Source organism: Ruditapes philippinarum, unplaced genomic scaffold (genome assembly GCF_026571515.1).
Source record: "Ruditapes philippinarum isolate M1 unplaced genomic scaffold, ASM2657151v2 ctg2927_1_1_1_1, whole genome shotgun sequence".
In the NCBI taxonomy this organism is placed as follows: domain Eukaryota; kingdom Metazoa; phylum Mollusca; class Bivalvia; order Venerida; family Veneridae; genus Ruditapes; species Ruditapes philippinarum.
Window position 1 is genome coordinate 214550 of NW_026866518.1, and position 288358 is coordinate 502907.

Genomic DNA, 288358 nt, shown 5'->3' on the forward strand with positions numbered 1-288358 from the left:
TAATTAACAGTTATGACAATATTAGCTTAATTCAATATTTGAACTTGAAAGTCAAGGTCATTTTTTGGCCAACTTCAGATCTACATTACTATGTCAGTTTTGTTATAAGATTCTTTTGCCCAAGTATCAATCAAATCCATATATCATTTATAAACATGTGGCTAATTTTTGCACAATTCACTAATTTGACATCAATTGTCAAGGTCAAATAAAGGTCAAGGTTATGTTCGATTTAATTTTCATAAATCTCTTGCTCTAAAGATAGCTGTGACAATCTGTTCATTACATACAAAGTTTTAGCTGATATTGCAAAAACCTGTGAAATAACAATAATTTGTTCTTTAAGGTCAAGGTCATTAACGAGTCATTGTCATTGTTTTGATCTTTTTCAAGACATTCTTCTTCAAGTAGATGTGCTAAAGTATGAATACAATCCATTTACAAATAACAAAGTTATAGCTAAACAAAACTCAATTATTTGACCTTCAAGGTCAAGATCATAGATGAGTGAAGGTCTTTTCAAATGTCTTGTCATAAGGATTATTGTGTCCAGTAACAACACAGTCCATTCAAAATAACTAAGTTATCAAGCAAAATTCAAACATATGAGCTTGAAGGTCAAGGTCATTTATGAGTGTAGAGTTGTATAGTGATAACAGAATATCAAAATAATTAACTGAATATTTCAAATTGGCCAAAATAAAAAAACAAGAGGGCCATGATGGCCCTAAGGTCGCTCACCTGTATGTAGGCCCCCGGAGCGGGGCCAGTTTAAACCCCAGGGCTTTTATTTGAACAAACTTGGAAGACACCTATAAGAAGACATTTCATGATGTACACACTTATAATGAAAAACAATGATCTGCCCTCCCCTACCCCCGGCAGGGCCAATTTAAACCAAGGGCTTTTATTTGAACAAACTTGGTAGACACCCATAAGAAGATGTTTCATGCTAAACATCTAAGCTGTAGCTCATTGTGTTTTTTATTTGTTTGGGTCGTCAGACCAAACAAATAATGGTAGCGAAATTTCAGAGTCTAATGTTGTTAATTGCAAATGCCGAAAGTAGTCCACTTTTTTGAAACGGTTACTTCCCTTTTGTATGTACACTAAAGCCGAAAAATTCAGGGGAGATCACTGCGTAAAGATGGTCAAAGACAGGCGCATCAATTTTCAAGCAAAGTAATTCCCGAATGGTCGAAGATTTCTAATATTGTTTTATTGTATTTTCTGATCGAAAATAACTAAATACAAAGCGGACATTCAATCTCTGACACAGAAGTTTACGACAAACCTAACAACAAGTAGTTCTCAAAACAGCTTAAAACTAGCGATTTAAAAGAAAGAAATATTTTATTTTGTTACAAGTATCCAACAAATTACAACGCATTTAAAGTTAAACAATAGCGTTGGCTTATAGAATTGTCAATAAATGCACAATCACAAATTACGCTGATGAATATGATTTTATCAATGAAAATACTATTTATTACCGAATACTACACAAACCGAGTAGTGGAATATATAGATTCTACATGTCGGACTGGTTGGGCGAGAGGATTTTCGCTAAAATATTTACTTCAATTTTAAACAACAGGTTTACCCTGAACAAAATACCTCGAAATTAATAAGGATTACAAACCCGAAATGCAATGGAAGTTCTAAATTTAGAATGAGTTGATATTATTCAGAATTTCTGTGTATAACTTCTCCATGGTACAGTGGTAACGCGCTCGCTTAGTGAGTGAGAGGTCTCGAGAGGTCCCAGTCGAGGAAACTTTTTTTTTTTGTTAAATTCTTTTTTAAGTGTTTTTGTTAAGGAAGTAGCCATGATATGCAAGGATAAAGTGTGACTGTCGTAAAAAATGAACATAAATGATTTTTTGATGCAACTAGTAATGCAGAATTCCGTATGTATCAAACTCTGGTGCCTTGCAAAATGAATTATAATACATAAAAATAAACCTATACAGGAAAATGCATACAGATATACAGTACGATTTAGATTGCAAAGATCAGAAAAAACCACAGAACTTGCAGCCCTTTGATTCTTTATAAATATAAATGCTTATAATAAGCTCCAGGATTATTTACATCTGTGTTAAACAACAGTTAAAGTCGTTACAAGCCCTAATTTAGAATAATATGGTTTTCTTCAGCCCGTTCACATATAAATTCACCGTGGCTGAAGGGTTTTCCGGCTCGCTTAGGAAGCGAGAGGTCTGGAGTTCAAATCCCAGTAAAGGTAACTCTTTTTTTTTCAAATTGTTAAAGTCAAATAAACATTGGATTGAATATCAGTGTTGCAATTAGTCTTATAGCCAATTTACTACAATTAAAACGCTGGAAAGCATTGGTGGCACTATACATATAATCTCACAACCTGCACCTTTCTTACATTCTGAGACCCAAACAAATTCAGCGCCTTCTGTGCTTTGATTTAAAGAGGATTTTTTAAGTTTTTACTATACACATATCGTTAAAAACAATGACACCCCTGGGGCGGGGCCAGTTTTGACCCCAGGGATTTTATTTGAACAAACTTTGTAGACACTTACTAGAACATGTTTCATACTTAATATCTAAACTCTAGCTATTTGGGTTTTTTCAAAGATGTTTTTTAAGTTTTTCCTATACACATATAAGGAAAATCAATGTCCCCCAGGGCAGGGCCAATTTTGACCCCAGGGCTTTTATTTGAACAAACTTTGTAGACACTCACTAGAAGATGTTTCATGCTTAATATCTTAACTCTAGCTATTTAGGTTTTTTCAAAGAATACTTTTTAAGTTTATATAAGGAAAATCAATGACCCCCGGGGCCGGGCCAATTTTGACCCCAGGGCTCTTATTTGAACGAACTTGACAGACACTCATTAGAACATGTTTCATGCTAAATATCTTAGCTCTAGCTCTTTGAGTTCTTTAAAAGAAGATTTTTTAAGTTTTTACTATATACATGTACACATAGGGAAAATCAATGACCCCCTAGGGCGGGGCCAATTTTGACCCCAAGGCTTTTATTTGAACAAACTTGGTAGACACCCATTAGAACATGTTTCATGATAAATATCTTAGCTTTAGCTCTTTGAGTTCTTTAAAAGAAGATTTTTTAAGTTTTTACTATATACATATAGGGAAAATCAATGACCCCCTGGGGCGGAGCCAATTTTGACCCCAAGGCTTTTATTTGAACAAACTTGGTAGACACCCATTAGAACATGATTCATGCTAAATATCTTAGCTCTAGCTCTTTTGGTTCTTTAAAAGATAATTTTTAAGTTTTTACTATATATATATAGGGAAAATCAATGAACCCCTGGGGCGGGGCAATTTTAACCCCAGGGCTTTTATTTGAACAAACTTGGTAGACAACCATTAGAACATGTTTCATGCTAAATATCTTAGCTCTAGCTCCATGAGTTCTTTAAAAGAAGATTTTTAAATTTTTACTATATGCATACAGGGAAAATCAATGACCCCCTGGGGCGAGGCCAATTTTGACCCCAGGGCTTTTATTTGAACAAACTTGGTAGACACTCATTAGAAGATGTTTCATGCTAACTATCTTAGCTCTAGCTCTTTGGGTTCTTTAAAAAAAGATTTTTTAAGTTTTTACTATATGCATATAGGGAAAATCAATGACACCCTGGGGCGGGGCCAATTTTGACCCCAGGGTTTTTTTTTGAACAATCTTGGTAGACACTCACTAGAAGATGTTTCATGCCAAATATCTAAGCTCTAGCTCTTCGGGTTCTTTAAAAGGAGATTTTTTAAAGTTTTTACTATATGCATATAGGGAAAATCAATGACCCCCTGGGGCGGGGCCAATTTTGACCCCAGGGCTTTTATTTGAACAAACTTGGTAGACACCCATTAGAACATGTTTCATGCTAAATATCTTAGCTCTAGCTCTTTGAGGTCTTTAAAAGAAGATTTTTTAAGTTTTTACTATATACATATAGGGAAAATCAATCACCCCCTGGGACGGGGCCAATTTTGACCCCAGGGCTTTTATTTGAACAATCTTGGTAGACACTCACTAGAAGATGTTTCATGCCAAATATCTAAGCTCTAGCTCTTTCGGTTTTTTAAAAGAAGATATTTAAAGTATTTTCTTTTGGTTGCCATGGCAACCAGAGTTCTGCATGGAATTAAATTCTTTGAACAATTTTTAAAGGTGACCACCAAAGGAACATTCCTGTGAAGTTTGGATGAAATTGGCTTAGTGGTTTATGAGGAGATGTCATTTAAAGTAAAAGTTTACGGACGGACGACGGACGGACGGACGGACGCCGGACGAAAAGCGATCACAAAAGCTCACCCTGTCACTTTGTGACAGGTGAGCTAAAAACAAGAGGACCATGATGGCTCTGAAATCGCTCACCTGTATATAAGCCCTTGGGGCCGGGCTAATTTTAACCCAGGGGCTTTTTTTTAACCAACTTGGTAGACACCCATTAGAAGATGTTTCAAGATAAATATCTAAGCTCTAGCTCTTTGGGGTTTTTAAAAGATCTTTTTTTAAGTTTATACTATAGACATATAAGGCAAATCAAACCTTCGGGTCGGGCCAATTTAACCCTGGGGCTTTTATTTGAACAAATTTGGTAGACACTCACTAGAAGATATTTCACACTTAATATCTAAGCTAGAGCTCTATGGGTAATTTAAAAGAAGGTTTTTAAGTTTTTACTATAGACATATAAGGAAAATCAGTACATCTGGGGTGGGGTCAATTTTGATCCCAGGGCTTTTATTTGAACAAACTTGGAAGACACTCAGCAGAAGATGTTTCATGCTTAATATCTAAGCTCTAACTCTTTGGGTTTTTTAAAGTTTGTATATGCATAAAGGGAAAATCAATGACCCCCTGGGACCGGGTCAATTTTGACCCCAGGGCTTTTATTTGAACAAACTTGGTAGACACCCATTAGAACATGTTTCATGCTAAATATCTTAGCTCTAGCTCTTTGGGTTCTTTAAAAGAAAATTTTTTAAGTTTTTATTATATGCATATAGGGAAAAACAATGACCCCCAGGGTAGGGCTAATTTTGACCCCCAGGGCTTTTATTTGAACAAACTTGATAGACACTCACTTGACGATGTTTCATGCCAAATATTTAAGCTCTAGCTCTTTCAGTTTTTTAAAAGAAGATTTTTTAAGTTTTTACTATATACATATCTAAGGAAAATCAATGACCCCCTGGGGCAGAGTCAATTTTGACCCCAGGGCTTTTATTTGAACAAACTTGGTAGACAATGTTTCATGCCAAATATCTAAGCTCTACCTTTTGGGGGTTTTTACAGACAGACGGCTGGCCAGATGGATGCAAGAGGAAAAGTGATCACAAAAATAAAATAGCTTGCAAGTCTTTTCAAATGAAAATCAATGATTAAAGAATGAATGATTTTTAATGTTATGAATGATTTGTCAATGCTTTATAAAACACCAACTGCAGTACGTTTTCTTCAATAAAGGGATTGTGCACCTTAGCATATTGTTGATACACTAACATGTGGCAGAGAGAAAATGCAAAGAGAGATCTGCAACCCCTCCCCACCCCCCACATTATTGAAAGGCATCATCATACTATATAAATTCAGAAACTTTAACTTATTAGCTAAATAAACCTTTCTTCATGACCATAATAATATAATTTGTTTCTTTGTACAAATACACAACAAAAACAGGCATAATTTTATTTTGGACTACATTACAAAGTATATATATCCAACCTACCATGACCTACTCTCCCTGTACAGTTTTGTTGAGATATCTAAAGTACCATGAAGTGCATGAAGTATAGACAGGTAGTAGAATGCATAAGGACACTCCTTTGTCAATTTCTCAAGTTTACCAATTGCCTCGTCATAGAGTTTTGAACCTGTAACTAGACAGTAACAGAAGCTAAGAGCATGCAAACTGTATTTCATCTCTTTTCCACATCTGACTGTGTTCATAACTACAAACAAGAGCTGTCGGTAGGACAGCAACGCTCGACTATTCTTAGTGCTTGATAGTAAAAAAAGTCTTGATGAAAAGGTAAAATTTTCTAAGTAAAGAAAAAGGCAAAATTTTTCTTTAAATCCATATTACAGTTAAAGGCCTTGGAGAGAGTCCTATTATGCTTTCAAAGAAGAGTATAAATTTTCTACATGTTTCAAAGCCTTATGTCAATGAACTTTGAAATATTTGAGGTATTACAAAAACTTTAACATAAATTCTAAGTCAACAAAGGGGCATAATTCTGTCAAAATACTTGATAGAGTTACCTCCTCCTGTCCACAGGTTGGGGTCATGATGGTAAACAAGTGTGCAAAGTTTCAAAGCCATATGTCAATGGACTTTGAAAATATTTGAGGTATGACAAAAACTGTAACATAAGTTCTAAGTCGAAAAAGGGGCATAATTCTGTCAAAATACTTGATAGAGTTACCTCCTCCTGTCTACAGGTTAAAGTCATGATAGTGAACAAGTGTGCAAAGTTTCAAAGCCATATGTCAATGGACTCTGAAAATATTTGAGGTATTACAAAAAGTTTAACATAAATTCTAAGTCGAAAAAGGGGCATAATTCTGTCAAAATGCTTGATACAGTTACCTCCTCCTGTCTACAGGTTGGGGTCATGAAGGTGAACAAGTGTGCAAGGTTTCAAAGCCATATCTCAATGGACTTTGAAAATATTTGAGGTATTACAAAAACTTTAACATAAGTGGTTATGCTGACGCCAACGCCGACGCTCGGGTGACTACAATAGCTCTACTTATTCTTATCGAATAGTCGAGCTAAAAATTGTTGTCATTTCAAATCAGAAATTTTCAGTTGAATAAATAACTATATTTATACATGTTAATTTGATGGTAACCTACAATTTTCACAAAGATCTAAAAAATTTAAACGCACACTGTGTCTCACTATTTGAAACTCTTGCTTGGGAAGAAATGAAATAACACTGAGTAATATCATGAATTGTTACATATATTTGTAAGAAGTAAATTCATGTGAAGTATAAACAAGAGGGCCATGATGGCCCTAAATCGCTCATCTGAGTCATTCTGACTCCAGGGCTTTTATTTGAACAACCTTGGTAGACACTCACTAGAAGATGTTTCATGCCAAATATCAATATATTTTATGTTTTTTCTTTTGGTTGCCATAGCAACCAGAGTTTTGAATGGAATTAAATTCTTTGAACAATTTTTAAAAGTGACCACCAAAGGAATATTCCTGTGAAATTTGGTTGAAATTGGCTTAGGTGTTTATGAGGTGATGTTGTTTAAAGTAAAACTTTATGGAAGCCGGATGAAAAGCGATCACAAAAGCTTACCATGTCGCTATGTGACAGGTTAACTTAAGGTAGGCCATGGGTAATGCATTACCTCCACTTTGAAGAGTATTCAAATAGGCTAGAATCGCTTGTAAACTACATTGAAATTGAGGGGCGTGGGTTCAAACCCCAGAAGGGGCAACTTTTTTTTTTCTTTCTTTTTTCATTTAAACATTATTTATGTATCTTTCTGATCCCTTATGGAAGAAAAAAAGTTTGATTTAAATTATATAATTATTTTAGGTATTTTTTTTTGCTAAATAATGCCAAAATTTATAGCAAATATGATACCAGATATTTTCAAAGTTCGATAAAATAAATACTACACGGTAAAAGTATTTTATATTTCGCATGATCAACAAATAAACCTTTGAGAAAATTTAGGCAAACTTTGAAAACAGACCCTCATTTCGATAAATTTAAGGGATATTTTGAATAAGGCATTTTAGATAGGGAAATGGTAAAATTAGTGTTAAAGTGGGTGGGGTAGGGTAACATTTTTATACGTATTAAGAACATTTTGTTTAGAAACAAACATTTTGCTGGTGTAATGTGTTACCTGAATGTTATTATTTGTTTCTTAACAATGAGCAATAGAAAAACATTTTTTATAATGTTGATATTACAGATTATTTAAAGTTTCCTCATTTCTGAAAATAAGCCCTTCTAATGGCAAAGTCTTAGTTCAGAAATATATCCATAACTCATAAACCACACGGTAAATTTTATTTAAATTTTGCATACAAGTGACCTTGAAGACATATAACTGTCCTATGTTGTCAATTTTACAGTTCCTTATGGTGCCCATTACCCATGGTCTACCTTAAAGTACAACATTTCTTGATATGATTTTGCTGATAATTAAACCAATTACCTACAATGTGCCTTCCAAACCAAATGATATGAAAATTGAAATATTTTTTCAATCTACATTGTCATTATGTAATTACAGTCCAACCCCGTTTATTCGAAGTGCCAGGGACTGAATATTTACTTCGAATAATCGATGGGTTCGATTAATAGAAATCTGAATATTGTGATAGACGAAAACTACTCGACTTTGACCAATCATAGCAAAACTACCGTTTACAACACACTTACTTTTTGTAACCAATATAGAAAAATAAATATTTAAGAAAAGATGTGTAAAAATTATTGTATTGACATTGAAGACATATATACTTGCATTTTATTCTACATTATGTACCTTTTAGTTTCGCCCAAAGCCTTGATAATGGCCGTGTTGTCACTACGGTATTTACAGCTAAACTCTGGTATTTTTGATCATGATAAAAATGGAAAAAAAATGTTTTGGATGGTTTGACAAATTCATTTATACGGTATTATGAAAATTATTGCTGTCATCTTCAAGCAATAACAGTAACAAAATGGGACACATTGCACATAATTATTTCGATAAAGAACACACAAAGAGTTATTATCATGATTGTCTAAATACACGCATGACTGTTGATATTTCACAAGTCAACCGGTCAGCGAGTGGATCTGCGCCAATTAGTCTGGCTTCAAATAATAATTAGGCTGGCTTAAAATAATAGGTGTGAAATTCTTTCATAATTGTATAATCAAGTCCGAAATTCAACTTCGAAAAATAGGAGGTATTCGGATAATGCATTTCGAATAATACGCTCGTATTCATATTGTTTTATATAGAGATAAAAACGGGACCGCCAATCTACTTTGGATATTGCCGGGTATTCGAATAAAGGGTTGTCAAATAACCGGGGTCAGACTGTATATTAGGCAGTATAACAATAAAATAGGACAAATACCTGGCAAATGTGACAAATGGTAACATAGAAGAGCATCTAGACCTGCAATTAATGTTGCAGTTCTCACAGTTGGAATACTTTTCACTCCAGTCCAAAAGTGGAATGATTGCACAGCCTTCTCTTCATCTAATACTCTAAATATACAAGTTAATCACAAGTAAAAGATTAAAATTTACAAACATACTTTATGTAGATTTTCATAATTTTATTGCTGACTTTAAGTTATAAATTTGCCCTCCTAGAATTTGGAACAGTCAATTCAAAGTGAAAGGACTATAAACTGGACTACCGGCAGAATAAACAGAAGTACAAAAACAGAAAGTATGAAAACCCTTTAAAAATTCATTTTATATAATTACTCAAAACTTATACTTGCTTAGCCCAATTTCAGTCAAAAGAGTTTTATTGCTTTCAGTTTTGTGTTAAAATTTTTGCACAATAAAAATAATTATTCTGGACAAATGGAGTGAGCTAATAATCTGAAATTTGGCACACAAGTTATTGATATAGACCTGTGTCAAATGGTATAAAATATAAAAAAAAACCACATACTTCCAGTCCCTCCATGTAAAAAAAAAACCCTCTTAAGATTTATTTTGTTATACACTATAATATTACTTACCCTATATCATAGATACTAGCAAGTAGTACTTGTTTTTGTTCTGTTGCTTCATTTATACATCTATCCCTTCTATATTCATTATAATCCTCCAAGGCTGTTTCCGTGGCAACTCTATAAAACTGTTCAGCTGTCTTTGTGTCACCAAAAATAGCATGCATTCTAGCTATCTCACTTAAATACATGGCTTTAGTGTTTGCTAGATATATGGTGATAAAAACAATAAAATAACATGTTGTAACTTTTGCACTTGCTTGGTGATAAAATTGATTATTGCACATAATTTTGATGTTTCAAATTTCAAAAACAGAAATAAAGTAGTGTTTGATGTTTGTGTTTGATGTAAAATTGGATTATTATTATATAGATAGTATCAGCAAACAGTGCAACTAACATGATATTTCAGAAAGAAAACACAATTTTTTTTAACATGTTTCAAGTTAAAGGAACTCCACTGAGGTTAATAAGACTAAAACTTAAAATTTTAATTTCTCACATAGATCAACTGGGGACCTTAAAACAGAAATATATATAAACAATGTACTCAGATATACATTGAAAATCGAATGCATTTGCTATTCTCATTCAGATTTGAGTGAAAAACATTGCAACGCTTTTCAATTCTGGGCCATTTTTCACATTAAGAATAATTATTCTGGAAAAACGGAGCATTCGCTAATGATTTGATTTGCACTTAAGTTGTTGGTATAGACTTACATCAAATGGAGTAAAAATCTCGAAAATATTTCCATTCCTGTTGTATCAAAAATCCTCAGTGGAGTCCCTTTAATACTTAAGAAAAACATTCTGAATATAAATGCCTAAAGCTTACTTTCAGTTTCATTTTCTACCAAGTTTCTAAACATATCCGTTGCTATGGCAATTTTCCCCCGTGCCCACATCACATATGGCAAAGTTTTTTCAAACAGGATATCAACAAGAGTTTTATACCTGGAAATTAAAAATAGTTCATTTTGGTAGGTATCAAAGAGAATTGCAGATGTTTTTCTTAATTCAGATTCTTTTTAACATCCTCCAATTCAAATAATTGTTTACAGAAAAAGAAGACATAATATTCTAAACTTTCCAAGCAGTTTTATATAAATTATAGCTATGATAGTGACCAACAGTGGAGGGACTTTCTACACCAAAAGTACAAGATGATTTCATGTAACTTTTAAAGATATACACTATGTACTATGTTCAAATGTAATATTTAAAAATATTGACAATGGCTACACAGTCTTTTTGTACATATAAAATAAATGTTTTGACTTAACACAATGAAGATATGTTATTAGCTTTAAATCCTACACACTGTAAGTGGACACACTAAGAAAATATAGTGTCATGAATAAACTGGCAGTTTTTTAAAGAAAGGACCAGCTTTACTTCACCCGTAATAAGGAAGGTAATTCTGATACATAGTTTTACGTTCTTTTATCTAAATAAGACATACTCAGTAAGAATTTTATAGATTTCAATAAACTTCTGCAATAAACATATTTTACTCAAAGATGAGCATAGTATATCTTTGAATGATTCATAGGGCAATATACATGTAGCTAGTCTTTTTTGGAAAATACCATAATTTAGGCTAGATGGAACGGCCTGAATTTTGCAGTAAATCATTGTAAAATCAAAGTCTTGACACTAAAATAGTACATGTACAACTCATAATATAGAAATATATTTTACCTGAGACTTAGTGCTCTTTTCACACGGATAATTGATGTTGTTGGTGAAACACTACCTGTCTGGCTAGGTAACATAAGATCTATAGCTGTACTTAAAACTGCAATAAATAACCGCACATTGATTTTACAATATCACTACAACTGAACTTTTAACCATATTTATTTCTTAAACAAAAATGTGAAAAAAAAGTACAGCTTGGAATAATACACATTTTTTTGTCTGAAATAAATCAAAATAGTAAATGATTATAGTTATCTTAACATAATATATCTGAAGTTCTATTATATAATTTCTTATTAAAATAACTTCCTCAATTTTTTATTCAATTCAAAAGGGATTAAGGTACTGAAAACAGAATGTTCAAATGCTGAAATAGCAAGTGAACATATAATAATGTAAGCTAGCAAATACAATATTCAAAATGAGTCCTTACTCTGTTGAAAACAGTACTTTCAAATATCAATATGATTATAAAATTTAGTCATAAATGTAAACATATTATTTGACTTTAGGATTTTAAAAAACTATCTTAACTCTTTAATTAATACACTTTATCTAGAGAAAGGGTGTCATCTTTAGCCGTTTAAACAGAATCGGTCAGTTTTTTTGCAAAAAAAAATTTAAAAATTAGAAAATTGAATAACGTTTAACCGAGGTTAGTATTAGACCAATAGTGAAAGAAATTTAAAGAATATTTTATATATTTCTTTTGTTTTACTATGACCAGATATGGTATTTTGTTTTTAATTTAGTTGTACAAATCTGTTGTATTCTAAAATGCTTCTTTTTGTGTAAGTGATGGGTGAAGTGGAAAATAATTACACTTTTAAATTGGATATCTTTTGTAAGTTTTTTGTCAAGTGTAACAAAATACAAACTAAATATCTTGTCATTAAGTAACAAAGTTACTGTTAAAAATCTTAAGAGTTCTTTAGTATGGCGGATTAAATGTTTAATACGGTTATTAGGTTGCTGTGTAAACAGTAAGCATTTTTGCTAACCTTGACACTCTAGTCTAGAGTACTCAGCCATGTACATTTAAAGTGATCAGTGGTCAATAATGGAAGGTCTGATAATTACTATAAATTAGTATCAATTGTGACAAAAAACCACAAACAAAAATTATATATAGAGGCTGTATGTGTTAGATACATGATCCTTTATAGAATATAATAATTATGGCAGATGATAAATTGTTCTAGAACAAAATATTATTGTTATTCAAATAATTATATATGCTCATACAGTATTACTTAGGACTTAATCAACAATTTGTTAAAATATTTCAAACCAATACCAAGATGATATATTTTTTATTGTTTTTATGAATATATTAAATACTTATTGCAAATGTGCCCATTGTACACCAATTCACTTAAAAGGTCACACTTTCTACAAAGATGATTGTATTGTTGTCTTATAATATAATGTTAATAATTGTTTTCATAATGGCCTTTTTATTGAGCTGACATATTAGCCTGAGGCAGAAGCCCAAAATCTAATATGACTGTCTAAAGCCCTGAATAACACGGTCATTATAAAAAAATTATTGATAATTTTATAAATTATAGCATAAAATCGGCTATTTTTCCCTCTTTTGCCCATGTTATAACGGGGCCGGAACCATGCGTTAACATAGTCACGCGCTCTTGTTATAGCCCGGTTTTACCTATGCGCAATACATACAGGGCCCAGAAAACAAACAAAAAATGACGATTTGGCCTGTTTGCCAGAGTCATGCGCTCTTGTTATATTGGAATTATTAATTCGAGGGCCTCAGCAGCATTCAAGTAATTATGCCGGCAATACGGCGTATAGACATCGCTGCTTATCTTGGTTGTTGCCCTTTCTTAGAAACGGACAGTTGTCAATGTAAACAAATAGAATCTGTCATTCAGTTTAATCCCCCGATTAACTTACAAAAATGGAAAGCACAAAATGAATATAAGAAAACGTTGTTTTATTGACGTTTATATTGATAAATGTTCTGTATGTTTCTTTGAGAGAATAATGTTATATATAATAATAACTTATTTTACAATGAAAAAAAAAAAAAAAGGCATATTCATAATGGCCAAGCTGGAGAGCCAATCAAAATTCTCTAATCTCATAATAGTTGAGTTTTCTTACAAAGTCTGTACTTTTTGCGTAATGGCCTTGTTTAATAATCATAATGTTGTGATGAACTTCATATTAGCCTTACATTTGAAGTGAAAATGTGCCTTATATTGAAAAGTTAATAAATACATAATACTCACCCCACATAGCGTAATTCAAGGTGACATTGTCATAAACATAATAGTTGTAATATGTATAATGGAAGTTATCAATGTCCGTGTGATAACTGGAAAGATACAGTATATAAAAATGATGGGGTCCTCTCACTTCCATAGGCCCCATTTTCTAACATACTCTTTCGTGGGGCAAATGGTAAAACAGCCCATATGCTTCTTCGGGGAAAAAAAAGGCTTAGGTGTTTCAGAAGAATCTGTCTCACTTTTACTATTTTCAACATATGCCTTAGCTTTCATTTGGTTTTCCACTAAAGGTAATACTTTATTTAAAAAGAAAGATAACTGATTTTCCAATTGTTTCTGGCTCCATCCCCACTGCGATATAAGTTTCTTCATTCCGTATGGTAATATAGTGGCCTCTTTTTCTAGTGTATTGGTTCTTTTCTTGCCCTTTTCAGAATTATATCTATGCTTTCTCCTATTTGTTTTAAGACACAATTCAACAAGTGTTGGAACTCTATGCTGGATCTCAACATCTGGTCCTGCTGCTAATACTTCAGTGAAAACATCGCTTATTTCATCAGTAGCATCAAACAAGTTTCCAAGATTAAAAAGATCATCTAAATATATTACTTTAGCCTGATCTCTCCTTTTTCTTTTCTGTTTCTTTGAAGGACGTCTTCTTCTTCCTTGATCAGGCTCTCCAGGTGACCTTACAGCTGTTGTATCATTTCCAATACAAGACATAAATAGTTCATCTTCTTCATCCTCTTCATTTTCACAATCAGTATCTAAGTAGGAATCTAATATATCTGAACCAATACTTTCTAACTGATCCTCAGATTCTGTTACACTCTGACCTCTGACCTCAATCTCTCCCTCTTCTTCACAGGCAGTCTCATATTCACTACTGTCATCAACAGTTTCCTCAATATCATCAGGACTTGCATTACCATCATCTCCTTTCTTAACATGCTCTTCAGAGCCTGGAGCTAGGGTCTGAAAACATTAACAAAAACCAGCTAACTTTAAAGAAATGCATTTCAGTAGGCTTTCAATGAAATAAGAAACAGCAGTTTTTATAATAACAGTACAAATAGCTTGTTAAATTAACAATCTGAAGAATACTGTGTTGAGACCTGAAACTTCGCTTAGATTTTGTATGCAATTAAATATTTCACTACAGGTATAGATTTAAAACTTCAAACAATTTATTGGGATAATAAATGTTGGTCACTATCCATGACGAATTACTCTTCCTACAATTGAATTATGTTCATTGTGGAATGAAAAGAATTCTGGTTAAGGTATTGCAAGTAAGTTTTATCTTGACAACCACTTCATGTATTCACTTTACATAAGTCTCTAGGGACATGCATAAGCTCAGTGACCAAAAAATTCATTTTTCTAGCATGGTACATGTATTTTGTGGAAATATTCCCCTTTTTGAAATGAGAAAATTCTTGAATTTTTACAAGGCTTTTGATTCACTAACTGTTAACATGCAGTGTCAGTAAGAACTGTCACTGACAAGTTATGTTTCTCAGTCTCTGCAAAAAGATGATAAAAATCAAAGGTGAAAAGTGTCTTCAAATAATCCGTCTTTGAAAAAAATTGCCATATTCTTAAACTGTCCTTAACAAAAATAGCATAAAAATTCATTTATAATTACTTTTTTCTTCTTCCGTTTGCCTTTTTTGACAGGCTGGTATTCTGCAGCTTGACTTATCTCCCATGAAATCATCCGTGAGAAAGCTGGTCTCTGTTTCTGTAGCTTTATAAGCTTCTTAATATCCTTACTTTCCTCAGCCATTTCTATGTCTGAAACAAACAAACATCGTACTGTGAATTATACACTTGATTTCATTTTGCAGGGTTGAAATTTCATGTTCTTGTCAAAAAAAGGCATTTCCATGTTGTTATTTTAATTCATGGAATGCCTGATTTTACAATATATGAAAATGAAACTAATATACAAGATGTAGCACAAAGATAATCTTACAGTAGACAAAATAAAATCCATGGATAGACCTATCAACTAAAATTAGTGCCCCACAAATAGTTATAATTTTGCAGGATCTTAAAAGTCATCAAAAAGTACAGTAACAACATTGAAAATGTAATGGTTATAAATGATATCTTGTTTGTTTGGTTTTACGGAGCATCAACACAGTATATGTCATATGGCGCTGAAACAGAAAAGATGATTTTGACTAACCTCAGGTGATACAAACTGAAAAGCAACACCAGTGGTGAAAACCACCTCACTTGCTGAAGACTACAGTTATTCAAATCCATTCATTTGCCTCATACGATCACACAGGGATAATCGGTGGCTGCAATTCTTTTGCCACAACTATTAAAGGCAACCCCTCAGCTACAAGGGGCGCTTTAAATTAATTGACATCAAAGTATATCCAAATGCAGTATCTGTGCATTCATAGTTGCAAATTTATTTCAAACAATATGGTTAGTGACAAATGATAAATAAAATGACAATATCTTTTCTAATGATCATCTCTTTTTAATAACTATTCATAACTCATTCAATAAACTAATATCACAAATGTTAGAAGAATTTTCATATTAATGCATGGCTTTATAAAAATGGGTTTCTAAGATTTTCAAGATTATCTTATCTTTCTTTCTTTTTTAATTTAAATTGTCTTAACAAAACATGATGTTATGAAAATCAATGTAACTTTTGTAGTAATTGTTTTACACACAATTTATATCAATTAAATGAAAGGCAATGCCGACCAACTCATCAGAACACCATTAAGTATATAAATGGGTTTTGTTTGTTCGTTTGTTTTGGGTTTTTCGTCACATTGACACAGTAAAGGTCATAACGCGACATTCCAGCTTTACTGGTGGAGGAAGACCTCGGGTGCCCTTCTGTGCATTATTTCAGGCACCTGAGTAGAACCATCAACGTTCCTTAAGCTAGCTGGATAGCTTCCTCACATGAAAGAATCCAAAGTCCGGACTCCCTGTTGGGATTCAAACCCACAAAGGTGAGGGGCAAGTGGTTGGAAGTCAACGACCTTAAGGTATTAGGCCCCTAATTGAAAATTTTAGCATATTTTTCAAATGGAAAATTTTCTTATTTCAATGCATTCAGGACATTATTTGTGTACTTTAAGGAAGTTTTGACCGTGTAATTACAAAGAAATAAGAAAATTTCGCTAAAACTTGTATCAAGTCCGAGGAGGCAAAATGGACGACCACCAGCAAATGTTCAAAACGAAAAAAAAATTTTTTTTTCATTCAAAATGTTATATATTTACTATTTTTAAGTTAAGAAGACATCATACAATAAATTTATACAGTAAACAAAGATATATAATCAAGCATTTCAATCTAAATGTATTTTAAGTATATTCCTGAAATTCTAAAATGTGTCATTTTGAGCATATTTTTTGTCCGACCCACATAAACAAAGTAAAAAATATAGAAAAGCAGAATAGTGCATGCAAAAATATTGATTTACATTTTATCTATATCATATCCAGTGAAGTATATAAAAAAATGAACAACTTTTACCGACAAAATATTTCCAGAAGAAAAAAAAAACATTTGAGAAGGTTAAATTTGCCGACTCGTAACTTAAAAAAACTAAAATTGATTTTTTACCCAAAAAAGAGAGAATAAATTCACTCTCTGCATTTCTAAAATATAAGTTATGTAATAATTGTTTTGTGAAACAATAAAGAAAAAATTTAAAGAGTTTTCTATTTTTCCAAGTTAAAAAGTCTTCACTACAAATTGTTCTAATGGGATAACATGACATAATTTCATTAAAAAAAATCTTAAAATAATTAACAAACTTATGTGTCTTCATTCTGTTTAGTTTAATAAATAATTAATTATTATTTTATTAAATGCTTATCAGTGAAATACTTGCTTTAATCTGTGAAATAAAATATATATCCTCATTGTACATGGATATCACGCACACTGTGACTGATATAGCTTTACCAAACTTTTTTTGAAAAAATTTAATTTTCAAAAATTTGTAAATTTACATAGAATGTCATTGATTTGTATTTTCATAATGGTACATTTCTTGATTCCAAACTTATGATTTACACAAATACAATTATAAACAACAGCATAATGATAACTATAAACTCAAAACTACTTGGTTTGAGCAGTGTTTCAGCGGGCACCTGAAAGTGTGGGCACCTGAAAGTGTATCATCTTTACGTGCATAAATTTGTTTCCATTTATGATGAAAACTGTTAAAAATTGCTGGTTTCCTAACTTTTAAAATAAAATATAAAAATGACTTGTTTGTTTGAGTGAAAATGATATTAATCACACATCAAAGTAAAAAATATTCAAATTCTCAATTGTGCTAGGCACTCGTAAAAAAATTGCAATTTTCTCTCATCTTTCATTGTGTTACATAGTATATTCACTCAGAAAAAACTAATATCCTCAATCATTATTTTCCTTCAACATATAGTATCATAAAAATAACAATATATATAACACTGACAATACGGGTAGTTGTGGTCCTTTGTTTACAGTTCTATATGTAATGTCACTCACTTTTCCATAAGTCTTCCTGTTTGATTTACAGTTCACTCACTTTTCCTAAATAAGTCTACCAGTTTAGGTATTACAGCTTCTAGAACACGTTTTGAGTTTGTCACTCTTGGGTTGACATTCAGAATTTTTAACTGTAAAGGTATTAAGAAGTCCATCTTCTCCTTCACGTGAGTATATTCTCTGAAGATGATTGAAGTTTAGTCCAGACCCAGCTATGTTCTCTGCTGTGGCTAACTTGCAAATACCACTTGAAATCAGGATATCTAAACTTCTGATATTCTTGGCTTTCTCCCTGTTAAACATAAGTGAATTGTACATGGCTTTTGGTGAAAAAGCTGAATTTGATAATTTCCTGCTTTGACAACTTTGTAAACATAAGGAGTTTACGTAAAAATGTAACATCCTCTATAGCATTGTGTGCACTATACGTAGTATGAAGATGACGAACCACTAAATCTTCTTGTTTATGGGATTCACCAGGAAAAACCTTTTTAAAAACTGGAAGAGTGTCAATAAGTCCCAGGGTACAATAGTAAAAAGAATCTAGAAAATCCACTGTCTTTAAAACAGATAAGAGGACGGGAAAGTCAAACCGCCTACCATTGTGGGCAATAAGGAAAACATTTGACTTGCTTTCTAGCCATTTTATGAACTGATGTAAGGCTTCCTTGATAGGCAAAGATTCCACTAAAGTTCCATGAACCTTCATAAATGAATCAGTAACCACAATGCCAGTCACTTGTTGCGCAGTTGTTGTTATTGGCATCTTTGGTGTTACATACTTATCAAAGGTATCACCAGTGTCGTAATCTATTGCTGATATCTGTGTAATGTGAGGAATGATACTTCCACGGACTGAAAATATATAAAACACCATAGATTCATAGAGTGCAATACATACATAATCTGTTTCATAATAAAATTTTTAATAGAATCCTGTGAAGTATAAAACCAATCAAATGATAAGCCTTCATTTTTTGATAAGAATGAGGTGTTTACTGTGTAAAATATATAAAATGGCCCTCTTTACAGCGACAACCTCATTAAAGAACAGTACATTTGTTGCAAGAAAATAAACTTCACTATGAAAGTATCCTTGTTACAATAATCTCTAGTCTAAACAATAAGTAAAGAATATTTGTTTGTTTGTATTGGGTTTAACATCACATCGACACAGTATAGGTCACATCGCGACATTCCAGCTTTACTGGTGGAGGAAGACCTCAGGTGCCCTTCCCTGAATTATTTCTGGCACGAACGGGTACCTGAGTATAACCAACGACGTTTTGTAAGCTAGCTGGATAGCTTCCTCACATATAAGAATCCAAAGTCCCTGTCGAGATTCGAACCCACAGCGGTGAGGGGCAAGTGGTTTGAAGTCAACGACCTTAACCACTCGGCCACGGACGCCCCTAAGTAAAGTATGTTGATGGTGTTTTAGAATAAAAGCAATTACTTACTTAGATCTGTAGTCTCTAAATCAAATGTAACAAATGTAGCTTGGTCTGAGGGAGTGTATACCACAGGTTTAAAATCTCCTCGAGGAACTGCATCGGGAAGTTTGTCTACATCAACATCATGTTCATGACCAATGCCTATGACAAAAAATAAAATAAAAATGCATTCTTTTGTTTAAAGTATGGCAAACAGTTTGATGTTTTCCTTATCATTCATCACCTCAGAATCTTTAGCTGAATTATTTTGAAGAAAACCATTTAAATCTGTTGTATTTTTTTTTATATATTCACCTTCTGACATGGGCATCAACCATTTTCATTTTCTAACAACAGATGTATTCTCATATGATGAAAAGCAGAGTTGAAGTTATTCTAACACAAAAATAAGCTTATAATTTTCATGAAAACTGAGTTGGAATCCATTAATATAAGATAAGAAGAGTTTGTAAGTACCTGATTGATAGGAAATTCCCTCTAAGGCTTCTTGAGCACCCTGGGTGATAGCTCGTTCCTGCTTTAAAATGAGACGCCTACGTTTTGTTGAAGGTAACATTGACTTTTCCGATGACCTCTTTCTGTGTTGTGCACACTTTTCAGCATATTTCACAGTGTGTACCCCAGGTGACAACCCAGCTGTTTCATTTGCCTGTCAAAAGTGTTAAATGTTTTGTTACATTGCAGGTAGATAAATGCCAACCATATATAAATGTATAATTATTGTTCCAGTACTGTGCTCTAAGAGAGTTTCTTTATTTTTAAATAAAAATTTAATTATTGTTATATAGTTGTAAACATAATCACTGAAGTCTACAACTTACGCTTTTGTCAGTATATTTCTAAGTAAAAACTATTTATTGTAATTAACATATGATGAAGCATAAAAAGTGATAAATAAAAACTTACATCCAATTATGAACTGAAAACTTGATCACCAACAACTGTTTAAGAGGAACACAAAAACTAGTGATCAGGGAATCTGCAACAATGTAACTGCATCTATAACAAGTAAAATTGCAAATTCAACATATAACAAATGAACAATAACAAATAAACAGAACAAAAAACATGAACTTTTATGTTTCCTTCATTTTAGTATCAATTAATTTACATCAATTAACACAGGAATTTGAGAGAATTTTAATTGCATCTGTACGTGAATAATGTATTATTTTATTGAATTTTGCAAAATTTTATATTTCGCTTAAAATTTTGTAAACTTTAAAAAAGGAGGAAGGACAACATTCTTTAAAAATAAATTGTAACAAAAAAAACAAAAAACATAATTATATGGTTAAAGTGACGGTTCATATTGTTGTTATTTGTTTGTATAGATAACATTAAAAAAAAATTGAGGAATATGAACAGTCACTTCAAATGAAACCTGAAACTTTGTTCATACCTGGACAATATACTTTCTCCCCTCATTGATGAAAGCAGATGTAGCATGTACACGGTGATCAAGGGATTCTGAATTGCCATAATGTAAAGACTTGGGTGCACGGAGTGTTACTTCTCTGTTACCATGTTCGCACTGCTGGCTTGAACCTAGGTCAGCATACTGTGTAGCATTTAATAAAAGAGGTTGAAAAATCACTTCAAGTCTTGATCGAAGGTTTTCATCTTTCAGAGGGATCTTATATGGCAGACTTCTGTGGGAGTACTTCTCACCAGGCTTTCTTTTATATCCACAAAATCTGGACTGACAGAAAGAGTGATCCCCAAACTGATGTGGAATAACTGCCTTTAGATTGTCCTCCATTCCAACTGGATCACCTTGGTTTTTGGAGAATACATATTTCAGGCATTTCTGAATGTGAATAATAACATTTTTGCTCAACTTAATTCTTTCTCTGCAGCCAATTGATATAATCGCTTTCCAACATTTTTCACAATGTGATTTTTATCAAATCGTTTCTTCATTGTTAAATTTAAGTTCCCTTTCAAACAAGCTATTAGTGTGTTGTCCCCATCACCTTCGAGGTATTCTACAGGTGTACCTTGTTCTATGAGTTCTTTAACACCCTGCTCGCCACTTACACTTTCCATGAGTTTGGCACTTCCACTGTGTGTATGCACACACCTATGTTTTCTTACTTGATGACCCGGTCTATTACGTTTCCACCATTTACATGTTCCACACGTACGGTGGCTTACTATTGTCTTTAAAACTTTCTTTCCATACTTTGCTTTTCCCATGAAGAAAGTGTGGGCTGCATGATAAAAACACAACAAATATATTAGGAGTTTATCTAACTTAGTTAAAAAATCAATGTATTATGTTCAAAAAACACACCAAAATAACAAAAAATAATGCATGATGTGAACATGACAGCCAGGTCAGAGCTCAAAGTTAAAACCATGGTAATTCAAATAACCATTAGGATTTTTCTTCTAAATGCCACAGTTTGAAAGAACTATGTTGACTAACCAGTCTTACTTTTATGCAAAACACACTTTTTCAATTATACATCAATAACAGTGGTTAAACATACACAGATACTTTTCTGACAAATTATAAATCATAACTGACATGATAACACAGAAAAAAAATCTTTTTTTACTTACATGTTAAACTGTCAAATCCTCTTTTATGCCAGGCAGTATCTACTGCACAGGACATACCACTGCGAGTTTTACAGGGAAATTTCGGGGAAAGTCTTAATCTGCTGTGGGGTTTTTCAAGATGTGGACCACTTCTGATTTTGTTTTTAACCTTTGACTGTCTGTGAGAACTGTAATTGTAAAAATATATTTCAAAAATATTTTCTGGATATTAAAAATCATCTTTAAACGTTATATTTTCAAATATTGAAGATACACCAATGAATTAAAAATAAGTAATTTATAGATAATATATTATAACACAAAGTTCATACCAGAATGAGTTTTGTTAATTATTAATGCTGATTGCACTACTTTTTCTGACCAATTTTGGTAATCACTACTATGAAATATTTCAGACTGCTTATCGATTATTGATCACAAGAAGATACATCAAATTGTTTCTATTGAAGACGACCCCAAATAGCATTGCTTAATTATCATAGTATTATCTTTGAATTGCTAGACCATGATATATATATAAATATAATAAATATATAAAGAAAAACATCATAGATTTCAACTTACAGTTTCATAGGCATTTTCGTTTGATGATCATGTATTGTTGTGGATTGTTCTTCACAATTGTCTACATCTGACCATTCACTGTCATTTGTAACTTTAGCATCTGACTGAAGAATAGACCTTGAATAAAAAAAATACATATGTACATACAGTATATGGAGAGATATTCATATATGGAAGCAACTGACCCAACACAAACAATTCAACAACACCAGTTAGTTTTGCATAGTCCTTTAAGTTCGTAAATAAACAAAAAACAAAACTACCAGTACTCACTTTAGTGCTGGCGAGGCATCTGGCAAAGGACATACGCCAAGATCTTCAATAAGACCTTCCATGTTGTGTTCTGATAGCATTGATTCTTCATGACGCACATCCCTTAAAAAGAATGCATGTATTTAATAAGAATTTTAGTCTTAAACCAATGAAGGTAAGTTCGTCATGTAGAAATAAATACTTTTTTTAAGAACAATTACACATCCATGTTATTTTGAAGAAAAAAAATATGTACATGAATATAGAGTAACATGTAAAAACAGCTCGGTTAAAAACAAAATTGTTTAAATAATTTTTGAAATTCTTCGAATTCAATTACACTATTTAGGAAATATCATTTTAAATGTGTCTTACTCCATTTCCTTGATAAATGTTTCTTTTGCAGCAGATTCTGTCGACATGGAAGCCACTGTCTCAATAATATTTCCAGCACGTCTCTCCATTTTTTTTCATGTTCTTATTTCCAATTGTGGGTATATTGAGTGTTGACAACAAATTGTTGACCCTCACCGGCCACCTACACTATCAATCATTGCTGTAAGAAAATGAAAAGAAACAAATTTAATATTTCATTTTAGAATACAAATATTTTGTCCAAAAACACTTCATGGATTATTTACATAACCCTGAAAAAACACATTGTATTTATATAGAGCTATTTTTAGCTGCCTCATGTATGTGACCGTGTGTATTGGCAGCCAAGTGTAAACTGTGTCTTTTTTATAAATGTACCTGTAGGATTCTTACTAAAAATTGCATTGTTTAGTAACGTTTTATCATGACTTTGGGGAAGTTAAAACTGTTTCAAGGGATGTTTATCAACAATTTCACAATAAGGAGTAGTGTTTTATGGTTCAACACAAACAATATACATATATTCTATGTAATAAATTATTTATAAATCTTACACACATACATTCGGTCCGGCTTCGGTCCGCATAAATTCTCTCATAATTTTACATGTTGACATTATTGGAAGACATGTAGATACATGTATATTCATTTTGGTACGAGACCTTACATCTATGAATTCATAATCAGTATAGTACTTCATCTAAAGTATGATGCAATACATAAATCACTTACCTGTTCCTAATTTTGTGTTGACAACGAAACATGGCATTCCAACTTTCCCAGTACAGGTCTTCAATCTATGTGTTTTTCCATAGGGAACACAATTCACATGACCGCATTCTATGTTTTGACATTTCACATACAAATATCCAGACACACCCTTTTTAAGTTCACCTAACACGTTGTCAAATGTTAACGGCACCGGTCCAAGTCGACACTTTTTTGCAAGATCTAAGATTTGACAGCAGAACGCCAAACTCAACGATTCTCCTTCCCTCCTTCCAACCGTCAGTATCAACCGATTTAGGAAGAGATGCTGCTTTGTTGGTTGCCCCGAAATACTGGTTACCTGTACTATAGTTGTGTTCAATGATTAAGTCCGAATACTTAGGTTTTCTGCATCTTTTTACACTTTTTTTGAATCGCCCCAGCGTATCACGACTGTGAGACGCCATGTTAGATATCTACGGAAATTACGTCATTTTCTTGGGGAATACTACCACGTGACCGGGGATATCCGCTATTATTAGAATTCCGACTTTACTCGTAAACAAACGAAGTTCGTTACGATAAATGGCGAGATATGGCGGTATTTGTCGATGATTGCCGATTTCATTAGGGGTCTAATACCTTAACCACTCGGCTATGGACGCCCCATATTAATGGGTAGTTGTTTGTCCTGTTATAATATCCAAGTTAATATGAGTGTCTACCAATGTCACACTTATCTTAACTATTTTCAAGTACATTTTCTTTAAATATGGTGCAACAAAATCAAGAAATATTCACTTTCTGGAAAAGTAAAAGGGGAAACAACTGCTTTTCAGTGTTGGAAATTATTTTATAAGTTTGTCTATATCATAGTAATTTGTTAGTTTCCCTGCCAAGTAAGGAAATTATGTTTATACAACAGATAATCAAAAGGTCCAATTTTCTCAGGATGAATAAGTATAACAAATGTTTCAACTTTTCTCTATTTTAAGTAAATTTGTTAGAAAAAATCTTTAAAAGTGATCTCAGGAAACAGTTTTTATGAACAGACAGATGGAGAGACTGAAGGAGACTCTAAAATTATTTCATTAAACATCCCTGTTTCCTAAATATAACAGAGGAGATAACTCCTGAAATAAAGATGCTACATTTATGAACATTGTCATACATGATGATACCATTTATAGTCACAAAGAAAACAAGAGGGCCATGATGGCCCTAGATCGCTCACCTGACTTATCAAACTCATCCAAACAATTACCTAGACAAGCATTCTGACCAAGTCTCATAACAGGTGAGTCAAAAATGTGACCACTTCAGTGAAGAAGCCTTTATTTGCAAAGATTTTAGAATTTTTATTCAATAATTTTATTTTGTAACTTTCAATTGGGAATTTTTTCCTGTGGATTGGGAAAATAATATACTATTTAAGTATTTTCAATTGGGATATGACCCAATAATGGTTATAAAATAAGCCAAAAATCCCTGATAAAATAATAAGATATTTCTTATTTTTCATTTACCTCAACAACATGCAAAGCAAAATAAATACGTAAGATATATTTTTTTGTAAAGTGGGCCGAGTTGACCCGTGCCGACTTGGTATAGGGCCGAGTTGACTCTTTACGTAAATTTATACTTCCGGGTAGCGAAAACAAATGACAATGTCGGAAATTCATTCAAAAACATAATCTTTAGACTTGACTTTTATTGTAGCAACTAATAATCATATACACTTACTGTTAATTAACTTGTTTGATCGCAAATCCCTTATTTATTCAAGTAATATTTTGTGTCCCAAATTGATATAATTCAGATTTTCTACTTTCAAGCACTTAAATACAGAATGAAATTTATGCCTAAAAACTCTGGTCAAACTTGTAAATCAGTGTCCTTATCGATTTATTCTAAGAAATGATATGTAAATAGAAAAAAAAACTATCAACGAAATATTTCTAGAATAAATCCAGGCAAATAAACTTCAAACATAATACATTATACATTTGAGAATGCTATTTAGAATTGCTTCGTGTTATATCATAGTGGGCATACAGACAATAAAATATAAGTCATTTGTATTTTTATTTCTCTTGGATATGTCTCATTAAAAAAAAATTGGTTAAAATCATCAGCAATTAATAGTGTATTTCTTAGATTTTTTTTATTTACAAGGTAAAGATGTAGAGGCCAGAGCACATCGTTTTTATTTTAATTTAAATGTCACTTAAGCACTACAGTGTTTAGTTGTCCTTTTCAACTTCACACTAAATTCCATTTTCAACTTGTTTGCTTCTTACAATTGTATAGCATTTCTAAAAGTATTGCATTACAATCCGCTGGTTTATTAATTACATGTTTAATGTGTACTTCCTAATCGCCTGTCCAAAAATCAGAACAGGTGAAGCAGAATCTATTTTTAGAATAGCGAAGGTTAACTCATATCATGACCTAGTAAAATATGTAAACAAACCACAAGAATCGGAAGTAGAACTGATATTTTAACTTCCTTACCATGAAAGACTACATGGCGGTAAAGTGTCTTACATGCATTTTCAAAAAAAGATATTTATACTAGCCATTGTACTGTATCTAATATATTAATAACTGCTGAATATTCAGCTAAACCCGCGGTATGAGTCACGAAAATAGTTCTTCTTTTATTAATGCGCGAGTTATCCTAGAGTCACGAAAAACTTTTGATTTGTTAATAATAATGTTTTGTATAATGTAGAAATATTTATTTCCTACTAATAATGTCTTGGAACTCAGAGGTTACACCTTTACTGAAGTATAATTTGCTGTCCTACTTTTTCGACAGCGGTAAATCGTTTCAGCAGTAATTTGCATATTGCGCAATAATACTACGGGACTACAACGTTTTTATCAATAATATACGTTCATATTTTAACTTGGATAACTTAATTTGAAATTGAAAAGGCTAAATATGGAAGACATTAAGATATCCAGACAAAGTATGGGAGTTTTGAAGGATCAAATTCATGTACTATTTCTTGGGCTGTTAATTGGTTTAGGACACATTGCGCGAGTGTAGCCAACGAAATCCCATGTGTAGATGACTTAGCTCTGAGGGCGCGTCCGTCGCAATAAAATGTTGATTCAACGTTAAATAATACAAAACTTGCTCTGTTAAGGCAGGCTTCCCTAGACTAGGGTTTGTTAAGGTTACTGTACACAGCAAATTAATGACAAGACTCATTTTTTTGTTGCTGACATGTTGTTGTTTGAATGTGTCACATTCTTTTACAATCAGCTACATGGTCAGCATAGGCTAACAATCTTTCATACTTTTATTTTGTCCAATTTTAATTTTTGTCCTATGTCATGGCATTTCTGTTCAGAAAATAATACAAACAAGATGGAAAAACTACAGGAAAGAGCACTCAGATTTGTCTATAATGATTTTAATTCAAGTTATGAAGATATAGAGGATATTTGTTTAGTTCAGTGTAAGATCGGAATATATTTCACCGAGTGAGCACCAAAAGGTATATTTCACGAGTGGCTTATAATTTAAATTATATATAAAAAATGTATGTTGTTTTTTTTGTTGTTTTTTTTTTAGTACTTTTATTTATTTATTTATTTAAATAATTCATTAAATTTTTAATTGTTTACTCGGTATATTATTGAACTTTAAGTAAATTTTTAGATACTAGACATTGCTAGTGATGTAGATTTGGGTAAACTATCATTTTTAGTTTTTTAGCATATGATTCGTTTTTATAAATATATCCTAAAAGGTCTATTTTATGCATGTGATGTATATATATCATGTCTAATCATTTTGAGGGGAATGATAGTCCGTTAAGGGACTAATAAAGTTTCCCAAACATCACAAGGTATCACAAGGTTAACTTTATCAATAAATTCATTTCAGAAACTCCCAAGAGTTACCTTCCCTTTTTACTCGATGTCACTTCCTGCTACTTTCGTTTTCAACTTACAGCAGTGTTGACAATAGTACTTTTAGTTTTCCATCAAATTCAGCAGAAATATATTGTATTTTCATAAAGCCAAAACATTGCAATCTGAAGCTCTGCATATTTCCAACATTTTCTTAATTTGGATATGAAAAAAGCACTCGACCAGACGGGCTACCAGCTTGGAATTTTCACTCGACCACCCGCAAATTTACTCGACTCGGTTGTCGGTCGAGTGGGTTAAGTCGAAGACTGTCTACACTTACATTTTTAAGGTGTAATTTTGTTGGAATTTCATATCATATACAAGTGTCCATGTTATTTTTTTTAAAAATGCTTTAAAGGTGTACATATATAGATTGTATTTTGGTTCAAAACACAATGATAGGGAAATGTATATTTGGGTATGGTTTATAATTGTTATGCTCTATATTATTTGTATTTTATATAAATTATATATATATGGTACGTATCCTCCAAAATATATAAGTGGTACGTAACCTCCAAAAATGGTACGTAACCTCCTAGCTGGTACGCATCCTCCGTGGTACGTAACCTCCAGTAATCATTATATCTTATTGAAAGTGTATATTGTATTCATGATAAAAACAGCACCTTTTTGAGATAATACATTTATTTATAGTATAATTGGGCAATATTTGGGTAAATTTAGGCATTATTTGGGTATATTTGGGCAATATTTGGGTATATTTGGGTGTATTTGGGTATATTTGGTTATTTCGTGCTGCCCGATATATGAAAGGTTGGGTGTGAGATTAGGTTTTTATACGATAATAAAATAGTATTTAAAAGTTCTATTTGTAAAATTTGCTGAAATCAGAAGCAACAGTACTATATCCATTAAAACATTTTGTACTATTGAATTTATTTATATTAAAATACCATTTTACTAATAAAAAATATTAAGTCATACCCATAAATTTGAACTGTAAAGTGTAAGATTACTTACGCAAACAACGTCCTTTTCTAGTTTGGCTTCCGACTTTATCTGTTTATTTTGCCGCTTTTTCACATTTTTTTAATCATCTCTTGCGGTTTTATTTAAACAGAACTAATTTTGTGAAAGGGCGACAGCAACTTCTCGAGCCTTTCAGTCGGTCATATGTAACCAATTTGGGCCACATGCGCTCTTCGTTTGTTTACAACGTAGTCTGTATCCCTGCTCTGATTTAGCATTATTTTCAATATTAAAGGAATAGGAATGGATGGATTGATGTGTGTCTTATATAAATATTCATCATTTAAAAAGAGGAACCATGACAGTTTTACTATTGACATCAACCCTATAAGAGAGAAATTCGTGTTTTAAGACACTATTTTTTACTTGAGAAATAAGTTCATGGGCGCCGCCATTTTGGCGTCCTGTCATTCTCGCGAGACAGATGAGACCGAGATTGTGACGTGTTATACCCACTTCCGGTATAGGTGTACACGCTGGTACAACTGAAATATATCTTGATGAAGAACTTATTAATTTTATTGCGTACATTATATATTATTTATGAAAACATCATATGGAACTGAATTGCTTTAATTAATTAATTGAAGACGCCGCGACATTAATTATCATTTGTCCGATATTCAAGCTTGCTGATGATCCCACCACATGATTTAAGTAATGACTGCTTAAGTTTCAAAGATAAACCATAAATTTAATTTGGGTACTATGAGAAACTTCTTCAAATTGACGATATATCCTTTTATTTTGTATTTAATTTTCGCTACACAAGCTGTCCAAGGTATCCGGACAATTCCCCTCCCGGACGATTCCCCTCCCAGTAAATTTGAATGTTTTTTTCACAACCCGGACATTTCCCCTCCCGTTATTTTTTTACGGCGGACAATTCCCCTCCCGTTCTTTTATCAACCCGGACAATTCCCCTCCCGTTCTTTTAACAACCCGGACAATTCCCCTCCCGCTGTTGTCAGAGCGGACAATTTCCCTCCCGTGGCTGTTGAATATATATATTAGGGATGTCATCTGGAGCCGAAACGGCCATCCGGATATCCGAATCAAACATCCGGATGTTCGGATCGTTGTCATATTCTTAGATGTCTGATATGACGTAACCATTTCTTCGCGACCTTTTTCAAATTGTAGTATTTCGTTTTTCTTCCTTTTTAATTGAATGATACATATCAAAAATCTTCCGTTATTGATTTTTATTTCTTCTATATAGAATACGACTAGCTTTTATTAATAAATTTAGTGCGTGTGGTACTTACGATTTCAAATGAAATGGAAACGAAAATCGCCGCCGATTGTCTGAATTCCTCAATTAGCGCTATAGTACGCAATAAAATTCGCTCACATTTGTGAAAACAAAATAATACCCGTAAAAATTAAATATAATGTTTCCATTGTTCAATAACACGCATACAATTTACACACGATGACCTTTGACACGCGTGTAGCCGGCTTTTCAAAAGAATCTGCCAATCTTTGATGTTTACCATCATGTAGCACTGGCTGTTTGATTCGAATCATCAAAGAAAGTGCCGAAACTTACATGAATTACACACATTTTAAGTGTTCATAAGAGAAAAAAGAAATGTGAAAAAAAAATGTTTTTTAAAAAAATGCACATGTTTGATTAATACTAAAGGAGAAAGTTATTTTGTCGGATAATTTTCGTATCAATTTCAATAAAAGCTTTGATAATTAACATATAATGCGTAAGTGAATTTCTTTATTTGCTAATTTTTTTTTCTGCAGATTTTTCAATGTCTAAAAATAAGGAGTCGACGGGTCGGTAAGCCGAAATATATATAAATATAATAACCTAATTAAATATTTAAATTTGGACATAAAAAAATGTAACATCGTTGCCGATGACAGTCGCACGGGACTTAGAATCTTACAAAACTTAAATTTGATTAACAACATGTTTCATAATTGACTCGTAATTATTATAGTAATTATTGAATTTTTTGTGGACTGCAGAGGTTATGATGTGTATTGTCAAACTAATCGTTATCCGAACGTTCGGATATCCGGACTCCGAATGACATCCCTAATATATATTATATAATATTGTTTATTTGAAAGGTATATACATTTTTGCAATCAAGGACACATTTAATTAAGGGCGGCAATGATTAAAGATTTTTAATTGACAGTTTGTTTATCTTAAGCAGCGGCGGCAATGATTAAAGGCGGTATAATGTCACTTTCGTGAAATAATGATTGTTAAAAGTTCCGATCTTTAACAGTTTATTGTTAAGAGTAAAAACTGTCATCTTTGATAAGAATGGTTATAGATTTTTTTATACGCAATGTGAAAAAACGGGAGGGGAATTGTCCGCTCTGCTAAAAAAATGGGAGGGGAATTGTCCGCTCTGCTAAATTAACGGGAGGGGAAAAGTCCGCCCTATTAAAATAACGGGAGGGGAAATGTCCGGGTTGTGAAAATAATATGGAAGGGGAATCGTCCGGGAGGGGGATTGTCCGGGATTCGCTGTCCAAATAGGGTACATCGCCGGTCATGTATCTTTTTTTTCAGGTAAAATATCAACTAAATCCAATATGCTGAGGACGCGATCTTCCGCCATTGACGCTAAAAATGAGAACGGCGCAGGAAAATCGGCAGCCAGACTAATATCGTATGAAAACAAAACTGTCCGTTAGGTTATTTAGAACCCAGTCAAAACTGGTACCAACAGCAACAGGTTGCCCATTCCCCTATAATTACGCATATTCTCGGGTTTATCCACTTCCCTAAAGCTTTTTTCCACGTTATCTACTTACCAAATTCTTTTCCCCAACAGATACACATTTCTACTACCGTAAATTTAATCCAATAAAACAAAAAATCATTAATCTACTAAATATTTAAAATGATTATTGGTAACTGAAAAAAATGTGTTGCTATTTTATGACGTGCTGTAATTTACTATAGTATAATTTGACAGGTGTGGAACCTAATTCCCCCTAAGGTCATTCAGTTCACTGATGAAGCGTAAAAAATAGATGTCTATTTCGTCATTAGAATATTTGAGACAAGGGTGATTAACCAATTAGGGCAACATTGTGCATGATCAAAAGGTCTGGCGGCACAGAGGCATACAAGGAGCAATAAAAATCGTCAGTACACAGTGTGACAGGAGCATTTGGTGCAAATTAGGAACAATTAAAACGGACAATGCGCAGTATTAGACATAAGTAGTAAGAACCAGCAATTGTGTGAATAAATTATGCAAATTAGATTTTTGAGCAGCCAATAAAAATGATTTGCCTGCAGTTAATATAAGGCTACGATTACGATGCGCAGCATCATACGTTGACAGACATGTTAACAATTTACTTTTCAAAAGAGTTGCTTATATTTTTGAAATGTGTACACCAATTATAACATATGTTCACACCTTTAAATTTGAAAGTCAGAATCAAACTGCAAAAATTTAATTATATGTACTATTAAGAACACGTTTTAAATGGAAGTGGCTAGCGTACGAGCCCGTACGGCTAGCCAAAAGTTTTAGCCGTACATGAGTCAAGTACGACTAGCAAGGACACGCTGTATTGGCTAGCCGTACGACACTTTTCAAAATTTTATGGAAGTCGAAAATGCATATGTTATTTTATGACTTTAAGCGAGGATTTTAACCAAGAAACAGCATTAATTGTCTTTGGATGTTAACTTTGTAGAGATTAATCGCCTTGATCGCTATATATATCGATCTTTGTCATCGCAAGATGTCGAAAAAAACAGCCTTTGCTTGCATTTACACCAATTGAAATAGTTTACTTTTATTAAGTTTAATTTTCGACACCTTTTATATGAAAAAAAAAACAACACACACTGAAAATGATTGTTGTTAGGCTCTTGATAATTGCGACAATTACCGACGGTACTGTATAGAAGTTTGTCCATCAAGGAAAGTTTGCATGTTCCGTGAAAGGCATTCTAAAATTCTATTGTCAGTCCCTGGATAGGTTTTAATTAAGGCTAATTATTTGATTGACTGTGCTTTTATGTTCGATATTTATCTACTGTTTTGAAAATTATATAATTGTTTTTGCATGTCACCGTTTTTTTTGTTTTTTTTTTTGTTTTTTTTCATCAATGTTCTTTTTATTTATTTATTCCTCTCCGATCATTTTTTATTCGATCCATGTGCTTAAAATTAACAAAAATGATTTAATAATTCATACAAATAAAACAACAAATGATAAGAATGAAAATCAACAATTTTATAACGTTCGACTTCCATATAATTTTGAAAAAATTTGTTCTCCTACAGTGGCTGATGACATGGTTTTGGTATCCTTCTCAAAGAATGGACTAGATGAAATGTTGTCGATATGCGATGATTATTCGAAACAATGGCGCTTTGAATACAACGGAAGCAAATGTGGAATCATAGTCTTTAATGAACGTAATAAATTAAAATCATCACGTCAGTGGAAACTTGGTGCTCAGACAATTGAAGAAGTAGAAAACTATACACATCTTGGTATCAGTTGTAACGACTTCATGTCAACAAAGAAGTCAATTCAGGATGCATGTATAAAGCTACGGGGTACATATTTAAACATAATAAACAGCGGACTAGGTCCAAACGAACTTAACCCACTGACATTGAAAGTTATTTACAAGTCTGTTATTATTCCAAAAGCACTTTTCGGGAGTGAACTGTGGCATACATACATACAGAACGACATAAACAAACTAGAGATTGCTCACCGTTTTTGTATTAAAAACATACAGTCGCTTAAATCGGGTACAAATACAGATTACTGCCTAGCATCTCTGGATATAGATTCTATTGAAACCATGATCGACTATCGGAAACTGGTTTTTCTTGGACAATTGTGTAGACTTCCTTGCCAATATTTAAGCAAAAGAGTATTCATAAATCGACTAACACGTTATCTTAATAACGACTATCAAGTGCTTGGTTTTATTCCAGACATCTACAGACTTTTGCTCAAATACGGACTAAAATTCGAACTGGAGGAATATGTAAGAAGCGGCATGTTTCCGAGCAAACACCAATGGAAGAACTTACTTAACAAACATGTTATTATGACAGTCAAGAAGAAACGATACGAACGCTTAGTTCAACACAGATCAACAGGTTATGGATACATACCAAGGTTAGGTAATCCATGTGAGCTTTGGACAGTACTATGGAATCATCCAGAGTTACGTCCCTGTTGTGATTTGATAGTGTCTGTCGTTGGAAGACTTATGTCGCGTCCTTACATAGAACAATGTAAAAACTGTTTAAATTTTTGTAATGACATTGTGGATCATACCTTGAACTTTTGCACAAAGAAGTGCTATTTAAGACAGCATGTTTGGGATTTCCTCATAGCTGACATAGGAATGAACTTTTATTCAGACTGGATTAATCAACCTAGAAATGTACAATTAGATATGCTCCTCAACATTACATTTGACGAGGTCAGGAAAGCTAGGTTTTCTCTTCTCAGGCGACTCTATCATTTGTTTAAAACAGGCCACTGACTTAACATGCTGCTGTAGGCCTAATAATCATTCATAGTATATGTACATGTTGTATACCAATTTTTTCAGACATACTGTATACGTATTATGTTTTAGTTGATATTTCAATACAGTCGTTTATTACTTTTGCTCATATAAAATCATATATGTGTTTTATGTAATAGTAGTTTTAAGTCCGCTAGAAAAGCAACAACACATAAATAGGCATGACATGTTGTGTGTATGTGGGGTGTTACTTAACAACATACTGTTTTTGTTTATACTGTTGCTCACTACATAAGTACTTTATACATGTAAATTATGCCTGTTCATAATTAAGTTACATGCTATGACAGACCTGCTTATAATAATGAAATTATAAATGATTATGTAAATATATACCCTTGCTCTTATAATACATGTGAAACATTTATAATACATTGTTGTTAGAAACAAAACCTTAAATAATCCAATTTTATTTTGATATACTCTTGGTCATACTTATAACAAAATTTTCTGTCTCATGCTCGTAAAAGAAATTTGCTACTATCTAATTATCACATCAAATGCATCCTAAGGCATTGGTCATTAACGTATTATTTTTATTTCGACATGACTGTTTGGTTTCTTAAATTATATGAGTGGCAATGACTTATAACAACAGTAATTTTGTGCCGTTGGTAATATCCATCAACCATTTCTTGTCTTTTTCGTTTTCGGACAAGACTGGTTTTCTTTATGGATAAACTTGAAAACTTTACATAACAATATATATATATATGCTTGTAATATTGTAATAGTCACCGTATTATTTTGTATAATATCTCTTGTTGTTAACCTAATTTATTAGTGTTAAGAAATTATTGTACATGATGTATCTTTGTATATAATGTATGTTCTGCTCTTCATAACTGGAGGAAATAAAGAATCTATCTAACTAGATTTATCATGAATCTAAAGATGTGGGGAAATGACATCACGCGCACCTGTTTTTATACGGCCAATACACGAACATGGCCGCGCTTACTGATTTGTAGAAATCGGTGATTTAGCGATTTAAATTTTGTTATCATTCGTTTAATATTATTATTTGGCGGCAGAAAATTTGCAGACTTATTATTTATAGTATTCTTTTTCTGAAATCAAGTTTTTATTCTAACCTTGTCTTTCCCTTTAAGGGCCTGTCTAAAACGCGGACGCCTTAAGCGGACAATATAAACATATAGGGAAAACGCTGACAATATAGACAAAGAGGAAAAAAGCGGACGATATAGATATATAGTGTAGACTAATTGGTGATGATTTTGGGCATTGGTGAAGTTTATAAAAATGACGTGTAATTGGATTTATACTTTAATATATAAAAAAAATATAATAAATTAGCAAACTGGGAGAAATATTAAAGTAATTTATGATTGAATGTCAATGAATTTTATATTATATATTTATATGACACATTTTCGGAATTTCTAAATATTGAAAACTAATATATGAAACAAATGGATCAAATGAATGTCTTTAGAATTACAATGCTGGTACTAAATTGGCAACAGCTGATATGTAATTAAGGATATGTATTTCATTTTGGCATTGTTTTTGTCTGTCTTTATGTGCAGTAGTCGGACAAAATTTTTGTTCGCAAAACAAAAAAAACCTTGATTTTTCAAAATCAAAAGTTTGTAAGAGTAATTTTTAATCATAAATTACTGATATAGATAAGTAACGACAGGCTGTTGTTTTTTATTGATAAAATATAAGCAGAAGCGTGCTGCAAATTAACGGTAATTATATAAGTATGAACAACACGCTACTGATTAATCATGTCGGCACTTAGCTAGAGATAACATGATACGCATTTTGCGGACAATATAGATATATTGGGAAAATGCTGACGATATAGATATAGAGGAAAAAAGCGGACGATATAGAAATTTAGAGTAGACGTATACTTTTGTGACGGACACGTGTTGCAAATTAACGACAATTAAGTGTCAACAACATGCTACCTGATTGAACCTGTCCGCTCTTTGCCTTATTTTTGCGGACAATATAAATATATAGAGAAAAAGCGGACGATATAGATATAGAGGAAAAAGGCGGGCGCTATAGATATAGTGTAGAATGATGTGTGAGATAAAATTATAATCAAATAGATAATGAAAATGTAAAGTAATAGTGTGCAGTAATGAAAACGAGGATAAAGAATGAACAAGAATGAACTTCGATATATTTATATTACACATTTTCGGAATTTCTAAATATTGAAAACTAATATATGAAACAAATGGATCAAATGAATGTCTTTAGAATTACAATGATGGTACTAAATTGGCAACAGCTGATATGTAATTAAGGATATGTATTTCATTTTGGCATTGTTTTTGTATGTTTTTATGTGCAGTAGGCGGACAAAATTTTTGTTCGCAAAATAAAAAAAGCCTTGATTTTTCAAAATCAAAAGTTTGTAAGAGTAATTTTTAATCATAAATTATTGATATAAATAAGTAATGACAGGCTGTTGTTTTTTATTAATACAATATAAGCAGAAGCGTGCTGCAAATTAACGGTAATTATATAAGTATGAACAACACGCTACTGATAAATCGTGTCGGTACTTAGCTAGAGATAACATGATACGCATTTTGCGGACAATATAGATATATAGGGAAAACGCTGACGATATAGATATAGAGGAAAACGCGGACGATATAGAAATTTAGAGTAGACGTATACTCTTGTGACGGACACGTGTTGCAAATTAACGACAATTAAGTGTCAACAACATGCTACCTGATTGAACCTGTCCGCTCTTTGCCCTATTTTTGCAGACAATATAAATATATAGAGAAAAAGCGGACGATATAGATACAGAGGAAAAAAGCGGGCGCTATAGATATAGTGTAGAATGATGTGTGAGATAAAATTATAATAAAATAGATAATGATAATGTATAGTAATATTGTGCAGTAATAAAAACGAGGATAAAGAATGAACTTCGATCATTGCAATTTTATTTAAGCAATATAACACATTCGGTACATGAATTTATTTTACCAATATAACACATTCGGTACATGAATTTATTTTACACATACAAATAATAATATCAGTTTATACAGTTTATTTTGGCTAAATCGGCATGAGAAAATGCCTTTGGCCATTTACAATAACATTCATGATGGCCAAGACAACAGAAAAATATATACAATATACATGTAAATATAACATACAAAAACATATATACATCAAACGATTATTTTAACAATATTTCTATAACTTGAAAGTACTTTAAACAGATATCCAATGTCGTTGGCTCCAACAACCTGGACCACAGTCTGCGAAAAAATGTTTTTTATTTACTTAATGTAAACGTTTTAAATAACATTACAAAACACTGAAATAAAAACATTCCTTTCTTAAAGAAATATAGCCAGATTTTTTATTCATAACAGTTTTCTATACATTTATTTCGTCAGCGTTTTCCTTCTTTATCTATATCGTCCGCTTTTTCACTATATGTCTATATTGTCCGCATTTTCTGTAGCCACTTTATTAATTGTACAAGGGTGAGATGTATGATTACTTGAAATATACAAGTGTCGGTGCGTGATTAAGTCAAATACACAGGTGACACGTGGATACTTTAATTAGTTGATTGGTATTTATAGCAGAAAGTTTCTTTTATTTACTTAATGGATAAAATATAAATAAAACTAAAAATATTATGAATTAAAAAGTAAGTTTATTGATATAAATTAATTATATACATGGTAGAAGCCAGATATTTTTTTATTCATAACAGTTTTCTATTCTCCCGTTCTATACATTTATTTCGTCAGCGTTTTCCTTCTATATCTATATCGTCCGCTTTTTCACTATATGTCTATATTGTCCGCATTTTCTGTAGCCACTTTATTAATTGTACAAGGGTGAGATGTATGATTACTTGAAATATACAAGTGTCGGTGCGTGATTAAGTCAAATACACAGGTGACACGTGGATACTTTAATTAGTTGATTGGTATTTATAGCAGAAAGTTTCTTTTATTTACTTAATGGATAAAATATAAATAAAACTAAAAAATATTATGAATTAAAGAAAGTTAATTGATATAAATTAATTATATACATGGTAGAAGCCAGATATTTTTTTATTCATAACAGTTTTCTATTCTCCCGTTCTATACATTTATTTCGTCAGCGTTTTCCTTCTATATCTATATCGTCCGCTTTTTCACTATATGTCTATATTGTCCGCATTTTCTGTAGCCACTTTATTAATTGTACAAGGGTGAGATGTATGATTACTTGAAATATACAAGTGTCGGTGCGTGATTAAGTCAAATACACAGGTGACACGTGGATACTTTAATTAGTTGATTGGTATTTATAGCAGAAAGTTTCTTTTATTTACTTAATGGATAAAATATAAATAAAACTAAAAAATATTATGAATTAAAGAAAGTTAATTGATATAAATTAATTATATACATGGTAGAAGCCAGATATTTTTTTATTCATAACAGTTAACTATTCTCCCGTTCTATACATTTATTTCGTCAGCGTTTTCCCTCTATATCTAAATCGTCCGCTTTTTCACTATATGTCTATATCGTCCGATTTTTTCACTATATGTCTATATTGTCCGCATTTTCTGTAGCCACTTTATTAATTGTACAAGGGTGAGATGTATGATTACTTGAAATACAAGTGTCGGTGCGTGATTAAGTCAAATACACAGGTGACACGTGGATAATTTAATTAGTTGATTGGTATTTATAACAGAAAGTTTCTTTTATTTACTTAATGGATAAAATATAAATAAAACTAAAAAATATTATGAATTAAAGAAAGTTAATTGATATAAATTAATTATATACATGGTAGAAGCCAGATATTTTTTTATTCATAACAGTTTTCTATTCTCCCGTTCTATACATTTATTTCGTCAGCGTTTTCCCTCTATATCTATATCGTCCGCTTTTTCACTATATGTCTATATTGTCCGCATTTTCTGTAGCCACTTTATTAATTGTACAAGGGTGAGATGTATGATTACTTGAAATATACAAGTGTTGGTGCGTGATTAAGTCAAATACACAGGTGACACGTGGATAATTTAATTAGTTGATTGGTATTTATAACAGAAAGTTTCTTTTATTTACTTAATGGATAAAATATAAATAAAACTAAAAAATATTATGAATTAAAGAAAGTTAATTGATATAAATTAATTATATACATGGTAGAAGCCAGATATTTTTTTATTCATAACAGTTAACTATTCTCCCGTTCTATACATTTATTTCGTCAGCGTTTTCCCTCTATATCTAAATCGTCCGCTTTTTCACTATATGTCTATATCGTCCGCTTTTTCACTATATGTCTATATTGTCCGCATTTTCTGTAGCCACTTTATTAATTGTACAAGGGTGAGATGTATGATTACTTGAAATATACAAGTGTCGGTGCGTGATTAAGTCAAATACACAGGTGACACGTGGATACTTTAATTAGTTGATTGGTATTTATAGCAGAAAGTTTCTTTTATTTACTTAATGGATAAAATATAAATAAAACTAAAAAATATTATGAATTAAAGAAAGTTAATTGATATAAATTAATTATATACATGGTAGAAGCCAGATATTTTTTTATTCATAACAGTTTTCTATTCTCCCGTTCTATACATTTATTTCGTCAGCGTTTTCCCTCTATATCTATATCGTCCGCTTTTTCACTATATGTCTATATTGTCCGCGTTTTCTATTTCGACTTGATGAAATATGGTATAAAGTATCATGTGTATGATTAAATTAAACACGTGCAGGATTATATCAAATATACAAGTGACACGTGGACACTTTATTTAAATAAAAAAAATGGAATCAGTATATACATAAATATATGATTTATACATTTCTTACTGTTTTATTTTCTGGTAGAACATAACATGATTGTTCAAGAAAATTCATATCTTATTCAGGTTGATAAAGATTACAGTGGGGAATATCATTGATATGAACTTACCGAAAAATATGGAGCAACTTCAAAAATGTCCTCTTCGAAACAAAACTGGCGTGTTTTATATCCAGGATAGGAAAACACACTGTACGAATGTTGACACAAATAATAACTCATATATTTTACTTGACTGTGTCCTACAACGAATGCCATTTTAACAATGCCTTAGTGAAAACACTTTATACAATATTTGATACACAATTACACTTTTAAAGTTAAAGAACACAATAATTTAATAATCCAATTCAAATTAACACTTTGTAAGCAATGAAATGAATTCAAAGCATGTAACCTTTTTTTTTGGAAATGAGGGATGTGCACAAAAATTGAATGTATATACACCTTATGATAATTTTCAAAAATATACTCATTCGCCCACTATTTCATAATTATATATATACACAAAAGAAGATTCGGCTAATATGTCAATTAATGCGCAATATAGAAACAAAAGTAAATTACAAATCATAGTAAATTGTATATTTTGAAAAGAATGTCAATCTACACTATATTATATCTATATCGTCCGCTTTTTTCCTCTATGTCTATATTGTCAGCGTTTTCCCTATATGTTTATCATGTCCGCGAATTGCGTATGCAAAGTGTTCAAATATATTCAAACTTATTTCTTGTGCCCTTATTCAGTTTTCCGCACGTGACTGTTGCATGTTTTGTACTGTTTAATTAAAAGTTATTAAGTCAATTAACATGAACAAATAAAAAAAAAAGTTTTAAGAATTTGAACAAATAGATAAACTAAAGTCTTTTTTAATTATTATAATAATTACATCTTTCAGATATTACTTTATAAAAGCCAATTATTAGCCTTTAATATGAATTTAACTATGCTCAGTCATTTTACACTATATATCTATATCGTCCGCTTTTTTCCTCTTTGTCTATATCGTCAGCGTTTTCCCTATATGTTTATATTGTCCGCTTAAGGCGTCCGCGTTTTAGACTGCGCCATTGAAAATTCGTTTGAGAACGAGAACCAGCAGGTTTGGACATATTTGGTTTTTATCCATTTTATAATAGGTGTGAGATATTGAAGTTGGCCAGGACAAAAAATAAATAACAGCAAATTTTGCATAAGATTTTTTTACATATTGCAGTTTAGGTTCAACAAAGATGAACAAATTTAAGAAATGTTTGTCTATTCTAAATCAGTTGACGTCATTTTTTACAAATGTCAATTGCATCTTAACTGTGAAATAGTAGATCTATCGGTAATGTTTTTTTTCTATTTTTAGAGAATTCGTCATAACTTATGACAGTAAACAATCGGATTCATAGTTATTTATAGTTCTGTTCTAAAACTTCCGTATTTCTGTTATTGCTTTTGCAAGGTAAGACGTTGTTGTTTTTTAAAGATAATATTCAATTGTTAGGACTTATTTGTATGTCTGCTCTCAGGAATATAAAGTGTTCAACAAAAATATATTATAGGGACACAAAACAGGCTTTTTTGTCAATTCCAAGTTTTTAGTTTCTATATTAAAGTTGGGTTTCAAAAATTTAGGACCCTGTCTTATACCATAAACACCATTTATGTCCCAATCCCTGACACATTGTCGTTCAGAATTTTAAAATTTATAAGTGTTAATCCCCACATCTCCTGCTTAGGTAACATGCATTCACTTTTTTTATAGAATAACCATTGTCCAACTTGTTGTGTTCTGGTTTGAGATAATGTGTCACATGATGTGTAAAGTGAGATTCAGACACAAAACAAGAGAACCTCTGAGTTTGCTCAGGTATATATGTACCTGGTTTGCTCAACAAGTAAAAAAAGACTAAAATTAATGAGGCCCTGCATTTAAAATTTCAACCTTAAAAGTAATAATCTTATGAGCTAGGTAGCTGTTCATAAAGTTATTCTAATGGAAAAAAAGAGAAAAAAAAACATTCAATTTATCCATAGCATTATGTACTTGTATTATTTTATTACAGTATAAAATTTGACACAAATACATACACTACACTAGGTCAAAATGAATTTCGGATCTGACTATGTGTACATGTATGAGGAACCAAGTTTTGAGTACATTTCTGATGAAGAGTTAGAGGGTGGAATGAATGTGAGGTAAGTGATTTTAGATCAGCATAATTTATGAAAAAAATTATGATTGGTCAATGCTACAAATAAAAAGCAAAAGCGATCTAACATGGCTAGCCATACCTAGCAGTGCAGCCTACTTAAGATTTTAATATTTGATATTAAAGTCTCTAATATTTCCGAATAGTCTTAGCTAAATTTAAAGCAAGTTAAGAATATAATCAAATTGAGCTGGGGAGCATACCATTGTTTTGGTTTTGTAAAGTGCATGCTGTGGATTTAGCTTTATTATCCCCCGCCAAAAAATTTCGGCGGAGGATATAGAAATAGTCTCCGTCCGTCCGACCTTCCGTTCGTCCGTCCTTCCGTCCGACATTTTTGTCCGGAGCATATCTCTAAAAGTATTTGAGTTATCAACTTGAAACTTCATAGGTGGATGGACCTCATTGAGGAGGAGTGCAGTGCACAAGAATGATAACTGTACCTTGCATGATTTTTGAGTTATTGCCCTTTGTTATTTTTCAAAATTGATTTTTGTCAAGAGCCTAACTCATGATGGACCTCATTGAGGAGGAGTGCAGTGCACAAGAATGATAACTGTACCTTTCATAATTTTTGAGTTATTGCCCTTTGTTATTTTTCATTCTATTTTGTCCAGACTTTATCTCAAAAAGTATTTGAGGTATCAACTTGAAACTTCATAGATGGATGAATCTCATTGAGGAGGAGTGCAGTGCACAAGAATGATAACTATACCTTTCATAATTTTTGAGTTATTGCCCTTTGTTATTTTTCATACCTAATTTTTCACCTGAGTTGAGCATAACTCAAAAAGTGTTTGAGATATCAACTTGAAACTTCATAGGTGGATAGACCTCATTGAGGAGGAGTGCAGTGCACAAGAATGATAACTCTACCTTGCATGATTTTTGAGTTATTGCCCTTTGTTATTTTTCAAAATTGATTTTTGTCCAGAGCCTAACTCCAAAAGCCTATGAGATATTAACATGAAACTTCATAGGTGCATAGATCTCACTCAGGAGGTGTGCAGTGCACAAGAATGATAACTCTACCTTTCATAATTTTTGAGTTATTGCCCTTTGTTATTTTTCATACCTAATTTTTCACCTGAGTGGAGCATAACTCAAAAAGTGTTTGAGATATCAACATGAAAAGTCATAGGTGGATAAATCTTATTTAGGAGGAATGTTGTGCGCAAGAATGATAACTCTTCCCTATACAATTTTTGAGTTATTGCCCTTTGTTTTTTTTCATGCTATTTTGTCCAGAGGTTATATGAAAACGTATTTGAGGTATCAACTTGAAACTTCATAGGTGGATGGATCTCATTGAGGAGGAGTGCAGTGCACAAGAATGATAACTCTACCCTGCATAATTTTTGAGTTATTGCCCTTTGTTATTTTTCATTCTATTTTGTCCAGACTTTATCTCAAAAAGTATTTGAGGTATCAACTTGAAACTTCATAGGTGGATGGATCTCATTGAGGAGGAGTGCAGTGCACAAGAATGATAACTATACCTTTCATAATTTTTGAGTTATTGCCCTTTGTTATTTTTCATACCTAATTTTTCACCTGAGTTGAGAATAACTCAAAAAGTGTTTGAGATATCAACATGAAATGTCATAGGTGGATAGATCTTATTGAGGAGGAATGTTGTGCGCAAGAATGATAACTCTTCCCTTTATAATTTTTGAGTTATTGCCCTTTGTTTTTTTCATGCTATTTTGTCCAGAGCTTATCTGAAAAAGTATTTGAGGTATCAACTTGAAACTTCAAAGATGGATGGATCTCATTGAGGAGGAGTGCAGTGCTTAAGAATGATAACTCTACCCTGCATTATTTTTGAGTTATTGCCCTTTGTTATTTTTCAAAATTAATTTTTGTCCAGAGCATAACTCAAAAAGCCTTTGAGATATCAAAATGAAACTTCATAGGTGCATAGATCTCACTCAGGAGGTGTGCACTGCACAAGAATGATAACTCTACCTTTTCTAATTGTTGTGTTATTGCCCTTTGTTCTTTTTCATACTTAATTTTTCAATTCAATTTTTTCTCAAAAAGTATTACTGAGGAGGGATGCAGCACACAAGAATGATAACCTACCCTGCATTATTTTTCAGTAATTGCCCTTTGTTATTTTTGGCCATTAGTATTCACATAGGTTTCAAATCCGTAATCACTATAGCCATCAGTTTTCATTACCAAAAGACCTCTTAAAATGGAATTATTCCGCACTACTACATATACATTCTTCCAATGAGCAAACACATTCGGCGGGGGATGGCCATGTTCACATGGCTCTTGTTATTCCAAAAATAGTGAAGGAAGATATTCCTTATATGATATACTCTGAGTCTCAGACTTGCTTGCAGTTGATCTCAGAGGGAAAAATGTATGACCATCATGGCTGAAATTGTGTCAAGAGATGAATTTGCACAATTTGCATTCAACATTCATTTCTGTGCTGTATATTATTTAAACTGAAAATGGATATGCATTTTGTCATATAATGAAAAAGCAAACATATGACCATATGTAAGAAAAGAATCTAGGTGGCTTGTATCATCGTTGGTTATTTTTCTCATGTGCAAGATCTTGCCCATATAAGAAGGATCAATCTGTGATATAGAGTTTTTCTTATCTTTGAATGCTTAAAACAACCAACTTGCCATACAATTTATACCTTCCTCAGTTATCTGACGGGGAAAACAAATTCTAAAGATAAGTAAAATCTATCATAAGTTGTTGTTGTTACAATTTTTGTTGTTACTAAAACCATTTTTCAGTGACTCTGACTCAGATTCACCTGACGAAGAACATCATGTACGAATAGATGCAGCTTCCACACCAGCTTCCACACGTTTGGAAAATAGTGTTTATTCAGGTAAGTTTGTAACTTTGTATTTTACCTGTATTTGTCATTTTAATTTTATAGAAAACTATTTTTATAATACAAGAGATTTCTATAAACAGAATAATGTACATGTATCTATTTATCATAAAGTAATAATGGTCAGAATTTATTTCTAGTTATATACTTTTTCCGACTTAGAATACCAGTATTAAAAATTCTACTGAAATAGATAATTATTGGTTGATCAATTGGCATGTTGGCATATATGACTTTAAGGAAAAATAAACTATGTATAGGAAAAGCACATTCCCTATTACAGGTCAGTCACTGTCAAGTAAAGTTGGTATTTTTCTAAAAAAACTGCCAGTTTTTTAATGGCTCCATATATTCATATTGTTACCACTATTAGTGTATAATATATATTTTGAGTGAAGTCAAAACATGTTCATTTTATATTGACAAAAAGACTGACGTGTGTAGAAGTAACCAATATATTCTAATAATTAATTTGAGCATTGTATATCTTTCTGTAACACAAAATTCAGCAAGTAAAAGGCTACTACTATTTACATATTTTATTTTCCTGCTAATCTTTCAGATCCCTGCCCTGTTCCACCAACAAGTGGTGCACATTTATTCTGTGCAGCAGGCCCTCCCCTACCACCACGGGCACCACCACGGGCAAAAAAGCCAAAATCTCACTGGAAGATGGGAAAAGGTATGTTTACATAAAACTACAAATTTTATTTTATATTTGAAGAATATTTTAGTCTGTTATTTTTACAAATGTTATATAAAGGCACATGTTTTAATCATTGATCATATATAAATTAACAGGTCTTAACATATTCAAAAGGAAATGTAAATGTACATGTATATGGTAAGAATAACAAAGATTAGAATATTTGGGCATGAAATGCTTCATTCAAATGTTGTAAAATACAACTGAGATAGCTTTACATGAATGAAATAGTAAGAACGAACATAGACAATAATGATTTGTACATTACACATGAAAGGCACAATAGATAATATGATAACCAGATCATACAGTCATGTGAACTCTCCCACTTTTAGCGGGAGACTCCAACTTTCTGCAGTCATATTTTCAAAGATTTTTCTTAAACTAAGGGGTATTTTCACAAATTAAAGAATTCTCCCAATTTTTGATGACAGAACTTCCTTCCTTGTTTATTGCAAATTCTAAAATCTCCCTCTTTTTGAAGAAAAATCTCCCACTTGATCATCAAAAAAAGTTCACATGTATGCCAAATATTTATCATGATTTTAGATTTTTTTTATTTGTTTTAATGTAAGACATGTTGATATATTATTTTATTTTTATTACTCTTCTTCCTTTATTTATTTTCTTTGCTGCTGAAAAAGATTAGATATAAATCCATATCCAGGCAAGTAGAGAAGCATTTTTAAACATGCAGGTTGAGGTGGGAATAGATTTATGTATAGAAGAAATGTACTTTTTTTATTGCACCCCGAAAGGTGAGTATATAGTCGCCACTTTGTTCGTTCTTCCGTCCGTTCATCCATCCATCCTCTTTTCTTGTCCGGGACATAACTCTGACACTTTAAGTGATATGAACAAGAAACTCTGTAGATAGATAGATATCATTTGGTAGATGAGCTGTGCAAAGAACAGTAACTCTGTCATGCCTAAGTTTGGAATTATTGCACTTTGAACGGGACATAACTCTGAAACTTCAAGAGGTATACTTTTCTGTGTCCAAAACCTATTTGGGGAGCATCACCCAGTTCAACCGGTTCTTGTTTGATTTCGGGAGGGATGTGTAGATTAACTTTAATCCGCTACTTTTATTTCCTATTTAGGTAAAGAAGGTTCAGACCCCATACCTCAGAATCATAGGCGTGTAAGACAAGGGGACACAAATGTTGTGACAGTAAAGTTTGACAAGCTGATAGCTCCAAGTAACATGCATGCTGGGGACGCTCAATCATGTACCAACTGTGCAGCCATCTTGTCTAAAATCAGCAAGATTATTATTCTGGGAGAGGAGAAGGTCGGTTCATATCATATTAACATCTGTTTTTATCCTTTTCTTTTATTTCAAGTAGTTTTATTGTTCTTTCTTATATTACATAGAAAATATGAATGTTCAACTTCTCATATCTAGGAATTCAATTTATTTTTACCAAACATGGTCTGAATGTTCTTTATAAACTTAACATTTTTAAGATAGTTCAAATAAATCTATGAGCTGTGTCATGACAAAACCAATATAATGTGTTTGCTACAAGCATGGATCCAGACCAGCCTGCGCATCCGTGCAGTCTGATCAGGATCCATGCTGTTCCCTATCAGTTTCTGTTATAGGGTCTAGCTATATGGGAACAGTATGGATCCTGATCAGACTTCGCAGTTGCGCAGGCTGGACTGGATCCATGCTGGTCGCAAACCCATTATGTTGGTTTTGTCGTGACGCGGCTCATATTGAAATGGACGGACAGAAAACAAAACATGACATGTACTGAACAAGGTCTGTTGAATCTAGAAACTCAAAATAATTTGGATATGAAAATTATTTCATCTTAAAATAAGCAGTAAATGTTCTATTTTGTCTTGTATTACTTTATGCTATATTTGCCCTCTTTGTATAAATGTTAGTAAAAATTTAAGACATGTTGTTGATACTGTTGTTGTTTTAAGGTGTGGACTTGTGAGTACTGCGAAACTAGAAACGTTGTAGATATTGAAGAAGAGGAGGTGCCTAAAGAAGCAGACGTCACGTTTATGTTAGAACCAGCCCTCTCCACAACAGCTAGTGGACCGACTGGCCTTGATGAGTCACTTGTTATCTTCTGTGTTGATGTGTCTGGTAGTATGTGTGTAACAACTGAGGTATATAATTTTCTGGTTAACATAGCAAAAATTGATACAAAATTAGTAAAATTTTAGTAGAATATTATCTTCAGGAATACACAATGTTTTTTTTATTATATATATGAATCTCTGTTATAATTTCTGAAATATAGTTTTTATTTTTGTAAGTAACTTATTATCTATCTATTGCACAAAGTTTATCAAGTTTATCTCTGACATCAATTTGTGGGGGAAATACCCCAGAAAGATACATATAATATTAGATCAGTTGAAATGTACTGTTATTCAATGTGCAAATAAAAAAAAAAAAATAACATTTAAATTTAATAAGTTCCTTGTGAAAACGTTCTGCATGAAAATATAGCCTATCTAATAAATTTTAAGTTGATACTTGTGTATGTTTTGTCAACAGGTGCCTGGCCATGTTGAGCTCAGAGGTGCGTCAGATTTACGACGAGCTCAGGCCTTGAATCGTGAACGTTCTGACCAATTCCTACCACGTCAACGCCGAAATGTTACCTATATATCTAGACTGCAGTCAGTTCAGGCAGCCATTGATCATCAGCTTCAGGAGATGGCAAAAGAATACCCAAACAGACGTGTGGCCATAGTTACATTCAGCAATGAGGTAGTTACTATATAATAAGTTATGGTCCGTTTTCTTAGAAACTACTCAAGCTATTGACTTCAAACTTAGGATACTTGTTAGTTATCAACGTGTTATGCCATTTCACAAGGGCATATACATGTAATCTATTTTAATCTAATCTAATCTATTTACAAAGTTATGCTCTTCTGACTCAATTTTTTTTTGCAGGTGACAGTGGTTGGCGATGGAAAAATAGATTCAGTTGCTATTGCTGGGGATAAGCTTGGTAACAAAGATACCCTAAAAACTGTTGCTATGGAACAACCATTCCCAGAAGCTATTAAAAATACCAGGCAACAACTTGGCCAAAAATTGTTTGAGTAAGTTGTTTTGTTAATTGTTTTGTTAATCATTCTGCATAGACTTTTTAGCTCACCTGTCACAAAGTGACAGGGTGAGCTTTTGTGATCGCTTTTCGTCCGGCGTCCGGCGTCCGTAAACTTTTACTTTAAATGACATCTCCTCATAAACCACAAGGCCAATTTCATCCAAACTTCATAGGAATGTTCCTTTGGTGGTCACCTTTAAAAATTGTTCAAAGAATTTAATTCCATGCAGAACTCTGGTTACCATGGCAACCGAAAGAAAAAACTTTAAAAATCTTCTTTTAAAAAACCATAAGAGCTAGAGCTTAGATATTTGGCATGAAACATCTTCTAGGGAGTGTCTACCAAGTTTGTTCAAATAAAAGCCCTGGGGTCAAAATTGGCCCCGCCCCGGGGGGTCATTGATTTTCCCTATATGCATATAGTAAAAACTTAAAAAATCTTCTTTTAAAGAACTCAAAAAGCTATGGCTAAGATATTGAGCATCAAACATGTTCTAATAGGTGTCTACCAAGTTTGTTCAAAGAAAAGCCCTGGGGTCAAAATTGGCCCCGCCCCAGGGGGTCATTGATTTTCCCTATATGCATATAGTAAAAACTTAAAAAATCTTCTTTTAAAGAACCAAAAGAGTTAGAGCTAAGATATTTAGCATGAAACATGTTCTAATAAGTGTCTACCAAGTTTGTTCAAATAAAAGCCCTGGGGTCAAAATTGACCCCGCCCCGGGGGTCATTGATTTTCCCTATATATGCATATAGTAAAAACTTAAAAAATCTTCTTTTAAAGAACTCAAAGAGCTATGGCTAAGATATATAGCATCAAACTTGTTCTAATAGGTGTCTACCAAGTTTGTTCAAATAAAAGCCCTGGGGTCAAAATTGGCCCCGCCCCGGGGGTCATTGATTTTCCTTATATGTGTATAGCAAAAACTTAAAAAATCTTTTTTGAAAAAACCCAAATAGCTAGAGTTAAGATATTAAGCATGAAACATCTTTTAGTGAGTGTCTACAAAGTTTGTTCAGATAAAAGCCCTGGGGTCAAAATTGGCCCTGCCCCGGGGGTCATTGATTTTCCCTCTATGCATAAAGTAAAAACTTAAAAATCTTCTTTGAAAAAACCAAAATAGCTAGAGTTTAGATATCATATTAAGCATGAAACATGTTCTAGTAAGTGTCTACAGAGTTTGTTCAAATAAAAGCCCTGGGGTCAAAACTGGCCCCGCCCGAGGGGTGTAATTGTTTTTAACTATATGTGAATAGTAAAAACTTAAAAAATCTTCTTTTAAAAAACCCAATGAGCTAGAGCTTAGATGTTTTGCATGAAACATCTTGGGTCAAAATTGGCCTCGCCCCGGGGTCATTGATTTTCCTTATATGTGTATAGCAAAAACTTAAAATCTTCTTTGAAAAAACCCAAATAGCTAGAGTTTAGATATTAAGCATGAAACATATTCTAGTAAGTGTCTACAAAGTTTGTTCAAATAAAAACCCTGGGGTCATAACTGGCCCGGCCCCAGGGGTGTCATTGTTTTTAACTATATGTGTATAGTAAAAACTTAAAAAAAATCTTTTTTTAAATAGCCCAATGAGCTAGAGCTTAGATGTTTTGCATGAAACATCTTTTTATGGGCTTCTACCAAGTTTGTGCAAATAAAAGCCCTTTGGTTAAATTGGCCCTGCAACGTTTGGGGGGGGTGGGGGGTTGGGGGGGCCTATATACAGGTGAGCGACCTCAGGGCCATCATGGCCCCTCTTGTTTTCTTTTCTTTTTTCAGGCCCCGAAATTTTTAATGTGTATAACTTTGTTCATATTATGTTACATGTGCCAGAGAACTGCCCGTTTTGAATACTAGTAACAGAACGTGCAATGTACCTGCATTAGTCACATGTGAAGAGCCAAATTATATACTGTTGATTCTACATTTGACTTCTCTATGTCTGTTGTTGAATTGAGTATGATTCAGGCAAAAACAATATGGAATAAGGTAAAGGTTTTTAAACCAGTAAGGATGAATTTACACATATCTATTTTAGATTAGAAGAATGTGGGCCTACAGCACTTGGACCAGCTTTATTGGTGTCAACAACTATGGCATCAAAGGTTCGTGGGTCAAAGGTTATTCTGTGTACAGATGGTCTTTGCTAATGTTGGGATGGGAAAAACTGACAATCACAAGACTGACCAGGAGCTGGAAGATGCTATTAAATTCTATGATGAAATTTCTGACAATGCTTTGGAAAATGGGTAAGCTGCATGAACTTACAAATAAAATGTCCTTGGAAATAAAAGGCAAATTTCTAGTAAACAAGTAATTCACTACTTTTAAATGGTATTCGCTAATATTTTTTTTCAGCCATTCTCACTTCTTAACAAGTCAAAAATGGATTTACACATTGTTTATGAAAGGTGCTAAAGCATTAAACCAATGTCATAGCATGAATTGCCAAGATAAATAATAAACAAATTTTCACATGGTTTTCTAAAAAAATGTCAAGACAAGATGTTTTACAGAGTAATGATGCCTGTGCAACTTAAACTTTGTACATGTTTTTTTTATAGAGGCCAAGTTAATTAAACACATTTCAACATGATTGTTGATAGATGCCAAGTTAAACAAATTTTCACTTGGTTTTTGATAGAGACACAGACAATTTAACAGATTGTCACATGGTTTTTAATAGAGACCAAGATTACTTAACAAATTGACAACATGGTTTTTGATAGAGACCAAGATTACTTAACCAAATTGACACATGGTTTTGATAGAGACCAAGATTACTTAACAAATGACACATGGTTTTTTGATAGAGACCAAAATTACTTAACAAAACTGACAACATGGTTTTGAAGAGACCAAAAAATTACTTAACAAACTGACAACATGGTTTTTGATAAAGACTAAGATTACTTAACAAATAGACACATGGTTTGATAGAGACCAAGATTACTTAACAAATTGACACATGGTTTTGGATTGAGACCAAGATTACTTAACAAACTGACTCATGGTTTTTGATAGAGACCAATATTACTTAACAAGTTGACACATGGTTTTTGATAGAGACCAAGATAACTTATCAAATTGACACATGGTTTTTGATAGAGACCAAGATTACTTAACAAATTGGACACATAGTTTTTGATAGAGACTAAGATTACTTAACAAATTGACACATGATTTTTAGATGTCCTGATTACTTAACACTCTAAGTCTCACAATGGTATAAACTATTTTACTTTCAGAGTTTCTATATCAGTAATAACAATAAAGGGCACTGATTGTAAACTTGTTGAGATTGGAAAAATGGCAGACAAAAACTGGAGGCCAGGTACAGAAGTTAATATATGATTTTAGCGCTGTGTGCATGATGCTCATCAGAAATAAACATAATTATATATTTTTTTGATAATTTTTTTTTACATACTTGAAAAGTACTTGCTCTGAGTAAGGTCCAAGTATAAAAACCAAAAGAGACAGTGCATATAAGTTCCTTCACTTAGGGAAATTATTGAGCTGGCTTACTGAAGAGACTTTATTGGTTTATACAGAATTTATTTTAGTACGATTGTGTAGGAAGCTGTTAGCTTATAGACACACTGTCTAAGCCTTTCCTGGAACCAACCAGTACCGAGCAATGTGTGTAAAGTTTCTTGCTCAAGGAATCAACAACTTGCCTTTGACAGGGATTGAATCCATTGCGGCTAGCGATCAGTAGGTACTAATCCGAGGCATTAACCACCTGGCCATGCCGCCACTTGAGTTGGCTTACTGAAGACAAGATGGCTCAACTCAGCAGGCCACAATTTATTCTGTGATTATGTTTTCTTATTCATATGGAATCTTATTGATTATTTTGATATATGATAGGAACATTACTGTGTTAAAATAGTTATTATAAGTTTATTGAGTTATGACTTATTGAAGTTTTAACAAAGCTTTGTATTTTGCAGGTGAACATAGTTGATCCATTAAAACTGACACAAGAATTCAGTACAATCCTGGCTAATAAAATCATTGCTACAAATGTTGTTGCAACATTCATTCTACATAAAGAATTGTAAGTATTACTATATTATATTACCTTCAAGACAGACCACTTATAAGATGGGGGTCCCAATTTGCCTTAAAACTGCAGTTTTTACCCTCTTATATGACAAATAAATATTTTTGGGGGGGAAATACTAGTCAGATTTTATGGAATATTGTCATTGATCATGGAAATCAAAACTTCAAATTAAATAAGTTCATCACTTGCACTTTAGCCTAACTACTTAGTAACCTCAACACATGGATTTTAATAATAAAAATATCTTGGAATCACTAAATGGAAAGAGTTCCATAGTAATTATATAATGCTTGTTGATTTTTAGACTTTTGTATTTATGATTGCTCATTGATCTTTCAATTTATATTATTGAACTGTTAGAGGATTCTTGCAGGGGCATCTACCCTTTGACTGGAGTTTGAGGTTAATGGGGTCAAGGTCACTGAAGCTAAAATTTGACTTTTTAACATAGTTTAGCTTTTTTCAACTGCATAATGTCTCTAAGTGGCGCCAGAGAGGATATGTTGGCATCAGTAAAAATATTAAAACAAGAAATTGGGGTCTTATCTTGTTGACTTGATGCAAAAGTGTTGTACAGTAAACTTCACTTATAGCGAACACGGTTATAGCGAACTTCCGGTTATAAGGAACAATTTATTTTGGCCCGAATTTTGCCATTCTTTATTTAATATAAAAATATATGGTTATAGCGAACACGGTTATAAGGAATTATCGCTTATAAGGAACTCATTTCTTAGTCCCAATTTAGTTAAAAGTACAGAAAATTACACTTTTATAACGAACTCCAAAATATTGGCTATCCGTAAGAAGATGCCGCCATTTTCATCTTTCGTTTTCATTGGCACAGATTCAAACTCGGCCGAATGTACCGTTATTGTTGTATGTACTTCAATACATCTATTAAAATGAATTTGTATAGTTTACTTTTAGGATATTTTTAGCATGAGCTCTTTTCACCAAGATAAAACGGTTATTTATTTTTTTTTCTTCAATTGTTTTGCCTCGAGTAAAAAATAATTATATAATTATAATCGGTTTTCAACATAATCACGCATGCTTGCAAGCATGATCCATTGCAAAATCCAAAGTAATACGCTTGATTTAAATGAAAAGATATCTATATCTTACACCCTTAGATTATAATAGAAGATATTCATTATAAAAGGAAGGAAAAATCGAAAATCTTGTTTATTCTCAATCATGAAAGAAAACGAAAGAGTTTAGAAACAAAATATTTATATTTTATGAGAAATTGAGATAGGGTGTAAAACTAAAACTAAAAATAGCAATGATTTTCAAATTCCAAAAAGTACGCTCTCGGGTATTGTGTCTAAAATAGAAATAAATGACTAATATTTCTTAATTAAATGCTCTTCAAAATGGCGGACAATGGTATAAAATCAGTTCGTTATATGTCAATCTGTTCGCTATAAAAACCCCTGATACAGGGAACTAATTCGCTATATGCTTACAAGGAACTCCGGATATAAGGAACAGATTTTGAAAGTCCCAATGAGTTCGTTATAAGCGGAGTTTACTGTATCTGTTTCTTTCTCTGTATGCATTTATTACCATCATATACTGAGGTGATAATTTATGTTGACTTAGATTGTGTACAATTGAAAGTACAGCCTGACCAGATTATTGACTTATTGTCTTAGTATTTGCATATTGTAATCCCTAGGGACTTATTGTGAGATGTTGATGTCTTTTTTGTAGGTTTTTCTTCTATGAGGAAAGTGAGGAGTCAAAGGTTGTCAAAACTATTGGCAATGTTACTGCTGATACTGAAATATCCTTCGAGTATGGTGTACGTACAAAGCCTACAGAAGCTGATAAAAGTAAGTTGTAAAATAAATGATGTAAATTTTTCTTTACTTAAAATACAGTAAAGCCTCTGCAAAGGGGCCATACTTAGAGCAGTTGCAGATTGGCCCTCCGTAGAGTAATTGCAGAGGGGCCCTCCATAGAGAAATTGTGAAGGGAACCTCCGTAGAGCATTTGCAGAAGTGCCCTCCTTAGAGCAATTGCTGTGGGCCCTCCAAAGAGTAATTGCAGTGGGGCCTTCTGTAGAACAATTGCAGAAGGGCCCTCTGTAGAAGAATTGCAGTTGGGCCCTCCGTAGATCATTTGCAGTAGGACCCTCCATAGAGCAATTGCAGTGGGGCCCTCCATAGAGCAATTGCTGGGCGATCCATAGAGCAATTGCAGTGGGGCCCTCTATAAAGCAGATATTGTGGGGCCCTCCAAAGAGCAATTGCAGTGGGGCCCTCCATAGAGCAATTGCAGGGCGATCCATAGAGCAATTGCAGTGGGGCCCTCTATAAAGCAGATATTGTGGGGCCCTCCAAAGAGCAATTGCAGTGGGGCCCTCCAAAGAGCAATTGCAGTGGGGCCCTCCATAGAGTAATTGCAGTGGGGCCCTCCATAGAGTAATTGCATTGGGGCCCTCCATAAAGCAATTACAGTGGGGCCCTCCAAAGAGCAATTGCAGTCGGGCCCTCCATAGAGCAATTGCAGAGTAGCCCAATGTAGAGCTTCAATTTTTTTTAACTTTATGGGCTAGCTGTAACAATTATAATTCATGAGTGTGAATTTGGATTTGTCTGAACTCTGTGTAGTTTGACTTGACTTTACACTATTGTCAGTTTCAGTATTTTGATAACAAAATCTCATTTAACTTTATTGAATTTCAAGCCAGGCAAATCATTAACACAACACTAGGAATGTTAATTTAAATGTTTAGTATAATAGAATAATTTATCAAAATCGTGCACATACGATTATTTCTTTAAGCAAAGACTGAAGGTCAAGCAGAAAGTAAAATGGAAACTGTAGAAACTGAGAGTGCAGAAGAAAAGAAAGAGGAGAAAATGGAAGTTGATGCAAGTGGATCAAAGGATACTGGTAAAACAGAAAATGAAATGGAAACTGAAATGGCGGATAAAGATCAGAAAAAGGAAACTGCTACTTCAGAATGTACAACAGAAGGAGCCCAGCCTTTTGCTTCTGTTGGGACATCAGGGACCCAGTCTGATGAAGGGCGCAAGGAATTACCTTTCCAGTTACAGGTTGTTTATACAGATACAGAAGGGGCGAAGGCTTTGAGAGTTCTCACTCATACTAAACCTATCACAAGGGATCGGAAAAAAGCTGAGAGAAGTAAGTTGTACACAGTTTTTATTAATGTAATCACATAATCAGGTGCAGTTATCTGGGATTGACAACATATGAGCCGCGTCATGACAAAACCAACATAGTGCGTTTGCGACCAGCATGGATCCATACCAGCCTGCGCATCCGTGCAGTCTGATCAGGATCCATGCTGTTCGCTATCAGTATGTCTACTTGTAATATGGTTTGTAAGCGAACAGCATGGATCCTGATCAGACTGCGCGGATGAGCAGGCTGGTCTGGATCCATGCTGATCACAAACCCATTATGTTGGTTTTATCATGACGCGGCTGATATATTAATCAACACCTCCTACATGTGGTCTGTAAATTTCATTGCATTTAGTTTTTTAATTTTAAATGGAAACTTCAAATGTAATGTTAAATTTCATATTAATTGTTTTCCAGCATAAATTTTTAAACGAAAAGCAATGTAAACAGGTTATTGTAATGTTAAAGATACTGGTGCAAATTAACATGTCTAATATTGAGAAGTCAACATTCATGCAAACAAACTAGGCTTTTTACTATTGATAACTCAATTTTTGTATTTTCTAAGTACAAAGCAGGGCTTATCAATTACACAGATTCAGCAGCCTATGACCTAATGATAGTTTGAGGAAATGCTAAAATCAAACAGTTCTATAATCATTTATCTGTGTTTAATTATAAAGATGCCAAGATAGGAGTATTAGCTAGACATACAGCAATGACTGCAGCTAAAATGGCTCAAGATGGCATGTACACAATGTCTAGAGAACGAGCTCTCATGAACCAGAGAGTTGCTTGGCGACACACAAGGTATGTTTCCTTTCCTATATCTATCATAGCTCATGAACCAGAGAGTTGCTTGGCGACACACAAGGTATGTTTCCTTTCCTATATCTATCATAGCTAATGAACAAGAGAGTTGCATGGCGACACACAAGGTATGTTTCCTTTCCTATATCTATCATAGCTCATGAACCAGAGAGTTGCTTGGCGACACACAAGGTATGTTTCCTTTCCTATATCTATCATAGCTCATGAACCAGAGAGTTGCTTGGCGACACACAAGGTATGTTTCCTTTCCTATATCTATCATAGCTCATGAACCAGAGAGTTGCTTGGCGACACACAAGGTATGTTTCCTTTCCTATATCTATCATAGCTCATGAACCAGAGAGTTGCTTGGCGACACACAAGGTATGTTTCCTTTCCTATATCTATCATAGCTCATGAACCAGAGAGTTGCTTGGCGACACACAAGGTATGTTTCCTTTCCTATATCTATCATAGCTAATGAACAAGAGAGTTGCATGGCGACACACAAGGTATGTTTCCTTTCCTATATCTATCATAGCTCATGAACCAGAGAGTTGCTTGGCGACACACAAGGTATGTTTCCTTTCCTATATCTATCATAGCTCATGAACCAGAGAGTTGCTTGGCGACACACAAGGTATGTTTCCTTTCCTATATCTATCATAGCTCATGAACCAGAGAGTTGCTTGGCGACACACAAGGTATGTTTCCTGTCCTATATCTATCATAGCACATGAACTAGAGAGTTGCTTGGCGACACACAAGGTATGTTTCCTTTCCTATATCCATCATAGCACATGAACTAGAGAGTTGCTTGGCGACTCACAAGGTATGTTTCCTGTCCTATATCCATCATAGCACATGAACTAGAGAGTTGCTTGGCGACACACAAGGTATGTTTCCTTTCCTATATCTATCATAGCTTATGAACCAGAGAGTTGCTTGGCGACACACAAGGTATGTTTCCTTTCCTATATCTATCATAGCTCATGAACCAGAGAGTTGCTTGGCGACACACAAGGAATGTTTCCTTTCCTATATCTATCATAGCTTATGAACCAGAGAGTTGCTTGGCGACACACAAGGTATGTTTCCTTTCCTATATTTATCATAGCTTATGAACCAGAGAGTTGCTTGGCGACACACAAGGTATGTTTCCTTTCCTATATCTATCATAGCTCATGAACCAGAGAGTTGCTTGGCGACACAATCATAGCTCATGAACCAGAGAGTTGCTTGGCGACACACAAGGTATGTTTCCTTTCCTATATCTATCATAGCTTATGAACCAGAGAGTTGCTTGGCGACACACAAGGAATGTTTCCTTTCCTATATCCATCATAGCTTTAAGTTACAATTTTCTAATGAATGATTTTATGGCAATAAAATGGATTAAGATGCATATATTGATATTGATGCACATTATTTCCGTGGAACACTGTCTGTTGGTAGCCCATTTACAATATTGTTTGTTAAAAAAATAGAAACAAAATGATTAAATAAAAAAGGGTGATTGCCAAGCTTTTGATGTTTTGTTGAAAGCAAAAAGAAAACATTCAGAAAGGAAGAATGAACTGAAAGTAGGAATAAAGCCGGAGAAAAAATAGTTATCAAAATTTAGCAATGTCAAAAAAAGGAATATACATTATATGAGCATATGATAATAACAGTAATATGGATTTCTTGATCGTTTGTGTAGCTAAGTATTTTGATACATTGTATTTTAAAATTCACATAAATGTACATTGTGTAGTTTCAGATTAAAAAAAAAAAATTCCATGAATGATAGTAAATGTTAATAAATGATACCGTAACACAAGCTAATATAAATTTCATTGATGTATTAATTTAATGAAAGTTTTTTTATGGTAAATTTTAGATTATCAAAATATTCAGTGTCATAGAAATGTAAACTGATTTATATTGGTTATATCAGTTATTGTTTTTTTTTCATCAGGGAAGATTCAGAGAGTAATAGGGGTAGCAGGCCGACTTACAAGAAAGCATTTGGAAAGATCAAATCTATGGAGAATTATCTCGCGTCACGGCAACGCTCAGAGCGGTCCTCACACGGACGGACATACAGTGATGATGAGGAAGATGATGATGATAATGCTGTTGAAGCAATGTCTGCAAAAGCAGATGGATGTTTTGCTGTACAAAGTTCATCAAAATCAGCCCCAAATGAGAAGAAGTCGAAAGGAAAATCCAAATCTTTTCTATCCAAGTTAAAGAAGGTATATAATTCAGATTATATATTTATACAGTATTTAAACTTGGGGGGGAAATATTTAAATATGAAGAATGGCAGCCAAGTGGTTAAGGTGTTTGCCTTTTAACCTAAGCATCATGTGTTTGAGCCCTCCCCAGTCCATGACTGTTTTTCTCATATGACACCAGCCCTTATTAGTTCCAGGAGTGGTTTAAATAAGCTTCAAGCTCACAATCAAAATATAAATGTATTTAAACCAAAATTTGAATTGAATATTCTTCAGTTTCTATTCTCTGGGAATGCCAGTGATACCTGTTACAATTTTGTGAAGATATCATTATGAATACATGTACCTGAAAACTGAGTCTTCACAAAGTACATTCATAGAAGTGTTAAAATCTGTTAATATGTTTGGGTTTTTGTGCCCCCACTTTAGTGGCGGGCATTAAGATTTACCCTTGTCAATCTGTCCTTGCATCCGTCTGTCCTTCCGTCCGTCCGCACTCACAGGAGAGTAATTATGTGGCTAGAGGGACAATAGGTAACTGTTCTTTCTCTTTGATGTCATTCATTCCGTAATGCTTTTATGTGGGTGGCTAAAAAGAACAATAGAGAGAACAATAGAGTAGCCACATAATTACTGTCCTGTGAGAACTTCCGTCTGTTCGCTCTCTTTTGTGTCGCACATAACTCAAAAAGTATTTGACCTAGAGTCATGAAACTTTACAGGAATGTTGATCAGCATGTGTAGTTGTGCACCTGGGTATTTTCATCTGGATATATTTAGTATTTTTAGAGTTATTGCCCTTGACTTAGTAAAATTTTGCAATTTTCAACTTGTGTTGCATGTAACTAAAAAAGTATATGACCTAGAGTCATGAAACTTTTCAGGAATATTGATCAGCATATGTAGTTGTGCACCTGGGTATTTTCGTCTGGATGTATTTAGTATTTTTAGAGTTATTGCCCTTGACTTACTAAAATTTTTGCAATTTCAACTTGTATCGCATGTAACTCAAAAAGTATTTGACCTAGAGTCATGAAACTTTACAGCAATATTGATCAGCATGTGTAGTTGTGCACCTGGGTATTTTTGTCTGGATTTATATAGTATTTTTAGTGTTATTGCCCTTGACTTAGAAATTTTTTGCAATTTTCAACTTGTGTCCCATGTAACTCAAAAAGGATTTGACATAGAGTCATTAAACCTTACGGGAAAGTTGCTCAGCATATTTAGTTTTGCACCTAGGGTTTCGCTTTTGGATTTATCTAATATTTGTAGAGTTATTTCCTTTGACTTAGTAAAAACCGTTTCATTATGTTGTTATTTGTTCCTTGAGTGCTTGAGTTAGAATCAACCAACTTTACAGGAATAATGATCAACATCACTAAATTACAGGAATAATGATTCACATCACTGTGAAGCTATGCACCTTGGACTTTGCTTGTGGATTTTTTCCCGCTATTCCCCTTGACTTACAGTAGTATAAATTTGCAATTTTCAACTTGTTCATGCATAGCTCAAAAAGTATTTTACTTGTAGGCCTGAAAGTTTACAAGAATGTTTGTCAGCATGTGTACTTATGCACCTTGGGGTTTGCATGTGGATTTATGTAGTATTTGTAAAGTTCTTGCCCTTTACTTAGTAAAAGATTTTTAGTTTTCAAAAAATATTTGACCTAGAGTTATAAGATTGACAGATCAGTGGCGCGGTGGGGGCACCCGTGTCCTATGGACACATTTCTAGTTTTTACATGATTAAACTGGGTGGATTATTTCCATGTAAAGGAATCTACTGTAAACACTGCTTATGATACACATTGTCGACATGATTTGATGATTTTCTTTTAAAAAATATTCTTGTTTGATTTTATATTTTGATCACCATTTTGACAGTGGCTTTCGAGTCATTATATACTGGAAGAATAAAAATTTTATTAAACAATTTTAAAAAAATGTTATCTTAAAAAAATGTAATTAAATGCATTTTTAGGTGGAATATGAGAATTACATGTATTATTTTCTTGCGTTTGTTTCAGCATTGTCACTTTCTGTTGATAATTTAATCTTTTAAATGACACTTATTATTGCAAGTTAAGATGGAAGTAATATAAGAATGTAAATTTGAAATGTTTGAAAGTGCTAGGTTTACAGTACATGTGTTTATCTTACATGTATTACTAGAAATGTGGCCATAGTACATGGATACACCCACATTCTATGTAATAGATATACCATTGCTGCGTTGACGATTTCTGGGTTTGCGTAAATTATACCATAATCAAGTGACCTTTCTTATGCCTTAACCTCACGAGACGAAGTCGAGTGAAGTTTACATAAGAAGCGCTGAAGAGCTATAGGTTAAGGTTTTGTTAGTATGGCAGACAGATGGCCTGACAAGGGCATGTCTATTCCCCCCCCCCCCCCCCCCCCCACACACCACCTTAATAGGGGTATAAAAATGATAGCACTCTGTTTAAATGTTTTGCTTTGTAAATGTAGGTGTATAAATAAACATTGATAATTTTGTTATATGAACACTTAAAGAAAATAGTGGTTAACTTATATCAACTCTCTTGAAGGATGACATCTCTATATTGTATAAGTTCATGATTATTTTGTTATCTTTTCTTGATTTTAGAAACGCTCAGAGACAACAGAAGATGCTGGGGCAGCTCTAGTTTTTAAAGGAAAAAATGCACGAGCATTCTTTGAGGAATCAGATGAGGATGACAAATAGATGATGTGATATTTCACGATGATTTCATGATAATGATCAAGTTCAATACGTTTTACTTGTACATACATTGTATTTAAAAAAAGAACACTTAGAATAAATGGCTGATTTAAAATTTTAAAATTTATATACAGTTATCTACATATATGTCATTCCAAATTTATCTCTGCGTGGTAGTGTTTATGTGAATGACTTTCAATGCTGTGGACATACTGCTTTATTGTTTCATTGGGTTGAAAAATATCACACATTGTTTGCAGTGCTGCTTAAAAATTAGATAAATGTTCTCTACTTTTGAACTTATTTTATCAATCATATCTCAAGCCAACTAAAAATAACATTTCATTATGTAAAAGTACAAGAGATTAGCAGTATTATATCAATTGCAATATTTGTAACCATAAGTTATCAGTTTTTGGCACCATAAAAAAACCATACCACCTAAACATTTTCTTGCTGTAAGACCAGGCTAAATACATGTACATATACTATACTCTGTAGATCTGTTTAAATTATTCATGAAAATCTCCACAAATTTGTGAAGCATACATGTAGTTTTTTTTAATAATTGTATTAGGATCATTGCACATTTCTAGTGTCTTGAAAGGGTCATGTGAATTCCCTTAAAGTATATTAATCTATTTTTGATGGAATACTTATTTGTATCTTGATCAAAACGAAATTTCCTAAATAATTGAAACAGTAATGTTTGTAATTTTTGCATAAAGTAAGAGGCACATGCTAAACCTAGAAAACTTTGTTTGGACATGTTTTTATTGTTTTTGTATATAAATGATTAATATGTAGTAATGCAATAGTGTTTTTCTATAATTTACGAACCCTTGTGGCTGAAGGGTTGCCTATAATGGTTGAGGCAAAATAATTGCAGCCACCATTTAGCCCTGCTAAAGAGGTGACAGAATGGGTTTGAATAACTGGAGCCTTTGCATCTCTTAGCTCCAGCTGGTAAGATGGTTTTGACCCCTGGTATTGCTTAAGTTTGTAATACCCGACGTTAGCAAAAAAAAACATTTTTCCTGTTCTGGTGCCATATGACCTAAATTGTGTTAGTGTGTTGTAAAACCAAACAAACAATTATAATTTGTGTGTTAAGTATATGAGAAACTTTTTGTTAAAATAAACACAAATATGACCAGATGAATTTGAAAACAACATACATGTAAAATTTTTGTAATATTTAGTACAGTAAACTGCACTAGTTATGGCTTAACTTCATATCATCATTTGATCATTTTGTACATACAAATTTTGTCTGTTATTTTATCTTTTTTTCATTGTTTTTGTTGTGTAAATACCAGAACCAATTAGTTTTTGTTTGTTTTTTTTCAAGAAATGTGAAAAGATAAACATGTATTTAAATTTTGTTGTTATTATTTGCTGACATTTGCTTTTATTTGTTTCAATCTCTAACAGGTGAAGGAAATTTATGTAAATTTACATGTTACATGTTTTTTTTATTGTAATCTGTATTCATTACTGTTAGATTTAGTGTGGCAATTATTTTAGAAAACTTAAGAGTATGTGTACATGTATTTGTATCAGAAAAAAAAAACATGAATTTCATAAAATCTAATTTAATGACCTTGGTAACAACGAAAATGAATTTAACAGTACATGTATATATGTTGCTTTCAACATTTGACTGTAATACATGAATATGAAGTAAAGCTTATTTTTAAAGTTTCAAGTTTGTTATGAAAAGTTGTCTATTGTTGATTTTGAATATTTAAAACTTTGTATTGTTAGAGGTTTTTGTTGTTTTATTATACATGATTTATTATACATGTACATACAAGTATTGTGGGTTTTTTACTATTCTCTCTGTGAAGTCACTTTTTAAAAAAAAATTATTCAAAAGTTTCATAATATTTTTTTAGTAGGTGAAATCCCTTTTTCTGTTGTTGTCAATCGATTTTTTACAACTTTGATATGCCCAAAGGTAACTTGGTCGTATTATGGTATTGCACTTGTCTGTCCTTCCATCTGTCTATCCATAAGCCACACTAATGTCAGTTAAATAACTTGAGAACTATTATTATGTGCTGTCTTAATATTTACTGATGATGGTCATGGCCAGTGGATGACCAGTCATTAAATCAGAAGTTAAGGTCACGATGACACTGTAAAATTCCTTGTCTGACTTGGTAGGGTCATGACCAGTAGATGACCCTTATTAATGTTGAGGTCATTTAGTCAGAGGTCATTGTTGCAGTAAAACTTAATGGAATACCTATGTCTGCTCAATAACTTGAGAAGGAAACCTTGGTTTGTGAAAATTGGTAGGGACATTGCCCATCACCAGTAAATGACCCCTTTTGATTTTGAGGTCATTTGTCAAAGGACAAGGACACTAGAACTTGAAAAAAAAACTTATTTGATTATAAATAACTTGCTTTTGTTGTTTTATTTCATAATTCAATCAAGTCCTATCACATTTTAACATTGTACATCTTGCTAGAGCACATACTTTACTTAGGGCATATAATTCTCTGAAACACAGAGCTTTTATATTTTTATACCAACAAAGATTTATTGTCGATACGTTTTGCATATGAAAATATTTATTTACTTGTTTAAAGTTTGCCATTATTAAGACATGTATTTTTCTTTTTTTTTCCCCAAGTATCTTTATTAAAAAAAGAGTTAACATATAAATTTGAGTTGTGTTTTATTTCTTTATCTTATAATGACAATGAAATGAGCCGCGTCCAACAAAACCAACGCAATGCGTTTGTGACCAGCATGGATCCAGACCAGCCTGCGCATCAGCTATCAGTTTCTCTACTTGTAACAGGGTTTGTTAGGGAACAGCATGGATCCTGATCAGACTGCACGGATGCGCAGGCTGGTCGGGATCCATCCTGGTCGCAAACGCATTACGTTGGTTTTGTCGTGACGTGGCTCAAATAATCATTGAATATTTCTCATCCTCTACATGATTTATATTTTCATCACCAGAGACAAAGATGTACAAAAGTAGCTTTGAGGAAAAGATTGTTTGTATCAGGCATCAACAATGCAGTTAAACATATCTATTTCTGAAACTACTGAAAACGCAATGATTTTACTGTGTATGATTTACAGTTGCAGTTGAATATCAATAAGTAAATGTAAAGATAAAATTATGTCTGATGAATAACTGAACATCTTTCAATAATGTAATTAAAATTTTGATAAATGTGTCCTTTTTTCTTTTGTTTTTAAAGCATTACCGTTTTAACATGTTGCTTGCACCTAAGCATAACATTTTTAAATGGTGCAAAACATTTTTTAGCTTTCATAAAAGGTCATGTCTGTAAGTTTGTCACATTTCTTTATTATGCTTTAAAGTGAGAACTGAAGGACAAAACCCTCAAAAGGAGAATTATGCATGTGACCTTAAGAGCTGCCAGTAGAAAAGGAGCTTGATAATCAACGAAAACTGCATTCAAAATCCAGGACATATAATGCTTTTAAATGCAAATAATGTTATTTGCAAAGAATTAAGTCATCTGAATGAACATTTGTTTTTCTGGTATAAGAAAATGATTTCAGACTGGTAAATTTATCTTATGAAAATGGACTATTTATAGATAAAATTTGAATAACAATTTTATTAAAGTTATAAAATTTATATCATGTTTGGGCGTGTCCTGAAAGATTTTGTCAATAGTGAATATTGTATGCCATAATCTTGTCTTAGAGTATTGAGAATACTAATACAGAAAAGTTATTATGATACTAGTTATATACTTTCTTAACCACAAAAATATTCGCAAAACATGATTTTATGATTGCACAAAAGTTTATGTCTGCCAAAATGCCATCCTTATGAAAAACGCTAAATTGCATAGATCTGAGGAATATTTCTAGAAATATTATACAGTATTATTCCTTTAAAATCCCTTATTCCTTGACTATGAGGCTGAAGAAATGTTAGAAGTTTAAATGTAAGGAAATGTTCATAGTTTTTAAACCAAAAAATTTCTAAGCTCATAAAGTAGGATACTGTGAAATCATTTGTATTTGTGGGCATGAAATTTTGTGGTTTTATCAGAACGTGGGTTCTTTCCTGCCTGGATTTTTATTTTCTTGTAAAAAATAAATAAGCAATGGAAAGTAATCTTTCACTTAATCACCGCGCTGTTTTACTTACTACGTGTATATAACACAGCTCTTGTCAATAAATTTAATCCTTGCCTCTGGGAGTAACACAGTTACTGCCGATAATTGACAGCAATTAACACGTTTGTGTGACATGATATGCAGCTCCATTGGTAACACTGCCCCTATAATTCACTAATGTAAACATCGCAAAAATTATACAACATCTGCCACTTTTTAAGTTTACACCCTGAATCGGTCCAACACTACACACTACATCACATCGACTGTAAATTTATATGCATACAAATTAATACGAGCAAGTGGCTCAACACAGATTCAAGTCTTCTTTGATATTTTTGGAATAGCAGTCACACAAATACAATTATTATACATATTGAAATATATTTAAATAACCATATAAACACTAGTCGTGTAAAGTTTTATCAGCGTTAATTAATGCACTGGGTTCCCATATTTACTCGATTATGCTATGTCACGTATTCTGGCTAACACAATCAAGTAGCTGACAACGATGAAGTAGTCCCCCTGATTTTTATATGTGACGAACATTTGTAACAGCAAATTGAAGACAATTACAATCGATTTTTTTTCAAGTTTCTTAAATATTGCAAAACCAAACTATTTTTGGATTAAATTTGTCACTGACCTGATTATTAGTATTCATTCATACCACAAAAATCGGCCGGAAAAGCGCCGACACATGTTGTGATATATGGAACAGAGACATGGTAAGAAGTATTTGTTGAGATAAAATTTCGTCGGGTCTTAAATTCGTGGATTGACCTATCCACGAAAACCACGAATAATAATGATTTCACAGTAACTCAGTTAAAATACCTACTGAAGATCATGTGTCTTTGATAGTGACCTATATTTGTGATGAAGTCTAATGAATTCTAAGACATATTAAGTTGTAAGTCTAGTTTTATCAAAACACCCAGACATGTCCCATAAGATACATTGTAGCATGTAGATGACACCTATTTTCAGTGAACCGTGTACAATAAACAAACTGGATATAGACAACAAATTTATTGATGCCTGGAATAAATCAATTAATTCAAAGATTTTCAAAAATGTGGACATTTTTTGAGATCTACAGCAATTGTTTTTCACATTTAAAGGCATGCTTGAGTTATGCATATGTCAAATCACAACATAAACAATAATGAATACTTATATACGGCTTTACAGCAATTTTATTTCTGGTATCATTATAATGAATACTTATATACGACTTTACAGCAATTTTATTTCTGGTATCATTATGGTAATTCTAATTGTCAATGCATATACATTTGTAATGATATAGACACGAAAACAAAACAATACACAGTTCACTGTATGTTGTTAGTCAAATACAATCTCCTTATCATAACACATCCGGGAGAGTTAAAGTCTTAAGTATTCATAGCTGAAAATGTTGCAGTCATGTTCACATAGAATGTTGCTGTTTTCTTAAGTCATGATAAATGTTTGTTAACTTTAATGTTTCGAGAACCTTAAACTGTTGATGTCTTAAAACCATTCAATAGTTTACTTTTTAGAATATATTCATCAGTGTAATGCAGTTTTCAGAATCAAAAACACATTCCATAAACTTGAGTCTTGACAGAAAATATCCAAGTTCCACGCTGTCGACAGAAGATATAATATATCACACTCTGCTCTCAGGTACTTGTATCAAGTTGGATTTCCCATTAGAGCCTGACATTGTAATTGTACTTGAGCAATATCATGTTGAGCTTCTTGAATTTGTTGTAGCAAATGCTCTCCTTGTTTCACAATTTCCTCCAAATTTTTGGCTGCATCCTGATTTTCAATTTCTAAAACTTGTAAACTTTTCAGTTGCAATTCTTGTGAAGATTCCACACTTGGTAATGAGTCTATAAGGACGTCAATGTCTTTGGCTGTTCTAGCGATTAATTTGGAAAACATAGCAGCGTAATCTTCCTGTGGAGGTGGGGGAACTGGTGACTTGCCTCCTAATTTATCAAAGTTCTGAAACGGAGATGGAGGCGCACACTGTTGTAATATTCCGACACTATTACAGAAATGTTCTCCCATCTGATTAACTGCATCCTGCAGCTGTGTCAAGCGATCGGCCATGTCTACAAATAGCTAAGAATATTCAATTTTTAACAATTTTGTTCTTTTGTTTTTAATTAAGTAGAAATTATCACGACGTGTAAATATTACGAAAATATATATTTGTTAACCACAAAGAAAATATTCACACAAAAAGAAAACTCTTATAGCCACACTTTCATTTCGCGGGGTCGAAGATATATAAATATTTAGCTCCATGGCGAGGTGCTATAACCAAAAAATATATAAATAAATAAAATAACCAAAAATAAGAGCAACAGAATGGAATTGTAAATGAAAAAGAAAAAAACAGACTTCACGAAATGTACTCTGCTGTAAAAGAATCCTCATCTTTATGACATTGCATATCGGTAATTCATCTTTGCCATGGAAGGCTCAGCATTTCTTTCTTTATTTTTCCTTTGTTTGTTTGTTTGTTTGTTTGTTTCTTTCTTTCTTTCTTTCTTTCTTTCTTTCTTTCTTTCTTTCTTTCCTTCTTTCATACAGGGGGATCATATGGCAATTTTCCAGCTTTACTTCTTGCCGGTGTTAATTGCAAGGTTGCGTCTCTAGCATGCGTTTCCTGAGTGACTCCCTTCCTTGTCAATCTTGTTTTTCATGTTTTACCAGTGAAGGAATATCTCAGGTGCCTGCATACATGTAGTTCCAACCATTGACATTCTATAAGCTAGCTGAATATAGTTTCCTCACATGAAAGAATCCAAAGTCCCTAGCGATGGATGGATGGAAGGATCGATGGATCGATAGATTAGATAGATTAGATAGATTAGATAGATAGATAGATAGATAGATAGATAGATAGATAGATAGATAGATAGATAGATAGATAGATAGATAGATAGATAGATAGATAGATAGATAGATAGATAGATAGATAGATAGATAGATAGATAGATAGATAGATAGATAGATAGATAGATAGATAGATAGATAGATAGATAGATAGATAGATAGATAGATAGATAGATAGATAGATAGATAGATAGATAGATAGATTTAATACACGGTTTAATAAATTTATGTCTACTATTAACAAAATGGGAACAAGTGATATTTGTCACCCAGTTGGTTTGACTAAAGAACATTTACGTAAATTCCCTCTATATTTAGGAATCTACCTTTCTCAATGGGCATATTATGATACATCTACATCTAAATTTACGATATTCAAGACTATTATTTTTTGTATTTTTAATACTTTCTGGTAATTAAAAGTCATCGTCGATAGAAGCTTGACAAATGCAAGCGTTCATTTGATGTTTGATGGAGTAACATTTTTTACATCTTCTTTGAAATTTATTGTCAACCAGGTATTACTTTTAATCTTCTTATCAGTTTTTTTATTTCTCTAAGTGTACACCTATTTCGTTATGAAAATAGTGTTCATGGTTCAATCTAGTTCCAGTCATTATTCTTTCAGAAACCCACAAAAAAATGATTGCGTTAGGTAGCCGAAAGCATTTATCTAAGTGCATTCTTAATATGAAAAAGGCAAAGCCGCAAAGCGAGCGCGATGTACTTTTAACGTGAAATAGTATGAAATAATCGCTCATTTTTATTTCAAATGCAGTGACGAGTGCGTGTGACGTCACACGTACTGTGTTTAATATGGCTCCACCCCTGTCGTTAAATGAATAACAAGTTTTGAAAATGTTGATAAAACTTTGTTTGTTTACTTTATTTCACTCTATAATTTTTCAAGCGAAATAAATATTATTAAAAGTGAAATAAATGTAAAACTTTAAACGTTTGCGACATTAAAATAGCGTTCTTGATTTGATTGTTTTGCACATGCTGTTTGGCGATACATTGTTACGTCACGTAAACAATACTTTAAACGTCTGTACAGCGTTAACGACTGAATAAAAGATATTGGTGTTCGTATTCATTTTCTTAGTAAGACCATTTTCTTTCATTCTTGATAGTTTTCACAACAAAATTCGACAAAAAATTGTTTTTATACCCCCGCACAACAAAGTTGTAAGGTAGGCCAGTCAATATAAAGATACACCTAGAACTAATTGCAAAAGAATTTTTATCAACACCTCACGAAAGAACTTAATCTTAAGTGCTTACCATAAAAAGTCCCGAATTTTTGCATTTGCAATTAAAAAGATAAAAGCGGTTTTATGTAGCGATTTTTCCCTTTTTAGAACTTGCTCCAACTACGCTACCATACCAGTAGATTTCACGCGCATTTGTTTGTGACGTCACGGAAAATAAGTATGGCGGCGCCCATATTTAATCTAAAACGGCTGTCAACAACCTTCGTTTTGGAACTTCTGAACCGTTTGGGGGTAAAGTTCAAGGTTTTTACTTAAAATCGAGGTAGGATTATATATAACCAATATTTTTTCAGATGTTTATATCATAAATCTTTCGACGATAACGTTTAAACAATAAAGAAATCGGCGAATAGTTCATGCTTGCGTCATTGTAAAAAATTAATTCTAAAAATAAAAATAGAATCTACTTTGAAATTGCATGCAAAAAATCACCTACACGCGTATTATTTAATTTTCTTCATTTGGATTTTGTTATTTGTTTATTATTTATACGAAACAAAGAAAAAAATGAATCGATAATGATACTTCAGTTTTTGACGACATTTTGTACTACGGAAGCAAATACGGAACATAAATCTAACATTTGGTTTATTATTTTTGTTACTCTATTTTGATTTATCTTTCGCGTTTAATAAAGTTTTATCATAGTAGGAACACAAGTAAAATTCAAAATGACTGTTTAGGAATTTCTATGTGTTATTGCCAAATATAATAATATGGCAAGATCATACTGCTAGCTTTTAAAATTTGTTGTAAATTGCGAGATAATAAAATTAACAAACTCATCAAAGTCATCACACTTTGTCTTATTTTGAATCATGGCCATTTTTTTAATTAAGTTTAACTCAACAATCATTAACACTTTAATAAAATAGCAATGTAATAATATCATTTGATATTTTTACAGTTACCTTATTGGGTGATGTTTAATTCATACTTATTAATATATGTTGATCAATATTTACAAAATGTTAAATCGCTTATCTATTTGATCTCCATCAAAAACAGTGATCTTTTGTTCCAGGTGGACGCCAAGTTCCTGAGTCAATCAATGACAACGAATCTTCTGTCCGTATTCGAGTTGGAGAAAAGGGATACTATGGGACATGTGCTGCTTGGGAAAAACATTTGCTTGATGTAGAAATAAATCCAAATATCAATGTTCATGTTTTAACATTTTTGGGACAAAACATTTATAGCAGATATATCTGCTTGAAATAAAAATCTATAACTCCCAAATTTCAAGTCTGGACAGTTATTTTGTGGAACTTTTGCTTGATAAAGTATATTGAATAGAAAAAGATTCCTTTGATACTATCTTGTTTTCGAGATTGGAATTTAAAAGCACTATTATGACAAAAAAATACTGTAGCAGATAATGTTAAAATTCGTCTGCCTTGTGTTTTGACTTACCTTCAGTATTCCAATATACAATTGCCATCAGTGTTGTAACGTTAATTTAAGGACGGACAGGAAAACTTGAAAAGGCATCATGAGGGCATATCAGATAGGAATACATTCAGAAGTCCTGGTTAACCAGAAAAGAAAGGGAACAGAGAGATGCTTTTGAAAGGTCTCTTCATTTACTTACATTTTGTGACTTAGTGTCCAAAATATCAAAAAGTCATCTTCATGTTGCGACAAGGCAAAACATATAAAGAATACTTTGGTTATAATGTTGTAACAAGCATTAATGATGGTTATTGGTGTCTGGTTTATGCAACCATTTGACTAAAGTTTATGTTGGTGGTTGGTACTACGGATCACAACAGTAAGCAACATTGAATTTACCAGAGCACAGTTTAGCCACCGCACCATTCCTGGGGAAACTTTAAGTATTTTACCAGTACAATTTCCTTCATTTACTCAATGAACTGTAACTTCTGTACCAGAACAGACGTACAGTACGAATAACTCATGATCAATCACAACGAAAGTGACCTACACAGTCCTGGAAACCAACCTAGGTCTGTGTAGGTCAGTCTAACGTTCAACCTAATGAGCTAACCGTATGGCCTTCTTATGTTTATTTGTAGATCTGACGATGACCGAAACAACGTCACACTTATCTAACATTTTAATCAGCCAATCAGTGGTAGCTTTTGCGTTGACGAAAATGGAGGATTTCTATTTTTAATCGTTGGAAACCAGACACGTGTTAACAGTTATGCGATTGACACGATTTCGAGTCATTACATTTGAACAAAAATGACGATGCCCTTTGACACTTTTTAGTGTCATTTAGATAAATGGCCTGGATTTAACGCCTCGATACCAAAATTGATAGAATCTAATGTTTCGCAGAAATCATATTCTAAATTTATACTTAATTATTTTTCTAAGGCAAAATCAATTTATGGTTGACGTAAATAATTCTCTGTAAGTTTGCAGAAATCAAAATCGGCAAAAAGTTGAAAATGAGTTGGTGGCAATAAGATCTACATGTAAACACAATAAGACAGATTGGTGTTGGACTGTAAACCGGCCGATTCAAGCAAGGTGAAGGTCACTTTTGTTGTGTTTGATCATGAAACCTTTCTAAAGTCATTTGCATTATACCACTACTCTGGCATGTACGGAGGAAAGTAAAGGCATTTAGTACTGGTCAACTGGTTTACATATCCTGCACAGGAATGGCGCCGTGGCTGAGCTGTGCTGTGGTGAATTTAATTTGACTTGCATGGGTAAATAAGTTAGTATACTCTGTGTATGCCATTGTTACTCAACCAAATAAAAATGAATATTGACATATGTAAATTTAAAACTGGTACTGTTTAAATGAAATCAAAAATACATTATATCTTTATTTGCATTTTTGAAAAATTGTAATCTTTAATTATTTGTATTTTTGATATTTTGTAAAGGGTGGGGAAAAAGTTACCCCAATTTTTATAGACAGTAAATATACTTGTTATACTATTAGTGTAAGTTTATTTGAGATTGTTGAGCAAATATATTTTAAGTTTAAACTTGGCAATTTTGTTAGTATAGCAAGGATAATGTAATCGTTCATTTATATAAACTATATATAAACACAATTAATGAACAAATGTTTTTTTCTTTTTTTCTCAAGGGAACATGCTGCATTTTAGATTAATAATATAAGCCTGACGCCTAACAGCTCAGGCTATATATGCAAACAACCACTAATGAAGGGTAAAACATCTTTAATTATAAACTTGAAACGTTTCATTAACTGATTCACTATCTTGTTGTCGGGCGGGGAGTGGATAAGGTCGTTGGCTTTAAACCATAAACCTCTCACCAATGTATGCTTTAACTTTGAGCCATATAAGGGCAATATTCTTTCATGTGATGCGACTATTCAGCTTGATTGTTCTACTCAGGCGTCCGATTTATGCCTGAAATAATGCACGGCGAGGTCCCTGTGGTCATCATTTCCATGGGTATCTTAAAAGGCGCCATGTTACTTTTATTGTGTTGGTGAGACGGCAGCCACAACTAAAATATATTTCTCGATTCAATTAATTATTTTATCAATTACTTATTACACAACCCTGCAATGCAGCCACTGTTTATCTCTTCGTGATTGTAAGGGACAACTAAATAAGTTCGAATTGCTGGAGTCTATGCACATCTCTATGCTCAAGCAGGTGAGGTTGTCTGGTGTTGCTTTAAGTTTTAACACCCGAGGTTAGCCAACTCATCTTTCATATTTCGTCTCACATGGCCAAATTTGTGTTTGTGCTCCATAAAACCAACCAACCAAACATAATCCATTCTGCAACAATACCTGTTACCATGAGTTAATTATTGTTGGACGTTGCTATGATAGCGCCAGCACGGCAGCAGTCGCACATCATCAGAGACTCATACCTTATAATTATATTTTTGAGTGTTAAAAACGTTCCTTTGAACCATAAAATGGATTTAATGTGTTTTGTTCGATGAAATGACTGTCAAAATCTCATTTACATTAATTGTGTTATCAGGAATTATTTCTGGAATACATTTGTTATACTTTTGTAAAATGCATTAGTGGGTGGGGTAATATTATTTTGCAGTTTAAGTAAAAAGTTAGTAATCATATGATAATTGTATTTATATTGGTTGACAAGATGATTTTGTTATTCATTATTTGATATTGTAATGATATACTTAATACAATTTTAAAATTTACAATAAATATTGTTATGTAAACTGACATCCTGATTTTGTATATTTTTCATGAAATCCAAGGTACCATGTAATTCAGGCATCATTTTCTCAGCAATGGCAGCAGCAAAAGTTCGGGACTTTTTATGGATAAATGTACATACATAGTAGTTTCAGAAAAACAAACTTGTAAAACTTTTGCAATTAGTTCTAGGTTGACCCCCAAATTAGGGTATATTGACTAGACTAAGGGGGTTATAATGGAATCAGCTTGTCCGTCCGGCTGTCCGTCGGTTTTTTCTTCTCCGCCCAATAACATAAGATTCCTTTGACCCTTAGTCTTCATATTTGGCATGGAGGTTAGTCATGATTAGTAGATGACCCCTATTGATTTTGAGGTCACTAGGTCAAAGGTCAAGGTCACAGGGGCCTTGACTTCAAAAAGCTTGTCCGCCCAATAACTTAAGATTCCTTTGACCCACAGTCTTCATATTTGGCATGGAGGTAAATCATGATTAGTAGATGACCCCTATTGATTTTGAGGTCACCAGGTCAAAGGTCAAGGTCACAGGGGCCTTGACTTCAAAAAGCTTGTCCGCCCAATAACTTAAGATTCCTTTGACCTACAGTCTTCATATTTGCCATGGAGGTAAGTCATGATTGGTAGATGACCCCTATTGATTTTGAGGTCACCAGGTCAAAGGTCAAGGTCACAGGGGCCTTGACTTCAAAAAGCTTGTCCGCCCAATAACTTAAGATTCCTTTGACCCACAGTCTTCATATTTGGCATGGAGGTAAGTCATGATTAGTAGATGACCCCTATTGATTTTGAAGTCACCAGGTCAAAGGTCAAGGTCACAGGGGCCTTGACTTCAAAAAGCTTGTCCGCCCAATAACTTTAGATTCCTTTGACCCACAGTCTTCATATTTGGCATGGAGGTTAGTCATGATAAGTAGATGACCTCTATCGATTTTGAGGTCACCAGGTCAAAGGTCAAGGTCACAGGGGCCTTGACTTCAAAAAGCTTGTCCGCCCAATAACTTAAGATTCCTTTGACCCACAGTCTTCATATTTGGCATGGAGGTAAGTCATGATAAGTAGATGACCCCTATTGATTTTGAGGTCACCAGGTCAAAGGTCAAGGTCACAGGGGCCTTGACTTCAAAAAGCTTGTCCGCCCAATAACTTAAAATTCCTTTGACCCACAGTCTTCATATTTCGCATGGAGGTTAGTAATGATTAGTAGATGATCCCTATTGATTTTGAGGTCACCAGGTCAAAGGTCAAGGTCACAGGGGCCTTGACTTCAAGAAGCTTGTCCGCCCTATAACTTAAGATTCCTTTGACCCACAGTCTTCATATTTGGCATGGATGTTGATCATGACTATAAGGTGACCCCTTTTGATTTTGAGGTCACTGGGTCAAAGGTCAAGGTCACAGGGACCTTGACAAAAAAAAGCTTTTCTTCTCAATTGCTAAAGAATGTCCTGTCCGCAATGTATTGATTTTGACATTTTCACATTTGAAGCATGTAGAATACATAACTTAGCAATGCACTGGCTTAGTAACCTCAGATTTAGCAGGGAGGTTGTCCTTGAGCTCTAAATGGCCACTGTTGATTCTGACAAAGTGGTATGCGGGGGTATTCACGCCACGATAGTGGCAGTTCTAGTTATTTATCAGATTTTTCAAACAAAATGGCGCCTTCAATTTTCATTTTACATTTTCCGTTTTAAAACTGTCATTCGATATTTTATACACAGCTTCCATTATTCTGGTTCCCTGTCCAATTATGGTTCCCATAGACGTGCGCGGGTGACCAGTCTACACATCCGTTTTCAGTCAGAATTCCTCAGTTTTTATCGTTATCTTTTAATTCGAAAAGTTGCGATGTGTCCAATTTGGTACTTCGGACTAAAGTTTTCAAAACCATCACTTAGCAGGTACTCGCGTTACCGTAAAGCTCGCTTTGCGAGCAGGCCCTTCGGGCCAGCTCGTCGAGCTCGCTATTACACTACTATTCTTGCATATAAGGCTGGTGTTTTTGTTAGCTTTACCCATGGATGCCAGATGAAATTTCTGGCTGGATGGCAGATGAGTCACATGCTAAATAAATCAAAATGACGTTATTTTAGTATCCTCGACTGATGTATATTCGCGGCATTTGGAACATATGTGAAAAATAATGTGGAATAAAGATATATAATAAATTATACACATAATGTATGCTTACAAGTGGCCTTTTTCAATTTCAAGTCGGTTCAAGTTTCACCAACTTACACTTGTTTTTGTTAATGGTAACTTTAAATAATAAGCGTCTGTCATGACGGCTGCCATATTGGAACTATATGTTAATTAGCAGAGGACTACAATTACGTCATTGTTGGTCAAATCAGTTCACATGACAAATATTCCAGTCAATTTAAAACTGAGAACATATCAATTTTTCTGAAAATTGTTGATTTTTTACATCTATTTCTTATTTACAGTTTAATTTTGTAAACATGTAAGAAGTCGTAAAAAACTAAATAGCGGATGAATTCGATTTTCGTCCCCCCTCATGACCTTCATTTCTGGCAAAAGATTTAAGTAGGTCAAGTGCTTGCACATTGTAATCTAAACATGTGATTACATCTTAAAGTATGATGTTGACATAAAAGTTATAGGTCTTGCAGCAAAATTGTGTCCGGCCCATAACTTTGTTATTTGAAGTCAGATGTTACAACTATTTCACGGAAATGATCACCATATTGAGACAATGTGTCGCGTGTAACATTTGGGTCGCTACCTTGAAGGTCAAGGTCACAGCATGACCTTGCAGCAAAATCATGTCTGGCCCATAACTTCGTTATTTTAAGTTGGATTTTACAACTATTTCACAGAATTGATCACCATATTGAGATGACATGTCCCGCGCAACATTTGGGTGGCTACCTTGAAGGTGAAGGTCACAGCATGACCTTGCAGCAAAATGGTGTCCAGCCCATAACTTCGTTATTTGAAGTCGGATTTTACAACTATTTCACAGAAATGATCACCATATTGAGACAACGTGTCACATGCAACATTTGGGTCGCTACCTTGAAGGTCAAGGTCACAGCATGATGTTGCAGCAAAATCATGTCTGGCCCATAACTTTGTTATTTGAAGTCAGATTTTACAACTATTTCACAGAAATTATCACCATATTGAAACAATGTGTCGCATGCAACATTTGGGTTGTTTTTACACTTTGTCTGTGACATAACTGACACTACAAGAGGTATACCTTCCTGTGTCCAAAACCTATTCGGGGAGCATCACGTGGTTCAACCGGCTATTGTTATTTTATTTGTTAAAAAGTGCGATTTGGAGCTGGAAACTGCTAGGAAACCAGTAGATGTATGTCCCCCATATTTTTTAGCTCACCTGTCACAAAGTGACAGGGTCAGCTTTTGTGATCGCTTTTTGCCATGGCAACCGAAAGAAAAAACCTTTAAATATCTTCTTTTAAAAAACCCAAAGAGCTAGAGCTTAGATATTTGGCATGAAACATCTTCTAGTGAGTGTCTACCAAGTTTGTTCAAATAAAAGCCCTGGGGTCAAAATTGGCGCCGCCCTAGGGGGTCATTGATTTTCCCTATATGTATATAGTAAAAACTTAAAAATCTTCTTATAAAGAACCCAAAGAGCTAGAGCTAAGATATTTAGCATGAAACATCTTCTAGTGAGTGTCTACCAAGTTTGTTTAAATAAAAGCCCTGGGGTCAAAATTGGCGCCACCCTAGGGGGTCATTGATTTTCCCTATATGCATATAGGAAAAACTTAAAAAATCTTCTTTTAAAGAACTCAAAGAGCTAGAGCTAAGATATTTAGCATGAAATATGTTCTTATGGGTGTCTACCAAGTTTGTTCAAATAAAAGCCCTGGGGTCAAAATTGGCCTGCCCCGGGGGTCATTGATTTTCCTTATTATTTATTATGTGTATAGCAAAAACTTAAAAAATCTTCTTTGAAAAAATCCAAATAGCTAGAGTTTAGATATTAAGCATGAAATATCTTCTAGTGAGTGTCTACCAAGTTTGTTCAAATAAAAGCCCTGGGGTCAAAATTGGCGCCACCCTAGGGGGTCATTGTTTTTCCCTATATGTATATAGTAAAAACTTAAAAATCTTCTTTTAAAGAACCCAAAGAGCTAGAGCTAAGATATTTAGCATGAAACATCTTCTAGTGAGTGTCTACCAAGTTTGTTTAAATAAAAGCCCTGGGGTCAAAATTGGCGCCACCCTAGGGGGTCATTGATTTTCCCTATATGCATATAGGAAAAACTTAAAAAATCTTCTTTTAAAGAACTCAAAGAGCTAGAGCCAAGATATTTAGCATGAAATATGTTCTAATGGGTGTCTACCAAGTTTGTTCAAATAAAAGCCCTGGGGTCAAAATTGGCCCACCCCGGGGGTCATTGATTTTCCTTATAATTTATTATGTGTATAGCAAAAACTTAAAAAATCTTCTTTGAAAAAATCCATATAGCTAGAGTTTAGATATTAAGCATGAAATATCTTCTAGTGAGTGTCTACAAAGTTTGTTCAAATAAAAGCCCTGAGGGCAAAATTGGCCCCGCCCGGGGGGTCATTGATTTTCCTTATATGTGTATAGCAAAAACTTAAAAATCTTCTTTGAAAAAACCCAAATAGTTAGAGTTTAGATATTAAGCATGAAACATCTTCTAGTGAGTGTCTACAAAGTTTGTTCAAATAAAAGCCCTGGGGTCAAAACTGGCCCCGCCCAAGTGTTGTCATTGTTTTTAACTATATGTGTATTGTAAAAATTTAAAAAATCATTTAAATTTATTTAAAAAACCCAATGAGCTAGAGCTTAGATGTTTAGCATGAAACATCTTCTTATGGGTGTCTACCAAGTTTGTTCAAATAAAAGCCCTTGGGTTAAAATTGGCCCTGCCGGGAGGGGAGGTCATTGTTTTTTCATTATATGTGTGTAGTAAAAACATCATGAAACATCTTCTAATGGGTGTCTTCCAAGTTTGTTCAAATAAACTGGCCCGCTCCGGGGGCCTATATACCTGGTGAGCGACCTCAGGGCCATCATGGCCCTCTTGTTCAAATTCCCCACATTTTTCAGTTGAGTGGGGGACAATCACCCATAATTTTGAAATACTAGATGCAACACTGAATCAGTGAATAGGAAAATGTTTTGCTGTACTGTAGCATATAGATACTTAGGTTTTTGGGAAAAAATTCTAACAGTCGGTAATGATTTATTAAGTTATATAATATTAATATTTGTTTCTTTGAAAAGTTTTAAATATTTGCTGTTGATTTATTCATTTATTTTTCAGAAAAAAATGAGTTTTTCAGTTGTAGGGACACCTACACCTAGATATGACCGACCTCCCAGTGGACGACCAGGCAGTGCCAGACCTTTGACCTCACGTAATCCTATAACTGTAAGTTATTTATCCAAACGTTATGATATTTTTGGCACTTAAGTTGTTGGCAAAGGTGGTTACAATTTGATATTTTAAAAAAGGTAATTATTTAATAGTCAAAAGTAAAGTGTGTAAAATATGTCTATATCATGGCACGTGAAAATGTTTACACTGTGTAATAAAGTGATTGTCATTAGTGCTTTTTTAGGGCCAATTTGCATGGGGTCCAAATTCGGTCAGATTCAAATTCCCCTTACCAAAAGTAAAATATTTCCCCCTCTTCCCCTTTAACAGTATTAAAAATACTGTAATTCTTTTTTGTTGTTGTTATTTTTTTAAGACCTAACTTAACATAATAGTGAGACAAAGATGGGAATTGTAGTTAAAAAAAGTAATGGTATTGTATTAATATTATCACAATTTGTCATGTATGAATATTATCACAATTTTTCATCAAATGGACTGTTTATCCATTTCTGAATTTCCCTCTCTTTGTAATGCAGTTTTGCACTCTCCATGGTTGATGATTTGTAAAGAAGTTACTGTGAAAATGTATGTCATATGAGGGGTGTTTAAGATAGTGTAAGAAGAACCAGTTCTTTACTAAAATGCTCTAACATAACAATAAGACTTAAGTGAATTTTAGCTCAGCTATTCAAAGAATAGAGACAGATATTGTATTTACCAATGGGTCAGCTTTGGTATCAAATTTGGTTAAGTTTTTGCATGTAAGTTAGTATCTTCAAAACTTCTGAAGGAAATAGTTTGAAATTTCACACACTTACTTGCAAGCTTAATATAGGGGTCACAACTTCTGAAGGAAATAGTTTGAAACTTCATACATTTATTTGAGTACTTAGAAGGGGGTCATTGTTTAAGTCCCATGCTCTAACATAAATTTTGACAGAAATATGGCCCTTTTCGAACTTAGAAAATTCTACATTATACAAAGTCTTGTTTTACTATGAAGCACTTAAAATAGTTGAAAATGCTGTCATACTGACAGCCCTTGTTTTTTCTCTTGTTCATTTACAATTATTTCTGCTACTTGTGAGCTCAATCAAGTTACTGGAGTGTATATAGTATATTTGATATTTATAGGGAGAAGAAATTCCTTCAAGAGCACCATCCAGGGCTACAGAAAAACATGACAGACAATCTGCCAAGCCACAGGGGTAAGTTGCAGCAAGCAAATTGATGAATGACAGTATAGGAAACTGCATCCAAGTTAATATTTATTGTGTTAACAGTTTGAAGGGCTTGTGCTTGTTTTTTTTTTTTTACTTTTTGACATAAAACAATCAACACCTTCAATGTATATGCATTGGTAATTTGGATATTAGATTTTCAGTCTTGTTAATTGTAGCATTAGATTATAGGTATATAATATATAAGGTAACTAGTTACTAACATCTAGTCATTTGCCACTCGCCCATATATGGGTTTTATTTTATAGACGACATTGACATTTTTCTTTTACCTTTAATGAAGCAATTATGACATATCAAAAGTAGGTTGTGCATGTTGCACAGTGGGGCATTGGAGGTCTTCTTACACCAGTAAAGCTGCAAAGTTACAGTTTTGATGTGACTCAACATTGTTATCAAATTATGGACATCTTTATATTGTATTGAAAAATTACTTTAACAGTGGGGGGGGGGAGTTTATGTATGTCATAATAAAAATATTTTACTTTTCATTTCTGTTGATTGGGTTTTTTTCTTTTAGAATACAGGATTGATTTAAAATAGAAAAAAACAGAAAATTAAAGTATATAAACCCATAGAAATTGCTGCTACCCCCTTTTATTCCCCCGGAGATTCCCGGTTGGGCAGATGTGGTTTTTTTACCCCTATTTTAAAAAATGTTTTCCCCAATTTCCCAAAATTTTATTGTTGCCAAAAAATTTTCTTTATGGGGTGAAAAAAAGGGTTAAAAGAAGGAAAAGCCTGTATCATGAATACTTGGGTTTTTTGAATTAAATTTCTTTTTATATTACCCTGTACTAGGTATCTATTAAAAGATTGTTGGTTGTTTTAAAAAATTGTACAATAAATCGTTTTGAAAATCTCAAAATTAATGTAAATGAAAGCAAGGGGAAAAAACTTATTTAAACTTAGTTTAATACGTATACTGCTGATTTAGAGAAAAGAACATTGGTTTGCCAGTTTTGTTTTTGGGTAAAAATCTTTTGTTTTTCTTGACATTTTTTCTTTAATTTTTTGGTTTTAAAAGGGGTTCTTTTTGCAAATTTTAAAAATCCAAATTTGGGTTATTTTGGGGGGGTAAAAATTCATATTTTATTACAATGTACTGTAAATTTAAATTTTTCCCCCCAAAAAAAGGGGAACCCATTCAGTGACTTGTGTAAAATTTTTTTTGGAACTTAAAAAACTGGTCAAATTTTAATGCTTACATTTTTTTGTGTTTAAAAAAAATTACAAAAAATTTTAAAAAATCGTTTTAACTTTAAATTAAATTTTTTAATTTACAGTTTTTTATTTGTTGGGGAATTTTAAAAAGTTTGGGCCAGGTTAATTGGTAGAAGTTTATAGACAGACTCCGAGACAACCAAGTGCGGTATGCTGTCTTATTTATACTTTTGATTTAAAAAAAAAATAATAGCCTGTCCAAATAGTCTTTTGGCTGACATACTTTAAATTTTTATCTAGATATCTCCAAAATTAATAATGGACTGGTCCAAAAGTTGAGCCTGGACAAGTCCATTAAAAATCTTAAGCAGAATAAGGGTTAACATTTTGAAATGCAAGTGGCTGTATCAAGGTTTAAGGATACAGTTAGTTTGTTTTTAAATATTTTATGTACCATGAAGTAATTTTCTTATATCATTTCTGTATAGTCAATTTGATAATAATTTATTTACATATAGGTAAAATGACATCACACATAAGATTTTTTTGCTTTCCAGTAGCTTATAAAGGATAGATTTTTCAGTTTTACATTTATCTTTGCCTTCACCTGTTGTAATGTTGTAATAATATAACAATGACAAAAGGGAAGTATTAAAAATGTATAACATCAATGATTTTATACTGTTTCAGAGAAGTGCAAGAACCAGCCGACCTGCAGGTATGCCAGGACTTGCCTTAGGGTATGATGAAGGTGGAGCACAGTATAGCTCCTCACAGAAACCAACAACGCCCAGACAAAAACAGGTACATGTAAATTCAAAATTCCTTAATGAATTGATAACCTTATGTCAGGTATACCCACAGACAATATATTCCTTGTTTAGGATACAAAGTTTTCAACATTATAAATAAATTTTGGTAGAAATTACTTAAATATTCTTATATTTCAGATTCTTTTAAACAAAATGTTTTTCTGACAAGCAAATCAAGCATTTTATGGTGTATATATATGTATACATAGATCTGCCTCTTTGACAAATTATTGATATTTTAATGTATTTTTCACCACATCGTAGCCAACAGCTTGGGATGCCCCTCCTGTTCCCGACCCTGATAATTGTCCACCACCATCAGAAAGGCAGAAGAAAATGTATCAAGATTATGAGGAGGATATGAAGCAAGCTTATAAAAATAAAAACAAGAATGATTATACCGAGGTAGCTTATTTATATTGCTATCATTTAACCTTTAATTTCTTAAAATGAGTAAGTACTGTGAGGTGTTATCATATAGTGAAAAGGAAAGGTAAAAATTTAGTTACTGAAAATATTGAAAATTTTCATGTAAATTTCTTTTGCAGCAGATTCACAGTGTAAACTTAATACACTGTTTAAATTTTCGGACTCTGAAAAACAAGCGATAATTTGTTAAACAAATATTTTATCTCTACAGCGGATATACTCGTTGGGCATATTACAGATTTATTCAATAATATATTTGATTCTGGTCACTTTCCCGAAATTTGGTCTCAAGGCTTTATAGTGCCATTACATAAAAAAGGCCCAAAAAATACCCCGAATAATTATCGTGGAATAACTCTCATTAGTAATTTTGGAAAACTTTTTACTTCTGTTCTTACTAGAAGAGTTGAAAAATGGTTTGATGATAACAATTTTTTATCAGATGCACAGTTTGGCTTTCGTAGGGGTAGTAGTACAGTCGACGCGGTATTTGTTTTACATAACTTGATAGAACATGTTTTAACTCAAAAAATGCGACTGCCATGCGCTTTTATAGATCTCACGAAAGCAATTGACTCTGTTTATAGAAACGCTTTATGGTTCAAATTGTTTAACATGGGTTTTGATGGAAAAATTTTAAAAATGTTCCAGGCTATGTATACTGTTGTTAAATCATGTATTAAGTATTGCAACACATTCTCAGACTTTTTTGAAATTTCAATTGGTCTCCGTCAAGGCCTGAATAATTCTCCGGTTATGTTTGCACTTTTTTTAGATGACTTAGAACTATATTTACAAAACAGAATAAATTGTGGTTTGTCAATTTTTGAACTTTGTATCATTATTTTACTCTTTGCTGATGATATGGTGTTAGTAGGACATTCTATAGAAGATTTACAATCAAGTCTAAACTTATTATATGAATATTGTACATACTGGGGTTTACAAGTTAATACTTCAAAAACAAAAGTCGTTATATTTAGAAAAAGGGGCCCCTTGAGACAGAACGAAAAACTTTTTTATAATAATGAACAATTAGACATAGTTAATGATTTCAAACTATTTAGGAGTAGTTTTAAATTATACGGGTTCATTTGTTTTACATAATCAATATATTATTGGAAAAGCCATAAAAGCATGTAACGTTCTACAAAATAATATAAATAAGGTAGACTTATCACCATATATTTCTTTACAATTATTTGATTCTTTTGTTGGCTCTATTTGAATTATGCATGTCCTGTATGGGGATTTTTCTAAGTCAAAAGATATTGAAAGTGTACATCTCAAATTTTGCAAATATATTTTAGGCGTTAAGAAAAGTTCCAGCAATAGTGCTGTATACGGAGAATTAGGAAGATACCCTTTATATATAAACAGATATGTTCAAATGATAAAATATTGGTTGAAAAATTCAAATACAAATAATATTATTTTAAAAACGATATATAATAACGCATTAAAACAATGTTTAAATGGTGTCAAAAATTGGACATACAATGTTAAAATATGATTAGAAAATTATGGTTTTGCAGATGTATTTTCGAAACCAAATGAAATTAATATAAATGGAACATTTTAAACAAAGAGTTTTGAATTGCTTTAAACAAAAATGGCAAGCAGATTAAAACAATAATAATGTTTTAAACACTCTTCATATTCTAACCAAATTTAAATTATTTAAATACTATCAAATCAAAATATCTAAGGAGTAGTATTACGCGTTTAAGAATTTCTTAAGTCAAACAGGTAGATATGGTAGGAATATAATAGATAGACAGGAAAGATTATGCCAAGTGTGTCAATGCTCTGAGATCGAAGACGAGTATCATTTTATTCTTATATGCAGTGTTTACCATGAATTAAGAATTCGATTAATTAAACGTTATTTTTATCATAGACCCAGTATGTACAAATTCATAGAAATGCTTAAGTGAAACAATAAATCTGTTCTTAACAATCTTAGCAAATTTATTTATTTAGCCAATAAGAAAAGAAACGATTTATTGAATTCATATCCTAGACTTTAAGACTATGATTATATTCATTATATTCACTGTTAGACACTTTATTAGTGAACATTTGCAGTTATTCAATATCTAATTCATGTTAATTAGAGCTTATTCTCCATATTGTATAAACTGAAACATTAATTATTCTCTTTCATTTGAATACCAACCGTGACAAAATGTTTTATATGTATTGATGTATAACGAGATACATGTATATGTATAAGTTAAATAAAATTTTCTTCTTCTTAAAAAAAAAAAAAATTATATAAACCATTTAACTGGAGTCAGTAAAAAAAACCTTATATCTTTAAAATTTAAACAGTTTTCATAATATGATACTTAGTATATGAGCAAGTTTACAGGATTATTATAGAGAAGAATGATAAAATAGTGAAGCAGTATGAACTCACAATATCTAAAAAAAAGAAATATTATACAATGTATCATACAAGTTTTCAAGCAATGGCATTTGATCATCTTTCTTTTGCGTATTGTATTATGATATATTTTGCCAGGAAGAAATACAGAGGGTTATAGAAGAAGTTAAAGAAAAACATCCTAACCTTGATGTTAATAAAGAAGACATTGTAGAGAAGAGTTGGACAAAGAGACAGACGCAGGCAACAAGCCAGTACCTGAAAAAAATGGAGGCTGTATGTACTTCGATCCTAGCATTCATTCTATTATCTTTATAAATGTTGCCTACATTTGTAACTTTTAGAATGTGATTCATTTGATTATAACATGATAAAAGTGCATGATTATAATATTGTAAAAGTCCAGTCATAAAATAGATGAATTTTTAGCAAAGAAGTTTGTGTGGCACACATTAAAAATGTTGTATATGTAATTTAACATTGACATTTTTTATGGAATGATAATTTTTCATTGAAATTTCTTTCAAACTTTACTACAATATATAATAAAAAATTGTCTTATTTGGCAACAAAAGAATACAATATGTGTTTTTTGACGATATACTTCAGGAGGAGTTATTGGAACATAACAAGAAACTAAAGATGGTTGAGACAGTGATGGCAGATCAACTTTCTCGTGCCGTGATTAGTGATCCCTCTCAGAATGTCAGAGCTCAGATGTCTGCTGGTCGTAGACCAAGAGGAAGTAATAGATCTTTACATGATTCAAAGTAAGTGTTTTTATGTATGTTTAAGAAATATCCCAAACAGTGATTTTATCGCTAAATAAAATCACTGTTTGGAGTTCGGATGGGAGGAAGTATATCACATGGGCAAAGCCGGAGTGATATAATGATGCGCATCCAAACAACAGTGATTTTATAAAGCAATGAAATCACTGCTTTGAATATGACATCAACAAATAAATACTGCCGTACTTGATATCAAGCTAAATTGCGGCTGATTTGTTTCCATACTTATTTTCAGCGCATCACATTTTTAATGGTTACAGCATGTGTCTAATGGTTATGTCACATGTCTAAATATAGGACATCAACAGTGATTTTATTGCATAATAACACTTTCAGTCCTTCTTTGTTCAATAGAGAAAAATGCAGGTTTTTAGAATTGACTGCTAACAATGATTGTGACTTGTTAATGTGACCAGTATAATGTCAGACCAACTTGCATGTAAAAGAAATCTACCTAGACTTGTTACTTATTGGCTGCTTTTATAATTCAATCCCTTGGGATAAAAATGAACAGAACCATTTTCAAAGCAAAGCTAAATTAAGCATGACAAGTGTTTATACCAATGACATAGGTAAACTACATAGGTAATGACCCTTTTTCCTTCATAAAAAAACCGGTACTAGTAAATTCTTTGAAGCAACATGCCTCCAGGATCATGTTAATTTTCATGAAAAATAAAAAAAGGTGTTTAAAAGTAAAATGTTGTGCAGTGAACAAGGAAAGTAATTTACACATTGCAAATGGCACTTAGAATCCATGTAGATAACCAAAGAGTGGTCAAAATATGCAAAAATATCCCATACTGCATTAGTCACACTGTATAATTATGATAATGTAAAATCATTCATTAATTGTTTTATAACATGCAAATTATTACTTGTATCTTGAATGTTTTATGTGTCTTAAAATCTTAGTACATTTTTTCGCAAATTTGGTTTTCTTGAAATATTTTGGCTCATTTGGAGGCATTCATCTTTAACGAAGACTCATTTATTATAAATGTCAGTTCACAATCAAAAATAAATATGTTTGAACTGATACCATAAGTCAAGTCAGTCTTGAAGTTAATATAACAGTGTGTTTTGTTTTAATCTTTTATTGGTGTTTTATGTTCAACAATATTCTCTCTGTTTTCCAGAGTAAGCACAGCTTCTACAGCAACAGAAAATTTACTATCAAAGAGGGTGAGGTTTGGAGCAAGAGTTCTAACTAGGTAATAATCAATTTACTTAGTAAATTACAACCTTTTTTGTCATGTAAAATACTGACAAAACCTTTTGATTTTGTGTCATTTTTCAGCTCTATTATATATTCTGTAAGTTGAGATTTGTGTTATTTTAATGGGATTTAAGGTGTAAAGTAAATAGAAAAAACAACAACAAAGTATAGTGATTGCCGGATAGGAAACTTATTACCTGATTAATATTAATTGAATACAATATGTCAATGTTTGTAGGAATGGTCATGATGCTACCAGAGAACTTACAGGGTTTTTCTTCAGTGTGGACAATACATTGACCATATATGAATTTAGACAGTTTGGGAAAAGGTAAGTTATTATAAAAAATAAATATTTTTCCAGTTTAAACTACTAGAAAAGTTTGTGGTAACACATGGATAGACATTATTGTTGCTAGATACAAAAAAATCAAAGTCATAGTTTTGTTGCTACATCAGTCATTAGTACAAAAATGCCATAAATAAGTGGTTACTGTATGTCAGGAAATTGCTTACTGAATTTTCATGGCATAAGGATTTTGTTTTGATTAATGTCAACATATTTTCAGGTGTTTTAGTAAAATATACAATTTGGTACTTATTACATGAACAATTAAAACTTTAAAGCAGCACGCCTCCAGATACATATTAATTTTCATGAAAATTTTGGAGATGTATTTAAAAGTAAAATAATGTGAGGTGAATAAATAGTGTAATTTACATAATGCAATTGGCACTTACAACCCACAAAAATTACCAAAACATGGTCAAAATATGCAAAAACAGCCCTTACTGTGTTAGTAACACAATAGAAATATGGTGATAAAATACTGCAAAATCAGTGTTAATCGCACATAACATGACTGTAAAATATAACTTTGATCTTGAGTCAGTAATTTTATTGCAAAATAACACTTTCAGTTTCAGTCCTTCTATGTTTAATCGAGAAAAATGCGGCTTTTTAGAATTACCTTTCTTAAAAGTTTAATGCATTTTTCTCAATATTGATTATCTTGATATATTTTGGCTCATCTGGAAGTGTTCAGCTTTAAAATTTGTTCTCAAAGTCAGTTGATTTATGCCTCTTTGAACTGTAAGAGACCTTAACATTAAAATTACATGTATTAAAACGATAGTCTTGTCAGACTACACATGGGTGTAAGATATCTTAAATTTCTGCTATTGACATGGGAAAATTATTTTATTTTGTAGAATTTATCAACATATTTGATATTTCAGTGCCAAAGCTTTGCCATTTATCAGTCGTGGTAGATTCTGTCATTTGAGAGGTCCAAGAGAAGGAGAACCTTACTCTCTTGTAGATATTTGTTCTGTAAGTACTTTATTGTATAAGATCTTATTAGCTCGACTATTCGATAAGAATAAGTAGAGCTATTGTAGTCACCCGAGCGTCCGCGTCCGCGTCGGCGTAACCACTTATGTTAAAGTTTTTGTAATAGTTTAAATATTTTCAAAGTCCATTGACATATGGCTTTGAAACTTTGCACACTTGTTCACCATCATGACCTCAACCTGTAGACAGGAGGAGGTAACTGTATCAAGCATTTTGACAGAATTATGCCCCTTTTTCGACTTAGAATTTACGTTAAAGTTTTTGTAATAGTTCAAATATTTTCAAAGTCCATTGACATATGGCTTTGAAACTTTGCACACTTGTTCACAATCATGACCCCGACCTGTAGACAGGAGGAGGTAACTGTATCAAGCATTTTGACAGAATTATGCCCCTTTTTCGACTTAGAATTTACGTTAAGGTTTTTGTAATAGTTCAAATATTTTCAAAGTCCATTGACATATGGCTTTGAAACTTTGCACACTTGTTCACCATCATGACCCCAACCTGTAGACAGGAGGAGGTAACTGTATCAAGCATTTTGACAGAATTATGCCCCTTTTTAGCTCGACTATTCGATAAGAATAAGTAGAGCTATTGCAGTCACCTGAGCGTCGGCGTCGGCGTAACCACTTATGTTAAAGTTTTTGTAATAGTTCAAATATTTTCAAAGTCCATTGACATATGGCTTTGAAACTTTGCACACTTGTTCACCATCATGACCCCAACCTGTAGACAGGAGGAGGTAACTCTATCAAGCATTTTGACAGAATTATGCCCCTTTTTCGACTTAGAATTTACGTTAAAGTTTTTGTAATAGTTAAAATATTTTCAAAGTCCATTGACATATGGCTTTGAAACTTTGCACACTTGTTTACCATCATGACCCCTACCTGTAGACAGGAGGAGGTAACTCTATCAAGCATTTTGACAGAATTATGCCCCTTTTTCGACTTAGAATTTACGTTAAAGTTTTTGTAATAGTTCAAATATTTTCAAAGTCCATAGACATATGGCTTTGAAACTTTGCACACTTGTTCACCATCATGACCCCAACCTGTAGACAGAAGGAGGTAACTCTATCAAGCATTTTGACAGAATTATGCCCCTTTTTCGACTTAGAATTTACGTTAAAGTTTTTGTAATAGTTCAAATATTTTCAAAGTCCATAGACATATGGCTTTGAAACTTTGCACACTTGTTCACCATCATGACCCCAACCTGTAGACAGGAGGAGGTAACTCTATCAAGCATTTTGACAGAATTATGCCCCTTTTTCGACTTAGAATTTACGTTAAAGTTTTTGTAATAGTTCAAATATTTTCAGAGTCCATTGACATATGGCTTTGAAACTTTGCACACTTGTTCACCATCATGACCCCAACCTGTAAACAGGAGGAGGTAACTGTATCAAGCATTTTTTTTACTATCAAGCACTAAGAATAGTCGAGCGTTGCTGTCCTACCGACAGCTCTTGTTTGACTTAGAATTTACGTTAAAGTTTTTGTAATAGTTCAAATATTTTCAAAGTCCATTGACATATGGCTTTGAAACTTTGCACACTTGTTTACCATCATGACCCCAACCTGTAGACAGGAGGAGGTAACTCTTTCAAGCATTTTGACAGAATTATGCCCCTTTTTATGCCACCGCAGCATCTGCGATGCGGTGGCATATAGCGATTCACCTGTGTGTTTGTTTGTGTGTGTGTGTGTGTGTTATATAGATTATATAGTGAACTTAAAAAATCTTCTTGTGAAAAACCACTTGTCCAATTTCAACCAAACTTGGCAGGATTGATCCTTGGGTGAAGGGCTTCCAAAGTTGTTCAAAGAATTTCATTCCATGCAGAAATCTGGTTGCCATGGCAACCAAAAGGAATTATAAGAATAAATTTAAAAAATCTTCTTGTAAAGACCCAAAAGGCCTAGAGCTTAGATATTTTGCATAAGGCATTGTCTGGTAGACCTCTACCAAGATTGTTCAAATTATAACCCTGGGGTCAAAATCGGCCCCGCCCCGGGGGTCATTGATTTTCACTATATGTACATATAGTAAAAACTTAAAATAACTTCTTGTAAAGACCCAAAAGGCCTAGAGCTTAGATATTTTTGCATAAGGCATTGTCTGGTAGACCTCTACCAAGATTATTCAAATAATAACCCTGGGTCAAAATCGCCCCGCCCCGGGGGTCATTTGATTTTCACTATATGTACATATAGTAAAAACTTAAAATAACTTCTTGTAAAGACCCAAAAGGCCTAGAGCTTAGATATTTTGCATAAGGCATTGTCTGATAGACCCTTACCAAGATTGTTCAAATTATAGCCTGGGGTCAAAATCAGCTCCGCCCCGGGGTCATTGATTTTCACTATATGTACATATAGTAAAAACTTAAAATACCTTCTTGTAAAGACCCAAAAGGCCTAGAGCTTAGATATTTTGCATAAGGCATTGTCTGGTAGACCTCTACTCATATTGTTCAAATTATAGCCCTGGGGTCAAAATCGGCCCTGCCCCTGGGGTCATTGGTTTTCCTTATATGTATATAGAAAAAACTTTATAGTAAAAAAAGTTCTTCTAGCAAATGCTAGAGGTTAGATATTTTGCATGAAACATTGTGAAGTGAACTTCTAGCAAAATTATAGCCTTGGGGTCAAAATTGCCCCTGCCCCGGGGTCATTGATTTTCAATATATACATATAGTAAAAAATAAAAAAATCTTATTGTCTGAAGGTACAAGGCTTAGAGCTTGAATATTTGTTAAATGATATCATCTATAGGTACTCTACCAAAGTTGTTCAAATTTTGCCTCTTGTGTCAAAATTAGCCCCGCCCCATGGGCCATAGGTTTTCCTTATATGTATATAGTAAAAACTTAAAAAATCACCTTCTCTAAATTTACAAAGGCTAGAGTTAAGATATTTTGCACGAAACATTATGTAGTGAACCTCTAGCAAGATTGTACACATTATAGCCCTGGGGTCAAAATTGGCCCCACCCCCAGGAGTCATTGATTTTTACTATGTACATATAGTAAAAAAAAAAAAAAGAAATATTTTTGTCTGAAGGTACAAGGCATAGAGCTTTGATGTTTGCTCTATAATATATTCTATGGGTTCTCTACTAAAGTTGTTTTAATTATGCCCCTAGTGTTAAAATTGGCCCTGCCCAGGGGCAGTGATTCTCATTATGTTCACATAGTAAAAACAGAAAATAAAACAAATCTTTTCTGAATAGGAGAAAGCTACAGCTTAGATATTTGACTTGAAATGTTGTTTGGTGGACCTGTATCAAGATTGTTTTGAATTAAACCCTTGGGTCCAAAATTTTGCCTTGCCCAAGGGGACAGTGACCTACTTTCTTGTCCTTTAATGTACAGCAATGAAATTTTGACCATGTGCACAGTTTTAGTTGTAAAATTGAACTTTGATATCAGGTGAACTAGATTTTGATGATGTGACCTACTTTCTTGTCCTTTGATGTACAGCTATGAAATTTGAACCATGTGTACAGATTAAGATGTTAAGTGAACTTTGATTTCAGCTGACCTAGATTTTGACAAAGTGTCTTACTATGTTGTCCTTTGATGTAGTCATGAAATTTAGGCTGTGTGAAATATGACCTTCACCACCAAATTCACTAGACTCAAGTGCATTGATATATTCCTACTCTGATCTTTTATTGAGTTAACAACAGATTTAACCACTAATCTGATAATAAGAATTAGATAGGTCAGGGATCTATGCATTATGACAATCTTCAAAATTGTATAGAAACAAAGAAAATCTGTTCCTACACTACTATTTAGTGTTGTATTAATGCGGTGGCATAGCATTTTTCTCAAATGCAATCTTGTTCGACTTAGAATTTACGTTAAAGTTTTTGTAATAGTTCAAATATTTTCAAAGTCCATTGACATATGGCTTTGAAACTTTGCACACTTGTTCACCATCATGACCCCGACCTGTAGACAGGAGGAGGTAACTGTATCAAGCATTTTGACAGAATTATGCCCCTTTTTCGACTTAGAATTTACGTTAAAGTTTTTGTAATAGTTCAAATATTTTCAAAGTCCATTGACATATGGCTTTGAAACTTTGCACACTTGTTCACCATCATGACCCCAACCTGTAGACAGGAGGAGGTAACTCTATCAAGCATTTTGACAGAATTATGCCCCTTTTTCGACTTAGAATTTACGTTAAAGTTTTTGTAATAGTTCAAATATTTTCAAAGTCCATTGACATATGGCTTTGAAACTTTGCACACTTGTTCACGATCATGACCTCAACCTGTTAACAGGAGGAGGTAACTGTATCAAGCATTTTTTTTTTACTATCAAGCACTAAGAATAGTCGAGCATTGCTGTCCTACCGACAGCTCTTGTTTTTGAAAATATGATAATATTATGTCATGATGCTGTAAAATTGCTATACTTGTACAAAGATGAAAAGTTTTACAGTGATAAAGTTCCAAAAATACTGTCTTGTATACTGTCAGTTCAGATATAATGTAGGCAAATTTTATCTCAATTATTAATGTCCATGGATAATTGTGTAAATTATCAGATAATTGTGTGAACATTTCAGGGCCACAATATTCATATACTAACAGCTGGCCAGCATTCTCTGCCAGCGACATTGAAGAAAGTTCCAGAGGTTGTATTTAGGGTGACTGATGTTGATGAGGAGGAAAAAAGACATTTACTGTAAGTTTATGACATAGAAGCTGACATCTGCATGATACTAACTGTAATACATGTATTACATGTATTTAAAGATGTATTAAGCATGATATTTAAGCTGTATTAATCAATTTGTAATTGTGCAAGGCTTGACTTTTGTTTACAATATCTTTGCCTTTCAGTAATATTTGCATTCAATTTGTTTAGATTTTTTTTAAAAAGATATTGACTTTTAAAAAATATGCTGACCTTACTGAATGGACCTGTCCCAATTAAATTTTGAAAAATGCCATTATCATTATAGAAGGAGTATCCATGGCAGAGTGATTAAGGTTGATGATTTCAAAATGATAACCCCTCATGCCTGCGGGTTTGAATCCCACCAAGGAGTTGAATTTTTTCATGTCAGAAAACTATTCAGCTAGCTCATGGAATGTCAATGCCTCAGTGGTTCGGACGGGCACCTGAGGTTTTCCTCCGCCAGTAAAGCTAGAAAGTCACCATATTACCTTAACAGTGTTGGTGTGAGATGACCCCCCACCCACCTCCAAAAATGATCAATTTAGAGTTACTAGGATAAACCTTTGGATGTTCATTGGCCAAAAAAATAGAGCTTGGATTTAGGTAGACAGATCAGGCTCAATACTGACAATATGGACTTTACAGCTTTTATTTGAGCATTGTAATGATAAATAGAATGGTTTTATACTTCAGGTTGGACGGTATACCATCTCATGAACAAGATGATGTTTATACTAGACTACATATTCCAAATAAACAGGAGTACACTGAAAAAATGGTGCTCAAAAGTATACAAAGTAAGTGACTTTATTATTTATATTTTATTTCAAAATTTGTTACAATTTGTTAAAGTAATGTATATATTGAAAGCTGAATTTTATACCATTAATCCAGTTTAGAGGAGTTGACTTTCATTTATATAGAATTGCTTTATTCTGGCACATATCCACAGATACTGATATGATCACTAGTAAAGTCTCCCTGGAAGCACTTACCTGGTGTGACTTAAAGTACTATATTTAGTCACTTGATAGGAGAAAAAAAATCAAACAAACTATTATTTGGTTAAATACTTGCAGATTTAAGACTGAAATCCTGTTAAGAACAATGATATGAGGGAATCATAGATTCCACTCAAATTTTAGAGAAGTTTTAGAGATTATTTTACAAATTCATGTAATAACTGACAGTTTACTATGAGTCTATGCTTAAATGTTCTTGTTTGAAAATTGATACATACCCAATACCATTAGTAGCATGCTTACTTCACTTATACCAAAAGAGTCAAACTTACGTAAATAAAAGGTTTCTTTTTAGCATATGTTAGGGAAGTTTTCTTTGGCAGAAAATAAAACATTCTTGTAATTGTGTTTCACAGTAAAACCAAAAATAAAATTTATTAAGTTGTAACTACTACAGACTGTTTACTTGTTTGGTGGTATTATTCTTAAGATTTGTTTGAATTTCGGATAATTTATGGACCGATATGTTCCTGATATATGGGAAAGGATAAAAGGTAAAATTAAACATCACAGAGCAAGTGGTTAAAAATATATGTAATCAAAAATATTTTCTTGTTGAAATCTGAAGTTTAAAAATATTTTTGTTTGAATTGAACAATAATTGAAAGCTCTATAAATTATGTTTGGTACAGATAATGTACAGAAGAAGGTGAGAAAACGTGCCATTAGAACTATAACAGGACTAGGTAGATTCTACAGGAAGGCAGATACTTCAGGTACAGGTATACTGTACAGGTTTGAGCTGGAGAAAGGACTGTTTGATTTTCACATTGATCTACCACCTGACGTAAGTTATTCATGTTTATGTGAATATTATAGTACAAGTTGTATATGTGGTTATGTTAGCAACGCGGAAACATCGACAAATTTGAGTTGAGAAAAAGCGCTAAAATTTTCTCTAGTGTAAATATTAACCTACCTGCCATTAAATTCTACCTTTGCCTGATTTGCTAATATATCCTTTAATACACAAAATGTCTGTAATTTAAAATTCGCCAACTTTGCAACATGAGGAAATATCCACTTGTACATTAATATATTTATCTTTTCAAAATAATTTTATATTGCCTTGCAAAACATACTACATAAGGACTAATTTAAAGGGCATTAATCTCTGATGAACAAACAGATTTTAAAAAAAATAAATCCATGAAATAAATCCATGAAAAAAGCATTAATTTATAGAAGCATTTGTAGAAACAATTAGTCATTAGGAAATGAGGGGAATTTGTACAATAATTTCTGTACGTATAGATACTTCATTTTTAGCTCGACTATTCGAAGAATATGAGAGCTATTGTAGTCGCCCCAGCGTCGGCGTCAGCGTCCGCGTCTGCGTCTGCGTTGGTTAAAGTTTTTTGTAAAGTCAAATATCTCAATCATTACTTGAGATATTCAATTGAAACTTACAATACTTATTTATAGTAACAAGGTACATCAGATTGACAAGTTGGATAACTCTGCCTACAATATTGACAGAATTATGCCCCTTTTTAACTTAGAAATTTTGGTTAAAGTTTTTTGTAAAGTCAAATATCTCAATAATTACTTGAGATATTCAATTAAAACTTACAATACTTATTTATAGTAACAAGGTACATCAGATTGACAAGTTAGATAACCCTGCCTACAATATTGACAGAATTATGCCCCTTTTTAACTTAGAAAATTTGGTTAAAGTTTTTTGTAAAGTCAAATATTTCAATAATTACTTGAGATATTCAATTAAAACTTACAATACTTATTTATAGTAACAAGGTACATCAGATTGACAAGTTAGATAACTCTGCCTACAATATTGACAGAATTATGCCCCTTTTTAACTTAGAAATTTTGGTTAAAGTTTTTTGTAAAGTCAAATATCTCAATTATTGCTTGAGATATTCAATTGAAACTTACAATACTTATTTATAGTAACAAGGTACATCAGATTGATTAGTTGGATAACTCTGCCTACAATATTGACAGAATTATGCCCCTTTGGAACTTAGAAATTTTGGTTAAAGTTTTTTTATTGCTTGAGATATTCAATTGAAATTTAAAATACTTTTTTATAGTAACAATGTACATCAGTTTGCAAAATTGCATAACTGCTGCAAAATTTGCAGAATTATTTGCCCCTTTGAAACTTAGAAATTTTAGTTAAAGGTTAAAGGTCTTCAAAGATATTTACTTGAAACTTTACACATGCACTTAGGGTCATAATTGGAGGGTCATAATTGTATGTCACTGACCAAGTTCCATAACTCTATCTTGCATTAAGGCTGATTCATATCCCCTTTTCTACTAAGTCTCTTGGTTAATGTTTACATGCAAGTTTTACATATCTCAATAACTATTAAAGATATTTATTTAAAACTTCACATATGCATTTAGGGTCACAATTGTAGGTCACTGACAAAGATCCATAATTCTATCTTGCATTTAGGCTGATTTTTCTCCCCTTTTTCAACTAAAAAAAATCGTGGTAAAGTTTTGCTTGTAAGCTGTTATCTCAATTACTACTGAAGGGTTTGTGCCTTTTTTTGGTACAATTTTATGCATTCATAATAATAAAGCAGTGATTTACTTGATAAAACATCTTAATTAGAAGCCTTTGTACCTTTTCTGTCAAATTTATGTATTCATAGGTAATTAGTATTATTATACTCAATAAAGCAACCTTGTGACATTACCTTCCGAATAGTCAAGCCAATACTGTATAATTAGACTCTCTCTAAGGCCTCTAATTTCTCTCTAATTTATTAAAAAAAAATTAGACCTTTTGTGATCTTAAAAAATTTAACATTATCAAGGCTCTTTTACTATCAAGCACTTAGAATAGTTGAGCGTGCTGTCCTACCGACAGCTCTTGTATAAATATATGAAAAGTTATTTTCTTTTAAAGTGAATCCTACATTTGTTATTTTCATAACTAAATCTTGTAACTCCAATGTACCATCACAATAATCATTCCATCGTTATCAATTGTGTTAACCTGTCATCATATATCATATGCTGTCCATGTTATTTTATCAGACACTGGATGCATTGTTTGAGATTCTGGATATAGAAGAAAAGGGAGAATTGGATTATAGTAGATACATGTGGGCAGTCCTTGGATGTATGATTGAAGCTAGGAAATCTCTTGTTAGAAAGGTAAATATTAATATGTATGTAAGTCATTGTATTATGGCATTATCTATGTGGAATTATTTTCTCAGACAAAGTCATGCTTCATCAGCATCAGATATTCAAAGAAAAAAAAATAGCTTATTATGTCAATCAACTGTTCACTTGAACCTTTCAAGAACATGGCTGAGGGTAGTGAATTGTTTATTAGAAAGGTTAACATTGGAGGGCATAAATGATGTTAGAAAATCAATTTTTAGCTCGACTTTTCTATGAAAAGGGGAGCTATCCTACTCGCCCCGGCGTCGGCGTCGGCGTTAGCGTTGGCGTCACACCTTGGTTAAGTTTTTCGTACCACCCCACTTTATTTCAGAAGTATTACAAGTATGGCTTTGAAACTTACCATACTTGTTCACCATCATAACCTCCATCTACAGACAAGAGTACATAACTCTGTCAAGGTTTTTGACAGAATTATGGCCCTTTTTTGACTTAGAAAGTGTATTGAGCTTGGTTAAGTTTTTTGTACCACCTCACTTTATTTCAAAACCATTGGAGGTATTGCTTTGAAACTGACCATACTTGTTTACCATCACGACCTTCATCAACAGACAAGAGGACATAACTCTGTCAAGGTTTTTGACAGAATTATGCCCCTTTTTGACTTAGAAAATACATTGAATATGGGTAAAATCCACTTATTGCCTTAACCCTTTGAGATATTGCTTTGAAACTTTTAATGCTATTTCACATCATTACCCCCATCTGTACGCAAGAGAAGGTAACTCTGTCAAGGATTTGTTTTAAAAATTAAGGCCTTTTATCGACTTAGAATCTTGGTTAAGTTTTTAGTACCAGTCCACTTTTTGACTGAACTGTTTGAGATATTAATTTGAAAGTTGGAATACTTGTTTACCATCATGGTCCAAAACATGGGCAGGAGAAGGTAATTCTGTTAAGGATTTTATTTGAATTATGGCCCTTTTTGACTTAGAAACTCAGTTAAGATTTTCATTCTTGTCCACTTGTTGACTTAACCATTTGAGATATTACTTTGGAAGTTGGAGTTCTTATGTGCCATCATGAGACCTATCTGTAAGCAAGAGAAGATAACTCTGTGAAAATGTTTCTTGATTTGTACTTAGAAATTCCTAGTTAAAGTCTTGTGTGCCCTTAACTGTCAAAGTTTTGTTTTATAGGCAAGCACTAAAAAAGTCGAGCGCGCTGTCCTTCTGACAGCTCTTGTTAAAATGGTTGTTCCTAGGAAAAATGAATGATTAAGCTTCTTGTGTAAAATGCTTAGTATATAAGACAAGAATAAAACCATGATGAATTATGTGGATTTTACACCTAAAACCAAATGATCAAGGAATGTTAATGGCATTTATATAAATGCAACTTTGAAATTTATCCAGATCAACAGGTCTGGTAAACATTTGATTTTATTACGCAGGAAAACTGCTCAAATAAGTAAAAACAACAATATATATTCCAGGCATTCCAAAAGATAGACTCTGGAAAGAAAGGATATCTTTCACTCAATGATATACAGAAATTCTTCAACTCTACATTTAGACCTAGCAGAGGTAAGTTATGTTACCACATCTCTAGTTTTTCAGCCATTTCTGTTGTGCTTTTCTATACAATAATGGACATTGATTATTAAAAGATTTTGAAGATGTTTTTGTTAAACCCATGTTAAGGGTTTATTTGATCAAGAAGTTACAACTGTGAGCTTAGATCACTTGCCCCTTTTAAGTTGTTTGTTACCAAATTTTTAATCAAAATTTCATCAATGTAAGTGTAAATAAACTTTCATATTTTAAGTATTTGTGTAAGAAAACTTTTTATGTACATAGATCCCAGAGACACAGGGGAAGTTGGCCCTCTGCAGGCTTTTCTGGACGCAGTGTTACCAAACAAGAAGCAAGAGGAAGTGTCGTTTGTGGAGTTTGAGGAGTATTACGAGGGTTTGAGTCTCAGTGTTGATGATGATGAGGACTTTTACAGTATACTCAGAAATACATGGAACATATAGAAATACATGGAACATATAGAAATACATGGAACATATAGAAACACATGGAATATATAGAAATACATGGAACATATAGAAATACATGGAACATATAGAAATACATGGAACATATAGAAATACATGGAACATATAGAAATACATGGAACATATAGAAATATATGGAATATGGATTATGGAAACACATGGAACATATTGAAATACATGGAACATATAGAAATGCATGGAACATACAGAAATACATGAAACATAGAAATTATTGAATCCATAGATATACTGAAATATATGGAACATATTGAATCACATGGAACATTTTAGAGTATCTGGAGCATATAGAAACATGGAATCCATAGATATATATGGAACATTTAGAAACATATATAGCATTACATGCAACATAAAAATGTGAAATATTTCAAAGAATATTTAGAAATAAATGTATGATATATGGAAAACAAAATATTCAGAAATACATGGATCATATTTCAGTAACTTGGACATATTATATATTTAGAAATACTCTTAGTTTTAAGTTGTGTTAACAGATATATTTAGAAAACACCTAGTCCATTTTGCTGCTCAATTTAATGTATCCGCCATATATACAATAGTTAGTATTAAAGAATTACAATATTAGAAGCCAGGACTGCCTAATTTGATTGAGGGTTTAATTGATGAGGATGGCTTGAATGCGACAGAATTTAGAAATTAAATTATCTGTAGATAAAACCTTTGTATAGGCAACTGTTTGTTCAGTAGCTAGAGTTTTATAATTATAATATTAACTGGCATTTGAGGTTTATAACCTTCCAAGATTCACATAAAGTTCTGTCAGAGTTCTCAATCATAATATAAAATTGTTGATAGACAAGATAATTTTACTTTTGGTAGGGAAACTGTTGAAATAATTAAAGTTATTAAAAATTTATGACATTATTTAGTACTTTAATCAGATATGTCATATTGTATTTATTCTTTTGCTTACATAGTTTTAAAACAAAGCATTATAGTATAACCTCCACTAAGTTTCAAACTGTTTTGGTGTACAAAACCTATCCAATTGCACCAATTTTTTTTTCAAAATTTGTACGCTAAAAATTATAATCTGTCAAGCTTTTACTGTACTCTTCTTGTTTAAACTGTTTTTATATAATTATACACTTGTTTCCAAGAACACTTAATGTATTATGGGTTATGTAACATAATTTCTTACAGTCTTATCTTAAAGGGTATGAAGCTGTATCTTATGAAATATCTTTATAAGGTTTATGATTATAAAAAACATATATTGTTTCTATAATCTTATAGTTGATGACATAGAATGTCTCCATTATTTAACACACATGAATATTGTACGTAAACGGAATAAAATGTTTTGGAAAAAAATATTATGCTGCTATTTTAAGTAGGACTTTTACAATTTATCAATGATTTTATGCAGAAGCGACATAAACTCTGATAGAAATATACAGACAGATTTCTTTCATATGGGTATTATTAAATTCAAAACTTTATTTATAATTTTTGCAGCAGATGTGTAACTTTATACACTTTAACCAGATGCTCACTATTTGAAATTGCTTTATATTGATGTTGTTTTCTTTTTAACTTTTTATTAAAATAATATTTTATGAAAACAAAAACGTCCAATATTTACATATCATTTATTTGTTGTTGTATATATATTCTCATTTTTAGCAGCTATATTGTTTTTAATCATCTGCTGTTGTTTTTAGCTCACCTGTCACAAAGTGACAGGGTGAGCTTTTGTGATCACTTTTCGTCCGGCGTCCGTCCGTCCGGCCGTCCGTCCGTCCGTAAACTTTTACTTTAAATGACATCTCCTCATAAACCACTAAGCCAATTTCATCCAAACTTCACAGGAATGTTCCTTTGGTGGTAACCTTTAAAAATTGTTCAAAGAATCTAATTCCATGCAGAACTCTGGTTGCCATGGCAACCGATAGAAAAAACTTAAAATATCTTCTTTTAAAAAACCCAAAGGAGTAGAGCTTAGATATTTGGCATGAAACATCTTCTAGTGAGTGTCTATCAAGTTTGTTCAAATAAAAGCCCTGGGGTCAAAATTGGCCCCGCCCCGGGGGTCATTGTTTTTCCCTATATGCATATAGTAAAAACTTAAAAAATCTTCTTTTAAAGAACCCAAAGAGCTAGAGCTAAGATATTTAGCATGAAACATGTTCTAATGGGTGTCTACCAAATTTGTTCAAATAAGAGCCCTGGGGTCAAAATTGGCCCCGCCCCGGGGGTCATTGTTTTTCCCTATATGCATATAGTAAAAACTTAAAAAATTTTCTTTTAAAGAACCCAAAGAGCTAGAGCTAAGATATTTAGCATGAAACATGTTCTAATGGGTGTCTACCAAGTTTGTTCAAATAAAAGCCCTGAGTTCAAAATTGACCCGGTCCCAGGGGGTCATTGATTTTCCCTTTATGCATATAGTAAAAACTTATAAAATCTTCTTTTAAAGAACCCAAAGAGCTAGAGCTAAGATATTTAGCATGAAACATCTTCTAATGGATGTCTACCAAGTTTGTTCAAATAAAAGCCCTGGGGTCAAAATTGACCCGGCCCCAGGGGGTCATTGATTTTCCCTATATGCATATAGTAAAAACTTATAAAATCTTCTTTTAAAGAACCCAAAGAGCTAGAGCTAAGATATTTAGCATGAAACATCTTCTAATGAGTGTCTATCAAGTTTGTTCAAATAAAAGCCCTGGGGTCAAAATTGGCCCCGCCCCAGGGGGTCATTGATTTTCCCTATATGCATATAGTAAAAACTTATAAAATCTTCTTTTAAAGAACCCAAAGAGCTAGAGCTAAGATATTTAGCATGAAACATGTTCTAATGGGTGTCTACCAAATTTGTTCAAATAAGAGCCCTGGGGTCAAAATTGGCCCTGCCCCGGGGGTCATTGATTTTATTTATGTGTATAGCAAAAAATTAAAAAATCTTCTTTGAAAAAACCCAAATAGCTAGAGTTAAGATATTAAGCATGAAACATCTTCCAGTTAGTGTCTTCAAAGTTTGTTCAAATAAAAGCCCTAGGGTCAAAATTGGCCCTGCCCCGGGGGACATTGATTTTCCTTATATGTGTATAGCAAAAACTTAAAAATCTTCTTTGAAAAAAACCAAATAGCTAGAGTTTAGATATTAAGCATGAAACATCTTCTAGTGAGTGTCTTCAAAGTTTGTTAAAAAAAAAGCCCTGGGGGCAAAACTGGCCCCGCCCTAGGGGTGTCATTGCTTTGAACTATATGTGTATAGTTAAAACTTAAAAAATCATTTTTTAAAAAACTCAACGAGCTAGACCTTAGATGTTTAGCATGAAACATTTTGTAATGGGTGTCTACCAAGTTTGTTCAAATAAAAGCCCTGGGGTTTAAACTGGCCCCACTCTGGGGGCCTATATACAGGTGAGCGACTTCAGGGCCATCATGGCCCTCTTGTTTAATATATTTATAAATGTAACTTTGGAGTAAATTAGTTGTTTATTGGGGTGTATTTTTATTTGATACACATTATGTATAGATTTAAGAGAATGGCTCCATTTTTCATTTAGAAAGAAACCATTTACTGACTGATAACAGTTATGTTACAGATACATGGTTTAATATCAATAGCAAATATTAGTTCATAGAGATAGATTGGTTAGGTTAAGTCATTAATTTGGTTATTCTACAGCTTTAATTATAGCTGTGGATAAATGTAATCCAAAATTTTATTCAAAGATGTTGTAATAATTCAGAAACTTTCTAAGGGAGGTAATCTGTATGGAATTAAGGGAGACAATTATTTTCAATCAAGTTCTAGATTATTAAGAAGAGTGTTACAGTACACAAATATTGTGGTCTAGATATTTTAATAAAAATTTTGGGGTCATAACTATGTTTCCTCGTTATGACACCACAATACTGGTTAGTGTCGGGTGGACCTGAGGGAGGCTCAAATTTAATTCCAGCTTTAATCAAGCTAAAATAAATATGTTTAAACTAGAGAATGGGGAAGGTTAGGGGGGACACTGTACAGTAATTTCATTTTGTTTATCGCTACATGCTATTTTTTGTTGTTGTTTTAATGTAATAGTTGGCTGTGATATAAACAATAAACATTGTAGAAAAATTTGAAAAATTTATTGTTGTATATTGAATATATTGCTTACATAATAAAAAAGGCACATTTACAACAGAAACCATGGTAACAAGTGCACACAGAAATATATGTATACACGTAATAATGTAAGTAGGCATACAGACAGAATAGAAACTGGCAGTAAAATGAAAAAGAATTATAGTTTATCTATGGTAGTAAGACTAAAAATCTTCAATAAAAAACAGTAAAGTTTCATTAAATAAATGTACGGTTTAATAAATAAACTCTTATCAAATACATTATAGTATAACAAATATCTATTAAACAACATGATTCTTTAAATATAATGACAACTAGTTTATTAATAGTATTGTGTATTTAGAAAGTTTATTCAATTCCAGGGCAACGCATCATAATTTGATAGTCCATGTGTAATAAAATTCAAATTTTCGATACAGTTAAATAAAAGAAAAATTTAAAGAATAATTTGAAGCTTTTTAAAAAAAACAATAAAGTAAAACACATGTTTATACTAATGAGTTACAGTAGAGCATGGGGGGAGACTAACTGTATGAATCAGATTGCGGCTTTAAAACAAAAATTGCTTCAATTCATCAACATATTTTACGAAACTTTAATTTGAAAACGATATTTGCCGCTGAAGTAATTAATGTTCACTATAATTTGAATAAATAAAATCAAAAAATTATATATTTGTGTTCTAAAAATAATTGGCGACATAATTCATTATACAGCACTTGAAAAATTTCCACAGAAAATGTGGTTCTTTTTCTCCACATAGCTTCATTTTCAACAAAAACTTCCAAAACACGCTATATATAATACAATACTAAGGCTTCGATGTTCTGAAATGGTAAGACGTACATGATCGATAGGGATAACCTACCTGATAATATATTACCCCAAACCCTGTTAACAACGGATTTCCCGCAGTTCATATTTCAAGCTAGTGAGGTTTATCGATAAAATGGTTGAGTGTTGATCAATTTTCACTTAGATTGATTCAATTTTGAGTAAGCTTTGCAGACATGTATTTTTTCAAATACTTAGCTTTAATAAATATTTGAAACCGATAAAGTCAGTGACGAGTAATGAAATGGGAATAATTTTCTTTTGAAATAGATCTATGAATAAAATTTCCGAGATTTCATTCAATGTTTGCTTCGAGAGAATCCGTAGAGCATGAATACTCCTCACAAGACAGTATCTTGCTTAATTGAATCTCAATTATGTTATACGTGAATATGCTTTATGTTTATGTTCAATAAAAATGTTACATAACTTGCAGTTGTTATTATCATTCAATGATAAATGACATAAAGTATTTATGCTGGCATGATGAACAGTCCTAGAATATTGTGATAAGGAACCGTCAGATACAAAATGGTAGTGTGATCTTATAATGAACAGTCGTCATACTTGCTGGCAAGTCATGTAACAGTTTAGGTCTTCAAAATTTGCATGATGTAGTTATGAAAAGTTCTGGAATATTAACAAAATGATTAGTCTACCTTATTAACCATATGAATGAATAAACACAACAGTAAGGATAAATGGCACAATGGACAGATCATCTTATTTTGGAAATATTTGAAATTATAGCACATTTTAAGCAAAAAGAGTCTGAAACATTCTGTCATAGCCTCCCCATCAGTACATTCAGTGCTTGTCTTTCGGTTGATTTATTTTATTATTTTTATTCTTGCCTTGATCACCCGCTCCCATCGGTCTGAAAAAATGAATTGTAAAATTAATTTATGTATTTTAAGATGAAGTTTTTAGTACTGATAAAAATACCTTAGTTTTGTATTTGTCTGCTTACAAAATTGTTTACTTTTCTTAAATATGTGAGTTTTTATGTTTACCAGACTTAAAAAATATTTCATATAAGTTGATAGAAAAGTGAGGATTTTCACCCCACAAAAAAAACCTATAAATTCTTACATGAAATTTGAACCCCATTTTATAAACTGTCAACCTCATGTGCTAACAGCTACCAATTTATAGATATTTTATATTAAGATCAGACCTCGTTAAAAGGAAAGAAAATATATTTTATTAACTTTGATGCAAAACCTGGTACGGCTTTTAGTCTTAAAAAGAATTAAAAGCATATGTCTTCAATGTAAATCATATGTTTTGGACAGAATAATTTTTAGCGCGACTTAAAAAAATAATAAAAAAATGCAGTCATGTCGCCGTTGCCAACTGCAAACTTGTACCTTGATCATAACTTTTTAAGTTCTATGTGTATTGTCTTTATACTTAGCCACAACAGCCCTTGGGACAATACCTTTTAGTAGACTAGACTTGATCTTCATCCATAAATGACCTAGACCTTCAAGGTTAAATATCTAAATTTTGCTTGTTTTTCGCTGATTTTTTGCTATTAGTGGCTATAACTTTAATTTTAAATGGATTGTCTTCAAACGTGAACAATAACCTTTAAGTTGACCAGACAGACCTTGACCTACACTCATAATGACATTGACCTTCAAGGTCAAATGTCCAAATTTTGCTTGTTTCTTGCTTTAAGTGGCTATTGCTTTGTCATTTTTTATGGATTGTCTTCAAATATAATAATCTTTAAGGATAGCCCTTTAAGTTAACTAGACAGACCTTGACCTTCACTCATATATGACCTTGACCTTGAAGGTCAAAGTAATAAAATTTTCATATAACTGTAACTTGGTAAGAGATGGATTATCTTCATTTATTTAATTTTACCCATGAAATATGGTGCTATATCAGTCAAATATATTTCATATTTTTGAAAAATAAATATGAAATATAAATATGAAAGTGGGCGAAATGAGTCGAAACGCATGACTACTTTCGCCATTTTGTTTGAAAAATCTGAGAAATACAAAACAAGTTTTTGTTGAATTTTGTTTTGAAAACTATCTAGAATGATAGAAAATGGTCTAACTAAGAAAATAAATCCGAACACCAATATCTTTAATTCAGTTATTAACAAAGAGTTGTTTACGTGACGTCACAATGTAGCGCCAAATATCGTGTGCAAAAAAGACGCAATAATATATTACTGCCCGCTGTACACAGATGCGTAGCAAGCAATGGGGTTCGTAACCATTTTTCTGTGATGATGAAATTAAATAAAAGGTTATTTTTTCGTTTTTCGTGAAATATGGTATATATTTTCACTCAACATGATAAAATGGATAAAATGCCACATATTTTCACTCGCCGTCCCGGCTCGTGAAAATATGTGGCATTATATCAAGTTTCGTGAAAATATATTCCATATTTCACTCAAATGAAAAAATATCCCCTTAATATTGACAAAACAACATTTTAGACAAGACCTAACTATCAAGTATGAACTAACCTTTAACTTTAAATGACCTTGACAGTCAAGGTCAAGTTATTTAATTTTGTGTTTAATTGTCATAATTCTGGAACTGGTTATAATATATGTACATATATCGTATGTGTGACAGACCTAAAAAGATTTAAAAAAAGGAAAACCTTTATGATTTGTTTAAACTGTTTATTTTTTTTTTTTAGAAAAAGTAAAAAAGTCGGCGGTGGCTCTTGTTATATTGTACACCTCATAAAATAAAGTCATTAATTAAGCCTTAGATTATTAAATTGGCAAGCCCCAAGCGTTGGAAGTATGAAAGAATTATGGCTATTCAATGTATTGCTGCATATGTATAGTTTATATTACACATTGTATACCATATTGTTTATTACAAATATGTTTGGGTTTTAGATCTAATTTCTTCTATTAAATATAACAGTAGGCAGTTTTTTAATTTAACCTGCTAGGAGCTAAAAGCAAACAGCTTTTACTGTCAGTATAGAGCATGTATTTGCAATCTGACTACACTCTATCATGTTGGTAGTTAATTTTTGTGTTTTGTTATTGAAATCCCTTATACTTTGAATGGACCACTTCAAATTTAAAACCTGGTACATTCATTAAACAAACTTTGTAGGTTTAAAAGTAGGTTTTATTTTAAATTCTTTACCATCAATGTTTTTCCACAAATAAAATGCCAAGTTATCAGTATGGATTGATTTGGTTTATACAGAATTTATTTTAGTTTGATTGTGTAGGAAGCTATTTAAAAGCTTACAGACACACTTTTGAATCCGTTCCTGGAACCAACCAGTACTGAGCAATGAGTGTAAAGATCCTTGCTTAAGGAAACAACGACTTACCCCTGACGGGGTTTGAACCCATGCGACTAGCGATCATAAGATTACTAGTTTGATGCGTTAACCACTCGGCCATGCCACCACAAATGAATTGATTTGAAGGAGCTATGGAGGACAAATAGCATTTGACATCTGTGTCTGAGATAAGGTCATTCAACCTCATGAACACCCTCCCTACTGCACTGCTATAATAAACTATGGCTTTAATAATAAAACCAAGAATAAATTGAACAATTGAAAACATATAGTAAAAAATATTGTGAGTATTGAATAATTCTTTCAAAAACTTAAAAGCAACATAAAAAATGATCAGTTAAATTAAAACACATCTATTTTAAAAACAAAATAAGTACACTGCTCTATTAATTTGCCATTTATTACGTTGTCCTATTTTGTCCACAAAATTTCGCTAGTAAACACGCGATAATCATCGCCTCTAAAGGGCGAAATTAGTACTAAATTTCGCATGTCCTAAATTTCGCTAGTCTCTCAAGCGATAATTATCACATTTTTTATAGACCAGGGACATTTATACTAGCGAAATTTAACAATTTCAACTCGATAATTATCATCTTATTTTATATGTTGTGTGTTCCTCAGGCGATAAACGCCCTTTTGAGGCGATAATATTATCACGTGTTACTAGCGAAATTTTGTGGACGATTCAGGACACTGTAATTTATTACATTTTATGCATTTATGTAATAACTTTTCTTTATATGCATTTTTAAACCCTTAACCTGCCGGAATCACAACCTACTGAAACCAAAATTTATCATATTTGCCACCAGTATAGAGCCAGGCAAGCCTGTACATCTGTGCAGTCTGACCAGTCTCAATACTGGATATGATTTAAAATTTTCATCTTTTTTTCTACCCAATGGTAATTGGTTAATGTTATATATACAACATTATTATACTGGTAACACTGAAAATGAAATATTGCAATTGTTTTTATGCTTTCAACAGAATTAGAATCAAATAAGTTAAGGAAGAACAATAACTCTTGATTTTTAATTCACAACAATTTTAATGGATCACACAAGTGGGAAGGTAACCAGCCTAATGTATTAAAGAGACTCCACTGAGGTGTTTTGACATGATGGGATTGAAAATATTTTTTTCCAGATAAATATACCATTTGATGTAGGTTAAGACCACTAATCTTTGTGCAAAATTTCAGATCATTTGCGCACTTCGTTTTTCCAGAATAATTATTCAAATTGTAAAATAATGACCCAAAATGAAAAGCGTTTAAACGCTTTTCACCCTAATCGGCTAAGAAAAGCATAAAAATAAGATTTTCAATTTATTTAAAAGTATATTTCTTTAAAATCTTTGCATGTTTAAAGTGCCTCAGCTCATTTATGTAAGGAATTCATATTTTATGTTTCTAGGATTTTAAACCCCAGTGGAGTCCCTTTAAAGTTCAATGATTTTTCAACATAATATAATCTGTTCTTGCATATTCGACAGGTGTTTCCGTTTGTTTAACCAATTCCGGAAATTTCATATGGCATGAGGGTGCCAGATGAGTCGCTTGCTTTTAAATGACATCATTTTAGCACATTGGTGAAAGAACAGTGATAAAATGATGGCAATTATACTAGAAACTATAAAACGTCAACATTGAAAATGTTGCAGGCTTTGTTTTATTGAGTTTGCTCATGGACGATAGTGGTAAATGCAAAGTACTGTCCATGCCACCTGAACAATTAATAGCATAAAAAATTTGCTGTCCAATTATACTCCAATTAAATTTGAAAATGTTAAAGTAACGCAAGTAATTTTTTATGGTATAACATTATCATAAAAATGTTTCAAAAACAAGAAATTGTTCATAAATTTGTTTTAGGTTGCCTTTTTCCATATTTCTCCTCTCAAGCTTATATTTATTATATGCCTTCCATGACTGGTAAAAATCAAAGTGCTGCAGCACTGAATGCGACGGACATGCAACCGGAGAGACATTAAGGCTTCTTTTAGAAAAAAAACAAAACAAAAACAAAACACAAAATATATAACAGAGAAAATTTGTTCCATACAAGTTCGAGATTTGTAGAGCAATATATTTTGTGTCCCAAATTGATATAATTCAGATTTTCTACTTTCAAGCACTTAAATACAGAATGAAATTTATGCCTAAAAACTCTGGTCAAACTTGTAAATCAGTGTCCTTATCGATTTATTCTAAGAAATGATATGTAAATAGAAAAAAAACTATCAACGAAATATTTCTAGAATAAATCCAGGCAAATAAACTTCAAACATAATACATTATACATTTGAGAATGCTATTTAGAATTGCTTCGTGTTATATCATAGTGGGCATACAGACAATAAAATAAAAGTCATTTGTAATTTTATTTCTCTTGGATATGTCTCATTAAAAAAAAATGGTTAAAATCATCAGCAATTAATAGTGTATTTCTTAGATTTTTTTTATTTACAAGGTAAAGATGTAGAGGCCAGAGCACATCGTTTTTATTTTAATTTAAATGTCACTTAAGCACTACAGTGTTTAGTTGTCCTTTTCAACTTCACACTAAATTCCATTTTCAACTTGTTTGCTTCTTACAATTGTATAGCATTTCTAAAAGTATTGCATTACAATCCGCTGGTTTATTAATTACATGTTTAATGTGTACTTCCTAATCGCCTGTCCAAAAATCAGAACAGGTGGAGCAGAATCTATTTTTAGAATAGCGAAGGTTAACTCATATCATGACCTAGTAAAATATGTAAACAAACCACAAGAATCGGAAGTAGAACTGATATTATAACTTCCTTACCATGAAAGACTACATGCCGGTAAAGTGTCTTACATGCATTTTCAAAAATAGATATTTATACTAGCCTTTCTACTGTATCTAATATATTAATAACTGCTGAATATTCAGCTAAACCCGCGGTATGAGTCACGAAAATAGTTCTTCTTTTATTAATGCGCGAGTTATCCTAGAGTCACGAAAAACTTTTGATTTGTTAATAATAATGTTTTGTATAATGTAGAAATATTTATTTCCTACTAATAATGTCTTGGAACTCAGAGGTTACACCTTTATTGTAGTATAATTTGCTGTCCTACTTTTTCGACAGCGGTAAATCGTTTCAGCAGTAATTTGCATATTGCGCAATAATACTACGGGACTACAACGTTTTTATCAATAATATACGTTCATATTTTAACTTGGATAACTTAATTTGAAATTGAAAAGGCTAAATATGGAAGACATTAAGATATCCAGACAAAGTATGGGAGTTTTGAAGGATCAAATTCATGTACTATTTCTTAGTCTGTTAATTGGTTTAGGACACATTGCGCGAGTGTAGCCAACGAAATCCCATGTGTAAATGACTTAGCTCTGAACGCGCCTGAGGGCGCGTCCGTCGCAAAAATATTTCAAATATCCTATTAATTTTATTTGAATCATGAATAACTCTAACTTAACGTATTACATATCGCTTAAGTATTGCAATTTTCATTAATATAACAGAAGTAGATTTTTTGTTACTGTACAATTGAACTTTGCCATAATGCAGTAGTGTCTAGTGAATTAGGAGGTCAAGGTCATATTTCAGCATGTCAAAGTATTAGACACATGTGCAAATGTGTCTATTCTTAAGATACAAAGGCCATAGTGCAATAATTTATTCAAAACTAAAAGAACTTTTTATTGACAAAAAATAGATATTAACTGTATTATATAGCTGTATGAAACTTTGAAATGCAGGTACAGTAACTTTTTCTTAAATACCATCTTTTCAATCAAACATAACCAATTTCTAAAAACATAATCATTATTATAAACATGGTGTGAATCATAATGTCCTTATAATGTGCTAAAATTGTTTCATTTAATATCTCTACAATGCTCACTACTGTCTTGCCAGAGTTCATGACCTGAATCACTTCATAGATATCTCTGAAAATCATTACCTTTAGACTTACTCCCAGCTATTGAATATTACATAAAAATTGCATAACATGTATAAGACATTCCAATGTAAGTTGTTTCATTTCATACAAGAAGATCTTTTAAGTTTTTACTATATGTACATAATGACAATCAATGACCCCAAGGGCGGGGCCAATTTTAACCCAAGGGCTATAATTTGAACAATCTTGGTAGAGGTTTACCAGACAATGCCATAAGCGAAATATCTAAGCTCTAGGCCGTGTGCGTCTTTATAATAAGATTTTTAAATTTATTCTTATAATTCATTTTGGTTGCCATGGCAACCTGATTTCTGCATGGAATCAAATTTTTTGAACAATTTTGGAAGCCCTTCACACAAGGAACAATCATGCCAAGTTTGGTTGAAATTGGACTAGTGCTTTTTCACAAGAAGATTTTTTAAGTTAACATTATAACACACACACACTCGCACACACGCACACACAGGTGAATCGCTTTACACAACCGCATCGCAGATGCTGCGGTGGCATAAAAAGAATATTGATAAATATTCAAAGGGATTTTAGCATGAAAATTTATATGAAGAATAATAATGTTTTGTTCTAGAACACTACTCTTTGCGATATAAGAATAAAATTATGACATATCTGAACATGTATCTCGCATCCGTTTATAATTCTTTTTTGGTTTCTTTTTATGTCTGACTATCAACATAATTATTTATTTTACATGTATATCTAAAACTAAAAAAATGGCCCTACATATAGAGCAATTCACTTTATACCAGAAATAGTCCCATCAAATACCGATTCATATATAACCAGTGGTGTAAAATTGTAAAATACTACAAAATACATGTATGAACAAATCCACCTTATTCATCACATAATATGATTATTACACATATAAAAATATTCAAGCATATTCAACATACTTGATGCTAGAAAAAGGAAATACATGTACTTCGTTTCAAAACAAATTTATTTTAATTTGATCGTGTTGGAAGCTAAAAGCTTATTGAAACACTCTTGAATTTATTCCTGGAACCAACCAGTACTAAGCAAAAAATGTAAAGTTTCTTGCTCAAGGAAACAACAACTTGCCCCTGACGGAGTTTGAACCCACATGGTTAGCAATTCTAAGATTACAAGTCCAAAGTGTTAACAACTCGGCCACGCCACCACTCCTTACAACAAATTTACTCGTAATAAAAAATTAAAATCAAAATCCTAAATGTACATAATGCTTTCTTTACATTTAACATGATTTGAACAAATAACAATCAGTTTACTTGTGCTAATTTACTATGATAAATCACAAGAAAAGCCATCAAGATATTTACCTTTCATGTGTCTCCCTAGGCCTTCGAACAAATTTAAAGTATGAAAACGTCCGTGCTCTACTTATACCTTGGTAGTGTCTAAGTTGTTCCAGGTGTTGTCTGTTCTCGAGATAAAAGTTGCGTCTTGCGTCTTCGGCGGCACGTTGTTTCTCAATTTCCTCCTGCTCCTTTAGCCTCGCTTCTTGTTCAAGACGACGAAGCTGTTAATTTTGTGGGAAAAAATACAGTTCTTACACATACAACTTTGACACACAAAATTTCTGGAAGTTCAAATGTTTTAGAAGTGGTATATTTTTTTCATGATAAACACTGTATTTAAGTTTACACATGCCAAAAATGTAAGGTACATGTAATAGCTACAGTCGGAAAGATAATTAAGTAAATTCAGGCTTGAATTTTTTTAGTGGTTAGCAACATTTTTAGCAAATGAAATCATACAATTATATGAAAAAATAATAATGTTACTTAATTTTCAACAGTGATTTACACAACAAAATTATGAAAGTACAATCATTTACAAACAATACTTACACATACAACATGCTTGTTAACTAACAATCCAAAAAAAAAGATTAAACAATTTACAAACATAAAACATTACCTCTAATAATCGCTGTCCCTCAGCCTCCCTCTTTGCGTCCTCATCTTCCTGCATTTTTTTCTCTCTTCCTCAAGTCTTTGATGTTCTTCTTCCATTTAGCAAAATGCATGATGAAATCCCTTTATTCTTTTTTTGCAAATAGTGTTTTAAGACACTTGACTTTTCTGTTATGACATCAAATCAGAGTTACCTCCCCTGATCAAAAAATGTGTGAACTTCTTTTTGTTATCCAATTAATTTTATAGAATATAATTCAAGCCACCCAATACAACTGAATAGTGGAAAGTGTTCATAAATCATGAGATTTATGATAATTATTGCATAAGATGATAAAGAAAAAATTATAAAGAAAACCATCATCTTTGTATGTTCATTTCATTTGAATTTCAAATGCAGGAATATAAGTGTATGATAATTGTGGTTAATATCAATGCAAGAAAATAAAACACAGATCTAATTGCACTGTCGGAACTCCGCCAGGGAAATGAATGTTATTTCTCTATCAATATAGATAATAATTATATTATATTATTATTCTTAACAAATTGATAATATATATTTGCCTTTAACATAAATATGGAAATTGAAATTGGACATTGAAAGAGCCAAAAACTTATTTTTAGAGGAAGATTACTCAAAAAGTAGGATAATGAATCTCATGTTTTCATAAATTTGTGATTATGATTTATAATTCCTTTAATCATACAATGCTTAAAAGAAATAAATTGCACTACATTGTAGTTTAAATTTTCATTCTTTGTAAAATACCATCTGCTACATGATTTGAAAGATAATTTCTAAGTTACATATTTTTTGTTGTTAACGATTAAAGGTCATTTGAAAGTTAAGTGTTTTAGCTTCCAATTTATGTAGAATGGCACCTAAAGGTTGATGTTTCTTCGACATAATACAATCAAGTGTCTCCATAGGTCTTAATTAAAATTTCATTTACTAAATTTTTATTCAATAGGGTGAAACTTATATATTGATGAATACTCCAGTAAATTGATTTTAAAATCGATCAAAATATTTTTAACACAGGTCATTATCTGTTATAAAATGTACAAAATGAGATAAATAGTATGTATTAACCTACAATACCTACCTACCCTACCCTACCCCACCCCACCCCACCCAACCCCAACTATCTATCTATCTATCTATCTATCTATCTATCTATCTATCTATCTATCTATCTATCTATCTATCTATCTATCTATCTATCTAATCTATCTATCTAATCTATCTAATCTATCTATCTAATCTATCTAATCTATCTATCTAATCTATCTATCTAATCTATCTATCTAATCTATCTATCTATCTATCTATCTATCTATCTAATCTATCTATGTAATCTATCTATCTAATCTATCTATCTATCTATCTATCTATCTATCTATCTATCTATCTATCTATCTATCTCTATCTATCTATCTAATCTATCTAATCTATCTATCTAATCTATCTAATCTATCTATCTATCTATCTATCTAATCGAATCGAATCGAATCGAATCGAATCGAATCGAATCGAATCGAATCTAATCTAATCTAATCTAATCTATCTATCTATCTATCTATCTATCTATCTATCTATCTAATCTATCTAATCTATCTATCTATCTATCTATCTCAATTATTTTTGTTGTTGTTGAAAAAGTCTCACTTTTGTTGCTTTATGATGAAAATAAGTTTGACACATGTTTTTTTAATTATGTCAATGGTATTAGTTCTATTTACATGGACTTTAGACAATATTAAATTGTCTGTCTTTTTTTTTTTCTTTATTTCTTTAATGACAACTTTCTGGCTACAAATCAAACCTTGATTAACAAAAAACTGGTTAAAAATGGTGACGTCTTAGTTGAACTAATAACCTGTATTTTAAAAAAAAGTGTCCTGATCTAACCTTTTAATTAGTACTTGTGTCTGTTTACTAAACTCGTGAATATTCACCTATTATAACAGATATAAATCTGTAAGTTTGATGCAATGCTTAAAAGAAGGATAATCTGGCTTGTAATGATTCTGTACCTTTGGAGAACTAAGGTTTTGATTAGTTCAAAATTATGAGATTTCCCTAGTACTGTACTTACCTAGGTCATTAGGGTTTTATAACAATGAAACATGTATAAATTTCCAAAACTACACTTACTGCAGATTTCGTCATCATAGTGTACATGTATAATATTTTTTTTGTAAATAATGATTCGTTTTATTTTGTTTCTGTTGTTACAGGTCCCAATCAACACCTAGATCATCCTACCAGGTATTGTCAGCAAAATAAATTGCGCTTCTATATGATTCGGCAAGACCATGGCAAAATTTTGCCATGGCAATGTAAAAAATACACATTTTTTTTTAAATAATCTGAACTAATAGCCATCATTGTCATCAACATATTCATATAGATATTGATCTAAGGAATAAAGAGAAAAGACCCAAACATACAATGAAACTAACAATTATCACCATCATTCTCCTTATCACCATTATATTGCATAATCATCAACACCATCCCAATCTACATTCCTCGAATCTTCATTATCTACATCATACCTTAAATAATTACGATAATAATAATGACGCTTATCATCATCATTATCATCACTACCATCATCATCTTCCTTATCATCATCATAATTTATCACCACTATTCCAAACGTCATTTCAATCACGTTTATTGTTAACATAATTATTATATTGTTTCTATAATCTTATAGTTGATGCTTGAAAAGAGATTTAACATAGATTGTCTCCATTATTTAACACACATGAATATTGTATGTAAACAGAATTAAATGATTTGGAACAAAATAAAATTATCATGCTGTTATTTTAAGTAGATCTTTTACAATTTATCAATGATTTTATGCAGGCACCATTAAATTTTACTCTGATAGAAATATACTGACATTTGTCTTTCATATGGGTATTTTTGAAGTATTCTTTTTTTTTCAAATTCAAACATTTATTTTTAATTTTTGCAGCAGGTGTATAGCTTTATACAATTTACCCAGACGCTCACTATTTGAATTTGCTTTAAATTGTTGTTGTTTTCTTTTTAACTTTTTATCAGAATAATATTTTTATGAAAACAAAAACATCCAATATTAACATATCATTTATTTGTTGTTGTATATAGCAGCTATATTGTTTTTATTTGACCAAACAAATAATGATAGCGAAATTTCAGACCCCGATGTGCTTATTTGCAAAAACCGAAACCAGTAGTCCAAACTCCTCGAAGTGGTAACTGCCCTTTATATGTACACTAACGCTGAAAAATTAAGGGGAGATCACTGCGTAAAGATTGTCAAATGACAGGCGCATTAATTTTCAAGCCTTCTCGGGAAAGAAAAAATAGTTCCCGATTGATCGAAGATTTCTAATATTGTGTTATTCTTATTTCTTATTCTTATTTTTCACCTGAGTGGAGCATAACTCAAAAAGTGTTTGAGATGTCAACATGAAATGTCATAGGTGGATAGATCTTATTGAGGAGGAATGCTGTGTGCAAGAATGATAACTCTTCCCTATATAATTTTTGAGTTATTGCCCTTTCATACTATTTTGTCCTGAGCTTATCTCAAAAAGTATTTGAGGTATCAACTTGAAACTTCATAGGTGGATGGATCTCATTGAGGAGGATTTCAGTGCATAAGAATGATAACTCTACCCTGCATGATTTTTGAGTTATTGCCCTTTGTTATTTTTCAAAATTTATTTTGTCTAGAGCATAACTCAAAAAGGGTTAGAGATATCAACATGAAACTTAATAGGTGCATAGATCTCACTCAGGAGGTGTGCAGTGCACAAGAATGATAACTCTACCTTTCATTATTTTTGAGTTATTGCCCTTTGTTATTTTTCATACTTAATTTTTCACTCAAGTGGAGCATAACTCAAAAGTGTTTGAGATGTCAACATGAAATGTCATAGGTGGATAGATTTTATTGAGGAGGAATGCTGTGCGCAAGAATGATAACTCTTCCCTATACAATTTTTGAGTTATTGCCCTTTGTTCTTTTTCATATATTTTGTTGGGAGCTTATCTCAAAATGTATTTGCGATATCAACTTGAAACTTCATAGGTGGATAGATTTTACTGAGGAGGGTGCAGCACACAAGAATGATAACCTACCCTGCATTATTTTTCAGTTATTGCCCTTTGTTATTTTCAGCCATCAGTATTCACATAAGTTTCAAATCTGTTATCACTTCAGCCATCAGTTTTCATTACCAAAAGACCTCTTAATATTGATTTATTCTGCTCTACTACATAAACATTCTTCCAATGAGCAAACACATTTGGCGGGGGATGGCCATGTTGACATGGCTCTTGTTTACATCAGTGTTAATTAAACAACAGGTTTACCGTGAACAAAATATATCGAAATTAATAAGGGTTACAAACCCTAATTTAGAATAATAGTTTTCTTCAGGCTCTTAAATCATAACATTCCTGTGGTCGAGGGGTTTACAATCTCACTTAGGAAGCGAGAGGTCTAGAGAGTTCAAATCTCAGTTAAGACAATTTTTTTAAATTGTTTAAGCAAAATAAACATTGAATTGAATATCAGTGTTGCAATAAGTCTTATAGCCAATTTAGTCTCACAACCTTCACCCGACATTCTGAGACCCAAACAAATTCAGCGCCTTTTATTAATCTTCTGCTGTTGTTTTTAATTTATTTATAAATGTAACTTTGGGTTAATGTTCATTTGGGGTGTATTTTTATTTGTTTTACACACTGTTTACTTTTAAATGGGTGTGATGGAGATTTTCTTTAAGAAACCATTCCTGACTGTTTCATTCAACTGGAACAATTTTTTATTTTTATTTTGGGGGAAAGTTATGTTGCAAAGACATGGTACAATAACCATAGCATAATTATATTAGTTTATATAGATAAATAGGTTAGGTCAAGTAATTAATTTGATTATTGTATGGCTGTAATTAAAGCTTTCCAAACTTTTATCAAAGACAATGTAATAATTCAGAAACTTTCTAAGGGAGGTAACTTGCATTAAAAAGAAGAGTGTTACAGTACACAAATATTGTGGTCTAGATATTTTAATAAAAATTTTGGCGTCATAACTATATTTCCTCGATATGACACCACTATACTGGTTAGTGTCGGGTGGACCTGAGGGAGGCTCAAAATTAATTCCAGCTTTAATCAAGCAAAAATAAATATGTTCAAACTAGAGAATGTGAAAGGTTAGGGAGGGACACTGTACAGAAATTTCATTTTGCTTATCACTACATGCTAATTTTTTGTTGCTTTAATGTAATAGTTGGCTGTGATATAAACAATAAACATTGTAGAAAAATTTGAAAAATTTATTGTTGTATATTGTATATATTGCTTACATAATAATAAAGGCACATTTACAACAGAAAACCATGGTAACAAGTGCACACAGAAATATATATACATGTAAAAAATGTAAGTAGGCATACAGACAGAATAGAAACTGGCAGTAAAATGAAAAAGGATTTCAGTTTGTCTATGCTAGTGAGAATAAAAATCTTCAATAAAAAAACAGTAAAGTTTCATTAAATAAAATTTAATGTATGGTTTAATAAATAAAATAAACTCTTATCAAAGACTATATAGTATAACAAATATCTATTAAGCAACATAATTCTATAATTATAATGACAACTGGTTTATCACAGCATAACAAATTTTACCCTAACATCACAGATAAACAGACATTAAAATTCAACATAACTGTTCATAATTCTTTAAGAACTAATATTTCATTACTTAAAATCTTTTTTAATTTCAAGTATATATTTCCATTTTACCAGACTTATCAATAAAACTGAAATGTTTTTGAAAAAATTCCTGAAATGGGGTCACTCCATGGTAGCAATGAAAACAACAACATTATATATAAAAAATTGCAAAATCAGTTTGATCGAGGCTGTTTAAGAGAGATAATATAAAAGTGAAACATTTCTCCCTGACAGACTGTGACATTGACTGAATAAAAATTTTTAACTGGAAAAATGTTGAACATGATTTCCGAAACATTTTTACATTAGCAGAAGATGTGGTAAATTATCTGGTTGAAAATGTTTGAAATATCACGGTATAGCCGGTGCAGGTGCTTCTCCAGATTCCGGTGGAACATCAGCAGGTTTTTTCGGTTTAGGATTATTTATTTTAACTACCTTGCGTGGATCACCTGCTCCAATAGGTCTGAAAAAAATGAATTGTTAAATTTATTTATGTATTCCAAGATGTAGCTTTAGTACCGATAAAAATATTCGAGTCTTATTGGTGTTTGTCTGCTGACAAAATTGGTGACTTTCCTTACATATGTAAGTATTTTTGTTTACCTGTCTTAAATACTGGTTTAAAAGATATTTCATGGAAGTTGATAAAAATTGAGGCATCTCACCCCACAAAAAAAATCCTTCACATTCTTGCATGAAATTTTAACCCCATTCAATAAACTGTCAACCTCATGGACTAACAGCTACCAATTTCAAGGTATTTTATATTTTAGACAATCCTTGTTAAAAGGAAAGAAAATGTATTTTATTTTCAAAATAATTTCAATTTTGATGCAAAACCTGATACAGTTTTTAGTCATAACAGAATATTGCAAAAGTACATGTACTGAAAATCTTAAAACAGATAATAATGGTATATCTTCGATATAAATTATGTGTGAGGACAGAATAATTTTTATATTAATTGTACACCTTATATGATAAAGTAATAATCAATACACAGCGTAAATGTCTTATATAAAAAGCATTAGATTATTTAATTGGCAAGCCCCAAGCGTGTGAAATATGAAAGCATTATATATGGCTGTACAATGTATTGCTGCATATGTATAGCTTATGGATATGTTGTTTATTACGGTTTAGATCATTCTGGTGCCTTCCATTAAATATAACAGTAGGAAGTTACTTAACATTTAACCTTGCTTGCAATTTGAGCCGCGTAACGACAAAACCAACATAATGGGTTTGCGACCAGCATGGATCCAGACCAGCCTGCGCAACCGCGCAGTCTGATCAGGATCCATGCTGTTCGCTTATCAACCCTATTACAAGTAGAGAAACTGATAGCCAACAGCATGGATCCTGATCAGACTGCGCGGATGCGCAGGCTGGTTTTGTCGTGACACGGCTCATTTGAATAGGCTCTATCTAGTCAGGTTCCCTGTCTTTATTTTCTACGGAAATTGGAAAGTAACTTAGTGTAAGGGAAAGGAACTCCAGACTAAGGCTCTATACCGTTGGTAGTTGAATTTTTATGTTTTGATATTGAAATCCCTTATACTTTGGAAGCACCATTCTAAATTTAAAGTCAGGTATATCCATTAAACGAATTCAGTGGATTAAAAAGTTTATTTTATTTTTATTCTTTACCAGCAATGTTTTTATATAAATAAATGTCAAGTTATCAATATGAATTAATTTGAAGGAGTTACAGTAGACAAATGGCATTTGACATCAACCAATACATGCTGGGTGTTAAAATACCTCCTAAGCAAATGATATTCACACCCTCCCTACAGCACTACTATAATAAACTATTGCTTTAATAATAAAACCAAGAATAAATTGAACAATGGAAAACATGTAGTAAAAAATATTGTGAGTAATGAATTATTCTTGCAAAAACTTGTAAAAGCAACACAAAAAAGTGATCAGTTTAATTGAAACACATCTATTTTGAAAAACAAAACTCATAATTTTATGAATATGAAATGTGATGATAATACTGCTCTATTAATTTGTCATTTATTACATTTTATGCATTTATGTAATAACTTTTCTTTATATGCATTTTTTAACCCTTAACCTGCCGGAATCACAACCTACTGAAACCTAAATTTGATCATATTTGCCACCAGTATAGAGCCAGGCAAGCCTGTACATCTGTGCAGTCTGACCAGTCTCAATACTGGATATGATTTAAAATTTTCATCTTTTTATTACCAAATGGTAATGGGTTAATGTTATATATACAACATTATTATACTGGTAACACTGAAAATGAAATGTTGCATTTGTTTTTATGTTTTCAACAGAATTAGAATCAAACAGGTTTAGAAAGGGCAATAACTCTTGAATTATAATTCACAACAGTTTGAATGGAACACACAAGTGGGAAGGTAATCAGCTTAATGTATTAAAGTTCAATGATATTTCAACATAATATAATCTGTTCTTGCATATTGGACAGACGTTTCTATTAGTTTTACCAATTCCGGAAATTTCATCAGGCATGAAGATGCCAGATCAGTTATTGCTTTAAAATGACATAATTTATGTACATTTTATGAATAAACTGTAAAAAATGATGTCATTTTTGTGCATTTAGAATAAAACTGTGTGCAAAGGAAGATGTCATTTCGCCTTTATGAATGAAGTTTTGAAGTCATTCGCTACTGTTTTAAAAAAGTAACAGATGAAATGACAGTGTTAATTCATTGAGGTTTATCATTTAAAACATGGTAGAATATGGTCGAATATGCAAGAAAAAATATCTGACATGTATTTGCGATTCAGATCAGAATATCAGCCCCTTGGGGTTCCAATCCATTGGCGAGTTCTCTAGGGATGGATATTCCGATCTGAATTGCTACATATGACAGATGTTATTAATATGTTAAATATGCAAATGCCTGGATAATATGGCTCAGGTTCCACTCTGAAAGAGATAATCTGTTATATATATAGAGCACACATATCATATCTTAGTGGATGCAGAGGCACTGATCTGTAGTGACATGTTAGAAAATATATATGTTATATCAAAACAATTTGTTTGCATTACATCTCATAGTCCACTTGTGAACATGTATATAAGTATCTTTCTAAAGGAATATTGAATACCTGTACATCTTTCTTTTTGGAATAGATAGTAGGTTCATCTTAATGTAATCTAATAATTTCAAGAGATTCTTATATAATTTACAACTTTTTTTTTGTATTTATAAATTATGTTTTGTTCAAACTAAAATACAGAATCAAAATTTTTGCATAGATCACAATATACCTGTAGATAATAGAAATATCAAAATGGTCAAAAATATAAACCATAAACATTGAAAATGTTGCAGGCTTGGTTTGATCAAGTTTGTTCATGGACAGTACTGTAGTGGTATATGCGAAGTATTGTCCATGACCCATGAACATAATAGCATAAGAGATTTGCTATATCAAATTTGAACCTTGAATAGAATGCAAACAATTGTTTATGGTATAACATTATCGTAAAAATGTTACAAAACAAGGAATTGTTCATAAAACTGTTTTCAGGTTGTCTTTTTACCTATTCCTCCTCTCAAGCTTACGCCTTCCATGACTGGTAAAACAAGATATGTTTGTAAAACATGTATGCCCCCTATCAGCAGCCAATTAGTCATGTGATAAGGTTATTATGCATGACTTCTGACCCAGTGATCAAACAATTAATAAGGGTTATCAAGTATCTACTGGTCATGACCTTAACCTTTGACCCCTTGGCCCAAAACTCAATAGGGGTCATCTGCTGGTCACGACCAATCATCATACAAAGTTTGAATTTCCTAGGCCTAAGCATTTTTAGTTAATTGATCAGAAACCGTTTTTACCTACAAGGATCAATGTGACCTTGACCTTTGACCACTTGACCCCAAAATCAATAGGTCATCTGCTGGTCATGACCAATCACCATACCAAGTTTGAAGTTCCTAGGCCTAAGGGTTCTTTAGTTATTGATCGGAAACCGTTTTAACATACAAGGTCAATGTGACCTTGACCTTTGACCCCAAAATCAATAGGGGTCATCTGCTGCTCATGACCAATCACCATGCCAAGTTTGAAGTTCCTAGGCCGAAGCGTTCTTTAGTTATTGATCAGAAACCGTTTTTACTTACAATGTCAATGTGACCTTGACCTTTGACCCCTTGATCCCATAATCAATAGGGGTAATCTGCTGGTCATGACAAATCACCATGCCAAGTTTGAAGTTCCTAGGCCTAAGCGTTCTTAAGTTATTGATCAGAAACCGTTTTTACTTACAAGGTCAATGTGACCTTGACCTTTGACCACTTGACCCAAAACTCAATAGGGGTCATCTGCTGGTCACGACCAATCATCATACAAAGTTTGAAGTTCCTAGGCCTAAGCGTTTTTAGTTAATTGATCGGAAACCGTTTTTACCTACAAGGTCAATGTGACCTTGACCTTTGACCCCTTGACCCCAAAATCAAAAGGTCATCTGCTGGTCATGACCAATCACCATACCAAGTTTGAAGTTCCTAGGCCTAAGGGTTCTTAAGTTATTGATTGGAAAGCATTTTTACCTACAAGGTCAATGTGACCTTGCCCTTTGACCCCTTAACCCCAATATCAATAGGGGTCATCTGCTGGTCATGACCAATCACCATACCAAGTTTGAAGTTCCTAGGCCTAAGGGTTCTTTAGTTATTGATCGGAAACCGTTTTTACCTAAGAGGTCAATCTGACCTTGACCTTTGACCCCTTGAACCCAAAATCAATAAGGGTCATCTACTGATCATGACCAATCACCATATCAAGTTTGAAGTCCCTAGGCCTAAGGGTTCTTTTGTTATTGATCGGAAACCGTTTTTACCCAAGAGGTCAATGTGACCTTGACCTTTGACCCCTTAACCCCAAAATCAATAGGGGTCATCTGCTGGTCATAACCAATCACCATACCAAGTTTGAAGTTCCTAGGCCTAAAAGTTCTTTAGTTATTGATCGGAAACCGTTTTTGCTTACAAGGTCAATGTGACCTTGACCTTTGACCCCTTGACCCCAAAATCAATAGGGGTCATCTACTGATCATGACCAATCACCATACCAAGTTTGAAGTTCCTAGGCCTTAAAGTTCTTTAGTTATTGATCGGAAACCGTTTTTCCTTACAAGGTCAATGTGACCTTGACCTTTGACCCCTTGACCCCAAAATCAATAGGGGTCATCTACTGATCATGACCAATCACCATACCAAGTTTGAAGTTCCTAGGCCTTAAGGTTCTTTAGTTATTGATCGGAAACCGTTTTTCCTTACAAGGTCAATGTGACCTTGACCTTTGACCCCTTGACCCCAAAATCAATAGGGGTCATCTACTGATCATGACCAATCACCATACCAAGTTTGAAGTTCCTAGGCCTTAAGGTTCTTTAGTTATTGATCGGAAACCGTTTTTCCTTAGAAGGTCAATGTGACCTTGACCTTTGACCCCTTGACCCCAAAATCAATAGGGGTCATCTACTGATCATGACCAATCACCATACCAAGTTTGAAGTTCCTAGGCCTTAAGGTTCTTTAGTTATTGATCGGAAACCGTTTTTGCTTACAAGGTCAATGTGACCTTGACCTTTGACCCCTTGACCCCAAAATCAATAGGGGTCATCTACTGGTCATGACCAATCACCATACCAAGTTTGAAGTTCCTAGGCCTAAGGGTTCTTTAGTTATCACTCGGAAACCATTTGGTCTACGGACCGACGGACCGACGGACCGACGGACCGACAAGTGCAAAGCAATATACCCCCTTTTCTTCGAAATGGGGGCATAATAAAATTATTTCAAATATCCTATTAATTTTGTATGAATCATGAATAACGATAACTTGCATATTGCTTCAGTGCAATTTCTGCCAATTAATAATCATTATAAATTAACAAGCTATATATAGCTTTAAGTGAATTGGTCTACAATTGACACATTTTCCATAATTATTTCAAATATTGATAAAATCAATGGATATGTATCATTTAGATATTTTCATGAAATATTCAAAAAAATAAATTGTTGATAAAATTCTAAGGGATTTAGTATGAACATTCACATGATGAATAATAATATTTTGCTCTAGACCACTTTATTATCTGCTATATATATAAATGTAATATTGTATCATGTTTCTCACATTCATTTATAAATCTTTCATGGTTTGATACAAAATAGTATCAACATAATTATTTATTATACGTGTATAACTAAAAAAACTGATCTTCCATTACAGACCAATTCACTTTAAACCAAAAAAAGTTCCATCAAATACCGATTCATATATAACCAGTGGTATAAAATACCAACAAATCCATCTTATTCATCACATAATATGATTATATTTACACGCATAAAAATATTCAAACATTTTCAACAACCATGATGCTAGAAAAAGGAAATACATGTACTTAGATTTAAAACGAATTTAGTTTATACAAATTTATTTTAGTTTGATCATTTTTGAAGCTATAAGCTTATTGAACACTATCGAATTCGTTCCTGGAACCAGCCAGTACTAAGCAATGAATGTTAAGTTTCTTGCTCAAGGAAACAACGACTTGCCCTGACAGGGTTTGAACCCACATGGTCAGCAATTCTAAGATTACAAGTCCAAAGTGTTAACCACTCGGCCACGCCACCACTCCTTACAACAAATTTACTTGCTAATAAACAATCAAAATCAAAATCCTAATTGTATATAATGCTTTCTACACATTTAACATGATTTACACCAAATAACAATAAATTTTCCTTGCACTAATTTACTATGAGAAATCACAAGAAAAACCACCAAGATATTTACCTTTCATATGTTTCCCTAGGCCACTGAACAAAGTAGGAAAACGTCCATGCTCTAGTTATACCTTGGTAGTGTCTAAGTTTATCTACATGTTGTCTGTTCTCGAGATTATAGTCGCGTCTTGCGAGTGCGTCAGTACGTCGTTTCTCAATTTCCTCCTGCATCTTTATTCTCGCTTCTTGTTCTAGACGACGAAGCTGATAATTTGTGAAAAATTATACATGTAGTTCTTACACATACAACTGAGACACACAAAATTTCTAGAGGCTCAAATGTTATAGAAGTGGTATATCTTTTTAAGATAAAACTGTATTTAGCTATTTGAAGGCATAGTTTACACCTGTCAAAGATTAAAAGTAAAAGCTACAGTCAGAAAAATAGAGTAAATTGAGGCTTGAATTTTTTTTAGTGGTTAGCAACATTTTTGGTAAAAATAATAATACAAATTTAGGAAAAAAACATAATGTTACATAATTTTCAACAGTGATTTACAAAAAGAAATGAAGGTACAATCATTTACATCCAATCTTTACACATACAACATGCTTGTTAACTAACAGTATTGGACCCCCCCAAAAAAATGATTAAACAATTTACAAACATAATACGTAAAGTTTACCTCTAATAATCTCTGTCTCTCAGCCTCCCTCTTAGCGTCCTCAGCTTCCTGCATTTTTCTTCTCTCTGCCTCCAGTCTTTGATGTTCTTCTTCCATTGCTTGTCTAATAATCAAAAGTTCAAATCAAGATCAAATTCACTGTAAAGCCAGTCAGCACCTTGTTATTTTGGTATTGTACAATATCACTTTCAACAACTAGAAATGTGTCATCATGCCACGGATGCCCCCGCATGCAGCCAAAATTTCAGATGTTATAATATTTAGATCCAAATTTGTTTGCACAAATTATTTTTTTCATTTTAAGTTCAAAGCCCTTAAACTTTTCAATGTTAACACAAACCATTTTTATACAATGTTCAAGGCACTGAAATTATTCAGTCTTAACCTTTTGAAAATAGCATATTGCATATTTGTAGCCAAAATAATGGCTACATACATTTCCACAAAAGTATGAGTGCTGAAACTGAAAGTTCAAAATTTTTCCAACATTCAGGAAAGATAAATTTGCCCAAAATCATTGAACCACGACCAAATTCAAACTTAAACTGCTTATTCCTAAGATGTATCTATATCATTTTTAAAGTGAAAGGGACATAACTCTGCCAAAAAATCATCGAACCATGACCAAATTCCAACTTGACCTGCCCATTCCTTTGACATATCCATATGTCAAATTTGAGTTGAATATGTAACAGTCTGTTGGGTAGATAATGAACAGAAACTGTAAATTTCATATTATTTTCAAAGTGAAAGGGGTATTACTCTGCCAAAAATTATTGAACCACGACCAAATTCGCACTTGGCCTGCGAATTCCAAAAACATAACCATATGTCAAATTTGAGTTGAATGTGTTGTACCGTTGGGGAGATAATAAACAGAAACTGAATATTTCATATTATTTTCAAAGTGAAAGGGGCATAACTCTGCAAAAAAATCATTGAACCATGACCAAATTTGAACTTTACTTGCGCATTCCTTTGACATATCCATATGCAAAGTTTGAGTTGAATGTGTTGTACCGTTGGGGAGATAATAAACAGAAACTGAAAATTTCATATTATTTTCAATGTAAAAGGGTCATAACTCTGCCAAAAATCATCGAACCATGACCAAATTCAAACTTGACCTGTATTTTCTCATGACATATCCATATATCAAAGTTTGAGTTGAATGTGTTGTAACCGTTGGGGAGATAATGAACGGAAAACTGAAAATTTCATATTATTTTCAAAGTAAAAGGGGCAAACTCTGCCAAAAATCATCGAACCATGACCCAAATTCGAACTTGACCTGTTTTTTCTCTTGGACAAATCCATATGTTCAGTTTGAGTTGAATGTGTTGTACCGTTGCGGAGATAATGAACGGAAACTGAAAATTTCATATTATTTTTAAGTAAAAGGGGCATAACTCTGCCAAAAATCATCAAACCATGACCAAATTTGAACTTGACCTGTACTTTCTCATGACATATCCATATGTCAAATTTGAGTTGAATGTGTGCAACCGTTACTAAGATAATGAACGGAAACTGATGATGACGGAATGACAGAATGACGGAATGATTGAAGGACGGAACAGGGTAACAGTATATACCCCGACCATTACATGGCGGGTGCATAAAAAATATCTTAAATTACTGTCTGATAATGGTCCTGCACTGTTCACTTTTCAGTCAATACTTGTTTTAAAATTTCCCCTAAAAATGATGAATGGTCTTGTTTAACTTAAAATACTGACAAGTTCATTCAAGATATATATCGGCATATAAATATGAAACATATCTGTCATTTTTACAACTATTTGCATACCTTTTACCTTGCCGTAAATTTGATGCTGAAAGAATTGTTGCATTTTGAATGTTAAACTATTCCTAAATTGTTGACATCACAATTTAAGAAAACAAGATATGTTTGTAAAACATGTATGCCCCCTATCAGCAGCCAATTAGTCATGTGATAAGGTTATTATGCATGACGTCTGACCCAGTGATCAAACAATTAATAAGGGTTATAAAGTATCTACTGGTCATGACCTTGACCTTTTGACCCCTTGACCCAAAAACTCAATAGGGGTCATCTGCTGGTCACGACCAATCATCATACAAAGTTTGAAGTTCCTAGGCCTAGGCGTTTTAGTAATTGATCAGAAACCGTTTTTACCTACAAGGTCAATGTGACCTTGACCTTTGACCCTTGACCCCAAAATCAATAGGGGTCATCTGCTGGTCATGACCAATCACCATGCCAAGTTTGAAGTTTCTTAGGCCCTAAGGGTTCTCTTATTTACTGATCTCTGAAACCGTTTTAACATACAAGGTCAATGTGACCTTGACCTTTGACCCCAAAATCAATAGGGTCATCTGCTGGTCATGACCAATCACCATGCCAAGTTTGAAGTTTCTAGGCCGAAGCGTTCTTTAGTTATTGATCAGAAAAAAAAAAACCGTTTTTACTTACAAGGTCATTTGTGACCTTGACCTTTGACCCCCTTGATCCCCTAAATCAATAGGAGTAATCTGCTGGTCATGACAAATCACCATACCAAGTTTGAAGTTCCTAGGCCTAAGCGTTCTTGAGTTATTGATCAGAAACCGTTTTTACTTAAAAAGGTCAATGTGACCTTGACCTTTGACCCCAAAATCAATAGGGGTCATCTGCTGGTCATGACCAATCACCATGCCAAGTTTGAAGTTTCTAGGCCGAAGCGTTCTTTAGTTATTGATCAGAAAACCGTTTTTACTTACAAGGTTATTGTGACCTTGACCTTTGACCCCTTGATCCCAAAAATCAATAGGAGTAATCTGCTGGTCATGACAAATCACCATACCAAGTTTGAAGTTCCTAGGCCTAAGCGTTTCTTGAGTTATTGATCAGAAACCGTTTTTACTTAAAAAGGTCAATGTGACCTTGACCTTTGACCCCTTCACCTAAAACTCAATAGGGGTCATCTGCTGGTCATGACCAATCATCACACAAAGTTTGAAGTTCCTAGGCCTAAGCATTTTTAGTTAATTGATCGGAAACCGTTTTTACCTACAAGGTCAATGTGACCTTGACCTTTGACCCCTTGACCCCAAAATCAATAGGTCATCTGCTATTCATGACCAATCACCATACCAAGTTTGAAGTTCCTAGGCATAAGGGTTCTTAAGTTATTGATCCGAAAAGCATTTTTACCTACAAGGTCAATGTGACCTTGACCTTTGACCCCTAGACCCCAAAATCAATAGGGGTCATCTACTGATCATGACCAATCACCATCTCAAGTTTGAAGTCCCTAGGCCTAAGGGTTCTTTTATTATTGATCGGGAAACCGTTTTTACCTACAAGGTCAATGTGAACCTTGACCTTTGTCCCCTTAATGCCAAAATCAATAGGGGTCATCTGATTGGTCATAACCAATCACCATACCAAGTTTGAAGTTCCTAGGCCTAAGGGTTCTTTTGTTATTGATCAGAAAACCGTATTTAATTAAAAGGTCAATGTGATCTTGACCTTTGACCCCTTGACCCCAAAATCTATACGGGTCATCTACTGATCATGACCAATCACCATACCAAGTTTGAAGTTCCTAGGCATAAGGGTTCTTTAGTTATTGATCGGAAACCGTTTTTTACCTACAAGGTCAATGTGACCTTGACCTTTGACCCCTTGACCCAAAATCAATAGGGGTCATCTACTGGTCATGACCAATCACCATACCAAGTTTTAATGTTCCTAAGCCTTAAGGTTCTTTAGGTATTGATCGGAAACCGTTTTTACCTACAAGGTCAATGTGACCTTGACTTTGACCCCTTGAACCCAAAATCAATAGGGGTCATCTACTGGTCATGACCAATCACCATACCAAGTTTGAAGTTCCTAGGCCTTAAGGTTCTTTAGTTATTGGTCGGAAACTGTTTTTGCTTTCAAGGTCAATGTGACCTTGACCTTTGACCCCTTGACTCCAAAATCAATAGGGGTCATCTACTGGTCATGACCAATCACCATACCAAGTTTGAAGTTCCTAGGCCTTAAGGTTCTTTAGTTATTGATCGGAAACTGTTTTTTGCTTTCAAGGTCAATGTGACCTTGACCTTTGACTCCTTGACCCCAAAATCAATAGGGGTCATCTACTGGTCATGACCAATCACCATACCAAGTTTGAAGTTCCTAGGCCTTAAGGTTCTTTAGTTATTGATCGGAAACCGTTTTTGCTTTCAAGGTCAATGTGACCTTGACCTTTGACCCCTTGACCCAAAATCAATAGGGTCATCTACTGGTCATGACCAATCACCATACCAAGTTTGAAGTTCCTAGGCCTTAAGGTTCTTTAGTTATTGATCGGAAACCGTTTTTGCTTTCAAGGTCAATGTGACCTTGACCTTTGACCCCCTTGACCCCCAAAATCAATAGGGGTCATCAACTGGTCATGACCAATCACCATACCAAGTTTGAAGTATCTAGGCCTTAAGGTTCTTTAGTTATTGATTGGAAACCGTTTTTGCTTTTCAAGGTCAATGTTTGACCTTGACCTTTGACCCCTTGACCCCAAAAAATCAATAGGGGTCATCTACTGGTCGATGACCATCACCATACCAAGTTTGAAGTTCCTAGGCCTTAAGGTTCTTTAGTTATTGATCGGAAACCGTTTTTTTGCTTTCAAGGTCAATGTGACCTTGACCTTTGACCCCTTGACCCCAAAATCAATAGGGGTCATCTACTCGGGTCATGACCAATCACCATACCAAGTTTGAAGTATCTAGGCCTTAAGGTTCTTTAGTTATATGATCGGAAACCGTTTTTGCTTTCAAGGTCAATGTGACCTTTGACCTTTGACCCCTTGACCCCAAAATCAATAGGGGTCATCTACTGGTCATGACCAATCACCATACCAAGTTTGAAGTATCTAGGCCTTAAGGGTTCTTTAGTTATTGAATCGGAAACCGTTTTTGCTTTCAAGGTCAATGTGACCTTGACCTTTGACCCCTTGACCCCAAAATCAATAGGGGTCATCTACTGGTCATGACCAATCACCATACCAATTTGAAGTATCTAGGCCTTAAGGTTCTTCTTAGTTCTTATTGATCGGAAACCGTTTTTTGCTTTCAAGGTCAATGTGACCTTGACCTTTGACCCTTGACCCCATTAAAATCAATGGGGGTCATCTACTGGTCATGACCAATCACCATACCAAGTTTGAAGTTCCTAGGCCTTAAGGTTCTTTAGTTATTGATCGGAAACCGTTTTTGCTTTCAAGGTCAATGTGACCTTGACCTTTGACCCCTTGACCCAAAATCAATAGGGTCATCTTACTGGTCCATGACCAATCACCATACCAAGTGTGAAGTTCCTAGGCCTAAGGGTTCTTTTTAGTTATCACTCGGAAACCATTTGGTCTACGGACCGACGGACCGACAAGTGCAAAGCAATATACCCCCTTTTTTTCAAAATGGGGGCATAACAAATATTCCAATTAAACAGCTGACAATAGATTAAAAAGAGGTTTTGTACATCATACATGTATACTTTTTATAACATACTGAGAGTAAATTGCAATAGAAACTAGAACTATCACTAAATGTGATTAATACCCCCACAAGACTGCTTCGGAAATGAGGATGTTACCAGTAACAGAATACCTTGTAAAAGAATTGAAATATAGTTATGGTTGTGGGCAATTAAAGATAGTTGTGGTTCTTGTATGTTGCATTTCCTTTCAATGTGGTTGGCCATTGATGAAGTTTTATTGAATTACTCTGTAATAAGTCCAGAAAGACAAGGAAAAGGAACAAAGGGCAATAACTCTATAAATACTGAAGATGGAGTTATAGTTCTTGTGCACTGCACTTCCTCTTATTGTGCTTGACTATTGTATGAAGTTGTTTTGAATTCCAACCAGTACCTTTTAAGTTCTGGACAAGGAAAAGTATCAAAGGGCAGTAACTCTGTATTTTGTCAAAATGGAGTTATGGCTCTTGTGCACTGCATTTCTTTTTAATGTCCTTGACAACTGTATGAAGTTGTATTGAATTCCAAACAGTAGTTTTCAAGTTATGCTCTGGACAAGGAAAAGTAACAAAGGGAATAACTCGTAATTAGTCAAGATGGAGTTATGGTTCTTGTGCACTGCACTTCCTCTCAATGTGCTTGACCATTGTATGAAGTTATATTGAATTCCAACCATTAGTCTTCAAGTTATGCTCCGGACAAAAAAAGCAATGGAAAAGCAACAAAGGGCAATAACTCTGTAATTAGTCAAGATAGAGTTATGGTTCTTGTGCACTGCACTTTCCCTTATTGTGCTTGACCATTGTATGAAGTTGTTTTGAATTCCAACCAGTAGTTTTCATGTCATGCTCTGGACAAGTAAAAGTAACAAAGGGCAGTAACTCTGTAGTAAGTCAAGATGGAGTTATGGTTCTTGAGCACTGCACTTCCTCTCAATGTGTTTGACCATTGTATGAAGTTATAATGAATTCCAACAATTAGTCTTCAAGTTATGGTACGGACAAAAGAATGCAATGGAAAAGTAACAAAGGGCAGTAACTCTGTAATTACTTTAGATAGAGTTATGGTTCTTGTGCACTGCGCTTCCCCTTATTGTGTTTGACAATTGTATGAAGTTGTTTTTAATTCCAACCAGTAGTTTTCAAGTTATGCCCCGGACAAGGAAAAGTAACAAAGGGCAATAACTCTGTAATAAGTCGAAATAGAGTTATAGTTCTTGTGCACTGCACTTCCTCTCAATGTGCTTGACCATTGTATGAAGTTATAATGAATTCCAACAATTAGTCTTCAAGTTATGGTCCAGACAAAAGAAAGCAATGGAAAAGTAACAAAGGGCAATAACTCTGTAATTACTTTAGATAAAGTTATGGTTCTTGTGCACTGCACTTTCCCTTATTGTGTTTGACAATTGTATGAAGTTGTTTTTAATTCCAACCAGTAGTTTTCAAGTTATGCCCCGGACAAGGAAAAGTAATAAAGGGCAATAACTCTGTAATTAGTCAAGATAGAGTTATGGTTCTTGTGCACTGCACTTCCTCTCAATGTGCTTGACCATTGTATGTAGTAATATTGAATTCCAACCATAAGTCTTCAAGTTATGCTCCGGACAAGGAAAATGCAACGGACGTCTGGACCGACCGACCAACCAACCGACCACCGGGTGCCTCCTATATACCCCCCCCCAAACTTCGTTTTTGGGGGTATAATAAAGTTCAGACAAAATTCCTTCTTCGAAAGTGTGCACATTTTCTATTAACCTTATCTACCTTATCTTTTGACTTATCCTTGCAATATTTCAGTCATCAAATATGCATGCACTTCAGGTATCAAATCACATAATTATGTAAGATTAATAGCCAACCTTCTAATGTTTTCAGCATCTCGTAAGGCCTCCTCCTCCTCTCTTAGTCTCCTTCGTTCCCTCTCAGCAGCCTCTCTCTCCTCAATCAGCCTCTGCATTGCCTCCTCCTCGGCCTGTCTCTCTAACTCCTTCAATCTTTCCTCCTCCTCTTCCTCCATCCTCTGTGCCTCCCGCATCTCCTCCTGTAATAAATAATCTTGTTTGATTAACAACATGGTCAGAAGAAGAGCTGGGCTCTTCTATCTGTCATAATGAAAATGTAAAATAATTCTTTCAAACTTAAGATACTTTATGTTAGTTCTTACACTGGTTAAATCACAGTGCAGCCTAAATAAAGCATAATCTAAACAATCTGGAAAAAATCACTCTACTATGTGCTACTTTTCTATGGTATTTTACTTCTCCTTTATATTATACATTTATTATAATGCTCTTTAATAACATGGCTTTTCATTGGATAATAGTGACGTTTATATAGTTTTATATACATGGCTGCTGACAATTTATGAATTTTTTTTATATTGTTTCTGTAAAACATGAAGTTTGATGTATTATAAATTCGTAATAAAGATTCTTGACGTGTTACAGGACCATATATAAATGGTTATATGCAAAATAACCCTTGTCAAGTGGTTAGGGTTATACATGTATATACAAACAATTATATATAGAGCCATATATAGCCCATCAAAAATCTTTATAACTAGTAATATAATCTATTTATCATACCTCATATTTCTCTTGAGCAAGTCTTTCTTCCTCGTCTATTCTTCTTTCTTCCTCTTCTTTCATTCTTCGCCTCATCTCAGCATCTGCTATCTTCTCCATCATCTCCATCTCTTTACGTCTCTTATCTTCCATTTCTTTCTTCTCTCGTTCACGTCTGTCTAATGCCTCTTGTTTCTTGCGTTCTGGAAAATAAATAAATTCAATATCAATCATTATTCTGATATTGTGTATTTTTATGTAATTGTGGCCTATCTAGGGACATGGTACCATGAAAAGAGTGCCCAATTAAACATTGCCGAAAATGTTCTTTAGTTCTAATGGTTTATACAGTATGTTTAATATTGCATGAAATTTGAGAGAAAATTTCTAGCAGCTAAAGATAGCTTGCAAAATTCAGCTTACTTTATGCTATTAAGATATAAATGACACTAGAAATGACTTAAGACAAATTGTTCTTAAAGTATCAAATGTGATCAGAATTTGGCATAGTTACATTACTAAGATACAAAAGGACACATTAGATTATTATAACAAGGGTAATATAGTATGAAATGCAAATCAAACTGACAGGTCAAGAAACCTAACATCTTTTGTATTAGAAAGATGCTTATTTTCAATGTTCCAAAAATATTTGTCTATAACATTCTGAACAAATCAGATTTTGACTGTGCCTATCTTCACACTGACCCTGTGGTAGACACATAGACCCACACAAAAAGGTCACAGAATAACTCCATAAAAAAAATAAGCTGTACTTAGACAGTATAATACCTAGATCAGCTTTCCTTCTTGTCTCGCGCTCCTCCCTTTGTTTTTTGCGTACATCTGCAAGGATTTCCCTCGCCTCATCCTCGGCCCTCTGTATAGCCTCGGCTTCCCTCTCTAACCTCTCCATCTCTTCTTGTAACTCCTAGAACAATATATGATGAACCTTTATATATCATGACTAATATCCAAATAACGATTTGCAATACAGAAAATACAATGTTAATGAAACCAAACACGGTTTTTCTCAACACTTGCAATTTATTCTTTACTGTATACATTGTAAGTGGATATTTCAACATGTTGAAAAGTTAGCGAATTTAAAATTCTTGACATTTCGCGTTGAGGAAATATCAGCAAATCATGCAAGAGTAGAATCTAATGACAGGTTGGTTGATATTTAAGTTCGAGGAAATTTTAGCAATTTTCGTCAATTCGTGAAATTCGCCAATATTTCTGTGTCGCTCACTTAACCACTTATACAGTAAGTTTATAAATTTATTATGTTTAGAACACTAAGTGTGTATCCTTAACTCTTGATATATAAAATGAAATAATAACCATTACTTTCCTTTGAAATTAGAACAATTCATTTGACAATTTAGTGAATTTCAAAGTATCAAAATACTGAAATTTAGCATCATAGAGTCAGATCAGATTGCATGGACCTATTTCCTCATAGGGCTAATTAATTTGATAGTTTGATTTTCTCATGCATTTATTAATTGAAACATGGAAACACCTATTCAAGTTATTGCAAGTCATATAATATTCATAAAATTATTTAAATAACTTTTCAGAATGATAAATAATTTTGGTAATAACTTAATCTCTTATATGAGTAGGATAAATATGATAGTAAAAGAACAAACATTTATATACAAATACATTATAATTATTGGTAGCTTATGTAAAGTTCAGCCTGTGACCCCTTTTCCATATATTATAATGATATTTACCTTTGACCTTGCACTGCTAAGGTCATTCTGCTCCTTCAACATGCGCTGTTTCTCAGCAATCTTTTTCTGAAGCTCTGCAGCCTCCTGTTCACGCATCTATCAGACAAAATTGTATGAAATTAAAACATTTTAATTCTGGTATATTCTTTAAATTCTGATAGAACGTAAAATAGCCTTCAGCTTTCCTAAAGGTATATGTTATTTTTAGATAAATTGTTTCATATAATTGTCAAATCAAAAGACTTAAGGTCAAAAATGAAATTTGCCGTCAATAAAACAAATAAACAATAATGAAACCCCTTGATACCTCTATATATAAATAAGTAAAGCGGACAATTCCTTTCCCTATCTTCTATTTTTAGAAACAAATGTAACTGGCGCACTATAAATAGCTCTCGGGATACTGGTTTGAAGAAGTCTAAACACTGATAAGATGCACTTTTCCAAGATGAAATTACCAAAATACTTAGTTTGAAACAACATAGAGTTGTTTTTCCAACAAAAAATAAAGGCTTAACCCTTTCCCCAATGAGCATATTGTGAAAAATGGCCGTTTTCACTGAAAAGCCTCCTGTTACAAGTTCAAACTGCTATGAAACTATGAAAAATGCTTCAATACTAATCAAACTTGGCACAAATGTTGACTGGACCATTGTCTTTGTAACGACATGCTTAGTCTTAAATGTCCTGTTACCATGGCAACGAGGGGAGGTTTCAAAATTGCCAAAAATCACTATTTTGCCTTGATTTTTTCCATCAAAATTTAGTTTAAAGTGCTGCAACTTCTCAAGGGATTGAGATAGAGTCAAAGGCTTTTCAGCGTTGGTTACACGTTACATTATTATTATTACGTGACCTGAGGTCATTTTTAGCCTCACGCAAGTCCAAAATTTTCTTGGCGATGAGGGGGAATACGCCCCCCTTCAAAACCCCCTAACAGAAGGGGGCACATCCCCCTTCTGGCAACCCCCTGATGTATCTTTTGGATGCAGGGCAGCGCCGAAAAAGTGCTCAATTTTTTTAGCAACATTTCTCAAACGAAAACATGTGTTTGGGGCCCAAATAGGACATTTTTTCACTATTTGAGGCCTAAAAAAGGGGGGGGGGGTCGAAAGTGCGTTGTTTCGCGTATATATGAGGTAAAGGGTTAAGGCTGCTTTAAGCAGTTCATAAAGAAGAGGCTTTACAACAATAACTTATGACATAAACACCGACACAAAAATAATGATCATGATATAACTGTATGATTTATGGTAAACCTAAGCCAATGACTAAACATTCAAATGTCCTTTTAAATTGACTTATCCTTTATAGCCTTTCATAAGTTCTTGCTTCAAATAGTTTGTTCTGATGATTTATAACATGAATTGAAGAGAAAGACTGAGATACTTGTATTATTTTTAATGTAAAAAGATGCAAAAATGATGTCTATTAGTTTTAAAGTCCCTCAACCATTATCTATATTGTATGAAGTAATCTACTACTCAGTACATTTAAAATGTTATGCTTTAAAGCGACTCCACTAAGGGTTTTTTGACATGAAGGACTGGAAATATTTAAATATTTTTTCAAGACTTGTGTACCATTTGATGTAAGTCTGGACTAATAACTTGTGTGCAAAATTTTAGATAATTCCCTCACTCTGTTTTTCAAGAATTATCAACTTAATTGTGTAAAATGACCAAAATAGAACAGCGTTGTAACGCGTTTCATTGAAACCAGGCTAGAAATCATGCAAATTTTTTTTTAATTTAACTTAATCTTCAGTTTCTTGTACTTTTATTATCTTTTGCAGATTTTTCCATCTTAAGTGCATGTACCTCACTTAATATGCAAGAATTTCAAATTTTTAGACTTTTTTTTTTACCTCAGTAGCGCCCTTTAAAGTGTGATTTCATACATATTCTCAGGGGTTGCAAAATAAGATATTTACAAAAAATATGTAAACACTGGCTATTGGGAAGGAATGTCCATATGTATATGTATTTACTACCAGTTTTCAATTTTTTTTTTTTTGGAAAATTATGTTTTAAAATAAGCTGAGCACATGATCCTCATTTTGTTATGCTAATGAATTCCCTTGGCATAGGTTCCTCCACTCTTATTTTATTGAAATATGAAAGGTATGACATACTATGGAACGGTTAAAAAAGCTTCTGTTTGCCACATTAATTTTTTCTCCACCATGCCACAAAATGCTGATATTAAATGTACTGAGTATAAAAATAGAAAATTTCTTAATGTTCTAATCTAACTTTGATGAATAAATCCATTTCTGGTCCCCACAATTTTAGCATGAGCATGGGAACCAGAAATATAAAATATATATGATCAATATTAAGTATCCAAACCACCAGAATCTTTTAGCTGAAAAACAGTTATTAACAGACATATTATTATTCTTTTAAATATATATATATGCACTAATTCGTCTCAACTTTGCTGAATAATGAGTAAAAGAAATCTTATAGTTCTAACTAAATTCTATCCTGTACATTATAATAAAGACAGATATGTAACCTAACCCAACATAAATGACGAAATAACATAGTACAAATTGCATTGTGACATCAAGTTACATAATGGTCTATGTAGAGATAAATATTTTTATACTTTACAAACTTTCTGTAAGTTTTTTAATTCTACATTGTTGTATATTTCATTGGGCAATCAACTGGAGCAAGTTATCTAAATGTCCATTTTATAAAATTTGTTTTCAAGGGTAATATTATATTCCTACTTATAATATAAATTTATCAAGTTTTACATTTTTTTCGAAGAAAGTCTCTGTTGACCACATGAACTTATGAGTACAATTTGCAACTTTTGAATCTATTGACTTTGGAATGAGTATCACATGCATTTTGAGTGTTGACTGCAAAACTGTTGTATATCCCTCTATATTTCATATAAGTAAGTCAACCATGAATTTTGTTTACTTGCAATGCAATGCACACGGACAGTCTGACTCAGAAAGCATTAGAGATTGCTAGAATGACATGCATGTGTATAAAGAGCTGGTCAGATTCCTCAGCATGGTTGTTACTGGTACTTAACCAAATTACTGGTATGAATGATTTTGTTAATCAGTTCATCATTTCAATATATTGTGAGAAATAGATAAAGTATAATGCAACAAAATTTTCCAAGAAAGTTTGCAGTAAAAAGAATAAAACTGGAGTATTTTGATTATTTAAATGATTTATCTCTTATCATATTTAAACTAAAATACCAAGTCGTCATTGTCCAGGGTATAATATAACTTGTAATTATTACAGCAACTGTAACCACTATATACTTCTGTCACAATGCAAAATAATACAAACACATGGCTGGTTTAAGTCCAAATTTAGGTTACTCTTCATTATTTTTGTGGTACAATTGTTCTGTTAGTGTAAAATTGTGACAGCAAAAACAGCACCAACGCTGTCCTCTTGTAATGAATACCCAAAGCTTTTTTTTAAGTTTTACCTGGCGTTAATTATTATTAACCCTTATCGCAAATAAATCTATTTTACAAAATTAATGTGTCCATCTTTTAATCTGGACAAAACTTTTCATCATTTTTAAAGAAAATTTCAAGAAATGAACTGAAAATGGATAGGTATAAGACACCACCGATGTGCTATAGCTGATCTTGGTCTGCACCGGTTGCATTGTTAAATTCAGTCACAGCAAGTAGGCTAAGGTATAATTTCTAATGGAAGAAACTAAAAAACATAGATAGATAGATAGATAGATAGATAATTTATTGACGTATACATTCAGTACATAGTCATATTACACACATTTATATAATACAATCAAACACAATATCATGGTACATGAACAAAGTTATAGCACAAATTTTCAATTTACATATTTTTGGAGAATGAACGTTAACACCATTTAGTGCTAAAGTGAGCTTATCTATTATAAAGCATTTGCATTCTTAAAGATATAAAAAAATGGATTTTAAACTTAATCAAATGCTGTGATAAGATTCCATTTAACAATGTTTCATACTAGACACATTATCAAGTAATTTCAAGAAATAAACAATATCACTTTTAAATACAACGAGACAAATTTATACATTGATTTACAGAGCATTTAGTAATTCAATTCGATATTTTGTAGCATAATACAAATATTTACCTAAACCTATTAATTCAGACTTCTTTTCAGTACTTAATAATTCAATCAATTTGAACATACTTGGTCTTCTGTAGTAGTATTGCTTAATGTAAAGAGAACGTATATTAGAGTAACTATTACAAACAAATATAAAATGGAATTCATCTTCTATTTCATTACTACCGCAAAGCTGACATATGCGTTCCTCTCGGGGTAATCTATTAGCACCATATCTACCTGTTTCAATCCGAAGTTTATGTGACGATAATCTTAATCTTGCTATGCAATTTCTATAAGTTCTGTTATGGAGAATTTTCAGGTAGTTTGCCATTTCAAATGAGTTATGCAAATGTACATATATATTACTTAACAATGGACTGTTTGAAATATCGCTAGAAAGTTTTTGCAAAAAGCAGTCAATCACCCTTTGTTTAAAAAGTTTAACAAAATATTTGGCTTCGTATTGAAATGGGTTGTTCCAAACATCAGAAAACCCGTACTCATTTAATATTCCATGTACTTTAGAAGCCCAACATTGATTGTTGTTTTCATGTAATTCAAACGAAGCGTACATAGCAGTTTTCAAAATGATATTATCGCTATTAATTATTTTAAGCCAGTATGTAATTATTTGCACATATCGTTTAATAAATAATGGATAACGACCATTTGATCAATATTATCATTAGTAATATTATCAGTGTTTATTTTGGACAAAATTTCATTAAATTGCGGTAGCTTAGCGATAACATCATTTCTAAATGCAGATTTATGCGCAGCATTCCACTTATAGTGTACCGTTGTTTCAAAATTGATATCACAGTTTTGCTCGGTTTGATTACTGTTTACTTTTAGTGAGAACGTTATCGGCGCGTGATCGCTATACAGATTAAAAGGTAAGACAGTGAACGAATCAATCAGTGGAAAATCTCGTGCAGATAGAACGAGATAGTCAATAGTAGTGCACGAATTTCTATTATAGTATGTAAACTCGCCAATATTATAATCGTTACCGATTCTACCGTTAGCAATACGTAATGAGGTCGCTTTGCAAAATTCGAGCATTTGTGTACCGCGCGAGTTACATATTTTATCGGAAGAGGCCCGTCCCAGCGAAACATCTGGGGTATAATTATCATAATCTAGGCCATTAACGCATGAATCAAAGGAAATATAATCGTGTTTATTTCCTACCCTACAGTTCCAATCACCTATTAACATGACCTTACCAAAATCTTCGAAGTAAGCAACATCATTTAACAAAATATCAAACAAATTGTCCTGATAAACTTGAGTAATAGGTGACTCTTCCGGCCATAAGTATAAAGCACATAAATAAACATCATCATTTAAACAAAAATAACTTTTATCCAACTTTAACCATAAAATAGTGTCAAAATTATTTTTAACAATTTTTACTCCATCTTTAATCAAGTCACTTATATAGATTACAATACCACCGCTATCTCTTTTGGCTCTCTTGTTTCGAAATTTTCTATAATAGTTAACGCAAGAATACCCATCAATATTTATATTAGAGTCACTACAAGTCCAAGTTTCAGATAAACAAATAATGTCATGGTTATTTATCAAGTTCAAAAAGTCCTGGTCGGTGATTTTCTCTTCTGTTAATCCATTGCAATTCCAGGCAATGATTTTCAGCACATTCTCCGGGAAATCCTATTTATGTTGTACCGGCTTCCCGTCGATATATAAGGTGTCGTAAGACAACCACGCTCGCTTGCCCTCGTCTCTAGCGGCACGAAGCTGTGGTACCAATTTGCGTCGTTTTTCGGCTACCTCTGTTGGATACTGCTCTTTCACGAAAAAGGAAGTACCTTTCAGGCAATGACCTTGTTTACGCACGGTCTCTCGATCCTTAAAACTAGCAAATTTACAAATAATAACCCTGTTTCGACGCCTATTGGGGTCTGCCTCCTGTACACCAGTACGATGCGCTCGTTCTATAACAATTGAATTTACCAAGTCCTGTGCTAACTTCAGCTTCTCAACCATGAAGTTTCGAATTTTGAACTCGGTGTCATGTGGCCGTTCGTTCTGGGATTCCTCAATCCCACCAAAAATGATATTGTTGCGCATACTCTGAGATTGAAGATATGTTAGCTCGTTACGCATTTCAGAATTTGTTTTCGATAGTTGATCTAATTCGGATTGTTGCTTACCATCAGTAAATTCTAAATTTTCAACATTGGACTCAATAGCACTCACCCTCTCTGTTACAATTTTCTGAGTTTCATTCATTTTTGTCCATAGCTTGTTTAGATCCTTTTCAAAAGTATCAACTTTCTTTTCCAAAACTGTTAGTGTTTCTAATTTCTTTTCCATATGACATAATTTACTTGAAATAGACTGAAGCAACGTATATAAATCAGCATTACTTGGACTGCTCCCGCCGCCGCTGGAGTTACTAGACATGTTTAAATTACTCAGAGTACTTCCATCTTGTACTGAATCGATATTTTTTGTAGATTCATCAAAAACAGAGTTATCAATGTTATAGATGACAGAGTTAGCTTCATTCAAAATATCACTTACAGAAGTACTACCTTCATGCTCCTCTGCCGGGCCTCTAGACATGTATCTTTTACTAATGTTTATATTTTCGTCATCAGTACTGCTTCCCTTTTTCCGTTTATTGAGTTTTTTTCCTGATTTAGGCATTACACAATATATAATCCATCCACTAGTTCACAAATATTTAGTCAGTTTATTTCCAAAATACTAAAAAATCATCAAACAACAATTTTTTCACAGAGCGGACAAAAACGCGTCCATTCTTGTCACGTGACCATATAAGTCAGAGTTAAATGATTTGGGAGCATCTGATAGGTCAATATCAAACAAATATATAGGAATATAGGCCAAAAAACAATGGAAAGTAACCTAAAAATGAATTTAGACAAGCCATCAGTTTTACATATAGTTTAATAACTAAACAAATATATATAATCCAAAGTCTAAAAACAGTTCTTCCTTTCTGAAACTATACAGGTGGTAAGTTTAACTTTACCTTCAGGTATTCAAGCTTTTAGAAACAAAAAAATAGTGACTGAACCAATAACCATAGTAAAAACTTTTTTTAACTAGATTTTGTATGTTCTTCAAGACTAACACATCATTTAAATGAGTTGCTGAAAAACACCTGACTGTTTATAAAGCAAAGCAAACAAAGTATATTTATATTGATGAACGAAACTGAATTAATATTCTGACCCACAGTTAAAAATGTAAAAAAAAATTGTCTTTTGCCATTGTCTTATCGAATGTAAGGGCCAGTAAATGTTATTTTTTTCCATTTTCTTCAAAAAGATTGCTAATACGATACTATAATCATTTATGATTATCATTATTTATAATAAAAAATTTGAATTGCCTTAGTTATATGCAATACATGTCTATAATAATTTTCAGACAATTGTTAAATCACATGATATGTTGTAAAAGCAGAAACAAGTAATTTTTGCCAATTCTATATAAATATCCATCAAAAAGATTTCAGCACTGACAACTTACTGATTTCATTTCTTCCAAAAGAAAGTAAGAGTAAAACTGAAAAATCAAGAGAGATAATACAAATTTGTAGAAATGTATGATAATAATTATAATAATCACCTTTTTCTCTTGCTCATGTTTTTCACGAATTGCCTCTCTATCTAATTCTTCTTGAGATTTCTCCTCCTCGATCGACTTGCCTTTTCCCTTCTTTCCTCCCTTCTTCCCTGGCTTACCTGCAGCTGGTTTCTTACCTTTAACTTTAGCTGCAGGTTGCTTACCATCAAGTGTACCTTTAGCCTCATCTAATTTTTGCTGGAATATAAGACAAATTATTGTATTATTATTATTAAATAATACCTCAGTTTCATAATATTCAATAAAATGCTTACCAAAAGTAGAACAATACTTAATAGCAGTGGAGTACTTATAGTAACAAAAAAATTATTCTTTTTAGATAATAAAATTCATTTTTTTTTAAATAATAAAACTCAATTAATAAAACACCATATTGTTTGGTATGAATTTTGAAGTCTTTCCATAATTCCATAATTCACCAACTGTAAACAACACTTAACATGGTTGATGAGTGATATAAAATTCTTTGGCCTTGCAACAATGACACCTTTGAGATACAGGCAATAAGATATTTCATTAACATAATAAGATATTTTCTTAGTAAACTAGAATTACTATAACAAAAGGGTGAGGGAAGAGTGGTGTGGTCATACCTGAAGTATTTGTTTGGCAAGTTCAAGCTCTTCCTCTGTCAAACCCTCACCTACAGCCTCGAGGGTCGGTCCTGACAATGTCTCTCCAACCAATGCTGTCACTGAAAACAAGATGAGGACATTGTCATTCCAACATTTTACAGTGAGAATCAAGAACTATTGTTCTAAATATCTTCTAGCAGTGTTAGTTTTGGCCTCTGTAAAAGAGTTGTAGACATAAAACTTAAAATTATCAAAATATAAATTATCCATCAACATATTCAGAGTCTACAGTAAGAAAATCTTTATTCTGTTCAGAAGAGTTACATTCCTTTGCTAAAGATGACTCATCTAAGAATCAGTTAATATTTTTGCATTTCTAAATTATCTGTGATATTCAGACGGTGCTAAAACTCTTCAATAATAAAGATAATAATAGTCTTTATTAATACTTTTTTAGATTTTTTTTTTTACTTTTACACCAACATCAAGTACATGGAATGAGCAAGAATCACAACTTGTTACTGTGTTGGTTCCACAACTTTTCAACGGTTACAATCATTCAAGACCAATTAACATTAATAGAAGTCATGGCAAATTATTTTCATTAAAGGCATTAGTCAACTTTAACAACAAGAGGGCCATGATGGCCCTGAAGTCGCTCACCTGTATATAGGCCCCCCGGAGCGGGGCATGTTTAAACCCCAGGGCTTTTATTTGAATAAACTTGGTAGACACCCATTAGAAGATGTTTCATGCTAAACATCTAAGGTCTAGCTTGTTGGGTTTTTTAAAAAAAGATTTTTTAAGTTTTTTCTTTACACATATACTAGTATTTAAAAACAATGACACTCCTGGGGCAGGGCAAATTTTTGACCCCAGGGCTTTTATTTGAACAATCTTTGTAGACACTTACTAGAAGATGTTTCATGCTTAATATCTAAACTCTAGCTATTGGGGTTATTTCCAAGAAGATTTTTAAGTTTTGCTGTACACATATAAGGAAAATCAATGTCCCCCGGGGTGGGGCCAATTTTGACCCAAGGGCTCTTAGTTGAACAAACTTGGTAGACATCCATTAGAACATGTTTCATGCTAAATATCTTAGCTCTACCTCTTTGGGTTCTTTAAAAGAAGATTTTTAAGTTTTTACTATATTCATATAGGGAAAATCAATGACCCCCTGGGGCGGGGCCAATTTTGACCCCAGGGCTCTTATTTGAACAAACTTGGTAGACATCCATTAGAACATGTTTCATGCTAAATATCTTAGCTCTAGCTCTTTGGGTTCTTTAAAAGAAGATTTTTAAGTTTTTACTATATGCATATAGAAAAAATCAATGACCCCCTGGGGCGGGGCCAATTTTGACCCCAGGGCTTTTATTTGAACAAACTTGGTAGACACCCATTAGAAGATGTTTCATGCTAAATATCTTAGCTCTAGCTCTTTGGGTTCTTTAGAAAAAGAAGATTTTTAAAGTTTTTACTATATACATATAGGGAAAATCAATGACCCCCTGGGGCGGTGCCAATTTTGACCCCAGGGCTTTTATTTGAACAAACTTGGTAGACACTCACTAGAAGATGTTTCATGCCAAATATCTAAGCTCTAGCTCTTTTGGTTTTAGAAGATGATATTTAAAGTTTTTTCTTTTGGTTGCCATGGCAACCAGAGTTCTGCATGGAATTAAATTCTTTGAACAATTTTCAAAGGTGACCACCAAAAGAACATTCCTGTGAAGTTTGGATGAAATTGGCTCAGCGGTTTATGAGGAAATGTCATTTAAAGAAAAAGTTTATGGACGACGGACGGACGGACGCCGGACGAAAAGCGATCACAAAAGCTCACCCTGTCACAAAGTGACAGGTGAGCTAAAAATCTAATAGAACAAATCAATATGTTGTTAGTATTTATAAGAACAACACAAAAATCATGCTACAATGTCATTAAAATACCTGAAGATTCCTAATAGGAAAAATCGAGCGTAAACTTATACATTATCTAGCTTATTATAAAATAGTTGAAACTGATAACTGAATATCCATGGGTTTAAAATTATTCTTATTCCATAAAATTCAAATTCATTTTGTTTAAAAAAAACTTTTGCACAAGCATTAGCATTATATATTTCCCTACGGAACAATTTGAGAAGTGAAATTTTTACTTTATCATTTTACAATCATATTCATGCAAAAAAATCTTTTTCATTATACCAGAGAAAGCAGTGGGTATATTGGCAGACCAATATGATCATTTAACCGGTAATGAGTTTAGTTAACTTGCACACCTATACCTAGTCTCTTTTTAAACTTATACTGTTGCCTGATTATTCATATTATTTTGATATTGAATTCCCTCAAATCAACAATGGGCAGTTCTAACTGATGATGAAGTAGAATCCATTCCACAAAATCAGGGTTATACAATTTACTTGCAAACACTCCTGGCAAACATTGTTAAATACTAGCATACTCATAGCATTATACACACGCCATTCATTAAATATGTTTTCTAAACATTGGTTACTTTCTGTTAATTAAAACTTAAACATTTTTTCCCTGAGCAAATCCATGTTTTTTCACTGCATAGCAAAAAACACCATTGGAATATGAACGCAATTAAATTGACACATTTGCTTCCATTTTTATAGGTAAAAAAAATATTCAATACGCATAATAATCAACTTTAATGGTGCAATTTTTTCTATATTAGCAAGGACATTGAAAAAAAAGCATAAACATATCCCAACATGCAACACTTCTATACAAATACCTGTTACCAAATTTCTGAAGAGAAAATGTAAAATAAACAACATCAATATCAAAACAACAACATAACACACCATATGCAAATTGTGCATTCCATTTTGTATAAAAAAAACAGTGAACAATAATCAGTCTGTGTAAAAGTCATATTTGGTCATGACCTTTTCGGATCATACTCTAGTCAACACACATGCTTCAACACTTACACATATGCCAAGACTTATACAAGACATGTCAAGCCCACAAGACAAAAACTCAAACTACAATGTACAATGTACTTATAATCAAAGTACATGTAGTTCAGGGTAGTTGTTTTAACATGCAGTTAAAATAGAGTCCTCTTTTGTTTATTATATTCATGGCACCATAGAAATTGAAAAGCCAAATAAAGACATAAGTAGCTAGGCTGCTTAGACAAAAGTCCAAAATTGAAATTGATGCCCAATTTCATTTGATATTTTTGTGTACTGGTTGACTAAAATCTTCAAATGCACATGGTGATGAAAGCTTTCCTTTACCATCAGTGTATCAAGTCATGCCACCATGCAGATCCTTGTTGTGATTTTGAAAAGAATTCATATTTTTTTCATACTTAATTTTAGCTATTTGTTCACGAAATATTTCTAAATAATAATCAAAAGTATAAAATTCAAAGCAGACTAGTTCATTGTTAAAATTCAGAGGTGTAAGACTCAAAATCTTACCATTTTAAATGTCAAATTATTCAGACATATACTTGGAAGACAACAAAAACCTAAAATACAATTTATTTTGATAACCTTATATACTTATATAAAAAAAAACCCTATCCTAAACTCCTTAACTTTATGTAATCTCTTTCCTAATCTAGCCCATATAAAAAAAATAGGCTCTTGGCATCTTTTTTAACAAATCTTCTTGTGAATACTCTATACAACTTATTGACATTGTCATCATTGCATTAAAACATCATACAATATAAAAAACCATGCACCAAAAAAGAAACATTCTGACATAAATTTTACCTTTTCCATCTTTCAAAAATCCTCCTGAAAATTGCATTTTGATGAAAAACATGCACAGAAAAAAGATCTGATATCTAAGATGACTTTATGCTATTAAGTTTGAAATTAAAGCAATAAATGCTTGGGACATTATCAATCACCATGGCTGTCTAAAAAAGTATCATAAATCCAAAATAGATTGGATAGCAATATCTGATCATATCATGTGATACCTGCTGTTTTAATTGAAGATAAAAGACAGCAACGATTGTTGCCATCATCCATGTGTGAACATCACTGAAAAGTTACCTTGTTTCCACCATTATAACACACAAATAAGATAATAACAATGGTCCGTTATTACTAATACTCTCAAATATTCTTCCTACATTTATAATTATTAACAATTCCACTCAACAAGAAACTTATAATCAAGATTCAGTTTTTCTGAGATAAATATGTATGAACATGTAGGTACATAATTTATTTCATCATTTCAAAATCAATATATGATATGATAATTCATTTAATGTAAAGATAATACAATTGTATGTACTTCTTTCATTTTAACATAGACTGTATTTCCTGTGAGCCATGGGAAATTCTTTCATGATATAAATGCAAACTGTAAGTTAATGCATATCATCACCTTAAGGCAATAACTGATTAACTCCCATTAAACTTAGAAGGACTTATTCTGTTTCTGCAGTATGGTGACAATATGAACGTCATGATGAAAGAACCCTTGCAATTCAATTTTTTTTTTTCAAACTGACTTGGACAAGACCATCATTTTAAGAAAAAAATTACAAAATTTGTTCTGATTTGAAAAACAAACATTGCAGACAAAGACCATCTTTGGTCAGCACTGGTTGTATGGGTAGACTCAGTTGCTGTCAGCAGGCTAATAAAAGAGTTAAGACAGAATAACTTAACCCTTAACATGCTCAATATCTAAAATGGACTTGTCCCACTTCCAATTTTGGGACTGTCCATTATCAATTTTAGGGATATCAATTTGAATGTTTTAAGTTTGTCAGCCAACAGTATAGAGCCTGGTCAGACTGCACGGATGTGCAGGCAATCCGTGCAGGCTGGCCTGGCTCTATACTGGTGGCAAAGGCTTAACACTTTCGGTTCCAGCACTTAAAGGGTTTAACAACTTACTTCTTTCAAGATCTTGTTCTAGGTATTCTATGGAAGCATCTGTCTGCCTGTTTAGAGCCTCGGCTATATGATCTGGAATCTTGGCTTTCTCTGGAGGAGCTTTTGGTCGTTTTCCTGGTGCTAGCAAAGGATATGTCAACTCTCCTTTACTTTTCTGTATGTGAAGGAAAAGAAGAAAATATATTCAAATTACAAAGTCAACGGTTATTATAAATATTAACCTTAGTGATGTTGTAATTTTAGATCATACAGGATCATTGATTCCATCACTGACTACATTACTTTAAGTGTTGAGTATAATACACAGTTTTTATATTTTTTGTTTTGACAAAAAATTATGTTAAGTTTTCTATATAGATTTTTACATGCGGTAGATTAAAATCAAAACCTGTGTTTGTTTCTTATAAAAATGAACATGAATTGTCAGCTAAAAATGTCTTAACGATGGAAATAAAGTAAAAGGATTAAAATTCAATAGTATTTTCATCACAATAGAAGCTACTGTAGATGTGTTTCTCTAATCTACTTTAATTGAAAATTGGGTAATGTTACCTTTCGGAGTCCAAGAGCATCCAATTCTGCTGCAATAGCATGGGCATCTGTCATAAAAATAAAGCTCAAGACTAAATTTGAAATTCATTTAGATTATAGGTGCATCATTACAGTTGCAAGTAATTTCATCTGTTTGATGGCAAATTACCCCTTAACCTGCTACAGTCTTTGCCATCAGCATAGAGCCAGGTCAGCTAGCGCATCCGTGCAGTCTGACCAGGCTTTAATACTGTTGGAAGCTCAATTTTTGTATTTTGATACTGAAATCCCTTTAGCTTTTAATGGGCTGGTCCAAATTCAAATTCTGGGCAATTCCATCACAAACATTCAGCAGGATAAGGTCTTAAAGCAGTTCTATAAATTCTATAATTTAGTAGTTAAGATTAAGCATTGCGTTTTCCTAGCAATAACTATCAGTGCATTGCAAATAGAATTAAATGAATTGCTGCTGAATAAATCACTAAATGATAAATGATTTGCTGCTGAATAAAACACTAAAATTAAACTGTTGTTAAATTGCTCTGTTACATATATATGGTGGTCACTTAAGGTCTTTTAAGTTTACAATTTTCATACAGATACATTGTATATTATTATTAGTAGACAATCATGTTTTTTTATTGTCTCTAATATAGCCCTTAATTATTTCTTAAGACTTACTGTTGTTGCTATTTGTTGAAAGATTAATTACTAGTTTAATATAAATTGAAATAATAGTTTAATACTAATTTAAACAAAGTGGTTGTTGTAAACAATTATCTAAATAACCATTAATTCACAACATAATGACAAAAGCTTATACCACCATCACCAACTTTAATGTTTTGGAACATGCAAAAACAACAATATTTAATTAAAAAAACATGCAAATGTTCTTTTGTTTTTATCAGGGTAAATTGCAAGCATGCATTTTCTTCAAATGTAAATGTTTTGATTTCAAAAATGGTATTGTAAATTGAAACAGTAAAGTGAAAAGATTTTTTTGGCTCACTGCTTCTACTCAGTATTTTCAATTTTTTTTATTGATAAGAATCCAATTAAAAGAGTACCTGTATTATCATGACCTTTCATGACCTTTGCTAGATCACCATCAACTTCCATGTGCCCATCACCAGAGACAGGATCTAGCTTACTAACAGGTTCAGAAATATTCTCTAACAACCCTTCACCTTCTAATACAGTTTTATTAAGACCTGCTTTTGAAGAAGTATCTCTTTCTGTTGCTTTCTTTTCAGACTTGGGAAGTTTTGGAGGTACACCTCTTCCTGGAGTAACCTGTTTCCCTACAGTTTTCCTTTCATTTACATTTTTCCCAGCTTTTGGAACTGGTTGTTTCTTCTCTTCAACTTTAGCACCACTTGGTCTACGATCATTCTTTAATGCCTTTTCTTCTTTGCCTTTCACTTCAGCACCATTTCTTTCAATCTCAACTGATTTTACTTCAACATCTTTCACAACAGCCTTTTCTGGCAGTTTTACAACCTCACTCTTCTCTTCAATGCTATCATCTGTTTTACTTATCTTAATTTGATCAATTTTAGAACCAGCTTTTACAGCCACATCAATTGTATCATTGTTACTCTTAGAGTTTATATCAACAGCTACTTTACCCATTTTATCATCTTTTTCTTCTTGTTTTACAGCAGATGCAGGTCTAGCTAGAGCTGAAGATGGTCTAGAGAGTTTAGTAGAAGAAGCAGGCCTAGACTGGGCAGCAGTTGCTGGCCTAGAGTTTGGATTTGAAGCTAAAATGTCAGAGTAAGAGCCAGTAGAACCACTAAAACCAGTCTGTTCATCGTTTATAGTCTGGTTACCTTCTTGGTTGCTATCATCTAGACAGAATGTAGGAGAAATACAAACGCAGCCCATAACCACTACACACACAATCACAAGTCAAAATATATATGAACTAATATGAAATATAGTTATAATTCTTCAAAATTTTATAATAGACTAAAGAATAACTGGTTCTTTTTTTAAGAAAAACACAATTTTTTTTTTTGGTTAAAGTTGACTTTTTATAATTAACAGAAGTAGAATTTACTAAGTAAGAGCTTATTGCAATTTTGATTTATATATATAATAAAAGCTTCTGATTAGAATAAGCAGATACTGGGTACTTTTTTCAATTATCAACATATCTAACTACATGTAATTATAAACTATGATATACATGTATCTCATACAGATTAGAACTACACTTTACAATTGTTACTACTGTTAAAGAATGGATATAAGTGATCTTTACCGTTGACTAAAGTAAGAATGGATTTCTCAAAATAGAAATATCTACAGATTTTCTCATATTTCCTTCATACATCTGAATACAATTCAGAGCAGTTGATAACTGGTGCATAACAAGTCAGTTACAACATCAAGTGTTTAGATTAACAAACAACATTTTTTTAACCCTTTAATCATATGAAAAGGTTGATAAAGCATGATGCAAGCGGTGAGGTTTTACTTTCGAAATAAAGGTTACCAGCAGATTACATCCAGGTTGGCCATTATTTGCCATACATGTCTCATTGAAGGCAGATGGTTTTAATTTTGTGAGCATTAAGCAGACGTATTCTAATATTGGTCAAATATCTGACAAGTCGTATTGATATTGGTGTGTTTAAAATTATAATTTAGTCTTACAATCAACCTTTTCATAATTGCCTCCACCAAATTAAACAAGTTACAATAAACAATGACTGAATATGCTTTCCACTTGCATTTAACCTACATGAGCTCTGCATTAAATGAATCAAAAACCTATGGTTGTTAAAAATGGTTTCAATAAAGACATGAATTGTACTGCAGAAAGATTGATTAGTGTTAGCAGATGAAATGACACAATGCTTATGTCATCAGTTATTGGGTCAAGCAGGCCAGTAGATCCATGAAGCCAGACTACAAGGGTCAGATTAACTGTAACAATTTTGTTTGAAATCCATTTACCCTTTAACTAGAAAAACAACAATATTCAATACATAAATACTGGTAATAGATTCAACTAGAATCACTGTTCAACTGTTTTATGATTTTATAGAAGGACAATGTGACAGTGGGACAGATTAATAAGGGCATATCTATATTCCCCCCCAAACCGTGCCCTCCCAGCAGTGAGTGCATAATATCTAATGACCATGTACTATATCAAGTCAATCTAAATATAGAATTACTGATTTTAGAGAATATGTTTTGTTTCAATTTAATGAGAGCTCATGTTTTAATTTGTATATCCAACAAGTAACAAAAATCATGCCGAAATGTAGATTACCTTTCTCCTGGCCAAGCAGACGGTCTGATTCTAACATTGGTAATGAAAACTCATTGACTGATACAGCATCATCACTGAAAGAAGAAAGATTCTTAAACTAAAAGTTCATTAATTTTCACCAGGAAAAATTTTACACAAATTAATCTACTGCATACATATGACAAATTAGACAAGAGGGCAATGATGGCCCTGAAGTCGCTCACCTGTATATAGGCCCCCGGAGCGGGGCCAGTTTAAACCCCAGGGCTTTTATTTGAACAAACTTGGTAGACACCCATTAGAAGATATTTCATGCTTAACATCTAAGGTCTAGCTGGTCAAGTTTTTTTCTTTACACATATAGTTAAAAACAATGACACACCTGGGACAGGGCCAGTTTTGACCCAAGGGCTTTTATTTGAACAATCTTTGTAGACACTTACTAGAAAATGTTTCATGCTTAATATCTAAACTCTAGCTATTCGGGATTTTTTTTCAAAGAAGACTTTTAAGTTTTTGCTATACACATAATATAAGGAAAATCAATGTCAGCCGGGGCGGGGCCAATTTTGACCCATGGCTTTTATTTGAACAAACTTTGTAGACACTCACTAGAAGATGCTTCGTGCTTAATATCTAAACTCTAAGCTATTTGAGTTTTTTCAAAGAAGATTTTTTAAAGTTTTTGTATAACACATATAAGGAAAAGGAATGACCCCCGGGGCGGGGCCTATTTTGACCCAGGGCTTTTATTTGAACAAACTTGGTAGACACTCACTAGAAGATGTTTCATGCTTAGTATCTAAACTCTAGCTATTTGTTTTTTTTTTCAAAGAAGATTTTTTAAGTTTTTGCTATACACATATAAGGAAAATCAATGACCCCCGGGGCGGGGCCAATTTTGACCCCACGGCTCTTATTTGAACAAACTTGGTAAACATCCATTAGAACATGTTTCATGCTAAATATCTTAGCTCTAGCTCTTTGGGTTCTTTAAAAGAAGATTTTTTAAGTTTTTTACTATATGCATATAGGGAAAATCAATGACCCCTGGGGCGGGGCCAATTTTGACCCCAGGGCTTTTATTTCAACAAACTTGGTAGACACCATTAGAAGATGTTTCATGCTAAATATCTTAGCTCTAGCTCTTTGGGTTCTTTAAAAGAAATTTTTTAAAGTTTTTACTATATGCATATAGGGAAAATCAATGACCCCCTGGGGCGGGGCCAATTTTGACCCCAGGGCTTTTATTTGAACAAACTTGGTAGACACCCATTAGAAGATGTTTCATGCTCAAATATCTTAAGCTCTAGCTCTTTGGGTTTCTTTAAAAGAAGATTTTTTAAGTTTTTACTATATGCATATAGGGAAAAATCAATGACCCCCTGGGGCGGGGCCAATTTTGACCCCAGGGCTTTTATTTGAACAAACTTGGTAGACATCCATTAGAACATGTTTCATGCCAAATATCTAAGCTCTAGCTCTTTGGGTTTTTTAGAAGAAGATTTTTTAAGTTTTACTATATGCATATAGGGAAAATCAATGACCCCCTGGAGCGGGGCCAATTTTGACCCCAGTGCTTTTATTTGAACAAACTTGGTAGACACCCATTAGAAGATGTTTCATGCTAAATATCTTAGCTCTAGCTCTTTGGGTTCTTTAAAAGAAGATTTTTTTAAGTTTTTACTATATGCATAAGGGAAAATCAATGACCCCCTGGGGCGGGGCCAATTTTGACCCCAGGGCTTTTATTTGAACAAACTTGGTAGACACCCATTAGAAGATGTTTCATGCCAAATATCTAAGCTCTAGCTCTTTGGGTTTTTTAGAAGAAGATGTTTAAAGTTTTTTCTTTTGGTTGCCATCGCAACCAGAGTTCTGCATGAAATGGAATTCTTTGAACAACTTTGTTAAGGCTTCACACAAGGAACATCCCTGTGAAGTTTCATTATGATCTGCCTTATGGTTTCAGAGGAGATGTCGTTTGAAAAGTGTGAACGGACGACGTACAACGGACGACGGACAACAGACGATGGACGAAGAGTGATCCTAATAGCTCACCCTGAGCATATGCTCAGGTGAGCTAATAAAGTGATTGTTGTAGAACTATTTTTAAAAAAAATACAGCCAAGATTAATGAAAAATTTGTAATAAAATTCTGCTCAAGATATTGACTTTCATGATCACTTTATAATTACATATAATACCTTTCTTTTATATCATACTAAAATCTACCTATTCATTATTCATTTACTTAATGAACGATATCTAGTCATTGTTTTACAAATAAAAGTGCAATACCTTGCCATTACCATCACTAAAGGTGCAATACTTTGCCATTATCATGACTAAAGGAGTAATACCTTGCCATTATCATCACTAAAGGTGTAATTCCTAGCCATTATCATGACTAAAGGAGTAATGTTTTGCCATTATCATGACTAAAGGTGCAATACCTTGTCATTATCATGACTAAAGGTGTAATACCTAGCCATTATCATGACTAAAGGAGTAATACCTTGCCATTATCATCACTAAAGGTATAATTCCTAGCCATTATCATGACTAAAAGAGTAATGTTTTGCCATTATCATGACTATAGGTGCAATACCTTGCCATTATCATGACTAAAGGTGTAATTCCTAGCCATTATCATGACTAAAGGAGTAATGTTTTTGCCATTATAATGACTAAATTTGGGTTTTGCGGCCCTGGACCCCCTTTTTTTCTATTCCCGTCCCCTTTTTTTGGCCATTATCAAAAAAAATTTTTGAAGAAAAATAAATTTTTTTTCTTTTTGACTGAAAAAACAAGAAAAAAAAACCAGAATTTTTTTTTTTTTAAATTTTTTTTTTTTGACAAACCCCCTTTGATAAACCCTTGGGGGTTTTTGGGGGGAATTAAAGTGAAAAAGACCCGGAAACAGTCTGTTTTCCAAAAAAAAAACCCAAAAAAAAACTACAAAAATTTTGGGGGAAAAAAAAAGCCCCTTTAAAAGAAATGGGTTAAAAAGGCCCAAAAAAGCCGGGGAAAAAAGCCAAACCCCGGTTTTCCGCCATTTTTTTGAGGGTTTTAAAGTTTGGAAAAAGAAAGGTTTAAAACCCTCTCAAAACCCTTTTTTCCAAAGGAGGAAAGTTTTTATTTATTCTAATTTTCAAATTATTTTCTTGTAAATTTAGTATTTTTTTGGTTTTGATATTGTTTTTGCAAATAAATTTTTTTATCATATCGGGAAAAAAATACCATTTTTTTGACTTTTTTTTGGGTAAAATTTCCCTATTTCGCAAAAACAAACTTTGAAAAAAAATAAATTTGGCCCCCAAAAATAATGGGGGAAAAAGGAATTTTTTCCCCCCCCCTTGGGAAAAGCTTTTCATTTTAATTTTTTTGGGGGCCCTAAAAAACATTTTTTTTCAATGAAGATTTTTTCCCTTATTTTTGGAAAAAGAAAAGGGAAAATTTTTTTCAATTAAAGCAAAAAAATAAGGGGAAAAAGGGAAAGTAAAAAGAAAAAGTTTTTTTTTAAAATTTTTAAATTTTTTTTGAAAATTTGGGGTTTTTTTTTTTAAAAAAAAAATTTTCCCTGGCCCATGTATGGTTCCCCAAAAGTTTAAAAACTCTGGAAACCACAAACCCCTTAAAACCCAAACGGCATTAAACCACCCCCGTTTTTATGTCCCATGCCCAAATTTTTAAAAGTGTGGGTTTCCAATTTTTTTTTCCCTGTTTTTAATTCTTTAAAATTTTTTACATTTTAAAAAATTTTTTAAGGGAAACGGGGAAAAGGAAAATTCCCACCCAGCCCCGGTTTACTTTTTTTATTGCTTTGTGGAAAAACTTAAGAAATCTTCGTGACCCGGCATTTTCCCAAAATGAATTATAAAGAAAAGAAAAAAAGGAAAAGAAAAAATTTTTCTAACAATTTGTAAATTTTCTAGAAAGCCCCCAGAATTTTAAGGAAATTACTAGCAAGGGCCCCTCCGGGGGCCAAATACAAAACAGGCCCCGAAAAACCTGTAAGTGCCCGAACAGGAAAAAATTGTTTTTTGGGGTTTTCGGAAAAAATTTTGGGAAAAATGAAAAATTTCAGAAAACCCCCGTTTTAAAGCAGTGGGGTTTTTTTAAAAATTGGGAAATTGTTTGGGAAAAGCCCAAGGGAAAAAAACAACATTTCAATCTTTTAAAGTGAACCCCAAATTTTAAAAAATTTTCCCCAAAAATGAAAAGGCGGAAAGTTTTTATTCCAAATTTTTTGGTTAAAGACCCAAAAAAACTTTTTAAAAAGGGGGGTTTAAAAAAAACCAAAAAAAGGGTTTGGGGCAAAAAAAACATTAAAACCCCTTTTTCCCTTTTTTTGATAAGAAAAAAAAAACAAGGGGGGTATCGAAATTAAAACGAAATTCCCCTTTTGGGGAAAAGGGGTGGGGTAAAATTTTTTTAAAAAGGTTTCCCAATTAAAGAAAACCCAAAAAAATTAAACTTGGGCCCAAATTTTTTGGTAAAAAAACGAAAAAAAAAACAAAGAAAAAAGGGGGAAAAATTTTTCAGTGGCCCCCCGAAGGCAATTTCAAAAAAATCCCCTGGGAAACGCACCGGGGGGCCCCAACAACCCTTTTTTATTAAGCTGGGCGGGTTTTCCCAAAGAGTTAAAAAATGGAAAAACGTACAAGGAAAAACCCCTAAAATGGGGCCAAAGGTTGGGGGTTTGAAAATTTTAAACGACCCTCATGTGACCAAATTTTAAAAAAGGGGTAAATTTTAAAAGTTTTTCGATTTCCAAAAAACAAAAAGGGGCTTTATAACAGTGAAAAAAAGCGGTGGGAAAAATTTGGAAAAAAAAAAAATTTTTCTTTTTGGGGTTTTTGGAAAAAAAACCCAAAAAAAAAATTAAAAAAAGGGGAAAAGTCCCCCAAAACAGAAAAAAACTTTTTAAAAAAATGCCCCAAAACTTTTTTTCCAAAAAATTTTTGTATTTTCTTTGGTTTTAAAAAACTGACCAAATTTTTTTATTTCATTGGGTTTTTCATTTTTTGGGATTTTTGTTTTTTTGGCCCCAAAATTTTTCTCGATTTTTCAGCCTAAAAGAAATTTAATTTTTTGATTTAAATAAAATTTTTGTACCTTGCCCTTTTTTGTTTTTTTTTTTTTTTTCAGGGTTAAAATTGCTAAAGGGTTAAAAATTTTCAAAAAATGAAAAAAAAATACCATAGTCCGGGGGTTTTGGGGGATAAATTTCGGTTATTGGAAATTTTACTTGGGAAAAAAATTTACATAAAAAAGCGCTTTAAGAAACCCATAGGTTAAAAAACCCCTTTTAAGCCAATTAAATTTTTCCCCCTTTTTTACCAAAAATAAAGTTTGGGCCCGCAAGTGGAAAATTAATTTAACCCAAATTTTTCTGTGGGTTTAAACCACTTTTCTATTTAGCCTCTTTTAAAAATAATAGGGGATAGCAAATAAAGAATTTTTCGTAAATTTTAAAAACAGGGGGGAAAAAAAAAATTTTTTTTTCCCAAGAAACCCCGTGGGGAAAAATGGCCCAAAATTTTGGGCCCCCAATTTTAAAAATGAAAAAAACAAATTTTTCTATGAAAACCCCAAAAAATTTTTCCAAAAAAGATTAAAACTTAAAAAACTTGAAGTTTCCCAAAAAGGTTTTATCAAAATTTAAAACCCCCAAAAAACCAAAAAACCCCGGCCTCAATAATTTTTTTAAGGTTTCCCAAAAACCAAAAACCATTTCAAAAATGCATTGAGTACGTCCCCCCGTATGAAAAAAAATTCCCCAAATTTCCGGGAAAACCTTTTATATATTTTTAAAAGAGGTTTTTTTTGGGGGAGGGGGTTTATTTTTAACTAAATTTTGGGAAATTAAAAATGTTTTAAAAAGTTTTAATTTTTTTTTAAACTTGGGGGGGAATTTTTTGTTTTGAAAAAAATGATTTAAAAGAAAATTTTTAAAACGAAAAAAAAAATTGGGGTGAAAACCACTTTTTTTCGTTTTTTGATTTTTTAACCCATACATTTTTTGTTAAAAAAATGGCCTATTTTTTAAGAATTTGAAGTACCGTAAAATTCCTAATAAACGCCCCTGGGGGCTTAACATTTTCCAAAAGGGGGGCTATTATTACAACACAGTTTTTCCTAAATAAAAAAATCACTGTTAATGCTTTTAGTGTTAGCAAGTGTTGGTAATGACATTAAAAAATGTTAAGGTTTTAAAGTTCATATACATATTTGTGTTTACTATAAAATACTATGGATTCTGAATGATTTGAATAAAATGATGGCTTAAATTATTAGTTCAGTACTGATGAGTAGATTGTTTTCCCTTTCAAAAAGCCTGGGGGGAGGGGCCTTTATTAGGGGAGGGGCGTTTATTAGGAATTTTACGGTACCTTTATTTTCATTGAAAAAAATTAACAGAAACGATGTAAGGAATTTCATGTTATTATGTATTGTACTCAACAATAAAAAGAAAAACATAATCCAGAAGTAAAAACAAGAATTCATTTAGGTATGTATAAGTTATCTGCCCTTGAAATGACCTCAAATAAGTAGAAAAGCCTGATTTAGGGGCAGATAACTCAAAAATGAGAACGGTGACACCAATTTCTTTTTCGCTTAAAATGTTTCTGTTATCATATTCTAACAACATGCCAAGTTTAAATTGAAAATGACTATTGAACAGTTTTAATTTTGCCTATATGTCTACATGAAAACTCCCGAAAACGTCCTTAAAAAAGCAATGATGTCAAGGGAGGCAACTTAGTTAAAGGCCCAGAAATCACATTTATATTCATATCTAAAAGTGCAATATTTCATTTATGGTTATCACTGCTAATATTAAAATCTAACAAATACAAAACATTGAATAAAATTGCTGCAACTAGCTAGCCTTCCCATTACTTTAACCATTCCATTATTGAAACAAACAAATTATTGAATTTCATAAACCCTGCTACCAGAACTAAAATTGTTATTATGTGCCATGTGTATTTAGTATGCCATTCAATAAAAGATGCTCTTGTAATGTAATTCAATTGAATTTAAGTTACCTCTTTGTCCGTAAACCTTTCGAATATGACCTAAATACATAATGTAAAGAATGTGGACCTGATCAACATGCATCATCAATCTTTGGTTTATTTAGAAAGACAGTTTTTTCTTAAATTAGCGAGAAACAAACATAATTGTTTCAAGTTTTCTGACTGGCATTTTATCCTGTTGCATCTAACATTTTTATGTAAAAAAAGTTTCTTCAGTAAAATACCATAAAAGGCACATTAAGCCTCAGAATTTTTTTTTTCTGTAGAAAGGACAATGTGTTTTATAATTCTATGTTACAGGATTTAAAAAAAATGTAAGATGCTTATCACCTGAAGATAATAGCAATGAATGTGAAATAATTTGTGAACAAAGTGGTATTTTGATTTCCAAATAAAATACTTAGTTATACTATAGCTGTGCTAAACGCCAGAATTTCAAAAGATGGATCTGCATTATGGCAAATCAGTATGGGTATCTCTTTGGTTAATTAACAAATCACCAAAAATGAAATACTTTTTAACCTGACCATACCAATTTTTTAAAGAGGATTCATATCATATTTGAATTGATTTCATTTGAAGAAGACATATGAGCTGCGTCATGACAAAACCAACATAGTGTGTTTGCTACCAGCATGGATCCAGACCAGCCTGCGCATCCGTGGAGTCTGATCAGGATCCATGCTGTTTGCTTACCAACTCTATTTCAAGTAGAGAACAGCATGGATCCTGATCAGACTGCGCAGATGCGCAGGCTGGTCTAGATCTATGCTGGTCGCAAACGCACTATGTTGGTTTTGTCGTGACGCGGCTCATATTGAGAATGATATTAAACACAATTATGATCAACATGAAATGAGTCAAGTTCATACTCACTCTTCTTCCGAGCCGGTTCCTGATTTTGATCTCTTTGAACGAGCTAAAATATAAACAACATTACCATTAATTTCTATTCCTTTATACAATAGTGATATACTTTTATATATACATGTAATTACAAGTTTTAGAGATACTTAGGGTGGCTCGCATTATATGGGATAAGTATTTACTCATTAAGTTCTTTCTGAAATCCTTTCAATAGTTTAAACATTTCTTTGGGAAATAAAATCTAAGAGAATGTCAAAAAGTATATTATAAAGTGTAATCTTCTAAAAAAAGAAAAATGATAAATCCCCATATTTCGCAACTGTAACTTACATTTTCTGCCAGATCTGCCAGATCGATAAGATTTAACTTCTGATGTATTTTCTTCATCAACTTATAAAATGGAAAATTTTAGATGAATTATGATAAAATACACTTTAACAATTAAAAACAGCCTTTATTGTGCTCTGAAAGTTACTTGAAAGTATATTTTGAGTAACTTGATAAATATGATAAATTTTGATAATTAACCCTTTACCACATATATACGCGAAACAACGCACTTTCGACCCCCTCCCCCTTTTTTAAGGCCTCAAATAGTGAAAAAATGTCCTATTTGGACCCCAAACATAAGTTTTCGTTTGAGAAATGTTGCTTAAAAAATTGAGCACTTTTTCGGCGCCGCCCCCCATCCAAAAGATACATCAGGGGGTTGCCAGAAGGGGGATGTGCCCCCTTCTGTTAGGGGGGTTTGATGGGGGGCGGAGTCCCCCTCATCGCCAAGAAAATTTTGGACTTGTGAGAGGGTAAAAATGACCCCAGGTCGATCATAATGTAACGTTTAACCAACGCTGAAAAGCCTTTGACTCTATCTCAATCCCTTGAACAGTTGCAGCACTTTGAAATAAATTTTGATGGAAAAAATCGAGGCAAAATAGTGATTTTTGGCAATTTTGAGATGTCCCCTCGTTGCCATGGTAACAGGAAATTAAAGACTGAGCATGTAGTTACAAAGGCAATGGTCCAGTCAACATTTGTCCCAAGTTTGATTAGTATTGAAGCATTTTTCATAGTTTCATAGCAGTTTGAACTTGTAACAGGAGGCTTTTCAGTGAAAACGGCCATTTTTCACAATATGCTCATGGGGGAAAGGGTTAAAAAAAGAATTTCACTTCAATTGTAGCAAATAGCTTGTTCTGTATGAAAAAATTATAGTTTTTTTTAGTAAAATGGTTGAACTTCATCTTTGTTCATTTTTTTTTATACCAGTTAACCACAATTTTAAGATTTAATTGCTCAAAATTGTTGAAATTATGCATATTAAGGTATCACTATTTAGTTACTTAATAAGTTGGAATATTTTAATATGAGATAAGATTATTGAAGCAATTTTAAACTTATACAGCAAGACAATAATTTGTTAATCCTAACAGATTGGAAAAACAAATACAAAAAAATGTGCTATCTCAAGATGTCATATAAATTAAAGTAAGAAAAAAACCCATTTCATTTAGACAAAATTAAACATAAAACATATAAAAACCTTGACCACTTTATATTGTATAATGAAGTAAATATTTAAATAGTAAACTTTATTAAGAAAACCATATCCCATGCAACACGTTTTGAGAAAATTTACAAAGTGCTATGTCAATACAAAAATCATGCAAGTGCAATAAAAAACTGCAAAAAATTACACAACGTTGAAAAATTCAATTGCAGGAGATAACCTCGTTCTTGTCAATTTATCTGTTGATAAAATGATGTTCCTTTTCTTATTACCCTAAACTTTCAAAATGATTACTATACAAACCTGTTTCATCAGTGATTTCTTGTCTTACATTCTCTAAATCATCTTCCACAGGGGATGGTTTTCCTATTCCAACAACCTCTAGATCTTCACCATTCACATCTGCTGATATCACTGACTCTGGCTGTTCTTGGGTTTCTTCACTTACTTCTCTGTTTTCTTCATATTGTTCCGATATTGCTGAAACCTGTTCTCCACTGTCAAAAGCTTCTGTACCTGTGACATCATCAGTATCTTCTACAACTTCATTTGTTTCTGCATCATCTTTACATTCAATCTTGCTATTTTCAACAATGTCATCTTTTATTCCTGGTTCAATTTGTTTTACCTCTTGTTTTTCAGTCTGACCAGTCAGTATGACCTTAATCAACTCCTCATCCATTGATGATCCAGAGTCAGAATATCTATCATTGTCATGTCTGCTTCATCTCCTTCAGCAAGTTCTTCTATCTGTTTTACTTCAGCATTACATTCAGCAATATTGTCCAAAACATACTCTTCCTGATCTATCACAGCTGTTTCTATATTGTCTTCAATATCAACATGTTGAACTGTATCAGTGTCTGCATTATCTATTACATCTTCAACCATTTTATTTAATTTGTTCCTAGCATCAACATCATCAATAATATAGCTTTTTTCATTGGGCTCTTCACCATCTGCTGGCCAGTCAGAATCATAATTTGAATTTGGTGGCCAATGCCCATTGTTATTATTATACGCTGCCCAATCAGGATGTAGAAAATCTGGACCATTTATAAATCTGTTTGCTGTATGAGCAACTGGAGAATTTTCATGTCTAACATTGGCTATATGGTTCATATTGCCTCCATTCTTTTTGAAATGCACATTATTTTCAGACTTGCGCCTCATGCTATTATGAGCTCTTACAAGACCTTTATCTGGATCATAACAATAAGTGTTTCTTCTTTTATAGAGGCCTTTAAATTTCTCTTGACTTACATGTGGTTTCTGAGGTGAGTGAATGGATTGCAAGGTAATGATGCTTGGTGTATGTGTACTTGTTGACCCAGAATAAGAACTGTCAGACTTGTAACTATTAGGTCTTGAATTAACTTTAACCTCAACTTTATCTAAGTGCTCTTTCTTATCAATTTCAATATCAATAATACTGGAGCTTTGTGATTCATGTATTCCTTCATCAAGCTGTTGTTCATGATGAGTTAAATGTTTAGCTTCAGTAACTTTAACTGCCCAACTTGAAGTGTCAGGTCCTTGCTCATAATCACTTACTACAGAATTATTTCTTTTAAAAATGCTACTTTCCCCTAGTTCTTCTTCTATTTGAGTCATTCTTTGACTTAATGAGTCCCCATCACCTTTAGAATTGACCTTAACCTCACCTGCACGCTGACCTTCACCTTTGCGTGCAATTCTACCTTTATATAATTGAGAGTTATTAGTAAGAAATGAGCGTTCTTTCCCCCTACGTTTTCCTCCATCAGAATCAGTGTCATCATGACGTGCGTCCAAGAGAGAATCATCCATTGATTCTGCAGGTGTCCATACTGGTCTACAGATAGTTGCTGAGGTAACCTGACCAGCGTCACTTTCCAAAATATCATCATCATCATCATTGACTGAAACTACATGCAGTTTATAATCTATGTTTAGACAAAGTTAATTAATATAATGGCAAATGGTTAAACACAACACATACATAGCAGTGCTTCAAATCATTGTTATCAAAAAATGACAACATATTTAGTTGACAACAAAATGTTGAAGCAACTCGTCTGCTGAAAAAACAATATCAATTGTATTCATATGTACATAAAATTGCTTAAAATCTATTTAATTAAATATACATCTACATTATCACACTACATGCACTTTTAGTGTCTGTGAAACATGCACAATCATTTTCAAACATTGTGTGAAACAATAATTTAATTTTTTAGTTTTACAACATCGATACATTTTGTGTATTGAACTCAACTGTTATATTCTGTATGAAAACCATGTATTAGTGTAAGCTATCTCTTTTCATATATTCACATTTTATATATTTCACTATATCAAGTATGATTGGACCAAAGTTTAGATACATGGCAGTAACTGCCGTGTAATGAAAAATTAACAATCTAATAAGTAATTTAGTGGCGGCATGGCCGAGTGGTTAACGCATCGGACTAGTAATCTAATGACCGCTAGCCACATTAGTTCAAACCCTGTCAGGGGCAAGTTGTTATTTCTTTGAGCAAGAAACTTAACACTCATTTCTCAGTACTGGTTGGATCCAGGAAAGGATTCGAAAGATTGTCTATAAGCTTATAGCTTCCTCCACAATGGAATAAAATAAATTCTGTATAAACCAACAATCTAATAGTCCAATCCTACCAAACAGCTATCTGAGCCGAGCCAAACATTAACTTACCTGTTGAAGAGGGACGTCCTAGATAACTGCCTGATCGTATAGAAGCGCAAAGTTTTTTTGCAGACAATACCTGGTAGGATGATCTAGGTGTCGATGGGGGCCTGTAACCATGGAAACAAAATAAAACAAATTATTATTTATAAAAAAAATATTATACATGTACACTATGATGACGAAATTCGTAGTTAGTGTAGTTTTGTAAATTTAGACAAGTTCAATTGTTATGAAATCTTGTACAGTACTAGGGGAATCTAACTATTTTGAACTAATCAAGACCTAAGTTCTTCAAAGGTACAGAATCATGATAAGCCAGATTATCCTTCTTATAAGCATAATGAATCAAACTTACAGATTTATATCTGTTATAATAGGTGAATATTCACCAGTTTAGTAAACAGACACACTTACTAATGAAAAGGTTAGATCAGGGCACTTTTTTTAAATACAGGTTATTAGTTCAACTAAAACTTGACCAGTTTTAAACAGTATTTTGTATAGTCAAGGTTTGATTTGTAGCCAGAAAGTTGTCATGAAAAAAAAAGAGAAATAAATGACAAGACAATTCATGATCGTCTAAAGGCTTTAAATAAAAAATTAAAAATACTGGTAACCAATAATATATGTAATACCCTGACAAAATTATAAAACATGTATCAAACTTTTTTACAAAAGTGAGACTTTCAACAAAAATAATTGATGAAAACAAATTCTATTGGTTTTTTTCTTTAACTTTAAACAAATTTATGGAATTTGAAATATCTTCTAAGTTAAGACATACTATTTATCCTATGTTACATCATTATAATGACCCATGTTATTTTCATTTTCTAAAAGCACATTTGATCGATTTTAAAATCAATATACTGAAGTGTTTATCAATATATAAGTTACACCCTATTGAATAAAAATTTAGTAAATGAAATTTTGAGACCTATGGATTTTGAGACCTATGGATACACTTGATTGTATTATGCAGAAGAAACATTAATTAACCTTTAGGTGTCATTCTACATAAATGGGGAGCTAAAACACTTGACTTTCAAAAGACTTTTAATCATTAACATCAATAAATTCCCAGATATCCTATAATTATATAACTAAGAAAATTTCTTTCAAGTTATGTAGCAGATGATATCTTTAAAAGACAAGTGCATTATTTTATAAAGATAAACAGTAAAAATTTAAACTACCTTGTTGTGCTAAAAATTTAAATATTGTATATAATAATTAAAACAAATTGATGATTTTGGCTCTTTTAATATCCTTTTTCAATTTTCTCATTTTTATTACAGGCACATAATATAATGTAATATTATCCATAATGCTAGGACCTGGTGTATCAGGCAAGTGGAATTGAAAATTTTATATTTAATCTCAAAAACAACAAAATTAACTTTTGACCAGACTTAATACAGTCAAACAATATACCGGTATAAATTGTTTTTAGATTTACATCAATTATCAACAGGTTTAAATAAAAAACATTTTGTTCTTAAATTTGATAGTGTCAGAATGCTGTCATTTACTTAATGTTAATTCTTTTCAATCAAGCATTTCTAATGAAAAATTTATTTCTTGAATAAATCAAGCACAGCCTTAAGTATGCAGGATGAGCTTTAAATAGAGACCACAGTGAAGGTCTGCTATATAGGTGTTTAAACTCATGACCTCAAGATAAATGGTGCAATGTTGTAACTGATAGAACACTATATATGTCATTATATTCAAGCCATATAATAGTCTCATTCATTCATTCAATATTTCCATTTAAAGGCACTCATGAGAAATAAAAAGGTTAAACTTTCTTAAGTGTTTTCTGATCATTTAAATAACTTATTGAAAAAAGAGAGAAGATTTTTGTGACATCTGAATAAACAGAAAATCTATTTAAACATTTGAAACTTCGATCACAAGGTTTAACATTTTAAACCTGTTTAAATAATTTTGCCATTAAATGTGAAATTATAGTGTTTTATAGCAGAAAAAACATTCAAATTTGCTGGCAAAGTTCCGACAGTGCAATTAGATCTATGTTTTATTTTCTTGCATTGATATTAACCACAATTATCATACACTTATTTAATATATTCCTGCATTTGAAATTCAAATGAAAATAGAAATGAACATACATAAGTTGATGTTTTTCTTTATTGAAGTCCTTGGATCATCTTATGCAATAATTATCATAAAGCACATGATTTATGAACACTTTCCACTTTTCAACTATATTGGGTGGCTTACATTATAATCTATAAAATAAACTGGATAACAAAAAGAAGTTCAAATGTTTTGCTGAGGGAAAATAACTCTGGTTTGATGTCATAACAATGGAAAAGTCAAGTGTTTTACAAAACCATTTCCAAAAAAAGAATAAAGGGATTTCATTATGCATTTTCTCCAATCTGAAACCTAAACATATTTCTAGGCTGAAGTTAAAACTCTCTCTCAAATTTCAGTAACGATATAGCTATCCTTTTAAACCAATGAAATATGCTGTTATTGACTTCTGTCAAGAATGGTGATGTCATAGGGTGTGAAAAATTATCTGCCATACCAAATCTTAATACCTGAAGACCATTGATTAATCTTCTTCAAAGCTGCCAGCATGCTACCTGCCAGGTTTTACATTTTTTCCCAAATTTCAAAAATAAATCTTAAAGCTAGACAATGACAAACACATCAGATTCTGTATAGATACAAAAAAGTTAACAAAAAGTGAGTTTGTATTTTAAAATATTGACTGACATACAAAAGTTATGATTGTATCATGTATGACAGATTTAACTAGATAACAAATATGTTTGAGATTGAACACTTTCTAAAGGAAAAATCCATTATAATATTCGGCTGATTGGAAAATCAATACACAATTATTGATCTAATCAATGTTAGGTAATTACCTGTCATTAAGTAGTTTAACAAGTCAATATGAAAAAAGGTGAAAAGGAAAATACAAAATGAATGAAAGAAATTGCCTGTCTGGAGAAACGTTTTAAATTGTTTGACAATCAATTCTGACACACCAGGAATTTATTGCTTTTTTGTTGTTGCATACTGTCAGCTATCATATTTATCAAAAACATTTATTTGTTGAATACTAATTCTTACAGCAGCTTGAGAAATAGATTTGTTAATTCTGCACTTTAATGAAACAGTTAAAATATTTGTAAATATTTGTACATAAATAGTTTAAATTTAGTTTACAGTGCTTTTTCTCCCTTAACCCTTTCCCCCATGAGCATATTGTGAAAAATGGCCATTCTCCTCTTACAAGTTCAAACTGCTATGAAACTATGAAAAATGCTTTAATACTAATCAAACTTGGCACAAATGTTGACTGGATCATTGCCTTTGTAACGACATGCTTAGTCTTAAATTTCCTGTTACCATGGCAACAAGGGGACATCTCAAAATTGCCAAAAATCACTATTTTGCCTGGATTTTTTCCATCAAAATTTATTTCAAAGTGCTGCAACTTCTCAAGGGATTGAGATAGAGTCAAAGGCTTTTCAGCGTTGGTTACACGTTACCTTAAGATCGACCTGGGGTCATTTTAAGCCTCTCACAAGTCCAAAATTTTCTTGGCGATGAGGGGGACTCCCCCCCCCCCTTCAAACCCCCCCCCAAACAGAAGGGGGCACATCCCTGGCAACCCCCTGATATATCTTTAACGAAAACATGTGTTTGGGGACGAAATAGGACATTTTTTCACTATTTCAGGCCTAAAAAAAGGGGGGGGGTCGAAAATGTGTTGTTTTGCGTATATATGAGGTAAAGGGTTAATTGGAAAGATGCCTAAGCCTCTTGATTTGGGAAAAATTATCAGTGACACTTAAATTGCTAATTTGGGTAGTAAAAGAGATGGTGTAAGTTTAGATTTTTGGAAAAACTGCATAATTAAAAAAAAAAGATTCATTTTACAGGCTCTGTTATATAAGGTGAAAAATTTAAACATATATTTTAGCTCAGTAGGAAAGAAAAGTTTAAGCTCAAGTGACAGCTGTCAAGTCAACAGCCTCACCAGGAACCAAACAGTACTGGAATCAAATGAGGAACCATGGTCATGACAAAGCAAGGCTCAAACCCAAGAGCCGTAGGTAATGACTCCTTAACCACTAGGTCATCTCTTCCATTTACATCAATACAACAACATGTTATTTCATGTCCTGCAAGGGAGTAAAGTTTAACAAGAGTAAACATGTTGATTATTTGGAACAGAAAAAGGTCCAAACAATTTATACAATCATGTGGTCATTCTTTGTTTGCAAAATTCCCCTTTTACTGTACGACAATAGAAGAAAAATAACAAATATATCTTAACAATTTGTCAAAGAATGCTTACATTAACTGTTAGGTATCAAAATATCTAAATAGATACAAATTTTGATACAGATCTCAAAGTATTTGGAGTACCTCACAAAACATCTATTTTATCAATAAACAGTCATCAATTTTTATGGAATGGTATTTATTCAATTAAAAGATGAAAAGTTGTTTATGTCAAGAAGTGACACAAGTCTTTTGTAAAAATGATAGGAGACAGAGAAAATAAATTAGGGTATGCATAAAACAAACATACTTTGTCTATCACTATATCAAAATTTTGATTTTTAAAATGCATTCATTATTTAAAGTAAATTTTCAGTCCCTGGCAGTTCAAATCATCAAGGTTGGAGTGTAATTATCTCTAAAGAAAGATAAGCCTATTGATAGTAAATATTTGCTAAATAAAAGGAGAAACAGAATTGAAATACATGTAGTGGATAAAGAGTAAAAAAATACAAATGTCAAATATAGTATAAAGGAGACTTGAGAGATTATTGAAAGAGAGGTCAAAGATAGTATATGTGACTATAAATACTGAAACAGAGGTCAAATATAGTATAAGAGGCGGAAATAATTTATTTGCTGAATCAGAGGTCAAATATTATACAAAAATTGAGTCTGAATTCTGAAACAGAGGTAAAATATAGTATAATGGGGTGATCAATAGATGCTGAAATAAAGGTCCAATATAGAATAAATAATTGAATAATACTGAAACAGAGGTCAAAGATAGTGTAAGAGTTGGAAATATTTTAGTTGCTGAATCAGAGGTCAAATATAGTACATGTACAAGAAGTGACTAAATGCTGACACGGATTATGAGTTGACTGAATTTGCTTAAACAGAAGTCAAATGTAGTATAAAAACTGACATATAAATGCTGAAATTGAGATAAAATACAGTATAAGGGGTGATCTACAGATGCTGAAACAGAGGTCAAATATAGTATAAAAGTGACTTAATGCTGAAACAGCGGTCAAATATAGTATAAGGGGTGATCAATAGATGCTGAAACAGAGGTCAAATATAGTAAAGGAAGTGACTGAATGCTGTAAAAACATTTCTATACAGAATATAACTGGTGACATAATGCTGAAATATATTCCTATATCAGCAGATACAATGTATCAAGCTTATCTTATATACAGCACTGCAAAGACATTTATAATGAAATTTATGTACTTTCATATGACTGAATCAATAGTAATTCAGGAAAGGGGAACCGGTAATCTCAAATTATGTAATAAAATTTCACAGTACAGATTTTAAAAAACAGACTTTCATTTTAGCTAATAAAAACATATACATTTGTATTACTAGACCAATTTACTTTGTCATTGTGGTTTGTTTTGGGCTTAAAAGGTTTATTCATAAAAATTGTGTGCAATAAGTGTTTTTCTTTTTATATATCGATAATTTATATTCAAAATCCATTAATTTGCAGTCAATCCCTTTCAACAATCTTTATGCAAGATTTCGTAGAAAACTATTAAATATATTTACATGATAAAAAAGTATTTGCAATGCTGTAGTACAGGTAGTAAAATCTGTGGAAAAGACAATACAAAATGATCTGTAATTTGCAATAATATCGACAAAGCTGCAAGTTCTAAAAATAATAGGATTTGTAAATTTCGTACCACACCGAATAAAACCTTTTCCTCAATAAACAATACCGGTAACTGAAATTGCATCCATACATTATTGTATTATACTATACATTAATCTTTTAACATACGTAACATATAAATATTATATACTAAATTAAATCTTTGCCTCTGAACCAGATGTACGAAAAATGTATTAAATATTCTAATAATTTTCTTACTGAGATAATTTTGCTTTTGTTCCTTTTAATCCTTTAATATCTTCTATACTTTCAAACGAGCAACTCATTACACTGTCTTCATCCGAATTAGAAGAATCGAACGATGTCCAGCATGATTGAAATATTTTTTGCATCTCATATTTTGATTTTAAATTACGTCTAAGAACATGTACTAGATTTAGTCTATTCACTTTTTTTGATAACGACGTAATATCCAAGTTCCTTTTGTTCTTCTCGAACTCAAAATTCAAGAAATTTCCTTGTGATTTGTGTTCATATTTATATCCTTTAAATGATTCAAATGAAGATCCTTTCAATGTTAAATCGAATGGCGGAGTTTTTAGACATCTTGAAACAATAGAAATATTTGATGGGCTAGAACCTCTAGATACATAGTTATCTATTTCATGACCCATCATTACTTATAAACTACAATGAACACTTTTGATTTTTCAAAACTGATACATTAACATCTTTATATTACTTCCAGGCATGAGTTGCTATTATTCATAGCATAATTTTCTATTTATCTAAAATAAACTACTCTTTCTATGAACGTTTTTTCACACATTTAATTTTTTTTCATAAAACACAAAATGAATAAAAGAAATAAAAGAAAATTTAAAGTATATGTCACTATAAGATTGTTCTAACTCAACATGATGGGAAATAACATGATCATGTATCTGGAAGGCTAAGTTCATGTTTTTCTCAGTATTTTGGTAGACGATTAAGTGATAAAAACATTATAGATTTTTTTCATTCAATACAATTATGCAAGAAATGAAAAATTTTATTGAATAGTTCTTGTTTATGGCTAATTCTTTTAACATTTATAAAATGTGATAAGTAATGTATCACTGGATATTGATAAAAAGTAAAATTTATTGATAACAGTTTTTTTAAATATCTTTTTTTTCCTTTGATGTTTTTCTTAGTTTTTGCATTATAAAATTACAAGAACCTACCAAGTTTAGCCTATGATAATGTCATTTTTGTAAAATAATGTTTACACAAATGAACTTAAAAAGACGTAAACTGCGTTGTTTTTTTTAAACAAGCCACTTTAAATTTATTCAAATACCATAAATAAAACCAGAATGTCAAACATATTGTTTTTATTTTTAAAGGCCCATTAAGCTTAAAAAAATGATATAACTTTTCTTTCTCAAAACTCTTTTATTTTTTGGTGCTGTGTTAATGTTTCAAAAAACGTTGCTTATTGACCAAATAATTTTATAAATGAACCATTTTGCTGATTTTTAGTACAGTGATTGGGATTTAATAATCTGTGAAGAAGTCAAAATATCAATTTCTTTACACTTCGGTACTTTTATGATGAATTGTTTCACATACAACGCTACTAATTGTAAAAATCATACACTATTAAAATAGTATAAAATACAGGTTTGCTATTCTTTAGGGAGTGTTTTTTTTTCTCACCAATTTCTGAGGGTTTATGTGCCTTTAAGTTAAGCTTTGAGGTAGCTCGTACTTTGTTGTTATGTCCTTTACAGTCACTGGCACAGCCTCTTAAAAGGTTATAACTTTTAGTTAAATGCACATTATGCCTGAGAAACAGACAAATTTTTTAATTCTTTACACAAGTATTATAACATTTAGATAATGGTTTGTGTAAAATTAAATTGATGAAGGTCAGACCAATTACTTAGGTGTGCAAATTTTCAGGCCATTCTCTCACTCCATGTTTTTCCAGAGTAATCAAATGACCAAAAAAATGAAAAGTGTTGCAAGGCTTTTCACTCAAATTGGGCTAAGAATCATACAAAAAAAGAGAAAAAAGAATTCAACTTAATTCTAGAATTCAACTTAATTCTAAGTATATTTCTGTTATATCATTTGAAGAGTTTTCCATTTTAAGTGCTTCACATGATATCTTTAAGATTTTCAAATTTTATGTTTTTATGCCTTTGAACCTCAGTGGAGTTCCTTTAAAAATGCTTGTTCTACTAAAAGGAATCATTAACCAAATAATTTATCAAAATAAAATAATTATGACATTTCATTCTTTTTTTTATACTCTCACTTAATGTAGTACCGTTTTATAAGTTCAAATATATATTATAACATAAAATAAATTTGAGGATTTTGTTAAGTATTGATACAACAGTGTCATTCAACTGATAGCTGATTTTGTTTGAATCATTTCTTGTTTGCCTAGTACATGTCTTTGCACTTCACTTAAAATCTATTGCAAACATTCCTTTTGTAAACGGAAAATATAGATCTTTCAATAACACCATTGATTGAATTTGAAGTGGTATATCTTGGCGTTCACTTTCTAATTTAATCCTACACGGATTGAACTGTCTGCCGATTAAATGCCTGAAATCCGAGTATTAATTTTTTGATAAGCTAAGTTTTCCAGCTGTTCACTTCCGAAGCTACTTTATGTTCAGCAATAAAAACAACAAGAACCGGTTGAACCGGGTGATGCTCCCCGAGAAGGTTCTGGACACAGGAAAGTATAAAAAAAATGAACAAAGGGCAATAACTCCAAAATTAGACCAGGCTTTGTTTAGGTTCTTGAAGCGTTGCAGTTCTATCCAATTACATCTAGCTACCTACAAAGTTTCATGTTGATATCTCTAATAGTTTTAAAGTAATGTCCAGGACAAAAGTCAAAAAGTAAAAATAAACAAAGGGCAATTACTTCAAAATAAGGCAAGGCAGAGTAATGATTCTTAAGCACTGCACTTCCACCCAATGAGACCTATCTATCTACAAAGTTTCATGTTAATATCTCTTATAATTTTAGAGTAATGTCCCAGACAAAGTTCAAAGTGTCAAAATGAACAAAGGGCAATAACTCCAAAAGTAGGCAAGACAGTGTTACAGTTCTTGTGCACTGCAAACTTACTCAATGAGATCTATCTACCTACAAAGTTTCATGTTGATATCTCTTATACATTAAGAAATATGTCCCGGACAAAGTTCAAAGTGTAAAAATAAACAAAGGGGGATAATTCAAAAATTAGGCAAAGGCAGAGTTAAGGTTCTTGTTCACTGCACACCTACTCAATGAGATCTATCTACCTACAAAGTTTCATGTTGATACCTCTTATACTTTTAGAGTTATGTCCTGGACAAAGTTCAAAGTGTAAAATAAACAAAGGGGATAATTCAAAAATTAGACAAGGCAGAGTTACGGTTCTTGTGCACTGCCACACCTACTCAATGAGATCTATCTACCTACAAAGTTTCATGTTGATACCTCTTATACTTTTAGAGTTATGTCCCGGACAAATTTCAAAGTGTAAAATAAACAAAGGGGGATAATTCAAAAATTAGGCAAGGCAGAGTTACGGTTCTTGTGCACTGCACACCTACTCAATGAGATCTATCTACCTACAAAAGTTTCATGTTGATACCTCTTATACTTTTAGAGTTATGTCCCGGACAAAGTTCAAAGTGTAAAATAAACAAAGGGGGATAATTAAAAAATTAGGCAAGGCAGAGTTACGGTTCTTGTGCACTGCACTTCTACTCAATGAGATCTATCTACCTACAAAGTTCATGTTAATACCTCTTATACTTTTAGAGTTATGTCCCGGACAAATTTCAAAGTGTAAAATAAACAAAGGGGGGTAATTCAAAAAATTAGGCAAGGCAGAGTTACGGTTCTTGTGCACTGCACTTCTACTCAATGAGATCTATCTACCTACAAAGTTTCATGTTGATACCTCTTATACTTTTAGAGTTATGTCCCGGACAAAGTTCAAAGTGTAAAATAAACAAAGGGAATAATTCAAAAATTAGGCAAGGCAGAGTTACGGTTCTTGTGCACTGCACTTCTACTCAATGAGATCTATCTACCTACAAAGTTTCATGTTGATACCTCTTATACTTTTAGAGTTATGTCCCGGACAAAGTTCAAAGTGTAAAAATAAACAAAGGGGAATAATTCAAAAATTAGGCAAGGCAGAGTTACGGTTCTTGTGCACTGCACACCTACTTAATGAGATCTATCTACCTACAAAGTTTCATGTTGATACCTCTTGTTGTTTCAAAGTTATGTCCCGGACAAGAAAAGGGGACGGACGGACGGACGGACGGACGGAAAGACGGACGGACGGCCGGACGGATGGACGGACAAGGCGGCGACTATATGCTCCCCCGAAATTTTTTCGGGGAGCATAAAAATTAGGACCAAACTTAAATAAACAGAACTTTAATATTGAAAACAATTTGCCCTGGTTAGAAGTTTTGGAACAATTTAGTGATTAAATATCAAATTTGTTTATTGAGATCAGCTCAGTTTACATATATACAAACTCAAGAGCAAAAACATTATATAACTAAAACATACAAAGTCACAATAATGAACCATATGCAATATCTCAGAGGACAACTTAAAAACATGAGATTACATATGGTGAACATTTTATAATATAGTCAAGTGGTCAATATTTTGAAATAGTAACTGTGGGGTGGGAAAAACAAATCCATGTAAAAATGTTTCCCCTTGTAGGTCACATCTTTTTTATTTCAAGGAACGGAGAAATACATGTTGTCAACAAAGCCAATACAAATCACAGTGTCATAGAAGATAAACTGCCAAAATTACTATTTTGGATTTAATAACCTGATTGATTAAAGAATTAGTTTACTAGTGCTATATCCAATTAACCATGCAAAGGTCACTTAGGTGTAATACCTTTAATTTGACTTTAATACATAATTCCAGGGGTGTGCCTTATTAAAATCTGTACAGATGAAATCTTTAAATGAAAAGCATTACTTTCTAATCTTGCCTTCTTATAAAATTTAAGTTATTGGTCTCCTTTTTATATAAGGTTACTTTGTTATGAAACAATTTAAGCGCACTATGTGTTTTTCTGATGCAATTTCTTAAAAAAACATGACCAAATTATAAACATCATTATTAATTCATATGAAAAATGTATGACAAATTTGTGAAGTCTGACCCAGCTCTAAAAGGCTGGTTGCTCAACTTTTTGTATTTTGTTACTGAAATCATTGTTATCTCTAAAAGTTTTAATGGAATGTTCAAAATTTAAAGCTGGGCTACAATCCATAACATGAGCCGCGTCACGACAAAACCAACATAATGGGTTTGCGTCCAGCATGGATCCAGACCAGCCTGCGCATCCGAGCAGTCTGATTAGGATACATGCTGTTTGCTATCAGTTTCTCATAGGGTTTATAAGCAAATAGCATGGATCCTGATCTGACTGCGCAGATGCGCAGGCTGGTCTGGATCCATGCTGGTCGCAAACCCATTATGCTGGTTTTGTCATGACGCGGCTCACATATATTAATCAGGGTATAAAACATTTCTATTGATACCCTATTAGTGGGGGAAAAAACCATTACGATTACACAAAGAATAATGAATTACTTATATCATGACATAAAACTTCTTTTTGTAACACAGTAACTAATTTCACATTAAAGCATAACATTTTGTCACACTGGATTACGTTCAATTGTATTCTGCACTTAAATTCTTTACAGAAAAAAGCTTTATACACATAAATAATTTTAAACTCTTTTGAAAAACAAGAAAAAATATCCTTTTGTGTAACCCAATTTACCAGTGTTTCTTTAAAACCATTTTCAAAGTGATTCAATATTCAAAGTGTATAAGAAATCACAAATGAACCTTTGAACGCCACAATGTTTTTTCTCCCCTTCTTTATCTATTTTAATGTTTATTTCAATTTTTGTTCTCCGATGTATTGGCGATTTGAATGAACTGTATTAAAATGAAAATTATTTGTTGGCCCTACATTTTAATAATGAATGTTTTATTGAATTACATTAATATTTTGAAAATATTTGAGAAGTACGTTGCAATTTATGATATTTTGTATTTAATTATGTAAAGATTGGTTTATGCATATAGTAATTTCACAGTCCAATAATCATGTATGAGATACAGATCTATGTATTATTTATCATAATTATAATATTCATGATGAATATTACAAATGAATTATCATTGTATTTGTAACAGACATATTTACAGTTTTACAGCAAACTTGTGAGTATATTAAAGTTATCGAGCAGCATGTTTTATGTAGTAATGGTAGTACATATCTACTCGAACATTACATTAAATCTAAATAATCAATCCCGCAGATTCTTAATTGTTTACGCTGCACATTATATAATTAAAATTAAATAATCAAACCTTTAATATAAATTGATTATAAGTTATATATCCTAAATTTTATGTCAAATCCTGACCAATTGAACATGAACGCTAAATTTTACATCGAATCGCATCCTTAGACCAATTACATGATGGACACTGGACAATTAAATCAATAAATTATGATACTGATGAAATTTTTATTGTATATTGAATCTAAAGATTTAAATATTTATTATCAAATAATTACACATACATACATTGTAAAAGTTTTTCATGTAAATAAAAACAATTAAAGGTTTTTAAGATCTCTAGCCATCTACCATAAAAGACACGAGTATTCTACAATATCTCCAACCAGAATATTATCAAGGAACAAAGCTCCCATAATTCAAGATACATGTATTCTACAAGACTAAATACACTAATATAACCTACCCTGGTGACGCTCCACGAGAGGAAACCCTCGATACAGGGCGTGTGAATTGACCAACACTTTGTCGATCACTTGCACCATCTTGCGAGTAAGATAGCGGCCAGTTACCAGTGTTGTCTAACCCTCGTAAAATTGCCTGCAGTTCAAGTGATTCTCGACTTTTTGAAATACGCATGTTCCCCGAGTGATTGCTGTAATAAAATAAAAATATATACCGTAGGTACAATATATTGAAATCATATTTGATGCATTACAGAATCAAATTATAGCAGCAATTTTTCAGAAATAAATTGCCAAACATTTTTGTCCATAATGATTCATGACTCTTTAAAACCTAAGTGATTGCCGTCAGAAAAAAAAAAAAACTTTAAAAAAAACCCAACAATTTTCTGTGTATATACATAATTCATATACATCAGTTATATTCACATTCATTATTTAAATGTGCGGAAAAATGACAAAGAAAACCTAAGAAACTTTTTGCATATCACAAGTCAGAGTGATCGGAGATCACGTGTCGCCTGATAATAGGCCACTACAGCAGTTGTGTTGAGTGGTGATTAGAAACTGTGTCCCCTATATAAGTCCTGGCTACTTTGCAGCATGTATCAGCTATTGTAGGAGGCAACATAAAAATAACTAACAGGCCAAAATGTGTTTTATATTCAAGGGCCATTTGTCAGCCAAAAATCATTTAACCGGAATACCCATGCAATATTCGCAAGTACTATAGTTACTGGTGAATTTTCATTTGAATTGCACCATCAGTGGTATAATAGTAGTCCAGACAAACCTTAAAATCAATAAAGGTCCATAACTCTGACAAAAATCATTGAACTTGAAAATGCTGATGATATGCATAACTAGACTTGGTACTGATAATTCCTGTAAAGTTTGAATGACATTGCTCAAGTAGTTTTTGAGGAGTTATAAGTCCTGATAATTTTTGAGACAGACAGACAGACGATTGAGAAGTTATTCCTAAATATCACTGCTACCCTGTAGCAGGTCACACAAAATACCAATAGGAGGCTAATTACTAGTGTTTTAGCAATTCCATTAATTGTGTAAATTTTATTTTTGTAAGATTTTAAACTATTCAATGGGTTGTTTAAAGATCCTGTAACACATTTTTTTCATGGTTTTATTTCATAAATCGAGGGCTGAACGGAAAAGTGTTGTAAGTCACATTTTTGTCAAAAATCACTTTTTTGCATTTTTGACAATCATTACCCCTAATACATCTGTACAAAAAATATTAGCTACATATTCTCATTATAAGTCACTTTTACATGATTGCTGCAAAAGTGTCGTAACTCTACGGTAATATTTTACTGAATGGAAAACTGTCGTAACTTGAGTTACGTAAAGTTTTCCATAATGAAGTTTAATATACATACTGTTAAATTGTAATGGAAAACTGTTGTAACTCAGACCATGTCTTTATCTTGTGCATTTAAAATGCAGGTTTACTATGAGAAATTGCTTAACATGAAAAAAGCATCATCTAAATTGTATTTATATACAATATTTCAATCATTGTCTGATAACCATGGTTGATTAACATGTATTCGAGGATGTACATGTATTTCAATTAAAATCTTTGTTCTGTTTCAAAAATACTAGAAAATATGTTTTTTTACTTATTTGGTATGACAGGTTTAATGTTTTCATTGATACAAACTGTGACATGATCAACATGATAATTGAACAATTAAGTTTTTCAAGAATTAAGTACTTGTATATCAAAAACAGGTATAATTATCAAAAACAGACAGCAGCTTCCATAAAAATATGTTCAATATTTTAACTTTATTCAAGCTATTCAAGCACATTAAAAACAAAATAAATATTTTTCAAATTTACATTTAATAACAGCTAGGAACCTTTGTAAGATATAACATAACAATGAAATAATTCATTTCAAGATTTAGCTGACAGGAATGTATCATTCTATAAAGTTTAATTTTGAATCATTAACCACAATAAAATGTATGATAGTTACTGTGTAAGTTTAGACTATGGTACAAATTAAAGGTTGGAATAAAACCTTTTATACATTTGAAAAGAGGGCTTAGGAGATAAGTTGCTGTTGCTGCCAAAACAAAAATAGGATCTTTGTCTCCAAGCTTTGATTATGCCTTAAAATATTTGAAATCAATTTAGATGGTAACTAGCAAGTTCCTAGAAAAGGGTCATACCCAAAATAATCAAATTAAGGATGACAAAGTTTAATATGTTAAAGATTATTTTAAATCAATATCCTACAAAATGTTATGACTATCATATAAATTCATGAAATTCTCATTAAAGTTGCTTCTTCAATATTTCTTATGCCAACAAAAAGTTCTTTTTCAAGAAGTTGGTTTCCTTGTACATATTTTTGAGAAGCTATTTACTACAGTGGCATCAAACCATATTCTTACATAAAAATTGTGACACAGCAATACATTAAAGGGGAATAAAACATGCATTTTAAGGTATTTACCTATAAAAATATGTGAGCATGTACTGTTATTGCACATTTTTCAATATTCATTATTAAGGAAGCTATCTAAAAATGGATGACTGCAGTATGACCAAATGATGACCATGATAATTTTTTTTAAAATAAAAACAAAACTGTCAAATGACATGACACACTCGCATGTTAAAAGCCTTATAACATTGGTCACTTTTAATTTAGAAAAAAAAAATGTGACAAAATGTGTGGTAAAACTACAAAGTCAAATATATATTTTTAGCCTCTATTGTTTCACATAAATAAGGATATTGTTGTTTTTGGGCATATGAAGGAAAATATAAAGATATATAAGGAGGCAAATTACTGCCTTCTTAGTGAAACCATACATATCCTCAATCACTGAAGGGTAATGAGTGTTTAAATGCTGGTCAATGTGCAAGGTTCGTAACTAAAGCGATGACTGACTGAATTATATGAAAGAAAAATCATGGTGCCAGTTTTGTGATCAATATTGTTGAAGGTATTCATTTGTAACTTGAAACATAACAATAGCAGTACTGGTGTCCAGTGCCATTTTGCAGCCGTAAAAAGTTGCCCTGTACCACACTTCAGTGTTGTTATATTTTTCTGGTCCTTCGGGATCATTATGACTCTGACTCTTGTAAGTGTTGAAAATTGACTACCACTCAAGCCGGTAAGAGGGGGCTTGATGGATGTTGCACGTTTTCACTATCCCTCATGTTAAGACTCAATCAAACCAAGTCTGCAATTTTCAAGTAATTTTCCTGGTTTTTAATGCTTCTGAGGGATTATCTTCTCTCCAGATATTTATATATTACAACAGCAGGTATCAAGTATCATTTGGCAGCCATAAAAAATTGCCCTGTGCTCACTTAAGTGTTGTTATAGTAATATTTTTCTGGTTCTTCAAGATCATTGCCTCGGGCACTTTTAATTGCTTGATATTGAGTACTGCTCAAGCCGGTGCTAGGGGGCATAAGGAATGTTGCACTTTTTCATTATCTCCCATGTAAAGACTCAATCAAACCGAGTCTGCAATGTTCAAGTATTTTGCTGGTTTTAATGTTTCCAAGGGATTACTTTTTTTCCCAGATATTGAAAATGTGTCATCAGAATAATAGTAGCAGGTCACTGGCCTGGACAAATAACTAAAGCATGGATTTTGAATGAATGAATAATACCCCTTTGTGAACTTATAATGTTTCTGTTTAAGTTTGTGTGTGTTCAAGCACAGAATGTATTCATTTCATTTTTCATGGAAATTTGTTCAAGACACTAACAGTCCAAAACCTTTGGCTCTAGTATGGATGGTAACTGAACATTACTGTTCCCCTCTGTGAAATGAGGACCTTTTAGGTTGAGGTTTTGAGTGCAGGTTCTCTATTTTACAATAACCGAAGTTTTCATTTGAACCTTCTCATGTCTTCATGGTCTTAATTGTATCACTATTTCAATCGGCAAGACCCATAACTCTAGCATGGATTTCTACTGAATTATAAGCCTTTCTTGATTAAGAACATTTTTGCAGGGACCTTAATGTTTTGCTATCAAGCAATGACAAAGTCAAGGCAGCAGTGCAAGTGACAGTTAAAGAAATGTTTTAAAGAACTTTTTCATTTCGAAATGGTATAGTCAAATCTTAAGATCTGTTTTCCATATTAATACCAAAATTTAAAACATTTGTGCAATATCTGCCTCTTTCACATGTGTTTATTATGACAAAGTACAGTTGGTATGGTTATTCTAAGAATATGTTCAAGTGTAATAAGATTGCTAGAATTCATTAAAACCATACAATACAATACAATACAACCTTAACATTTTGGAGACCTAAGATGAGATTCAAATATATGAAGAAAATAAAATAATATTTGCTAAACTCACACTAATCTTTGTCCCCATTATTCTTTTTCTTAATTTAATAATGCCCAATTTTCAAATGTGTATTGAATAAAATGAATACATTAAGTTTTTGTCACATTAAGTCATAAAAAGGTGTTACCATCAATTGTTAAGCTGTAAAAAAAATGGAAAACTGTACCTATCTCAAGAGTTACGACACTTTTCCATTAACATCAGTATGGGTTTTTCATTTATTTAAGATGTAAAACTGTCGTAAGTCAAATGTTTATCAATATTATCATATATATACATTTTTTTTAGATATCAGGTATTAATTTAGTAATATAAGAATATTAAATGCCTATTTGTGACTTTAAAAGTAACAAAAGGTTAATCAGGTAGTAATACAATAATTTTTTGCTTCTCCTGTAAAATTGTGTAAATGTGACTTACAACAGTTTTCCGTTCAGCCCTCGAAATATGATGCTCAAGTTAAGATTTGTCAGTATTGTAAGTTATAATAAGCATTATTTACAAAGATATTACCCAATTTAACATTTCATGTAAATAAAGGGAGGTAATTAGAAATTCATTTTCTATAAATTCTAAGTCAATTTTTCCAATAAGAAATGTATGCATGTAATTTAATGATTAAATATAATGTGCACAAAAATTTGCAGTACACATTTTACATATTTTTCGATGTTTGAAAATTGTTTTATTTGCATAATTATATACATATATAATTGTTTGCAAGTGTGGTATTCACACAGTCTTCTCACATCCCCTCGGAGTGTGCACGTCGCAGAGAAGGCACAGGGCATCGGCAGATGATGGGCAGATGATGGAAGTTCGAGTTATAATCGTTTAAGGCGGCTGCTTTGTAAGTTAGCTGCCGGTGTCCTGACTAATGCCGAGGGGAGTGGCCCTACAAAGTAGGCTGAGACGACGAGGATGGTGTACTAGGGTGCGTGAGCCCCTAGTACAGATAGACGGCTTGTTAGGCAGGCCTATAGCTGGCACCAACAGCCCTTTTCAGGGCTAAACACCTTTCCTATTGTCACAGGTTACTGTACATTTAGGTTCTCATTGACCGCCGTACAGTGACCTACTTTTCGGCTCAAAATTCATATCTTTGGCTAATACTCCATGGAAATTGCATGGAGGTAAATTATCACCATTTTGTGCTTCAAAATTAACTCTTTAAGGACATGACTGGTGACATGTCCGGGGTCCGTACTCGACAGCGCAAGCTGCATTTTGTGCCCGAAAGGGCGGATGGACCCTCATTAAGCTTTAGCTACATACATACGTATTCACACAGTAACAATATCGATCACAAAACATACAGGATCTTTAAAGTGCCTTTATAAATGTTGCAATAATATTTACTTAAATTCACAAACCGAGTCTGAAAACTTTAACGGATTTGTCAAAATCAAATTTAATTCAATACTTCAGGCTAAAATGTTAAAAGAGGAAAAAAAGCTTTATTCAGTTTTATTTAATTTGTATGAAAGCATATATTTGTTTATGGTAATAGGAAGTAGGCTAATATCATAGCCCAATACATACAAGGCTGTTTGATATGTAAATATTAAATGTGACTCCTGGGACCAGAATAAAAATTGATTCTAACGATTTTGTGTTTAATTTATAAATCAGAGCCATATAGGTCTTGAAAACAAAAAAATTACCTGAAGACAAAAGTTTTATGTATATTTTTTTACGTCATTTAACACTTTGCCAGAAACTGTTTTAAGTTGTTAACTATTTTTCCCTAGCAACAGATCCTTGAAAAATGATTTACCTTTTGTCAATATATTTACTGGCAAAAAATTGTAATAGCCCAATTATTGATTGGAAAATTAATTAATTTGCAATTCAGTGAATCCGTTCTTTCAACAACAATATAAACTAACAAAAAATTTTTAACAGCTGTTAAATGGCTTAGATGACATTTATCTTTTGTCATTTAAATATTCTGTTGGTGATAAAATATTCCTGTAATCAAAATCGAGGAAACTATTACCGTTAATCATGAGGATTTTTCCTCTATTGTTGTTGTTGTTGCTATGACAACACGTCCTCTTGAACTTCTAATGATAATGATCACAATAATGATTACCGCGTAAAGAGCCAATTAATTATTCAGCGATAATTGTTACATTCTGTTATATATTTGTCACTTGTAATCGTAAATTGGTCTTGTCAATAAATGTTTACAAAACTAAAGCACTTTAAAAATCGGTATTGAATATTTAATGATCACTTTTTAAACTTAATTAATGAAACATACTTAGCATGGACAATAATGATTTCATATACAGTATAATATACAAATTTCCACTTCTTTAGCCCTTTTGATGATTGAAGATAGATACAGGGTTATTTACTCGCCCATTTTGATTACCGATATTGGGTCATCCCCTATGCCAAAAAGTATGTTTTTTCCCCTCCAATTTCAAGGGGAAAATTCCCAATTCAAGGAACAAAAATTGAAATAAATGAAGTAAAATTATTGTCATTTTGTTACATCTACCTTAACTGCAAATTGCCATGGAGCTTGCACTCAAAATTGTAATATGTATTATGAGTGAAATATAATTTTAAAGGAGTTTAATTAACCAAATATTTTATTTCTCTGTCTTTTTTTATGTATATATAATATGTTGTCAGTTTTTTCCAATTTGTCTAAAAACATCATAAAATTCCCAATTCTGTGGGTTGGGTCATGTTTCTAAAGTGCTGAGAAAAAATCCTGAGATATAAAGCATTAGTTATAATAGTGAGGCGAGTCTGCACAGTTGTGCAATCTAAATAATAAGTATCGGTACTTAAGAATAAGAGATTGAAATTTTAATCATGATAAGATGATTTATCACTAAAATTGATAATGGACAGTGCAAACAATTGGAAGTGGCAACTGCCTGACAAGTCCATTCAAGATATTCAGAAGAAAAAAGTGTACAGATAAAAAAATACGGATTTTCATATTTTTCAAATGTATATTGTAATGTACTTTATATAGGTCTAACTAATAAATTGAAATGCAATACACTTATAAAGAGAATAGCAAGGGTAATTTTACGAGGCATGAAATCTACACCTCAAACCACAACCATTGAACAAACTATTAGAATAATTTCTTTAACAGCAAGAAATGAAAATTAATTAAATCTTATCATAGTGTCATATCATGATAAATCAATATTGATCTATAATAAATCAATAATTCACAAAACAACCATCTCACAATTTACAATAAAAAAGTGAAAGTCATTCTCACTATTTCTTTTATTGCGACATGACAGTTTTTATCTAAAAATTCAATACGTTTACAAAACCATCTGACAGATATCTATGGACAGAGAAGTTATGGTTTCAACATGACTGGTATCTTGTCGATGATCCCCAGGCTACCAAAATTTATCAAAGGGTCCTTAGCCGATATTATATCAGCTATAAGTGTTAAAGTCATGATAAATAAACCATTAGATTCTCAATCCTACATCAGCTGTCAATTTAGAAATCTCTTCAAACTTCTTCAATAAACAATGTGGGAACTAGATGGTAACTTTAGATCCAGGCTACTAATATCTATGTAAATACATTTTATAAGATAACTGAAATTTCATAAGTGTATTTTATCAAAATTTTCTGCAACTTAAGTACAAGTAAAGTCTAAAATGTCAATATGTATGATTCATTTGATTAAAATAAACACTATTTAAAATCTGATTATTAGCCTTTTGCACCAAATCAATGAGATTTGAAGCATAATTTAAAACAGAATATGCAGGTAATCCCTTAAGAATTTACTGCGCTTTTCATTTGAGTCATCTTTAAGAGATTTCTGATGCCACAAATAAAACAGTATGTGTTTTGTTTTTAACCTTTCTTGTCCGATTCCAGCTGGTAGTAGAGGTAAAAGAGAATAAGATCAATATCCCTCACTCAGGACTCCCAATTAAAGAATTTTGGTGAAGAAATTCAGCACCCTTCCTCGGGTACAACAGGTATCGTTACCTCAAAACAGAGAGAGAGAGAGCCCTGCTTACCATGCTAAATATCTATAATATACTTGACCATCTTTAAATCGTGGCAAAATCATTCACCATTTTAAAGAAAATTCCAAAAATATCAATTGACTTAAAAGTTAACAGTGCAGACCCTTATCAGATGGTACAAATGTGTCACCTGATCTTGGTCCGCACTGGTTGTATGGGTAGAATTTGTTGCCACTAGAAGGCTAAGAAATAATAAATTTTGTTTTATATTACCTTGAACTAGATTTTAAATCCCTCAGGTAGTTGTTCAAATCTCCGCCAGGCTGTACATTAGAGTCCACACCTGTTGTAGCATATCCTTCATCTACTTTATGTAAGAACTTGAGGAATGATTTATTCTTAGCATCAGAAACACTTGTGTGTTCATGGTCATAATCCTTCAATTAAAAATTATATACATACTGCAAAATTGTCATTAAGGCGATATAAAATCGTCATATAAATTATTTCTTAAGTTGTGAATATTTTTACTTTTCTTTAAATCTTAGTACATTTTTCTCAAGGTTGATTTTCTTGAAACATTTTGGTTCATCTGGAGCCATGTAGCTTTGATAATGTCCATGCTACCAGTTTTACTTTAGAGCCAGCCTAGCCAGTATATAAAGACTCTGGCAAAAAATTCTATACTGTAGGCTGCCCAATTTTAGCATTTTTAAACTAAAATATCGAACAATTATGGCCCAAAGCGTCCAAATGTATAATTGGGTACCATTAATAAGCTCATTTTATTTACACATATCTTGCAAGGTAAGGCTAAATGAAATAGCACCTAGGAATCACACATTGATTTGATTATTTTAACTAAAAATATGTCCATAGAACTCATTTTGTAATAGTCTATAATTACCTGATCACCAAACTGTAGCACTGACATTGCTAGACGCTCCATGGTTCCCAGTTTTTTCCAAACTTTAAAAATTTATTTCAAATTTCTTGACCTTGGGTCTTTTTAATTTAAAACTTTTTGGGGTTTTAAAAGATGCCAGTTTCTTTTTTCCCCTTTTCCAGATCTTCATCATAAATCTTAAAGGGTTTCATTGGCCCACAAAAAGTGAAAAAGAACCTTTTCTTTTGTGTTTTTTTTTGGGAAAGGGGGTATACCATAAAAGGTTGCCCCCGGCTTCGTTTTTATTAACCCCAGGACAGGGGCTTTTAATTTACCCGCCCTGTTCCCAACGGTGACCCCTTGAATATGTGACTCTTTGTTCTTTATTCTGGAAATGATGTTTTTTGGGGCTCAGGGGCCCTAAATTTTTAAACATAGGCACAAGTTGTAATGTTTACAGCTATTTTTCAAAAAAGAGAAAAGAGTTCAAATTTTTGAAAAAAAATTTTTGGGGGGTTTTAAAATAAAGTATTGACTTTATTTTCTTTAGACAAGAAAAACATAAAATAAAAAGGTCTTTTTGAAAAAATTTACGTACAACATGATAACAGTACAAATTGTAATCACATATGATGCAGACTATACATTATATGAGCCGTGTCACGACAAAACCAACATAATGGGTCCGCATCCGCGCAGTCTGATCAGGATCCATGCTGTTCGCTTACAGACGCACTATGCTGGTTTTGTCAGGACGCGGCTCATATACAGTATACTTATAGAGTAATACAGTAGCAATCCTTGCAAGGATTGAAGTAAAAATTGTATGATGATGGAAATGGAGAGAGATTAATTGCCAAATATAGTCCATATTGATGCCAGTCTTTGAGAACAGCATTTATAAGAAGTAATGGCCCCTGGAATCAATCTTTTGGCACATGAATCTGGCAAGCGAGGGTAGAATGACACCCAAACACATGTTTTTAAGGTTTGAAAAAGTTTTTTTGCTGTAAAATATTTTCTTTAATTATTCCTGCCTGTAAGCTTAATATTTATCTATCTTCGATGATGTTGAACCACTTTTTGGGATGTTGACATGTTTGCATGTCAGAAATTGCAAGAATGTTATGAAGTTATTAAAAAGGGGATAAAAAAAGTTGTTGTTTTTTTCCTGCGATAAGTATATTTCTTTCAATGGGAAATGTGAAATAAATAGTATTTTACTTGACATTTTTCTGCTATTTCAAGCATTCAATATTATCCTGCCATATTTATATAAAAGTAAAAAATTAATGTATACAAATATTCAAATAAAATTTCATATCATGAAAGGTTACTTCTTTTTTCATTATAATTATATCAAAATACAAAATAGGTATATGTTTTGAATACATGTGCATGCAATTGTTTTTTACAGCAAATATACAAAGTAATTCAATAATATTTTCAGTTATGAATGGTTGTTAAGTACAACTATAAATAGCAAATGTTAAGACTATTGAAAGTGTTATATATCAAACTTAATTTTCTGTTAATACACAAACAATCTGATCGTCACGGGACAATGATTTTGTCGTCTCTGTTTTGATCTGTTTTACCAATATTCTCATTCAATTTAAAACCTACCACTTTGTTACGCACTTTTTCAATATAGATAATCTGTGTACTACAATAGTCAACTTTTTCAATTGCCTTTCAAACATGTATAGTTATTTAAACCTTTATACAATACAATACAATACAATAATGACTTCTGTATTACAGTGCTCTCTGAAATATGTCTGTCAGAAATATAACTTTAACTGGGAGCAGGAATTTTGATAAGCAATAATATACATGTACAAATGTATCATTATATATTTTTAAATAAATTCGTTTAGAAAAGTGTGTAAATATGATAATTATATATATATTATATCATGCTGAAAATTACTTGGGGAAATGATGTCATACAATACTTAATTTTTGTTTTAATTCTATTCAATATAATAGTTTGAACAAGTCCATTTGAAACAAACATACTTTCAAAGTTTCAATACATATGTACATTTGTGTATTATCATTTATATATGTATATTAAGACTTTGTGTATAAATAAGTATAAAGAAGATTTATATCAATTTTTTCTGAACTTCAAATAGCTTATCTTAATTGTTATATAACATCAGTGATTAAACAGGTTACCTTAGTTATTTTGGAAAAAAAATTCTCCCTTATGAAACTCACCAAAATTCTCTGTTATGAAACTCACATCTGCTGAATAAAAATGTTTAAAACTTACCAAAATAATTTCTTGAAATTATCTAAATATATTTATACATGTATTTAGAAAGTACAAAAAATACTGAAGTCTAAACATTACTGAATTAATGAACAAGTCACACCTTTTTAGCTCCAAAATAAGGATCTACATAACCAGCTGTCCATGAACCATATCCTTTACTTAGCTGGCTCAACATGGTTATTATTCCAAATTTTTATTTATCTTTTTTTACTCAATTAAATCTTTCATTTTTAATTTCTCAACATTTTCTAATACATTCCTTCAATGATTCATTATGACACTCTATCCGCATATAATTACTCTCAGTAGATATAATAAATTAATAATTTTAAAAAATTCCTAATTGAATTAATTTTAGCACGTGCCGCAGTAAACAAACTCTATTGAAGTTTACCGCTCAACTAAGGACAACAAATGAAGGTTTTCCCAAAGATATTGTAGGTAGACTAGGTTAATATATGATGAATTCTTTAAAGCCCTTTTACAATATAAAAGGTGAAATTTAATACTCATTTTACCAAGGCTAATAAGTATAAAGCTTATCTCATTTTCATGGAAACTGTTCAAAAGAAAAGAAAATAAATTGTTAAATTTGTGAACACCCACTAACTTGAACACCCTACATTTTAATGGAACGATCTAACTTTCACTTTGCATTGCGCATGCGCAACACGTACAGATATCCAGTTTCCTGTGTATACAGCCAACATGGTAGGTTAACCGGCATCTTTTAAACAAATATTTTACATATTTTACGTTTTTGGATAGACTTGGCAACTTAATGCATAATAAAACAGTTAACATAGATAACATTGAGTTAATATTCTATTGAATATCATGATCAGTCTTTTTGCAATATTAGTTTAAGCTTCGCCACGTAAGTAAATAATCTGCTTCCGGTTTACGCTTGAAGCAAATTTTATTTAACATTTTCTAAATTATCATGTTTTATTATCAATGATTTATTGAATATCAATAAATATTTGGAAATATAACGGTCGCACCTTCTGGGAATTCGAATGCCACAGTTTTCAGAGGAAAGGCTGACATAAAGAAATGCCATGAAATTCAGGCTGAAAATTGAAATCATCTGATCTGTTCTTACAGTTCTACATCATACTCAGGGCTCCAGATAAGATGCGTATACGCGTAAATTACGCATGGAAATAACACGTTTACGCATTCAAAACAAAATTTAAGCGTATGAAAACGCACACAAAATTCAGGTTACGCATTGAGCAACATTTCTTTCGCGTAAACGTAACCGAAAGTAAACTCGATGATTATCTTATTTTTGATTTCGTCTGAACGCTTTGCAAGCGTCTACCGGTAACTTCCTGTAGTTCCGACCATCATCGGTTGTTATCGTATGTACAGTATGGTGGTGGAATTAACTTCGTATGAATGCTTTGCGACGTCTAACAGAAACTTCCTGTAGTTCCGACTATCATCGGATGTTATCGTATGTATAGTAAGGTGTTGGAATTAATGCAATTTCATAAACATCCGGTTTAATATCGCTGTCAAAAGTTAAAACGATTGACTCGTATTTTACACAGGGACCCAGCACAGTGTTGGGATAGTGTAAAAAAGTAATTCTAGAAAAAAAATATACTGTATATATAGTCTATATATTATATATACAGTATATATTTTTTTCTAGAATTACCTTTTTACACTATCCCAACACTGTGCTGGGTCCCTGTGGTATTTTATGCCGAAAAAAATCGGTTAAGGTTATAATTAATGAAATAATTAGCGCTGCCACGTATGAGCAACAGAAACATGCCTCAGATTCAGATAAAACGTATGCCGTTTGGAAATGCAAGATTATAAACCAAGGGAGTCCAAAAAGCAAAAGAAATGACTTTAGACATATCTTGTATTACAAGTATGATAATTCAATAAACATGGAAGCATAATAAATGTTTTACTCTTTTACATACATTTTAAGGAGTAAAAATACTCCTGCCAAATTTCAGATTTCAAGTTTTACTCATTCACAAAAAAATCAATGAGTAAATACTCATTGCCCTAAAAAATTATCTGGAGCCCTGCATACTTCTTTAAAATCGTTTACGATCACTCTGCTAGGATTACCTTGATTTCTTGCCAGAACATCTCTAGGTAGGTGGGAAACACTGAAAGTGTCTCTGAAAAATCCCGAGGTCATAACCCAGGATCAAACCCGGGACCTCAGGAGTGATCATCAGTGGTCTAACCAACTGAGCTATCGCGCTACCACTTTATAATGTCCTGATATCTAATTATATACTGTATACACTTACGGCAATGTAATGTTTTAACTTAATTTTCATAATTTTTTTAAATCCAATTTACTTGTATAGCCTTACATCTCAAATCTTATTCTCGGTGGCAATGATCTAGGGTCCTAGTATGCATGTTAATCTGTGCCGATTTTGCGATTCCATAAAAATGGTTTTGCATAGACATGCATGTATTTGCATATATTTTGACGTGATGTCATTTGTGTTATATAAACAAAGCCTTAAGACATTCTAAATGTTAAGGTAATACTATAGGCGCATCAATGAAAAATGGCTCATTTTTACTTCCAACAGTCTTTATTTTTGGTATGTGAGAAATAGAATATTAAATTCATGTAAGTTCATTACTGAATTTATTGAACTCGTTGAATAAAATAATATGCTTGCCAGAGGCTCGCATAATATATTTTTATTCAACTTGTTCAATAAATTCAGTATTAAACCAGTCTTCGAAATTAACATTTTGAAGTTACTGGCCATTCGGGCCATTAACATTTGAGAAGTTACTCGCCCGAAACCAACTTTATTAGCCCAAATAAATTTTTCAAATTTTGATTTTATTTCTTCTTATCTTTAATGCTGAAGGTAAATAAAAGTAACAAAAGGAAATCCAATACAAGTCTTGTGTCATAATTTATTTTATTGTTATTTCCTGCTGTACAGTCATGAAAATCATTTTTCACGGTTACTATGATACAATACTTGACAATGTTGGTTCCCAATAAATTACACGCTTTACATGGCTAACGGAAGTAAGCCAAGAAACCGTAGTGACGTGGCAAAAAGTGCGCAATTGAACACCACTATAATGAATTTGGCGATCGGAAATTTTACTCGCCAGACAGGCAAACAAAATTGGATTTTTAAGTCCCCCGAATTAAATATTTACTCGCCAGGGCGATCGGGCAAGTGCTAATTTCGAGGACTCCTATTTTGAAAATCCTTGTGAGACCGGTATTGAAATACATCTAACATGTTAGATATTGTTAAATAAAATTAGATCATATTTTGTGAACTAAGTTTATACTTTTATTTGTTTATTTCAGACGGTGCCAATTGAAGAAATGACACGCTATGTCAGCCCTATTAATCCTGCAGTATTTCCTCATCTTACAGTGGTCTTACTTGGAATAGGCATATTCTTCATGGCATGGTTCTTTGTGTATCCTTTAACTTAAAATGCAATAGTTGAATACGTATATATGCATTTATGAAAATATACTGTAACACAAGAGACGAGAGGAAGTGTAAATTTGTTATATTTGATGAACACAAAAATGACTGCCTCAAATTCTAAACAAACCTTCCTAGAAAAATATTCATGACAATCCTGGCTATTAGATATACTGAATATAATTTTATAATTCACAGGCCTATTGTATTATAGTGAAAACCGTATGTGTTCTTGTTGACAAAATAATATCTATGTACAGGGGTTATTAAAATTTTACCTAAAATAATTACCTTAAATCATAATCATGATATCTTGTTCTTTTTTTCGCAAACAGAAATTAATCCACATGTTAATGTTATGGTGGTGGCATGGCCAAGTGGTTAACATGTCAGACTAGTAATCTAAAAATTCCTGGCAGCATCGGTTCAAACCCTGTCAGGGGCAAGCCGTTGTTTCTGTGAGCAAGAAACTTTACACTCATTGCTTAAAGTACTGGTTGGTTCCAGGAATGAATTTAAGATGTTTCAATAAGCTTATAGCTTCCAACACAATCAAACTAAAATAAAGTTAATCAAAACTACACAAGTTTATATGAAAAATTGTTACCAAGAATTGTACCAAGCTTATTAAATTATAATAGCAAATGAATCTTAATGTTAATGAGAACACATACATCTTTTAGCTGAAGTATTTTTTCTATAATTCTTATTGATTATGATTATTTACCTTTCAATATTTAATATTGCATTGTAGTATATTTTTCCTTAATAATATGATAGATATGAAGTAACATCAAATAAATTTACACGAGACATCTTCAAGGAGTTACTAGTTTCTTTAGTAGCATCTGTATTTATGGGATTTGGTGTCTTGTTCTTGTTGTTATGGGTTGGCATCTTTGTATAGCAGCAAATCCAGCTGGTATGTATGAATATCCCTTTGCTTACAGTTATACAAGTAAAATTTCCTGCTAAAAATTATCACCATTTACACTGAACACATAAGCTGCATCAGATTCAATTTGGTGCTTGTCTTTCGAAAAAAAAAAGACTGCCAGTTTTATTAAGCCCAAAAGTAAACTAATTCATTTCTTACCAAATTGTTTCACATCTATTCCCTACTTCCCTTTCGTTTCCTAAACTTTAACTATTGCTTTTTGTTTAGACCATAAAGTGTTTGTCTGCAGATTGAATAAAACTACTTAAATGACTATTCTGAGAATGATGTTAACTGTTTACCATAGTGGCATGCCTTTGTTTCTTTGAGCAAGAAACCTTTTGCTCATGGCTTAGTACTGTTTGGTTCCAGAAACAAATTCGGGTGTATGTTGATAACCTTATTGCTTCATACACAATCAAACTAAAAAAATAATTCTGTACTAAAAATATGTGAAAAACAAGATAATCATGTTATTACTATGTTATTATTCACATGGCAAATCCATACACTATTTTCTATTTATGTCACTAATGCATATTTTATTAGCTTCATTGAAAAAAAATATTCAAGTATGCTTGTCAAGTGAGACAGCTGCATATTAGAATGGCAAAAAACACTAACAGACCCTTGAAAAGGTTTCAAGGAAACTGTAATGTCATTAATTACAATAATCAATCAATAAATGCAGTTGTCAGAATCACTTATGTGTATTTATGGATATTATTTTGCTTAGCTTAAGACAGCATGCCTCAAGATTCATGCTAATTTTCATGAAATTTTGAAAATGCATTTAAAAATAAAATACTGTATATAAACAAAGGAAGTTTTTTACTCATTGCAAATGACACATAAAATCAATATGAATTACTAAAAAGAGGTCAGAATTTTCGAAATTAGTCCTTCCTGCCAGACATTAATAGCACATAACATGTAAATTATTACTTTGATATTGAATCTTTTTAATTTGTTTTTCCCAAGTTGAATTTTCTTGAAAAGAACAGTGTATAACTTGTATCTACGAATATTTAGTATCATTGATATTACAGTATATACATGTAGATTTGTACCTTTGAGTAAGTTATCATATTGTGATTTGGTTTATATAAAATGAAGTTTTATTCATTTTTCAGATATCTGTGATGAATGTGAAAGAAGTGTGACTGCGACCAATCATCATCTATCATCATCATTGAGTCATCATCATGATCATCATTCCATGTATACAGTACATGAAAACAGAAACACTTATGACTGTTTTGTATATTGTGATGGGTTATCTGTAGAGAGTATCTTATTGTGAATAAATGTTAATATATTGTCAGCATTGTTCCTTTTAAAATGTTCTGGTAGAATATACTAAAATAACTCCCAGTATGTTGGATTTTTAGCTCACCTGTCACAAAGTGACATGGTGAGCTTTTGTGATCGCTTTTCGTCCGGCGTCCATCCGTCTGTAAACTTGTACTTTAAACGACATCGCCTCATAAAAAGCCAATTTCATCCAAACTTCACAGGAATGTTCCATTGGTAGTCAACTTTAAAAAATGTTCAAAGAATTTAATTCCAAGCAGAACTCTGGTTGCCATGGCTACCGAAAGAAAAAGCTTAAAATATCTTTTTTTAGAAAACCAAAAGAGGTAGAGCTTAAATGCACTGGGGTCAAAATTGGCCCGCCCCGGGGGTCATTGATTTTTGTGTCGCCTCTACGGAGTAGTGGCGACATATAGGGATCACATCTCCGTCATCGGTCTGTCCATCTGTCTGTCTTTCCACACTCACAGGACAGTAATTATGTGGCTAGAGGGACAATTTCTCTTTGATGTCATTCATTCCGTAATGCTTTTATGTGGCTATTTTCTTTTGTGTGGCTAAAAAGAACAATAGAGAGAACAATAGAGTAGCCACATTATTACTCTCCTATTAGAACGTCCGTCACAAAACTTGTCTGGACTACTCCTCATAAACTACTGGTGCAATTTCATCCAAACTTTATAGGAATGATCGGTTGTGCATATTGTCAGCATTTTCCGGTTCAATGATTTTTGTAAGAGTTTTGGCCCTTTAATAATTTTTATTTTTAAAGTTTGTCCGGACTACTTCTCTTATACCACTTATGCAATTTCAATGAAACTTTACAGGATTGATCTGTAGCTCCAGTCCTTGCGCATATTGCAAGGGTTTTCCGGTTGAATGATTTTTGGCTGAGTTATGGCCCTTTGATAAAAAGGTGTTTTTTTCTGTGTGTTGCCAGATACACAAAAGCTTGTCCAGACTACTCCTCATAAACTACTGGTGCAATTTTATCCGATTTTTACAGGAATGATCAGTACCAAGTCTAGTTGTGCACTGTCTGTCTGTCCGTCTGTCACAAAACTTGTCCCCACTACCCCTCATAAACTACTGGGGCAATTTCATCCTAACTTTACAGGAATTTATGTCGCCACTACTCTGATCACTTCTCCGTCTGTCACAAAACTTGTACCAACATGAAATTGGCCATCATGAGGCGACACATGTGATCACTGATCACTTTGTCCTTATTTGAAGATACTAGATAGTAAAAACTTAAAAAATCTTCTTTTAAAAAACCCAAATAGCTAGAGCTTAGATATTAAGCATGAAACATCTTCTAGTGGGTGTCTATCAAGTTTGTTCAAATAAAAGCCCTAGGATAAAAATTGGCCACACCCCAGGGGGTCATTGATTTTCCTTATTTAAAGATACTAAAAACTTAAAAAATCTTCTTTTAAAAAAACAAAATAGCTAGAGCTTAGATATAAAGCACGAAACATCTTCTAGTGGGTGTCTACCACGTTTGTTCAAATAAAAGCCCTGGGGTAAAAATTGGCCCCGCCCCAGGGTCATTGATATTCCTTATATGTGTATAGTAAAAACTTAAAAAATCTTCTTGTAAAAACCCCAAAGAGCTAGAGCTTAGATATTTATCATGAATGGGTGTCTACCAAGTTCGTTCAAATAAAAGCCCCTGGTTTAAAATTGGCCTTGGCACAGGGGCATATATACAGGTGAGCGATTTCAGGGCCATCATGGCCCTCTTGTTAGCATGTCTTTTAAACACCGCAAAGGTCATAGTACAAATTTCAAGATTTACTGGTAGAGGAAGATGGAGACTGTCTCCCATCCATTGTTAAAGACACAACTGGGCATCTGAGTGTAACTACTGTCTTTCTGTATGTTAATCTAGATAAAGATGAAAACCAACCAGATCCTTGAAGGGTGAAGATTTTACATGTGATTTGAGTTTAGCACTTGGCCACGGACATCCCATTATTCAACTGTCTATCAGACATGATGTTTGAATGGGAATTTTGTCATCTTTTCATTGATTTTCTTCAAACTTGACTCTGTTCTTTTTACTTTGGCAACACAAGATAGTTTCAATTTTATAAGATCAACATTCTAGACTTTAAGTTGTAGAGTGGTCAAAAGCCAAAAATCAAATATATTTTAATGTTGGGCCTATAGTTTTGTCATTCCTTGCATTATAAGGTTACTTTACACAAATGTACGCTATCATTGAAAGATGTTGTATGCACAAGACCCAGGTCTATATATTGGTCAAAGGCCAAAACTGGAGTCTTTGAACTCTTCCTTTCATAAAGTGTCATTCCTCTGGCTTTTGTAATTAATACCATTAAGTTCACCAATCTGAACCTAACCAGGATTTCACTTTGTAGCATAAATTTCAGGGAATATGTTGTATTTAGTGACACATCTTACTTGAAATTTTATAAATACATCCTTCAAAGCTATTCACTCACATAGAAGGGGTTAAAACATCAACATATTTGATAACAGTTATTAAATACACATTAAAGTAAAATTTGCATTTTCAATGAGATAATTGTGACCCAAGAGATGCAATGTTTCACTCAGACAGATATAAATACTGCCGTTTATCTCATCCATAAACTAGATAAATAGAAATAAATGTCAGTTTTTAACTGGATAAAACATAGTACGCCACTTTGTAAAGAGATAACTTTCTATTATATACATGTATTGTGCAACTATCAATTGCAGGATAAAAAAAAACTGTTCTACTCGCAACTAACTGTTCTTCTTGTAATCAGTAAACAGGTATGTTGATACAGGATTTTAATTGGTTAGAAATTACTGAAGATGTTTTTTCATTGCCCAAGATATATATTAATCATCAAGTTCCATACAAATGTATAAGCATGTAGTGAAATATTTTCAACATTTCATTTCAAAAACATTTAAACCACCACATGTGGGATAGTAGCTTTAACAAAGTAGTTTAAACATAATTTTTTATCCCCCGCCGTAGGAGGGGGATATTGTTTTGGCGACATCGGTCCGTCCGAATTTCGTTTCCGCAATAGTTCTCTGCAACTACTGGCTGGAATTCAACGAAACTTCATGGGAATCATCAATATCAAGAGGAGATGCGCATATTGTCAGCTTGTTTAAGTCAGACTCTTCAACTCAGAGTTATGACCCTTGATAAGTTATGCATTATGCAGAAAGAACAAAATTATTTCAGTGCTACTTCTCTGCAACTACTGACTGGAATTCAACAAAACTTTATGGGAACCTTCAATACCAAGAGGAGATGTGCATATCGTCGCCTTGTTACAGTCAGACACTTACTCAGAGTTATGGCCCTTGATTAGTTATGCAGTATGCATATAGAGCAATAATCGTTTCCACGCTTCTTCTATGCAACTACTGGCTGGAATTCAACGAAACTTTATGGAAATCATCATTATCAAGAGGAGATGGGCATATCCTCCGCTTGTTCTAGTCAAACCTTTTAACTCGGAATTATGGCCCTTAATTAATTAGTTATACATTATGCTGATAGAGCAACAATCATTTCCGTGCTACTTCTCTGCAACTACTGGCTGGAATTCAACGAAACTTTATGGGAACCTTCAATATTAAGAGGAGATGAGCATATTTTCTTCTTGTTCTGATCAGACACTTTAACTCAGAGTTATGGCCCTTGATTAGTTATGCAGTATGCATATAGAGCAATAATTGTTTCCCCGCTACTTCTCTGCAACTGCTGGCTGGAATTCAATTAAACTTTATGGGAAACATTAATACCATGAGGAGATGTGCATAATTTGTTGCCTTGTTCAGACCAGACCCTTCATTACAGAGTTATGGCCCTTGATTAGTAGTATGCATATAAAGCAATATTGCTATATCTTTGCAACTGCTGTATTGATTTCCAACAAAACTGTATGGGAACCATCAATGCAAAAAGGCAATTTACATCTCATTGGCATGTCCAGAGATAACTATTTAACACAGAGTTATGGGTCTGTTATTGCCATGAATATTTTTCATGTACACAGAAAATAATACTGTTTACACCACGATAGATATATATAAATAAAGCTTTATGTTTTAAGTTATTGTGTTAGTAATAACCAGTACTTGGCGGGGATATAAATTCAACAAATTTGCTTGTTTCTTTGTAGCATTTACAATGTATATATAATGAAAATTTACTTAGAATCCACAGTATCTATTAGGTTGAGAATGGTTTTCTTACTGACTGAAATCACTCCATGGATGCTCACTTAGGTTTGACCCCTTAGGGTTCTCAATTGTTAAAATTTTGAAAAAAATCCAACATATACTTTATAGTTTGAGAGAAATACAGCGCAAGTAAAACTCAAAGTAACAGCCAGATTCCAATAAAACTTAACCCTTAGTAAATTGTTGGGTAGGGATCAGAAAAGAAAGTAAAACATGTATCCAGGTCGAGCCATTGAGATGACTTCTAATAAAAGAAGAAGAAAGAGTACACAACACAGATATTTAAAACAATTTATTTTTAAACACAACATTCCTCTATATTATATATAATATATCTGGAAGAAAGTTTAACTTGTCAGCAGCATATCCGAGGGGAATCAAGCTTAATTTAATACATTGTAAATAACAAAATGTAGTTTGTGTTTTCCTATGTACATATTTGTAAAATCAGTGACCAACAGGCAAGGGCATGTGGTATTAGAAAAGAAGATATACCGTAAATGTTATATTGAAAGTGACCTTCATAGTATTGCCAAAACTGACCAAAGGTAAATGATTTTTTTGGTCGACAAGGTAATAGTATGTATCGAACATATTATGGCTTTTTTTTTGTGCTGACAAGGTGATTTTTAAAGCATTTTTTTTCTTCTAATAAAATGTATTTCTAACTCCAATGATAAACAAAAGAAATTGTGCTAACAACAAAATGAGCCGCGTCACGACAAAACCAACATAATGGATTTGCGACCAGCATGGATCCAGACAAGCCTGCGCTTCCGCGCAGCCTGATCAGGATCTATGCTGTTCGCTTACCAACCCTATTACAAGTAGAGACTCTGATAGCGAACAGCATGGATCTTGATCAGACTGCGCGGATGCGCAGGCTGGTCTGGATCCATGCTGGTCGCAAACCCATTATGTTGGTTTTGTCGTGACGCGGCTCAAATATGTCTATCACAAATGCTTGCCTTTCAGTTAGCTATAGCTCATAAAAGTTTAATTCACATAAATATTTAAACCAAATGTATATTACATGTACTTAAAATTATATTATAATCTTAACAAAATTATAAATAAAAATTAAGTATAGGTAGTGAAATGTTTACAACAAATACATATGATATAACTACCGGTATTTTTCCTGATCAACCATTGCTAAAACTATAATGGCCCTGTACATTTGTGTAATTTATAAACTGTAATTTTGACATACAAAGAATGGCAGAAATGTTATGTCATCAATGTTTTTCAGTTAGAAAGGTAAACAAGTCTTGAATCCACAAAGGTTTTTATATAGAGTTGTTCCCCTTAGTAAAATAAATATTAGTTTTCAATAATTTGTGAAGATACCCATTTTTTGTGCAGAATCGATTTTTAATTGAAATTGTACAGTTTTCTTTCTTGTTAATGTACACCATGGGCCTTCTTATCAATAACATTATGCTAAATAAATATCAATTAGAATGCGATTTAGATAAAAAAGATGTTTTACAAGGCATCGAAATATAATTGTATGACATTATACCAAGTGCACCCCAGTTCATTACAATGAGATCTGTTTAAATGTCCATTCCATGTTAAAATTTTTAGAACCAAGTGTAGTATGAATTAAAATAATTTGGTTAATGTTCTATCTAGTAACCAGCTTGTCTTCTGCCATTATAATATATTCAATACATGTACTTTTAACATACAGAAAGAAAACATAGAATGTTTAAAGGAACTTAACCGAGGTTTTTGACACGGCGGAACTGAAAATAATTTTCTCAAGATAAGTGTTCCATTTGTTGTAGGGCTAGCCCAATAACTTGTGCAAAATTTCAGATAATTCGATCACTCTGTTGTTCCAGAATAATTGTTTTAATTGTGAAAAATGACCTAAAATTGAAAAGTGTTTCACTCAAAACGGATGAAAAATAGCAAAGAAATAAATTTTCAATTTATTTCCAAGTATAATAATTCTTAAATATACTTAGCATTTGTTTCTGTTCTAAGTGCCTCAATTCATCTATGTAAGAAAAACAAATTTTACACTTTACAACTTTTGTCCCTCAGTTGAGTTCCTTTAACCCTAAGTCTGCAGATAAGCCTTTGCCACTCGTATAAAGCCAGGCCAGCCTGTAAATATGTGCAGTCAGGCTTGTCTCTATACTGTTGCTAGCTCAATTTTTGTATTTTGATGGTATAATCCCTTAAAGCTTTGAATGGACTGTTCCAAATTCAAAGCTGGGCAAATCCATTATATAAATTCAGCAGATTAAGCTTATAAACAACCTTAAAATATGCAAATTTCAATAACTTGACCTTGACAGGCGAGGTCAATTAAAGGTCAAGGTCACATCTGAATTATTCAAAGCAAAGAATAAATATGTACAATGAAGTAAATAAAAAATAAAATAAAACTTAGAAGTATAAAAAAGGTAAAATATCAAATATGTAAAAGGTATCACAGGTGAATAAAAGGTTGATAAAAAGTGAGCATTTAAATCACAGGTAAATAAAAATATCACTAAATAAATGCACATTGGTGAGATAAACAGTAAAAGGTAAAAACTCAAAAGTAGATAATACTGCAGAAAAACACATTGATGTACATGTATATACATTTAAACAAACAAGAGGGTGTTCTACATCACTGTCATTACTTGTTTTGTATTTTTAATGGCAGATAATTCTTAAGACTTTTTTATATTAAATAGCATTAAACTGATCTGAATTTAAGTGATAAAACTATAATGCTGTGAATTTCTTTTTTTATTTGATCAATAATTTGTGATGTATTGTTAGCATGTTTAATTTTGATATTCACAGAACCCGTTGGAATCTAGTGCTGAGATTCTCATATGAGCAGGAATGCACTGAAACTTTCACATAAATATGTAAAATAAGTGACCAGTAGCCTCATATGCTTAGTTATCACACTTGTATGTTATTGTTTTTTTTATTACACAATAGACAGCTATATTTTACTCTGAGTCATTTTTTGGGTGAAAATTTTCAAAATAAGTACCGACCGAATTGCGAATAGTACAGACCATTATAAGACTGCATAGATTTGCCTGTGGATCTTAATGTGCACTGGTCGCAAGGGAGGAATCTATTGCTGCCAGCTGGATAAGTTTTCAATCAGCACGGTAAAGATAACCATAAATGAAGTTATAACAGGGATGTACTTAAGCCTCTAAACACAAAACACAGATGTGACACAAAATTATGGCAATTTTATGCCAGTTTGATGTAAAATATCAATTATCATTTTTCCTTTCATTTTTTAAACTTATCAGGGCATAATTGAACCACAGAAACTTTTAATATTATTGTATGTGTAATTTTTATTCCTGATCTGTATAAATGCACTTATTGTGTTGGTCTTTGGATTGTTAAGTTAAAATCCATCTTAAATTATTCTATGAAATGCAAAAATGTACACCAATCTGATATATTTCCACCAAACAATTCACACATGTAGTTTACAAAAGTTTCTACTAGAATATGTACATGTATAATATATATTAAGTATATAAATAATATAACAACAATAAAACATGATTGTCTACAAACAACTGAGCTACTTCAACATATAACAAAGTATAATCTGTAATTGCTGTACAAAATTCATTAATTTACTGTAAACAAAGTCAAATTTTCATTTATAAAAATTTTCAATAGAAAACTTAACTTCCATACTGAAATCTATCATAAGATAAATTAACCTGTCTGAGACACTAGTGAGTTCAAAGGTCAATAAAACATAATGACAAATGAATTATGTTACATTTGTATCATTGCCAAATCATTAAATATTCATTTCTTACTAACTTGCGTTCTAAACATATTTAACTATTTACTGTTACATGAAAAAAGACATGTAACCAAACTGAATAACAAGTATAATAGTCGTTCAATAGATTTTCAACAGGTTATATGGCCGTATATAAATGGTTGCTTTGAAATATTGCAAGCAACTGTTTATTTACTGCCATATAACCAGACATGATTATGTAAAACAAAATCTGACTAATCCACTATTATAGCAAGCTGTCCATAAAATTTCCTTGACTTGTACTTTTATTAAAAATAATATCATGTGCAAAGAGACAAAAAGTTATGCAATTTTATATGAACATGGTCAAAAATTATATGTATGCACAATTACTGGTAATTAGTAACTGGCACTCCTGATTGGCTAATAATTGAGATGGAAATAATAAAATTGACCAATGACAGAACTCTTATTTTCAGGCTATTTATAGTTAAGAATGGATTCAATCTATAATTAATCAATAAAGGAAAAGGCAACTCACGACAAATAAATACACCTTAATAACTTTTGGGATTTTAGTAAAAAATGTGTAACATGTAAATGATAATCAATGTTAACTTGTATTTCTCACAAAACAACAATCTACTGTCCATGACCTTTATCCTAGAGGTCATTAACTGTTTAAATACCCTTCTATTAAGCACATTTAACAAACAGCACTTAAATGAAGGCACTTTAAGAATGTAGTAAGTACTGATTAGATGAGGAGAATGATAATATAACACTCCAGATTGCTATGGTAAACATAAGCTCTGTAAACTGTATGTGTGAGGTCATATAATGCTAATGTTCCGCCAGGATCTTGAGGCAGTCGGCGTCTAGATACTCATTCAGGTTCTCTATAGTGTGTTTCCATAGATACTCCTGGTAGTCCTTATTCCTAGAAAATAAAACAAATTGCGGTTGTCGTTTTTTTACAAAATAAAGGATTAAGTCAACAAACTGGCATAGAATAACATCCGTTACTATGTATAAAGTTAAATCTAACAAACTGTTTTCATAAACTTTATAAAAGTTAATGGTATAATTATGTTATTTCCATAATCCATTATGGTTGATTCACAAGAGTAGTAAAATAGAAATGACTTGTTATTCAACACACATGAATATTGTACATAAACTAAATAAAATGTTCTGGAACAAAATATTATCATTTTAACCGTTTAGCAATTTTTTTGTGCATGTGCTATCAGCTCTTATGGAAATGCATATTTCTTTCAAAAGGGCTTTTTTTGGAATTTTGGAATTACAGTGAAAACATCAATAAAAGAATGAAACCTCTAGAAAACACATGCTACATGTCTATATGCAACCCTTGCATAAGCCTTTAAGCCAATGAACTTTGAAGAAGTGCAATACATCTCCTGTACTCAAATACTGTATTACAAACAGGGAAAAGTTGTGCAATTACAGTTCCAATTATTAGTTATGCAGATTTTATTGCAAATAAGAGAGCTGACAGAAAATATTAGTTAAACCAAAAATCGCAGCCACTTCTTTTCTGCATTTCAATATCAAACATTTTTACTGACCTTGCTTCCCTGCTAGGAAATCTTGCCTTGTCTCTAGGTCGCAGGAAGTAACCCCTACTTAGACCAGCTAGATGGGGGTCTAATGCAGCATATACTGTCGTCTCAGCTCCATCGGCATCTTGTTTCAGTTTCCCTAAAAATTGTAATGAACAACATACAATTACAACAATATGTTAACATAAAATCTGGTATTGTATTATGTGATGGAATCCGAATTGCTATTTAAAAGAGTGAACAGTGTGAAATATTAGTAGTTGAAATCAGAAAAATCACGTATTACAATTATTTCAGCGGCATTTTCTACAAATAGAATATGCATTTGTATCAATTTCAGTTAATATACAAGCAAAAGAAAACCACATTACAAGCAGTTTTTATACTACAGACAAATTGTTTAAACACATATATTCATAAAGTATTGTCTATGAATAAAACAATAGAAAAGTAAGGAAAAATATTAGAAAGTAATCAAGCCGGAATATAACGTATGTATGAAAATATGTGACAAATTGAAAACATTCTCTTGTAAAATACCGAAAAATCTTAAAAAAGTATAGCCTACTTTGGTATATAATAAATCTACAAGCAAAATAGCTGTGTAAATGTCCATGTTGTTTGAATATATATATAAGTAATTACAGCTGTTTCAAACTAGAAATGTGTCCATAGGACATGGGCGCCCCCACACGCCACTGTTCTGTCAATCTTCTGTCAAGGGCAATAACTCTAAAAATACTATATAAATCAACATGAAAATACCCAGGTGCACAACTACACATGCTGATTAACATTCCTGTTAAGTTTTATGACTCTAGGTCAAATTGTTTTTGAGTTACGTGCGACACAAGTTAAAAATTGAAAATTTTTACTAAGTCAAGGGCAATAACTCTAAAAATACTATATAAATCCACACGAAAATACCCAGGTGCACAACTTCACATGCTGATCAACATTCCTGTAAAGTTTCATGACTCTAGGTCAAATTTTTTTTTGAGTTACGTGCGACACAATTTGAAAATTGCAAACTTTTACTAAGTCAAGTGCAATTACTCTAAAAATATTGAATAAATCCACATGAAAATACCCAGGTGCACAACTGCACATGCTGATCAGCATTCCTATTAAGTTTTATGACTCTAGGTCAAATACTTTTTGAGTTACGTGCGACACAAAAGAGAACAGACGGATGGACAGACAGACAGAAGTCCGACCAAAATGGAATAAGGGGCCATTTCTTTGTTATTTTCTATTGTTTAATAGAGGGCCAATGGCCCCTTACTCTATTGTTACGGAATGAACTCTAAAAGATGGCCCCTTATCCCTATTCGGTAGTGCGGATGGACGGACAAGGGAAAATCTAAATGCCCCCCCCTAAAGTGGGGGCACAAAAAGGAGAAGGAGACCTGTGTATGTCCATGGGGCCATTTTTACCTGTGGGTTGGTACAACTTTCACTAACTCACTTCACCACAAATAAACTAATGGCGCAATTACTACAATCATGTGGTACTTTCAGGCAAAATGTCACAATTCAGAATTTACAAAACGATCTAAATCCAGAAAAAAATAGGTGATAATAAATTTAAGAGAAAGGTACTTGATTTATTAACAACCATGAATAGGGACAAATGCACTATGTCATATCTATTTTGTATTAATTAACAGCTTACCTGCATGCATATGATAATTAATGCCTTTATTTACTATGTTCAGACCATAAAATCTATAGATATTTTTACTATTTTGAATTGAGTTGATTTTTAAGGATTTCAGCTGTTTTTTAACTGATATCCAAATAATAGTGATTTTATACATATTTTCTTCTAGAACTGTTGTAGTACTAGTAATATCATTCTTATCAACACATTTTTTTTTAAAGCTAGGCATTATAAGTCAAAAGTCTTCAATGGTCAATGTCCTAAGTCAAAAAGTCAATGTCCTAGAAAAATGTCAGTGTAGAGGTTATCGAAACACTAACCATTCACTTTATGATCAATACTACCGGTATATCATTCAATATTGTTTTATAAAGGTTCAATATAATTATGATCATCACAGAAAAAAACAGACATATGATACAAACAAAACACAACTTCCACTCACTCTTTCCTAGTGGATATTGTAACTATTAAAGAAGCATGCCTCCAGATTGATGCTGACTGGTTGCATTGAGCAAAAGTCGCTTAACACATTATAGATATAAAGAGAAAAATTAATGATTGGGGGAAATTACAACGGTCGCTAAGGACAAAAGTCACTTAATATACATGGTCGCATTGGCAAGTTAGACTGTAGTCAAAAATACTGCAAAAAACGGTTGTTAATCTATCATAAGATGTTTAAATCATTACTTGATTTTTTTATTTTTCTTAAAATCTTTTTTCTCAGGTTTTATTCTTGAAATATTTTGGCTCATCTGGAGACATACAGCTTTTAAATAAAATCTAGTTAATTAAAATACTTCTTAATGCAAAATACAAATTTTCAAAGCAGATAAATGCAAACGAATTAACAAGAAAAATTTAATATCAAACTAGCTTTTTTTTTTCAAACACACTGCACAAATTACATTTATATTACCTCTAATAGCGGCTAAAGTTAAAAATAGCAAATTTTAATTTATATTACATGTATACATGTATGAAGCATAGTATGGTATAGACTTCTTATGAAGCATGGTATGGTATAGCCTTCTATGTTATATCATGATGTACATGCACATACTTACTTTTACCAACTAGCAAATAAAAATTCTTCACAATCATATATTATGTCAAACACACTTGAACAACAACTGTGAATCAACTAAATGCTGCATTTTATTGAAGTATAAATGTCTAAAACAGATGTTCCCATCTCATTGTTACTTTTAAATATATAATGCTTTAAACTTTAATAAAAATTCTAAAGGAATCCAGACACTAAACAATTAAGGCAAACCTCCCAATTAAAAGTAATGACGTCAAAGATTTAAAACAATTCAAATTTTAACCATTAAATTTTCATTTACTTCTATGAACATTATTCCTTTTCCAACCAACTCAATACTTCTTCATAATAACATAATCTGTTTTTTTATTCAACTTCAAGCTCTTCAATATAAAAGCATGCTGTATGTTAAACAAACAGCCATAGAAAGAACTAGTTATAAGTCTTTAAATGCTTGCAGTCATGAAGGCACCCCTACCCAACCAGTATAAAGCTAGGTCAGCCAACACATTTGTACAGTCTGACCTATATCTATACTGTCATCTGATTAACTTAAATTTATTGAAATCAAAATATCCCCTATATTAAGAACAGACTGTTCCAAATTCCAAGTAGGGCAAGTCCATTTAGCATGGCAAAGGTTAATAAAGCATTTCAAGTGCAGAAAGAAAGTTGTTCTAATTCTACACCTCAATTCTCAACATTTTCCATTTTCACAGAAAATCATCAGATTATAGACTCTATGGTTTTAATTTCAGAAATCAAAGGAATCTATACATGGAAATTTGTACAAAATAGGTATCATGTTAAACATTGTAACCTGTAGCTGTGCCTTTCTCTGTGTTCACCTGCATTTAACAATTTTTAATGAAAAGAAAATATGAATTTACATTTCAATATTTATACAAAATACTTTAAACAATACAACGTATTGAACAAGCTTTACCCATTATTCAATACACTTGTTATCATATATAGTAAGAAAATTGCCTCTTGACTTCAACTGATTATGAGAATCACATGTCTGATTACGAGTTTGTAGCCGCGGGCTCAAATATCATAAACATAATAAGCCTGCTGAACACGAGCATGTACAAAAACTGTAGCAATGACATCACATTTTATGTCATCATAACAACTTGCTGTAAAGTGAAAGTAGGTTTTAAGCACTGATAAGTAATCTCTTGATTTTATGATTACAACTTAAGCATAATTTGAATACAGTTTTATTGAAGTTTAAAAAAAACAGGGATTTCAATGACAGAAATATCAAAGTAATTAAAATTAATTCTACTAATTCTATCTATCAGGAGTATTTAAGACATAAATACACATCATAGATGGGCTGCAGAGTGACAATCATCCCTGAAATGAATAATGTCCTTACAATGAAGCCCTCAGACCATAATTCATACTGTGGGCCGATTATCACTTTCCAGCCCTACTCTTCCATGTATTAACCTTTTATTAAAGAACCACATTACATAATAATATTTATTCTTTAAAGTTACCATACTTTATTGTTTTAGTTGATATTTTTCAAAACTTCAAAGTTTTAAATGATTCAATTTGTAAACTTTATAGATTTTCATAAAAAAAGTAACACAAGCACAAAACATCCCAAAATTAACCATTCATTTCCAACAAAAAAGAAAGCCAGAAAAAAATATCACAAACTTTACAGCCCATACAAACAAATTCAAAGCACATACAATAAGATTGTGTGTTTAAAGCAAAACTGTCATTTCTACATGAAATTCATACTTATGCAGTATAACATTAGAAAGACAGTATGGCAATAAACCCACAAAGAGATTTTATATAATTTCTTACCACAGCATTTAAGACAACAAAAATGACAGTTGAACCCCTCGCCCGAATGAGGGTCGTTAGGGAAGGCGAGGGCGTCTAATTTGCCTCGGTCCACACACAATACGTCAACTTTAGGATGATGTTCAAGTATTTTGTCTAAACTGTACATCATCATTATCTGTAAAATAGAGAAACACACCTATGTGTTGTAAACCAAAAAGTTTATTGACTTAATATAATAAAGAAGTTTTTTATTTAATATAAGAAAGACTCATTTCAAAACACACAAAACACACATAACACGTACCTATTTCAGGTTAATGCTGAACTATGGGAAAACATCTTTTAACAGTGTTACTGTGACATTAAGCACAACTAATCATACCATTACATTAATGATGAAAGATTTTTTTTGCAACTTTCATCATCTACCATGGCCTATAACTTACTTGAAATAATTTACAATTAGCATATGCATCATAACCACTATAGTCCTTCATTTTACTGCTTGCAGCGTACTCCACGTCAAACACGGCATGCTGATGTATCTCACTCGTAATTATGACAATACGACATTCATTCCCTGCCTGACATATGAGGGGAAGAAAGTGGGATATCAACAGGAAGTGGGCAATATAGTTTACTTGATATGTCGCCTCCCATTTATCATCCGTAAACGCTGAAATAACAAAATAAACTGATTCAGTATCATATGTATATGCGAAAAGATAGATTGTTATTCTCAGATATTTTTCAAAACTCAAAACTTGACAACAATCAGCCTCATAACTCCTTCTTTATCCAAAACTAAATTATTTTTTACAATAAAAAAGCTAATAGTCTGCATACCCTATATATTTAACATGTTACTAGAGCCTTAATGTATGTTTTAAAAATGTCTGCCATGTGGTGTATCCTGAATTACTTATAATAACATTGCATCTCTGGTTGACACTTTTGGAAATGTTCATCTTTGTCATAAACAACAAAAGAAACAAATACATCATTGCATTAAAAGTATTTCAAATACAAAGACTTTTAACTGTAAAATTAACAAGACTATTAGTGTCTAAAAGCTACATGTATAGTATATGTAACTTTTAACAACTTGGCCTGCTTTGAATTTGGAATGGTTCATTTGTTTAGATGGGAGTTTTTTCATTTAAAAATGTACAAATTCAATAGCCAACAATACAAAGTCAAATCAAAGTACTGGGAAATGCATGTGATCCGGCCCTTAACTTGTGGCATATACCTGCAAATATCATTTAAAAGTATTTAAACAATTAATATTTGGACCTCAGTATGAGAATATAGTTCAATGTATCTGCTTTACATAGAGTTGCATAAGTCTCAGAACATGGCCATACATTTTCTCAGCATTACTTAAAATACTATATTAAATTCTTCATACTTAATATGACTTTTCTTTCTCTTTCACTATACTAACCTTCCTTTAAAGAATATGTACAAGCATTACATATAAGGACGTCACAAACAAGGCCTGTTGATTTAAACCATCCAATAAATTGCATGACAGATTTCAGTGAGGTGAGATCACAAACTTGGTACTGAACGTCTAGCTTCTCTTTCTCTAAGATACCATATAGGTCACCTTTACTCTTTCTTTCCTCATACTCTGCTTCCATCTTAGCTATTGCCTGAAATATACAAAATATTAACAGGCCTTTATTTCAACATTTTTGGAATACCAACATCATAAATTGTATGCATTATTTGCAAATTAGACAAATGAATATACAAAATCTTCAGAAATCTATCATCTTATCTGTCTGCTATTTACATTTTTGAAAATTACTTGATATATTATGACACTGCTTATTTTATTTTCATATATTAAAAGTAACTGAAATATATATAAGCTCAATTAGCAAGAAGAAAACGCAATGGCTGCTTTAGTGGTTAGCATACTAGCTCGGCAATCTAGCGACCCATGGTTCAATCCTGCCTCCAGCGTGCCGATACATGTATATGCAGTATAAAGATAGAGACAAAACAGATTAAAAGTATTTAGCTTCACATTTTTATAGAAAAAGAACCTTTTCTATTTTCTTGACTTTGGGCTTTCCTCAGAGGCAACTTTTTTAACTTATAAAATCATACAACAGCAAGTTCAACATACTTTTTTGGTTTAAATTTCAACAGATGAGAGGGAATTATAAGTACAGGTCATCCTGATCATTGCAGCAATAAAAATTAAATAGCATAGTTCTTCTATTTTATGCTGGCAGTCACCATAAATTATGCATTTATTGATAACAATTTGATCATACACAATATATTTGAAATATTAATGACTTATAATGGAAACAAGATCTGAATTGGAATGTAAATATTGTTTTATTGAAGGAAAATACATTATTGAACCTTATCATATGATAATAACAGAGAAAGGTTCAATATACTTGTACACATGCAACCCAGGCTATTGCCTCTTGAACAATTTAGAAAGAATAACAACAAAATAACCCTGGTTTGTTCATTTTTCAATTTGATTAAATACTAAAATATTGTTTGAATCCAGCTATCTTACTCATGATATTATTTATGCTCGGCCTCTGGCTTTATTCAAATAATGTCCCTCATCCTTCACAAAATGGGCATTTTATGCCATTTAAGTGTGAAAGTACCTATATTAACAGACCTCCTGACAACAAAGAACCTGTGTTTCCTTTTTCAAATAAAAAAAACTTATTTTTACCAATTTAACACTATTAAAATTATAATGTAAACATAACATAATCTATGCTTTGATGTTTGCATATTGATTGAATAAACAAATAAAACATAACTGGTTCTCAAATTAAATGCACATGCTTTGTTCACACTGCTTTAATTTAATGGTCCAATGAAAATTGACCTATTTTACAATAATATCTTGTTTTCAATCTATATACATGTCCATGAACTGCATATTTTTTTTCTTTTCCCATTGTAAAACTTTGTTCCCGGAGCCCATCATGCAATCTATTTTATTTGCAGTGGCAAGAGCTTGTACAGGAAGACAAATAATTGTTTTGTGTTTATATGAAAATACCAATAACTTGTCTGGTACAGTATGGATTAAATTATCAGGAAATTAACAGAAAAATCAAAACAAAACTGCCCTGATGGATATTCTAAAAAAAATCATTTAATTTCTTCTTTTTTGTCTAAATCTATAACAAGCAGAGCAAATTGTATAAAATGATAAGTAATAAAAGCAAAAAAATAATTTCTTACTTTATTTCAATTGTTACTGATAATAAAAGAAAAACTCAATTAACGCTGTGCTTAAGAAATCAATTTAATCATTTTACACTTAGAAAAAAGTCTATAGTAATAGTAGAACATGTACAAGTATATTAATCATATTCATTAATCTAAATAATGACCTCCCAACTTTATATTATAACTAAGTGAAACCATACACTATCTCTGTCCTTAATTACAGACACAAGTGGGAAACTATAAGCTGCCTGAATTAATTCCCCATCACTTTTTTAAAGCCTAATGCCTTCAGAATAAGGTGCTAAAAATTTCAATCTTAAAGGCCCATTATGACCAAGAATTGTTTTTATTTTCATTTCTCAAAAGCACCCAAAATATTACTCCTTGGCCAATTTCCTGAACCATCTTTTGCTTTTGTTGCTTTTTGGCAGCAATTTAAGCAATAATGATTTCAGTAATTTGACTTATGTACAAATTGCTTTATTAGTCGCCGGTAGAAACCGGCGACTATATTTGTAACTTTTACTTTTTTTCTAAGTGTCAAGCGTTGCTATTTTATGATTGATAAATCATGAATGATATTTGAAACGACACATTTAAATTATTTGGTTGTTTACATCTTATGAGACCTGTTATATTTCATAATTTTGTCTAATTATAAACAGATTCTCCCTGTTCTATTGTAAGAATCACGTGACTACACATTGTATGTTAGTGTTATAGAATCTATTAATAGTAACAGATTGCTGATAAGATATACAAGTTACTTGTGATTAGTTGGTTAGATGTAATGTATAAATAATTACAAAGTTATCTTTCATTAATCAGTTTCATATTTTATAGTATTAGAAAGGTCTGTATACAATGTACTCATAATTTGCACATCAAAGAATTAAATAAGTTTTCAAAACCTTTTTATTTTTTCTTGGTAAAGGGTTAAACGTTTCTGTCAACGTTCAATAGTTTAGTTTAGGTTGAACATCACAAAATAGATTTATGCGAAAGAGGCACATTTATTGAAATAGTGGTAATCGTCGTTTTCGTTATACTACACATGTATTGCATTTACTAATATCCGGAAAGAGTAATTTATTATCAGTAACATTTTTTGTTAATCGATTTATGTGATATCTAAACTTTAGAAACACTCTCTTTATTTATGTAACTTGTATATAATTATGTGTTTTAACTATGTCATTGTTGTCACAAATGTATTTATATATTGGTTGATGTCGATGTGCTGTATATGCATAAGACTGAATAAATTTTCTGTTCTGTTCTGTTCTGTTATATTCCGTCGATTTCCGTCGCGCAGGTTACCAAAACGGTATGACGGATGAATTAGATACATAATAAAGAAAACTAATAAAATATCTTTTTGTTAATATTTTATCGAACTGAAAGGCAAGTAAACGTTTACTATATCGTATGTAATGACAAGAATATTGATTTCAACTAAATAATTCATTTTTTGATAGCGCAAAAAGAAATACGCAGATACCACTTTTACGGTAGTATGACTAGTATCGCATTGTTTCATGCAATAATTAAAACATATATATTTTCAAATATTATATGGCCGTTGATTATTTGGTGTATCGGATTCTGAACTATACAAAACGGATTTCGATGTCTGGTAGAACGGTATATGTATAAGATAGAATTACAAGTAGAATTACGAGAATATCACTCGCATTACAAAATTAATCAAAATAAAGAAATAAAAAAATGCTAGAAATGAAACACGATTTATCAACTTATGTTTCATATAGTTAACAGAAATAATAAAAAAGATAGTTTTATGAAAACTGCAAAAGGGATTTTCAAAGATTCGAACTTGACCTAATAGGTCACAACTTCGTCCTACTTACCGCCTGTACGCCATCGAGCAATATTAATTGATTTAATATCGAGATCTATACTATCAATAAAATCTTTAGCATAAATCATAATAAGTTACATAAACTAACGAAACACCTCCCGGAAATTAATGAGTCTCAGGTCAATATTGCCAGACAATACTTGCTTATTTAATAATCATAGCAGTTCCTTGAAAATATTGCTAAGCAAGTTTGCTTTACATATGATGTTTTATTGTGAATAAACAATTACACAACATGTTGTTCCTCTTTTCTTTATACTTGAACTGATATTTTATTATATTTATGATAATACAGTCTTTTTCTTTCCGGCGACTTGATGCTTTAGCATCAAAATCTCTACTTGTCCTTATTGGAGAGGTCATCAGACCTCTCCACAGTGTTCAGACTGATTGCTGGCGACATCCATTTATGCGTATCTGATTGTAGTGAATGAGTTTCATTTAAATCGTAAAATCATTGGGAGCAGTCTACAAAAATTGTTATGCGCATGCTCCCCTTCAAAATACGACTTAACTTAAACGAAAAATTAACATCGAAGTGAACAAATCGGTACAAAGAAAAATCGGAAAATATAATTTACGTTACTTAGCGCTCTGTGGATGTTTCATTCCGTTTTAATCTTTTAAACTGTATAAATCGATTACCGTATTGTTTTCTGAATAGCGTTTTACTATTTCATGTTCTGACAAGTAGAGATTTTGATGCTAAAGCATCAAGTCGCCGGATAGAAATATGATTGCATTATCATAATAAATAAAAGAAAATATCAGTTTAATTGTTCGAGTATAAAGAAAAGAAGAACAATAAGTTGAGTAATGTTTATTCAGAAACACGTTTTCACGTACTTGCCACAATTATATCTTTCTTGCTATAAACTTTGTAAAAGAGTTTTATGCAATAGATTCATGTTATGTTATAATAAAACATCATATTTGAAGCAAACTTGCTGAGCAATTTTGTGAAGAAACTGTTATCATTATTAAATAAGGAAGTACTGTTTGGCAATATTTACCCGAGACTCAATAATTTTCGGGATCTGTTTCGTTAGCTTACATAACTTATTATGAATAATGTTTAATCGTGTGTTTTATTTATAGCACTTTTTTATTTCATAATTTTGAGAAATGGTCAAGTTTTGCAAAATACAAAAAGTATTATAAAAGAAAACATAAAAAAATCACTTTATCGAACCTACAGTCTTCAATTTGAAACTAACTTAAAATCTAACACCTTGTCATCGAGGCTTGTAAAGCAAGTGATATGATTATAATTCTACTTGTAATTCTACTTCATACATATACCGTTGTACCATACTGAATCCCATAATTACCAACAAATTATTACTGATCATCGAATATTTGCAAAGTGACTATGAAAATATATATGCTTAATTATTGCATAAAACAATGCAATTCCACTATAAAAGTGGTGTCTGCATTAAAAAAATATTCTTATGCACTATCGAAAAAATATATTATTTAGCTGATCGTTACTATATAGTTAACGTTTAATTGCCTTCCAGTGCGATAAACTATCAACACAAAGATAGTTTATTAGTTTTCTCTGTGTATATATCCAATACGATTCCGGGCCCCTCCTGTCATACACAAAATTCTTCTTCTTCTTCCAATACTGTACATAACCCACTCTGGGGCATTGACGTACAGGGTTACTTTGATTTGCACTTTTATCAGCTGCAAACCATTCACAGGTTACCTGTAGCCATTGGTTACTATTAATAGATTTTATAACGGTAACATACAACGTGTAGTCACGTGATTCTGGGAGAAGCTGTCTATGATAAATAAGATAAAAAAGAATAGAATAGGTCTCATAACGTAAAAACAACCAGATAATTTAAAAAGTGTCATTTCAAATATCATGCATGATTTATTTATCATAAAATAGCAACACTTGACACTTTGAAAAAAAGGAAAAACATCCCTAAATTCAATGACTTATCCATAGGGATACGTCATTAATTCAATTTATAAAAATTGTAATGTTGCTTTTTACGATGTCAATATTTGAATATTTCATTTCATTGAGCAAGATTATTGTATGTTTGAATTTTTGAGATTACTGAAAACAATTGTAGTCTTTAATTGTTCAGTAATTGTTGTGCTTTTATTTCCAGATTTTAATGCCTGCTCCTACCATAGGTATAATATTAAACTGTTACAAATATAGTCGCCGGTTTCTACCGGCGACTAATAAATAGTAACTGAATATTATAGCTACAATATCACCATGCACTATTATATGACCGAGTGAACCGTGTACCAAAATTTTGCTGCTCCTTTAACTTTTGAACCGATATGACTAAATTGCGCAACGATTTTTTGGCGCAAATGGCACAAATTCTACTCAAGTTTGATTTTCTTCAACACAAATATTGTGGTTGGAGGCATGCAGCTTTATATACTGTTTATTCCAATCCAATCAACGCACATTTTCTTTATGTAAATCTGAGACTTAAAAGTGTTTGATTAACATACTTTATGCCCGTTTTGGAAAATGTAGAGGAAATGTTTCCATATACTTACCAAAATTTATTTACCGAAAATTTGCTTATTGAATTTTACAAGAAACTTTAATTTTGATACTACTTTTAATATATACATCATTTATTTTAAATTTAGTTTGATGACATAACATAAATTGTTCCCTTTGTAGAAGAAGTATCCCCACTTTGTAAAAGAAGTATCCCCAATGCGCAAAGAAAAAAGTCCATTTCTCTGGCAAATCTTTCACAAAAATGAAGTGTAAAACAAAATTTCATTATGATACTATTTTCAATATAAATAATAAATTCTATTTTGTTACATAATTGTAATTTAAAACCATTCATTGTGCCTTTCACATAAAAATATTTCCAAATAATTTCGAATTAAACAAATCTTCAACAGCTGCAAAAAGACCTCTCGCATGCTTCTTTTCAAAGAAGCAAACTTGTATAAAGTATCCTTATATAAATTAACTTTGCCTTCATTTTACGACATGTAAGACAAATAATTTCATATCAGCGACAAACAAGCTTTTATTGCAACTTTCTGTAGATAATAATAATAAGTGCTATACACTATGGTAGGTACCACCAACAACAATGTTTACTAATTTGAACAATTTTTATGTTTTCATTTGAATCTTAGACTATCTGGTCATGATAATTATTATTATAATATTGTTATAATTTGTCAAAGCAGACACACCCTCCTCTATAATGTGTATTACTGATAATTATGACAAGGGTATTATAGTGTCAGTAGTAATCAGTGTAAATTAGAGAAAAATAAGCCAACCAGCTTGACATTTTAACAGTCCTTTCGTGTTTAAATGGTCTTACCATGATTTTATGAAAATTTAACTATGAAAATTCTTTAAAATAACAGCATAGATAAATGAATTAAAATTATTACGCTTATTGATCAAACAGCTGTCAATTTGAACTCAATATAAGACTGCTTATCTTGTTGGTAGTTTGTTGCTTGTTCCCCAGTCTGAATGGAAGTCAGTGTCCATAAAGAAATTCTTTTTGTCATTAAGCTCTTTTCACAAAAAGTTTCTTTGATTGGTTTATTTCAATTATCTATTAAGTTATATACTGATGAAGAATGTGTTTCTGATGAAGAATGTGTTTCTGATATAATGGAATGTTAATAAAGAAGGGAAAGCTGTATGCTTAAGATAATCTATGCACAGTATGCAGCCATTAACTAATGTTTACTGTGTATTCTTACTCATTAACAAAACTACTTCCTGTTGGTTCTATCAATGTGAGGAAGATTAGTAACTAAGTATCCAGCTTAGCTAAGGTCAGTTGTTTCACATTATGCACACCTGTGTGGCACCTGTGAATACCTTCATCAGTATAGTTCTTACCTTTAACCAGCTGGATTTACCCAGCTTTGAATTTGGAACAGACTGTTTAAATGTTAAAAGTTTTCAATTTAAAAAAAAAAACAAAAATTGAGCTACAAACAGTATAGAACCTGTGTTTGCAGTGTGACCTAGCTATATCTTGGTGGCAGAGGCTAATCACTTTCTTTTTCCAGCAGTTTAAGGGTTAATAGAACAATTCTAATATTATATGAACAATTCAAATAACAACCAACTATACATAGCCTTGAAATTGATAAAAAGCTATAACTAACAAGAAATACATAGATTTTTTCATAAGAATATAATTATGTACTTCTAGATAATTGTTTCTTCGCAATACTGTATTTTCAATTTCACAGAAAATGTTGAACTTATTTTCTAAAATCAATACAAAACAATAGCCTTGTTGATAATTTATTCAAGATCACATAAAAGGCAGCTAAATTGATGCAGTACATAAAACACCAAGCTGATGGCTGATATAAAGTGGAGCTACTATAAGAAGCAGCAAAAAACTTACCGGTACCTACAAATTGAGCTTATATACTATGACCTTTGTAGACATGTCAATATAAAATAACTTACAGATTTCCCCCTTTCCTCTGTCCTCACAGCTAGTATTACATTCCCACCCATCATTGCAATATTCTTGGCTGTTTCGTACCCAATACCTGAAATTCAATTAAAACCAAAAAATATCAAAACGCTGTCAAATGGACAGTGAATAAAACAAAGGTATATAATTCACAAAGGGGAATAACTCAGGGAAATCAATGCTAGAGTTATGTAACATGAGCACAGACATGTGTGATATACATGTATTTTAAACAAATTCGTTTAGCAATTTTGGAGATAAAACTTGCATGCAGAAATATTCTAAATTTATAAGGGGAGTACCTGTAATTAGGTAAAGATCATTGCTAGAGTTATGTGTCTTGCTTAGTGACTTACATGTATAATCATAACATTATTAATATACAATGTATGAAGATTTATTTGAATACATGTATCTTCAGTACTTATTGTCAGCAACTAAACTACCCATGCAACCAGAGCAAACCAAGATTTGCACCATCTGATCATGGTCCGCACTGTTCTCTCTCCATCAATACCAGTACATATATTGAAATTTTCCCTTAGAAGTAATGAATGGTTATGTCCAGATTGAAAGACAGACAAGTCCATTTAAGATATTTAGTGTGACAAGGATTAATGTGATATAAAGTCCTGGTACAAATAAAAAAACAAACTTTTAAGTGTTGACAAGTAGGAAGCCTTACTATTCTCCAAATAGACAAACTAAAAAGCTACCAAAACATACTAAAATACATAGAACTAACCAAAAATCAGTTAATTTAAAGTGTAAAACTTAACAACTAAAAGGATTTTTCGCTAAGAAAACATTTCAGTCTCAGCATATCTTAATTTACTTCAACTTGATTGTGGACGAAATCCATACAACTTGAAGCACAAACTTCCAAGATCTAACTTGTACCTGTCTGGTTTGCTAAAATATTGCTGTGATACAAATAGGACTCAAACATAATGATCCCTGGCTTGAGAGGTGGACAAATCTATGACAAGACCAATATACCCCCTTATTAATATTCTCAATATGTTACATGATAAATCTCATAACCAAAGCTATTTACAATAACAAAATCATAACCAAAACCATTTACCAGAATAACACAATAACAATTAATATGCAGTCAATTAAGAAATGTCAATTAGATACAACCTGGGAAAGATACAAGCACAAGATATATGAATTGCATGACTTATTCTTTTAATGTATAATATTATAACACATGTTTACCCTATTTCAGTACTATAGTGGCAATATACTGAAAGGCCTATGATACAGAAAAAATATATATGAGAACTAGAAATGTGTCATCATGCCACGGATGCCCCCGCATGCAGCCAAAATTTCAGATGTTATAATATTTAGTTCCAAATTTGTTTGCACAAATTATTGTTTTCATTTTAAATTCAAAGCCCTTAAAACTTTTCAATGTTAACACAAACCATTTTCATTCAATGTTCAAGGCACTGAAATTATTCAGTCTTAACCTTTTGAAAATAGCATATTTCATATTTGTAGCCAAAATAATGGCTACATACATTTCCACAAAAGTATGAGTGCTGAAACTGAAAGTTCAAAATTTTTCCAATATTCAAGAAAGATAAGTTTGTCCAAAATCATTGAACCGTGACCAAATTCAAACTTAAACTGCCTATTCCTATAATGTATCTATATTTATATTTTCAAAGTGAAAGGGACATAACTCTGCCAAAAAATCATCGAACCATGACCAAATTCCAACTTGACTTGCCCATTCCTTTGACATATCCATATGTCAAATTTGAGTTGAATATGTAACACTGTTGGGTAGATAATGAACAGAAACTGTAAATTTCATATTATTTTCAAAGTGAAAAGGGCATAACTCTGCCAAAAATTATTGAACCATGACCAAATTCGAACTTGACCTGGGCATTCCAAAAAAATATCCATATGTCAAATTTGAGTTGAATGTGTTGTACTGTAAACAGAAACTGAAAATTTCATATTATTTTCAAAGTAAAAGGAGCATAACTCTGCCAAAAATCATCGAACCATGACCAAATTCAAACTTGACCTGTATTTTCTCATGACATATCCATATGTCAAATTTGAGTTGAATGTGTTGTACCGTTGGGGAGATAATGAACGGAAACTGAAAATTTCATATTATTTTCAAAGTAAAAGGGGCATAACTCTGCCAAAAATCATCGAACCATGACCAAATTTGAACTTGACCTGTATTTTCTCATGACATATCCATATTTTAAATTTGAGTTGAATGTGTTGTACCGTTGGGGAGATAATGAACGGAAACTGAAAATTTCATATTATTTTCAAAGTAAAAGGGGCATAACACTGCCAAAAATCGTTGAACCATGACCAAATTCGAACTTGACCTGTATTTTCTAATGACATATCCATATGTCAAATTTGAGTTGAATGTGTTGTACCGTTGGGGAGATAATGAACGGAAACTGAAAATTTCATATTATTTTCAAAGTAAAAGGGACATAACTCTGCCAAAAATCATCGAACCATGACCAAATTCGAACTTGACCTGTATTTTCTAATGACATATCCATATGTCAAATTTGAGTTGAATGTGTTGTACCGTTGGGGAGATAATGAACGGAAACTGAAAATTTCATATTATTTTCAAAGTAAAAGGGGCATAACTCTGCCAAAAATCATCGAACCATGACCAAATTCGAACTTGACCTGTATTTTCTAATGACATATCCATATGTCAAATTTGAGTTGAATATGTGCAACCGTTACTAAGATAATGCACGGAAACTGATGATGACGGAATGACGGAAGGACGGAATGACGGAAGGACGGAACAGGGTAACACTATATGCCCCGGCCATTACATGGCGGGGGCATAAAAAATTAATTCTACTTATATATTAAACAGAAGCCTTTAAAGGCAATTTTCTTGTCAAGACCAGCAGAGTATACATTATGTCCTTATTAAATTCTCACCTATTTACTGACACTAACACTTAAAAATTACTTTTAAAAATAAACCATTCTTGACTTTACAAAAATAATTTTTAACCTCTGTGTGTGTGTTTTTTTTATAATACTTTCAATAATATCAAAGTTCAGAATGTAAAAAGTGTAGATTTTCAAACAGAAATATTTTTCTTACATACAATTGTTCTCTATTTATATTTCAGTCAATGTCATATTAAGATTAAAGATTAAACCATTCCTGTTTATGATCTATTGATCACATAATCCTAGTTGCATTTAATCAATGACCTGAAGGACTTAATGGTAAAGTTTTAACCGACATAATCAATTATCTAATTGTCTCAATCATAATATTTTGCTTACTTTAGCACATCTGTTATAAAACCTCTTACAGATCTCAATATTTGAATACTTTACAGTTATACTTCTTCTTGTCAAATAATAAAACAAGTTCAAAATGTATTCTGAAAGGTCAATTCAATTAATTAGTAAACATATTGATGTACAATTGGGTTCAAGTCTCCAAGGAATTACCATCATCATTCTTAATTAATTGCTTAACAAAAATAAATTGAAGTTATTTTTCACCTTATATAACAGAGGCCTATGAAAGGCCTCTTCAAAATAGAAATTTACTTTAAAATCATCCAGTTTTCCCAAAAACCTGAACTTAGCTCTGAACTTTTATTTTCCAAATTAGCAATTTTAGTGATAGTTTCCCCCCAAAAATCAAATTTCTTCCCAATTTAGTGAGAGAAAAAAAAACCCATTGAATTGGTCATAACTATTTAATACATTAGCATCTCAAGTTTTACTATATATGTACTTCAAAACTTTTACTAGTATTGTAATAATACTTATTGTTCTCTAATATCTTTTCCCCCACCTACCTCCATACCCTATATTACATCTACCCCTTAACTTATAAATATGGGACAGAATATTCTTCAGAATTCATGCTTTAATAGCTTTGAATATGATAAAACTGAAAGTGAGAAAATAAATTATTCAGTTCTGGTTTTAACATTGGGAAAGGTCATTGATTTACATGAGTTTTCGGAATTAATAATTCTATATAACAGACAAACCAATGACAAAACTTGTAGCTGCTACAGGTAAGTACGAACAAGAGATGCCAATTTGGCACTTGTCCCAGTAATATCATGCAGCCATTCTCCTAATGAACAACAAAAACTTGACCAGAGTTACAACAACAACAACAGAATGTCTGAAGCAATAACATTGTTGTGGCTACTGCTACATATTATATGTTAATACAAACCGTCAAACAAATTTGATTATCTTGATCAAATTCACAGCTGTCTTCCTGTCTGTGTTTTTTTTTTTTAAGAAAAAAAAGACAGTTCCATGAAGACATTGTTTATGCCTTTTTTTATTTCTTTCCACCTATTATCTGACATTGACTGAGAAAAAAATGTTTGATACTGTTGCATATACAATGAAGCATAAATTTTTGCCCTTTTTTTCTTTTCTTAAAATCCCCTCAATTTTCGAATTTAGTTAAGCTGCCAATAGCAGGGAAACCCTTTAAACAATAAACAATAGAGACCTTTAACAATATATACTTTTAAAATTTGCTTCTTGCTAAATAAAATATATAGTACTTGACATCAAGAGTATTGTTATTCACCTTGTTCTTCTAAAGGACATGGATCTTCCCTACCCAAGGGTCCCTTCCCCTATTGTAATTCCCTAGAAGCTGAATTTATAGGGCCCTGGGTATATCAAGATTAAAATATACCAACAGAATTCAAACTAAAAATCCTGACATCCTTCAAAACAAACACATTGAAGATAAAATTCTTAATCTAATTAATATTAGACCATGTGATTGATACAATGCATGGAAACAGAAAAGAATGTACATCAAACTGTTTTCATTATCAGACACTCTTGTAGCTGGTTTGAAGCATATTCTTACATTTATATAGCACATTCATTACTCTCACATTTATCTATTAATTAATAATTAGTGCCAATGAGTCATATGTTACCTAAATTATATAATGTAAGTTCAAGGCTAAATTTTATTACTTTTTTAGCACTCACTTTGCAATAAATCAAATACACCACATTTTCCAAATACACCTCCTAAAAAAACATCTCTTTTATAGACTCTTTAATATCATTTAAACAATATTGGATGGGGTTGGGGGAGGGGGCCTATTTACATGTATCTAAACAATTATTGTTATAACTGTTAGTGAATATCAAAATAAGGTATGTTTAGCTTGTTTTTGTTTGATTTTTTTTTTGTCATGCAAGTTTTCAAATTAGTGTAAAACTAACTATTATAATATATTTATTTTTAAAAAGGGAATAAAAAATACTGTTGTAACATAAATTCTGGGACTTTGATATGGGAAAGTGGCCTATTATTATCACAATTCATAGATAACCATATTTTTGGTAAAACATGTATTTCATTTAGTCACTTCACCCAGCTACAAAAGGAAGTATTTACAAATAAATCACATCCAATTTGGCAAAAGCAGAGAGGTATTAATATATACATCTACCTTCCTGGCAAAACTTGGAAAGTATCCCTTTGAAAACTTGAACCCAATTAAAGAGGATTCACAAATTTTACTTAGCTGTGAAATGACATGATATAAATATGTTCTCTGTCTTAGGCCTAAACTGAAATATTGTTTGTTTCCCCCCCCCCCCACTGCATACTCACTGCTACCAAAAATATATATATATATTTTTACTTAACATTGAAGCAGAGATTGTCAATGAGAATCACATCTTTATAAAACTGAAATATGGTTGTATAATCTTTAAACAGATGCTAAACATTTAAAACTTGTTTTGAACTCCATATAATTTTGATAGGTAAAAAAAAAATATTTTGGATAAAAAAAAATTTCATTGATCAACAAATGTACCATACCCAAACTGGCATAGGTCACAGGAGGCAAAATGATGAGTCATGGGATGCAAAACAAAGATAATTTTAAGGCTTGCCTTTTGGCAATACATATAATTATTACAAGATGATTATAGGACAACTTTATATATATATTTACCTGTATTTCCCCCTGTGATAATAATATTCTTGCCAACTGGCAATGGGGAAATGGCATGACTGGCTGATCCTCCCATTTTTTCACTGTTTTTTTATCTAGATTTTTTCTTAAATGTCAGTCTTTCTATATTTTTTATCAGCTGATAGCCAAGTCACACAGGTAGTTGTAACTTTTATGCATTAGACAGCCATGCTGGACTTCTCTAGATAGCACCTGGAAGATATTGACAGTTTGTGACATTGTTTGAATATCAATGCTTGTCAGAAAGAAATCCAATTGCACAATAATACATTTACATCACTCAACCTTGCATTTCTTTTTTATAATTTTATTATTGATAAAATATCACATAATGTCCCAAATTTAACATAATCATCCGCTGAATTCATAGTTCTTCCATGTTAGTTGCAATTAACATATTTTTCATATGTACAGAGTGGTCGGATCATCGCACAGCGTGACCAATGCTTGGAACAAACATTATGATTGAAAGAGTATCATACTAACTAAAATTCATTAAACAATGGTCATTAAATTTTTTATTTATTTTTTTCGTATTTGTTTAAAACGTTAATGAATTTTACAAACATTTTTTTATCTTCACAAAGTCCAATAATATGGCCTTAAGTTTATCATTTCATAAATACTCAATTTATTTACAGCACAAACTCTGTAAAATTTACCGTACTGTATGCTTGTTTTTAATGAAACCATTTCCAGGATGGACAGAAGCAATTTTACTTTCATGAGATACATTATAAATTAGATTCTATTGTTTATTATTATTTTCATAACATTCATTGCTACATTAATTTAGGATTTTGCTCAGCATTTATATACATGTAGATATAAATCCAAGTCAAATCCAACTTAAATCTTATTATACAAATGAGGATAACTATTTTATATAATAAATTGCTCAAGTATTGAAATAATTAGGACAATGTCAGTAAGAAAATCATGTTTTATGTATGAAAGGATATGAACATACACAATGTTAGAGTAGAAAAGTTAAAGAATATCAAAGAGCACATACATGAACTATTCACCTGTCTTTAAAATGGAGTAAAACTTCCAAATCAATGCACGACGCCACGAGCTGGGGTACACAATATCCGATTTCTAGTACATATCCGAACACAAGCAAACACCTAATATTCTTAGCAACAAAGGCCGACCTAAATTATAACGCAATATTGAACTGTTATAATTAGAATATGACACTTATAAACACAACTATTGTAAACGATCTTTTTACGAATTAAAATCCTATAATTTTATTGAAATGTAACGGTGTAAACAAACATACAGGTACCCTTGTTCGCTGACAAACGAGTATTACGTATTTAAATAATATATTTCAGCCGTTAGATATCGCCCGGCTAGCTCAGTCGGTAGAGCATCAGACTTTTAAGGCTGATTGAACTTCAGATATCTGAGGGTCGTGGGTTCGAGTCCCCCGTTGGGCGTACATTTTTTCTTTCAAGAACAATTTTTTACACATGTACATAATACAATTTTTATAAGACAAAAAGTTTAGATTACATTATAGAGAAGGTTTTTAATCACATACAACTCGCAATGAAAATGAAAATACTTATGTAGATCTCTTAATTACTTTTTATATTTTAGCAGTAATATATCATTAATTTTCAAGTAAACCCTTTGAAAGAGCAAAACAATTTTTTATTTTAAAAAAATCCAGGTTCAAGTTGTAATAATTCTGGAATTATTGGTGCTTTGAACAGTACTGTACAGTAGAGTTATGAATCACATGAAGACCATTATATTTGAAGCTTATTCCGTAAGAAATAAAGCAGGCATAGAAAGTAGTCCGGCAAGACACCAGTGAAAATACGGAAAATATGTTTCACTGTATTGATTTTTTTTTTCAGTGAAAATACGGAAAATGAAAATATGCATTTTATTTCATCAATTTTTCTCAATATTTTATTTATAATTAAGTATATAATAAATTTATTTATTTATTTATTTATTTATTTATTTATTTATTTATTTATTTATTTATTTATTTATTTTTTATTTTATTTTATTTTATTTTATTTATTTAAGTCTCATCTTTACATGTATACATAAAATATTTATATAACATGAAATACATGAAAAGCCGTTCTAATTGTTTGTAAGGGAGACAACTCCACAGAATCATATCACAACAGTTTACTGTTTTATGCACTGTGGAATTGTCCCCCCTAGTCATGATCATTATCATTCATTAAAAGGTTATGTTTTTTATTTTAAAGACATAGCATCAATATATTCTAACTATTGGATGTTTTCCTTACAGAAGTTAACATAGTGGTGTAAAATCACAGTGAATAAAACTTTACTAAAATGTTTAAATGTGAACTTTATGAATGGTCACATTACAACTTACTACACAAAAACTTAAACGCGGACACACTTGTCTGGCTAAAAATAAAAATATCACTTACCTGGTCATTTCTATATGAGAGTTTTGGGGCCGAAATAGGGCCTCATTCACAAAGCCAAGACTTTTTTCACGTATAGCATGGAGCTAAATATATCTCTATGCGTATAGTTATTGACAAATCTTTAATTAGTTACAAGGAACCTTATTTATTAAGAAGATTACTATCACTAATAAAAGTAAATCCCAATATGTAGTTCTTTTAGTACCTAAAACTAATATGATTGTGATATAAACACTATTTGCAAATAATTGTAAAGTTTCACAACTCAAATGGGCCGCAGACCCATTCGCAAAAGAATGGAGAAAAACACTGATATAAATGTGTTTATCTTTATGAAAAGCTGTATCTACAGAAACTTGAACCTTCAATGTAAGGGCCATTAGATAAGAATTCAGATGGCCAATTAGTGATGGCAATTAAATAAGACTCTCAACTCAGCGGACGTGTTAGTCATAGTGATTTACTGGCTGATAAGCCCTTAGTGAAATTCACCAGGTCTCTGGGATAAATGCGTGGGACTGTACATAAAATAATATTAAAGAAGTATTAAAACTTAGTGCAATATTTAAATTCCGATGTGATTTTAAATTTAATACTGTAAGAAAAAATGACTTCAACGGTAAAAAACGGGTTTTGTTGCCTCCCTTGACAATCTGGAGTCGAATAGAAAACATGAGTTAAAAAATGCTTACCTCTACGAGCAGGGTCTTTCAAATTTTGAAAGACCCTGCTACGAGGAAGTAAACTACAACGAACAAAAAATGAGCCGCGTCATGACAAAACCAACATAATTGGTTTGCGACCAGCATGTATCCAGACCAGATGCTGTTCTCTACTTGTAATAGAGTTGGTTGTGACGCGGCTCAAATTATGAAAAGTATCGCCTATATGAAACTGGGAATTTATAAATGACAAAGTGGGCACCCCATCCCTTCCTTCCCTACCCCCAAAAAGGGCGAAAAGTATCAAAATAAAACATGAAAATTCTTGAGAATTAACATACTTGATATTTAGTTAAATGCTGCATATTGACCAAGGTTAAGGACGTGAAGTGGTTACACACTTGGTTCGAGCTAAATACAAAACGACAATAGTCATGAAAATTTATAACGCCCAGACGTAAGTGGGTTTTATGCTATTTTGAAAGTTTTTAATCTGTCCATTCTATAATACACCCTGACTGCTTATGTTGGTTTAAGCTTTATACGTGACGAAGTAAATGAAGAAATAAACTGGTCCTTTACCCGGCCAGTCTGACCATGTTCTATATATACCGTTAGCAAAATAACTCTCAATTGCGCAATTCTAAAACAAGTCCATTTAAAGCTGTAAGGTTAGACCATATTATGTTATTAGCAGGTTACATAAATGCCCCTGGTATTATTTAAGCATTTTATACATTATGAAAATGATGACAATAATGCATCAGCGTTTAAAATAAAGACAGGCGACTGCGGCAGCGGAAACGTTATTATTATGAAGTCATTACGTCAACAACACGTCGTAGCATAGAAACAACGTCATGATAGATTGGTAGGGTAAGACTCTTGCATGCAGGTTGAAAAAAATCGATTATCTGAGTGAAAATGTAGTTATTTTTAGTTTTTAAATCATAAAGACATGTCATATAGTGACAGAATCAATTCTTCGGGTAATTACTATTTCCGGTATGATGAAGATATCGGAAAACATGGGCCTTACATAGAGTACCCTGACGCTCCGGCCGTAACACCTTCCGGTTATATTACAATTGAACTACCATCGGATAGCTCTTCAGATGATACGCCATCTCAAAGTCTTTCAGAAGCGAGTTCTCCGGAACCAGTAAAGGCTGACCCAAATATTGGAATGGTTATTATACAAATGGATGACGGCGGTCCTAGACCTAAAAGAAGTAGAGCATCAGACATAGTTATACCAATTGATTCCGTGTCGTCGCCGGAAATTATTAAGGAGACGCCGGTTGAGGATGGTTCAAGTACAGATGACAATTCGCCCATTCTAGTAAGTTTTAAAACATTTTCCTACCGAATGAATGAATTTTATTTACTATGAAAAACTTTGATGCCACATTAATTTGCCGAAATGCAGTATAGAGTAATGGAGCAATCATACCGATTGGGGAAAATGTGTAAATAATTTTACAAAAAAGATGTCAATAATCTCTTTACCTGTAAACATTTATCCTTTCGGGTTGGCCCCAATTTTTCGTCACCCAAGCAATTTTATAAACAGCGCTACCTTTTTTCTATTTTATTTTCTATGGATCCAAGCAAGAAGAAATTGTTGAATAAATTTGGCAGAATTATTAAATGAGCCGCGTCACGACAAAACCAACATAATGGGTTTGCGACCAGCATGGATCCAGACCAGCCTGCGCATCCGCGCAGTCTGATCAGGATCCATGCTGTTCGCTATCAGTTTCTCTACTTGTTATAGGGTTTGTAAGCGAACAGCATGGATCCTGATCAGACTGCGCGGATGCGCAGGCTGGTCTGGATCCATGCTGGTCGCAAACGCATTAATTTATATTGGTTTTGTCGTGACGCGGCTCAAATTTACTATGATGTTTAAAAATATCCAACTGTTTTCTCTCTTAACGAAAATTTGTTGAGACTTTCAGACATACACAGTAAGGGTGTTGACTCTAGGACAGGGACGAATTTAGGGCACCCGACGATATAACTACTGATGGGATAAATAATATAAAATGTACATGTATTATTATTTGTCAGCACACATTCATGGCCTCGTGTTCACTAAGAAAAGCTCAGGTTCAGGTTCAAATGACCCGGGTTTTATTTTCATTGGTTTATAAAAATTAAATTGATGGTATTTGACTAGAATTAAATGGTACATCAACAAAATGTAAAAAAATAATAATGCCGATTTGCAATGAACAACCCTATTTCGAGATAACATCGGCGAATAACAAAACAAAAACAAAAATAATCAGATCAAAATTAGAATAAATCAATTTTTGGATGAACTATAAAATGCCCATATCTTATTAAATAACAATACATTAATTCCAAATTTCATAATCATTCTATTTTAAGTCCAATTTTATGAAAATAATATTAGATAATTATCAAATATGTATTATATGGATAAAACAATAAAGACAATTTAAAAAAAATATATAAAAAGGGAGGACATTTTGATATATCAATCTTAAGTTAAAATTTGAATTGTTAAAAATTTTAAAATTCCTTTTGTTATGCTTGTTTGTCGGATTTTTTTAACTTGCTGTTGTCATTTCCGTGTGTATGCGGATCGAGTACTGAGAAATGAAAAGATGACAAACGCTGCATACCTTTCTTTCTTTCTTTCTTTCTTTCTTTCTTTCTTTCTTTATTTATTTATTTATTTATTTATTTATTTATTTATTTATTTTTAAGACTGCCGAAGTAGATAGCGACGAATGTACATTTTTCAACGATATAGTCGACAACCAAACAACTTCCGGGCCAGATTATAGCAGTTCCTCATCTGAATGTAGTTCATCAGACGAAGAAGAACTCAATCGTGAGAGTATCTCGGCTTCTGAAAGTGATTACGAAGACAACAATGAGGCACTCTCTGACAAAGATAGCTACGTTTCTGAATCCAACGTTGAATACGATATCAACGATGAAGACAACGACAATGTTGACGATGATGTAAGCGAGACAACCTCCAAAAGCATAAGATCGACATCCAATTGTAACAGGATTGGTATTTCTGAAACAAGCCTTTTAAATCTGTGTCAAAGATTTCAAAATGGAGCTGCTAGATATGAAGAAATACTTGAAGCGAGAAACCGTCTAGGTAGACAGATTAAACGCACATTTCCAAACCATCAACTGTCTTCTCACATCGCATTGAGAATGTTTTCTTCCTTGTCTACTAGCTATAAACTTAAAAACATCGGTTACGTTAACATGGATTCTCTGCCTGCTACATCAGATGCATGTCCCGTCTTGAACCACGAAGCATCTGGAGTTGGTGACATAGTTGAAATTTCCCGCGAAAACGAGACCTCCATCTCAGCCGATGGGACTCCAACTGAAAATGACAGCACATCTCCAGTATGTAGCACACGGGTTGACTTCACGCCGGCTGCACGTAGTAAAGTCGAAGGGGCTAGGACAGCATGTTCTGAAGCAGCTAACGAAGTATATAGTGTGCAGTCTGGCCGGGAGAATCCGCAAGCCAAGTATGACAGTGAAGTCAGGCCCAATCAGCCGGGTTTAAACATGCCAGCTGTCAACTTCCACCGGAAAAAGATTAAAGAAGTGCTACCACCTATTCCAAAATGTAAGTCATCTAGTTACTATTGAGTAATCATTGTCTATCAGATCCAAATATTTTTTAAAACAAACAATGGGTTGAAACTATGTGCATGTTCACTAGCATCTACGTGTTATAGTGCTTATTTCGTAGTATATAAGTTAGATGGAAAGGTTTCATATATGTTCAAAATAAAAGTAGCGTTAATTAAACTAGTGGCTATAATTTGTTACAAGATGGCAACTTTGATAGAAAAAAATAAGTTACAGGCCAAATTAGTTAATTAGATATTTAATATTAAACAGTAAGTTTACTTCAGATATGTAACTGTCCGAGTCATAAATCAAACAGGCACTTGAACAGCTTTTATAGATACATAAGTATACTTACATATGTGTGTATTTTATAAAAAAAATTATAGAATGTTTGCTATGTACAAAGCGAAAAAAAAGTTTACAGTGTAAAAACTGATAATTTGTATTAACTTTACATGTTTTACAGCGGCAGGAAGATCCAAACCCCAGACAGCCGTTGACAAAAGTAATGAAAAGCCTTCAGCTGCCCTTAAATCAGCTAATAAACAACTGATTATTAAACCTGAATTTCATGTAAGTCACTGTTATTAGTTTTTATTAAGTTACTGTTATTCTCTGTGTAAAGTGAAAAATATAATAAACATTAAGCAAAATTTGGTCATTTAAGAAATATTTAAGAAACACACATTATCTACTTGGTTATGCCTACCTTTAATAAAAAAAAAATCAAAAAATTCTACAAAACAACAATTTTTCTTCAAAATTATATGTTAGGCCATGTTTAAACATACAAAAACGCGATTTGGGGTAATTTCAGGTATTTTCATCATTTTCTGTTTATAATTATTCGTTTTTTGTTCTGAAATTTAGGTATTGATAATATTCAGTAAACTAATTTGGGCATTTACCATTTTTTTTAGAACCGCAAACAATGCCAAGTTGCAAAACCTGGTATCCCTCACCAGCTGCGATCAGTGGCGTGTTACAGGGACGGCAAGGTGGACGTGTCCATTACAGGCGATAAGAGACTTATACCCGAGTCAGAACCGCTCAACGTCAACATCACATTTATACATAAACCGTTCACGATGCCATACAAAGAGGCCAAGGTCACTGACGAAGATGATGACAAACAGTCATCATCTATAAAAAGGAAACCGTTTCCATCACCAGTAAAATGCTTTAGTCCCAATATTCCACCTCAAAGCAAAATACAGCCTAATAAAAGACCGTTGCCTCCGTTGAAGCATGTACAGAAGACCGAAAAAAGAGATTTTAAAAAATTAAACAATATTCCAAAATTGGCGATAGACTCAAGGCAAGTCGGTCATTTTCCAAGCCATAAAGCTCTTCCCCCATTGCGCAATGTTTCAGGAAAAGTTAGACAGTACATTCCGATCGTGGAGAGAAAATTAAAAGTGGTTACCAGCAAGAAACGTAATAAAAAGTCAACAACAAAACAAGAAAATTTAAACTGGGACATCGTAAATGACAGAGCCCAGCGGCCACCATTTAATACCCACATAAATACAGAAGCTTCCGAGAGACACCAAAAAATATTTGCAGATATTCCTGTTTAAATCTGTACAAACTTAAAATCTATTAAAATAACGAACACAAAATTGTTAGATTTATTTATTGGTACATTCAAATAAGACGTCCAGCGACATATTGTTCCTACTTTCCTCTGACAGGTTATATGGGCCTATATAAATGGTTGTTTGCATATATAACCCGAGTCGCCAGAGGAGCGTTATAGATCTATTTAGTTTAGAGTTTATACTAATTTATTTTAGTTCGTTTGGAGCAATTTCATCCAACTTTACAGGAATGATCATTATCAAGTTATTTGCATTCATTGTTTTTATGGTTCAATTTATTTTTCGGATTAGGGCCCCTTTTAATCTTTTTTTTTTTAAAAGTTGTCCGAATTTACCCCTCTTTTCCCCCCTTATGAAATTTAAATAAACTTACAGGATTGATTTTTTGGCTGATTTATTGCCCTCGAATGAAAAGGTGATTTTTTTGTGTTGCCAGCTACATGTTTGGACTACTCTTCAGAAACTGCTGGTGCATTATCATCAAAAATTTAAAGGAATGACCAATACTATGTCTAGTTGTGCATCTCATCAACCTTTTTTTCGATTTAATGATAATTGTCAGAGTAATGTCCCTTTAATGATTTTAATTTGGACTACTCCTCTTATACCACTAATGCAATGTTTATGAAGCTTTACAGGATTGATCGGTAGCTCAAGTACTTGCACATATTACACGGGTTTTCCGGTTGAAGGATTTTCAGCCGAGTTATGGCCTCGAATAAAAATGTGTTGATTTTTGGGTCTCCTGCTACATAGTAGCTGCAACATGCAATTGGCTATCATGAGGCGACATGTCATCACTGATGGCCCTTGTGTCATTATGTCTGATAATAGGAAAATTGTCTCCAGCTTAGAAATTGGTGCGTAAGATAAGCTAAAGCTGGTTAAACAATTACAATGAATTAAATGTCACATATAAATGCTTGTTGAGTCCTTTAAACATTTAGAATAAATCCCCTTTGGCAATTAACCTTGTACTTGCATAACTTAGTGACAATATCTTCGCATAAAACCCATTGGCTTTGCAAATTTCTTGGTGCTTGGGAATTTTCGCAGCTGGCGTTGTTTAAAAAATACTTAGTAAGGGCACACTAGATAAATGACTAATGTATTTCTTCATCATATAAACTTTCGATAAACCCAACCCCAAGGCTAGTTACCATATTTTTATGATACAGTTTGTTCATGTTTTATTTTGTCCCGTTTTATGTTTCAAACCGATATACCATCACAGAGAGTACAATAGAAAATACCGTTTAGACAATTCAAGAGATACATACACTGTGTCGTTACATAGTAACAAGTACTTTAGAATGACTCCTGCGTCTTACTCTATAGAACAAAATAAAACTCAATTAACACATGGAGAAAAAAAATACAAACAAACAAAAACAAAAAAAAACGTGATTTCAAAGAGTCATATAAGATGTACTGAACTTCTTTCTATGTGGGGAAATACGCAATTTTCACGAGTTACATGTCCGAAAGTGACACATTACTGAAGGTCCCATAATCACCGTCGTTTGAACACATATATTTAATTATATATGCTTTATGCTACATAACATTTTCGTATTCTGTTTCAGCCAGTACAGGACATGAACCGTAGTTGTCCATGTACATGCCCAATCAAACCATGTTGGCATTACATTTAAGCAACCTTTGAGGTCTTCACTTATCATCGTTTAGATAAGAAACTATGCTAGTTGTAAGCAGATACAAGTTGTCTCATTTGTAGTGCAACAATGAAGATCGTTCTGTTTTGTTTCCTTTTGGCAATTAGTCACCCATTTATTTTTTGTCAGGATGCAGATAAACTCCAATTGATATTATCTCGGATTGATACCCTGGAAAATACAGGTATGCTAGATATGCAAAAAATCTGCGGTACATACCATTTATTCAAGTAAGAGAATTCTACATTTTTCTAAAACTTTCTTGAAATAAACATGAATATAATTCAGCCTAAGCTTATAGGGTTAAATTGATTTGCCGGTTTAACGTATTTAAGATAGTGTGTGTATTCATGTGAAAGAACATTTTATTTCTAATACTATATAAAACTTTTTTTTAAATTTTCATTTTCTTTAACTCCATTACATATGTGAAGTGATAGTTCTTTGTAATTAAACATTTAAAACATCCACGTTATTGGTAAATTTTGATGAGATGACAATAAGATGTCCACATACCTTTCTATATCTGTTTAGTAAAAGTCGGTCTTTAATTCTCCACCGCGTGTTATCAATCGCTTATGTAGACAAACGCATTTTAACCTTACACTTTCACCAAATAACGCAATAAAGAGAACTGAGAGATAGATGGAAATGACATTTTGAAGTCAGCTTTTGGCTTACCAATGGTTCTGTGTGGCTTGGTACTGTTTGGTATTGCGTTTAGTCACTGTCGCTCTCCCTTTATGATCTTTCCGTTCATATTTGATCTACAAAATGTTATTTATTTCAGTCGCATTGCAACACGAACGTATACAGGTTATTCAAAAAAGAGATGAGTCACAACAAAAGCGCATTGAAGAACTAGAGAACATTGTTAAAGCTCAACAGACATTTATCAACGGTGTTCTAGCTCATGCCAAGGAAGAAGACGTCATAGCTCGTGGCAGTGTTGAGGGCGTCATAACTGAAGCCGGAGTAAAGAAAAGCCAACATGATACGGCAGGTATCGTTTTGGACACAGACATCAATGGAAATAAAGAAACTCAGCCATTGCTTGTTGGTGATCCGGGAAGGAACATATCAGATGTATTTACTAGTATGGACAGCATTGGAGAATATCGACATTGTAAGTGTGGTTTCATCACATCTAGCGATTCTGAATTTAATCACTTAACTGTGGAATATCATGTTTTACAAATGTCTGGACCGTAATGTGCACAATGGTCTAACTACGAACCAAATATAACCCCTTGTGCGTTTTTACAAGCACATGAAAGACAAATCATCAGAGATATCCAAAGCTATGATTTTAAATTAAAGCAGCTTGTGGTCCATATCCGTTTTTATTATATCTATATGTATATATTTCACGGACTACATCACTGCCGCGCAGTCTTTACTTATTATGGTGGCTGATTTGATACGCTTTTGTGCGTCTAGATGGCGAAAGCGACAACACGACAAAGCGCCAAACGGCGAGTTGTCGGACTTTCGCCTTGTCGTCCTGTCGCTAGCGACAACACGACAAAGCTCCAAACGGCGCGTTGTCGCGCTGTCTCTAGCGCGGCACGCCAACCGGTGCGTTGTCGTGCGGCGCGTTGTCGCCCTGTTGCTTGGCTTATAAGCCAACCCTTCAAGTTGAACCGAGCGACAATGTGACATCGCAACAACAATCGGCGTGCCGCGCTAGAGACAGGACGACAACGCGCCAACGCGACGCACAAAAGCGTACCAAATCAGCCACAATAACTTAATTATTAATCAAAGCATTTCGTGTTAGAGACGTACACAGCACTTTCTTTTACTTTTATGTTAAACTGAAACAATATCGGTTTAAAATTGAGTAAAACAAGAAAGTTGTGGCAGGGGTCTCATATCTGCTTCTCAACTCAAACATCGTTGGCTCGAGCCCAATTTGGGTCATTGTCATGTGTCCTCATATGACACAAGTGCTAATTATTTCTGGAAGCGAACTCGTAAATGTTTCACTAAGATACAAGCTTTCTTCGCAGTCGACCTTATTATAAATAATAACTTATACTTAAAGTATTGTGAAGAGAACAAAACATAATTCTACCAAGCTGAAAATTAATATATTCATGTATAACAAATAAAAATTTTAATATTTATTAAATGAGCTATTTTTTCAACTCTCTTTTGCTATGAAAAAATTGATACACGAATGGTCATGACATTCGGAAGTTAGCGACTAAAGAGTTTGAAATTGTTTAAAAACAAACAAAATTACTCAACACCACGTGTTATTTCGTGCATTTCAGTTAAAAGACGCGGGAAAACAATGGCACGTCAGTTACAAGAAACAGTTGCTTTTCATGCGACAATCGATGTGCAAACTCACGTCACGCAGCTTACAATTGGGCAGACAATCGTGTTTGATTCAGTCCATCTGAACATTGGAGGAGGGTACCACAGCTCGGGAGGACTATTCATTGCACCTACAGCAGGAATCTATATGTTTTCATTATCTGTTATGTTAAATACGCCATCACACTGGATATCTCTGGAATTGCTAAAAAATGGCGCAATATTAGCTGAAACATATGCTAACGGATATGATCAAGGATCCGTATCGGTTGCTACGCAACTTAAGGTAGGGGATGAAGTGTTTGTAAAGGTACATGGCAGTGACAGCGGCATGGTTTATGGTGAAAAGTTGACCAGTTTCACGGGTGCCCTTATTATGCCTTATTAACGTATATGTATTTGTATAGCTAATTCTAATCGGTAATAAAAAGAAAATTGCCTATTATTTATTTTTTTTATTTATTTTTTTATTTTATTTATTTATTTTTTTTTTTTTTGGGGGGGGGGTGTTCCTCTTAACCAAATGAACAATATCCCACTGGGGAAAAACGCACTACTGGATTTTACAGGGCCACTGTAATTTTGAAATGGTTCAAAAGTTAATTTAAATTACAAAGAAACATATAATAATTATGTGAAAATGAACTTGCAAGCTACGGTCCACATGGAAATAGTGAAAATTTGAATTTAGAAACATCCGCAGATCTGTTTATAATGTGGTTATCATGATACGGTTCCAAGTAAATGAATAAATGCAATAATTGCAAGAGAAAGTATTAAGACTATGAACCCCTTCACCCTTTTCATCTTAAACTCTGGCAAAGAAGCCTAACTTAGTACTATCCGAGAGTTTTAAAACCGAATATTAATCTTCGTCGTACTGTTTTGGGTTTTACGTCACATCGACACAGTATAGGTCATATCGCGACGTTCCAGCTTTTACTGGCGGAGGAAGACCTCAGGTGCCCTTCTGTGCATTATTTCAGGCATGAACGGGCACATGAGTAGAACCACCGACGTTCCGTAAGCTAGCTGGATAGCTTCCTCACATGAAATAATCCAAAGTCCCTGTCGGGTTCGAACCCACAGCGGTACGGGGCAAGTGATTTGAAGTTAACGACCCTTAACCCCACTCGGCAAAAGCCCCCAACTTAAATAACTTAAAAATATATCTTTTTGGATGAAAAAAATTTTTTGCAGTTTGCTAAAGAATTTATTTTTGAAAAAAAAAGTGATTTAGAACGTATTTTATCAAAAAGGGAATCTAAATACTGGCTTCTCAAGGACAAGTTTTGTATGAAAGATTTTTTTGGAAATGGTCACTGACACAGGTTTGACCACATTGTATCTTACAGTATAGTATCTGTAGTTATTTTCATAGAGTAGAACGACAGCATGGACACAGAATAAGTTATTTTTTGTTTTAAATGGAAACGCTTACGAAGCCAATACGAGATCTTTATTTTCAAAAACATAAATACATTAGGGATTGTCGTATTTACCTAACCTGCCAGAGTTTATATCAGAATACATTATCTTAAAGCATAGTAAATAATTAACAATATTGTAAAAGATTTTAAACCGTCCGTAAAAATAGAAAGATTCGTATCAGGCATTTAAAAATGTCGAATATATTATCATATACTGAAGATACCAATCGTAAGGTGTTTTTTAAACATGACAATAAAATTTATCATTTTATCACACAAACGTCTGCCAAGATTTAACAAGTTAAAGGTACATTACCTGAATGAAAATATTCATTATTATTCATATAATCATTTTTTTTGCGAAAAGCGGCATATATTTAAACCTCACCATACCTAATGATGTCTAATGTTGTTTTTTTTTGAGAAGCAGGATGACTGGCATACGAAAGACCGGTGGGGACAATTCAACTTCACGAATAACCGATTTCATCTTTAACTCCACAAATTCACGAATTCAACTTCATGAATTCATGTTTTAAACTTCACGATTTAAACTTCACGTATTCAAGATTGCATCTTCACAAATTCATGATCTCACTATATTATGCACATCACTACTAAAAACCACAAGTTCTTGAAAATATTGACGCAGCTGCCACTTCTATACCCGTAGTTCATAACAAAGAACATTTGAAACAATTCGAGAATCTGCGCTTTAAAACTGATTTTTTTTTACTAAAAATCTTTGTATTTTTGTATCTTAAACTTAATGATATAAAGAATGTGAGTACTGTATACATTCGTCAACTAAGAGGCGTCTTTTCTCCCCCTTCCCTTAATTTATAACTATGACAAGATTTAATTTTTCAACCAAGGGTAGAAACATTTGAGTTCATTTTCTTTGCCTTAAGCTTTGCATGTATGCTCCTAAAACCTAACCGTCTCCTAATAATAAAATTACCTGAAAAATAAGATAAAAAAGAGTGCAAAGGTGTAGTAACTATGCTTCATTATCATGTATGCTTTATTAATTATGTTACCTCTGACATTAATGGTGAAAAGAAAAGGCCTTTTACTGTATAAACAAGTAAATGTTTTTACACCCACCTATCATATTTTTACACCATTTAGGTTTATATTTATCTACATTTAAATGAATATGTGAAATAAAAACAAAACGTAACTTTGATGTTTTATGGTTTAAGTGTATATTTGTTATGTTCAAGTACAATAACATGTTAATGTTACACCACGCTAACAACGTGGTAGCCCTTTAGGATATTCAGTCTTACATTATTAAGTTATAATAACTTATATATGCTTAAGTTAATTCCGAAATCTGGACTCTAAACAATCATAAATACTGAAGAGATTTACGAATTATAAATAAATAATCGCTTGAAAATTGTGTACTGGCATAGGACCAGCGATATATCTGTGAAATTTTGTGTGAAAATATTTAAGGAATTAATTAAGGAATGTCAAATTGACCTAATAACATATCAGTTAATGTGCGAAAACAAGAACGCCAGAGGAAGAAATGAAAGCATTGCGCGACTGGTCTACGGACAATACGTGCATGTTATCTTTAAGGAATAATGCGTCATTAATGTGACTGGTGTTAAATGAAATACTATTTTTAAAATCGTGGATATGAGCAATGAATTGGAGAGAGATGACAAAAGATATTTTAGTTCATACTTAAGTAGCAAAATCAGCTTCAAGCAACGATTTGTTGATCGAGATACTGTATAAACAACAGAAATCAATTAAGACACGTTACTAGTTTATAATAAATATCATTTTATTGTGTTCAGAGACTTTTCAACATTTTTTTAAAATGGCGTTCCTTTGTCCAAGTAGGCTTGGTCGGAATAAGCATAAAAGAGGTATGTAATATACTTATACTAGTAGTTTTAATATATTTATGTTTCTATGCTTGCATCTACTAACAGAACTATATCATGTATATAGTAAAAAAAGATTAAGAGTAAATTGGTTTTATACTGCGTTCTTTCTAAAATACAATTAAATTGTGCAGCTTAATACTCAAAAGACCTGACGAGATGATTGTGTTCTGCAATACTTTTTACCATGGAATTATTGAAAGGAATAATATTTTTTATTATTGATAAAAATAAACATTTTATTTTATGAATACAGTATTAAGAAATATATGTCTTATTTACAATATGGCCTTCAATCAAACAATGTAAATCACATTTTTCAGTAATGAACTATACAATGATGAAACAAAAAACTAGTCTTTGTCTTTTAGGATCATTGATTCCAGCACTTTCAAATGTTTTAAATTGAGCACCGCTCAAGCCGGTATAAGGGGCGTGATGGATGTTGCACTTTTTCATTATCCCTCATATACAGTCTCAGTCAAATTGAGTCTGCAATATACATATTATATTGTCGTGATTTATGCTTCCGAGGTATCACCCTTTCTCCATATTTTATGGTAACAAAACGCAGTAACGCAGAAAAATGTTATTTGCGACCTGGTTTAAAATATGTACACGGTATTACATAATACATACTATCTCCTTTCGAAACTGACTTTCATTTTAAGAAAGATGATTATTATATTCACGACGTTAAAAAATACATATTACATAATATTTAATGTAATACAAAGTTAGGCGTAAATAGTAGTACAATTTATTCTATCTACGAATGCCTTTTCATAATAATTTCATATACATGTACATTGAACGGATTTTATCAGTGAATAAGTGATAAAATGATAGATAAGCAAGCGAAGTCTCTGGATGTGTCCTACTGGCTAGTCCATCGGTTAGATGGAATATAACAAGTTTCATCTGCTCATATATATTTAACGTGTTCCTTTACGTCACCGAACTTTCAATGATATCAAACTGCGTTGACTATATTAATTATGTTATAAGCCTTTCATAAATGTCGCAATTGTTTTAGGTTACCAAAGCATGATGAGGAGATTGACAGAGGGTGATAGATTAGACACTTTAACGCTTGAAGATCTTGTAAAGTTAAGCTGGACAACTCCAGAATCTCGTCGAATTATTATGCAGAATTTTAATTCTTGTGAGTCACAAGAAATTAATGTCAAACAAGGTCAAAAGGTCAACTACATTTACAGAGAAGGGGATTGGGCATACATTGTTACAGACGACAAAAAGGAAGGATTCGTCCCTTTTATATTTCTGGCAAAGATTGGGGTGCCTCCTAACCCAACAAGAAATGCTATAGACACAGGAACTTATACAAAAAGATGTAGTGAGTTGAATCCTCGTAACTTTTCTGTTGAAAGTGAAGAAACTGATCATAGCGGAAGCGACCTAGCAGACGACACATTCACTTCCCCGGGATGGTCAACTGATTCGGGATCAGTTACTACAGTACAAGATTATCCGTCAGTAAATTTTCTAAAGACAGAACCGTTCGAAAAAGTTCCAATGTTTTATGAAGTGTTTTTGGATGAAAGGACAAATATATTGCATAAAAATCCGTTACCGTCACCAGGAAGAAGTGACGACAATGAAATCCCTGATAATAACAACAACCAACGTCTTCTTCAATTCAAAGTGCTGTTTAACTTTGCAGGTAAATTTCCTAATAAGAATTTGATGATGATCTTTGAGCTTGTTATAAGAAATAACCAGATAGGTATTTAACACTTATTAATTTTTTGATCATCTTTAAACAATTTTTAAAAAGGAATCACTGGGGATGCATAAAGAAATTAAAAAGAAAATGGAGAAAATGATTTTACGCTTCAGTATTTACATGTATAAAAGTAAGTAGAAATGAAAAGATTCGTTGCGTTTGAGGAAAGCTGGTGAAAAACTCAAAAACGTTAACCATATAATATTGAAGACGTAATAATAAACCCCTACAGTAAAGTGGATGGCTAAATATATATTTTACCAATGAATATTTTCTGGCAGCTTTATCAGGTTAATCTGAATAACATTTATATGCCATCACAAAGCGACGAAAATAAAGAAGAATACATTTATGATGTATATATGATTGACAAAATCTTTTATGTTTTGTCTAAATATTGATGTCAATATCAAAGTTTCATGACAGATGGAAATTTGCTGCATCATATTTTATGTACGATACACATGTTCAAACGTAAATGCGTATCACAAAAGAAATATTGTTTAAATTTCTCAATTTCTATTATAGGTTTAGACTTGTACGATGTGTCCGTAAAACCTGGTGAAATAGTGGATCTATTAGATGACAGTGATCCTGGTTGGTTTTTGGTACGAAGATCAGATGGTTATGAAGGCTACGTGCCAAGTAACTATATCACCCAACTAACTGAACAACACACACGAGACTTTGAAAATAGTGATAACGAAGCGTTAGAAAGCAGACGAGTCAATGGTCATGAGAAAAGTCCGGTTAATAAAACTAAAGCAGATCAAAATGAAATTCCGAAAAGTTGGAAAATCACAAATGACCTAAAGGGGAAAAGTCCCATCACAACAGCTAACGACATAACTGATGAAGCAAATAAACAAAAGAAACAAAGACCGAAGAAACCACCTAGAAAAAAGAAAGCAAGTTTGGATGGTTTGTCTCCAAGGCTGGACGAATCGGTAGATTCAATAGACACTTTTCTATCAGAGAGCAGTGCAGAATATCTAGACAATGCTGCTAAATCACCCTTAGACGAATTATCTCCAAGATCAGACGATTACAGCGATTCATCCATTTTTGAAAGCAGTTTTAACGGTATCTATGGTTACAGGCAATGTGCTCGTGGCTTGTCAGACATGGAGTTATCACCAAGATCTTTGAATGTGCAATCCTACGACGGTAGTACGTCTGATGAAAAGTCTGTAAGGAAAGGGAATGAAAGACTAGAAGGCCAAACGTCTTTAGAAGAAAGAGGAGGTAACATTAAAAATGCAAGTAGAAATAGGAGAGAAACTCAAGAATCCAACTGCTATGGAAGAAACTTTTCTTGTGAAACGAGTGACTCTTTTGAAAGTAGATCTAGTTATGGACGAAGACAAAAACGCCCAGTGTCGATGCCGGCCTTTAGTTCATATCAGGAATGTAAGAAAGATTATTATGATGAATATTTCTATGACGATGCTGATACAAAATTTGCTAACAAATCAAAACACGACGTTATCAATGTAGCTGAAATTCTACGGATGCGAAATGCTAATAAAAACAAGAAAACGGAGCATTCACATCTGAAACAGAGAAACATCGAAAAGAATTCTGAAAAATATCATCAGATAAGAAAATCATCGTCTGCAGCGGAGTCAAAAGATCGTAATAGACAGTGTAGCAATAGAGCAAAAAACTCTCAAAACCAACCGAAATTAAAACAGTTCTTATTGGATTTGCCTTTAAATAAGATGGAAAAGCAAAATATAAAAACGAATCGCCAATGTAGTGAGAAAAATGATGCTATAAATGTAAACTACAAGGTGGAAACGAGTGAACATAATCATTCTTCAAAGAATTTGCAGAAACATAACAATGCAAGAAGCATGAATGAGTTCTTTGGAAAAGATGTGAAGTACAAAAGTCCTGAAACGACTGATTTTCATCAGAAACTTGTTAAAGGAAAACCAAAGGACAACCAGTCAAGAAAATATAATTCATCATCTGATTTACGACAAGTAGAAACAAAACATTCAGTAGCGAATACAGATTACGGATTAGATAATGAATTAGGCAATGTGTCTATAAAGAATAATAAAGAGAATAAAAAAACTCATATACGACCATACAATTCTTCAACTGACTTGCGAGAGATTGGTGGAAAGCCTGATTGGTCATTTGGGTATCCTAGGAGAACTAAACAAAGTATAGGCAGACAAGAAAATAGAGGACCATCTGGTGCATTAACAAATGATACCAGAAGAGGCACAAAAAGCAGTGAAAACAGCAATGGAGCAGACGATGGATTGGACCAAGGTATTGCATTAAAAAACAACAGAGATCTTTACAACTTAAGACAGAATCCTGAATCAAGAACGGTGGGTGGTATAGTTAAAACACAGCAAGACGATGACAATGAAGTATTTTATAATGAAAATGAAGATGTATGTTTTGATGACGGGGCAATGATGGCATTATTAAATCAAACAGATAACCTACTTAACAAGACAGACAGACTCCTGCATCGTGATAAAAACGATAGAACTCACAAACAAGAGGTTAACTGTTTGGCTAATCAAAATAATCCAAAGATAGACAAGCACCACAAAGAAATACATAGAAATGATAATAATGTAATAAAAGACACTAAAAGTTGCTCCACATTACACCATTCAGAAGCTGAAACAGATGCTGTTAATAAATGTAATCTTTTTCTTAATAATAGTACAATTGGTATACATGGTATGACATACTCTATCACCGAAACTAATAGTGAAAATGTTTCCACGGACAATATAGATGGGAAGATAAATTCTGAAATCCAGCGTTGTTCTTTACAAAGTTGTCAAAGTGTGGACAGTGACTCTAGAAAAGAGAAAAGTAATGTTATGAAAGATAATTCAAGCAAAGTGGTGTCTGCTGAAATTAAATCCATGGATCTGCATGACATCAGGGGTATAACAGAGTTTGTGTGTCAGTGTGACTGTGATAATGACAATGACAATATGTTGCCAATAAAATATGGGGAAATTATCCATATTGGTCTTGATGGTCAAGGTGATGGAGACAAGTACTGGGCCTATAGCCCTACACTTAAAAAGTATGGATTTGTACATAAACAAAATGTTAAAATACCTATGGTTACCATTATATAAATTCATAAAATATTCACCTTTGCATCAAACCACTCATGTCATCAAATCATCATTATAAAAGTAAAACTCAGGAATTTGAACTGTTGTTTCTCATTTTATTAAAGATAATTTCGTATTTATACAAATTGTCAATTAGAATACTTTCTGAAATTGATTGACAATTGCTATACTCTCATCTTTTTTGTTTTTAAGATGGTTTTGTTCTTAAAGTCTCAAGTATTGAAATATAGATTATTAATAAACATTGGCGGAAAATAACAACCAATTGAAGGCCAACAAGCACATTCATTGACTATATCTACAAATGTCTTGAATGGTGCCCCATGGTATTATTATGTACCTCAAAATTAAATAAAGAATTATGTACCTCAAAATTGGAGTGAAAATTATGTACCTCAAAATTTGAGTGAAAATTATGTACCTCAGAATTGGAGTGAAAGTTATGTACATGTACCTCAGAACTGGAGTGAAAGTTATGTACATGTACCTCAGAATTGGAGTGAAAGTTATGTACATGTACCTCAGAATAAGGGTAAAAAAATAATTTTGTTTCTTTGCTAACAATGATAAAGTGCACATTTTGAGTCAAGCAAAACTGCTCTGGAAGTAAACAACATCCTTTTTAGATATTTTTATCTTTAGATATTACAACTGGTTATTTTTACAATCAAAGGAATATCAAGTGTACTGAGGCATGTACATTTGTGCCACAAATGATCAAATTCATTGAATTCAATCAGTCCAGGAATAACCATAATTTCAATATCAACCATTTTTTTTATTTGACAAAGCTACTTGGAGATACACATGAATATAAATTAAAAATCTAATGAAATTACTTAGCCAAGATCAGAAAATATAGTAGTTACATGAAGGTATAAAAACATTTTGAAGGCAATCTGTTATACATCTGATTTTGTGTAAAAAAAATTGGTCATCTTATAATTTTATATGGGAGATAACTTTGCTGCATTAAATGCTCTGTGCAGCAATTTTACTTTACAAACCACTCACAAAAATTACACGACCGTAACTGATCCACACCTCTATATAATGATGGCATTTAAAATATAACAGTGTATATTTATATCCTTTTTGTTAAAGCAGTTAAATATTAGGCAGATAATTTTCTTGAAAAATGGTTATTAGGGCCATTATTCAATTGTAACACACAAATGGAATTCAGTGTGAATCACTTTTCTTAATCAAGAGCTCTGCTGAGGCAGGGTAATATATATCCAATCTCAAATTTACAAGAAGGTATCATGGACAAAAATGTGCCAAAAGAAAAGGTGGCAAGTTTATTGTTGTACATGGCTCAGATAATGACTTTTCCATTAGATGTAAAAGAAAAATACAGTCCATTTTTTTTTCTTGGTGACAAATTAACTTATCAGTAATGGAAGATAAATGAAGATTATGACTTGATTTCATTTTGATTAAAAGAAAATCAATTAAATAAAGGTTGCAATTAACTGATTGCAAATAAAAATCTGTGTGACTGTGTGTGTTATTACAATACATTTACTTGCATGCCAGATATAAAGATATTTAAACCAATAATTCAACATAACATTTGCTGAAAAAGGGTCAGAAGTCTTCAAATTACATGATGACTTAACACAGTCTCTAAAAATCCTTCAAAAGGTTTATAATACAGAAAGGCTGTGGAAATAATTGTAAATGGACAAACTAACATCTTGATGAAATAGAATAAGAGGACATTTCTTCACTTTCTTTTGTTTAACAGAGAGCCATTCGCCCCTCACTCTACAGAATAAAATATCACCCTCTCCTAACGGCTCGGGTGATATAAAATCTTAACAGGTAATATATCCACATATATCACTTCAAAAACAAAATAACATATAATATTTATATCCTTTTTGTTAAAGCAGTTAAATATTAGGCAGATAATTTTCTTGAAAAATGGTTATTAGGGCCATTATTCAATTGTAACACACAAATGGAAATCAGTGTGAATCACTTTTCTTAATCAAGAGCTCTGCTGAGGCAGGGTAATATATATCCAATCTCAAATTTACAAGAAGGTATCATGGACAAAAATGTGCCAAAAGAAAAGGTGGCAAGTTTATTGTTGTACATGGCTCAGATAATGACTTTTCCATTAGATGTAAAAGAAAAATACAGTCCATTTTTTTTTTCTTGGTGACAAATTAACTTATCAGTAATGGAAGATAAATGAAGATTATGACTTGATTTCATTTTGATTAAAAGAAAATCAATTAAATAAAGGTTTCAATTAACTGATTGCAAATAAAAATCTGTGTGACTGTGTATGTTATTACAATACTTGCATGCCAGATATAAAGATATTTAAACCAGTAATTCAACATAACATTTGCTGAAAAAGGGTCAAAACTCTTCAAATTACATGCTGATTTAACACAGTCTCTAAAAATCCTTCAAAAGGTTTATAATACAGAAAGGCTGTGGAAATTCATCTTGATGAAATAGAATAAGAGGACATTTCTTCACTTTCTTTTGTTTAACAGAGAGGCATTCGCCCCTCACTCTACAGAATGAACTCGGTAGTTCTCTTGTTCTGCATCCAGTTAAATAGCCCCAACAGCATACATATAGCTAGGAAGTTGCATTTATTGTGTTTTTACTTGATAAACTTTGACAAGTGTTGTTGTTTGCGGATGCATTATCAATGCAATATCACAATGCCACTGTGTATTTTATGTTTGATTACTCACAGAAGTAGTGAGACACAATAAGTCTTGATTTTCTTGAAATATTTGTCTTATCTGGAGGCTTGCACCTCTAAAATTGGAAACAAGAGTCACCGCTAGGTCAGGACAATGCTCAACTTTTTTACTTTTTCTAAAAGCAAACAAATAAACGGTTGAGACAAATCTTTAAAAAAAAATAAAGCAAAAAATATGGTTTTCCTTTTTTTTTCTTTAAACTTTAATAGATCTGTCTAGTCATACTTGTTGTTTTGTCCAAGTATAAATCCTTTCCATACATAAAATCACAATGTTAAGAAACTATAATCAAAAATCAATCATTTGACAGTTAAGGTCATTTAAAGGTCAAAGTCATATCTGAATTATTCCACATGTCTGTTTGGTCACAAGTGTTGTTTTGTCAACATATGAATCAAGTCCATACATTAATAACAAAATTATGACAAATTAACCAAAATTCAATACTTTGACCTTGGCAGTCAGTCATTTAGAACTTAACTTAAGATCAAGGTCAGTTAAACCATTAAAAATGTCTTGTCCAAAAGGTTGTTTTGTCAAAGTATGAAAAAAATCTATTAATTGATTACAATGTTATTATATTATAGCAATAATTCATAAAAATAAAACAATTTGACCTGCAAAGTCAAGGTCATACATCATCCAAGGTCAATTTGACTTTAATATGCATGAAGGTGCTGACCTTAAAGATGTTGTGTCTAAACATGAAGTTTATCCATTGATAAATTACAAAGATATAGCCAATAACAAAAAAGAAGAGAATTTCATTAATTTAACCTTGACAGTAAAGGTCAAGGTCATTAATATGTTTGTTTCGTAGAAAGTCTTGTTTTGTCCAAGTTCAAATCAAATCCGTACATAAATAACAAATTATGACAATTTAACAAAAAATTAATAATTGGACCTTGACGGTAAAGGTAATTTAAAGCTCCAGGTCAAGGGCAGTTCAACTTATCTGAAGGTCTTGTCAAAAATTATGTTTTGTCAAAGTACAGTCAAAACTGTCTTAAGCAACCAGCCAAGGGATGCAGTCATTTTGGCTGCTTAAGACAGGTGTATATGGATAATCCATCCATTAATTACCAAGTTACAGTCAATTAAAGCAAAAAATGAATGAAAGTTCAATGATTTAACCTTCAAGGTCAAGGTCATTAAAGAACCAAGGTCAATTTGAGTTTGATATAAAATTTCAATATTTGACTTTCGAAGTCAAGGTCATTTATAAGTGAAGGTCAATGTCTGTCTAGTCAATTTGAAGGTCTATCCTAAAAGATTATTATGAAGTTTGAAGACAATCCATCTAAACATAACCAAGTTATAGCCACTAATAGCAAAAATCAGACAAAAACAAAGCAAAATTGACACATTTAACCTTAAAGGTCAAGGTCATTTATAGATGAAGGTCAAGATTTGTCTGGTCTACTAAAAGGTATTGTCCCAAGGGTTGTTGTGGCCAAGTATGAAGACAATATACCATGAACTTAAGTTATGATCAACATACAAGCTTGCGGACGGCAACGCCGACATGACATAACAATTATACTTCTACTCTTTTTTCAAGCTATATGTCCCGGCAGTCAACTTCGCTACCAGGTAGTCCAATGAGCTACTTTATAAATTGGAAATAAGTTTTCGTGTGTAAAGAAGGAGGGGAGAGAGGGGTGATGAGAGCATCTTTGATTATCTATCTTCTTGCTCCAGACATATTTTGACAAATATATCATTAGTATCAGAAATAACTATAAAATTTCATATTTTTATTTCAATATAATTTCAACATTTTTGGCTTTACTCAAAATATTTTTCTGTCCCGTATTTTCTGTTCTTTCATCTCTTTTATTGTCCTTTCCAGTTTATTAAGTTTCCTTTGTGCTTCGTCTTCTTGCTTAACAATATCCTCTTTACGTCGCTTAAATTCTCGCAATATTTTTTCTTTATCTAAACCATACTGCTTAATTTCTTTATCAATTTCTTCTAACACTTTCTGTTTCATTTCATAAAACTTCTCTTTTTCCTGTTCAATATCAGCTTGAACTTTTTCAATTTTCTCCCTCTTTTCTTTCCTCATTTCCTGTCTCACACCTTGCTTTATACGGCTCCTTCTACAGGGCTTCCAATATCTATATGGGTCTTCAGGAGTCCATGTTAACTTTAGCTCCTTCAGAAGCCACAGAAATCGGTCATAATCAAGTGCGCGCAATTTTTTCAGTGTCTTCTTTCTTTTAGCAATTCTCTCAATTAGATGCGCTTTATGTTTTTTATTCTGCAAATAACACAAGATACATGTATTCGTAAAATGTTTTCAATTCAAAATGAAAGGACAACAGATTTGAAAAGCAAGAGGGCAATGAAGACCCTTATTTCTTTCTTTTTCATTTGAATGAGTTTTACGTCTCATCAACAATGTATAGGTAATATCATTATGGCGACTTTCCAGCTTTCCTGGTGGAGAATAACCTCAGTTGCCCTTCCGTGAATTATCTAAAGAGTAGAACCACAGGCTTTCCGTAACAAAGCAAAGTCTCTGTAGGGATGCTCCACATAATGACCGTTATATTACTCACTTAAATATTAAGACTCTAAATACGAAGGAACATTGCTAAGTGTTACTTTGCAAGTATACTGTTATATTTTGATACATTTAACATGCTTAATCAGAGATCTGGTATAAACCCCCTATAAATGAATAAAGCTTTGTATTTGTTTTTATTTACTTTGGTTAAGGACCAAATATGGACATTATTTCATCAGTACCCAAGGTTCAGCACAAATTGTTGTCAATGTGTCAGTCATTTTTAGCCCATGTTTCGCATTAGTGGTTGACAATATGCCAGTCATTTAGCCCATGTTTAGCATCAGTGGCTGACATTATGCCAGTCATTTAGCACATGTTTAGCATCAGTGGTTGCAATAAGTCAGTCATTTAGCCCACGTTTAGCATCAGTGGCTGACATTATGCCAGTCATTTAGCCCATGTTTAGCATCAGTGGCTGACATTTTCCAGTCATTTAGCCCATGTTTAGCATCAGTGGCTGACATTATGCCAGTCATTTAGCCCATGTTTAGCATCAGTGGTTGACATTATGCCAGTCATTTAGCCCATGTTTAGCATCAGTGGCTGACATTATGCCAGTCATTTAGCCCATGTTTAGCATCAGTGGTTGACATTATGCCAGTCATTTTAGCCCATGTTTAGCATCAGTGGCTGACATTATGCCAGTCATTTAGCACATGTTTAGCATCAGTGGTTGCAATAAGTCAGTCATTTAGCCCACGTTTAGCATCAGTGGCTGACATTATGCCAGTCATTTAGCCAACGTTTAGCATCAGTGGTTGACAATATGCCGGTCATTTAGCCCATGTTTAGCATCAGTGGCTGACATTATGCCAGTCATTTAGCCCATGTTTAGCATCAGTGGCTGACATTATGCCAGTCATTTAGCCCATGTTAAGCATCAGTTTTTGTTTGTTTGTTTGTGTCATTTTACGCCTTTTTCCAACAGTATTTCAGTCATATAGGCGGGTAGTTTCCTAACCATCGTTCCTGGAGAGTTACACCAGTACTTGACTACCTTCCTCCGCGCTAAACTACCAAAGCATCTCCCGGGGATCGAACCCACGCCAGAGAGGTAACTGGATTAGAAGTCATCAACTCTAACCACTCGACCACGGAGGCGGTGTATTTAGCATCAGTGGTTGACATTATGCCAGTCATTTAGCCCATGTTTAGCATCAGTGTTGACATTATGCCAGTCATTTAGCCCATGTTTAGCATCAGTGGTTGACATTATGCCAGTCATGTTAGCCCATGTTTAGCATCAGTGGCTGACATTATGCCAGTCATTTAGCCCATGTTTAGCATCAGTGGTTGACATTATGCCAGTCATTTAGCCCATGTTTAGCATCAGTGGTTGACATTATGCCAGTCATTTAGCCCATGTTTTAGCATCAGTGTTGACATTATGCCAGTCATTTAGCCCATGTTTAGCATCAGTGGTTGACATTATGCCAGTCATTTAGCCCATGTTTAGCATCAGTGGCTGACATTATGCCAGTCATTTAGCCCATGTTAAGCATCAGTGGTGACAATATGCCAGTCATTTAGCCCATGTTTAGCATCAGTGGTTAAAATTATGTCAGTCATTTAGCCCATGTTTAGCATCAGTGGTGACAAATATGTCAGTCATTTAGCCATGTTTAGCATCAGTGGTGACAATATGTCAGTCATCTAGCCCATGTTTAGCATCAGTGGTGACAATATGTCAGTCATTTAGCCCATGTTTAGCATCAGTGGTTGACAATATGTCAGTCATTTAGCCCATGTTTAGCATCAGTGGTTGACAATATGTCAGTCATTTAGCACATGTTTAGCATCAGTGGTTGACAATATGTCAGTCATTTAGCCCATGTTTAGCATCAGTGGTTAAAATTATGTCAGTCATTTAGCCCATGTTTAGCATCAGTGGTGACAATATGTCAGTCATTTAGCCCATGTTTAGCATCAGTGGTGACAATATGTCAGTCATCTAGCCCATGTTTAGCATCAGTGGTGACAATATGTCAGTCATTTAGCCCATGTTTAGCATCAGTGGTTGACAATATGTCAGTCATTTAGCCCATGTTTAGCATCAGTGGTTGACAATATAACAGTTATTTACCCCATGTTTAGCAGAAGTGGTTGACAATATGTCAGTCATTTACTCCACGTTTAGCATCAGTGGTTGACAATATGTCAGTAATTAGGCCACATTTAGCATTAGTGGTTGACAGTACATGTATTTCAGTTATTAAGCCCATGTTTAGCATCAGGGGTCAACAACATTTCAGTAATTTACCCCAAGTTTAGCACCAACCATTGACAAGAATGGGTGACCATGTGACATATGTTTACATAACATTTGGTCACACATATTTTTTACTACTTTTTTGTTATATCTTTAATATTTGAATGAAACTAGAACAGTGTCCAAAAGACACGGATGCCCCCACTGACAACATATATATGGTATATAGTGAAAAAATCAACAAAGGGCCATAATTCTGTTAAATTTGGTCGCAGCAAAAATTCCTTCCTTTACTTCCATCTACACATTAAGGTTGTTCATCCCTGGAAGTTTAAGCAAAATCTGCCATCCGGTTTAAGAGGAGATGCGTTCATATATATTTCGGGACAGACGTACGGACGGATAGACAAGTGCAACGCTATATGCTCCCCACTTTGTGGGGGCATAAAAATATACCATGTTCAAGGTACATAATGTAAATATTTGCCAATTGCAATGGTATATATTTTTCCAATGTAGCTTTTGTACTTTTCCAGACATGTTATCAGAAATTTGTGACACTTATTTTCATCAAAATATTGATGCATAGAAAAATTTCTAATTTACAATATCTTAATTATTCCCCCTGGTTAAGTGAAAATTGTTGATAATATTTCAGTAATTACACACGAAAGTTTCCCAAACTGTGTCTGTGAATTCTTTAGCAATTCAAACTATATTTCCCAAATCTTGCTTCTGGAGGTAAATGATTTGGAACAGCGCTTGACAATAACAAGTTTAATTGGATAATATTTTTGTTCACAAATATTAATTCTTCAACAGTGTCTGCACACTGCTTGCATAATAATGAACTAATAATAGAATGTATAACAATACAAAATAAAATATAAATGTCCTACCCTTCTGTCACCAACAATATATGGAATCATATTACGAATCTTTATGGTCAAAAAACAAACTGAAAATAGAAAACAATTGTTAAAATAATTAATAACATTAATCTATATTGAACTTTTTTCTTATTGTTTGTAACCTAAACATTTTCTAATGTACTAAAAAAGCAAGAATCATTCTAGTATTAAACACATTCTCTGTAAAATACAAAAATGCTGACCATGATCATCAATTATTCTTTTGGTTGGGTTTTTAAATTGCACCAACACTGTAAATGGCGGCTTACCTGCTTTATTGGTGGAGGAAGACCTCAGGTGCATTACATCTGGCTCAAATGAACACCTGGACAGCTCCCTCACATGAAAGAAATCAAAATCCCTGGGGGGATTCAAACCTACAGCAGTGTGTGGCAAATGGTTTTAAGTCAATGACACCATGTCCATTAAGGCACCGTTTACTAAAAGTTCTTTAAAGGGACCAATCTTCATTATTCAAAGTTTTCTGCTTTGTTTAATTGTAACTTTGTTTTATGGTCAGCAATTCCTATGATGTATGTTGTTTTATATAGCATCAGTATTTTCCAGTCTCACCTGTCTCAACATGCTAACAATTTCTAGACTTATTTTTCTTTTACCTTTCTACGAAAGATCCGACATGCACTCAGGGTTTTCATTAGGAAGCAGTGACAGACACAAGTGCATTTTGAGCCACCTCAAAACTTAGTAAAAACTCTTTGTTGAATATGATGAACCCAAAAATGACCACTTCTAATTTACACACAAAAAAAACAACAACCCTGGCACTTATTTCTCTAACAGGGCAGTATTCAGAGATACACAGATAGATAGACTATATAATCTCATATCTACTTTATGATTTTTGCAACTGCTTCTTATTGGAAATTGGACAAAAGGATTAAGCAAAACAAGAATTCATATTTCAGGAATTTACCGCCACTTTTTTCAATGGTTCAGACTAAATCATAATGGAGAGAGTGGACTCTTTCTTGCATATCAGACAGGATTAGCTTCTTTTTACATAAGTTGCCCATTTTAAATGACGTCATTCCCTCGCCCCATTTATGAATGAATTGCATTCTTAGGATGATGTCATTGTACAGTTCTGAATGAAGTTATAAATTCATATGCTACTATAAGAAAAAAAACTTGGATGAAAATATTAGTTTGTTATTTCTATACAAAATATCATTAATTTGTTGTATGCAAGAAAAAGTATCAACATCGGCTGTGGTCACAGGCAGGAACATCTAGCTCTCATGAAGCTGTTTCGCAGAAACTCAGCTGAGCCTTGTTAAGGCCGTAAACAGTTACCCTCAAGATAGATAGATATTCAAATCTGTGCCGATATCCGGTGTAAGATTCTTATAATATGTACATAATTACAAGAAGTATGAAAATAACAGTTACTTATGTGAAAGTTAAGAATTCGAATTAATCACAATTAATCCAATTATCCTTATAATATGTACAGAAGTCAATGGGACAGAACCAAATATACTGATATTTGGAGGGACGGTTCCTAGTAATCTGAAGGAGGTCTTACTTTCTTTTTCTAGGCATGGTCCTGGACCAATCAGCTTTGTGACCTTGTCCAGCAGAACAGCATTTCTATGCTCTTGTTTCTCTCGCTGAAATAATAAAACAATAACAACAAATATGTAACAACTTGATTTAGGTAGGCTTATAAATTTGATCTCACAATCTTGCCTGTGACCTCAGCATAAAAGTAATCATTAGCATAATTATATAGTCAACATTTAAACAACTTGCCATCTGATTATGATCTGCACTATTCAAAATTAATATACTGGTTGGGGACCACCAAAACCGGACAACCACCAAACCCAGACAACCCCGAAAATGCTTAATTTAGTATTTTCTTTGTTCAGTGGTTGTCAGTCACTTTTTCATCAGCAATAAATGCATGTTTCTTCTAAAATTAAGTAAATAAACTTATTTCAACTCCGTAAATGGTAATATTTTAATGTCTATTTCAAGAATGTTGACATTAAAATTTGGGGGGGGTCAAGAAAGCATGCCTGACCTCATATACCAGCTTTAATCATTTGCAGAATAAACAATAGAATATCCAAAACTTCAGCATGTGTTGCTGAAATATTGTATATCATGTTAAAAATAAAAAATAAAAACACCCAAGCTTTTATCTGAATTAAATCAAGTCATGTACAGATCTGTCCGGACACATGGTACTGTAGTGTAGACAATTTAGGTAATTTTGATACCCTCCTTGTCGAACCTCAGATATAAGTGTCAATACAATCAGAAATAAACAAACAAGTTAGTTAGTTAGGAGAAGAACTTAGCTGAAACGTGTCGAATTTTTTTATCTCTAGGTTAAAAATTATGAAATCTGTACGGAAAAATGTTCAAAAACTGTCCGGTTGATGGTCCAAAACCAGTAGTTGATAAAAAAATTCTGCAATGTCTCTAAATTTTTTGTGAAAAAAACAAACAAAACTTCTTTGTGTATAATAATTTCTGTCTTGTCCATTTAATTTTAATTAACCCTGACCACTCGAAATATCAGAAATGGAATTGCCCATTTTTGATCTGGACAAAACCATTCACCATTTTAAGGGAACATTTCTTAGTACAGAAGAAACCTACAAAACCGGATCTCCATTTAACCGGAATCCTCAGTAAACTGGACATTTCTGTATATACTGTTTCAATAAGGAATAGTGCAGATCATGATTAGATGGCACATCAGGCAGACTATAGTAAGAATGACAGAAACATTACACAGGTATAATATGCCTTGTTAACAATTTAATATAGTGAAAAATAAGTTCATAATGTAGGGAAAGGAGCCATTCCCTTAAATTTGGGACAAAAAACAACAACACAGTAGTTTAGCAAGGTGAAAAGACGTAACTTGATGTAAATGAATTTTAGGAAAAATGCACGATTTTACTGAATTCTTCTGAAGGGAAGTAGTTCTTGCACGTCCCCTGCTACAGAAGGGGAAAAACTAGATCAATCATTTCTATGGCCACATGAATTCAATAAAATCTCAAAGATTTATTCTACTCTGTACAATTTCTGGTTTGTTTGATTTGGTTTAATGTCAAACTGACACAGCATAGGTCATATGGCAACATTCTAGCTTTACTGGTGGAGGAAGACCTCAGGTGCCTTTCTTTTAGGTGTTTTTTATTTCAAGCACAAACAGGCACCTTAGAAGAACCAGTCCACCAACGCTCAGTTTGCCAGCTGGATAGCTTACTCAAATGAAAGAATCCAAAGTCCCTGTCGAGATACGAACCCAAAGCAGCGAGGGGCAAGTGATTTGAAGTCAACGACCTTAACCACTCAGCCACGGACACCCAACAATTTCTGGTTAGAATATATCACAAGTGCATCCTATAAACCAGTTTATCATATTTTTTTTTTTTCTGGAGAACCATTTACATTCAACATACCTTGTAAAATAAAAGTATTCCAAAAATACTTAGGCCAAAATTCACATGTAAATATCTCAGTCATGTTGTCACAAAGAAAAATGATGCCTAAAATTTATGCAAGAAAAATACCAGGTAATCTTGCTGTGTCTGTGTTAAAAAGAATATTTTTCTTTAAAATAATTTGTTTATTTTTTATCATAATAAAGCTATTTACTTCAATTGTCCAATTAATGTTGCAGGAATATATTAACAACTTTGTTAATAAAAACTTACCGAAGATGCAAATTCCAGAGTAAATTGCTTCTTTACATGCTCAGGTAATCTGGAAAATGTGAAGGATAAATGTATAATAGCTATAACAACATTTAGTCATCTGTACATTAAAGGGGCTCTCCTGAAGTTTTGTGACAAGGAACTAGTACTGACTAGATATATTTTTTTCCAAGACATGTGTAACACTTAATGCATGTCTGGACATATAACTTGTGTGCGAAATTTCAGAATAATTAGACTGAAGATTGATGTTACATAAAGAATTATTACATATAGATAGGCATCGGTCAAAATCCATGCTATAGACTATAGTTATGGGCTATGAAAAGCGACCTCCAATTGAAATGACAGTCACATAATACTCATTTTTCATTGTCACGTTCAGCTGAATTGACAATAGATTGCAAAAGATTGACTGTTATAATGGTGATTGACCAATAGTTGATAGTGGAAAATATTAAGGATAAAATATCAATCTGCCTAAAATATAAAAATACTGCCCAACTCTTTATAAATTGAATGCTACAGGTAAATTCTGATGGATATTTACAAAAATTCCTTGGGCTACTGTATCTGAGTTATTTATCGTTCATGCAAAGTAAATTATAAAATTACAAGGAATTATGGCAAAATGTAAACTTCTGTTGACTTCTACCTGTTTACTCACTATATACCCTTTGAAGGACATAATGTGTTACTTTAATATCTTGGTGACTAGGATAACATTATTATTCTATCAAGCTTGGACAGCCTGGTTCTTTTTTAACAATACAGATATTACGAAAAAACTTTCTCTACATTAAGGGTAGATAACTACATGTATCAACATACTACCATATATGCTTAGTAATTATAGTGTCAGTCATCAAATTCAGCACTGGCCTGGTGGCCCATGGCCAGTGAAAATTAGTTTGGGCCAATGAAAATTTTAAGAAAATTTAGTTAAATATATAGTAAAATAAATTCAGAACTGAATTCGGGCTAGTAAATTCAAAATCTTAAATTCATTGACTGTAGTGTGAGTAAACCGAAATGAACAATGGTGATTTTTTAGTAGATGCTCGCTCAAGGAACATTTCTGTAAAATAATAAAAAGAATCTGGGTTTTTTTTTTAACATGGATAATTTAAACATTTAATTTGTTTCCTTTTTATAGGTTTTGTTTATTTTTCAAAATTGCAAAAAGTAACCAGACTAAAATTTTCCTAATTTCAAATTCTGAAAGGAATACTGAGATATTTTTTTTCTCCTGAATTGTATTAAATGCTGTCTTTGCTTTCTTATTTCAACAAAACTTACTCATTAATCTCAGGAATATGGCTGTACTTGAACTGAATTTCTGATAACTGAAGTGGCTCCTGTTTTACAAGATCCTCTGAAAATATAGAAATGAGACTATTATAATAGTGGATCCTTAATTTTCCATTGTTATTTACTTCAAATGGAATAATGTACGTCTTTCACAAATCAAAAAGGCATGGGCCTTTTGACAATACTAAATTTAAATTTGGATGAAAACAATACATCATAAATATTAAACAAGAGGGCCATGATGGCCCCGAGTCGCTCACCAGAAACAACTGCTTTTCAGTGTTGGAATGTCAATATATTCTCGCATAGAATATGTTTAAAAAATAATTTGAAGAAATGCCATGACCTGGGACATTTAAGCTTTAGCTTAGACAGGGCTAATCAAATTAATATGAGCAAACTTGATAAAAGACTACCTAAGACTGCTACAAAGTTTGGTGATCATCTATCAATTATTTCAGTAGGAAATGATGTTTTAAGGTTTTTTCTATTTTTAGCTTTAGTGGCCCCTAAAAGGGGCTAATCAAATTCATATAAGCAAAATTGATAAAAGAGTACCCAAGAATGCTACAGACAGTTTGGTGATCATCCATCAATTGGTTCTGAAGTAGATGTTTAAAGGTTTTTCTATTTTTAGCTTTAGCTGCCCCTAAAAGGGACCAATCAAATAAATGTGAGCAAACTTGATAAAACACTACCCAAGAATGCTACAGACAAAGTTTGGTGATCATCCATCAATTAGTTCTGTAGGTGAAGATGTTTAAAGGTTTTTCTATTTTTAGCCCTAGAGACCCTTAAAAGGGGCCAATTAAATTCATATGAGCAAACTTGATAAAAGACTACACAAGAATGCTACAGACAAAGTTTGGTGATCATCCATCAATTAGTTCTGTAGAAATAGATGTTTAAAGGTTTTTCTATTTTTAGCTTAAGTGGCCCCTAAAAGGGGCCAATCAAATTCATATGAGCAAACTTGATAAAAGACTACCCAAGAATGCTACAGACAAAGTTTGGTGATCATCCATCAATTAGTTCTGTAGGAGAAGGTGTTCAAAGTTTTTTTCTATTTTTAGCCTTAGAGACCCCTAAAAGGGGCCAATCAAAATAATATTAGCAAACTGAATAAAAGACTACCAAAGAATGCTACAGACAAAGTTTGGTGATCATCCATCAATTAGTTCTCTAGAAATAGACATTTAAAAGTATTTTTAGCTTTAGCGGCCCCTACCAGGGGACAATCAAGTTAATATGAGCAAACTTGATAAAACACTACCGAAGAATGCTACAGACAAAGTTTGGTGATCATCCATCAATTAGTTCTGTAGGAGAAGATGTTTAAAGGTTTTTCTATTTTTAGCCCTAGAGACCCCTAAAAGGGGCCAATCAAATTCATATGAGCAAACTTGATAAAACACTACCCAAGAATGCTACAGACAAAGTTTGGTGATCATCCATCAATTAGTTCTGTAGAAATAGATGTTTAAAGGTTTTTCTATTTTTAGCTTTAGTGGCCCCTAAAAGGGGCCAATCAAATTCATATGAGCAAACTTGATAAAAGACTACCCAAGAATGCTACAGACAAAGTTTGGTGATCATCCATCCATTAGTTCTGTAGAAGAAGATGTTTAAAGGTTTTTCTATTTTTAGCCCTACTGACCCCTAAAAGGGGCCAATCAAATTAATATGAGCAAACTTGATAAAAGACTACCCAAGAATGCTACAGACAAAGTTTGGTGATCATCCATCAATTAGTTCTGTAGAAGAAGATGTTTAAAGGTTTTTCTATTTTTAGCTCTGCTGACCCCTAAAAGGGGCCAATTGGAATGACATGAGCAAATTCAAGTGTGACTGTCACAAGGATGCTACAGACCAAATTTGAAGTAAATCTGCCCAGTAGTTTCAGAGAAGAAGACGATTGTTGACGCATGACGACGGACACCGGAGCATCCCCCTTTGATACTAATAGCTCACCCTGAGCCTTCGGCTCTGGTGAGCTAATAAATGGAAATTTAATCAGAATAACAGAACTATACTTTATCAAAGTTAAAGTTTACATGATAATAATGCTATAGCACATAAATATTTGGAAATATTAAATTAAAAATGTTATAAAATTTGAGAAATTCTTTTTCAAGATGAGCAATATTATCACAGATGTTATGATTTGATGAATGAGAGAACATGCAAAAATTTGTCAAAATTACTTATAACCACTCAAAAATTGTTAAATAAATACGAAAATTTATTTGTATTAACTCAAATAATATGTCATATATGACCACCAGCTGCTATATTTTAACTCAAGACTACATACATGTACATTAGTCATGAAAATATTGCATCTGGTGTTCCCTCCATTTAATATATTTCAATCTTACATGCAAAACAAACAAACATCCCTTATGCTTTATTCCAGCTCTAGTGACTTGTAACATTTTTGCTTATAACTTAACACCCACAAACAATTCATTACGAATAACTGCTTAAGTTTGGTTTTTAGTTGGTGTGAATTGAAGGAACTCCACTGAGGTTTCTTGACATGACAGGACTGAAAATAATTTTTCTAGATGATGTAGGTCAAGAACAATAATGTGTGAAAAATTTCAGATCATCTGACCACTCAGTTTTTCCAGAACAATTATTCTAAATGTGGGAAATGACTTGAACTTGAAAAGCGTTGCAACCCATTTCACTCAAACCAGGCTAGGAATAGCATAAAATTCGATCTTCAACTTGTCTCCGAGTATATTGCTTAATTATCTTTTTGTTCTAAGTGACCCATCTGATCTATATCATAATAGTTTCAAATATTTTTGACAGGTTATATGGCCATATAAATATATTGCAACCGTTTATATATGGTCATACAACCTGTCAGGAATATTTATAACAAATTTATCATACAGCAAACTTCCTTTTTTGAGAAAAAGTGAAATTGACAGCAGTATATCTAATGATGGTAAAATTATTTTGTTTTCAAACGCTTACGATCACGTTACTGTTGAAGTTACTCAATGCCACATGACCATGGAGCTAAATATAGATGGAGAAGTAACTGACCTCACACAGCTGTTCCTGGTTTTAACTGGTTTGCAATGATTGCATACATTATAATTCGCTCAAAAGGAAATATGCCAACATATTTCTTTTCCAAAATTCAAACAAAGTTTTGTAAACTTCAGGCATTTATACACTTCAAATACAAACGATAAGTTTGACGTCACTATTATTCAATGAAAAGCGATGTCACAAATGTGCAGTATTATAAGGAATTCAAATCTTATATTTCTAGGCATTTTGGACTTCAGTGGAGTTCCTTTAAAATCCAACAGAATTGCAGATACATGTCACATATTTATTTATTAAAATACTACCTGAATAATCAAAATTGAGGGGCTTTAAATGTGACACATCTATTCTCTTCCTATATCCACGAGTCTGTAGTGGCTGTAGATGTTCCACTGCAAAAGAAATAATAATTCAACAAAACAAGAACGATGACCCCAATTTTTTTTAGCTTAAAATTTTTCTGTTATCATATTTTAACAACATGCCAAGTTTAAAGAAATTTTATAGAACAGTTTTAATTTTGCCTGTATGTCTATATGAAAACTCCCGAAAATGTCCCTAATAAATTATTGCAGACTCCTAAACACATTTTAGTCCAACCAATACAAGAAGAATTTCTGACTTTCTGTTTTTGCTGTTGTTACGCTTTTTTTAGCCAGGATGCACACCAAGCACCTTGTGTCACGGCTCGATAAACAAACTGTAAAATGCTGAAGCCTGAATCTAATTTCTTAATTAACTCGGAATCTTTTGAAAAAATTTAAAACTCTTTCCATTTTTGTAACGTAAACATCTAACTAATTTTTGTTAATTTAAATCAGATATCAATCTTGAGACTGCAGCACTCTCATTGGCGAACTGTGACTAAAACAACAAATCACATTACAACTTTCAAAATTTAACGTGTGATCCTATAAAAAAAAAACGCTTTGGAAATGATTTTCTTGTGTATTGTTTATAATGTGACGCAGAGCACAGGTAAATCTATCCTTATTTTATTAAATCTATATATATAATATAAGCAAGGGATATAAGTTGTGACCTCGCAATACCAGCAGGGTTCGTTAAATGCATTCACATGTGTAAACTGTATAAAATATCCTCTATTCCGTCGAAGTTTATTGTAGAAGTTAATATATGAACAAGTCATTACACAAGTTCTACTACAAACTCTTCATTAAAACCTGTTACATTGCAGGAAATAACTAACATTTCAATATTTACATTGGCTGTCAAATTGTCGTACATTATGCAGGTGTGTTTATGTTTCTTAATTTTCATTGGCTGATGAAAAAACCTGCTATCTGTCCCGGCTATAACCCATCATTATCCGGATTATTACTATTTATTAGCCAATGAAATTGACGGTCACCAGTGTTTTTTTTCACCAAAATATTCGGCGAAATTCGGTCCCATTCCCCCCCTCAAAATAGTGTTTTTTCCCCCCCTCTAAGCCTAAATTTCCCCCTATATGGCAGCCCAAATTTTCCTGCAATGACAGGGCTTTTTTTCACAGGTTGGGGAAGCAGCCCAGCCCCTAATTTTGGGGAAAAATCTCACGGTATATTTGCAAAAGGGGAAGAAAAAACTTGATGTAAATTCAATTTTTGGGGAAAACTGCATGATTTTAAAGAAATTTTCTTTGGGGAAGCAGCCCCATACCGGCCCCTGTTATAGAAGGAAAAATGGCCCTGAATGAATACAAATGTATCACTTTTTTTGCAACTAACTGCTGAAAAATGTTTCATTTTATGCCTGTAAGAGTTACTGTTAAGCAAGGTTGTTTACAAATCGTTCTCTGGTAGGTAAGGGGAGCCGGCGACCATCAAGTTTAACATGCGACACATCGATATTTTAGACCCGTATATTAAGAAAAAGACATATTTTAAACTTGTGTAGCAAGAGTTGCTCCCCTTTTCCACCGCAAAGAAAACAATATAAAATAAGTAATCAAATAAAATTTCCCCTCCTATTGCATTTTTCCCTCTCCAAAGGGCACCGACCCCCTTCCCCCAAAAGTGAAAATAAACACTGGTCACTAATAGAAGTTGGGTTTACGCAAGGAACATACGGCCACATTCAAAATGGAAGCTGAGGACAGAAACTATCAAAACAAACAAAAATTGTTACAATGATTTGTACCAGAAGTTAATGATTGCATCATTGGAGGTGGTATATGATTGATATTTAACCGATTACATGATTAAACTTTTTATATAAGCATATTTTTAATAATATCTTGTCCATGTATCAAAGTGAGTCATTTTTTTTTAAATTATTGATTCTTTCATGAATGTCTAGATTCTTTCATGAATGTCTAACAATCAAAAGAAGAAAAAAGCAGTTATTTACTGCATTCTTTTTACTTTTTCATGAATTGAGCAATTTTGAGTTGTATCCCTTGTTATAATATTAATTATTATATATAGGGCCTAGTGGGAAAAAATGACAGAAGCACCTGTGATGCAAAGTAATTTTTAAGTTCCAAATTTCAGTGACTTTTTGTTTAATTTCCAGATTTTTTTCTATGGCAATTATTGACGTGAAAATCCGTGGAAAAGCTTGGAAAAACATCCCTGCATCTGAATTTTTTTTTTCAATATTATGACAACAAATTCTTACATTAAAACCATAGTTAGTGATATTAACTTTTTTGTAATAGCTTTTATCATGTCATTACATTGATTTCTGTTGATAAAGTGCATGCCTGATAAACCTAGCTTTATCAGTCACCCCAAGCTTTATCAGACACCTCATCAATACACATTTTGACCTTGACGGAACTACTTTTTTCGGGTCATTTCCGGTCTACTGTTTACATTGGATACTACAAATACTACATATTTTGAAACGATAAAAATAAAACATTTTAAAAACACAAAACAAATTGTTACTGTTTTATTTTTATTTTGTTGTATTGCTTCACACTTTTAATAAATTATCAGTCCGCAATCCATCCACTGGACCATCAGCTACAGTTACACCGTCAGATTCTCCATCGCCTTTTACAGATCAAACTGGCACTGTTACAAATAAGTCATTAGAGTCCATTTCCATATCTCATTCTGCAGTTTCAACGGAGTCACATGGCCAAATGAATCCTGGCCAAATCAGTTACCCCACCCACTCATCACAGCAGATTGCTTTATCCAGCAACAGCTTAAATTCCATATTTTATGGCGCAGTATTGCATGTCAACAACCTGAATGTTTATTCAAGTCGGTAAATTCACTTTAAAAAATATAAACACTTGACGATGAACTGGCAAACTTAAAATTTCCATTTTCCGTGAAATCAGCTGTTCAACACTGTTCAACGACATTTTCAAATCTTGTTTACTTTGTGTTTTCTCATATCCTGTTCATTAATGTAACACTGATATGTCTCATGAAACGCTTGATATTGAATAAAAACACGTAATCTTATTTTGTGAATTGATAAATCCATTTAACCCAGACATTTTATCCAATTTTCATCTATCGATTTCGCTCGTTCAACGTTCGTAGTCCATACGTCGGTAAATTCAAGATGGCGACATGAAACCAAAATATCAAAAATATGCGAAATTTGCGAAATGAAATAAAAAGAATGGAATATTTTTTCCTGCTACTGGGTTGGAAATATTTAACTGATAAACTTTGAATCGAATAGAAATTTTGAATATGAACGCGTCACTTACAATTAACTAAAACATTCGGGACTATTTCTTTTTGATTTGACATTTCACATATTATTGCGTGCCGTCTGAACACCAGAGGTTCTGGATAGGGTTTTGCTTCAATTAAAATATAAAAAAATCAAACAACAATTGAAATTGACAACATGATAAATAGAATACCAAACAAGTGTCTGATATTATAAAATTTATCAGGCTCGGCACGAAAAAAAATGAAGAGCTCGGCAGAGCCTCGCCCTTCATTTTTTTTCTTAGCCTTGCCTGATAAATTTTATAATATCAGACACTAGCATGGTATTCTCTATTTATCGATACCAATGATAGCTGTTTACATTTTAGAGTCTGCAATCTTTTATTGAGATCATTTGATTGAAAATGTTATTTTCTTAAATTCATTTATGGGCGAATCGTCTGAAGGGCGAATCGTTATCAATTCGTAACGGAGTGTTAGTGTTATCATTGAATTCTTTACCTTTAAAATTAATTACTGTGTAGTTAATTGGTACATATAAACGATGAAGTATTGCAGGTGAGTTTACTAATGTCAAAAACTGACATAGTTTAGGTCTTAAAATATTCGAAAAGGCCATCAATGTTTTACTGTTTTCATCAAGGTTAAAAAGCGCTTGAAATGAAATGCATTGTGGGATTACATTATGTTGACCCGGAAGTGAAACCCCTAGCAACATACGGCGTACTCGATCATCCGGGCTATTCTCATTTGGTTGCTTGACTACACCAAACAGTTGTAACTTCCATGTTGTTTACAATTCCGATATAACTTAGTTTTAGTGGAAAATCTCTTTAAATAAATTAAAGATAAGTAAGTAAAGATGTCGACGGCAGTGCAACAATGCAAAGGCAAAAAAGATTTCGGTTATTCTAAAGTGAAATCACCAGAACAAGTATTGAAAGGATTCACAATTCAATCAGTTCAAAAACATGCACAGGGAAAGGTATAATTGTTTTTGATTTTTAGTTTGTTTAACAATGGCGTTTATACTTACATATACTTATTATTCATGCAGAAATACTTGTCAGTTTTGTAGAAATATACATATTTCAATAACTACTGAAATTCTGTCCTTAATAATTAAGGTATTGGACAGATCTTTACATTGCTGTGGCAGTAACTTGTGAAGGTTCAACATATTCAACCAGATCTATTTCATTTATTCTTACCATCAACAATTTTTCATATCTGAAAACCTACATTTGTAGATATTAATGGATATCATATCCTATTAGAGAATACATCGGGTTTCGTGGACATTTTGTTCTTCATTTTCATTAAAAGTTGACCGTTGTCCATACTTTCATTATTTTTTTTCACAAGCTGTTTAAAGTTTATGATGTCTCAGTATTTATTAGCTGGGTTTATGATAATTTTATCGTTATTTAGGATTTTATTTTAATTTGGTGTAAAAGATAGATTCTTACATGTTTCATAATATTCCCCTATCACACAGATAGGGCACTGCCACAGTCAAATGCATTATTATATGATCATATATGCACAACATACGTATATATACATCATTATGATGTCAGATACATGTATGACATCAATAAACCAGATGGTGTCAGGAAAATTGCTTGTACGCTCAATGTAGTTCAACATATTTTCATCCAGTCTCTTTATATGAACATGTTAGAATGGCAATAGATAATAATTTTTCCTACATTATAGTATAATAATGCACAGTTTTTTATCTTTCAAAAGCTTTGTGATTAATCACTCAAGCCTATCGACCTTTATGATAATATTTCTATGCATTTGAACTTAAACAGTGCATATTTCTACAACAATGCACTGGAATTGATATTTATTTCCTAAGCTTATCATTAATATGTATACTGTTCGAATGATTTTACACTGAACTTGTTAAAAATGGTTATTAACGTTCCCATCCTTGAATTTTTGTAAAATTGCTCCCATGATTAGTTATAGATGTTGAAATGGCTTGTGAGATTCTCTTTTGACTTCCACAATCCACAAAATTTTAATTTAAATCCTGTCAAATAAACTAATTAAAAATCCTTTGGTACATATTAAAATGATTTTTGTTAATATTTATTACTTAAAATTCATTGATTTACTAAAAAGACAATGATAACTTAATAATTATGGTCAATTTCAAAGTAAAATGTAGAATTTAATGTAAATTCTTACTAATTAAAAGAAAGATTCCTTGCATTAAATCTGTTAAAAGTGCTGTTGTGACAGTTAAATGAATTGATAATCTGCCCTTTGAGACAGATAATTTGATTGAATGGTATTCGATCTCAAGTTTTAAAAATAATTAAAAAGAAGTTAATTTCATTAGTTAATTTAAAAAGTTTGTAGTGTTTAGATAGAAGAAAAATGAGTTTCTTATTTAAAATCCATTATATTTATATTATAGATTGAGAATCCACCAAAAGCTGGAGCTTTCTCAGAAAGAGAGACGACTAAAACTGCCTTCAGAAAGTTTTATGAAAGAGGAGATTTCCCAATAGCACTTGAACACGATACAAAGGGAAACAAAATTGCATGGAAGGTTTGTCATCAAGACATTTATTATTTCACGTATATGTCCATAGAAATGTTAGTCATTATTCAATGGACATTAGTTAAAGACTTATTATTGCAACTGAATTTGAATCTGCAAGTTTTAGCACATAAATCATGATTGTATCTCTTTTTTTCTATTTCTTTTTTTGGTCATTGATATCACTTAGAAATATCACAGATATACAGTCTTCTTCTTTTTTTATTCTTGGTGACTAGTTTACCATTACTGACTTGTTTAAAAACTGGTTTAGAACTTTAGATAATTGCAATTGAAAATATTTCTTATACAGGTTGAAATTGAAAAGTTAGATTATCATCATTATCTGCCCCTGTTCTTTGATGGACTCTGTGAAACGGTACACCCTTATGAGTTCTTTGCCAGACAAGGAGTTCACGATATGTTGGAGCACGGAGGTTCAAAAATCCTGCCAGTCATTCCACAGCTTATCATTCCTATCAAAAGTAAGTCAAAATATGTTGTTATTTTGTTGTTGTTGCTGTTAACCTCAATCAATACTAAATATATTTAAGATCTTCTGTGAAATTGGCACAACTTAGTGACCAAACCTTTTTTTATGAATTTTTAAAAAGAAACTGTAGCTGTAATATGTGAAGAATACTTTCAATGGGTTTCATTCATGCTTTAGATTAAATAAAAGACAAAAGATGTACTAATGATTTCTATTACAAAGGGAGATAATTATAAAGAATTTCTTACCTTTGTTAAAGGTATATCAGTAATATTTATGGGTATATTCTATTGCTACCATCAGGCTAAGGGTTTAATTTTACCTGAAATTTGTTGTAATTCATTTACTCATCGAGATGCATGAACATTTAGACCATTCTCTAGTCTGCAAGTGCGCATATTTATTTTCAATTTGCTTTACTGTAGTGTAAAAATGACTGTTTACACCCACATAACATATTTCCCTTTCCTTATTACAGATGCTCTGAACAGTAGAAAAGAGAATGTTATATGCACAACACTAAAAGTGTTGCAACATTTGGTAATATCAGCAGATATGGTTGGAGAGGCCCTGGTTCCATATTACAGACAAATCCTGCCCATCCTCAATATCTTCAAAAATAAGAACTGTAAGTGTCATAAAGCATATTTTAATACCATATCCTCCACAGCTTCAATTGTCTTTTTGATTTTATTGTAATTACAGGATTATGTTTGTTTTTCTCGCTCAAATTTTAGTGTTAAGCAGTGTATTTTATGTTTTCATTAGTAGTGATATGAAACTGAGAAAAAGATAAACAACATGTACGTTTGTATAATCATGCACAACCAATTTTATATAGCTAATCTTTCTTGGTATGAGTTATCCACTCATGAAGAATGAAAATAAATTTGAAGAAACAAAAGGTCATATCCTTTTGAATAAGTAATTGAAATCACAAATTTGGCTAATATTGTCTGTTGATGTATTAGCTAAGTGTACTAGTGCATGGACTGAAAAAAAATGTTATTTTCTTTCTTACAGTGAATTCAGGTGATGGAATCGATTACAGCCAACAAAAAAGACAAAATATTGGTGACCTTATTCAGGAAACGCTAGAAGCCTTTGAGAAACATGGCGGTGAAGATGCTTTCATAAACATTAAATACATGGTTCCTACATATGAATCTTGTATGTTAAATTGAGAATGACAACAATCTTATAGACAATAATTTCCTTTGAAGAAACATTTTTTTCCTCTCCATTTTTTTGGCCTGAATAAAGAATTAATATGTTATTACTAAAGTAATTTTTTTTCCCCGAAGAAAAGAGAACAACTAAAATTCAATCATGCGTTTGTTATTTGTTAGTAACATCCGGTTCTACAGGTGGTATTTTATCTTTAAATGAGTGAAGCATTATTTTTAAACTGGCCAAAAAAAACAAACAAACCCAAAGTATTGTTATGTGTAATAACTATTTAGAATAAGAATATTTTTATTTATCTTTTAAGATTATTTTTTATATATATTTCTGCTCATTTGAACAAATCGCAGCCATGAAGTGTTTTATATACAAGATGTATGTTTATCAGCCAAATTCAAAGTGAATGGATTACTAAATTACTGGAGTTTTGAATGCTTTTTGAAATAGATTTACGGTGAAATAATACACAGTTACATTTCCAGTGTGTGATTATTTTGAAATGTGTTGACTGTATTCTTTACATAGGCTGGTAAACTGAAACGGCTATTTATTTTTATTGTTTCTAAACACATGTTTTTTGTACTGATCACTATTGTTTAATGTATAGTGTTTTCATCTTCTTCATGTATATATGTTGGATGCAGTTGATAGAGAATGGACTGCTTGAATGAGTGCATTTATTCTATTTTTATCATATAAAATAATTGACTTGTTACTATGCGCACCGGAAAAAGAGTACGGGAAATGCACAAAATCAGATGATATCCTAAAAAATCTTTCTTTCATGTGATGGGCAGATTAGCGTGAATTGTAGTTAGCACTACATGTATGGAAGTTAGTAAGACATCATAAAAAGAGATTTGTACATAAAAATTAAGTGTGTAAAGATCTACAAACTTATCTGTGATAACTGTGTAAATGTGAATTTTATGTTACACATTTGTTAATTGACTATGTTTTTGCTGCATATTGTTTTTTTTTACATTTTAAAAATTGGGATTACCACTTTTGATATGAAACAATTTAAAAAATTTAATTTTCAATAACGGTCTTAATTATGGGGGTTAAAATAAAAAAATACCATCTTATTTTTTTGAGTTTTTCTTTTTAATTTTTAATGTTTAAAAAAGTTTTTTTTAAAAAAAGGGGAAAAAATTTTACACATGTTTGTTTTGGTAAAACCAAAGTTCTCAGAGGGTTTTTTACTTTAAGATTTGGATTATTTTAAAAACTGCGCAAAAAACCCTTGTTTGGAAAAATTTTAGATTAACCATTTTTTTTCCAGATATTTATTAATTTTTCAAAAAATGACCAAATTAAAAATACAATGTTTTTCACCAAATAAAAAATGAAATAAATTTAATTAAATGTTTTTAAATTTAAAACGGGGTATTTTCTTTTGATTTTTAAAATTTTCCATTTTAAATGCTCACTTGATTTAAGGTTTAAATTTTTTTGTCTGATCACAAGTTGTAAGGCATCCCGTATTTTTTCTTTTAAAACGCTTATTTTTATTCTTTTTTTCAAAAATATTTCAATCAAGAAAATACATAAACGAGACAAAATTTTCAGTTTGGGAGATAAATTTTATTTTTTAACATTTTCACCTGGTGGTGTCAAAAGGATTTGTTTTTTGGGTCCTCCTTCGGTGGGGGAAAAAATATTACATAAGGGTTTGTTAAATTTTCAAAAATAATTTTTAAAAAAAAAAAATTGATTATTGTTAATTTTTATCAATTTGACCCAAATTACTAAATAATAATTTTATCTTTATCGAAAAAATTTCATGTAAAAATGTATTTGTGTTTGGGAGGGGCGGGTAAATTGACCCCCCCCGGGTTTTTAAATTAGCTTTCAAAAATTTTTTTTCCCCCCTAATTTTTCCCCAAATCTTTTTTCTCTTAGATAAGGCCCTTTCAAAATTGTAAATGAAAAAAATAGGAAACGATATATAAATTGAAAATTTAATTAAATGGGTTAAAACTTTATGTCAAACTTTTTCTAAAAAAAATGGATAATTTCGGTAAACCCATAGAGGCCTCTTTTTAAGAGGGTTTATATATGTTTTGACTGTGGGATTTTAAATTTCCTATTTTTTTTTGGAGCTAATTTGACTTAAAATTAAAATTTTTTGGGATGGGAAAATAAAAAATAATTTAAAAAAAAAATTGATTTTTTAGGGGACTGCTTGTTTTGCCGTATAGGTCTTTGGACCTCAGTGGAGCTCCTTTAATAAGAAATAAATATATAATATTATAGTCACGAAGATCATAGGCATAAGCGATTTTAACAAAGCATCCTCAAAGCTTTGTGGAGAAAGAGTGGTGCAGGGGTAGAGCATTGGACTCCTAATCCTTAGGTTGTAGGTTGAAATCCCACTTGTAGTGAGATTCTCCTTTAACTTCAGCAACCCACAATGTTGGCTCAAATATGGCACCCGAAGCAGTAATTTTTTGTGATTTTAACCCCATGTTGATACCAAAAAAAGGGGATTTTTGCCTTTAATAGGAAATAAGAAAAAAAACCGGGGTTTGCACTATCATATGATAGTGCAAGAAAAATGAATATGCAGTTAAACAATGAATAGAAAAAATGTTTAGCGGTGAAGTAATTTTCTAGAGATGTGATTTTATGTGACAGTCAACCTTTACTAAGTTTTTGTGTATATATATGTCATGACTGCTTGAAAGCTAAGTCTTTGTTGAAGAAGAAAAACTGGGACAGTATTTGACATTGAAATCGAACTCTGGTAACAGCCTACTGTATTATATAACTGCATATCTGAATAATTCATAATTTCAAGATATACAATCATGTATAAATGGAAATATAACATTTATGAAATTATAAGTTCATTTTCTGAAATAGTTTTGCTTTTAAGCTTGATAAGCTATTGTAAATTTGCAAATAGTTTTGGTTGTCATATTGTGGTGATTTATCATGTATCAGAGGTCTATGTTACTCAGGAATTTAATTACAAGGACATCAATTTGTATACCTGAAAATTTGAAACTATAATGATATATACTAGTATAGTGCTATGTAAACTTACTGGCCTTATATTTATAATATCTAATCAGACAGGTCTTTTGAAAAGAACAGTTCATGTCAGCGCAATACAATAACATTTTGCTGAATGTTTAATGGAATATAAATTGTATGTCTGTCTGTCTGTCTGTGTTCAATCAACCTGTTGAAATGAAAAGTGATATGTAAAACGAATACATTCAAAGGTTTGAAATGTGCATGCTCAGCAACTTTATATATTCTGTCAAGGACTAAAATTGTTCATATAAAATGATTTTAACTTTATAATATTTCCTCTATTGGTCCATATCTGTCTGAAAATTAACTAATTGTCTTGTGATCATTAGAATCATTGTGTAGACACTTGGTTAAGACACACAAAAAAGATACTTTGCTCAAACAACAAAACTTACCAGTCATAAATCATTGAAGATCTATGTCTAAACGTTTTTGCAGCAAAAATTTATTTGCCACTTTCTCCCTAAGATCATTTAAGCTGATTAGGAATATATTATATCTAAAATTTCTTTTAAAAAGTTCAGGGATATATTGCTTTAACATTATAAGTCCATGGAACTACTCTTAAATAGATAATTCAATGACTTTAATGGAAAATATGATTGTACTATGTAATTGTGAATATTTGCCACATTGATTAAGGAAGCTAGGAAAAGTTTAAGTTGCTGTTAATATCCCTTATAATCCCAAAATGCAATTATGTTTGCCACCACCATATATTTAGGCTAGCCAGTTTGTCCATGCAGTATGACCAGGTTCTATATTGCTAGCTGATTAATTTCAGTATTTGAAATTACCTGCAACAAATATTATAGGGTGTTGTGTTTAAATGAACTAAGATTTTAAGAAAGGTAAAATATTCACAATTTGATAAATAATTTGCATGTTATATGCAATTAATGACTGTTTTTGCAGTATTTATCACCATATTTCTACCGAGTATAAACACAGTAAGGGCTATTTTTTAAATATTCTGACCTATTTTGGGAAATTCTCGTAGATTAAAGTGCAGTTTTTCAGTATGTAAATAATACTTTCTTTGTTCACTTGACAATATTTTATTTACTTTTTAATACATTTTTAAAAAATTCATGAAAATTACCATGAACCTGGAGGCATGCTGCTTTAAGTGACAGTGAGTAGAAGTGCAGGTTGACCTGTCACTAAACACATGTTTAATAATTATTTTTGTCACACCAACTAAGAGTTAAAAAGACTTATGCCCAGAGTTGTTCAACAATGAAAAAAGTTAATAAAAACATACACCGATACAATATTCTTATCTGCAAACCTTAAGCCTTCTCTTAGGGTTAACAAAGTGGATTATTCCTTGCCACCATGACAGTATAAACAAATTATTATTTTTAATAGCTTCATTTATTGCTGGAAAGAAAGCATGCCAACTTTTTCTTTTTACTATTTTTCAGGACGTTGTATTTGTAAATATTGAATAATGAAAATAAAAAGTATAACAATAAAAATGTTTTTTTTTCTTCATTAAAGTACTGCATAACTGATTTAAATAAACTAACCATATACATGTAATATTCATTTTTGGAATTAAATATTTAATGTCAATATTTTTTTTTAAGTTTTTTTTTCTTTCTCGTGAATAGGCACTTAAGAGAAGTCTATAAAAGTTGATAGCTTGTAAATATATCGGTTTCACAGTTAACAGTTCTCAATCACAGAGTTATAACAGTTTATGTCATATGTATTATTATCTTTACCTTGACAGCATTGACCGCATTTCAGTCGTAATATCTATACTGTAATAAACATACTAATTTAACTACTTTCACAGTTTTAGTTTTTTAACAATGCATACATTTTTTTTGTATGATTAACTGATATTATTGATTCAATGTTATTTTTGATAACAAATTAAAGCGTAAATTTTTTACTTTTAATATAATTGATTGGGTTTGAAGTCAGGATTACTTTCCTGCTGCCCAGGCTAATTTACTATATGTTTCTTCTTATACACTATTCTAAGATTCAAACCCACAGCAGCTATGGATGAGTGATTAAAATGGATATGTTTACTCTTTTAGCAACAGGATTCAGAGGTTGAATCACATTTTAATAGTAGAAAGATTTAAACCTCTAATGTTCCAGTAAAATATTAACAAATATTGGCAGACTAAAATTAATATTCATATTATTGAAAAACTAATTTCCTATTACAGAAGTACACCCCCAGACTTATGCTTATCTTTTTTATAAAAAAATTATAAAGTGCTTAAAATAGTAACTAAAATGCCATCAAGTGAACAAATATATTTAACAGAACTAGTACTTTAAGCCAGCATAAAATTACAGCATTTACAGTTCACATGAATTACACAAAATAATTAACCCTTTTCCCCATCAGTTACAGGGTAGATTTTTTGTGATAAAATTGTAAATTCAGTCATTTTTAATAATTACATAAAATGCTATACCAATTGTTGACATTTACACCTTTTTTTATATTTCTGAATTCATTTTCCTAAAAGTTGATTTTCTATAATTTTGGTTTTAGATGCATTTACTAGTATAATGCGCGAGTTTTAACATACTGTCCATGAGTTTTAACAGTCTGTCCACTATACAACTCTCATTGTAGCTAATAAAAGGGAAATGGCTATTAAGCTACGTGTTTATTTTTGGAAAGATTTTGGAAGATTTCAATAACCACCTTTCATTAACCTTTCTTATCATGGTTTATTATACCAGGTAGAAAGATTGATCAGTAACTGCTGGTTTATTAAATAGCAATAGCTGTCAAATAAATCAACATCATTTATATATTACAGACTTAAGTAAGACCGGATAACTTTATAAATTTCACATCCAGCCATTTAAAAAATCATTGAAGTCAATATTATTTTAAACAAACTTATGTACATTGATTATGATCAAAAAACATTAATCTGATTCCAGTCCATTCCTGGTGTGATATTCTGCAACAGGGTAATGATCCCAGTCCGGGGTAAGATCCTAAACACTGGTAAGATCCCAGTCAGGGGTAAGATCCTTAACACTGGTAAGATCCCAGTCAGGGGCAAGATCCCAAACACTGTTAAGATCCCAGTCAGGGGTAAGATCCTTAACACTAGTAAGATCCCAGTCAGGGGCAAGATCCTAAACACTGGTAAGATCCCAGTCAGGGGTAAGATCCTGAACACTGGTAAGATCTCAGTCAGGGGTAAGATCCTTAACACTGTTAAGATCCCAGTCAGGGGTAAGATCCTTAACACTGGTAAGATCCCAGTCAGGGGCAAGATCCTAAACACTGGTAAGATCCCAGTCAGGGGTAAGATCCTTAACACTGTTAAGATCTCAGTCAGGGGTAAGATCCAAAACCTCTGGTCACTGGTAAGATCCCAGTCAGTGGTAAGATCCCAGTCAGGAGTAAGATCCTAAACACTGTTAAGATCCCAGTCAGGGGTAAGATCCAAAACTCTAGTCAGTGGTAAGATCCCAGTCAGTGGTAAGATCCCAGTCAGGGGTAAGATCCTAAACACTGTTAAGATCCCAGTCAGGGGTAAGATCCTAAACACTGTTAAGATCCCAGTCAGGGGTAAGATCCTAAACACTGGTAAGATCCCAGTCAGGGGTAAGATCCTTAACACTGTTAAGACCTAGTCAGGGGTAAGATCCAAAACTCTGGTCACTGGTAAGATCCCAGTCAGGGGTAAGATCCTAAACACTGTTAAGATCCCAGTCAGGGGTAAGATCCTTAACACTGTTAAGATCCCAGTCAGGGGTAAGATCCTAAACACTGGTAAGATCCCAGTCAGGGGTAAGATCCTTAACACTGTTAAGATCTCAGTCAGGGGTAAGATCCTTAACACTGGTAAGATCTCAGTCAGGGGTAAGATCCTTAACACTGTTAAGATCCCAGTCAGGGGTAAGATCCTAAACACTGTTAAGATCCCAGTCAGGGGTAAGATCCTTAACACTGGTAAGATCTCAGTCATGGGTAAGATCCTTAACACTGTTAAGATCCCAGTCAGGGGTAAGATCCAAAACTCTGGTCACTGGTAAGATCCCAGTCACTGGTAAGATCCTAAACACTGGTAAGATCTCAGTCAGGGGTAAGATCCTTATAACAGTGTTTATATCCTAAACACTGTTAAGATCCCAGTCAGGGGTAAGATCCTTAACACTGTTAAGATCCCAGTCAGGGGTAAGATCCTAAACACTGTTAAGATCAAAGTCAGGGGTAAGATCATTAACACTAGTAAGATCCCAGTCAGGGGTAAGATCCTAAACACTGGTAAGATCTCAGTCAGGGGTAAGATCCTTAACACTGTTAAGATCCCAGTCAGGGGTAAGATCCTAAACAATGTTAAGATCTCAGTCAGGGGTAAGATCCTTAACACTGTTAAGATCTCAGTCAGGGGTAAGATCCTAAACAATGTTAAGATCCCAGTCAGGGGTAAGATCCTTAACACTAGTAAGATCCCAGTCAGGGGTAAGATCCTAAACACTGTTAAGATCTCAGTCAGGGGTAAGATCCTTAACACTGTTAAGATCCCAGTCAGGGGCAAGATCCTAAACACTGTTAAGATCTCAGTCAGGGGTAAGATCCTGAACACTGGTAAGATCTCAGTCAGGGGTAAGATCCTTAACACTGTTAAGATCCCAGTCAGGGGTAAGATCCTTAACACTAGTAAGATCCCAGTCAGGGGCAAGATCCTAAACCACTGGTAAGATCCCAGTCAGGGGTAAGATCCTTAACACTGTTAAGATCTCAGTCAGGGGTAAGATCCAAAACTCTGGTCACTGGTAAGATCCCAGTCAGTGGTAAGACCCCAGTCAGGGGTAAGATCCTAAATACTGTTAAGATCCTAGTCAGGGGTAAGATCCAAAACTCTGGTCAGTGGTAAGATCCCAGTCAGGGGTAAGATCCTAAACACTGTTAAGATCCCAGTCAGGGGTAAGATCCTAAACACTGGTAAGATCCCAGTCAGGGGTAAGATCCTTAACACTGTTAAGATCCCAGTCAGGGGTAAGATCCAAAACTCTGGTAACTGGTAAGATCCCAGTCAGGGGTAAGATCCTAAACACTGTTAAGATCCCAGTCAGGGTAAGATCCTTAACACTGTTAAGATCCCAGTCAGGGTAAGATCCTAAACACTGGTAAGATCCCAATCAGGGGTAAGATCCTTAACACTGTTAAGATCTCAGTCAGGGGTAAAATCCTTAACACTGTTAAGATCCCAGTCAGGGGTAAGATCCTAAACACTGTTAAGATCCCAGTCAGGGGTAAGATCCTTAACACTGGTAAGATCTCAGTCAGGGGTAAGATCCTTAACACTGTTAAGATCCCAGTCAGGGGTAAGATACAAAACTCTGGTCACTGGTAAGATCCTAAACACTGGTAAGATCTCAGTCAGGGGTAAGATCCTTATAACAGTGTTTATATCCTAAACACTGTTAAGATCCCAGTCAGGGGTAAGATCCTTAACACTGTTAAGATCCCAGTCAGGGTAAGATCCTAAACACTGGTAAGATCCCAATCAGGGGTAAGATCGTTAACACTGTTAAGATCTCAGTCAGGGGTACAATCCTTAACACTGTTAAGATCCCAGTCAGGGGTAAGATCCTAAACACTGTTAAGATCCCAGTCAGGGGTAAGATCCTAACACTAGTAAGATCCCAGTCAGGGGTAAGATCCTTAACACTGTTAAGATCCCAGTCAGGGGTAAGATCCTTAACATTAGTAAGATCCCAGTCAGGGGTAAGACCCTAAACACTGTTAAGATCTCAGTCAGGGGTAAGATCCTTAACACTTAAGATCCCAGTCAGGGGCAAGATCCTAAACACTGTTAAGATCTCAGTCAGGGGTAAGATCCTTAACACTGTTAAGATCCCAGTCAGGGGTAAGATCCTTAACACTGATAAGATCCCAGTCAGGGGCAAGATCCTAAACACTGGTAAGATCCCAGTCAGGGGTAAGATCCTTAACACTGTTAAGATCTCAGTCAGGGGTAAGATCCAAAACTCTGGTCACTGGTAAGATCCCAGTCAGTGGTAAGATCCCAGTCAGGGGTAAGATCCTAAATACTGTTAAGATCCCAGTCAGGGGTAAGATCCAAAACTCTGGTCAGTGGTAAGATCCCAGTCAGGGGTAAGATCCTAAACACTGTTAAGATCCCAGTCAGGGGTAAGATCCTAAACACTGTTAAGATCCCAGTCAGGGTAAGATCCTAAACACTGGTAAGATCCCAGTCAGGGGTAAGATCCTTTAACACTGTTAAGATCCCAGTCAGGGGTAAGATCCAAAACTCTGGTCACTGGTAAGATCCCAGTCAGCGGGTAAGATCCTAAACACTGTTAAGATCCCAGTCAGGGGTAAGATCCTTAACACTGTTAAAATCCCAGTCAGGGTAAGATCCTAAACACTGGTAAGATCCCAATCAGGGGTAAGATCCTTAACACTGTTAAGATCTCAGTCAGGGGTAAAATCCTTAACACTGTTAAGATCCCAGTCAGGGGTAAGATCCTAAACACTGTTAAGATCCCAGTCAGGGGTAAGATCCTTAACAATGGTAAGATCTCAGTCAGGGGTAAGATCCTTAACACTGTTAAGATCCCAGTCAGGGGTAAGATCCAAAACTCTGGTCACTGGTAAGATCCCAGTCACTGGTAAGATCCTAAACACTGGTAAGATCTCAGTCAGGGGTAAGATCCTTATAACAGTGTTTATATCCTAAACACTGTTAAGATCCCAGTCAGGGGTAAGATCCTTAACACTGTTAAGATCCCAGTCAGGGGTAAGATCCTAAACACTGTTAAGATCAAAGTCAGGGGTAAGATCCTTAACACTAGTAAGATCCCAGTCAGGGTAAGATCCTAAACACTGGTAAGATCTCAGTCAGGGGTAAGATCCTTAACACTGTTAAGATCCCAGTCAGGGGTAAGATCCTAAACAATGTTAAGATCTCAGTCAGGGGTAAGATCCTTAACACTGTTAAGATCTCAGTCAGGGGTAAGATCCTAAACAATGTTAAGATCCCAGTCAGGGGTAAGATCCTTAACACTAGTAAGATCCCAGTCAGGGGTAAGATCCTAAACACTGTTAAGATCCCAGTCAGGGGTAAGATCCTTAACACTGTTAAAATCCCAGTCAGGGGTAAGATCCTAAACACTGTTAAGATCTCAGTCAGGGGTAAGATCCTTAACACTAGTTAGATCCCAGTCAGGGGTAAGATCCTTAACACTGTTAAGGTAAGATCTTAACACTAGTAAGATCCCAGTCAGGGGTAAGATCCTTAACACTGTTAAGATCCCAGTCAGGGGCAAGATCCCAAACAATGTTAAGATCCCAGTCAGGGGTAAGATACTAACACTAGTAAGATCCCAGTCAGGGGTAAGATCCTAAACACTGTTAAGATCCCAGTCAGGGGTAAGATCCTAACACTAGTTAGATCCCATTCAGGGGTAAAATCCTTAACACTGTTAAGATCCCAGTCAGGGGTAAGATCCTAAACACTGTTAAGATCCCAGTCAGGGGTAAAATCCTTAACACTAGTAAGATCCCAGTCAGGGGTAAGATCCTTAACACTGTTAAGATCCCAGTCAGGGGTAAGATCCTAAACACTGGTAAGATCCCAGTCAGGGGCAAGATCCCAAACAATGTGAAGATCCCAGTCAGGGGTAAGATCCTAAACACTGGTTAGATCCCAGTTAGGGGGTAAGATCCCAAACACTGGTAAGATTGCAAACAATGGTAAGATCCCGGTCAGAGGTAAGATCCCAAACACTGGTAGGATCACAGTCAGGGGTCCTGGGATTGAGAAGCTGACACTGTATGGCTAAGTCACTGTTCCCTACCTTTAGAGACCCTTATCAGTCGAGCAAGCAGGTCCATTTGAATAGACATAAAAATTTTGTCCTGTTTCTTATTTGTTACTATGAAGGCTGATAAAGAAGTTGCAAGTCTTTTGAGGAAAGATTTGAATTTTGCAAAACTTTAACCAAGTTCACAAAGGGCCATAATTATGTCAACATCTATACTAGAGATATGGACCTTGGATAGTAACCCAGAAGACATGTGTTAAGTCTTAAGTGAAATCATTAGGTAGTTTTGAAGATTGATGATACATGCTTATTTTTTTACAAGGAATTTTCTAAAGGTCACAAAGGGCCATTATTCTGTCAAAAGAGTTATGGGCCTTGGATAGTGACCTCCTTTGTGATCTCATATTGTAAAGTTACAAGCAAATAGTTGCATGTAAAACTTTAACCAAAGTGTTACACTGATGTAACAGGTCAGTAAAATAGTCAGTTGTGCTAGAAAACTGTGAGAAGATTCTAAACAAACTCCCTGAAAATTTTGGACCATCAATAATAAAACAATTTACTTAGTTCATTTTAATTTATTGAACAGTAAATTTCAACAAATATGAAAAATCAATTGCACAAATATAGCATATCTAAGTAATGAATAAAAAAAACCTTTTTACTTGTACATATGTATATTCAAATACATGTATTAAACAAATAAAATCCCCAACAATATATCATTCTTTGTACAATTAGTCTTAGCACACATAATCTTAATTCCAGCAAGACTGTGCCTATTTAAAGCGTTAAATTTCTAAAACTGCATGTACAATTGAAATATATGTAAATTACAAAAACATATTTCAAGCATTCCAAAAGATAGATAAATATAAACTGTACATGTAAATTTATCATGTAATAGTATTCTGTATAATAAGATATTAATTAAAACACCGACAAAGACTTCCTATTAAAGAGGATAGTTAGAATTGAACTGTTATACAGTATATACTATTAAATGACATGTAACACTTTTTTACCTATATTCTGTACCTATATTCTGTTGAATATAGGTAAAGGAAAAATCTTGTTTTACAATGATTTTGGAAATGTCCATTAATGACTGGAAAAATTTCAATGTAAAAACAAAAACAGCCTTATCACACTTTATTTATAGTAAATAGCACACCAAGTTACCATAACAATCTGCTTTTTGCTTTTATTATTATTTTTTTTCGTTGGGTTTTATGCCACACCAACACACTTTTGCGCTGAACTTGTGGAGAAAGACCTCAGGTGAATATCCATGCATTATTAATTCAGGCACTGTTTTTATTACTGACATATGACACAAAAACAAAAGGCTGGGTTTTCTATATGTCAGTTTAGTTTTACCAGAATCACTACTTTTACTACAAAACATTTTAAGTAAGTCAAACTTTAGGAAAATGTTCTAAGATTACAATAAAAAGATTCAAGCAATAATTTACATGTTGTATGAAATTACATGTATATATTATATGATCATCATATTTCTACTCCATGACTTATTGGTGAAAATTAGAAAATTTTTTATTATTTTTTTTTTTCATCTTTCATTATATATAGATTAAGTTGATTAACATTGACTTAGTTTTTAACAGCTAGCTAACAAATTGCAATTTTACAATAAATGGCTCAAAGCTATCAGCAAATATGCAGCATTTATAATAAAGCAATATACATTAACAAAGAAAAAACAAACATTTTTATTTATCATTTATAATATTTAAATTCATATCAAAAATAGACAATAGCAAAAAATCCTACAGCACATACACAAAACCTGGACTTCCAGCATCCAATAATAGTAAATACTATGGTTATTTTTTAAGATGAAAAGAAATTATCCTTCTGCTTAAAAGGGATCGGTTTATAGGAAGAACTACTTTTGTACATTGTAATTACCTTATTACCTTAACTGTTGAAAATGGTTTTGTATTATCAGTGGTTTGGTGAATACTGTAAAATCATTATTATTCGTGGGGCACGAATTTTCGTGGTTTTCGTGGGAAGGTCAATCCACGAATTTAAGATCCCACAAACTTTTATCCCAACAAATATACTTCTTACCCAGTCTTTGTTCTATATATTACAAACATGTGTCGGCTCTTTTTGGCCGATATTTCGTGAAATGGATGTATAAACAGACAGATAATCAGGTTATAGACATATTAAATCCGTTTACAATATTTAAGAAACTTGAAAGAAAACTCGATTATATGTCCTCAATTTACTGTCACAAATGTCGCATATACGTACTTGATCGTTGTAGTCTACTAGGACTTGATTGTGTCAACAAGAATACTTGACATAATCGAGTGAATATGGGAACCCAGGCAGTGCAATAATTAGCGCTAATAAAAATTGTCAGTTTGCTCTTATTTGTTAAAAAAAGTCTTTGATATTAATGTCGTAAGTACACAAAACTATAAAAAAAATACGATCGCTAAAACAAATTTATTGTACATTCTTTTGTCGTTTTAAATGATCCAGTTTATATGAATTTTAATCTGTATTTGTGCGAACGCTATTCCGTCAACATTAAAGACGCCACCGACTTTTACAAGATCCACAAATACTCGTGTTATTTACCGAGATTAATTTATATGCATGTAAGTTTACACAGTCGCTGTGACGTTGCGTGTAGTTACTGTCAAATATGTTAAGACCAATTCAGGGTGTAAACTTTTAAACTCACTGGTTAAAACCTGTCAGGTGTCGTATAAATTATGCGATGTTTACATCGGCGTATTACAGGGGCAGTGTGTCCAATGGAGGTGCATATCATGTCACATACATGTGTTAATTGCAGTCAATTATCGGCAGTAACTGTGCTATATTAGTTATGCCCAGAGGCAAGGATTAAATTTATTGACAAGCGCTGTGTGACATGTAAAGATAATGTACATGTTGTAAGTAAAAATGTTCGGCGATTAAGTTTAAGATTAGTTTGCATTAGGTTACGGATTTTTTTAACAAGAAAACGAAAATCCACGAATTTAAGAACCCACGAAATGCCCTTTTTGATAAAACCACGAAATTTCATGCCCACGAATTTAAGTGAATTCGCAGTAGTAAGAGTAAGAACTTTTTTCATAACTTTTCTCAAAGGCCATACTAACATGTTATGTGAAGCCATATTATCATTTCATTTAACATAACAGCATAATACTGTCTAGATTTTGAGAAAAGAAATCTGTTGTTAATTACTTCTTCATCAACTGTAGCGGAAGACATTGCATGGTTAGTAGAAAACTGTTTTTCTATTTACATGTTCTAATTATTGTTAATCAGTACATCAGATAAAATATTTCTCTTCAGTATTCTTTACTTCACTGTTTTCCAAAATATTAGCAAATGTTATTATTGACAAAAGAATCACTAGAGCCCATATGCAGGAAACAATCCTCCAGTTAACATTAACAAAATTCAATTACTACTGATGATTAAATATTTGCAGCAATTTCTTATGTTTATTCCTTAACTGCTGCTCACTTTACTTAAAATTTGACCAAAAAGGTCACATGGTATGAAACACTAATTTTAACTGCTGTCAAGAATGGTTTTGTTTTAATAAAGGTTTGGTAAACAACAAGAAATAATCACAGTATTGCACAGGATTGTTGGTATGATTGACAGATATTTTACCATCCAACAAGAATTTTACAGATTATACATGTATATACATCAATGTACTTTTCTTCTTCTGGTTTTATAATAATTATTGCCAAATGTGAGTGCAAAAAGTAAACATACTCCGGAATTAAGAATATTTGGGTTTTTCCCAGCTAATCTGTAGGTACAGACAAACTTTGACAGTTACAGCTTTGAAATTAAGCACAACAGGTTAACTACTCTATTGTGACAGAGAGTGCACCATGAAGCTATTACAGTAAAAGTTTGTTTGTACCGGGGAATTAGCATGGAGAAACCTACATTTGCTGAGTACCGGATAACATCTATTCTTATAAAAAGATATACATAATGTTTCCTACATCATATTTATCCAAATGCACACTTAGAACTTAGTGACACTTACAAACATTCGAGATATTGACCTAGATGTTATTGTTATAAATCACTGACACTTGATGGTTAGCATTGTGTACTTCAGAATAAATCTCAAACAGTTAATGCTTGTTTAGTGTAAGTATTTATTATTGCAATTTTGCAAATGACTGGAAAATTATGCACTGCAGTACCCACGAGGCCCATCCTATATATTTTTTGTCATTCATTAATGTCATTTTACTCTATTTATTTGCTAACTGTTGTCTGATCATCCATACAGTGTGACACAATGTAAAATAACCAAAAAACATTTATTCAAGTTAAAGGTGATGTGATGAATTACTCATGATTCAATCCAAGTCTAAATATTCGACTCGACATCGAGGCATATGGACACTGTGTATGGTTTTAGTCATGGTAGAGTTTTTTAATGGAAATATAACGGTAAACTGGTTTATTCCGAGTCTGTTTCTCCGGGGTTTGTATGTAACGCTTGATACATGTGTAACTTTTCTGGGGAAATTCCCGTCAATAATGTTTCTAACTCTTCTAACTCTTTCTGCTTCGCCTGAAATTAATAAAATTAAAATCATTTAATCATAATGTATATCAAATTCCTTTCAGCCTTATAAAGAGTAAAGAAAAAATATTTAATGTAACTTGTTACAATATTTCTGAAGATTAATGTTTCACCTTCAAGGACTGTGCTTTCATTACTAGCAATATTTACAATTTCTGTTTTTTTTGTCCCCAAAAAGTCACCTAATGAGAGGTGAATATTTTCATTTTTATTTCAAGTATTAATTTATTAAACAATTAAGTGTATTTATTACATTTGTTGTAGGCACAACAAAATTAATGATTCTTAACCACTACCCTGATTAACTTCCATGGACTTGTCCAGTTTCCATTTTTGGGACTGTCCATTGTCATTTTTGGGGATAACAAGATGGAAATTTTTAATTTATCAGTGTTCAGTACAGAGTCAGTTCAGACTGCACCAACATTCAGGTCGGCCTGATTCTATACTGGGGGGCAAAGGTTAATCATGTTTGGTTCTGGCAGAGTAAAGGTTAAATATATATCACCCCAACTAAACCACAAAATAAAATTTTAATTAATAGTTAATGTCTGCTTTTTTTAATTAAACAAATGAAACGCAATAGTAAATATATTGATGAATTAAATATCTATATTTTAAAACAACAATATGTCAACAAACAAATTATTCTTTATAAATCTACTCTGTAAATAAAACATAATACAATGTTTCATAAATCATGAATTATCTAAACATTAGCAAACCTTTAATGTTCTTTCTAAACTTTTCACTTTCTTGAATTTTATAACTTCTGGAGATACTTTTTCTACCATATCTTTTGAGAGAGCACTTCTCCTTTGTTTATTCAAGTCTTCACCAAATAAGTTTTGACCTCTTTGAGATTGCTTACGAATCATCACAGACAGGTCTTCCTGACTAGCACCGATGTCCGGAGACGGTGCCCGTAAATCTGAAAACAAGATGGAAATATTATTATCCTGTAATATGGATAAATTTGACAGAATCTAATTTAGCAGACCCCAGTGTGCATGTGATTTTGTTTCTATACTTTTTACTCTGTTTTCTTATTGTTATTCTGAATTTCGTTGTAGTTTTCAAAATAATCATGTACAAAAGCGGACTAGTAAACTAAGGATTGCTGACCGCGTGGGTTCAAACCCTGTCAGAGGCAAACTGTTGTTTCCTTGAGCAAGAAACTTTACACTTATTGCTCAGTACTTGTTGGTTCCATGAACGGATTCGAAAGTGTTTCAATAAGCTTATAGCTTCCAAAAGAATCAAACTAAAAAATAAATTTGTAAAAACTTAAAGAGGGAATGTGGGGGCCACAGACTCCAAATAAGCAAGTGTGCTGGTATTATGTCTTTTGGGGTTCACTAAAGTAGATGTGTTTTGATCTATTATTATCATGAAATATGTACTTTTGACATAAAAGTATCATGTGACATGTTATAAAATAGGAATATCTTCAAAACTGTTTTTATTCTAA

At 32.6% G+C, this 288358-nt stretch overlaps 13 protein-coding genes and 1 non-coding gene across 31 annotated transcripts in view; 7 read left to right on the plus strand and 7 right to left on the minus strand.

The window, feature by feature from the left end:
• Positions 1-9122: 9122 nt before the first annotated feature.
• LOC132732729 (uncharacterized) lies at positions 9123-25940 on the minus strand. Its single transcript, XM_060719210.1, has 6 exons — positions 25897-25940; positions 15348-15496; positions 13700-14674; positions 11442-11538; positions 10576-10694; positions 9123-9258 (listed from the first exon to the last, which is right to left on the minus strand). Exons 2-3 carry the CDS (start codon positions 15486-15488, stop codon positions 13823-13825), a joined length of 993 nt encoding a protein of 330 aa, XP_060575193.1. The 5' UTR covers positions 15489-15496; positions 25897-25940; the 3' UTR covers positions 9123-9258; positions 10576-10694; positions 11442-11538; positions 13700-13822.
• Positions 25941-41811: 15871 nt separating this feature from the next.
• Positions 41812-64174, plus strand: LOC132732743 (uncharacterized). Its single transcript, XM_060719245.1, is given in 17 exon segments — positions 41812-41943; positions 42548-42680; positions 45463-45560; positions 46129-46248; positions 47376-47566; positions 48214-48405; positions 48800-49015; positions 49205-49356; positions 51396-51501; positions 51503-51606; positions 52606-52699; positions 53314-53420; positions 55149-55270; positions 56226-56591; positions 57277-57403; positions 59364-59643; positions 62260-64174. Coding segments are annotated over 16 exon segments (2466 nt in total). The 5' UTR covers positions 41812-41943; positions 42548-42588; the 3' UTR covers positions 62359-64174.
• A 3485-nt stretch (positions 64175-67659) lies between these two features.
• Positions 67660-68684, minus strand: LOC132732741 (mediator of RNA polymerase II transcription subunit 21-like). Its single transcript, XM_060719242.1, has one exon. The coding sequence runs from the start codon at positions 68590-68592 to the stop codon at positions 68167-68169; it is 426 nt and encodes a 141-aa protein (XP_060575225.1). The 5' UTR covers positions 68593-68684; the 3' UTR covers positions 67660-68166.
• Positions 68685-69829: 1145 nt separating this feature from the next.
• Positions 69830-103586, plus strand: LOC132732751 (calcyphosin-2-like). Its single transcript, XM_060719252.1, has 17 exons — positions 69830-69902; positions 80114-80221; positions 81305-81378; positions 82759-82783; positions 83266-83379; positions 83652-83792; positions 86344-86481; positions 86815-86975; positions 88136-88210; positions 88454-88546; positions 89455-89548; positions 94162-94280; positions 94971-95074; positions 95932-96086; positions 98318-98437; positions 99906-99996; positions 100270-103586. Exons 1-17 carry the CDS (start codon positions 69849-69851, stop codon positions 100446-100448), a joined length of 1845 nt encoding a protein of 614 aa, XP_060575235.1. The 5' UTR covers positions 69830-69848; the 3' UTR covers positions 100449-103586.
• Positions 103587-106239: 2653 nt separating this feature from the next.
• LOC132732752 (uncharacterized) lies at positions 106240-115098 on the minus strand. Its single transcript, XM_060719253.1, has 3 exons — positions 114629-115098; positions 114028-114227; positions 106240-106309 (listed from the first exon to the last, which is right to left on the minus strand). Exons 1-3 carry the CDS (start codon positions 114680-114682, stop codon positions 106240-106242), a joined length of 324 nt encoding a protein of 107 aa, XP_060575236.1. The 5' UTR covers positions 114683-115098.
• A 4864-nt stretch (positions 115099-119962) lies between these two features.
• On the minus strand, positions 119963-188836 carry LOC132732739 (trichohyalin-like). 15 transcript variants are annotated; one of them, XM_060719233.1, is made up of 25 exons: positions 188788-188836; positions 188154-188317; positions 179546-179734; positions 172781-172822; positions 166815-166915; positions 165868-166023; positions 162940-162999; positions 162619-162661; positions 161752-161781; positions 154715-154788; positions 152496-153278; positions 151447-151493; positions 150895-151048; positions 149749-149772; positions 146000-146100; positions 145389-145583; positions 144787-144801; positions 137640-137735; positions 136687-136825; positions 135916-136097; positions 135187-135368; positions 127835-127937; positions 127219-127412; positions 123944-123976; positions 119963-120844 (listed from the first exon to the last, which is right to left on the minus strand). In XM_060719233.1, exons 1-25 carry the CDS (start codon positions 188827-188829, stop codon positions 120730-120732), a joined length of 3264 nt encoding a protein of 1087 aa, XP_060575216.1. In that variant the 5' UTR covers positions 188830-188836; the 3' UTR covers positions 119963-120729. The 15 variants fall into 15 exon arrangements, with proteins under 15 accessions (XP_060575216.1, XP_060575209.1, XP_060575215.1 ...); XM_060719226.1 differs by having other exon boundaries at positions 165817-166023; XM_060719232.1 differs by lacking the exon at positions 172781-172822 and having other exon boundaries at positions 165817-166023.
• Positions 188837-204450: 15614 nt separating this feature from the next.
• On the minus strand, positions 204451-227835 carry LOC132732731 (WW domain-containing oxidoreductase-like). 4 transcript variants are annotated; one of them, XM_060719213.1, is made up of 9 exons: positions 227510-227835; positions 226461-226673; positions 220443-220528; positions 212312-212522; positions 211311-211540; positions 210883-211039; positions 208921-208932; positions 206342-206474; positions 204451-205689 (listed from the first exon to the last, which is right to left on the minus strand). In XM_060719213.1, the coding sequence occupies exons 2-9, from the start codon at positions 226534-226536 to the stop codon at positions 205593-205595; spliced, it is 1002 nt and encodes a 333-aa protein (XP_060575196.1). In that variant the 5' UTR covers positions 226537-226673; positions 227510-227835; the 3' UTR covers positions 204451-205592. The 4 variants fall into 4 exon arrangements, with proteins under 4 accessions (XP_060575196.1, XP_060575195.1, XP_060575197.1 ...); XM_060719212.1 differs by having other exon boundaries at positions 227497-227835; XM_060719214.1 differs by lacking the exon at positions 208921-208932 and having other exon boundaries at positions 227497-227831.
• Position 227836: 1 nt separating this feature from the next.
• Positions 227837-227929, plus strand: Trnak-uuu (transfer RNA lysine (anticodon UUU)). The gene is made up of 2 exons: positions 227837-227873; positions 227894-227929. It is a non-coding gene; the product is annotated as a tRNA-Lys (tRNA).
• A 2491-nt stretch (positions 227930-230420) lies between these two features.
• Positions 230421-234845, plus strand: LOC132732730 (uncharacterized). Its single transcript, XM_060719211.1, has 4 exons — positions 230421-230920; positions 232318-233215; positions 233690-233796; positions 234144-234845. The coding sequence occupies exons 1-4, from the start codon at positions 230537-230539 to the stop codon at positions 234801-234803; spliced, it is 2049 nt and encodes a 682-aa protein (XP_060575194.1). The 5' UTR covers positions 230421-230536; the 3' UTR covers positions 234804-234845.
• Positions 234846-236503: 1658 nt separating this feature from the next.
• Positions 236504-239270, plus strand: LOC132732732 (cerebellin-2-like). Its single transcript, XM_060719217.1, has 3 exons — positions 236504-236684; positions 237291-237626; positions 238780-239270. The coding sequence occupies exons 1-3, from the start codon at positions 236570-236572 to the stop codon at positions 239211-239213; spliced, it is 885 nt and encodes a 294-aa protein (XP_060575200.1). The 5' UTR covers positions 236504-236569; the 3' UTR covers positions 239214-239270.
• A 2311-nt stretch (positions 239271-241581) lies between these two features.
• LOC132732742 (uncharacterized) lies at positions 241582-247667 on the plus strand. Its single transcript, XM_060719244.1, has 3 exons — positions 241582-242144; positions 243199-243846; positions 244438-247667. Exons 1-3 carry the CDS (start codon positions 242096-242098, stop codon positions 247032-247034), a joined length of 3294 nt encoding a protein of 1097 aa, XP_060575227.1. The 5' UTR covers positions 241582-242095; the 3' UTR covers positions 247035-247667.
• A 3844-nt stretch (positions 247668-251511) lies between these two features.
• Positions 251512-267864, minus strand: LOC132732744 (small ribosomal subunit protein uS15m-like). The gene is made up of 7 exons (XM_060719246.1): positions 267694-267864; positions 263851-263937; positions 260465-260540; positions 259166-259214; positions 257011-257095; positions 255453-255511; positions 251512-252032 (listed from the first exon to the last, which is right to left on the minus strand). Exons 1-7 carry the CDS (start codon positions 267809-267811, stop codon positions 251562-251564), a joined length of 945 nt encoding a protein of 314 aa, XP_060575229.1. The 5' UTR covers positions 267812-267864; the 3' UTR covers positions 251512-251561.
• A 56-nt stretch (positions 267865-267920) lies between these two features.
• Positions 267921-271572, plus strand: LOC132732745 (parkin coregulated gene protein-like). The gene is made up of 5 exons (XM_060719247.1): positions 267921-268177; positions 269627-269761; positions 270066-270237; positions 270724-270873; positions 271269-271572. The coding sequence occupies exons 1-5, from the start codon at positions 268055-268057 to the stop codon at positions 271427-271429; spliced, it is 741 nt and encodes a 246-aa protein (XP_060575230.1). The 5' UTR covers positions 267921-268054; the 3' UTR covers positions 271430-271572.
• Positions 271573-286730: 15158 nt separating this feature from the next.
• The window catches only part of LOC132732746 (uncharacterized), a gene marked incomplete at its 5' end in the record, with an annotated part of 17158 nt that continues 15530 nt past the window's right edge, over positions 286731-288358 (minus strand). The window contains 2 exon segments of the mRNA XM_060719248.1: positions 286731-286875; positions 287613-287818. Coding sequence (XP_060575231.1) covers positions 286762-286875; positions 287613-287818 — 320 coding nt within the window.

Coding starts and splice junctions, on each gene's coding strand:
- LOC132732729 (XM_060719210.1), bottom strand. CDS start 15,488: ATGGCTGAGGAAAGTAAGGATATTAAGAAGCTTATAAAGCTACAGAAA. Junction 14,675..15,347: donor GCAAACGGAAGAAGAAAAAA/GTAATTATAAAT, acceptor TAATGTTTTCAG/ACCCTAGCTCCAGGCTCTGA.
- LOC132732741 (XM_060719242.1), bottom strand. CDS start 68,592: ATGGCCGATCGCTTGACACAGCTGCAGGATGCAGTTAATCAGATGGGA.
- LOC132732751 (XM_060719252.1), top strand. CDS start 69,849: ATGTTTGATGGAGTAACATTTTTTACATCTTCTTTGAAATTTATTGTC. Junction 86,482..86,814: donor ACCTGAAAAAAATGGAGGCT/GTATGTACTTCG, acceptor GATATACTTCAG/GAGGAGTTATTGGAACATAA. Junction 89,549..94,161: donor CTCTTGTAGATATTTGTTCT/GTAAGTACTTTA, acceptor TGAACATTTCAG/GGCCACAATATTCATATACT.
- LOC132732752 (XM_060719253.1), bottom strand. CDS start 114,682: ATGCAGGAAGATGAGGACGCAAAGAGGGAGGCTGAGGGACAGCGATTA. Junction 114,228..114,628: donor AGGGACAGCGATTATTAGAG/GTAATGTTTTAT, acceptor CAAAATTAACAG/CTTCGTCGTCTTGAACAAGA. Junction 106,310..114,027: donor CCTAGGGAGACACATGAAAG/GTAAATATCTTG, acceptor TCATTTTTTCAG/ACCGATGGGAGCGGGTGATC.
- LOC132732739 (XM_060719226.1), bottom strand. CDS start 188,829: ATGGAGCGTCTAGCAATGTCAGTGCTACAGTTTGGTGATCAG. Junction 179,735..188,153: donor GATTTAAAATCTAGTTCAAG/GTAATATAAAAC, acceptor ATTTTATTACAG/CAATCACTCGGGGAACATGC. Junction 172,823..179,545: donor TCTCGTGGAGCGTCACCAGG/GTAGGTTATATT, acceptor ATGCAATTTCAG/TTACCGGTATTGTTTATTGA.
- LOC132732731 (XM_060719213.1), bottom strand. CDS start 226,536: ATGGGAGGATCAGCCAGTCATGCCATTTCCCCATTGCCAGTTGGCAAG. Junction 220,529..226,460: donor TATCACAGGGGGAAATACAG/GTAAATATATAT, acceptor ATTGAATTTCAG/GTATTGGGTACGAAACAGCC. Junction 211,541..212,311: donor TACATATTCTTTAAAGGAAG/GTTAGTATAGTG, acceptor TTGTTATTTCAG/CGTTTACGGATGATAAATGG.
- LOC132732730 (XM_060719211.1), top strand. CDS start 230,537: ATGTCATATAGTGACAGAATCAATTCTTCGGGTAATTACTATTTCCGG. Junction 233,216..233,689: donor GCTACCACCTATTCCAAAAT/GTAAGTCATCTA, acceptor CATGTTTTACAG/CGGCAGGAAGATCCAAACCC. Junction 233,797..234,143: donor TTATTAAACCTGAATTTCAT/GTAAGTCACTGT, acceptor CATTTTTTTTAG/AACCGCAAACAATGCCAAGT.
- LOC132732732 (XM_060719217.1), top strand. CDS start 236,570: ATGAAGATCGTTCTGTTTTGTTTCCTTTTGGCAATTAGTCACCCATTT. Junction 236,685..237,290: donor TGATACCCTGGAAAATACAG/GTATGCTAGATA, acceptor TATTTATTTCAG/TCGCATTGCAACACGAACGT. Junction 237,627..238,779: donor CATTGGAGAATATCGACATT/GTAAGTGTGGTT, acceptor CGTGCATTTCAG/TTAAAAGACGCGGGAAAACA.
- LOC132732742 (XM_060719244.1), top strand. CDS start 242,096: ATGGCGTTCCTTTGTCCAAGTAGGCTTGGTCGGAATAAGCATAAAAGA. Junction 242,145..243,198: donor TCGGAATAAGCATAAAAGAG/GTATGTAATATA, acceptor CAATTGTTTTAG/GTTACCAAAGCATGATGAGG. Junction 243,847..244,437: donor AGTGCTGTTTAACTTTGCAG/GTAAATTTCCTA, acceptor TTTCTATTATAG/GTTTAGACTTGTACGATGTG.
- LOC132732744 (XM_060719246.1), bottom strand. CDS start 267,811: ATGGCCTTTTCGAATATTTTAAGACCTAAACTATGTCAGTTTTTGACA. Junction 259,215..260,464: donor CATATTCCTGAGATTAATGA/GTAAGTTTTGTT, acceptor CACATTTTCCAG/ATTACCTGAGCATGTAAAGA. Junction 252,033..255,452: donor ATATTGTTGGTGACAGAAGG/GTAGGACATTTA, acceptor TGTTATTTGCAG/AATAAAAAACATAAAGCGCA.
- LOC132732745 (XM_060719247.1), top strand. CDS start 268,055: ATGTCGACGGCAGTGCAACAATGCAAAGGCAAAAAAGATTTCGGTTAT. Junction 269,762..270,065: donor GAAACAAAATTGCATGGAAG/GTTTGTCATCAA, acceptor TTTCTTATACAG/GTTGAAATTGAAAAGTTAGA. Junction 270,874..271,268: donor TATCTTCAAAAATAAGAACT/GTAAGTGTCATA, acceptor TCTTTCTTACAG/TGAATTCAGGTGATGGAATC.